The 255,886-nt window shown below is 45.0% G+C and overlaps 7 protein-coding genes, 3 long non-coding RNA genes and 7 other non-coding genes across 29 annotated transcripts; 10 read left to right on the forward strand and 7 right to left on the reverse strand.

The window, feature by feature from the left end:
* Window positions 1-1,007: 1,007 nt before the first annotated feature.
* On the forward strand, window positions 1,008-18,382 carry Sesn2 (sestrin 2). The gene is made up of 10 exons (XM_034503205.2): window positions 1,008-1,418; window positions 9,287-9,352; window positions 10,996-11,193; window positions 11,578-11,760; window positions 11,869-12,081; window positions 12,817-12,967; window positions 13,408-13,526; window positions 13,822-14,012; window positions 16,804-16,948; window positions 17,638-18,382. Exons 1-10 carry the CDS (start codon window positions 1,329-1,331, stop codon window positions 17,722-17,724), a joined length of 1,443 nt encoding a protein of 480 aa, XP_034359096.1. The 5' UTR covers window positions 1,008-1,328; the 3' UTR covers window positions 17,725-18,382.
* A 33,437-nt stretch (window positions 18,383-51,819) lies between these two features.
* On the forward strand, window positions 51,820-56,895 carry Med18 (mediator complex subunit 18). The gene is made up of 3 exons (XM_034502804.2): window positions 51,820-52,008; window positions 52,828-52,959; window positions 55,749-56,895. Exons 2-3 carry the CDS (start codon window positions 52,887-52,889, stop codon window positions 56,300-56,302), a joined length of 627 nt encoding a protein of 208 aa, XP_034358695.1. The 5' UTR covers window positions 51,820-52,008; window positions 52,828-52,886; the 3' UTR covers window positions 56,303-56,895.
* A 32,488-nt stretch (window positions 56,896-89,383) lies between these two features.
* Window positions 89,384-164,671, forward strand: Phactr4 (phosphatase and actin regulator 4). 4 transcript variants are annotated; one of them, XM_034503263.2, is made up of 14 exons: window positions 89,384-89,543; window positions 100,710-100,763; window positions 127,541-127,714; window positions 130,540-130,620; window positions 134,683-134,841; window positions 135,703-136,080; window positions 142,937-143,531; window positions 144,198-144,379; window positions 145,896-146,049; window positions 153,181-153,236; window positions 156,630-156,691; window positions 158,737-158,874; window positions 159,480-159,556; window positions 162,314-164,671. In XM_034503263.2, exons 2-14 carry the CDS (start codon window positions 100,748-100,750, stop codon window positions 162,327-162,329), a joined length of 2,088 nt encoding a protein of 695 aa, XP_034359154.1. In that variant the 5' UTR covers window positions 89,384-89,543; window positions 100,710-100,747; the 3' UTR covers window positions 162,330-164,671. The 4 variants fall into 4 exon arrangements, with proteins under 4 accessions (XP_034359154.1, XP_034359157.1, XP_034359153.1 ...); XM_034503266.2 differs by lacking the exon at window positions 130,540-130,620 and having other exon boundaries at window positions 89,386-89,543; XM_034503262.2 differs by lacking the exons at window positions 89,384-89,543; window positions 100,710-100,763 and adding an exon at window positions 115,474-115,710.
* On the reverse strand, window positions 140,145-168,615 carry LOC143442331 (uncharacterized). The gene is made up of 3 exons (XR_013110405.1): window positions 168,507-168,615; window positions 141,184-141,501; window positions 140,145-140,971 (listed from the first exon to the last, which is right to left on the reverse strand). It is a non-coding gene; the product is annotated as an uncharacterized LOC143442331 (long non-coding RNA).
* A 25-nt stretch (window positions 168,616-168,640) lies between these two features.
* Window positions 168,641-170,391, forward strand: LOC117708926 (uncharacterized). The gene is made up of 3 exons (XR_004606860.2): window positions 168,641-168,752; window positions 169,597-169,633; window positions 170,032-170,391. It is a non-coding gene; the product is annotated as an uncharacterized LOC117708926 (long non-coding RNA).
* Window positions 169,318-169,521, forward strand: LOC117709664 (small nucleolar RNA SNORA73 family). Its single transcript, XR_004606912.1, has one exon. It is a non-coding gene; the product is annotated as a small nucleolar RNA SNORA73 family (small nucleolar RNA).
* On the forward strand, window positions 169,761-169,964 carry LOC117709665 (small nucleolar RNA SNORA73 family). Its single transcript, XR_004606913.1, has one exon. It is a non-coding gene; the product is annotated as a small nucleolar RNA SNORA73 family (small nucleolar RNA).
* Window positions 170,392-170,664: 273 nt separating the features above from the next.
* Window positions 170,665-190,611, forward strand: Rcc1 (regulator of chromosome condensation 1). 4 transcript variants are annotated; one of them, XM_076934064.1, is made up of 12 exons: window positions 170,667-170,710; window positions 173,952-174,074; window positions 183,300-183,381; window positions 184,056-184,094; window positions 185,062-185,249; window positions 185,389-185,568; window positions 187,212-187,308; window positions 187,394-187,516; window positions 188,038-188,193; window positions 188,391-188,510; window positions 188,745-188,897; window positions 189,501-190,611. In XM_076934064.1, exons 3-12 carry the CDS (start codon window positions 183,309-183,311, stop codon window positions 189,674-189,676), a joined length of 1,305 nt encoding a protein of 434 aa, XP_076790179.1. In that variant the 5' UTR covers window positions 170,667-170,710; window positions 173,952-174,074; window positions 183,300-183,308; the 3' UTR covers window positions 189,677-190,611. The 4 variants fall into 4 exon arrangements, with proteins under 4 accessions (XP_076790180.1, XP_076790179.1, XP_034358816.1 ...); XM_076934065.1 differs by lacking the exon at window positions 184,056-184,094 and having other exon boundaries at window positions 170,665-170,710; XM_034502925.2 differs by lacking the exons at window positions 170,667-170,710; window positions 173,952-174,074 and adding an exon at window positions 177,694-177,822.
* Window positions 190,612-193,253: 2,642 nt separating this feature from the next.
* Trnau1ap (tRNA selenocysteine 1 associated protein 1) lies at window positions 193,254-209,651 on the forward strand. 4 transcript variants are annotated; one of them, XM_034502786.2, is made up of 9 exons: window positions 193,255-193,439; window positions 194,220-194,317; window positions 196,669-196,768; window positions 197,441-197,493; window positions 200,627-200,758; window positions 203,212-203,331; window positions 207,330-207,492; window positions 207,673-207,706; window positions 209,417-209,651. In XM_034502786.2, exons 1-9 carry the CDS (start codon window positions 193,413-193,415, stop codon window positions 209,551-209,553), a joined length of 864 nt encoding a protein of 287 aa, XP_034358677.1. In that variant the 5' UTR covers window positions 193,255-193,412; the 3' UTR covers window positions 209,554-209,651. The 4 variants fall into 4 exon arrangements, with proteins under 4 accessions (XP_034358678.1, XP_034358680.1, XP_034358677.1 ...); XM_034502787.2 differs by lacking the exon at window positions 203,212-203,331 and having other exon boundaries at window positions 193,254-193,439; XM_034502788.2 differs by lacking the exon at window positions 200,627-200,758.
* Window positions 209,652-209,999: 348 nt separating this feature from the next.
* LOC117708856 (uncharacterized) lies at window positions 210,000-212,524 on the reverse strand. Of its 2 annotated transcripts, XR_004606856.2 has the most exons (5): window positions 212,254-212,524; window positions 211,079-211,146; window positions 210,785-210,831; window positions 210,455-210,534; window positions 210,000-210,140 (listed from the first exon to the last, which is right to left on the reverse strand). It is a non-coding gene; the product is annotated as an uncharacterized LOC117708856 (long non-coding RNA). The 2 variants fall into 2 exon arrangements; XR_013110406.1 differs by having other exon boundaries at window positions 210,455-210,831.
* Window positions 210,209-210,282, reverse strand: LOC117709746 (small nucleolar RNA SNORD99). The gene has a single exon (XR_004606971.1). It is a non-coding gene; the product is annotated as a small nucleolar RNA SNORD99 (small nucleolar RNA).
* On the reverse strand, window positions 210,628-210,759 carry LOC117709688 (small nucleolar RNA SNORA61). The gene has a single exon (XR_004606933.1). It is a non-coding gene; the product is annotated as a small nucleolar RNA SNORA61 (small nucleolar RNA).
* LOC117709687 (small nucleolar RNA SNORA44) lies at window positions 210,910-211,038 on the reverse strand. The gene has a single exon (XR_004606932.1). It is a non-coding gene; the product is annotated as a small nucleolar RNA SNORA44 (small nucleolar RNA).
* On the reverse strand, window positions 211,419-211,553 carry LOC117709678 (small nucleolar RNA SNORA16B/SNORA16A family). The gene has a single exon (XR_004606924.1). It is a non-coding gene; the product is annotated as a small nucleolar RNA SNORA16B/SNORA16A family (small nucleolar RNA).
* A 4,770-nt stretch (window positions 212,525-217,294) lies between the features above and the next one.
* Rab42 (RAB42, member RAS oncogene family) lies at window positions 217,295-222,109 on the forward strand. Its single transcript, XM_034502790.2, has 2 exons — window positions 217,295-217,611; window positions 218,330-222,109. Exons 1-2 carry the CDS (start codon window positions 217,385-217,387, stop codon window positions 218,748-218,750), a joined length of 648 nt encoding a protein of 215 aa, XP_034358681.1. The 5' UTR covers window positions 217,295-217,384; the 3' UTR covers window positions 218,751-222,109.
* A 5,044-nt stretch (window positions 222,110-227,153) lies between these two features.
* Taf12 (TATA-box binding protein associated factor 12) lies at window positions 227,154-245,102 on the reverse strand. Of its 3 annotated transcripts, XM_076934067.1 has the most exons (7): window positions 244,987-245,093; window positions 237,170-237,254; window positions 236,204-236,455; window positions 234,204-234,281; window positions 231,818-231,932; window positions 229,614-229,702; window positions 227,154-228,908 (listed from the first exon to the last, which is right to left on the reverse strand). In XM_076934067.1, the coding sequence occupies exons 2-7, from the start codon at window positions 237,239-237,241 to the stop codon at window positions 228,873-228,875; spliced, it is 642 nt and encodes a 213-aa protein (XP_076790182.1). In that variant the 5' UTR covers window positions 237,242-237,254; window positions 244,987-245,093; the 3' UTR covers window positions 227,154-228,872. The 3 variants fall into 3 exon arrangements, with proteins under 3 accessions (XP_076790182.1, XP_034359681.1, XP_034359682.1); XM_034503790.2 differs by lacking the exon at window positions 237,170-237,254 and having other exon boundaries at window positions 244,987-245,102; XM_034503791.2 differs by lacking the exon at window positions 237,170-237,254 and having other exon boundaries at window positions 244,917-245,082.
* Window positions 245,103-249,270: 4,168 nt separating this feature from the next.
* LOC117709692 (U11 spliceosomal RNA) lies at window positions 249,271-249,404 on the forward strand. The gene has a single exon (XR_004606937.1). It is a non-coding gene; the product is annotated as a U11 spliceosomal RNA (small nuclear RNA).
* Window positions 249,405-255,886: the final 6,482 nt, after the last annotated feature.

Below are 255,886 nucleotides of genomic sequence, written 5' to 3' on the forward strand. Positions count from 1 at the left end.
TACTCAAGACTATTTCAGGCAGGAACTGAGAAGATTAGTCAGCTCCAGCTCTGTCCGGGACTATTCTCGACCAGAATAAAGAGAAACTTGGAACAAAAAGGACAGGCCTGAAGAAAAACAGTGAAGGAGATGACTAGAAGTGAATGGGTGAATCGAGCTCAAGTGCTGGGGGACTGGATGGAAGGGTGTGTCTAGAAAAAAAAAAAAGAGGGATAAAAGCAGAAACTAGGAGAGCACCCACATTTAGGGAGTGGATGGAAAAAGAGGAGTCAGAGAGGAGTAGCCAGAGGAAGAAGTGAGAAATAGACCAAGCGAAACACCTAAGTTACAAAGTTTCCAGGAGCGCCTGGAGGGTGGAAGACTGGAGTGAAGGCACCCAGGGCAGAACAGAAGAGGGAAAATTGTAGCAATGAATGAGAATTGAGATTAATTTTGAGATTACCAAGGGTATTTCAATGAGGGCCTTTCCAGAGACTCCACAAATAAGGTGATTTCCTTGGTTTAGTGTTTCTGAAGGTGCAGATCTCTCAAGGCCTGAGGGGACAGGGTGGTGGCTTTCAGCCTTCAAATTTGCGGGTTTTGATCTATAATTAGAACAACTGGATGTGGTTAGAACTCTCTGCAGCCCTAACCAGTCCCTCCAGGAACTGGAAAGCTGAAGAACTTACTCAGAAGGGATTTCACACCTGGCTATCTGACCCAGCCCTGTGAAGTCCCGGTTCATCACGCAGCCCTAATGACTCCCTGGGCTGTCACTCTCATCTGGTATTGCCAGAGATCTGACTAACCCTTTCTTGCAAAAGTTTGTAGCATCTGCGCAAGGGCAACTACAGCTCCCAGAGTTCCTAGGTGCCTGTCGATGCTGATTGGAGGGACGGTTGGCTCCGGAGGGAGGTGTCGGCTCCGCCTCCCCGGGAAACAGGCATCTGATTGGCTGTGCCGTGGGACTTTTGTGTCCCCGCCCTCCCCCAGGGACCGCAGCGGGCTGACAGAGCCGGGCGAGCGCTGGCAGTTCCGTGGTGGGGATGGTGAAGAGCGCCAGCTTCGCGAGCAGCGCTGGCCACTGCGGACTTCCGAGGCACTCCGGGCCGTGAAAACCTCTGCGCCGCGGCCAATCTCAGGCCTCCGAGGCCGGCCGCAGTTCTCCAAGCTGGGCTGCAAGGAGTGTCTAGCGCGGTAGCGCCGATTCTCCTCATCCCGAGAGACATTCCGGGGATCTCGAGCTTCCCCGGCGACCCCTAGTCCCGGCCTCCTGTGCGCACCCGACTCAGAGACCCCCTCGGGTGTCCGGGGCGCGGACGAGCCGCGGCCGGGTCCTGGCGTACACCATGATCGTAGCGGACTCGGAGTGTCATGCCGAGATCAAGGGCTACCTGCCGTTCACTAGGGGCGGTGTGGCCGGCCCCGAAACCCAAGAGGTAAGCAACAGCCGAGCAAAGCCGCTCTCCTCCAACCACGGCCGATCTTTGGGTTGACCTGGGCTAAGTCTGGTGCGCCCCCCCCCGGGCTCAGGGTCTGAGAGCACGTAAGCTAGGTCTAGGGTTGCATCAACTGCAGCCTCCGCTCTCCTTCCCTTCCCCTCCCTCTGCCCTCGCTTCCCCCCCCCCCCCCGGGAGGGAGGGGGCTGCGGAGCCCTCCCTGGCTCCTTCGGACTCCCGGCCAATGAGAGGGGACGCATTCTCGTGGCTCTTTGGGTTTGTGCTCTGGTAGAGCGAGCCTCTTCAAGTCCAGGCAAATCCCGGCCGGAGAGACCGGACCACTCCTCCTCCCCGCCCCCTTCCGCAGATTCCCTTCCTCTCGGTGGGGGCAGGCGGGCAGGGAGCTCTTTCTAGGATCCGTTTCTGGTCCTATCGCGCAGCGAAGGGAGTAAACCACCTGGGACTGACCAGCGAAGGTCGATCCCCTTTTCCAGTTCCCACCTGCACCCCCTATCTGGAAACTGGTTCGAGTGCTTTATGGGTCTGGCTGGCCGCTTGATCCTCGGCGGCAGCAGCCAGAGAGAGCTGGGGGAGAAAGCGGATAAGCCTTGGTCCCGATAGGCTGCTTCCTATTAAATTGTTCTGGGGTCCTCAAAGTTTGTTTGGCTGTTTCCTCAGAGCGTAGAGGGACTTCGCAGGGAGGCAAGGAATAATGCCTGTATAAAGATATAATGCCAGTATAAAGGAATAATGCCCGTATAAAACCCCCGTCTTCCTCCCAGCGGCCTCGACAGTGGTCATAGTCTATCATTTATGGAGCACCTACTAGATGCCAGGATATAGGTTTTGTCTGACCAAAACAGCAAATACAAACTGTACCTTAACCCCATTTTATAGAATGAGAAAATTGAGGCCCGAAAGGGGCTGAGAGAGAGGCTTCTCTCACCTCATCCTCTGGCCTGCGTGTGACTAGGATTTTGGAGAATGCTTGGCCCTGCAGAAGATATTGTTCTTTTTGATTTTCTAAGCTTAGAGCGGTGTGGAAGGTCTATTGCCGGGGCTAGAAATGGGTAGCGTGTTAGTCCTAAGGTGTATGATCTTAAGAAAATCTGCCCATGTCTGAGGAAAGGTCATTTCTGAGGGGTTCTCTAGCAGCCATTGGTCTGTTGCAGCTTCATATGGTTTAGGAATCTGTATGCAGAAAAGACTCCGCGCTTCTGCCTCTTTGCTGATAACTTTAGTCTGCCTTGTGAACAGTGTTGTTTTTGTTAGCATTGAGGTAGGTGAGGGTGGATTCCAGTCCCACCCTCTTACTTTCTCGTTATCTCAGCCAAGCCGTCGCTTTTGAGTGCAATCTCTTAACGGGTATTTTGATATTATCTCTAAGAGATTGTTCATCAAATTAACTTAAAATACAAGCAAATGCTTGAAGCAGAATGCCTGAGACATATTTACTGCAGGGAACTGTCCTTGTATTTAAAATGCGAGCGTCTGGAAGACAGACTTAGCCGGCCTCTCTCCCCACCCCCAGTGCCTCTCAAGGGACTTCCTGAGTCTATTCTCTACTGTGGGAGGAGGAGGGTCGTCACCGCTCTCTCCCCACTGTGCCTGTGGGGAAGAAAATCTCAGGTGGTTTGAGTAAATCTTGGGTAGCCGTCTTAGAGGAAGCCCCGCCCCCCTTGAGACAGGGTCTCACTGGGGGTTCAGTCAGGCCTTGACCTTATGACTATCTTCCTGCTTCAGCCTCCTGCTTGTTGGGATTCCAGGTGTCCTCAATACACTGGTCTTAAGTCACTTTGCAGTACTGGGGAAAGCTGATAATGTTTGCAACATTTTTTTTACATCTTCTCCTTAAGAAAAGATGACCTTGAAGGTGTCTGCTTTAAGTGGGATCCTGAGAAGATGGGGTGCCCATCTTCCAGACTCTAGTGCTCAAGAGTCGAAGGCCAGATGGGGAGTTCCGGCAAGTGTTTCAGACCTTATTTCAGAGGGTCAAGGCCTTTAGATATGCCTGTCTCCAGAAAGTTCCAAGGGACTGACTCTTGTCTTGGGTGGTATGTTTTCAAAGCTATGTTGGATTCTAGAATAACTTCCCCAAACATCACTTCCTCAGAAAAGCTTCTTTCTCCACCAGATGAGCCCCTCTGAATACTTCTTCTAAGTCCCTTCTTCACTGTAAGCTAGTTCCATGAGCCTAGGCCTTTCTTTCTGCCTGCCTCAGTTCCTGGGACTAGTTAGTAACATCCTGCATGGCTCACTGTTATTTGCAACTAAGTGGTTAGCTGCCCCTTGTCAGCTGTTTAGGCTCTGAAACCCCATATGACCTGTGCCAGGCCAGAAGGGGACCATTCTAAGCTTTGGTCACTTGTCTTTAAAGAGGGGACAAGTTGCCAGGAGGTGGTGGCGCACGCCTTTACTCCCAGCACTTGGGAGGCAGAGGCAGGTGGATTTCTGAGTTTGAGGCCAGCCTGGTCTACAGAGTGAGTTCCAGGACAGCCAGGACTACACAGAGAAACCCTGTCTCGAAAAACAAAACAAAAACCAAACAACAAACAAAAAATGGAAAGGGCTCGGTTTGGGTTCAAATTACACATTAGACACTGTTAGTTGATGCTTAATTTTTCGACATTTAATTGGTTCCCTATAACCTTCAAACAGATGTGGATTGGATGTAAATAGGATGGGAGCCCCAGGGTTTAACAGAAAAGTTAGTCTAGAAAGCAATTGAGTGAGGAGCCAAGCATCAGGCTTCGAGTCCCTTTCTGATGCACTAAAGACCTAGAGAACCTTCCCAGAGGGCTGTCCAACTTTACTGTTGCTGCTGCTAGTGAGCCTTCAGTTGGATATGGAGGACCAGCCATTGCTGCTCCTTTCTTTCCTCCATATGAGCAGGTGACTTGCCCCGTCTGGGTTTCCCTGTCTTTGTCCCCTGTGTTGGAATCATGCCTTCATCAGGTGTGTGTGACCTGTGCGCTTCAACATGGTGGCCAGCCCCTAGCCACACCTGGCGGAATTTAGAGCTGGTAACACCAGGCATCGATAACACACATGTGTAACTAGCTTGAAGGAGGATAAATTAGGAGACGTGGCATAAGTTCAAGTTTTCGGCAACCAGTTCCAGGGCTGCCCTTGCTACAAATTGAGACCTTGTCTCAAAACAACAAAAGAAAATTTAGAACTAGCCTGGTGTCGAGGCAGAGGGAGATTGAAACTTTCAATCCAGACTGGGCTACGTAGTGACACTTCATCTTAGAAAACTAACTAGTTAAGCAAAATTCAAGTTAAGCAAAAAGTCAAGGTACCTTGCTGTGGACACGTTTCAAACGGCTTAGGCATGAAGAATGGCTCTAGACCTCCATGTTTATTAGACAGAACATTCCTTCTCCATATATAGAAAGTTCTATTTATGCTCTTTTATTTTTAAAAGAGTTTTAATTATGTGTGTGTGTGGATGTGTGCACATGTGTGCAGGTGCTCACAGAGGCCAGGAGAAGTTGGATCCATCCACTGGAGCTGGAGTGAGCCACATGGGTGCTGGGAACTAAACTTGGGTCCTATATAAGAGTAGCAAATGGTCTTGGCCACTAAACCATCATTCCAACCCCTAAATTTCTATTGGTCTAGTGTCTTAGACACAGGAGTAAGGACTGGAAACTAGGCCCAGTGTATGCCCTCAAGGCTAGAGTCCCCGAGGAAGGTGTTGTGAAGGGCTTTCTGAATTCCTAAGGCCGAGAGCTGAGATGAGGCTTCTTGTTCTTGGTGAACCCTGGGTGCAGGTTCATAAGCCTTGGTTGTTGAGAATGGGGAATGGCTTCCATATTTGTAGGAACCTGGTCTGTATTCACCTGTCTTACTTCCTTTCTGGCTGAGTGACCAGAAGTGACATGGACCCCTCAGAACCTTATTTCTTGGCTGTAAAGCTTTAGTCGTAGCTTTTACCATCTGGTGGTATACATCGTAGTCCATGTGAGATCAGTGCATAAGCCAGTGGAACAAGGGAATACCTACTCATAATTCAACATTATCATTGACTGTCTATCCCAGGGAATGGGAGGAGGGCTGGTTTATTGATGTCACCTCTTGCCAGTGAGACCCGGCTCCTCCAGCTTCACATGGACTTGCCCAGATGTCGAGGTTAGGGGAACATTTGAGATATTGGAGCCTAGACTTGTATCCAGGACACTCCAGTGTCCCCTGTGGCTGAACACTGGTCCCTTCCATCTTCACAGGCTCTTCTGCTGCCTTCTCAACCAACTCAAAGGTCATTCACCTCCCCAGTAGTTTTTCCTGTCCTCTTAAACTAAAATACCATACACTCTCTCACCCCATCATTACCCAGTTCTGTTTCATCTCTCTCCTCTGATTGAAAACCTGTTCATCATTTGTCTGCTTTCTCCCTGGTACCTAAAATTATATGAAGGCTGGCTGGGACTTTGTCTTTGCGCTGTTGTATTCACACTGCCTGTAATAATACAGTCATCAAAAAAAAAAAACTCAAATGAACAGATTAATTCTGATTTTACCTGGGAAGCACTCTGCCCTGGGCTCTGTACCTGAGAGCGGATCAGTAAATAAACGGTGCCAACAGCATCTGCCCCACCCCCCACTTCCTCTCTGTGTGGATTGCTGGGGGTGGGACTTTGGTTTCAGTAATTGAAAAAAAAAGGAAAGAAAGAAAGAAAAGAAAAAGCTTCACGAAAGGACGCTAATGGCCCGCCAGGGACAGAGAAGCTCTTGTTTAAAATAACAATGAAGTTAATGACTGGGGGCTTTTATTAAGTGTTCTCCCTAGTGTTAAGTGCTGAGGTAAACTGTGGCACTGTCCGGTTAAATCCTCGTGACTACCCGGTGAAAATCCCATTGTTCCAGGAAGAAACTGAGGCGCACGTGGGGCTATCAAAAAGATTTTGTGTGTATGTGTCTATCAAAAACATTGTGTGTGTGTGTGTGTGTGTGTCTGTCTGTCTGTCTCTCGCTAAGCCTTGTACAGGCTATGCGTGACTACTTGAGCTAAGAATTCACTATCCTCTATGGCACAGAAGAGCTACAGCCTCAGCCCTCCAAGCTCCTATCTTTAATTGTACTCTACATTATTATTTTATTTATTTTCCTGGGAAATACCTATGGGTCCAGAGCCTAAGTATCCTTTTCTTTCTTTGCTGGCTCTTGGCTCAGAGACTCCCAGGGCTGTTCCTATCCCCTCCCCCCACACATCTAGAGCCCTTGGCTCTCTGCTTGTGCTGCCGTGGTCTTTTTTTAATTTTAATTTTTTTGTCTTAGAATTTTAATATATGCATATCCAACCCCTCCCTCCCGCCCGATGGTTTTGTTTATTTGTTTTGAGGCAACATCTCACCGCGTAACCCAGGCTGGCCTCAAACTCCTGATTTCCAATCCTCTTGCCTCAGCCTCCCCAGAGCTGGTATTACAGGTGTCTGGCCTGGTTCCATTGTGCTTCTATCTGCCCTTGGGACCTCTGGAGAGAGGGAGGCCCAGTCTGTGGAGTCAGCAGTTCTTATCTCCCAGACGGAGTTGTTGGGCATTTTCTCAAGCGAGGGAGGAAGGGGAGCTGTAAAGGGAGTGAGTGCTTGGGAGGCTGGTGGAGCCACCCTTTAATCCTAGTACTCAGGAGACACAGACTGGGAGTGTCTCTGAGTTCAAGGCCAGCCTGCTCTATAGAGTGAGTTCCAGGACTGTCAAAGAAAGAAAGGAGAGAGAGAGACAGAGACAGAGAGAGAGGAAAAAAAAAAAAGTAGTGGTTGAAAGGGGCCAGTCTAGTCCCTTCTGCCCTCTGGAATCAGACCCAGAAAGCCTATAACTTTCCTGGGCTTCACAGCAACTTAGCATCAAAGCTCATATGTATACCTCGGTTTCTAGGCTCCTAATTTTTTTCTCTTGTTATCTTGTAGGTTCCCAGAGGTCACCTGTTTTTTCGGGGGACTTTTCTATTGTTGTATTTATTTATTTATTTTTGAGACAAGGTTTCTCTGTGTAACCCTGGCTGTCTTAGAACTCACTGTGTAGACCAGGCTAGCCTTGAACTGAGAGATCTGTCTCGCTACCTCCTAAGTGCTGGAATTCAATGTGTGTACCACTACCGCCACAGGGCCCTTTAGGTGACAGTGACGGTTTTGGCCACTTTAACAACAACAAAAAAGTGTAGCCAGGTGGTGATGGTGCACTCAGGAGGCAGAGGCAGGCTGATCTATGAGGCCAGCCTGGTCTACAGAGGGACAGGCAAGGCTGCACAGAGAAACCCTGACTTGAAAAGCATGGGGGGTGGGGCTCAAGTATAGAAGTATAGTTTTGAGTCCTTGAACATCTGAGGTCCTAAGTCTGGATCTTACCAGGAGAAAGGGCTAGGGAATGGTCTTTTGTAGTGAAGGCAGAACTGTTATTTGGATCAATTATGTTCAGGCTGGTGGTATGGAGAGCCCCACGCCAACAGTCAGATTCTAGGTGAATAAACAGAATGTTCTCTCAGACCTCATAGCAAGGAACAAAAGAAGTAGCTTCATTGAATACGTAGCTGCAGCTCGAAGATGCTGAAATCAGAATAGCTGCCACCACTAGCCTGCCTCCGGACTCCCCGGAGTCCCCCCCACAACCCCAGCCACTCTGCTTTCTGTTTTTATTCACAGAATGACCCAGCCCTGCTCTCCACAAAATGTGGTGTGGGAACAAAGCAACTTAAAAGAGGCCCTTAGCGGACAGTGTTTGTAGAAGCAAAAACACCAGGAATTATGGGGTCATGCACAAAGGTCTGACAGACCTTGGAGAACTATCAAGTCCCAGAGGGGGTGGGGCTTGACCACTCATTTATCTGGAAGGCTTCGGTAAGGGAAGTTGGGTTTTAAGGATCAGATTCATACTTGAGAAAGTTTGGTTACAGGGTGGATACTGGGTAGCGGTTGGTTAGGAGAGGGCAGGGTAGTGCAGACAGGAACAGTTGGTGAGGCTGAGAGCAGAGATAGCCTAGGAGCTGTGGAGAGAAGGATAAACTGTTTGCAGGGCCTCGAGGGGTGCGGCTCAGTGTAGAATGTGCCCTGTACCAGGCAAGCTGCCTGCATTCGTCCTTAGCAATGAAGAAAAGGCAACAAAGAAAGGAAACCACTCACTTGAGAGGATTGAAGCTTCTTAGGCATAGACGGTGGGAACTGGCTTTGGAATATAAAGGGTTCTTATATGAAGAGCGTCTTCCCCTCAGCCCCAGATAATGTCTCACTGCATAGCCGTGCCTGTCCTAGAATTCACTCTGTAGACCAGGCTGGCCTTGAACTCACAGAGATCCACCTGCCTCTGCCTACTGAGTGCTGGGACTAAAGGTGTGCGCCACCACTTCTGGCCTGATCTCTTGTTTTTAAAAATACGTGTGTTCATAAATCACAGCTTGTGTGTTGGAGGTCAAAGGACAACTTGTAGGGTCAGGACTCCTACCATGTGGGTGCCCAGGGATTGAATTTAGGTCTTCACACGTACCCACTGAACCATGTCTTATGCCCTCTGTAAAGAATTCTTTCTACTATACAAGTCCTCTGGGACCACAAAGACACTGGCCTTCTGGGGACAGGCAACAGAAAGCTGTTATTTCCTTCCTCAGGCCCCTCCCATCCAGCCAGGCTGGGTCTCTGGATCCTGGCTGAGTTCCTGAGCAGTCAGCCTTGGTGACCTTTGTTTCTCTTGCCCATTTGCAATGCAGGGGTCTAAATGTTCCCCCTGGCTCCCCCATTTGGACTGTACCAAGAAGATAGTTTAGAAACTCAGTGTCATTTAGGGTTGGAGAAGGGGGCTAGAGAGCTCACAGTAAGTCCTCTCTGTCCTCTCTCGTCCTCCCTTCTGCAAAATAACCACCATGTGTTTCCCCACAGGAGCATCGGGAGGGCCAGGCTCGGCGAGGTCCTCGAGGGCCCAGTGCCTTCATCCCAGTGGAGGAGGTGAGTTGGAAGTCTTCGGTCCCTAGGAGGAAAAGGACATGGAAACGGGAAACTCAGGATCTTTCTTTCCCGCTCCTGATTCATTTAATTTCTTTAAAAAGCCCTTGGAGCTGGGCTGTTCTCAGCCTTGTTTTCCGCCAAGGAATGGGTTCAGACAGATGAAATGATAGGGTGGCATGGCCAAACTCCAGGCTCCCAAACCAGAGCTTATCTCCTCGGCAATGGAAGAGGAACAAACCCACTGGGGTTTCAGCCTGTAGCCCAGCAATTTTAACCTCACGTAGTGTTCTTCTGTTTTATTTTTCTGCTTATAAATAATTTGTCTTTTATTGGAAAAAAAAAAAAAAAAAAGAAAGGCAAGAAACAAGAGGCCTCGGAGTTCATCTAGATTAAAATCCTGTTTCTGGCATTTATCAGATCTGTGGTTTCAAGCAGACCTGGTTTCTCCATCTATTAATGGAGGAAAATAATAGTATTCACCTCACAGGACAAGTTCAGACACTCAAGGAGATTCATAATTGGGTAGCTATCTGTTAGATGAATGAATTGGGGCTGGGATGTGGCTCAGTGACAGAACCGGCTTCCCGTGCACACGGCCCTGGGTTTGGTACCCAGATCCACCACAAATAAACAAGTAGGATAAATAAGTAAATAAGAGAAGGGGGAATAAAAGGGGGAAGAGGGCTAGGGTATAGCCCACTGCAGATGTCAGAGTGCTTGCCTGCCATCTACAAAGCCCTGGGCTAGACCTTTAACTCCATATGCTGGTCATGGTCGTATCACCCAGCCTGAAGTATGTGGGACTCTGTATCCAAAAAAAAAGTCTGATATGTTAAAAAGCTCTGATGAAAAGACACAGGGCATTCAAACGCCCCCTACACTTACTTCTCTGAGCTATCTGCATTTGCCATCTTAGAATAGAAATTCTATGAAGACGAGAAACTATGCATTCAGTTCTTACGCCAAGGACTGAGCCCAGGGCCACACTCCAGTCCCAGCAACCGCTCTTCGTCTCTTTGCCTAAGTCTTCATAAATAAAAGGGAGGAGGAAGCCAGCGGTGGTGGTGGTGGTGGTGGTGGTGGTGGTGGTGGTGGTGGTGGCGGCGGTGGCGGCGGCGCATGCATGCCTTTAGTCCCAGCACTCAGGAGGCAGAGGCAGATGGATCTCTGTGAGTTCGAGGCCAGCCTGGTCTACAGAATGAGAGTTCCAGGACAGTCAGGGCTACACAGAGAAGCCCTGTCTCAAAGAAAGGAAGAGGGGAAGGGGGAAAAAAAAAAAAAAGAAAGAAAGGGAAAAGGTCAGAAGAGGAAGCTCGGTGGTAGGATATGTGTCTAGTGAGGCCCTAGGTTTGATCCTCAGCATTGAAAGAAATGTTTTCATAACAAAATAAAAATAGGGAAAACTGAACTGTAATTTCCTAGCTGGTTTGAGAGGTGAGTTAATATGAAGTATAGTATGTAGTACTTGATAGCGCAGTGGACGTTATATAAGCTGCCTTCGCTTAATCAGTTTCTTTCAGACACGGTTGGTAGTATTCAGTCTCCTATTATATCTATATAGTATAACCATATATATAAAACAAAGAAGAGGTTGGTCGGTATAGGGGCAGGAGGGGACCCATGCGCTCCTTTTTGCCTGGCAGATCCTGCGGGAAGGAGCTGAGAGCCTGGAGCAGCACCTGGGACTCGAGGCTCTGATGTCCTCAGGGCGGGTGGACAACCTGGCGGTGGTGATGGGTCTGCACCCCGACTACCTTAGCAGCTTCTGGCGCCTGCACTACCTGCTGCTGCATACGGATGGGCCCCTGGCCAGCTCCTGGCGCCACTACATTGCCATCATGGTAAGTCCGTCTGGGCTCGGTGCTCGAAGGGGTGACCAAATGGTGGTTCTAGCTTCAGATTCATTTGGGGACTCCCCCGAGTTTTTTTTTTGTGTTTGTTTGGTTTTTTTTTTTTTGTTTTGTTTTGTTTCTTTGTTTTTTTTTGAGATGAGGAAGTGTCTAGCTTTATTATCTCATGGAATTTTAGGTTTTGAAGAGAGGCGTCTTTAAGTGTATACTTTGCAAATGGGAAAACTGAGGTGCAAAGGGGTCAGCTGACCAGCAAGCTGGTAGCAGAGGGAAAGTGAGAACATAGATTCTCCTGCCTCTTAGATCCCACGGGGGTCTTCCCAGAATGGGGCACAGAAGGAAGGTAACTCAGGCTCATTGACCCCACCCCCACAGGCTGCTGCCCGCCACCAGTGTTCTTACCTGGTGGGTTGCCACATGACTGAGTTCCTGCAGACTGGTGGTGACCCCGAGTGGCTGCTGGGCCTCCACCGCGCCCCTGAGAAGCTCCGAAAGCTGAGCGAGATCAACAAGTTATTGGCGCATCGGCCGTGGCTCATCACCAAGGAGCATATCCAGGTGTGATAGGCAGAGAGAGCGGGGATCCCCGAGGAAGCCCATGGGCTGGGCTGAGGCAGCCCAGGGGCAACCACTGAGTGGGTTTGTTTATCTCTCCCTCCCTTCCAGGCCTTGCTGAAGACTGGCGAGCACAGCTGGTCCCTGGCTGAACTCATCCAAGCACTGGTCCTGCTTACCCACTGCCACTCTCTGGCCTCCTTTGTGTTTGGCTGTGGAATACGTCCTGAGGGAGATGCAGAGGGCAGCCCTGCCTCACAGGCACCTTCGCCTCCCAGTGAGCAAGGCAGCCCCCCAAACGGGGACCCATTGAATAACTCAGGGGTAAGCTGTGGTCCTGGGTCTTGGTGTGGGAGAAAACTGGTGTGCCCTCTGCTCTGGGAGCAGACACCACTGTCTGCTTCCCTGTCTGACCATAGGGAGAGAGTCCAGCAAACTTCCTTGGCTTTCAGACTCAGTTTCTTTTTTTTGTTAGTCTATTGAGATAAGCCTAGGATGGCCTGGAATTTACTGTGGACTCAAATGGTTCTGAGATGACAAGCGTGCACCATCACGACATCTGACTTTTGTTGTTGTTTGTGGATGTTTTGGGGTTTGCTTTGTTATTTTGAGAGAGGCTATTACTCTGTGGCCCGGGCTAGCCTCAAATTCATGGTGACTGCCCTCACTCTCCCACCCCTGTGAGCCACCGTATCTGACATTTTTTTGTCTAGTTGACTATACAAAATTTCGGCTTTGGTATAGCTCAGTGGTAGGTAGATTGTTCACCCAGCCTGTTGGTGGCCTTAAGGTCAGTCAGCAACAGCACTGAAAAACCAAACAGAAACTGCCATAATCCCAGAAACTCAGGAGGCAGAGGCAGCAGGGCTCTGACTTCAAGGTCTACATTGTAAGTGTAGATTCACAGGCTACCTGAGCTGCCCAGTGTGGTAGCTGGCTTAGAAACTACCCTAGTGCTTTCTGGTCACTCAGGAAAAATCTGGAATGTGGAAGAGCTGAGTGGAGTCTTCCAGTGGGCCTTGAAGGAGTAGATCGGTAATTACTGGGTCCTTTCTACAGGGCTTTGAAGCCGCTCGTGATGTAGAAGCTCTGATGGAACGCATGAGGCAGCTTCAGGAGAGCCTGCTGAGGGATGAGGGGGCGTCCCAGGAGGAAATGGAGAACCGTTTTGAGCTCGAGAAGTCAGAAAGCCTGCTGGTGACCCCCTCAGGTACAGGATCACAGGTGTCAGTGCTAGGGGCTGCCTCTCTTTACACTTCTGAGGGGAGCAGATAGCTCCACACACCTTGGCTTCTCCTTCCAAGAGCTTCTGAGAATGGGCCTTGTGTTCAGACTTGCCTTTGAATCCTGGTCTGTTAGCCCTTCAGGGCTCCTGTGAGGTAGATGGAGCCAAGCTCGAAGCCTTTCCAGGCTAAGCCATTCCATAAATCTGACATTATTACTGTTGGGGGGGGGGGTGCGGGGGGGGAACTTAGGTAGGAGTCACCTCATTCTTAGGAGTGGCTCTAGCTAACACCCTCCCTCTTAGTGTAGGGAGTGGCTCTCTGTGGTCCCTACTCCTCCCCCCAACCCCCATCACCTCCCTGATGATAGGGAGCCTGCTGTTCTCTGCTCAGCCTCACTGTCCCCTCTCTCTGATGTGGCCCTCAGGGGATATCCTGGAGCCTTCTCCACACCCAGACATCCTATGCTTTGTGGAGGACCCCACGTTTGGATATGAAGATTTCACTCGTCGAGGGACCCAGGCCCCACCAACCTTCCGTGCCCAGGTGTTGATCATTGTTTCAGATTTACATAGAAGCAGGGGCAAGAGCTTCAAGTGGTTCCAAGTTGGATACCTCCTCCCCTCAAAAACCCCTGAGGGCAGTGAAGACCTGGAAGTGAAGACCTATTGCGGGTTGGGAGGTCATTACGCAGGGACATCCTGGTTGGTGTCTTGGACTCAGCACAAGCAGCGTATGAGATTGGTGGTTCGGGCAGGGTATGCTATGCAAAGCTAAGGTGTGAATCCTGGAGAGCAGATCCAGAAAGTCTTGCTCACTGACCTCTTCCTCCATTCCTCAGGATTATACCTGGGAAGACCATGGCTACTCGCTGATCCAGCGGCTCTACCCTGAGGGGAGTCAGCTGCTGGACGAGAAGTTCCAGGTAGCCTACGGCCTCACCTATAACACCATCGCCATGCACAGCGGTGTGGACACCTCCGTGCTCCGCAGGGCCATCTGGAACTACATCCACTGCGTCTTCGGCATCAGGTGAGCATGTGTCCCCCAAGCTTAGGTCACGTGTATGCCACAAACCCTGAGCTCACTGTCTTTTAGTTCTTACACTCTTCTTAAATTTTCAAGCCACATTTATGTCTTTGCATGTTTAAAGCTAGTAAGAGTGCTCGCTGTTCTAAGTTTATAAGCAAGACTCTTTACACTCACCCAGAGATAACTAGGCTTTGCTTTGTTTTCTTATGCAATACTAAGGATTGTTCCCAGGGCCTTGTGCATTCTAGACAAGCACTCTTTGTTGTGTTTTATTTTGTGTTGTTTGATGTCATTTTACTTATTTTTGATGTTTTGGCATAGGGATAGGTCTCACTCTGTAACCTCAACTAGCCTAGAACTTGTATGGTTCAGGCTAACCTTGAACTTGTGACAATCCTCCTGCCTTAACTTGTTAGCTCCTGAACTTACAGACCTACTCTACCAAACAAAGTACTCTACTTTATGATTTCATGTGTTTTTGTGTATGTATTCATACACATCTATGCAAATACATACATAAACATGTGCATACATATGTGCACACTACAGAGTCACGTAAATTTCCAATAGTTTATCTTTTTTCACAGTAAAGACAACACAGATATGCACAGTAGCATACTTTAAATAGTGATATTTTCATTCATAACCTATTATGCAGCTCATGAAAATTATACACGAGAGCCAGGCATGTGGACAGTGGTCATGTATACAGAATAGTATTGTGAGTTAAATTCTATCTTGTTAAATCTTTTTCTGATTTCAAAAAAAAAAATTATGTGTTCTTTTTTTTTTTTTTTCTTTTCTTTTTTCTTTTTTTTTTTTTTTTTTTTTTTGGTTTTTCGAGACACGGTTTCTCTGTGTAGCCCTGGCTGTCCTGGAGCTCACTCTGTAGACCAGGCTGGCCTCGAACTCAGAAATCTGCCTCCCAAGTGCTGGGATTAAAGGCGTGCGCCACCACCGCCCAGCACAACCTATACTCTTATTTTATTTCTTTATATGGCTTTAAATTACTATTTCACTTCTCTTTTGGTCTCTTTCCCCCCCCCCCCCCATGTAGCCCTGGCTATCCTGGAACTTACTCTGTAGAGCAGGCTAGTTTCAAACTTAGAGATCTGCCAGTCTCTGCTTCCTGAGTGCAGTGCTGGGATTAAAGGTGTGCACCACCACCCCCGACTCCCAACTGTTGTTTTTTTGAGACAGCATCTTCGGTTATAGCCCAAGCCCGCTTCTACCTCAGATCTTCCAGCACCTATCCTGGATTCCAGGCCTTCACCACCCTACCCAAATCCTTATCATCGCCACCACCTCCCGGCTAATGTGTACTTTATTTCTTTGTGTGTATGTTTGTGCACACATATACACATGTGTGGCACAGCCTACATGTGGAGGTCAGAAGAAAACTTGCTGGAGTTGGTTGTCTCCTTCCACCATTTGGAGCCCAGGTATCGAACTTGGGTCATCAGTCTTGACGGCAAGCTCCTTTAACCATTGAGCCATCTTGCCTGTCCACTGACTGGTGTTTGAGGAAGACCTTTTTTAGGAGTGATGGGCTATTTACTGTTTGAGTATTTAAGTTTATTCCAGGGTTGGTTTGGTTTTCCTTTTGTTCATTTTTTTCCCCCTTTCTCTAGTTCTCCCCTCTTCCCATCCCCAAGGAGTATCAGAGGTTCTGCTGGCTCAGTCTTGGGACCCCCTCTGCCTCCTTGGCCACCCAGGTGTTAAAATTACAGGCCACCAGCACTGTCGGCAGTTTTTACTCTTAGAAACACTGTGTGCACCGACCTCTCTCCCACACATTTCTTATAGGTAAATGCCCCAAATAACGTGATTTATCTAAGTGATAGAGAGAGAACTTTATTTGTTTGTTTCTTTTCAAGATGTGGTCTCCTGATTGCCCAGGCGGACCTTGACCTCACAGCAGACTGTTTTTGTCTCTCTAAGGCTGGGATTGCAGGTAGAAGCTGATCCCCTGCCTCCCTACTTTTTCTTTCTGTTGGTTTTTTTTCCCCCTTTACTTTTCTTTCTTTTAATTGATTTATTTTTGTGTATACCGGCACTGGAAAGGCCAAGATAGGATGAGTTCACTGCCGTCTGTGGTCATTTAACAAGTTCAGAGCTGGGCTACAGGACTCTCCAAACAACAGCAATAACAACCCACCCACACTCTTCGGGAGATCACCTAATTTTATTACTATCGGATGTTTCCTTCCTGTCTCTTTTCTACACATACATATAAACTAGACTAGGGAGGGAGAGAGAGTGGTTTCCAAACCCACTACCATCTGGCTGCCTTTGGATTTTGAGCGAGTTCATTGCCTTCTCTAGGTCTCATTTGCTCTCTCTGTGGCTTTAGCACTGTCTGCTTTTGCCTTGACCCAACCTCCATGATTACTCCTCACCAGTAAGGCAGTAACAATGGGAGAGCTTCATTTTAAAGTCTCGCCCTGCTGTTGAGGGCAAGTGCCTTCTTTGAGTCTCAGGAAAATGAAATTGATGAACACTGAATATCATATGTGACTGGAGTGTATACTTTTGCGGGTTTGTGACTAGCAGACAGAGCTCAGGAGTGCACGCTCGCTCGTCGTCAGTGTTACTTGGAGTGCTCCTCTGCGAGTCTGGTTACCTATGATACATGATGTCAGCTGTTTTTCTAAGAGGAACCAGGCCTCTCATGGCTTCCTACCTTTCGCTTTTCTGGCCACTCTGTTCCTCCTTCTGTAGGGTGGGGATAGGAGAGTGGAGCTGCTTCTGGGAGCAGATCCTGAGTAATGCTGTCTGGTCTGTCCATCAGATATGATGACTATGATTACGGGGAGGTAAACCAGCTCCTGGAAAGGAACCTCAAAATCTATATCAAGACCGTGGCCTGCTACCCAGAGAAGACAACCCGCAGAATGTACAACCTCTTTTGGAGGCACTTCCGCCACTCAGAGAAGGTAATGGCAACATGGATGTGGGAGTGGCTGTAGAATCAGAGGGTAGGACCCAGTGAGGGTCACACTGTGGGTTTGTCCTGTCTGGTGCGATACCTGGGCCTGTTGTTCTTGGTTAAATTCTATTCTGCTGTGTAATTTCAGACTTCATTTAAATTGAGTACTCAGGTACCTGCTTTTCACACGTTTAGGTGGGCATAGATGCAGAGTTTTTGCTTGTTTTTTTTTTTTAAGACAGTTTTTCTGTGTAGCCTTGGCTGGCCTGGAACTCACTCTGTAGACCAGGCTGGCCTTGAACTCAAAGAGATCTGCCTGCCTCTGCCTCCCAAGTGCTTGTATCAAGGCATGAGCCACCACCACCATCTTAATCCTCAGGTAGGAGCAGTGTGACTTTGGGCAAGTTACCTCTGAGCATCTCCCCTTTATAATGACAAGGGAGACTGGCTGCATTTCAAAGTTGGGAAGGCACAGTGAGGCTATGTATGGAAACATTTGATCCTGCCCTAGAGCCAGTTAACTGGCAGCTCTTCTCTCAGACATGTGAGGTAAAGCATTAGTCACTGACCAGATTTGCTGTTGAGTCTAAGCAGGGGTCAGGACATCTCGGTGGGAGGCGTGGGTGAAGTGAGTGGCAGGGAACCAGTCGCCTGGGAGATCAGTTGTCAGCCAGCCTCATTCTCTCCGTTCCTCAGGTTCATGTGAACTTGCTGCTCCTTGAGGCCCGCATGCAAGCGGCCCTGCTCTATGCCCTGCGTGCCATCACCCGATACATGACCTGACTACCCCGCTCGCAGGACCAGCACCCGGAGCAGCTGACCTGACTACCCCACACGCAGGACCAGCACCCGGAACAGCTGACACTGGGCCACTGTCCTCTGTGCAAGGACTCCTGTGTCTGGAGACAGATCCAGGACCCTTTCTGCCTCATGTCTGTCTGCCCAATTCGGGAGATGGGCATGCGCTGTGTGGCCATGCGCTGCCCCAAGGCAAGCCACACCTTCCTTTTTCTCACTGGACTGAACAGGATTGTTGCACTGACTTTGGGGGTCTCAGCTCTGTCCCTGGAGCTGGAGGAAGACTAGGAAAGCTCAAGGGCCACATCCCCTTTTCTTTCCCTGCTCCTAAGAGCAGATGAAGGCTACAGAGCTAAGGTCCGGTTTATGCACCAGCAGGCTGGGCCCCAGGCACCACACGTGCTGCCTTCCTGGACTGGGAAGCCCCTGGCTGCCCGAGTGGGACAGGAACAAGGACCTCCAGGGACTAGCACTCCAGGAAGCTTGCCTTCCCTCGTTCCTCATTGGCCAGTGTCATTACCTGCCACCTGCCTCCCACCCATCAATGTGAAAGTTGGACTCACAGCTGGTCTGTGGGCCCCGTTTCCCCAAGCCTGTTCTGTTGGACAGCCTGTTCTTTGGTTATCTGAATATTGGTTCAGTCCTTTTGTCTCCTTTGCCCTCCCCTCGCACCCTTTTCTCCCATGCCTGGTGGTGTGGAGCCTGGGAGAGGGGCCAAACATATCCAAAGAACACACTGTCTCTGGAGAGTTGGAGCTCATGGTGGTCTCTGTGCTGTCTGAAGAGTAAGGAGTGGTTGCTGGTGAACTCTATTTGGGTCCTGAGGCCGAGGTCTGGTCTCTTGAGGACCTCACCGTGGAACCAGAGCCAAAGCCTAAGAGGGAGTTGATACTGTTCTAGATTGTATTGCCATGCAGAGGCTGCCATTCCATTCTTCTCCTTATCCCTTGGGTTCTGCCAAGAATGCTTGCCAAAAAAAAAAAAAAAAAAAAAAAAAAAAAGAGCCTTTCTTAGGTGGCACCAGGGGCCCACCTGGTAAGATGCGTATACCAAGGTTCTCTTTCTCTCAGCCACAGGGCTCCATTTCTTGGACCTCACAGTTGGAGACTGAGGGATTGGCATAAGTCTCTCAAGCTTTGCTGCTTTCCTCTGGGCTCTCTGGCCAAACCATCAACAGCAGACTGATTTTCTAGAAAGACCTTAAAGGCCTCTGGGGACCCTTATTCTACAGTCAGCTTTTTCTGGTTGCCTTCCAAGGGACCCCCCCCCCCATCCCAGTGTCCCATCTGTCCCCTCTCCTGGATTTAAATGGCTTACTTGGCAGAAGCAGCCACCACTGACAAGCACTTTGCATAGCAAACAACTGTGAATTCTGACTTCTCTTCCCCTTCCACCACCACCATCAGCAGCAGTAGGTGCTTGAGAAAACCAAGGACACCCTGCTGCCATTTCATCTCCATTGGGCCAGGCACAGCAGGAGCCTGGCCAGTGTGCCACATTTCACACCCGTGCAGGCACGGGAAGCAACTAGTGCCCCCTCCAGGCTTGAAAGCTCTCCCTGCAGTGAAGGTGGGCAAGAGAGGAGGGGGCCCCAGCATGGGGGGAAGTTCTAAAGGGGACACAATGACACCAACAGTGTCCCCTGGGTGGGCGGGAAAGGGCATCCAGTGTTAAAGTGCAGAAATCTTGGACCTTGTAAGCAGTAATAGAAGTAAAACTTTGCTGACGTTTGTTTTGTAGTCCTTGCTAATGGGGTGTTTGTCCGTTTCCTGAAGGCCAGAGTTCATATCCCAGTATAAGCCAGAGGCTGTGATTGCGTCACGGACTTGACCTCATGGCCTCTGCCCTGCCTTTGCCTGTGCCCAGTGATTGCAAGACTGGGCATCGCTGGCATTGGAAGTCAACTGGAATGAGACAGGCTCAGCGGTCCGTGTTTACCTCATGTGTGTAAGGTCCGGGGCTGGATCCCTGGCACCACAATTGCTCGGGTGGCCAGCCCTACCACCCATCTGGCATGTCTGGCACTGTGAGGGTCAACCCTCACCACATCATTATGCTTTCTGTCTAGAGCTGAGGAGTCAGGACTACCAAAAAGAGAATTTAAAATAGGAGGAAGAACACAGAACTGGAGAGATGGCTCAGGGCTAAGAGCATTTGCTGCCCTTGCAGAGTACCCAAAATTCCCAGCACCTATACAACTGCCCATCAGTCAGTTCTAGCAGATGTAACACCTCCTCTGTCCTACATGGCACTTGGACACACATGCCTCTACACACAGACACATAAATAAAAATAGAATAATCTTAAGAAACTTACATGTGACCAGACATGGTAGCATACATCTTTGATCCCTGAGATTGAGGCAGGCAAATAGGAGTTCAAGGCCAGCTTGGTTTTCAGTGGGAATTCCAGGACAACCAGGGCTACACAGAAACCCTGTCTCAGAAAAACCCACCCAAACAAAACCCTATCTCAAAATAAGGCCAGAGTGAGCACTACAATGGGATACCTGCTCCCCTCCACACACCCCCAACACAAGCGCATATGCAACACACACAGTTTAAAAAAGAAGAAAAGAATTAGATGCATCCCCAAAGTTGTTCCTGTTCATTTAAAGGTGTTGACCTTGATCAAGCTGTTTGATACCAGGAACTAGAAAGCGCAGCAGGAAAACCACAGGGTGACTAAGCTAAGACCTCTCTGCCGGCTTCCCATTTACTGTGAACACTGCCATCATACACCGAAATGTGCGTGACCTCCTAGAAGCCTTCTCATGGGAGACCTGTGCAGGCTGCCACTTGGATGCTGGCTCATAAGTGCGTGGCCACCAGGCAATGCTTTGTATCCTTGTATTGGGCTTCGGTTTTTTGTTTTTTTTTTTTTTTTTTTTTTGGTTTTTCGAGAGACAAGGTTTCTCTGCATAGCCCGGGCTGTCCTGGAACTCACTCTGTAGACCAGGCTGGCCTCGAACTCAGAAATCCACCTGCCTCTGCCTCCCAAGTTCCCAAGTGCAGGGATTAAAGGCGTGCGCCACCACAGCCCGGTGGGGGTTTTTTGTTTTTGTTTTTTTTTAATTTTTTTGTGTATGGAGGTCAGAGGGACAATTTGAAGCAGTTGGTGCTCTCTCTCCACCATTCAGGACCTGAGGCATAAACTTGGGACAGATTTGGCGACAGGTACCTTTGCACACAGACACTTCACTAGCTCTCAATCTGATTTTTTTTTTCTTTATTTTTAAGCCCAAGGATCTCATGATGTAGGCCCTGGCTATCCTAGAATTCTCCACTGTAGACCAGGCTGGCCTCAAACTCACAAAGATCCACCTGTCTTTGCCTCCCTAGCACTGGTATTAAAGGTGTGTGCCACCAATGCCCGACCTTCAACTTGAATTTTTTAAAAGCATGTTTTGTTCAATTAGCACACAGATGAGAATACTTTCAAAGTCTCAGCTCCAGTTGGTGTGTAATGAATTTGTTTTAAACCACTGAAGCCAGCATTTCAGGATCTGGGCACAACCAACCTGCTCGGAGTTAGTGAAAGACAGCTATGACTGGATTTCTTTTTCCATCTTTATTTTTATTTTACTTTGTTTTATTTGAGAAGAGGGTGGTGTTCTCATTAGTCCATGGAGCCCTTGAACTTTTGTTGTAGCTAAACATGGCCCTAAACTGCTGGCCCTAAACTCTTGGCCTTTCTCTTCCCCAGTACTGCAGTCAATGGCGCTAGATCCACGCGCAACATGGATACGTACTAGTCCGTATCTATTTGTTTGACTTTACAACTTTTGTAATTGTTTTGTTGTGATAATTGCACGCTGCAACGTTTTATCCTTTGGCTTATCCTGAGTAGGAGAAGGAGCAGAGGGACTCTCCTACTGCTTTCAGAGAGTCCCCAGAGCCCTAAGGCAGGCAGAAGACTGATACATGTTGGACACATTCACACCTTAAAACCCCCTGGAGGACTAGTGGTTGGAGGCAGAGCTGGAGAAGTTACATTTTTAACACCTGTTCTGCTGTTCGCTCGCTCACCTGAGGCTGATGAGCCAATCTGTACAAAGCCCTGGAGGTACAGGAGTAAATCCTGGGACAAAGTTGCCACTCCCTTGGGATTTGCCAGTAAGTGGAGGAGGCTGAGGTAGGATTGTTACTCAACTAATGATTTACATTGCAATTATGATTGGCACCACAGAAAAGAAATGTGAGGTCCCCCAAAGCAGTTTCCAACGCCAGAGCAGAGACTTCTCTTCCAGGGATATAAGACTATTAACAGCAGCTATAGCACAGTCGAGAGCACTTTCCCATGCACTGAGGTACCTTCCTGGAAGCCGAGGTCTCCACAGAACAGTTGGAGAACTTCTCTACATTCCTCTAGCTTTCCACACAGACTGCGCTGCCCGTTCCTTTCCTCCCTGCCCACTCCATTAAGAGCGTCAGTTCCTGGATGTTTTAGCTAAGTCCTTTTTCTGTCACCCTTACTGGGGTGACAGAAATACCTTGACTGATGGTTTGTCCCCTCTAGGTGATAGGTCAGTTTCCAACGAGCACTGGATAGCAGAGGAGTGTTTTGAGGTCTGCAGGGGATGGTGATACACAAGCATCTATAACCCCAGGTTGCAGGAAGCTGAGGCAAGAGGATCTTGAGTCTGAGGCTAGCCTTAGCTACAGAGCATGTTAAAAGCTAGCCTAGGCTACAGAGAAAGACCATGTTTCTTTGTTCCTGTTTTGAAACAGGATCTTGTAGCCTCGGACTGGTCTCCAGCCCCTTATATAAGAGAGATTACATCTGCCCCTTGAGTGCTGTGTTGGGATAATATCATTGTGCACTGTGTAAAGATTGTCTTTGCATATTGGGTGCCAGCAGAGTTGAGTGTGGACCAGACTTTTTGTTTGTTTGTTTGTTTGTTTGTTTTTAAAGAATTATTTATTTTATGTATATGAGTACACTGTAGCTGTCCTCAAACACACCACAAGGGCATTGGATCCCATTACAGATGGTTGTGAGCCACCATATAGTTGCTGGGAATTGAACTCAGGACCTCTGGAAGAGCAGTCAGTGCTCTTTTTTGGGGGGGAGGGGTTTGCCTTTTATTTTTTTATTGGACATTTTATTTACATTTCAGATGTTATCCCTTTACCCCATCCCCCCCTCAGGAATCTTCTATCCCATCCTCCCTCCTTGTGCTTCCATGAAGATATGCCCCCCACACCCCCACTCCCACCTCCCCACCTCAAATTCTCCCCCACTCGGTGTCCAGCCATCATGGGACCAAGGATCTCCTCTCCCACCTATGCCTGACAAGGCCATCCTACCTTACATATACAGCTGGAGCCATGGGTCCCTCCCTATGTGCTGCCAGGCTGGTGGTTTAGACCCTGGGGAACTCTGGTTGGCTGCTATTGTTGCTCTCCTTATGGGGCCGCAAACCCTTTCAGCTCCTTCAGTCTTCTCTCTAACTCCTCCATTGGGAACCCCTTGATCAGTTCAATGGTTAGCTGTGAGCATCTGCCTCTGTATATGTCAGACTCTGGTCCACCTCTAAGGAGACAGCTATATCAGGCTCCTGTCAGCATGCACTTCCTGACATTTACATCAGTGTCTACCTTTGATGACAGCACATGGGATGGATACTCAGGTGGAATGGTCTCCAGACAGCCCCTCCTTCAGTTTCTGTCCCACACTTTGTCTCCATATTTGCTCCCTTGAGTATTTTGTTACTCCTTCTAAGAAGGACGAAAGCACCCATACTTGGTCTTCCGTCTTCATGAGCTTCATGTGGTCTGTGAGTTGAATCTTGGGTATTGTGAGCTTCTGGGCTAATATCCCCTTTCAATGAGTGAATACCATGTGTGTTCTTTTGTGATTGAGTTACCTCACTTAGTATGATATTTTCTAGTTCCATCAATTTACCTAAGAGTTTCTCAAATTCATTGTTTTTAATAGCTGAGAAATACTTCATTGTGTAAATGTATCACATTTTTTTTTGTATCCATTCCTCTCTTAACTACTAGCCATCTCTCCAGCCCAGACTTTGGTATTGTTATTTTTATTGGATCATCTCCTGCCTGGGTATTTTATAAACACTCCTTCTATTGCCTTCTGATTGGTTTAATAAAGAGCTGATGGCCTGTAGCAAAGGAGGAAAGACACAGCACTTTCAGCAGAGGTAGGAGCCGGTGAGCCAAGAAAGCACCATTTATAGCGCTGGGGTTACAGGACTATGCTAGCATCCCAAGTTCCTGTGGTACTAAGGACTGAGCCCCAGGCTTTGTGAATACTCCGAAATGCTATCTGTTGGGAGCAGACTTTAGTAGAAAGCGGCTAGATCAACTTTGCAGCCATCTGGAACCATATACCCTGATGAAAGACTTGGTTGTCAAAAGTCTATAACAGCTGAAGCACACTCTGATAAATATATTGTTTATCCCACATAGCTTGTTTTGCTGTTTAGTGACCTCAGCTGTATGGTGCACGTGGTAAAATGTTTTCACCTGTGTTCTCCTGCTTGTGTATATAAATACCTCAGCATTCCCTTCAATAGAAGAGACATGAGAAAATAGAAGAGACTGAATCACACCCTGTCTTGTCTCCATTCTTTGCGTCTCTTGCCCCAAGAGCCACACTCTCTCTTGACCAGAGCACTTAGCCCCAAAAGTGTTGAGGCAAAGTGTTGAGGCAGAATGTGGGCCTCAACACTATCAATTGAGCTACAGCCCCAACCCCAAGATCTTGTCCCTGAAAAAGTCTTTGGGAAGTCTGTCCCTTTTGTCTCTCTTTCAAATAACCTGGAAGGATGGCCCCAGCTCCCGAAGTAACTTTAGACCTGTTAGAGCTACATTGCCGCCCAACTTCTCCCCAGCCCTGCTTCTCCCTGTTGTTCTAAGATACTATTCTCAAACAAAGCTGTATGCAAATTTACACCTCTGAGTATGCTCACCAGGGATACCCAACATACTCTATTACTCTAGATGGGGACAAGGCCCTTACAACTGTGTAAGGACCTGCTTGAGGTCTCATGGATGGAGTGCTAGAGTCCTATACTTTCCTGCCTTGATTTTTCTTTTGTTTTAAAAATTAATTTTTTTTAATTTATAAATTTTTTAAAAATTGTTTTAAGTCGTTTTGCAGGGCAATGGTGGAGCATGCCCTTAATCCCAGTACTCAGGAGACAGAGGCAGGCGGATCTCTGTGAGTTTGAGCCCAGTCTGGTCTACAAAGCTAATTCTAGGACAGCCAGGGCTATACAAAGAAACCCTGTCAAAAAAAAAAAAAAAGTTTTAAGGGGCTGGAGAAAAGGCCCAGTGGAGAAGAGAACTTGTTTCTCTTGTAAAGACTTGGATTCGTTCCCAGCACCTACCTGGAGGCTCACAACTGTCTGTAACTCCAGCTCCAGGTGTCTTCTTCTGGCCTCCTTGGGTACCAGGCATGCACATGGAACACAAATACACACACATTCAGACACTCACGCGCACACTAAAAACAAAACAAAACAAAGTCAACTCGTTTTTGTTTGTTTTAATTCTTTACATGCACAATCACACAGGCAACATGAGGTCAGAGGATAACCTGAGAGAGTTGAATCTCTTCTTCTGCTATGTGGAACCCCAGAATGACACTCAAGTCCTCAGGCTTATCAGCAAGTGCCTTTTCCTTCAGAGACATCTATCCGGTCCTCCCAGTGACACCCTCACCCCTGCCCTTCTTTTTTCCCAAGTCAGGGTTTTATGTAGCCTATGCTGGTCTTAAATTTACTATATAGCTGAAGCTGGCCTTGAACTCCTGATCCTCTTGCCTCTATCTCCCAAGTATTAGGATTACAATCCCCCTGCCTTAATTTTTCTCATCTTGAGGTTAGTGGCAGAAGGTGTGTTAGCCAGATGAGGTTTCTGTTCCCATGGCCAGAGACCTTGGGTAAGTCCCTTCCTCTCTCTGGAGGAAAGCTAATGTGCAGTGTCAGAGAGTTCTAGCTTCTCTCAAGTCTGCCTCTGGTCCTGAAAATTAAAACAAAACAAAACAAAAACAAAACGTGTCTCAGGCCAGGCAGTGGTGGCGCACGCCTTTAATCCCAGCACTTGGAAGGCAGAAGCAGGTGGATTTCTGAGTTTGAAGCCAGCCTGGTCTACAGCGTGAGTGCCAGGACAGCCAGGGCTACACAGAGAAACCTTGTCTTGAAAAACCAACCAACCAACCAAACAAACAAACAAACAAAACACAACAACAAAAAAAAAACCCAAAACAACAACAACAACAAAAACATGTCTCATTGGTCTTAGCTGCACAAATTCTTTCCTTCCTAAGTCCAAATCATTTCTGTTCCTGTTGCTTCAGGAATAGCAGGGATAGCTTGAGCTTCCGTTGCATTTCTGAGTCAAAATTCATTTTAGTGGGCATGGTGGCACAAGCCTTATCTTAGCACTTGAGAAGCTTAGGCAGACCATGTGTTTGAGTCTGGCCTAGGCTACTCGGGCCAACCTCCTCTCCCTTCCTTGCCAAAAAATAGGGGGATGCTGGGGATGTAGCTCACTTGGTACAGTGCTTCCTAAGTGTGCCAGAAGCCCTGGGTTCTATCCTCAGCACTGCCTGAAACAAGCCAGGTGGAAGCAGGATGATCAGAAATTCTAAGTCATCTTTGCCTACATGGTGAGTTCTAGGACAGCCTCAAATCCATGAGATGTCTTTAAAACTAAGCAGCAACAACACTTTCTCTTTGTTTCTGCCTACGTGGGTGCTTACTGTTTGCCTGACAGCTAGATGCTCTTAGAACAGCCATGAGTGGAACAAACACAGCATCCTCCTCATGGGGCCAAGAAGTCCATAAGAGAAAGACGAATTTCATATAAATAATCATGGTGAGTCCTGGGAAGAATCAGAAGTCCAAGGAGAGTTCAGTAAGCACAGTCTTGGACTCATAGGATAAGGATGGCCTTAGGGTGGACAGGGAAAAAGAGTGGGCAAAGGAGCTGGCATAGAGAATTGTTGGTGTCTTTCGAGACAGTGTCTCATGAGAGCTGCCTGTCTCTGTTTCCCAAGTGCTGACACCCAGCCTAAGAGATCTAGAAAAGAAAGCCAGCTTTGAAAGGACAGGCAAGGGGAAAATGAGGAAAGCCAAGGCTGGAAAAAGTTCTGGGCAAAGTCTTTTGGACTTTGGCTTAGGGAGATAGCTTAGGGGCAGTGTGCCTTAGCCAGCATGAACTGGGGCCTGTGTTTTATACCCAACCCTGTTAAAAAAAAAATTTTTTTTTTTTAGCCTTTGTCCTATGAGTGTTGGGAAGTCTTGAGAAGGGGTTTATAGTTTATTGAAGTAGATAATATTTATTAGAAGAGGGAAGGGACTAGAAAGACTTGGAGTTCAGAGCTCTCTACTTCACAGGCTTGGGCCGCTTCATGTCTTAAGTCCTATCTCTCTCTATGGAGCCTGTTAAGACCAGTTCTTTATTCATTTAGGACCTTATTATGTAATGATTATTTATTTATTTATTTATTTATTTATTTCGAATCTTATTATGTAGCTTAGGCTGGCCTGGAACTTATGAGCCTCTTGTCTCAACCTTGCAAATTCTGGAATTCCAGGTGGGAGTGGCCACAGCTGGTTTTATTTGCTGTTGGGAGCCGACTTTAGTAGAAAGTGGCTAGATCAACTTTGCAGCCATCTGGAACCATATACCCTGATGAAAGACTTGGTTGTCAAAAGCCTATAACAGCTGAAGCACACTCTGATAAATATACTGTTTATCCCACATATCTTGTTTTGCTGTTTAGTGACCTCAGCTGTATGGTGCACGTGGTAAAGTGTTTTCACCTGTGTTCTCCTGCTTGTGTATATAAATACCTCAGAATTCCCTTCAAAAGAAGAGACTCAATAAAGGAGACTAGAGACTTGGTAAGAGACTTGATCACACCCTGTTTGGTCTCCATTCTTCACGTCTCCTGCCCCAGCAGCCCCACTCTCTCTCTTGACCAGAGCACTTAGCCCCAAAGCGTTGAGGCAAAGCATTGAGGCAGAGCATGGGCCGCAACAATTTGCTTCGTTATATAGATTATTTAAGGAGCTGCAGTCTCAAAGCCTCCATCTTCAAGGGGGTCATGGGGTTCACGCTTTTAATCCCAGAACTCGGAAGGCAGAAGCAGGTGGAGCTCTGTCCACCTAGGACAGACCTAGCCTGGTCTACTACATGGTGAGTTCCAGTACAACCAGGGCTACACAGAGAAATCCTGTCTTGAAAACAAACAAACAAACAAACAAACAAAAAACCGTCTTCTCTAAAATGGTTTTCTGTCCACCAGGGTATAGTTGCCCAGGCCCATAATTCCAGCACTTGGGAGCCTAAATCCGGATGATTGACAACGTAGACTATAGAAATAGACCCTGACTCCAAGAAAAGCATACATAGAATTAGACGTGGTAAAACTAGCCTCTCATGCCAGCACTCGGAAGGCACACATGGAAGGATGAGGAACTAAGATCAGCATGGACTACAAGAGACCCTGTCTCAAGACAATAACAACACAACAAAATCCAGGCTAGACTTTGGTGGTGTATGCCCTAAGTCCCAGAATTTGGGAGCCAGTGGCAGGAAATCATATAGTTGGGGATAAATTGGATGCATAGGGTGAGTCCAAGACCAACCGATTGATTGATTGATTGATTGATGTGAAGAAACCTCAGGCTGGATATCAGCTTAGTTGCTGGAGTAGTTGCCTAGCAAGCACAAAGCCCTGGATTTGCTCCTCACAAAAACTGGGAAAGAAGATGAATGTTGGTAATCCTAGCATTTGACACACTAACAGGAATCCAGTTATCCTTGCCTACATTCTGACTTTGAGACTAGCCTGTGCTACAGGAAACCCTGTCTCAAAAACAAAAAAAGATTTTTCTCTGGTTCCCATTCCTTCCTAGAATACATTCAATCCTTGTAAAAAAAAATCCTTTCATTTCCAAACCTTTATTTATTTTTTTTAATCTAAGTTTATTTGTGTGACTATCTCTTTTTTCTGTTTACTAAAAACCCCTAGGGAGGCAGGGATTCTTGTTTGGTATGTTCTGTTTTATTCTTCTAGCAGGGGCTGAGAAAATGGATGTGGAGAACATGTCTGTTATTACTAGAATGTCTGGTCTAGTGCTGGGCCTCAGTTTTCAACAAATCCCAGTCTTGGGCTATCGAGACGGCTCACTGAGTAAAGGCTCTTGTTACCAAACCTGACAAATCCCTGGGACCCATATGATGGAAGTTGTCCTCTCTCTCTCTCTCTCTCTCTCTCTCTCTCTCTCTCTCTCTCTCTCTCTCTCACACACACACACACACACACACACACACACACACATTCACAAAATGAATAAATAAAATGTAATTTTTAAAAAGATTTAAAATAAAAATCATAGGATCTGAGACAGTGGCCTGGGCTCCTTTCCAGGCCCCTCTCCCTGCCTGGCTGCCTGTTCCTTCTGTGGCCAGATCTCAGACAATCAAGCTCAGTCTAGTGGTGGGGAAAGAGCTTGGACTTTGGAACCAGACAGAGGATCCTCAAATCTGAGTGTGAGCCCATCTGGAGTGGGGCAGGGTATAAACAAACAGAATCCAGTGCTCAGATGACCATTAATAACTGTTTCATTTTTTTTCGCTTATGAAATGTGATCATCAAAAAGTTTGATAGCTGTGGTGGTGCACACCTTTAATCTCAGCATGTAGATAGCAGAGGCAGGGGGATCTGTGAATTTGAGGCTAGCATGGTCTACAAAGAAAATTTCAACACAGCCAGGGCTATAGTGTCTTTATCTATCCATCCATCCATCTATCATCTATTTATCTATCTATCCATCCATCCATCTACCATCTATGTATCCATCCATCTATCTACCCATCTATCTATCCATCATCCATCTATCATCTATCCATCCATCCATCTACCATCTATCTATCTATCCATCCATCTACCATCTATCTATCTATCCATCCATCTATCTATCTAACTATTGTCTATCTATAAAGTTGTTATTAGGTCAGCATGAAAAGGCACTTGCCACCAAGCCTGACAACCTGAGACTGATGTGCAGTGCCCACATGGTAAAAGGCTAGAACTGCCTCCTCCAGGTTGTCTTCTGATCACTATAGAGGTGTTCTAGTCTGCACACATTCTCTCTGTCACTCTCTCTCACACATGCATACACATAAATAATAAAAAAAATTCTAAATGAAGAAAAAAAAAATCTGTCATTTTCATTTAGGGATAATTTACCTGCCAGAACATTGGACAAGATCTGGGGACATTTTTGTTTGTTCCAGCTGGCAGTCCTCCTGATTTTCTTTTTGTTTGTTTGTTTGTTTGTTTTTTGTTTTTGTTTTTTTGAGACAGGGTTTCTCTGTGTAGCCCTGGCTGTCCTGGAACTCACTCTGTAGACCAGGCTGGCCTCGAACTCAGAAATTCACCTGCCTCTGCCTCCCAATTGCTGGGATTAAAGGCATGTGCCACCACCGCCCGGCCTTTGTTTGTTTGTTTTTCGAGACAGGGTTTCTCTGTGTAGCCTTGGCTGTCCTGGAACTCACTCGGTAGATCAGGCTGGCCTTGAACTCAGAAATCCGCCTGCCTCTGCCTCCCAAGTGCTGGGATTAAAGGCATGTGCCACCACTGCCCAGCCCTCCTGACTTTCATTGTGTCAAAACCAGGGGTACTTCTAAGCATGCCACATCACACAGGATGTACCCCATAACAAAGCGTTATTCAATCCAAGGAATCAATGGTCCCAAAGTTGACAAATTCTGAATGAAATAACATTGACACACAATGTTTTCAATATAATACTGGGTAAGTCTCAAGCACTTGGTAACTAGAAAGCAAGTACTGTATTTTAGTGTGTGTGTATGGTATATATATATACATATACATATACATATACATATACATATTCCTGTGTGTGTGTCCATGCACATGAGTGTGGGCATCCTCAGAAGAGGCATTGGACTTTCTGAAACTGAAGTTTGGAGTTGAAGTGTAGAAGAGCCCCTCTCCCTGCACCATGAGTGTTGGGAATTGAACTCAGGTCCTCTGGAAGAATGGTAATTACTCTTGACCTCTGAGCCATCTTTTCAGGCCTGATCATATTTTGGGGAGACAGGGTCTCTCACTGAATCTGGGGCTCACAAATTAAGCCAGGCCAGGAGGCAAGGGAGTCTCGAGATATCTACTGACTTTGTTCTCTTAATGACACGATTGCATAGGTGCATAGGCTTTGACATGGGTGCTAGCAGTTTATCTCTGGCCCATCTTCCCAACTCCCTTTCAGAGGAAACTGTCCAGAGGAGCAGGAACATAGATGGGTTCAGTGAGTCCACACCTCCATGGCTCTTTCCCCAGGCATCTTGCAGACAGTGTGATGGAGTGAAGAGGTTCACAGCAAAGAAGTGGTTTTAGTACCAAAAAAGCCTTGGAAAGCAAAGAGTGAGGAGTATGTTCAGGACAGAAGTGCAGTCTTGGACTTTGGACTCCTGGGACCATGGGGGAGGGGAAGGGAGGGGAAGGCTACCACTTTCCCTACCAGGCAGCGGCAGCTCTTTTGGCATGGGTTCCAACTGTTGTCTGGGTCAGCACAAAGACCTCTGGGCAGTCAGATCTAGGACCTCCAGCCTTTCCCTCCCTAACCCAACCTCTACCTCTAACCCCCACTTTGGAGGAATGCTCAGAAGATGAGGTCTAGCTCAGCAAGAAGTTAAGTGAGACCCTCCAAGAGAGCTTTGTGTTCCGTGGTCTGAGGAAGCCTCCTGGATGAACTGGAGAGGGCCTAAGCAATCCAGGGCAAAGGGCAACCAACTCGGAAATGGATTCAGTTCTACTGAGAAAAATATTTAGCAACACTCACTGCTTCCCCTGCTGTGGGCCAGGCACTGTTTCTTACAGAGAGTGACGTTTGGAACAGTCCTTACTAATCTTTACCTAGAGAACATTTGAACGCCAGCTTTGTCAACACGAACGTTTGTCCAATGCAAGGTACACCTAGCATATACACACCTAAAAATTAGGTCAGGCATGATGGCACCTGTCATTAATCCCACTACTTGGGAGAAAGAGGCAGGAGGATCTCTGTGAGTTTGAGGCCAGCATGATGGTCTGCATTAGTGAGTTCCAGGCCAAGTAGAGCTACATAGTGAGATGTTGTATCAAAAATAGATAAATGAATCTAAATTACTTATGTATCTTAGTTTGCACACTTGAGCAGTCACACACAGACACACAGACACAGATACACACACACACAAACCAAATGAGGACAGAGATATCATCAATCTTATTTCATAAAAAACTAAACTGGATGAAATATAGCTTGGTGGTAGAATATTTGCATAGATACCACAGCACACAGGGGAGCCTGCATCAAATTAAATTCCCAATACTCACTGTGTTGGTGGTTTAAATATGCTTGGCCCAGGGAAGTGAATGGCATTGCTAGGAGGTGTGGCCTTGTAGGGGGAAGTGTGTTACTGTGGTGGTGGGCTTTGAGACCCTCATCCTAGCTGCCAGTCTTCCCCTGTTTACCTTCAGAACAAGATATAGAACTCTCAGCTCCACCAGCCTGCCTGGATGCTGCTATGCTTCCTGCCTTGTTAATGGACTGAACCTCTGACCCTGTAAGTCACCTCCAATTAAATGCTGTTGTCTATAAGAGTTGTTTTGGTCATGGTATCTGTTCACAGCAGTAAAACCTTAACTAAGACAGACAGACAGACAGACAGACAGACACACACACACACACACACACACATTCACATAAGCCAAACCTCAGTGATATGAATGCCTTTCTCCAGTATCACACAACTAATTAAATGACCCAGGATCATTGTGATAGACTTTCATGGAGATGGAAGAATGAATAGAGTATAGTCCTTGCCTTCAAAAGCATTAGGATCTCACAGAGGAGAAAAGAAACAGTAAAAATCTAATCCAACTAACTAACAGGGAGGCAGTGACAGAGCCTTGGGGCAGGTAAGGCAATCTAGGGTTAGTTGTAAATGGGGGGCAGTTAGGAAGTCTTCAAGGGGGGAAATGTGGGTGAACTGGTCTTGGAAGATGAGTAGGTAGGTTTTGTCTTTACAGGCAGAGGTCCCGAGAGGCGAAACCACTGGGTTAGGCCACAGGATGTGTGTGTAACTATAGAAACAGATCTGTCTGGAAAAGTTGATATATTGGGCCCAAATTGTTTGCTTGGGCTTAAAGTATTACTGAGCTGGAGAAGGACTCAAGGGGGCATGGAAAAAATTATTTAACAACTGACAAGGTGTGGGCAAATCCTGAGCAGAATGGATATCGAGCTAGGAGCAGCTCTCATGGTGGAAACAGGCCGAGTCAGCACATCTCAAATATCCTAGAAACGGGGTATCAGTTTGCCCACCCAGCTTCTTCCTCATCTTCTGGAAACAGCTTGGGGCTACTTTGTCTGGAGATGTGCTTATCTGACCCTAGTTCTGGAAGGCCTGACCCTACCTCCTTATTTCCCGACATGGATACACAATGAAGTCTACTCTAGCAGATTAGAATACACAGAGATTGGTATAACGAAGGGCAGGTTCAGCAAGCAGAATCACTGAGAACCGTGCCCGGTATGTTTGTTGAGACATGTAAGAAATAAAACAAGAATTGCACTAGGAAAGCAAGAGAGAGAGAGAAAAAAGGCAAGTTTAGATTGTGTCTTAGTTAGGGTCTTACTACTGTGAACAGACACCATGACCAAGGCAACTCTTATAAGTACAGCATTTATTTGAGGCTGGCTCACAGGTTCAGAGGTTCAGTCCATGATCATCAAGGCGGGAGCATGGCAGCACCCAGGCAGGCAGGGTTCAGGAGGAACTGAGAGTTCTACATCTTCATCTGAAGGCTGCTAGCGTAATACTGGCTTCTAGGCAGCTAGGGTGAGGGTCTTAAAGCCCACACCCACAGTGACACACCCACTCCAAGGCCACACCAGCTCTAACAGGGCCACACTTTCTAATAGTACCACTCCCTGGGCCAAGCATATACAAACCATCACAGGTTGGTTCTAAGGGGGAGTAAATATTTGTTTGCATCTGCAGGGGAAACAGTCAGGCATGATAACCACGCTTGTCTCAGCCCTCTGGATGCAGAGGGCAGGAGAATTGTTGCAACTTCAAGGCCAACTGGTCTACACAGTGAGTTTCAGGTCAGTCTGGGCTCAGAGTGAGACTCATCTTTTTAAAAAAAACATCAAATAAAAACAAGGGTAAAAAGAGGCTGTGTGTATCTTAGTTGGTAGAGTGCTTGCCTAACAGGCATGAGGTCTAGGTGTGGTCCCTAGCACAACATATAGGCGGGAATGGTGTTACATGCTTGGAACGCCAGCATTGAAGAAAGGGAGAAAGGAAAATCACAAGTTTAAAGGTCATACTCAGCTACATAGTGAGTTCTAGGCCAGCCTGGGCTACATAAGACAGACTCAGCCCATAGATAGAGGTCCAGCTTGGTGGCATTTGCATGTAATTCTATTGGTTACAATACTGAAGCTGAAAAAAAAAAAAAAACAAAAAAACAATACTGAAGCTGGCTAAAGCAGGATTGCTGAGAGTTCAAGGCCAGCCTGGGCTATTGAGTGAGGCAGCCTCTAGATAAAAGAAATAAAGAAAAGAAAATGACTTTAGTGTGGAGGCACAGATTCCTATCGTTTGAGAAGTAGAGGCAAGAGGATCAAGAGTTCAATATCATCCAGCCCACCTAAGCTATAGGAGACTTTTTGTCTCCAAAAGGAAAAAGAAGAAAGAAAAGAGAGACAGACAGAGAGACAGAGAGAGAGAGAGAGAGAGAGAGAGAGAGAGAGAGAGAGAGAGAAAAGAAGAAGAAGAAGAAGAAGAAGAAGAAGAAGAAGAAGAAGAAGAAGAAGAAGAAGAAGAAGAAGAAGAAGAAGAAGAAGAAGAGGGGGAGGGGGAGGGGGAGAGGGAGGGACAAGGAGAAGGAGAAGAAGGAGAAGAAGAAAAGGTGAATGGACTGGAGATTTAGATTTAATGTAGTCAGTGTCAGAGTCCTTGAGTTAGGCAGGCTGTGGAATCTCTGAGTTCAAGGATAGCCTGATCTACAGGTCAAGTTCCAGGACAACCAGGACTATACTAAAAAGCCCTGACTCAACAACAACAACAACAGAAAGAAAGAAAGAAAGAAAGAAAGAAAGAAAGAAAGAAAGAAAGAAAGAAAGAAAAGAGTACTTGAGCTAGATACGGTTGATACATGCTTATAATCCTAGAACTCAGAAGGCAGAGACAGGCAGATAGATCTCTGTGAATTCCAGGCCAGCCTGGTCTACATATTGAGTTCTGATCGTCCTGTCTCTACCTCCTGGGTGTTGGTGTATTACAACACCCAGTTTATAGAATGTTGGGATCCAACTACAGCTTTGTGCATGTGTGACTGTGTGCATGTACGTGCTGTGTGTGTGTGTGTGTGTGTGTGTTATAAGCAACTACTCTGCCAACTGAGTGAAAGACCTGGTCATTTACTTATTGTTGTTGTTATTAGTATTAGTGTTTGTAACTTTAATTTTTTAAAGGCTGTTTTTAATGCTTTAACCTCCTTTCTAGTCCCCCAAGTGGAAAAGAAAAGATATGGGGGAAGTGGACCTGTTTAGAAATGGTTTTTAGGAGTAAATATCATCTGCGTTGTCAGGAAATCAGCAGTTCAGTTCACAGGTCAGCAGCAGCAGCTCGACCCATTTACAAACACTTCACAGATACACCAGCAGTCCAGTTCAGTAGAGTTGGGGTAGCATATACGAATCAACAGTGGTGGTATGACCTAGCAGGGACAGCCAGGCCTCTGCCTCAGCACAAGTCAGCAGGAGAGACCAGGGTCAACAGGAACGGCAAGAAAAGGTCTAGAACATATCTCTCTTAGTGAAACAAAAATCAGCACAGACAGGAGACCAGTAGGCGTTGTCCTGCTAGCCCTATAGGCGAGTCAAGTTCACCTCTTTCATTGTCTGTTGAGTTTTTAACATTCCCGCTAAACATCAGGTATCCTCCATGGGTCTTGTCTCAACTCTGGAGTCTTAGTCAAACTCTATGTATAAAGTCTGTCTCAGCTGACATCACCCTGCCAATTGACCTTTGTCCAAGGAAGCAGCAAGAAACTATAATACACCACCAGAAGTATTTTGGTGTCCTTTTCTCTATGGAGTGCCGAAAAAATGAGCTCAATTACATAATGTAAGGCAGACCAATACTTGTGTGTTGTTAGCAAAGAATCCTTCATTGCATGTCCTTTCATGCACTTGCTTTAACAGAACATCCTTTCACCTGTGTCTGCTTCAGCAAAACGTTCCTTTACAAGTCTGCCTTAGCTTTTCACCTATATTTGCTTCAGCGAAACATTCCTTCATGTATTTGCCCCAGAAAACACCATCCAACATAACTGACTTTCCAAAGAACCCTAAAATTTCTACTTCAAGTATTAATATTAGTATAAGTATTAGTATCACTAGGGTATTATCTGGTAACCTTGAACTTGCATAGGGTTCCAGGATGACTTTGAACTCCTCGTCCTCCTGTCTCCACTTCCCAAGTACTGAAATTATCTGTCTCTGTCATCACTCTTGGCAACCCCCCAAATTTCTGTCCATTTAGATTTGCAGTCTCGACACAGACTTATCTACTTTAACTGTTCAATAGAACCTGAACAGTAAGTCGCTGTCACTGTCAAAGGACATTCCTCTGATTCTAGCAGTTGGAAGGCTAAGCCAGGATAATTGCAAGGTGAAAGCCAACTTGGGTTACAAGGTTAACTGATGCCATACACACACACACAAAATTTAGGATCAAGCTGGCAGCTGGTGATGGTGGCACATGCCTTTAATCCCAGCACTCAAGAGGCAGAGGCAGGTGGATCTCTGAGGTCAAGGCCAACCTGGTCTACAGAGCAAGGTTCAGGACAGCCAGAGCTACACAGAGAAATCCTGTCTCAAAACACTCACTTCAAAAAAGGGGGGAGGTTGGGGGGGCCAAACTCGTGACCTTGTCCACGCTAGATAACTGTTTTTGGATTTGTTAACTTTCTTTTCTGCAACGCTACACATACATCATTTTCTTTCCTTAGTCTATTTTGGATTTGTCTTATTTATGTGCATGAATTTTGTGTCTCTATGTAAACATGTGCCTAAAAAGGTCAGAAGAAGGTGTCAGATCCTCCAGGAAATGAAGTGAAGGATGTCTGTGTGCTACTGTGTAGGTGCTGGGGACCAAACCAGGTCCTCTGCAAAAACAAGTGTTCTTAAACACTAAGCAATCTCTCCAGCTCCTTTAAACATTTTTTTTTTTTAAATTACATTAATTCATTTCAGCCATAGTGTGAATGTGGAGGCCAGAGAGCATATTGTGAGGTTTGGTTTTTTCCCTCCACCATCTTCCACCTTGTGGGTCCTGGGATTTGAACTCAGGCCATAAGGCTTGGTGGCAAGTACCTTTACCTGTTGAATTTCTAGCCCCTTGAATTTCATTTTTATTTTATCTCTCTTAGATATGGTCTCCTGTAGCCCAGGCAGGCCTTGGCTATATCTGGGATCAAGCCCACTGGTGATGGTATAGGCCTTTAATCCCAGCATTCAGAATGCAGAGGCAGGTGGATCTCTGGGTTAGAGGCTAGCCTGATCTACAAAGCATGTTTCTGGACAGACAGAGCTACACAGAGAAACTTGGTCTCAAATTCCCCACTTCAAAAAAAAAAAAAAAAATGGGACCAAACTATATGTTCTCCTCTATACAGATAAGAGGGGCCTTGAACTCGGGATCTCCTTGGCTCTGTCTCTCAAGCGCTGGGATTCCAGGCATGCATAAACACATTTGCCAGCGGGAACACAAGCAATGGAAATAGGAAACCATAGGAATAAATGCGAGCTGGATGTGCTGTGTACTTGGCAGAGCACTTGCTTGCCCTCCAGTACTTGTCTGAGTGCTAAGAAAAACAGGTGTGGCGTTGTCTATGATCCCAGCACTAGGGACGTGAGTGTGAGAAGACTAGAAATGAAAGGCTATCGTTGGCTATGAAGACAGTTTGTCTAAATAAAATAAAATAATTATAATAGGTGGCCTTTTGCTACTGGCTTCTTTCACTTTCCAAATTCAGTGGTAGTGGACAGCAGGTGACTCAGGAGGTGAAGGCACTCGTGGCCAAGGACCACACGGTGGAAGGAGAGAAACAACTTCTTCAAACTGCTCTTTGACACAGGACACATGTGGTGCTTGTGCCCTCCCCCACACCTATTCACATGCACACACGTTAAAGAAATGAATAAATCCTGTCATAGTCTAACCTTTTTTGGGGTTGTTGTCATCCTGTTTTGTTTTCTGAGAAAGGCCTCACTCTGTAGCCGAGGTTTGCCTAAACTTACTATGTAGCCCAGGCTGGCCCGGAACATATGTGGATTATCACATCTCAGTGCTTCAAATGGTGAGATTACAGGCTTGAATCATCACAGCAGCTCAGACTGAGTAATGGCTAATGAGTAAGAATTGATGTCTTTACATTCTGAAGGGTGAGGATTTCAAGATGGGCTGGTAAGAGCATTAGAACATGGCAGAAGGAGCAAGAAAGAGACAGAGCTTTGGTGGAAGGTGAAAGAAAAGGGGGGACTATCTTTTTTTTTTTTTTTTTCAAGAAAGCCAGTCCTGTTATAAGAAGGGCATTCCTGGGTCTGCTCATGAGAGCAGAGGACCATGACTCAATCATCGTCACTTCAAGAAGTTTCACAGTTCACTGGTGTTGCCCTGGGGATTGTTTCCAACATACAAACTTCTCAGAACACGTTTAAACTACAACATATCTGCTTGCCTTCTTAGTCAGATCTCTCTCTCTCTCTCTCTCTCTCTCTCTCTCTCTCTCTGTGTGTGTGTGTGTGTGTGTGTGTGTGTGTATGTAGCCCTAGCTGTTCTGGAACTTGCTCTGTAGATAGCACTGTCCTTGGTCTCAGAGAGATAGGCCTGCTTCTGCCTCTTGAGTGTTGGGATTGAGGGAGTAGCCACCACTACCCCAGGGTATTTCTCTTTTATAATGGCAGGTGTAATCCCAAATAGGGCCCGCCTAGATCTTCCAGGATAATGTCCCTCCCTTGTCACCCTTTCTTCAACTCATTGGTAAAGTGATGAGAGATGTTGACTCTCATATCTTTGCAGTCCATTTTTCAGCTGCCACAGCTCCTTAGTAATGCTCTTTCTTTCTCAACCAGACATAAAGACAAGAGTCTGTCCTCCCAGGATTTAGGAATTAGGAGCCTGAGGCCAGAGGATGATGAATTTGAGTCCAGTCAGGGCTACATGGTAAGACACTAACTCCTAAAGGTTTTGGATTTTTTTTTTTTGTTTGTTTGTTTCTTTTGAAACAGAGTCTGATGTAGCCCAGGTTAGTCTCTAACTCATTCTATAGCTGAGGCTGACCTTAAGCCCAACACCTTCCTGCCCCCATCTCCCAAGTGTTGCAATATTTCAACACTAGGGAATAAATCGGATGACCAAAATGCTTGGAGTGACATGACTGGCCTGGGGCTGGCGTCTGTGCTCACTTTGCGTTACTTTTCTCTGGTTTCTGGATGAGCAGAAATATTCTACCATACTATGAACCTTGGCTTGCAGGCAGTGCAAGTTCCCAGTAGCATGGGGGAAGGTGGGTTTCAGCATACGATTCTAATATCAACTCAAAGAGAATGCTCCATATTTCAGAAAATTTGCATTCTTTATCATTAAATGACAATTTTTCAAGATGTGCATTTTCTGTAGTAAGAAGTTCACATTTAAAGGGGGGTAAAGACAGGTTCTCAGGGCCTTTCTCTTTGAGAGAAGCTCCCCAGCTTCCAGCACATTCCTTTATCCTGACATTAGCTCTGGGCCATCATTAGACAAGAATAGCCAGTGGGAGCCACATACAGCTTTGGTACCCCAGTTCAGTCATTCATGACGCCCCAATGACCAGAGTTCACAGTCTGTGCTTGGCACCCAGACAGGGTTATGACAGGCAGTGTGTTTGTTAGACACAATGTCCTTTCAGCATGCAACCAAACAGCCTTAGCTTGCTGGCTGTGACCAGCAGAGCAGGTCCAGGCTGAGTCATTGCTAGGCAGTTTCACAACCTGTTTGTCCACTAGGCCATAGAAGCTAGGCAGGATTCTGGATGCTTGGTCTTTTACATCTCCAGGACAAAATGGTGCATCCTCGTGCAAGAGGAGATTGGCTCAGTCAAACCCATCCAATCTTCATGCAGAAGTTTCTTCAAACATCTTAAATTCTCAATTTGCCTTGAAGTACAATCTTAAGAAAGGAGAAGTTGTAGCAAGCCTTCATTCTTCAAGTGTAAAATGGGAACTAGATATGCATTTTAATGATTGTGTAGTATACATACCATATAATACAACCTTTATGGCAGCCTAGTAAGATTGTTGTCGTTATTTAATTTGACAAATGAAAATACTGGGATTAGAGTTGTTATGTCACTAACCAAAATCACACAGGCAGTGCAGGGTGAGGGATCCACCCAAGTCTACATGACTAAAGAAATTATACTAACCTGGGCTTCATAATGACTTCTAAGCCAGCCTGGGCTACATAGCAAGATCTTGTCTTGTTTCCATTAGCCTGACAACCTGAGTTTAATCCCTGGGAACCACATGTAGGAAGGGGAGAACTACTCCCACAAGTTTTCCTCAGACCAAGAGTGCTGTGGTACACCCTCCCTAATACAGATATAATAAAATGTACTATAAAGTATTTACACACATATATACATGCACACACACACACACATAATATAATACAAATAGGTGGGCGGTAATGAGGCATGCATGCCTTTAATCCCAGCACTCAAGAGGTGGAATCAGGCAGACCTCCAGGTTTGAGGCTAGCCTGGTCTATATAGTAAGTTCTTTTTTTTTTTTTTTTTTTTTTTTTTTTTTTTTGGTTTTTCGAAACAGGGTTTCTCTGTGTAGTCCTGGCTGTCCTGGAACTCATTCTGTAGACCAGGCTGGCCTTGAACTCAGAAATCTGCCTGCCTCTGCCTCCCAAGTGCTGGGATTAAAGGCATGCGCCACCACTGCCTGGCTATATAGTAAGTTCTAAGACAACCAGAGCTACACAAAGAAACCCTATCTTGAAAAAAATTTTTTAAAATATGCACATATATGCATATATTACTATATTATATTTAATTTTTACATATATATTTTTACACACATATATATAATATATAATATATAATATATTATATATATATTACAAATAGGAGTCAAGGGTGGTGGTAATCCTTGTATTTGGGAGGTCAACCTGGGCTACAAAGTGAGCCTCTTTTGCAAAACTCTCCAAAATTGAAAATGAAGAGATTGTGCTGAGAAGAAAACAGCAAGAAGAAGCCTGCATGAGGGCTTGCTGCTTTACAGAGTCCATCACTGGGCAAGCCCCTTCTGCTCCGCAGGGCTTGGTTTCCTGGTCCTTGTGTAGAGTCTGAAGCCTCTGAAGACATCATTCTCACTCCAGTCTATAGTCTGTAATTTTAGGTTAGAAGGATTTCCCCCTAAGTCACACCTAGAACACAATCCCGATCTTGCAGTTTGTTCCTGACCTCCCTGCAGGAGAAGCACAGATAACAGAGGTGACAAATCCACACTGCTTGCAGTTCTTGCTTATAGCATTTTGGTGTTTTGGCGTTGTTGTTTGTTTTTCGGTTTTTTGTTTGTTTTTTTACAGTTCCTACTGAGCCACATTGCACCTGCACCCTTGGGATGGCCAGAATGCTGGCACTGCAGTCTTGGTACATGCCACTGTGCTAGGTGTGTCACACGGGGTTTCCTGTTCATCGTTGCTAGGCCATAGAAGTTGCCTGGCTATAGGAGGTGGAGCTGGTGTCTCAGCCTCTGAGTATTTGCATCTTATCTTTACAGCTCTCCGGAGCCTCCTCTGGTATGAGGTAATGGATGGAAAGCCTGTGGGGGAGCTGAGGCATGTGCGTTATCACATCTGAGACCAGAATCTCGAACCATTTTTGCATCTACAGTTGCTACTGTGGGCCTTTGTGTGGCCTCTTAGTATAGCTAATGGCTGATAGACTCCATTAACCAAGGACGAACGGTGGAGGTGTCATCAGCCCCCACCCAGTGAGGTCTCCTCATCACTAACAACTTTGGCCTCTAGTGTGACATTTTCTAGATGTTTGTAGCGGTGTGGCCTCTCTGAGCACTCCCTCCTTTCTCTCCCCTCTGTTTCCTGGTAGGGCTTTCTCTCATATTCTGCTTTTGCCTTTTTATCCAATGCTGGGGATTGAACCTAGGACCTCACTCGTGCTCACTAGGACCATATTGTTAAGGCGGTTCTCTCTCTCTCTCTCTCTCTCTCTCTCTCTCTCTCTCTCTCTCTCTCTCTCCTTCCCTCCCTCCCTCCTTCCCTTCCATTCTATTTCTTTTTTTTCTTACTTTTTTAAAAAATTAGGTTAAGGGTCTGAAGAAATGGCTTAGAGGCCAGGCAGTGGTGGTGCACGCCTTTAATCCCAGCACTTGGGAGGCAGAGGCAGGCAGATTTCTGAGTTCAAGGCCAGCCTGGTCTACAGAGTGAGTTCCAGGACAGCCAGGGCTACACAGAGAAACCCTGTCTCGAAAAACAAACAAACAAACAAACAAACAAAAAAAAAAAAAAAAGAAAGAAATGGCTTAGAGGTTAAGAATACTTTATGTTCTTCCAGAAAATCCAAGTTCTGTTTCTAGCACACATCAGAGGCTCACAACCTCCTGGAACTCTAGCACCATGTGCTCTTAAGCCCACTTCTAGACACCATAGGCACCTGCACTCACACATGCAGATGTCCCCAGACACTTAGTTGCAAAATAAAAACAAAGCTTTAAAAAAGCAATTGTATGTGGTGTGTGTGTGTATGTGGTGTGGGTGGGGTGTGTGGATGTGGGGTGTGACAATATGTGTGTGGTGTGAGTATGTGTGTGTGGTATGTGTGTTTTGTGTGTGTGTGGTTTAAGTATATGTGTGTGTGGTATGTGTGTGTGTGTGGGTTTGTGGGGGTTGTGGGGAGTGGATATGTGGGGGGGGGGCGGGTATATGTATATGATGTGTTTGTGTCTGGTGTCTGTGTGTGGTGTGTGCATGTAGTATGGGTATGTGTGTGTGGTATATCTGGTATGAGTGTGTGTGTAGTGTTTGTGGTGTGGGTATGTATGTGATGTCTATGTATGGTATGTGTGTGTGGTGTATATGTGTAGTATGGGTATGTGTATGTTGTATGTGATGTATGTGTGTGTGTGTTATGGGTATGTGGGGGGGGGGTGCGCACGCGCGCGCACTTGTTCATGTATGCACGCACCTAGGGGCTAACAGAAACCAGAGGAGCATGGCAGGGACCTTGCTCTACCACTTTTTGCTTTACTGTCCTCAGACAAGATCTGTCAGTGAAACTGGAGCTAGGCTAGAGACCTGTCTCTCCCCGAAAGTGCTGGGGTTACAAGCTCCTGTAAACCATGCCAAGTTGGGGATTTGAACTCAAATCCTCAGGCTTGTGCTGCAACTGCTTTTGTCCTCTAATGCATCTCTCCGGCCCTAGAATTTTCATCTTTTCCCCTTTTCAGAAAAGACCTAATTAAGTGCTCTAGGCTGGCCTTGAACTCACACTGTCACTACTCAGGTAGGCCTTTACCTCTTTTTTACTTTATTTCATGTGTATGAGTGTTTGCCTGAATGGGTATGTGCACCACTTGAGTGCCGATGCCTGTGTTCAAAAGAGAACAGTGGATCCCCCAGAACTGGAGTTACCAATGGCTGTGAGCCATCACGTGGGTGCTGGGAACTGAACCTGGTTCTCTGTAGGAACAACAGTGCTCTCTTTTTTTTTTTTTTTTTTTTTTTTTTTTTTTTTGAATTCTTTATTTATTTTATGTACATGAGTACACTGTCACTGTCTTCACACACACCAGAAGAGGGCATCAGATCCCATTACAGATGGCTGTGAGCCACCATGTGGTTGCTGGGAATTGAACTCAGGACCTCTGCAAGAGCAGTAGTCAGTGCTCTTACCTGCAGAGCCATCACCCAACCCTGCAGCAAATGCTCTTGACCCTGAGCTATTGCTCCCGGCCCTTATTTAATTTTTAAGACAGAGTCTCCTGTAACCCAGGCTAGCTTTAAGCTAGCCAACTCCTTTTTATTTGTTCTTTGAGACTGGGTTTTTCAGTGTAGCTCAGGGTGTCCTAGAACTTGATTTATAACTCTTTATAAATCAGGCTGCCTCTGCCTCACTCCTTTTTAAAATATTTAATTATTTATTTATTTTTGGCTCTTCCAGCATCTGCCTCCTGATTGTGGCATTGTAGCTGTTTGGCACCATGCCTGCCTGACTTTATTTACATGCTCTTGTATTCCATCAACTGAGCTATATACATCTCCAGCCTAAGCCTTACATTTTTCATAAAAAAAGATTACTTTTAAATGTGTGTGTGTGTGTGTGTGTGTGTACTTGTGCATGAGATCACAGTGTCTGAGAAGGCTGGAATCGTCACTCCCCCTGAAGCTACATTTATAAGCAATTGTGACCCGTCTGACTTGGGTGTTTGGAACTGAACTTAGTTCCTTTGTAAAAGCAGTACATACTATTGACTATACAGCCCTCTCTTTTTATTCATTGTTTTTTTTTAAGATTTATTTATTTTGCTGGACAGTGGTGGTGCACGCCTTTAATCCCAGCACTTGGGAGGCAGAGGCAGGTGGATTTCTGAGTTTGAGGCCAGCCTGGTCTACAGAGTGAGTTCCCAGACAGCCAGGGCTATACAGAGAAACCCTGTCTCAAAAAAAAATTTTTTTTATTTACTTTATTGAATGTGAGTATACTGTAGCTGTCTTCAGACACCCCATAAGAGGGCATCAGATCCCATTACAGATGGTTATGAGCCACCATGTGGTTGCTGGGAATTGAACTCAGGACCTTCTGGAAGAGCAGTCAGTGCTCTTAACTGCTGAGCCATCTCTCCAGTCTCTTCAGCCCCCTCTTAAATGCTTATTCTCCTTCTTCAGTCTCCCTGTAGCTAGGTTTATAAACCTATACTACCACAGTAGGCAATAATAAACAGTTGTTGTACAGGTTAGAGCCCAGGGCCTCACACATGTGAACCAGCCACCCATGCTTCTTGCTTCTTCACAAAGTTTTCTTTGAAGCCTGTATCTCAACCAGCCACCCATGCTTCTTGCTTCTTCACAAAGTTTTCTTTGAAGCCTGTATCTCTTCTGCACTGTACGGATGCAGATATACAGAGCGGCATATGAACCTTTGACTCAAGGAAGGGGTTAATGATAAAGAGATGTTAAAGGACCAGAAACCCAGAGCAGAGCTCATGGCAAACTCTCTTCTGGCAACCAGCAAACCGTGAGACCTCCATCTGCCTCAGAGAGCTGGTAAATGGAGTAACCGAGGGAGAGAGATTTGCAGAAAGTGTTTACCTGGGCGCCGGGCCCCAACAAGTGCTCACTAAAGGAAGCTGTCTCTAAGAGCCTCTGTCCAGGAAATCTGAGCCCCAGTGGGTTAATTATCTTCAGACAGAAAACAAGGCTGACTTCCCCAGACAGCGGGGGGGGGGGGGGGGGGGGGGGGGGGGGGGGGGGGAGGGGGGGAACGACAGACGACCCAAACAGACAGTTACAGTTCAGCTAAAGTAAGAGCTGATCGTTAATCTTTTATGGATGTGTGTAATACATTAACTATGATAGCTATCCTCTGGAGGCAGCTTAACCCCTGGTCAACCTGCAGCTGGGATGAGTTGGCTGGATAGAAGGGAACAGGTAAATGTGGCAATTATCTTCAGGCAGCAACTTTCTAAGTAACCCCCACCCCAGAATAAATGGTTCCTGCTGTTTGTCACCCAGGGGTGGTGCTGGAAGATAAACTCTAGAGTCAGCACCCAGGGAGGAGCATTAGACACCGAACAACCTGGCGAGTTTTCCTCTGTCCTCCCAAACCAAACTCCTTAAGATTAAGGACTGTATCATTTATTTGTCGCCGGATGTTTCCTGTTGGTGCATTACTATTAAAAACAAGCCGGAGTTATCATAATAGGAGACAAACAAACAAACAAAGCCAATCCAAAGTGCAGAGCCACTAATGCTGTGCAGCTTTGTGGAGGACGACTCTGTAAGGTTCAACTCCTTTTCTCAATGCTAACGTGTTTGAACCCATGTGTGCTAGGTTTCACTTATAATGAATGTACAGACACCTGCACTTAGAGGGGTTTCTCTTGTTCTTTTTTTCTTTAGTGGGGCAGAGGAGGGTGGACAAGGACTTCTGTAGTTCAGGATGGTTTGGAACACAATATGTAGCCAAGGATGACCTTGAACTCCTGATCCTCTTGCTGGGATCAAAGGCATGTGCCACCTCACACTGTTAGCTGGTGGTATTTTATCTGCTAGGCACCTCCTTCTATCACCAAACTACAACTCAGCCCATTACTGATTTAAGACAGGATCTCTTTAGGTGGCCAGGCTGGCCCTGAACTGGCAATTCTATTGGGATTATAGGTGTTCAACATCACGCTCACAAACTGTGGTCTTGTTTTTAATTTATTTTAAGTTGTTATTGGTGTGCATATGGTGTGTGTGTGTGTACACCATAGGCCAACTTTTGGGAGCTAATTGTCTCTCCCCACCAAGTGATCTGGGATCAAACTCAGGCCATCAGGTTATCTCTTTTACCTGCTGAGTCATCTGGGCAGCCTCTTACTAGTTGGTTTTGAAGTGGAGTATTGTTATGTTACTAGCTGCTGGGGTTCAGTGATCCTCCTGCCTCAGCTTCCTAAGTAGCTGACACTACAGGTATACTCCACTACGTCTGGCTTGGATGACTAATGAAAACAGGTGGCCAGAGAAGGCACAGCTAATAAAAATGAGGAGGGTTTGAGAGAGACTTCAGAGATAGTAAAGCCCACTTTGCTGGCATGAAGATCTGATATCTTCATGATCTCAGAAACCAAAGAAATAAAAGGAACATTGTAGCATGCTTGTCTTCACCCCTGTGCAGGGGAAGCTGAGACTGTGGACCTCTGGGTATTGCTGGTCAGTCAGCCAGCCAGTCTAACCTACTTGGTAAGCTCTGGCATGAATGAGAGTTTGTCTAAAAAAAAAAAAAAAAAAAAAAAAAAAAGAAGGAGAAGGTGAAGAGCAACAATAGTAATTATAGTTGACCTCTGGCCTCCACATGTACTCTGGCACACATACATATGAACCCCCTCACACACACCCATTTACACACACACACACACACACACACACGCTTTAAAAAAAGATTTGTAGGGAGGTAGAAAGCAAGAGAATAAACCCCACAGGTTTCTGGAAGGCTGAACAACGGCAGAAGACTGAAGCGGTGAAGAACCTTAGATCTGTGAGCATGGCAGAGCTGGAGTGAGCAGCACAGGTTGGGAGGGTTGGCTGTACCTGGTCAGAGAGCCAAAGGACGTGGGCAGAGCATCTCAGCACTTAATCGCCTTGATTTTACTCTCACAGAGATAGGAACAGACTTGGCACCACAGAGAGCTGAATTTAAATATGAGCTCAGACATTTAGTAGCAGTGTGGCCTCTCTCTCTCTCTCTCTCTCTCTCTCTCTCTCTCTCTCTCTCTTTCTCTCAAGTGTTAGGATTACGCCAGGCGGTGGTGGCGCACCCCTTTAATCCCAGCACTTGGGAAGCAGAGGCAGGCAGATTTCTGAGTTCAAGGCCAGCCTGGTCTACAGAGTGAGTTCCAGGACAGCCAAGGCTATACAGAGAAACCCTGTCTCGAAAAACCAAAAAAAAAAAAAAAAAAAAAAAAGTGTTAGGATTACAAGTGTGCATCACTTGTAATGCCCAGTTCCTGTTCCTCTTTCAAATTTTCACCTTATCTAAGCTTTAATAGAAGCCTGGTTGTCTCAGTGACCCACATAAATCACTGGACATTCTGTTCTGAAATTAGCATATATATAGGAGAAGCAGGCTTCCTCCAGTCATGACCTCACAGAACACTTATCATTTGCCCAATCTTGTAGGAGAAAAAACAAAAAAAACAAAAAAACTACTACTATAACCTCAGCCACCCAAGGCAAAAATCTGGATGATTCTGACTCTGCCTTCTCTCTCTTCCCTCCGTTGGCTGGTCATTAAACTTATTCTGTCTTCTCATCCTCCTTCTTCTTTAGGACAGAGTCTCAGGGGAGGGGCAATAGTTTAGTGATAAAATACTTGCCTCAAATGCATGATGTCCTACATTCAGTCTCTATTATATCAAATAATATCCCCAAAGAGACTGGGTTTTATGTATGCTGAGCCAGTTTCAAACTTCTCTGAAGTCCTAATCTTAATGCCTCCAGCTCCCAGGTCCTGGGATTATGGGTGAGCACCTCCATCACTCTGGATTCATCCTTCAACTGAGGACTTCACATATGCAAGGCAAGGACTGTACCTGTTGACCTACACTACCGTTTTACTATGGCCTTTAATTCAGGGTGGAGGACAGCATGTAGCCCATGCTAAGTCTGCCTTTGTCTCCTGAGTGCTGGAATTAAAAGCATGTACCACAAGGACCTGCTTACACTGCCTTTTAAATTCCATTTATTGTTTATTCTTGTGTGGGGGCACACATGTGCCATGGTAGAGATGTGGAGGTTGGAAGACAACTTTTCGGACTCCCTCATTCCAACATTTGGGTCTCTGATAGCCAAGGCAAGTTATCAGGCTTGGTGGCAGACATTTTTTTTTTTAACCTACTATGGCATAGCGCCAGCCTCTTATTGTTTTGTTTTTACTAGCATATATTAATTACACATAATCATGGGTTTCATATGACGTTTTCACACGTGTACAGAATATATATTGGTCATAGCCATACATAGCCCACTAATCTCTCTAGCCCCTTCCCAATCCCACTGATCCCCCCACTCCTTCCTGACCAGTCCCCCTTTCTACTTCCATTTTGGTTTCCCCAATGAATTTCATTGGGTTTGTTTACAGGAGCATGTGTGTTTTGTCGGTAGCTCGCAGCACTGAAGAAAATGTCTCTCCTTCGCCTATTAAACTTTAATTGCTGGAAGTCTTTAGGGAGGGGTGGGGCTTCCCAAACCTCTCCCTTCCCTCTGACAGGATGAGCCCAATCTTAAGCAGATCTAGTATAGGTAATCGCAACTCGGTGAGTTCAAAATGGCTACGACCACACCATGCCCGGAAGTCAGCATTTGACAACAGCAGCAGCAGCACCACCCTTTCCTCAGGCCTCCTCTTCTGTGATGCTCTCTGACCTGTGGAGTTTTACTGAGGTCTCTCTCACTCATGGCTGAGCATCCAGCAGTCAGCAGTCTCTAGTCTTATCCCTCTGATCAACTGGTGAGAAGTGACCCCTGCCCATTGCAAAAAGAAGCTTCTCTGAAGAAAGCTGACAGCACTGTTAACCTATACCTATAAATGTAGCTATTTGAAGGCAATTTGGCTGGTACCTCATGTCCTCCAGCAAAACAACAGCAGTGTCTTCTACTAGTACCAGTGACCTCACAAGCCACAGGCTTTTGACTAGGTTTACAGTATCATATTGGAATTCCTCCTGTGGTGTCGGCCTCAAACCCAACCAAAAAGTCTTAGTAGCTAGTTACTCCATATCAGAAGTGTCATGGGGTTGGTGAGATGTAAATAAGGGCCGGGAGCAACAGCTCAGGGTCAAGAGCGTTTCCTGCAGGGTGGGGTGATGGCTCTGCAGGTAAGAGCACTGACTGCTCTTCCGGAGGTCCTGAGTTCAATTCCCAGCAACCACAGGGGTGGCTCACAACCATCTGTAATGAGATCTGATGCTCTCTTATGGGGTGTCTGAAGACAGCCACAGTGTACTTACATATAATCAATCAATCAAATCAATCAATCATTCATTCATTCAATCAGTCAATCAATCAATCTTTGGGCCCGAACAAGCAGGGCTGGAGTGATCAGAGCAAGCAGGGCCAGAGAGAGAAGGAGAAGAAAGGGGGAAAAATAGAAGTGTCAGTATGCAACAACAGTTTTGCTTGTCTAGTCTCTAGTATTGCATGTAGGTTCATAGTGTATGCTATTTCTCCCCTCTCTATGTGGTGTGTGTGTGAATTTTGAGACAGAGTCTCATTGTGTAACCCTGGCTGGTCTGGAACTCACTAACATAGCCCACACTACCCTGGACTTCACAGAAATCTATCTGCCTCTGCCTCCCATGCACCACCAGGATCAGCCCTCCATGTTATTCAATGTCATCAGCTAAATGAATAGGGTGGTGGCTTACACTCACACTTGCCTGAGCCCTGAGTTCCTGGAAAGCTTGGGCTACATCTTTTTTTCATTACCCTTTTAGAAGATTGCATTACAGATGTTATTAGTATCCTTTACAGCGCTGCGGATCAAACCTTAGGCCTGAAGCCCTCAACCACTGAGCTATATAGCCCTGCATTTTTCTTAATCTTAAATACTCAATTTCTTGATGTTGTCTGAATGTCATAAGTGATGGTGTAGATAAATACAGAACTAGATCATTCCAGGAGTAGAAAGAAAGATGTATCGGAGATCAAACTGTCAAGGTCACAGGATGGGGCAGCAGAGAAAAGAGCAAACTGGCAGAAAAGCAAGCCAATTTTATGTGACAGCAGGGTGGAGCCCTGAGCTGATACAAGCTGCCCAGACTGACTGGGAACCAGGTGCCCTTGCCTGGGGTAGATGATCTTTGGGGAAATGCTAAAGGGGGGGGGGCGGTTCTGGAGGATTAAGGGTGCCTCACCCTACTCTGTCCCTTATGTATTTGGAACATGTACAGAGTTCAATAAGTACTTGTTGAATTTTAAATCTCCATTTATTTATTTATTTAACGTATATGTGTGCTGAAATGTATGTGCGCCATATCTGTCATATATGTCCTGTATAGGTGTCAATGGATGCCAGATGAGAGTGTCAGATCCCTTGAAACTAGAGTTACAGGTGGATGTGAGTCACCTGATATGGGTGTTAGGGACTGAACCCAGGTCCTCTGAATAACAGCAAGTGCTCTTAACTGCTTAAGCCATCTTCCCAGGTCCTAGTTATTTATTTATATTTTGTATGATGAGTGTTTTGCAAGCCTGTATATATGTGTACCACACGGATGCAGTGACTGATGTGGTCAGAAGAGGAAATGGATGCCCTGGAAGGGGAATTATAAATGGTTGTTAGCCACCACGTGGGCGTTGGGGACCTCTGCGAAAGCAGCAGGGGCTCTTAACTGCTCAGCCACCTCTTTAGCCCTTATTAATTAATTAAAGTTTGAAAAATCTCACAATATTGTTTAAGCGTTGAATAACCCTGGTGGAGAGATTCTTTTTTGTTTGTTTGTTTTGTTTTGTTTTTCGAGACAGGGTTTCTCTGTATAGCCCTGGCTGTCCTGGAACTCACTGTGTAGACCAGGCTGGCCTTGAACTCAGAAATCTGCCTGCCTCTGCCTCCCAAGTGCTGGGATTAAAGGCGTGCGCCACCACTGTCCGGTTGGTGGAGAGATTCTTACCGCAGCCTCCTGAGGTTCTCAGATTTGGGCCGTGCTTGGTCCTATGTATTTAAAGTTGTGGTATGTGCAGTAAATTGAACAAGTTTGCTGTTGTTTTATTAAACTTATGGCCTTGCACACGCCAGACAAGATTCTAGCACTGAGGTCTGTAAGTACACAATGCTGTGCTTAGCTTTTCCAATTTACAACATACCCACCTTCTTTTTCTTTAAATTTAATTTAATTTTTAACTTATTCACTTTACATTCTGCTCACTGCCAGCCTCGACCCTTGCCTCCCTTCTTTTTCAACGCGACTCTCCCTCCTCGCTCCCCCCAGTGGCTGAGTTCAAAATTTAAATATATATTATCCAATCATTTTCAAGAGATCTGATCAAAAACATCCAGGTCGTCGAAGTTGAAAAAAAAAAAAAATCAAAAAACCGTATCCTAGAGCTGTCCTATAACGTAAAGGACTACAGTCACCTCCCAGGGTACTAAGACCCCAAAGCAACAACAGCCCCACACCTTGCGCGTGCGCTCTTGCACACCGGTGCCAGAAGCGAGCGCGTTCTTTGCCCTCTCGGCACCCTTACTTTTCAGGGCGGTAGCGGAGAAGTTTCCTGTCCCTCAGCTTCCTACCGGAAGTGCTGAAGGGAATGTTTGGCGGTTTCTCTGGATCTGTGCTTGCGGGATTTGGGGGTGCGGACTGCGGGTGTGCACGCGTGGATTTAAGTCCAACTTTGCAGGGATCTGTAGCGCGAACGGAGACCTGTTGCTAGTGTAAGTGCACACGTGTCCCGGATCCCCGCGTGGGAGGACCGGTGCAGTCACTTTAACTTCACGTTTCCCGCTTGTCTGGTTTGCAAAGTCGTTTTCAGAAAGGCAGAACCAGTTCTAGTGAGATCCCCGCGTGTGCCCTGGGTCGTCTCTCTGAGTCTCCATGGCCTCTGCGTAGAATGAAGGGTATACAAGGTCCTTAGGTCCCTTTCGGATCTTTTGGTTTTTTGTGTGTGTGTGTGTTTTTTTTGGGGGGGTGGGTGGGGGGTGGGGACAGTCTCACTGCGATGCCCTAGTTGGCCGGGATTTGCTATATAGACCAGTCTAGCCCGAAGCTGCAGCCGTCTTCATAACTCGGTCCCCGAGTGCTGAGATTACAGATTATTCCCCCAACACCGCGGGCTTTTATTTCTTATCGTTTGGAAACGAGGCCTTTCATCGTAACCCGAGGTGACGTCACCTTTCTTGAATATGTATGTCGGTTTTATTTGAGCCAGGTAGTCGGTGGGAGAGACGAGGTGTGGTTTTATCTTTTAAATCTTTTAAAATAAAACCAAGGTGTGCCCTTGGTTTTATTTTAAAAGAGACAGTAGGTTTCGGAACAAGGGGTTGCATAGTTGCCTCAAGATTACATAGAAAAACGTTTATAAGGTTCAGAACTTGAGGCTAGATGGTTATTCCGTATGACCTGGGCTAGAACTCTCTTGTTTCTTGAGTCACCCGTTCCTGGAACCGGCTGTATAAGCAGATGCTCAAAGCTATGAATGAATGAGCTTTGGTTTCAAGACCAGTGCCACAGCAAACTGTGTGTGATTCTTCCAGGTGTATCCCGTGCTTACCCTGTTGGAAGAGCTGTCGTCTTGAACCTAATTAGAGGCATCATGGAGGCACCTCCAGTCACCATGATGCCAGTCACTGGGGGCACCATTAACACGATGGAGTACCTCCTGCAGGGTAAGTCAGCCAGGGAGCTTGCTTTAGCAGGCTTTCATTTGTTCTGGTTAGAGCAAGCCTTAAACAAAGGCAACTGCACGGTTCCTGTTACCCAGTATGTAACTGTGTTTAAAAGAGAGTAGATGGGAAGATGGCCCAGTGGCCAGAAACTCACTGTAGACCAGGCTGGCCTCAAGTGCCTGGGATTACAGGTGTGTTCGACACTGGTCTGTCTGTCTGTCTTTCTTTTCTTTCTTTCTTTCTTTCTTTCTTTCTTTCTTTCTTTCTTTCTTCTCATACTCCTCCTCCTTCTTCTTTTTGATCTTTTTCTATTTTTGTTCCTCGAGACAGGGTTTTCTCTGTGTAGCCCTCACTGTAGTAGAACTTGTTACGTAGACCAGGCTGGCCTCAAACTCAGAACTCAGAGATCCACCTGCTCCGTCTCCCAAGTGCTTCGTTCGATTAAAGGCACAAGCCACCACCACCTGGCTTTCGTTTATTTTCTTGAAAATAAATTTATTTTCTTGAAAAATTAACACTCGGGCCGAGGAGGAGATGGCCCAGCTGTTAAAAGCACCGGCTGCTCTTACAGAGATCCTTGTTCCAACTCCCGGCGCCCGCATGGCAGCTCACAATTGTGTGTAACTCTAGTTGCAGAGGATGTGATCCCCTATTCTGGTCTGCATGGATTCAGGCACACAGGTAGTTCACAGATAAACTTGCAGGCAAAACACTCCTACTCATGACATTTTAAAAAAATAATAACATTAAAAAAAAAAAAAAAAAAAACTCATATTGAGTCTCCCTCTCTCTTTTCCACTTTGCTTCCTACCGTGGTGGCTTAGATGTCCCACGTTTGTGAGGCCCCTGATTTTGTAACTGCCTTATTTCTCTTAGCATCATGTCCTTGATACAGCCGTGTCCTAGAACAGAATTTAATACTGTATTTGTTGTTTGCAAACAGAGTATCACATAGCCCAGGCTGACTTACTTTTTTTCAAGTATGATTAAAATGTTTCTTTTCGATTTTTCAATCTTATTTTATCTGTATGAGTGTGTTGCCTGCCTGTGTGTGAGTCAGAGGTCAGACAAGTGTGTCCAGTTCCCTGGAAAGGAGTTGTGGGTGGTTGCGAGCCACTGTGTGGGTGCTGGTGGATCCTGAGCCCAGGTCCAGTGCTCTGAGCTCCTGAGCCACCTCTCCAACCCTCAGGCTAACCTCTAACTGGCCGGGTGGCCAGGGACAGTTTTGACCTTCTGACCTTCACCTAACTACATGCATGTAGTGTGCATGCTGACTGGGCTGTATCTGTTGTTGAGGCTTAACATTGTTATGGCATCGTTCGTTTGTTTTGGTATGTATCTCAGTAAGTTCCTGCTTTTTGTTGCTCAGTGACCTCTTAATTTAAATGCATATATGAGCACCTCATAGTGCCCTTACCTCTCTTAGTGCAGTTGGGCTGGGCATCTGGTCTACTTCTAGTTTTTGGCTACAATGAAAACAGCTGCTATAGGTCAAGGGACATGCTCTTTCCCTTCATTGTGTGGGTGCTGAGGATTGAACTCAGGTCATTAGGCTTGGCAGCAAGCACCTGTACCCACTGAGCCATCTCATTGGCCCCTCTTGAATGTTCTTGAGGGAACATTTAAATCTTGGCCTTGAGCAATTGGCTCCCTATCTTTTTATTTATTTTTGGAGCCTCAGTCCTTTTTTTTTTTTTTTTTTTTTTTTTTTTTTTAATTTATTTTAAGATTTTAAAATACCATTTTTAAATCTGTGTGCATGTGTTTCCGGGTACCCATGCATGTGAGGCTGGAGGTATTGGGATCCTTGGAGTTGGAGTTACAGGCAGTTGGGAGCCACTTGTTGTGGCTGGGATTGAACTCTAGTCTCTGGAAGGGGAGTACTAACTCTTTACCTCTGAGCTGTTTTCCAAGCTTGAGTCTTGCAGCAACTTTACTGCCTCAGTCTCCTGAGTGCCGTCATCCTGGCTCAGCAGAGTAATGCAGTCTTGTTGTTGTTTAGTCTTATTTTTATAGTGCTAGGCCTGGAACCCCGAGCTCTGTGCATAAATTCTTGGCCACTAGCTTCATCCCTTAGCCTTGGTCCTCCAGGAGCCTTGATCAAACCCGTGGCCTTGCATCCAGAACACGTGGTCTCCCACAGGTCTGCACCCAGCTACAATGATTTATTTCCAGCCAATGAAATTCTTCCATTTATGGAACAAATTGAAATTTTTCTTTTCATATAATTATACTTAAGAACAAGAAGCCGGGTGTGGTGATACACCCCTTTAATCCTGTTAAGGCAGGCAGGTGCTGGAGCAACAGCTGAGAGCTACAGCCTGACCCACTGACAGAAAAAGGTGGGGGCCAGCTTTGGAATGCTCCCATTGACACACCTCCAACTGGGACATTCCTCCTAATCCTTCCCTAAATAATACCAAGTAGAGACTAGATATTCAAATACAGGAGCCCGTGGGGGCCTCTCTCATGCAAACCACCACCAGGCATTTGCTGCTACGCCTGACAAGCTAAGGTCAATCTGTGGGACCCACAGGTGGAGAGAGGATCAGTTCTAGCAGGTTATCTTCCAAACAACATTTACAAGCCATTGTATTCTCATGCTTGCCGAGACATGAATCACTAAATATAAAAAAAGGTTTGAATGAATAAATAAATACAATCCCGTGGACTGTCCCTCTGAAACATTGCATAGAACTATTCATTTGGTGTGTGTGTTTATCTTTTGCTAGTTTCATGACCCTAAATGACGTGAGAGCCTGGACTCAATTGTGCTTTTGCCTCTTCAGGAAGTGTTTTAGACCACAGTTTGGAAAGTCTCATCCATCGCCTCCGTGGTTTGTGTGACAACATGGAGCCCGAGACATTCCTCGATCACGAGATGGTCTTCCTGCTTAAGGGCCAGCAGGCCAGCCCATTTGTCCTAAGGGCCCGGCGTTCCATGGACAGGGCAGGGGCACCCTGGCATCTGCGTTACCTGGGACAGCCTGAAATGGGTGACAAGAACCGCCATGCCCTGGTGCGCAACTGTGTGGACATCGCCACGTCTGAGAACCTCACGGACTTCCTGATGGAAATGGGCTTCCGCATGGACCATGAGTTCGTCGCCAAAGGACATGTGTTCCGGAAGGGCATCATGAAGATTGTGGTGTACAAGATTTTCCGAATCCTGGTCCCAGGGAACACAGACAGCACTGAGGCCCTGTCCCTCTCCTATCTTGTGGAATTAAGTGTTGTCGCACCAGCGGGGCAGGACATGGTCTCTGATGACATGAGGAACTTTGCAGAGCAGCTCAAACCTCTGGTTCACCTGGAAAAAATAGACCCCAAAAGGCTGATGTGATAAAGTCTGTCCGCCTTTGATGCCTGTCCTCACCTGGGAGGTGAGAGGCCTCACAAGTGCCCCACATACAGCTGCCAGCCGGGGCCTACTGCCTTCTGGAAGATGGATAGTAAGAATATGGTTCCTTTGAACTGTTTCCTTCCATTGGTAATTTTTTTTTCTTTTCATTTGCTTTTTTTTTGCAACAGGGTTTTACCATGTAGCCCCGGCTTCCTTGGAATTCACCACATAAACTAACTACCCTGTACTTCCTGCCTAAGTGCCCTAAGTGTTAAGGGTCCTTATTAAACTTGACTGTTCATCTTGTTGACAGGCTTTTCCAGTGAAAGACCTGGGATAATATAGAGATTTGTTCAAGTCCTCCCTCCACTCAGAAAGAGGGAGTTGGAGTAAGTTAGCTTTTCAGAGAAAAAGGTCAAAAACCAACTCTCATAATTGTTTTGCTTTTTTTTTCTTTTTTTAGAAAAGCATTTTCTTATTCCTTTATTTATTTGTTGTTCATATGTTTTTAGTTGTGTTTTGCCATTAATATACAAGGTTTATAATGGTGGTGTGAGCTGGCATTGTGTGGTAATAAAGACTGAAAAGACTCAGTTGTGATTCTGATTCTTACTTGACTCCTTACTATTCTGCTTAAGTATTTGCTATCTTAAGTATTTAATATTACTGTCTTACTATTATTGTTATTGTGTATGATGTGTGTGGGCCACACCCGTGAAGGACCAGAGGCCTCTCCAGGACTCACATGGGAGAAAGAAAGAACTGACTCCTGCATGTTGCCGTCCTCTTTCTCTCCAGGATAGGTTGAGTACTGCACCCACACACAAATGTAATCAAAAACATTCAAGCAGCTAGTGATGGAGAGATGGCTTAGCTGTTAAAGAGCACTGGCTGCTCTTGCAGAGAGGACCCAGGCTTAATTCCAACTCCTGCTTGGTTGCTAACTGCAGCTCTAGGTGATCTGACGCTCTGTGAACTACACAGGCACTAGGTACACAGTACACAGACATGTTCAGGCGAGAAAAGGGCCAGGTGGAGGTGATGCATGCCATTAACATTAGTCCCAGCACTCAAGAGGCAGAGGCAGGCAGATCTGTGGTCTACAGAACAAGCTCCAGGACAGCCAGGGCTACACAGAGAAACCCTCTCTCAGGGGAAAACCAAAAAGCTCATAGTGTTACATTTGAAAAGTCAGATATTTTTCTCTTTCATTTTTTTCTTTCAGTCATTTTCTTTTTGATTCTACACTTTTTTAGGAGTCTTACCCAGAATCCTACAAACAGCCCTAGTGAAATTCACTGTTGGCTCCCGGCAGTGCCTCAGTGGGCATGAGAGGTCAGAGGGCAGCTTCCAGCAGCTCTGTATTTCCACTACACGGGGCCTGAGTGTGGAATGCCGGCTGTCAGGCTTGGCAGCAAGCACCTTTATTCACTTTTCCTTTCCAGATGCGTTCTCTCACAGCCTGCAATTCAGTTTCTTCTAGAAGGATGGGCCAGGGGCCCCTAGGCTCTCTTCCCCCTACCTTCCCTGCAGCAGCAGGGTTACCAGAAGCGAGCCACCACCTCCAGCTGGTACACCGGACCTGAACTCAGGTTTCTGTACTAGCTCTCAGCAATGCTTTACCTGCTGGGCTATAGCCCTAGTCCCTTGCAACTATTCTTTGTAGAGATGTTTTAACCTTTCATGAAAGTAGTATGTTTGAGCCATCCTGTTGTCAAAGGCATCAGGAAGGCTGAGACAGGAGGATCACAAATTCAAGGTCAGGGTGAGCTACATAGCAAGATCCTGTCTCAAACCACCTCAAACCACACCCATGCTCACACACAAGAAAAGTACATTTTTTTTATCGATTGAGCATTTTAAAACCAATAAAATACCAGAAATGGTTCTTTTGTTGCTATGCCGGTTGCGTGTGTAGCGGTGGAGATTTGCAAACCACTGCCTGTATATGGTGGTTGCAAGGTTTTGGAACTTAAAACAATTTTTTTTTTCCTCAGCCAGGCATGGTGATTGAGCCTTCAGCCAGGCATGGTGGCCCAGCATGCAGGAGGCAGAGAAAGACAGATCACTAAGTTTGAGGCCAGCCTTGCCTACAGAGCAAGTTCCAGGACAGCCAGTGCTACACAGAGAAACCCTGTCATGAAAAACCACAGTTGTTTTTTCCAGAGTAATTATGTATAGTCTACTAAACCTCCGAGCTCCTTTGTTGAGTTTCTATCTTAATGTGTTAGTGATGTCCTAAGGGCTTTATGTATATTAAAATATATGTGCGTATGTGTGTATATGATGTAAATGTGCATATACATTAACAGTGCAAAGGTAGAAGGAAAGTGAGAAGGAGCTTCTAAGAGCGACAGAGATCAAATAAGGCATGCATACTCGGCTTCTGTGGCCTACCCTGGCCTAGAATTGAAAAAGTCCCCGAATTCCTGATGCTCTTGCCTTCCCTTCTCAAGTACTGGGAGGGCAGATGATCACCACCGCATACAGCTGTTGGCACCCTTGCAAATGGATCTTTTCTTTTTTTGAAGTGCTGAGGATAAAGTCCAGAGCCTCCTGCACTCGGGGGAGTTCTGTATCCTGGAGCACATACACAGGCACATACGTTCTTAAAAGACAACACATGTTTACTAGCAGGTGTACAGCCTGGTCTACAGAGTGAGTTCCAGGATAGCCAGGGCTACACAGAGAAACCCTGTCTCAAAAAACCAAAAAAAAAAAAAAAAAAAAAGAATCCCTCCGCCAGGCTGTTTTTAGCCATAGTGTTTACCACAGCAACAACGCAAACTAGGACATGCAGTCAGAATGTGTTAGTGCAATCATCCAGACGCTGCTCCTTAGTGTGCAGCCTTCCCTCTGTTTCTAATGTCTGCTGTTTATTCTGTGCTAGACAAAGGCTTCCTTTTTAGCCCAGCCTTGAACTTGAGGTAGTCCTTCTGTTTTGACCTCCAGAGGGCTGGGATTAGCGGCATGAACTACTATACCCAGTTTTGAGTTATACTTCTCTCCCACATATAACCACATGGTTGAATTTATTTTTGTTTGTTTCTGTTTTTATTCTGAGGTATCCTCTCATGAAACGCAGCCTGGCTTCATCCTTTTGAGGTAGTGAGGCTGACCTTGAACTCAGCAGAAATCCACTTGCTACTGTAGAGTGAAAACATTATAAAGGCCATTTTATGAAATACGTGTAAATTTTTCGCCTTAGACCTTGGGCAGAAAAGCACCTGCCAGCAGGTTTGGGACCATCTAATTAGTTACAGAGGAGGGGGAGTTACAGGACAAAGGCCTGTTAAGAACATCCCAGAAACTGACTGGCCAAGGGAGGAACTACACCCTGCCCCATGGTACTGCCTACTAGTGTTCAAAAAAAGGTAAAACAACCAATCCTGTGCACCTGCGCTTTTTCCCCACCCCGCCCATATATAAGCGTTAGACCCCTGAGCCACGGGGTCAGTCCCTCTATCCCCTATGTGAGATATGGGGATATGGGCTGGCCCAGAGCTCTGATATAAACCACCTCATGTGCTTTACAGCAAGACGGTCTCTCGTGTGTCCTTTGGGTGCGTGCTATCCTGTGACTTAAGTGGACCTCCTTTCTGGGGAGTCCCAGACCTTTCACTACCACCTCTGGAGTGCTGAGATTAAAGCCCACCATGCCCAGCCTCATCTTCTTAAATTACATTGTGTGACTGTGTGTGTTGGCTTGAGGGTGGAGATAAAAGACAGCCTGTGGGAGTGTGTTCTTCCCTACCACTGAGCCAACCTCATGGCCATCTTGCATTTTCTTATGTTAACTTTATAATTTTAACTTTCACATTTTAGCCTTTAAATCACTTGAAGTCTGTCTTCTACATAGTTTCAAGTAGACAGACCCACCTTCTTTCTGCCAGTGGTGAATTAGTTTCTGTCACCACCTGGGACAAATCCCTCCAGGGCTCTGTGGCGAGCCACCTTTATCACATATTAACTTCCCACATCCAGACCATCTTAAGCTCCCCGCTCTACTCCTTTGGCCTTTTCTTTGTTACCTGCCAGCAGCTGGCAGAGCCATGTTTTTATTGGCTTTGTGGTAGATCCAGTTCTACCAGTAGGGCAGGTACCCCTACTTTGCTTTTCCTCTCAAAATAGACTTAATTTACAAAGGCCACAGCCCCACCCGTCTATAATCCCAGCACTTGGGAGAGGCAAGCTGGATATAGATGAGAATGTAAGGCCAAGACTTTATATTAAAAAAAAAAAAATCCTTTTCCCTCTTTCCCCCTCCCCCCCCCCCAATAATAGTAATTGTTCATGTACTCACTTATGGGAATTCCCATCTTCCTCTAAGAAAATGTGAAATTTATAAGGGAGGAGTTTCATTTTCTGCTCTAACCCATGCACATACCAGACTGGTCTAAGGTAGCTCTCTGGACAGTTATTAAGCAAATGAACGAAATATTTTTTTGTATGTGTGTGGTTTTTCAAGACAGGGTTTCTCTGTGTATCTCTGGCTGTCCTGGTGGTACAGATCTTTAATCTCAGCACTTGGAAGGCAGATAGGTGGGTCTCTGTGAGTTCAAGGTCACATATACTGTCTGGCTCTTTATAGGAAAAGAACACTCATTCTTCGGTACACTACGATTTAGTTGCAGTCATAGGTAATACACACACACACACACACACACACACACACACACACACACACACACAGAGTTTTCTTTTATTGTTTGTTGAAGCAAGGTATCACTCTAGGCCTAGAACTCTTTAGCCTCAGCTGGTCTTGAACTCATAGCAGGATGACTGTCTCAGCCTCCACGGTGTAAGAGCACCTCCCAAGTGGTAGATTATTTGCTGAGCATGTTAAAGTCCTAGGGTTTGATTCTCAGGACCACATGAGAAAAGAAAGAGTTTTGCTGTTTGTTCATGACAGGGCCTCATACAGTCCACCTTGCTCTTGAACTTGCTATGTAGCCAAGGCTGGCCTTAAACTCCTAAGTCTCATGCTGGAGATATGGCTCCCTAGTTGCTCTTTCAGAGGACCTCTGTTCAATTCCTAACTCTCACTTGGGAGGATCATAACTGACTGTAATTCCCGTCCCAGGCAATCCAACGCCCCCTTCTGGCCTCTGTGGGTACTGCACACACATGGTGCATAGCCATAGATGCTGGCAGAACACCTAGACACATAAAATAAAGGTTTTTTTAAAAAAAAACAACTAACCACATGTGGGTGGCCCACCCCTTTGATCCTAGCAGAGGCAGGTGGAGTTCTGTGAATTTGAGGCCAGCCTGGTCTACATAGTAAGTTCCAGGACAGCCAGGGCTACATAGTAAGATCCTGTCTAGAAAAACAAAAACAAAGCAAACATCAACAATAAAAAACAAACAAAAACCCCACATCTTTCAGTATGCTGCAATAAAAATACCACGAGTTATCATTTTCACAAAGTTGAAAACATACACACCCAATAAAATTTTTTTTTGTTTTTGTTTTCTTTAAATTAAAACTGGGTATGCTGGTACACGACTTCAATCCCAGCACTTGGAAAGCAGACGAAGGTGGATCTCTAGGAGTTCGAGGCCAGCTAAGACTCCATTGGGAGTTTCAGGCCAGTCAAGGCTACATAATGAAAGTGTGTTTAAAAAAAAATAACAACATCAAATACATTTAAAAGGGAAACAAATTCACTAAATCTGTCTCTGCCTCCCAAGTGCTGGGATTACAGCCATGTGCCACTAGTCTTGGCTAAAAAAAGGAAAACATGGCATGCTGTCAGGCACCTGTGCTTTTGTTTGGCTTTTCTGTGCAAGCCATCAAATCACTGGCAAGCAATGGCTATTCCCTCTTACCTGTGTACCCTCATCTTCTTATTTAATTTATTCATTTAATGAATGTTTGACTGCATGTATGTCTGTGTGTGGGAAGCCATGGCAAGGCCTTACTCTTGGCAAACACTCATCCTTGGCTCTCCTATCTACTATTCTTCTTTCTGCTTACCTTCCATGATTCACTTGTCTCAGAACTTCAAACAAGGCCTCATAGCAACCCACCTTAGTAACCCTTCCTCCTGATCTCTAGATTTAGCCAACATCCTGCTAGATAGATGTTTTTAGAACCCCTGGTAATGGAAAGGCTTTGTGAGAATAACTTAGTTAGACCCCACAGCTGCAGCTAGCTTCCTCACCTGCAAAGCCCTCTTTCCTTTCCTGCCCCTCCCCATATCCTGTTTTTAGAGTATATAACCGGTGTGAACAATAAAAATTTTGGCAGCTTGATCAGATTTCTTAACATGCTGTGCCTTTTTATCTTCTCTCCCATCTCAGTCCTCTCTACAGGGTCTAAGGGTCCCACTTGATTGTCCAGCTGGCCTGGACATCTGTGCACCATATGGGTTCCTGGCACAAAGAGAAGCCATAAGAGGGTGTCTGATCCCCTAGAATTGCAGTTCTAAATGGTTGTAAGCTACCATGTGGATGCTGGGAATAGAACCTGGGTCCTCTGCAAGAGTAGTAAAGGCTCTTAACCATTGAACTAGCTCTCTAGCACCCCCACACGAAGCTTCCAACATAAGTCTTGAAAAGTTGGGAATTTCTGTCTTTCTTGGGTCTCTTCTAGGCCACAAGAAGGTCACTTCCTGTCCTTGACTTTCAACTTGATATGTTAGCCAAGGCTGGCCTTAACTCCTAACTCTCATGCTGGAGATATGGTTCTCTATGGCAAAGTCTGATGCTTTGACCTCTAACTTTTTAAAAAGTGTATGTATGTATGTATGTATGTATGTATGAATGAATGTATTTATTTATTTTACTATAGGATATCCTCCAGCACAAGCTGGCCTTGAACTCATGATGTAGCCAAGAATGACTTCGGTCTTCTGACTTTCCATGCCTGGTCAGTGTGATACTAAGGTCTAAGCAAGCCCTCTACCAACTGATCTACATATTCAGCCCTGATCTCTGACCTTTGACCTTTGACAGTAACTAAGTGGCACCATGCATTTCAGGTTTCACCATGTTTCTTGTACTATCATCTGCATGTGTGTACTTTGGCATATAACACTTCCTAGCTGTTTGCATGTCAGGCAAGTGATTTAAGCTTTCACAGAGTCTATTTCCCTGTGCATGTAATTATAGACCCACTTTTCAGAAGTAGGTCGAACAAGCTAACTACCAGTGTACATAAATGCATAAAATCTAGTACATTGTTGCCATGTAGTTGCAGCTTTATTTTTGTACTTTTTTGTTTGTATAGGTATGTCTGTATGTGTATATGTGTTCATGAGGATTCAGGAGTCATCCACCTTTCTTAGGGACAGGATTGCTTGCTAAACCTAGTGTCAGTCAGACTAGGTTGGTGGTGAGCAAGCCCCAAGGAGCTTATCTCATTTTCTCAGCACTGGGACTACAAACCTGGCCCTCGTACCCTTCTTTCTTTCTTTCTCTTCTTTCTTTCTTTCTTTCTTTTCTCTTCTTTTCTTTTTTTCAAGACAGGGTTTCTCTGTGTAGCCCTGGCTGTCCTGGAACTCACTCTGTAGACCAGGCTGGCCTCGAACTCAGAAATCCGCCTACCTCTGCCTCCCAAGTGCTGGGATTAAAGGTGTGCACCACCACTGCCCAGCTCGCACCCCTATTTCTGTGTGGGTTGTGAGGCTTGAACAGGTCCTCATGCTTGTACAACCCACCCTTTACCAACTGAGCCATTCCCTGGCCCCTACTTCTGTAGTATTGACAAACCTATGTGCTTCCTATGGGGAAGTATGGATTCGCAGTAGAACCTATCGGGTAATGAGCATGGTCTTGGAAGTTTGAGTTCAAACTTTACTTCAGGGTCTGTGGTGAGGTTCAGTGTTGAGCATGGCTTTGCTTGCTTAGGGTTCAGAGTCTAGTATGTAGCACCAAAGACAACAGAAATATCCAGGAGCAAATTGCCACTATAAGAGTGTTGTTCAAACAGACTGAGGCACTTTACCTTAGTCTCCGCCCCACCCTACCCCACCCCCATTTGTGATGGGACCCAGGGTGCACTTGCTAGGCCTTGTGCTCTATGAACCTCTTCTTATGGACTATACCAGAGGTTAGCCAAGATAAGTATAAACATTTAACACTTGGATATATATGTATGTGTACATATGTATATGTGTATGTACACATATGCATGCACATGTGTATATGTATATATGTGCATATGTGTATTTATGTATATGTGTATGGTGTATGTATGTGTGTATATGTGTATATGTATATATGTGGAAGGCAGAGGCAAGTAGATCTCTGTGAGGCCAGCAATATATATATATATGTGTGTGTGTGTGTATATACATATATAGATATATACACACACATATATACATATATATAAAAACATATATACACACACACACACACACACACACACATATATATGTGTGTGCGTACACACCTACCACACCCAGAAATTACTCAGCTGGATTGGGGATACTGCTGAGTTAGCAGAGCATTTTTGTAGCATGCAGGACGCCCTCACTTTTGTAGCATGCAGGAGGCCCTGGGTTTGATCCCCACCTTATGCCTATAATTCCAGCACTTGAGAGGTGATGGATATAGAAAGAGCAGAAGCTACACAGGGAGTTGAGAGTCAGCCTAAACTGCCTGGAGGCCTGTCTCAGAAAAAAAAAAAAAAAAAAAAAAAAAAAGAGGGCAGGAGAGATGGCTCAGAGGTTAAGAACACGGACTGTTCTCCCAGAGGTTCTGAGTTCAATTCCCAGCAACCACATGGTGACTCACAACCATCTGTACTGGGATCTGATGCCCTCTTCTGGTGTGTCTGAAGACAGCTACAGTGTACACATATACATAAATGAGTAAATAAATAAATAAATAAATCTTTAAAAAAAAGACAAAAAATTACTCAGCATTTAGTGCTCCAATTTATTTTTAAAATATTTCCTTCTTAAATTATTTATTTATTTACTTATTTGGTGTGTGTGTGTGTGTGTGTGTGTGTGTGAGGTGCCCTCAGAGACCAGAAGAGGATGCTGGACCCTGTGGTGCCAGAGTTACAGGTGGTTGTGAGTCATCCAATATGGGATCTGGGAACTGAACTCAGGTCCTCTGGAAGAGCTATAATCAGTCTTAACCACTGAGCCATCTCTCCAGCCCCCTTTTCTAGTGTTTTGTCTTTCTCTGAGACCATCTCACACATGATATAGCTTTGGCTGGCCTAGACCTGATATGTAGATCAAGCTGGCTGCAAACTCGTAGAGATTTTCCAGTCTCTCCCTTCCAAGTGCTGGAACTAAAGGCATGTGTCACTTTGTCTAGCAAATTTTTTTCTTATAATAATACTATTATACTTGTAATTACTTATAAGTTCTAATTTTAAGTTGTATACTGTAGACTGGGTACTAGTGCAAATATTTTCATACATAATAATTCATACCCTATGTGGGCCATGGTGCACAGTTTTAATCCCGGCACTTCAGAGGCAGAGACAGGTGGACCTCTATGAGTTTGAGGCCATCTTTGTCTGCAAAGTGAGTTCCAGGACAGAGAAACCCTGTCTTAAACCACTACCACTACCACCACCACCACCACCAACAACAACAACAACAAAACAACCCAAAAAATCAGACCCTGTAAGGAAGACAGTTTCCCACTTACTGACCAGGAACCAGAGGTGAAGATAAGCCATCTGCACGTATCTCTATGTCCTGTGTCCTGTTTTTTTTTTGTTTTTTTTTTTTTGTTTTTTTTTTTTTTGTTTTTTTTTTTTTTTTTTTTTTATCAAACTGAGGTCCTGATGCTTGCAGCAGGACAATCACTTTTGTGGCTGAGTTTTCTCCCCAGCTTCTACCATTTTTAGATTTCATTCTGTGGTGGTGGGTGCTGAATGCAGGGCCTTACACATACTAAGCCAATCCTCTCCGCCTGAGCTGCAGCCTGCTTCTGATTTATTTTTATATGTGTGTGGGTGTTTTATCACGTACCACCTGACAGAGGCCAGAAGGTGTCAGAGCTGGTGGAACTAAAATCACAGACAACTGAATTGAAGCCTGGTCCTCTAGTAGAGCAGCCAGTGTTCTTAACCACTAAACCATCTTCATAACCCAGTATATCCTTCCTTCCTTCTTTCCTTCCTCCTCCTCTTCCTCTTCCTCCTCCTCTTTCCTCTTCTTCTTCTGTTTTGGTCTTGTGTTTGTTTGAGACAGGGTTTCTCTGTGTAGCCCTTGCTGTCCCAGAACTCACTTTTGCAGACCAGGCTGACCTCGAACTCAGGAATCTGCCTGCCTCTGTCATCTGCCAAGTGCTGAGATTAAAGGCTTGAACCACAAGCTCCTGGCTTCTAGTTCTTTTTTTGTTTTGTTTTTGTTTGTTTTGGTTTTTGTTTTTTCTGTTTGTTTGTAGTATGTTTGTCCTGTCCATCTCTCCATCCTGTTCCTGCCTATCCTGTGCCCCCCCAAGACAGGTCTTCTCTAAGTAGCCCTGGCTGTCCTGGTCTCACTTTATAGACCAGGCTGGCCTCGAACCCATAGAGATCCACTTGCTCTGCCTCTGGAGTGCTGGGATTAAAGGCCTGTGCCACCATGCTCAGCTCTGAGTTTTTACATTTTTAATTAAGACAGCACTTGCTATGTATCGGAGACTGGCCTCAAGCTCATTCTCCTCCTGCTGTAGTCACCTATGTGCTAGAATTACTGACACATTCCTCCATGCCCAGCTCTCTTGTTTATGTTTTCACAATGGATGTCTAATTTTTATATAATTTAAAAGAGCCGGGTGGTGGTGGCACACACCTTTGATCCCAGCAAGCACTTGGAAGACAGAGGCAGGTGGACCTCTGAGTTCGAGGCCAGCCTGGTCTACAGAGGGAGTTTCAGGACAGCCAGGGCCACAAAGAGAAACCCTGTCTCAAAAAACAAACAAACAAACAAAGATGAAAAAAAACAACAAAAAAACAAAAAGTAAAGCAAGGATCTATGGAATTTTCCACTTTCCTCCTGGCTGTGGAGTCTGTGTGGCCAGTGCTTGAATGCCAAGGAGAAGGGAAACCTGGCCTTGTCTTGGGAGGTGATTGGCTTTCTTCTCACATGAGAGACAATTTAGCCTAGGATGCTCTCTGCAGTGACAGGTTCTTAACAGTGATGACGCCCACGGATGGAGAACCTGGGATGAACTTTATGGACAGGATGTGAGTCACTGCGCTGGCCTTTCGTCAATCTGACTAATTGTTTCTGTGTTTTTCCTTGGTAGTATGAGTAGGGATAATGGGAGTACCCTAAGGAACAAACAAACAAGTGCGGCAGACAATAAGCACCCAGAGAAGTAGCTCCCTTGGGCACTGGATTGCACTATTGAAAGAGAAGGGGAAAAATCGAACCCATTTATTTTGATATCAGTTTATGTTTATAAAGCTCTTCATTTATTAAAATCACGATATGGTGGAGAATGATTGAGAAGGGCATACCAAGTGGACCTCTGGCCTTTGAGTACATGTACGCACATGTGCATACACCCACATACATGAACTAAAATAATTGGTAGCACCACCTAAACTGAGTGTGGGGGTGCAGACCTATAGCCCTAACACTTGAGAGGAAGAAGCAGGAGATCTGAAGTTCAAGATTACCCTCTAGTTTTGCTGCTGTGAATAGACACCATGACCAAGGCAAGTCTTACAATGGACAACAGTTAATTGGGGCTGGCTTACAGGTTCAGAGGTTCAGTCCATGATCATCAAGGTGGAAGCATGGCAGCATCCAGGCAGGCATGATGCAGGAGGAGCTGAGAGTTCTCCATCTTCATCTGAAGGCTGCTAGCAGAACACTGGCTTCCCAGCAGCTAGGATGAGGGTCTTAAAGCCCACACTGACAGTGACACACCTACTCCAACAAGGCCACACTTTCTAATAGTGCCACTCCCTGGGCCAAGTATATACAAATCACATCCTCCTAGGCTACACAGCAAATTGGAGACCTGTCTGGGATACATGAGACCCTTTCCTAAAAACTGTGTGTGGGACGATTACATAAATAAATTCAGTCAGATGTGGTCATACAGGCTTATAATCCCTGAACTCTGGAGGCTGATGCAGGAGAGTTGCAAGGTCAAAGACACCCTGGGCAGAGATCTTGTCTCAGAAGTAAAACAACAGGGGCTGGGGTAGCTGGCCTTTCTACGTTGTGGGATTTTCTCTTTCCCCCCTTATCCCCTTGGTTTTTGCCTCTAACACTAGTTAAGAGACAAAGATGAATAGAGGAGAAGGGGGGAAGGGAGGGAGGAGAAAGGGAGGGAGGAGGAAAGGAGGGAGAGACTGAGAGAAATCTGACTCTCATTTCTTTCTTCCTGTTTCTTCTTTGAGCACAACTACTAACAAACTACAGCCAACCCTACCTATTGGGGCCCTCGAATTTATATACCCTCTGAAATATTTCCAGAATTCCAAATGTAACACAACCACAGAGACTATCTGCAGCTGGCAAAAATTACATCTCTGCTTGAGCACAAGGTAAATTGTAGTCAGCTGCTCCAAAGCAGACTCTTATCCCCACACCTGGGATTAAAGGAAAACACATTCTTATAATATTTCTGTGTTTTTTTTTTTTTTTTTTTAAGAAACCAAAAATTCCAGAATTCTCACTACATTTTCCCCTTTCTACTTAAAGCCATTAATTATGGCAGGTGTATCGGGAAATTATAAACAGAAACCCTCTCAAGGAACGAAGCACCTTCCAGTCACTGGCGAAGGTTTTCAGGAGACCTCTCCTGCTCCTTCTACAGGAGCAGCTCTGGCTCTGATGCAGGGAAACAGCAGCAGATGAGCAACAGGATCACCTGTGTTCAATTGCATCTCTCTCTTAGGCCTTAAGTTTAATTTCTCCCTTGAAATCTTCATTTATAATTCCTGGCTGCACAATGAACCCTTGGGTAGTCAATCCACTTTTTCCTAATACCATCCCTACTGTCCCTTGAGTAAAAGGACCAAAAACTCCAGTAGCTATTTTATAACATTGAATTTGGAGGGATGGAGTAAGATGTTTATCTGTGGCTAAGTCTAGAGTAGTGTGCATTAAATCTCCAATGGGAATGAAGGTTTTTTGATCTGCTTGTCACTCCTTGGCTGAAACCGGCTCATAATTTTTGCTTTGGGTCCTTGAGCTAGGCCTCCAAGGCCATTTCCCTATGGTAAGAAATTACCTTGATTATCTCTTTTGGACCTACATTCATTGGTCCAATATCAACTCTTGCCATATCACCTGAATATGCCTGGAAACCTAGGCCTCACTTCAAGCCACATGTGTCCTGGATTTACTGACACACACACACAACCATGCCCAGGAGAAACCATGTATATATAGAAATGGTTTCTAGTTTTAGAAAAACCATTGACCTTAGATATTTCTTGTTCACAATTTTGTTACAAATGATCGTATTTACCACAATTAAAGCCCTGGGAATTTTGAGAGCCGAGACTGTTAGCAGTTTGGTCACAGCCTCTCTGCAAATGAGTGTATTTCTGGCAATCAAAGCACTGCCAATTTTGATATTGGAGACCTCTAACTATAGCTTAATCTATATTAATTATATTAGCGTGGTACACTTTAGAACCTATATCTGTTATATCCCGTATCCACTCATCTATAGGCACTGCTCTTGATTTTAATGGTCCTTTACCTTCTTACATTCCATATTTGCATTTCCATATGCCAAGGTCTCTATCAACATCCGTCTAGGGTCAAGATTTGATATGGCTTTGTTCACAGCTGAGACTAATCTTTGAAAAAATCAGTGAAGGCTTCTGCAGAGCCTTGTATAATCTTTGTAAATGAGGTAGATCCCCCACCCTCACTCAACTCTGTCCCAAGCTCCTAAAGCTACTATTAACTCACAATGTTCTATAGTAGCGCCATCAAGTTGAACCTGTTCTTGTATATCAGAGTACTGCCCTTTACTCAGAAACTGATGTTACTATGTTTGTTCTATTTCACTGTTCAATATTCATGGCTTCTTCTCTCCACCATGTTAACCATTGCAATTGTGGACTGGCTTCTAGTAAAGCCATCACCAATTGCTTCCAGTCTTGGGAAAAATTCCATTTTGAGTAGCCCAGTTATTTAGAATTTGTTTCACATAAGGCAAATGCATTCCATATGAAATCACAATCTCTTTAAAATGCCTTGGATCTATCGTGTCTATAGGACATCAGCCTGTCTCATCATAACCTTGTTTTACACCATTAGCAGCCATATGCTGGGAAAGCTGATGGTGAGGTCACAACCCCAGGCTGCCCCTCCTCTCACACCAGCGGCATGCTTGGTTCAAGATTAACCCTTTCTTCAAAACCATCAGACTGTCCTCCTTCTTCAGCTTTTCTCTGACCTGATGGCCCTCCTGTGCAGCTCCTCTTTCCTCCTGTGGGAAACTCCCACTCTCTTGCTCAGTCACTGGGACTGAGCCTTTTTGTTCCCTTTCTGGCATTCCTCACTTCCCAAGAGCTTCCACCTTCACCATCAGCCTCTCCAGTCACCAACTCTGCAGCCCTTTCAGAAAAGAGAGAACAGAGCGACCCCTTTCATTTTCCCATTTTAGTCATTTTTTGTTTCTCAGGCTCCTCCATTCCCAGCCACAGATTTTCCAACTGCTCAGCTAGTCTTTCAAACTTTTTTGAAATAGAATATGCAAAGAAGGAGGAGGAGGAGGAGGAGGAGGAGGAGGAGGAGGAGGAAGAAAAGGAAGAGGAGGAAGAAGAAGAGGAAGAGGAGGAATAAGAGGAAGAGGAGGAGGAAGAGGAGGAGGAAGAGGAGGAGGAAGAGGAGGAGGAAGAGGAGGAGGAAGAGGAGGAGGAAGAGGAGGAGGAAGAGGAGGAAGAGGAGGAATAAGAGGAAGAGGAGGAGGAAGAGGAGGAGGAGGAGAACGAGGGGGAAGAGGAGGAAGAGAAGAAAGCAAATAAAAAATCCTCTCTGGAAGCAAAGTGAGGGATATCCCAGTGGTAACAGTTACAATAAACTTTTTGCTGGCATCTTGAAAAACAAAATCTATTACTTTATCCATTTTGTGGGTTCTTCTTTTTCCCACCCTTTATCCCCTCCCCCAGTTTCACCCCTATCACTAGATAGGAGAGAAAGAATAGATGGGGAGAGAGATAGAAATCTTTGAATCTAATATTTTTCTTCTTCTTTAACACAACTACTAATGAGCCACAATCAGCCTCCCTAATAGACCAACAACCACCATCCCCACCTATTGTGGCTCTAGAATTTATACACTCTCTGAATAGTTCCCAGAATTCCAAATGTCATACAATCACAGAAAGCATCCACAGCTAGCAAAAACATGCCTCTGCTAGAGCATGAGACAAATCAGAGTCAGCTGCTGCAAAGCAGCTCATATCCCACAGCTGGGGTAAAAGGAAAACATATACTACTTCTGGGTGTTTGTTTTGTTTTTGTTTTTTGGTAAACAAAAATTCCAGAATTCTTACTACAGACTGGAGAGATGGCCTAACAGGGATACTGGCTGCTCTTTCAGGACCCAGGTCAAATTCCCAGCAGAGACATGGATGCTCACAACTGTCTGGACCTCCATTTCCAGGAAATTTGACACTGCCTACACTGTCTTCTGATCTCTGCAAGCTCCAGGCATGTACATCTCTACCAAACATATATGCAGGAACAACAATCACATACATAAAATAAAAAACTTAGAAATAAAATAGAAAAAAAAAACGACAAACAAAAACCCAAGGAAATAAACAACAACAACAATGAGCTTGCGAAGTTGCTAGGTGAGTAAAGTTGCTTTTCACTAAATGTAACAACCTGAGTTTGATCCCGAGGACACACCTGTTGGAAGAGAGAAGCCAACTCCCCTCAAATTGTCCTCTGACCCCCATACCCATGTTATATAGCACATACATGTGCACCCACCCACACAAAATAAATAAATACTTTAAAAAAAAAAAAAGAAAAGAAAAAAGGCCAAAACACAGTAGGCAAGATGGCTCAGCTCGTAAAGACTCTTGTTGCCAAACCTGACATCTGAATTTCAATCCCTGGCACCCACATGTTGGAAGAAGAAAACTGGGTGCTGCATCTTGACCTCTGACCTCCACACTTGCACTGTGGCTCACGTGTCTCCCTTTATGAATAAATGGAATGTTTTGTTTTTAATGCACTTTAATTAGAAGAATTAAAGGTTTAGATTTTAGAGAAGTTTGGGTTTTTGGACTAAGGATGGTCAGTTTAGAGTGATAAAGGTTCTTTTGTTCCCTATGTATTAAACAGGGTCTTAAACTCCTGGGCTCATATGGTCCTCCTCTATCATCCTCCTAAGTTGGTAGAACCCCAGGCAATCTCCACCATGTACACTGTCCTTAATGATGGCTGCTTTCAAGATGTCTGTCTCTTGATTCTATCAGTCCCTCCAGGCAGGTAATCTCCATTACCTCCATGTCTGGTACATGTGTTCCTCTAGAATAGTCCTCTCCTCTGGGAGGTAACCTCTGTGTCTAGTCCATGTGCTTCCTGTAGAATAGCCCTTTTCTGTATTCCTGGAAATTTCCTTTATGTCTCTAATGTTGACTTTCCTAAGTCCTTAAATGTTGGGAATAACCTTGCTTATACATTAATGGCCTAAGTCAGCCATAGGCCTATGTTGAGGCCCACACTCGGCCTCAATGCTTTGCCTCAACACTTTGCTTCAACACTTTTGGGGCTAAGTGCTCTGATCAAGAGAGAGTGTGGCTCTTGGGGCAGGAGACGCGAAGAATGGAGACAAGACAGGGTGTGATTCAGTCTCTTCTATTTTCTCAAGTCTCCCTTTGAAGGGAATTCTGAGGTATTTATATACACAAGCAGGAGAACACAGGTGAAAACACTTTACCACGTGCACCATACAGCTGAGGTCACTAAACAGCAAAACAAGCTATGTGGGATAAACAATATATTTATCAGAGTGTGCTTCAGCTGTTAAAGGCTTTTGACAACCAAGTCTTTCATCAGGGTATATGGTTCCAGATGGCTGCAAAGTTGATCTAGCCACTTTCTACTAAAGTCGGCTCCCAACAGGCCTAGATCAGCCATACGTGCCTACTGACACAAAGTCTTGGTCTCTGTGAGAAAATACTAACCCTAGAATAGATAGCTATAGATCTTGTAGACAGGTAGCCCTGGTGGGAAAGTACTAGCCTAGATCAGAACCAATGAACGATAGATCTTATGGACAGGTAGCTTTGGTGGGAAAGTACTAACTTAGATCAGAACAAATGACCAATAGATCTTATGGACAGGCACATAGTGACCTGTTCTGCCCCGCTTCTTCTGTGAACTTTTCACCCAGCCAATATCCTGTTCTGGAGAACATCTGTACTCCCCCCCCACCCTATCACCTGTGGTCCCCAGAAACAAAGAAGACCTTAGGTCATCCCCCTCCCCATATCCTGCTTCTATGTGTATATAACCCCCAAGTGGAACAATTAAAATTTGACAGCTTGATCAGAGTCCAGACAGGCTGTCCGTTTCTTGCATACCTTTGCTCCCCGGTTCTCTCTTCCAGGTCTTCTGATCCCAGTTCAACGCCCCGTGGGACTGGGGCACCAAAATTCCATGTGTGTGTATGTGTGTGTGTATGTGTGTGTGTATGTGCACACACAGTATGTATGTATGAGTGCATATATACCTGTGCAGGCCTCAGAAGTCAAAGGAGGACTTACAGGGTCCTGTCCTATTGTTCTTTACCTTATTCCCTTGAAACAGAGTCTCCCTTGGGACTAAGCTCACCATTCTTCCCCGCCCCGGCCTCCCCATATCCTTATATGCTCCCCCCTCCACCTCCCACAGCGCTGTGGGACAGGCATGTGGCTGTGTTTCTCTTTGTTATCTGGATGTTGGAGACTCTAACTCAGGACCTCATGATTGTGTAGCAAGCACTCTTACCCACTAAATCATCTCTAATCCCTCATAATGTTTAAAATAGATTTGTTAACACTTTAGTTTCAGTAGATCATGTCTTCCCCAGATTCCCTCATTGCCCTCAGTGATGAGGGCCTTGTGCATGAGAAGCAGGTGAGGTAGAGTTACATCTTATCTTTATTAGCATTTCTATCGCCGTGACCAAAAAGCAAGTTGGGGCGCGGATGGGGGTGTGGTTATTTGGCTTACACTTCCACATCACTGTTCATTGTCAAAGAAAGTCAGGGCAAGAACTCAAACAGAGCAGGAACTTGCGCCAGAGCTGATGCAGAGGTCATGAAGGATGCTGCTTACTGGCTTGCTTCCCCTGGCTTGCTCAGCCTGCTTTCTTAAAGAACTCAGGACCACCAGCCCAGGAATGACCCCGCCCACAGTGGACTGTGCCCTGCCACACTGATCTCTAATTGAGAAAAGGCCTTACAGCTGGATCTCACAGAGGTATTTTCTCAATTAAGGTTTCTTCCTTTCTGATGTTCTAGTTGGTGTCAAAGTTGACACCAAACTAGCCAAAACACATCCGCAGCCTTTTGGGGAGAGAAAGGGAAGAGAGAAAGGAAGAAGGGAGGGGCAGGGAGTGGGGGAGACATGCAAGTCAGTGGTAGTGCGCACCTTTAATCCCAGCACTTGGGAAGCAGAGGCAGACAAATCTCTAAATCTGAGGCTAGCCTGGTCTACAGAGTGAGTTCCAGGATGGCTAGGGTTCCACAGAAAAAAGTCCTGTGTCCAAAAAAAAAACCCAAAAACCCCACAAGAAAATAAAAGGCACTGCTGTGCTATACTCTTGATAGTCTTTAAAGTTTTATTTTTGGTGGTAGAGAGGGGCTCAGACCTCAGACATTAAGAGCACAAACTGCTCTTACAGAGGACCCAAACGTCATTTTCAGCATCCATTCCTGTATCTCTAGCTCCAGGGGCATCCAACCCCTCTGTTGTCTGCACAAACCTCCAAACATACATACATACATACATACATACACACACACACACACACACACACACACACACACACACACACACAAAGTAATCTAGCCCGGTAGTAGTGGCGCATGCCTTTAATCCCAGCATTTGGGAGGCAGATTTTTGAGTTCGAGGCCAGCCTGGCTTACATAGTGAGTTTCAGGATAGCCAGGCTTACACAGAGAAACCGTGTCTCGAAAAACAAAACAAAACAAAACAAAACAAAACAAAACAAAACAAAACAAAGTAATCTAAAGTTTTCTCCTCTTTTTGCATTGCCTTGATTCCTTCCACATTCGCTCGGTTGTTTGCTCTCTGACTCTTCTGATAGAGGAAAACCATGTATCTTACCATCTTTGGCTCTCTGCTCATCGATGAAAGGTGGAATTAAAGCTGATTGAATGCTCCATGCATTGTGATGAGAATCACTGACCGTGAAGTCACTTGTCCGGAGATCCAGAGACCAGAAAGGTCACTGACCACAAGAAGCAGTTGTTGGGCAACCTCTATGCATTATCACAAGCTGCTTCAGATCGGTCTTCATTTTCTCCAGAGCGACAAACACATTTGTCCCCTTTTCAGTGTGGCGCCTCCAGTTGCATTGGTTGATTCTTCCTCCCGGGTCCTGGTATTGTTTACTCTCTCAAGAGAATAAACCTCCACATATTTGCTGACAGTGAGGTGCAGAAAGGGAATTTGCCTTCAGCTGGTCCTTATTTCAGCTGCCCTTCCCCCACCACCTCCAGGGATGGCAGGAGTAGATCAGTTCCCAGACACAGCGGTTGCTTCCTAGCTCTCTCCCATTTCTGCCGCAGGATCAGCTCTCTAGGTTGGCAGGTCTGTTCCAGTGTCTCCTGCTCTCTTATCTGTGCTGTTCCTCAGCGGCACCGGCTTTTTTTTAATACTTGAAAACAACCCTTTCCTGGCCTTTGGAGGCTATTGGATAGGAAAACTAAATACCTGAGAATATAGCTATGTTCCTATGTTCTTTTTTTTGCCTACAGATAGATCCCTTCCCCATTCTCTTTTTGGGGGCAGGGTCTATGCAAACTTGACCAGCCTGGAACTCACCATGTAGACCAAGATGGCTTCAATCAAGTGCTTTTAATTCCTGAGCCATCTCTCCAGCCCCTATTCTAGTTTTGAGGCAGGGTCTCTCTACTTTGTCTAACTTGTCTTAAGCTCTCCCTGTAGTCCAAGCAGGCCTTGAACTTGCAATGCTCTTTCCTCGGTAGGATCAGAGTCCTGTACCACCAGGCCTGGGTTCATTTAATGTGTTTTGAATAGCATCTGAAACTAAAGTGGATTTGGTGTTGCAGATCTGTAACAAGAAGTCAGACCCAAACAGGTACCATTTGCTAACCATGTGACACTAGTCGCTGCTTAACCTCATGAGTCTCTCTCTCTCTCTCTAATGATTAATTGCCATTAAGTTAATTGTCATTATATCACAGGGTCGCCATGATTATTGAATAAAATACACGTGGAATTCCATTTACAATGCTTGGGACATAGTATGCATTCAACTAGTGGACACTATTACTGTGCCTTACTAAGTGGATTTTGTACCAGTAAGTGAAATGTTGCTAAGCTAGGAATCCTACTTTTCTGAACGCCAGTATGTACAGCATCAAATGAACTGTAAAGACAGGGCAACACTGCGACAATCACTAAATCTTAGTGTCCTTCTTTGCATTTTTTGTGTTGAGACCCAGGACCAATAAGGAGGTGGAAAAGCAAACATCTATATGTTTGAACACTACACTGCAAACATTCATGTTTGAACACTACATGGATCTTTCTGATCCATCTGTCACAGAGCCAATTCTGGGCACTTCCTTAGTTGCAGAGATTTCACCTGTGCCCTGTCCGGACAGAAGAGGTGGCATATGTGCTTCCTCCAAGCCAGGAGTAATCATGGAGGCAGGAAGATAGTCACATAGACAGGGCTAATGGCTGTCTACTCTGTTTTGGTTTTGTAGTGGTTTGGTTTGTTTGTTTTTAATCCCAGTCTACAAAACATAGCAAAACTAACATCATATATATGTGCACACACAGCTACCCACAGCTACTCACATCTACACACACACACACACACACACACACACACACTCACTCACATACACATTTCTGAAACCAGATCTCATTATATAGCCAGATAGCCTTAAAGTTGTCATGTGGCTCAGGCTGGCTTGCCTCTCCCAGCTTCCCTGTGGAAGCCTCACAGGGCTGGGGTAGCAACTGTGTACACACTATGTTGCCTTGACACTAGCTTTTGCAAAAAAAACAGTTTTCTTCTCATGTAAGGATAGCATTAGAGTTAAAAGCAGTGTATTAGGCTGGAGATGGCTCAGTGGGCAAGACTGCAAAATGTTGGGAATGAGAATGTGTATTTGGATTTCAGCACCCATGTAAAAAGCTGGATGTAACTTGAGAACCTCTGTAATCCCAGTGGGCTACAGGGGCAGAGACAGAGATGAAGACAGAGCCAAAAAATGGCAAGCTCTGGGTTCAGTGAGAAACCTGTTTAAGGGAACAAGGTGAAGATTGGTAGAGGTGGACACCTGATGTCCTTTTTTGGCCTCTTTGGGTGCAGACAACCACACTCAAGTGCACACAATGCATAGGACACACACACAAGAAACATGTGTAATGCATTTTGATACCAAAGATTTTAAGTTTTAGTTACTGATTAAATGACAAATTTTGCATCTGTACTAGTAGAAAATAACTTTTAGATGGATTCTTTGCTTTAGAAATTAACCACATCAAATCACAAGGCTTGTTGTTGTTGTTGTTGTTGTTATTATTATTATTATTATTATTATTTTGTTTCTCAAGACAGGGTTTCTCTGTACATCCCTGGCTGTCCTGGAACTTGTCTGTAGACCAGGCTAGCCTCAAACTCCTATCTGCCTACTTCTGCCTCCCAAGTGTTGGGATTAAAGGTGTAGGTGTATAATGCTGTCACCTGGCAAGGCATACTGCTTTAATTTTTTTGGTTTATTCTTTACTTCCTGGGGAAGGTTGTTGATCCTTATTTATTTAATTTTGAAGTGGGAGGGTGTCTTCCATTGCCCAGGCTGCCACCAGTCCCTTAAGACCCAGGGTTCATCCTGCCTCAGCTAATTTAATTAAGTCTACATCTTGTCACCTTCACAATTTTAGGGCTTTGGTTTTGTTTTGTTTTCCTGTTTTTGTTTTGCTTTAAGACAAATTCTTACTATGAATTCCAAGATGTCATGGAATTCAGGATCCTCCTGCCTCAGCTTTTTGGCAGGCTGAGATTTCAGATGTTTATCAACAGGCCTGGCCTTCAACTAGAAGGTTTTATTTTCCGTATTTATTTTTTACTGTATACTTAGTGCATGTGTATGTGGAGCTCAGAGGACAAGCTATGAGAGCTGACTCTCTCCTTTCACTAGGTGGGTCCCAGGGATTGGATTCAGGTCCCAGGGCTTGGCAGCAGATACCTTTACCCTGTAAGCCAACTCCATGACTGACTGAAAGGTTTTAAAAACACAAATTCCCTCTTATCTGGGTGGATGGATAGCTCAGAGAACATTCTTGTGGAGGTAGTGTGCTGAGTGGCCTAGAGCCCAAGGTTTGAACCTAGGGAAGCTTGGATTTGAATCCCAGTTCTTCTATTAGTTCTGGGATTTCAAGCTGGGAGCTCCAAAGGCCAGTCTTCACATTTGCAAAGTGGGAAATATTCATGTTATTACTGCTATGATGGAAGTACTGTGGAATGATTTTGAGTGTTGGAGGAGACCACACATAAAAACTGCTTAATACAGATCTCACGATGGCTTCAGCTTTCTCTCTTTTAAAAATCCATTTCAGGGGCTGGAGAGATGGCTCAGCAGTTAAGAGCACTGAGTGCTCTTCCAGAGGTCCTGAGTTCGAGTCCCACCAACCACATGGTGGCTCACAACCATCTGTAATGGGATCTGATGCCCTCTTCTGGTGTGTCTGAAGACAGTCACAGTATATGCACATACATAAAATAAATAAATACATCTTTTTAAAAATTTTTGATTTCAGCTGGTTGGTGGTGCTACATACTTTTAATCTTAGCACTTGGGAGGCAGAGACAAGAGGATTTCTGCCAGCCTCTTTTTTCGAGGCCAGCCTGCCCTATAGAAAGCGGTTCAGCTTGTCTTGAAACTGCTGCCTCCAAAAAACAAAAACAAACAAACAAACAAATAAAAAAGAAAGCATTCCTGGTCAGGCTTTCACAGAGAAATCCTATGTCACCCTCCCCCAAAGGTTTTATGTATTATTATTATTATTATTGCATTGTGATTGTGTATGGGCTCACCTGTGCTGTGCTCAAAGGACAACTGTGTGGAATCAGTTTCTTTTTTTACCTTTACATGGGGTCTGGGGAAGGAATTTCCACAGGCTATTAGGCTTTGATGAAGGCCTTTATCTACCAAGCGGTCCCACCAGCTGTCTCTCTCCCTATTGCTACAGATGGGTTCTTACTGTGTGGCTGAAGCTGCTCTTGAATAAGAATTCAAGCACAGCATTTGCCTCAGCAGCTTGCCTCCAAGGATAACAACGAAAGCTATCATACCAGCTTGGATTTTCTCTGAGGTACTTCATGCAGTACTGGGCGCATGGCTAATACTAAAAGGATGAGGGTATTGCAATAACAAGCTCCCCAAAGTTCCCCTCTGTCATATTTATGGCATTTGAAAAAAAAAATGTCAGGCTGAGGATTTGACTCAGCAGTAAAATGTTTGTCTAGCATGTGGTACTGTTCCCTGTACACACACACACACACACACACACACACACACACACAGTCAGTAACTAACTACTCTCTTGAGCCCAATACTTGGGAACTTGTCTTTCCCTGTTTGTAACTCTGGTAGGGCCTAGTATCACGACTTGCACCTCGGAGGTCCCCAGCACATGGCTCTTGAATCACATTAAGTAAACTGTACATCCATTTAAACATTAGCTCAAAGGTGCGCTCTGTCACCAAATAAACATCATTTCAAAAGTGACAGTCAGTCATGAATCAAGCATGCCTGCAGACTTGGCAAGCCAGGATTTCAACTTCCTGCATTGCAGGCGTCTTACTCTCTCATTCCATTCACCTGACCCTTCTGAAGAGAGGGCAAACCAAGGAGCACCTGCCTGAGCAAGGAAGAGGACCTCTGATGTAGGCGGAGGACCTCTGATGTAGGCGGTGTGTGTTTCCACACCCGCCCTCCCGCTAGCTAGGGTCGGTTGATCTCTCCCTCCTCTTTGAGCAGTGAATGGCTGCTCTCACATCCCTTTATCCAGAGAATGTATTGAGAGAATGGTGTCCATCTGCTGTTGTTGTCTGGGGCACTTGCCCTGTTTTCCTCCTAGGGCAATTGAGGGGACAGACACTTGCATGCCACATAACTGCCTCCTGCTTTTTCAGGTAACTTTTTTTTTTTTTTTTTTTTTTTTTTTTTTTTTGGAGACAGCCCTGACTGGCTGAACTCTTAAGGAGACCAGGCGTGGCTTGCATTCCAGAGATCCTCCAACCTCTGCCTCCACACCACTCCCTTGACCATTACTTTTTCCAGAACGTTTCCCCCATTGGCTTGTTTGGGTTTGCTGTTAGAATCTTCCTGTACCAATTTTTAGTAATTTTTTTTTTTGTTACTACACAAGGTGAAACCCAAGACAGTGTTTGCGCTAAGCAAGCGCTCTAACGCAGAGCTACAACGTGCCGGCCCCGCTCCAGCCCACCGCGCTCCAGCCCAGCCTCGCCATTCTCACACAGCTCACTTCCGTTCTGGACTGTGAATTCCTGAAGGATCTGGACAGTGTCTACTTCATCCATCCCTGTATCTCTAGTGTTCGAGTGTTTCTTGGTGCACACTATTTTGGTGGACCGTTTTTTTGGCTAAACGAGTGAAAAGAATTAAATAATAACTGCATAGGGACGAAAAGATCGCTTATTGGGTAAAGGTGAAGCCACACATGTAAATGGAATTATAAGTTCTAGGTAGCCTGTAAAAAAGATACACAACCCAGGTATTTTATGTGCAAGCTGTAAACCTAGCTTGGACAGATTGGAGCTGACTTACATCCCTGCAATATGTCTTTGTTACTTGCTGTTTCTCCTGGCCATGTGCTCATGGTCCATCTCCTGTCCTGGTGGCCTCCTCCTCCCTTGGTTTCCCTTCTTCTTCTTCTCCTCCTTCCTCCTCCTCCTTCCTCCTCCTTCCTCCTCCTCCTTCTCCTCCTCTTCTTTTTCCTTCTTCTATGTATGTATGTATGTATGTATGTATGTATGTATGTATTTATTGGTTTTTCAAGATGGTTTCTCTGTGTAGCCCTGGCTGTCTTGGAACTCACTCTGTAGACCAGGCTGGCCTCAAACTCAGAAATCCACCTGCCTCTGCCTCCCAAGTGCTGGGATTAAAGGCGTGCGCTGCCACCACTGCTCGGCTTTTCTCCTCCTCCTTCTCCTCCTCCTCCTCCTTCTCCTCTTCCTCCTCTTTCTCCTTTTCCTCCTTCTCTTCTTCCTCCTCCTCCTCTTCTTCCTCCTTCTTTTCTCTACCTGCAATCCCTAGCCATATAACTGAAAACCCACCTTACTCTATTGCCCAACCACAAGTTTTAGCCTTTTATCAACCAATTAATTTGGGAAGCAAAGTTTGCACAACAAAAGCTGGTATACATGAGAACTTCCTCATGATAGGAGCAATTAGATTTTGGGGACCAGTATTTAACATTCAAATACATAGCATTACCAGACCAACCCTCTACATATGGAGACCTGACATCTCGAGCTTATCCCGGAATCCATGGTGAGAGGAGAGAACTGACTTCAGAAAGTTGACGGCTCATGTGGTGGCCCATGTCTCTAATCCTAGCATGAGGCCAGAGCTTGGTCTATGTAGTAAGTTGCAAGCCAACCAAAGCTATATGCGCATGCACGCACGCACGCTCGCACGCGCGTGTGCGCACACACACACACACACACACACTCATAATAAATTAAAAGTTTTAATTAAAAAAAATTGAATATCTTTAAATTTTTTTAAATGATGTCTTGCCTGTATGTATGTTTGTGTAAGGATGTCAGTTTCTCTGGAAGTAGCGTTATAGACAGTTATGAACTGCCATGTGGGTCCTGGGAATTGAACCCAGGGACTTCTGGAAGAATATCGAGAGCTCTTAACTGTTGACCCATGTATCCAGCCCCACTGAATGTCTTTTTATATTTATTTATTTTTGCTTTATGTGTATGAGTTTACCTGCCTTATGTGCATGCAGTGCCTGCAGAAGCCAGAAGATTCCCTGGAACTGGAATTATAGATGGTTGTGAGCCGATATCCTGGGTCCTCTGCAGGACCAGCAACTGTTCTTGCCTTCTGAGCCACTTTTCCAGCCGCACAAATAAAAAAAGTTTTTAAAATAAAACTTACGAGTTGAAACTCTGTAGGTCAGGAGACACCTAAGCACCAGTCCTCCCGGTAAAATGAAAGATTCTTAAGCTGTAATCCTCCTCTCCTCACATCTTTGCTCACTGAGTGTTGACCACCTAGCTGCTCTGAAATCTCCAGGAGAAACTAAATGCAGGGCTTCGTGGTGCGCATCTTCAATCTCAGCATCTTGGAGACAGAGGCAGGGAGAGTTCTGTGAAACCAGCCCTGTCTACAGAGTGAGTTCAGGCCAGTCAGGGCAAACCAAACCAAACCAAACCAAACCAAACCAAACCAAACCAAACTTAATCTCTCTTCTCTAGATCTTAGGACACGGTACCACAGCTGCTTGGAGCATTTTCTTCCATCTTCCTTCCTTTTCTTCTTCTTGTTGTTGTTGTTGCTGCTGTTCTTCTCTTCCTCTTCTTCCTCCTCCTCTTCCTCCTCCTCCTCTTCCTTCTCCTCTTCCTCCTCTTCAACTTCTTCTACCACCACCTCCTCTTCCTCCTCCGCCTTGGAAACCCGGTCTCACTATGTAGTCCAGGATGGACTATCCAGGAACATATATGTAGCCCAGGCTGGCTTGCCACCATTACTGATTTGTGCCTCTGGTTTAATATCACTTCTCCAAGGAGTGTCACTTGGCTTTTTTTTTTTACAATAAATCAGCTTTCTCTGTCGTATACGATCACCGTCATCTCCATAGTTGAGTGTCGAATATGATCAAATATTTACATTTTAAAATTGAAAGAAGCTGGAGCAAAATATGTAATTTCTGCTATTTGTTTCTGTTTTGAAACACAGGTTCTCACTATGTGGCTTAGGCTGGTGGATTTTACAGGTCCTCCTGCACTCTGGGCTGGCCAAGGATTGGCCATGTAGCGGAGGAGGACCATCAATCTATCCTCTGTCTCCACTTCTCAAGTGCTGGATTACAGGCTTGTGCTGCTATGCCTGATGATGTGGTGTTGGGAGCTGAAGGCTGGGTTATGCACTCTAGGCTAGCACTCTACCACCCTTTGTGATGTTGGGCTTTGAGCCTAGTGTGTTCTGCCTGCCAAGCAGCAGGATGCCCTTGAAACAAATCCTAGCCCCATGGTGGTAACCTTTCCACCTTCCTTCCTCTCCCTCTGGGCTCCTGGGATTACAGATAATTTACCCCATACAGATTAGCTTCTGGTTTGCTTAATTTTTGAGAAAGGGACATGCTAAGTATGTGGTCCAGACTGGTATCAAACTAACAATCTTTCTGTGTCAACCTCCTGAATAGGTGGGGGATTACAAGCGAACACCTCTAAACACAGATGAATTTTTATTAAAAAAATATTATTTTAGCCGGGCAGTGGTGACACATGCCTTTAATCCCAGCACTTGGGAGGCAGAGGCAGGTGGATTTCTGTGTTCGAGGCCAGCCTGGTCTACAGAGTGAGTTCCAGGACAGTCAGGCTTACACAGAGAAACCCTGTCTTGAAAAACAAACAAACCAAAAAATATATTATTCTTTTATGTGTATGGGTGTTTTGCCTCTCCATATATCTGTGCACCAAGTGTATGCATGAATTCCTATTTTTAAAGCTGGCCAACAATGTGAAGAATGTGTGGAGGCTATGACCTCCCCAGAGCCTGCATGTTTGTACCTGTGCTGCTCACCTGTAGCTGTCCTCGGTAACTATTTCTGTGTTAATCATCATTCTATCGTCACCCCATTTATTATCTCCATGCCAGGCTCCGACTCACTACTTCACAGAGATGACCTCATCAATCTCCTAAACCACCTGTAAGGTCAAGCAAGGTTCAGCAAGGTTGAGACACTTGCCCGAGGTCTCAAGGTATAAGCAGTACAAACAGAGGCTAAAGGTCTGCCTGCTGAGCCGTTGTTCTAAGGCACCACCTGTCTGTTTAGGCGCTGCTCTGCCTGACAACTCTTACTGTTTGTTGCAGGAAGGCTGTGTGTCAGGCCCTGAGCTCCATGGCCCTGATCCCATCCTTGACCACAACTTGATAACAAACAATGTGGAAGCTGCTGTTTGTTATCACACGTATTGTAGGGATGAGGAAACTGAGGTGTTACTCATAGGGGTGGAGAACAAGTTGCAAACCCATTCTGATGTCACAGACCCCACTGTTAGGAACCCCTAATTACAATTCTGTTTTGTGGGCCGACTGTAGGATGATGGGGGAATGAAAAATTGCTAAAAAACAAAACAAAAAACTAAAACAAAACAAAACAACAATAACCAAAAGAACTTTCTCCAATTAATCCAAAGTTCCACAGAAACCTCAAAAAACCATCCCATCTCATAGGGGTTGGGGCAGAATTTGTGAACCTGTTAGTGAGCGCTGTGGCCTGCAGGTGGCAGCAACATTAACAGTCACTTGCATCTGTGATCCCAGCACTTCAGGAGGCTGAGACAGGTGAAGAAGGAGTTCAAGGTAATTCTTGATCAAGTGTTAGGGCCAGCCTGGACTACCTGAGCTCCTGTCTTTTAAAAAAAAAAAAAATATGCACACAAGTAATGGGCAACTTTTCACTTCATAAATTCTATTTTTCAAAAACAACATGGAAAAAATTGTTTTGAGACAGGGTTTCTCAGTGTAGCCCTGACTGTCCTGAAACTTTATCTGTAGATTAGATTGGTCTCAAATTTATAGAGATCCATCTGCCTCTGCTTCCCAAGTGCTGAGATTAAAGGTGTATGCCACCACGGCCTGGCTCTGCTCTTTCTTTATTTCATTCTTTCTTTATTTCATTCTTTCTTTCTTTCCTTCCTTCTTACTTTTGTTTGTTTGTTTTTTAACAAAAATAAATCTATAGAATAAAGTTTAACAAGTGCTGAGATTTTTCTGTTTCTAGGTCACTACAAATTGAGAGAGGAAAAAATAAAAGAAAAGGTTTGTTCTCAGAATCCATACTCTCTAAAGCAGAGATAAGAAAACATCACTTCCGGAGCTGAGGCTGCAGCACAGTTGCCAGACGGCTTTTACTTCACATGTACAAAGCCCTGGGTTCAATTCTCAGCACCACATAAAGCAAGCCTGGTAGCCTAAAATTGTAATCCCAGCTTCGGTGGGGGACAGGGAGTGGAGGCAGAAGGATCAGAAGTTCAAGGTAATCTTCAGCTATGTGGTGACTTTGAGACCAGATTTGGATACATGAAACTCTGTATTCCAAGATAAAATAAAGTCAAGGGCCATTTCTGACAAGTAGTATTCAACTCTCCTCCCTAAATCTACAAGTACGGATCAATCAAAACATTTAAACAAGGTCAAAACAGTCCAACACAACAAGGCCTTATTATACGAGGCTGTTATGCTTCTCCAAGAAGCAAATAGAACAGGAAAGCCTTAAACAAAAGATAAGAGGGGCTGAGCCGAGAAAGTGCTTGCCACTCGCTGTGAAAACTGAAGTCTGGGTCACCAACACCCACAGAAAAGCTGGGCAGCTATGGCAGTTGCCTGCAATCCTAGCACTCTGGAGGGTGAGACAGGGGAATCCCTGGAGTGAGCTGGCTAGCTAGATTAGTTGGAACTGGCTCCATGTTCATTGAGAGACTTTGCCTCAGTATGTAAGATGGAGAGCAAGCAAGGAAGACACCTGCCAGCAACTTCAGGCTCACCGCCCCGCAAGCACACATGCACTCACATATGCATTTACACATATTCAGATATACATGTACACATGCATACTACATAGAGGTATATGTGTGCATGTATAATTAAAATAAATCTTTTAAAAAAGATTTATTTATTTTATGTATATGAATACACCATTGCTCTCTTCAGACACACCAGAAGAGGGCATCAGATCCCATTACAGATGGTTATAAGCCACCATGTGGTTGCTGGGAATTGAACTCAGGACCTCTGGAAGAGCAGTCAGTGCTCTTAACCACTGAGCCATCTCTTCAGCCTGCACACCTCTACTTTCATGAGACATCACTGAGAGACACTCTAACATTCATGACCTGTTGTTTTAGGGACAGCAATATAAGAAGGAAGTACTGAGGAAAAAAGTACATTGACTGATTGATTGATTGGAGTGCACATGTGGGCTACAGGGAAAATATGGAGGTTGGAGGATTCGGTTCTCTTCTTCCACTATGTGGGTTCTGGGGATTCCACTAAGGACAAGATTTGGTGCTAAGGTGCTCTTACCAGGTGAGCCATCTCACTGGCTTAAGAGGGAGGTGCTTTTAAAATAAGATTTACTTATTTTTTATTATACGTGTGTGTGTGTGTGTGTGTGTGTGTCTGTGTCTGTGTGTGTGTACCATATACATGCAGTGCCCATGTCTGCCAGAAGAGGGCATCAGATCTCCTACAACAGGAGTTAAAGAAAGTTGTCAACAACCTTGTGGTGCTGGGACCCAAACCCAGGTCTGCAAGAGTAACAAGAGCTCTTAACCCCAGAGCTGTTTATCTAGCCCCATCTATAGCCTTATTGGTCTCCTAGTAGGTTATATTCTTATTTGGTTTTAATTTGCACTTATTTAACAGCCTTCATGTATTATTTGTAAACTGTTTATCTCTCTTGCTACAAAGTGTACTCAAGCCTTCTGTAAAAAATAGAGTGTCACTTGTGGGAAGCCATGGCAAGGCCTTACTCTTGGCAAACACTCATCCTTGGCTCTCCTATCTACTATTCTTCTTTCTGCTTACCTTCTATGATTCACTTGTCAGTTTTCAGAACTTCAAACAAGGCCTCATAGCAACCCACCTTAGTAACCCTTCCTCCTGATCTCTAGATTTAGCCAACATCCTGCTAGACAGATGTTTTTAGAACCCCTGGTAATGGAAAGGCTTTGTAAGAATAACTTAGACCCCCACAGCTGCAGCTAGCTTCCTCCACCTGCAAAGCCCTCTTTCCTTTCCTACCCCTCCCCATATCCTGTTTTTAGAGAATATAACCTGTGTGATCAATAAAATCTTTGTCAGCTTGATCAGACTTCTTGACTTGCTGTGCCTCCTTATTTTCTCTCGAATCTCAGTCCTCTCCACAGGGTCTAAGGGTCCCACTTGATTGCCCAGCTGGCCTGGACAGTCACTGGGCAGAGTTGGCACATGCCTTTAATCCCTGCGCTTAAGAGACGGGAGCAGATGAATCTGGATCTCTAAGTTTCAGGCCAGCATGGTCTACAGAGTGAGTTCAAGGACATCCAGGGCTACACAGAGAAAACCTGAATTGAAAACACACACATACACATACACAAACTTAAGTGCCATTATCTATCTATCTATCTATCTATCTATCCATCCATCCATCCATCCATCTATCTATCTATATTAGGACTTGAACCTTGAACATCTTGTGTGTAAGGCAAGCATTCTACCACTGAGCTGTCTCCAGTCCCTGGGTCATCTTTTAATTGAGATAGTTTTGTTGTATATTCCATACTGGTCTTTTGTTGATTATATGCTTTGCAACTATGTTAATTCTGGTCTAGGGCTTGTCTTTTTATTATTCATCTTATTTTATCTATTTTAGAAGGGCAAGCAATCAAAGTTCATTGAGAAGTAATGAACTCCTTGTAATGAAGAGCTCCTTGAAGCTTGAAAGGAACTTGCCAATGAGTTGAATTTACCTTTTTATTCTTATATGGCCTTAAAGCCCCAAAGCTTAATTTTTGGTGACATGCAATTATTATAATTATACTTATTATAATTATGTTTTAACGATGTACTTTTATTAATTCTAATTATGTATAGGTGAGTATGTGCCTGTATGCGGTATGTGCACATGAGTACAAGTGTCCACAGAGCCAGAGGTTCAGATCCCCTGGAGCTGCCTGGTGTATGCTGCTGGGAACAGATCTCGGCTCCTTTGGAAGAGCAACAAGTGCTCTTAGCCATTGAGCAATCTCTCTAGCCATTACTATTATTGCTGTTGTCATCGTTGTTACTATTATTATACTACCAGACAGCATCTGGCTGGCCTGCAGTGTTTATTGTCAGGTTTGTTTTGAGACAGGCCTCACTATGTAATTCTGGTTGGCCTGGCCTGGAACTTCGTAGACCAAACTGATCTCGAACTCACAGCAATATTCCAGCCCCTGTCTCCAGAGCATTTAGGAATACTGGTGTGTGTCACCACAACTGGGTTGTAATTTATTGCTATTTTTTAAAAAAACATTATGGATTATGTATTTGAAAGGCACAATTTTTTCTCCTATGTTTTCCTCTGTATGTATCGTATGCATACATTTAGGTCTAATATGGGTGTGACCCATGGGTTTGGCATTTACAAAGATCTTCCAGCAGCTGCCAGGAGGGTGTCTGGAGGGTGATAAAGCCCTGGAGCCTGGCATGAGTGCCACTTAAAAACAGATGGTGGCTTCCACTAGGTAATAGTTAGTGGGGAAAAAAATTCGAACAGTTGGGAGTGTGTATGTTGAATGTCTGTGCTTAATGGGCTGGGTTCCATACTTTCATAAAACATTTCGGGCAACTTGTAAGTTTTTTACACTTCAAACTGGCTCGCAATAGTTTGAGGCAGACTGGACTTCTTTTGTAGAACACTACACACACATCCTTTCTTGGGCATCGCTGGGACAGTCTGTTCCTGAACGTGTCCTCCCAAGCCCCGAGACCTTCGCCTTGCTCAGAACTGGGCAAGCTGCCCAAATTCGTTTATGTGCAGTGCACCGGCCTCAGGCGGCGCATGCCCAGATTGGCAGAGTAAGGGGCCAGGCGCCTCGCAGCGGAGGGCCGGCGGTTCCCGCCATTTTGTCCCGCTCACCACACCGCTGGCCACTGCAGTGGACTACAAGTCCCGTGAGGCTCCGCGGCGGCACTTCCTACCCTCACTGTCCGGCCCGCTCCCTCCGCCCCCCCCCCTCCCCTGGGGCCGAAGGCTCTGGCTGGAGCCAGGCGGCCAGAGACCAGGTAGGATTTCCGGGAGAAAGTGCTGTGGAGCCTGAGGAGGCAGCGGCAACCTGGGTGAGTTCCCCAAACTTGGGAAAGTGAGCGCCTCCCGCGCGCGCGCAGCAGCGGCGGTCTCGGCTCGGCTGGGGGTCGCGGTCCGGGCCGGGGTAGGGGGGTAACGGCGCCGGCGGCGGTCCGTGCAGCTAGGGCGTGGCGGGCCGTAGCCTCCTCCCTCCTCGGCCCTCCCACAACGGTCCCGCGGCGGTGTCCCCGCCTGTGGCCGGCCCGCGCAGACTCGCGCTCTCCGCCCCCAGCCTCCGCGGGGCCCTTTTGTCTGCCCCGCTTTTCCCCCTTTTGTGGCGGTGCACGGAGTCTCGGTCTCCAGGGGAGCCCGCACGTCCTGCTGGGGACTGCTCCCTGGGGATCTGGTTACTGTAACTGGATCGGGTCAAAGTCCATCTTTCAAAAGTGACCTCCCTCAGACCTCTGCATCCTGGCTGAGCGGAGCAGAGCAGAGGCTTAGGAGCCTGGCATAGTTTCAGTGGAAACCTGGAAGTTATTGTCCAACTTCTTTCTAAATGTCAGCCACTGGCAGCTAGGGATCAAAACTTAAGGCGCTTTTCTCCTCCAGTGGATGGAGTCTAAGAAGCGAGACTTGGAGCCTCAATCCCGGAAACCGAGAAAGAGTGGAAATTTGCTGCGATACGTGTGGCAGCTGTGATGGTCGGGGTGGGGGCGGCGGCCGCAAAGAACTCAAGCGAATCATTGCTCGGAAACCTCCTGAAAATCGGAGGAGAGTGATTACCAGGACATCATTCATTGCCTGTAGTCTTCAGCACGCCATTTGTCCACGCAGCGCCTCGACTTTCCAGACTGCGTCCTTTTTCTTTTTTAAACAAAAACTCCTGACAAAAAAGTCAGCTCACTGAAAGCACCTGCTTTGTAGAAAAACCTAGAAATCCAGTAGAGTCTAGAAAGCATTTTAGCCAGGTTAAAAAAATAAAGGCGATTTAGGGAAAGAGTGATAAAATATGTTCTTACTGGACACCGCTGAATTGCGTGGATTTGATCCAGTTTGGTTAGATAGTGGTAACTGTATGTCTCGTCGAAGAACAAATGAGACTTAACGTAGGGGTAAAGCTTTATAAAGGCCAAGGTAGATACCCTTTGAAAAATCAAATTCCTTAAGTGAAGGCAGCTGGGACTCCTCTACATGAATCAGGAAAGGTGTTTTGAGTCGAAATGCCCACCCCAGACATGGAGGCAAATAAAGTTTCCATTATTCTGTTTGACATTTTATAATGGAAATAAATGACTTTGAGACTCTTAGATTGTGTTAATGTGTCGAGGTTGTCGGTTGTCTTCCCTAACTGGTTGTGATGGTTCATCCCTGGAACCCCCAGTACTCCCGCGGCTATGGTAGGAGGAGCATGAATTCAAGACCAGCCAGATCTATGTAGATCTGTTGTAGACCAGGTCTGAAAGAAAAAGTTTCTTAAATGTGTTTAGGAGGGCGGGAAGTGGAGTCAGTACAGCTGTGGCTTCAGAGAACACTGTGGAGATAGATGGCTTTCTCCTACTTTCGTGTGTGTTCCTGGAAGGCTAACTCAGATGGCCAGGCTGGAATGACAATAGCCTTTACCATCTGAGACATTTTGCTAGCCCAGAAGTTTTTTTGTTTTTTTGTTTTTTGTTGTGCTAGGAATGGAATGGAATGCCACTAAGCTTATGCCTCCAGCCTAGCTATTCTTCAATCACTGGGAATAGAAATTTATTTATTTACTCTAGATTGGGTCACTCTGTTGCCCACTCTGGGCTTGAGTTCTCCTAACCTGCCTTTGCTTTTCCAAGTGCTGAGATTATGATGGCGGCACCAATGACCCCTTGAATTGTGAATTTCTAGCAGGACCACCACTTCCTGGCTTATTTACTCAAACAGGATAGTGGTGTCCATGCTATTTTTTGAAGAGTTGTGTATGTTGTATAAGTCTTATTAATATACATTGTATAACTATTACATCCTCCCCATAATTACATGAGGTATTGGTTCTCACTTTACAGTTGATGCAACCTTGCCTCTAAAATGTTAAGTAATTGGTCCAAAGCCATACAGTTAGCCCAGGTAACTTTCCAGGTAGGAAAGCTGGACCAAACAGCAAGCCTTTCTGTTTTCTCAGAGTCAATGCAGCTACCAATCAGTTCCACAAACTGCTTTAATTTGCTGAGATCTGAATATAAAAGAAAAATTATGGAAATATTTTCTATCCCAAACAAATTGATTTATAAGGAACTGAAATTCATTGAACCATGAAGTCTTTTTTATCTGATTACTGCCTTCACTCTGGCTTGCTTGTCCTCTGTCTAGGCAGAATAGCAATTTTATGGGGCCTTGGGGACAAAAGTGTGATGAATTACTAAGTTGTGGTTTTAAGCTTTTATTAAAAGGTAGTTATATTTGAGGCCATCCTGGTCTTCATAACAAGTTTTAGGTCAGCCAGAGCTACACACACAGTAAGATCATGTTTTGGGAAAAAAAAAATAAAGAGGAAAGAATATAGTAAAAGGTTTGTTAAGAATTATGTATGTAAATAAGTAGGTAAGGCAGCTGTGGCTCTTCTGACTCTGCAGACGGAACTCAGATGCATGCACTTCTTTAGAGTGTGCTTAGTTAAAAACGTTTGGTCAGACTTAACCTGCAGCTCAGTCTTGGTTTTCTGTCAGTACATGTCATGAATGTGACATCAGAAACAGCAGCCTACTTCAGCTCTTGTTCTTAAATTGTTAAGTAAAATGCATAACATTCCAGTGGAATTGAGTCAGTGTAATTAGTCTGTGTTCTTTCTCTTAGTTTTTTTTTCTTTTCTTTTTGGGATAGGATTGACATAGTGTCTTGTTACATAGCCCAGGCTACCCTCCAGCTCTCATTGCTGCCTCAGCCTTCTCAGTGCTAGACTGGAAACTAGATTAGCCTTTAAACTAATGGATTCATGCTCTAGATCTGTTTTGTCTTGATACTGCAGTGAGAAGGGATTCATTCCCCATGTCTCTTCTTTAAATGTCGGTCTGCTTTATTTCCAGATCTGCCCCTTTACTCATTCAGCCATGAATGAAAACTAATGCTTTAGGACCCGAGGACAGAGCAGTGAAAATGTTCTCTCCCTTCTGGAGGTTTACAAATCTTACAGACTGATTCCAGGTTGGGATAGGGAAAGAGACAGATGGTAAAGTCACACTAAATAGAAGTCTCCATCATTGTACAGCCAACTTAATCTCTCTCTCTCTCTCTCTCTCTCTCTTTTTCCCAAAGTGTTGACAGTGCCTTGTTTGCTTATTTCTTTCTTTCTGCCTTGTTCGTTTTTAAAGATTCATTTATTTTTATGTGTGTGTGTACACTGTAGCTGTCTTCAGACACACCAGAAGAGGGCATCAGATTCCATTACAGATGGTTGTGAGCCACCATGTGGTTGCTGGGAATTGAACTCAGGACTCTGGAAGAGCAGGCAGTGCTCTTAACCACTGAGGCATCTCTCCAGCCCCAGCTTAATCTCTTATTTTTAAAACTTAATTTGTTTTGATTGAAACAGGGTCTTTCTCTATATAATAGCTCATACTGGCCTGAAATTCACTATGTAGCTGAGGCTAGCCTGGCTCCTGAAATGATTCTTCTGCCGTAGTCTCAAAAGTGCTGAGATACATAGGCCTGTACCACATGCCTGGGTTTATGTCACATTCTTGGGTTTTAGGTTTTCATCTTGAACATGGGATAATAGCTTCTTGCTTTACCTAATGGAATGTTTCCAGGAACAAGTGGCCTAAGCATCTTCCCCCTCCTCCTCTTCCTCCTTTTCCTCTTCCTCTTCTTCTTCCTACTCTTCTCTTTCCTCCTCCTGCTGGTGCTACTGCTGCTGCTGTTTCTAGCAAAGGAAAAATGAGTGGGTGGATCCTGGACCAAGAGTCTGTCCCCATGTAAAACTTGGAGGTGTTTTGGGGTTGATGGGAGAAGCTGTCATGTTGCCATGCTGGGGCCTGTATATAATGGGCAAGTTCTATATTCCTACCCTTCTTTTTGTATCTTAATAGAAGCCATGCTAACCATTTATGGAGATCCTTTTCAAAGTATTCTTTTTTTGTTTTTGTTTTGTTTTGCCTTGGTTTTTTTGTTTGTTTTTTGTTTTTTGAGACAGGGTTTCTCTGTGTAGCCCTGACTGTCCTGGAACTCACTGTGTAGACCAGGCTGGCCTCGAACTCAGAAATCCGCCTGCCTCTGCCTCCCAAGTGCTGGGATTAAAGGCGTGCGCCACCACTGCCCAGCTCAACTCTTGGCCAAAGTATTCTTTATTAAAGAAAGTTTGTTTTTATTTTTTCCATTGTTGTCATAATGGCAGTTCTGATTACCTCTGAGCGCCAGTGCCAGCATAGAATAAGGTCTTGGTCTTCATGCTTATTGCTTAGCACGCAGCTGGTATTCTTTTTTTGTTTTACAAGGTTTATTTAATTTTTAAGTTTTATGTGTGTGCACTTGAGTACATGCATATGTACCATGTGCCTGCAAGTCCTGGTGACTTGCATTGGACATTGTGTCCTCTGGACCTGGAGTTTTAGGCAGTCGTGAGCCCTGATGAGGATGTGGGAATCAAACCCGAGTCCTCTGTAAGAGCAGCCCTTGCTCTTAACCACCAAGCCCCGCTCCAGCCTCAGCTCTGGGCGTTCCCTTGGAACATTATTCACTTAGTGTTCCATGAATGAAGGAATACCAAAAGTGACCAGGTATAGTTTGGGAGCGTATCAGAACCACAGTGGATCTTTTATCTAGCAAATATTTTTGTTTTGCTGTTGTATGGTAGGAGCTGCATGTTTCATGAGCATGATGTCTCCAAAACTCTTAAAGCATTACAGAAATATAGTAGTTTAGTGGTGCTAAGTAGAAATACATTTAAAAATAGATAGGGACCTGGGGCTGAGATGGCTCAGGCAGTAAAGACACCAAGCTAGGTTAAACTGAGTTTAATTCCTGTAACCCACATACATGGTACAAGGAGAGAACCAACTCTTGCATGAAGATTTCTACATGCATGCTGTGGCGTGCGCATGTGTACAGACAATCAGACAGACAGACCGATACACAAACTCACACACACTCACTCACTAACCAGGTTTCCTTCCTACCACCTACATCATGGCTTATAACCATCTATAAGTCCAGGGATCAGATGTCCTCTTTTAGCTTCTAAGGGCCACACTCTCATATGTTGTGTATATACATACATATAGGCAAACATATACACATAATTTTTCAAATGAAAATAAAATTTAGAGCTGGGCAGTAGTGGCACATGCCCTTAATCCCAGCATTCAGGAGGCAGAGCGTTGTTGGTTTCTGAGTTTGAAGCCAGCCTGAACAGAGTGAGTTCCAGGACAGACAGAGCTACACAGAGAAACCCTATCTTGAAAAACCAAAAAAGAAAAAAATTGTTTTAATTAATAAAAAATAAATATATAAGATTTAAATAGGGACTAAACAATTGTATTGTTTTGTTTGAGGCTGGGGTCACACTTTATAGCATGACTCTTGTTGGCCTGGACCTCACTGGCCTTGAAATTGCAATGATTCTCCTGAGTTTTGGGAGTAAAGGCATGTACCAGTATGTCTACTTTAAGATTTTGTTTTGGGCTAGGCAGTGGTGGCTCACATCTGCACTTAGAAGGCAGAGGTTGGTAGATCTCTGAATTGAAGGCCAGCCTGGTCTACAGAGTGAGTTCCAGGATAACGAGGGCTACACAGAGAAAAAAAGATTGTGGGGGGAAAAAGATTGTGTTTTGGCAAAGAGTGCAGGAAGCAGTACAGACAGTGGTTTGTTTTTCCAGTATGGTCTTAGAGTAAGTAGGAACTCAGACACCATCACTCACTCTGTAGACCAGGCTGGCCTCAAATGCACAGAGATTCACCTGCCTCTGCCTCCCAAGTGCTGGGATTAAAGGTGTGTACCACCACTGCCGGGCTATACCACCTTCTTTTAAGTTGTGTGTGTGTTCACACAGATACGTGACTACATGTGGAGGCCAGAGGCCAACCTGGGATATTCTTCCTCAGATGCACATATCTCCTATTGGCCTGGAACTTTCCAAGTAGGTCAGGGTGCCTGGCCTGGCCAGCAAGCAATTTTCTTGTTATAGCCTTTTTTTTTTTTTTTTTTTCCCCCCCATCGTCTTCTGGTGATTAGACTCAGATCATCGTGGTTGCAAGACAGCACTTTCCAGAGAAAACTGTCTCCCACATCCTAAGATTATTCTAGGTAGAGGAAATGGTTTTGAACATAAGAATGGAATGGAGTGTAAACATGTTTAGTTGTTTGTTTAGGGGAAAGAGTGGTTTGGAATGCTGAGAGCTGGTTACACTTGGGTTTTAACACTCTGATTCTGATAACCCCTTCAGACTGCTTGTACAAAGCAACAGTGTCCACCCTGGATGACTGGACACAGCAAGCATGCACTCGGACTGCTAGTCACTGAGCCTCCTGTCCTGGTGTAGTGGCTCCCACCTGTAATCCCAGCACCCATGGGGCTTAGCTGAGGTTTGCAGTGAGTTTGGGCCACACTAGGCACAAACTTCTAGGCCAGTCCGGACTACAGGATAAGGCCAGGGTTTGAAAACAAACAAACAAACATTAATTAGACATGATTTTTTTTATGCTGTTAGAAACCAAATCCTGTGAAATGTGTTTTCCATTGACACTGAGCTGCATACATAGCTAGCCCTTTGATTCTTTAGATTTAGTAGTATTTTTTTTTTTTTTTTGTAGTTTATTTTAAATCTTTCAAGTTTAACAGCTAGGATTCCTTTATCCAGCTTTTATTTCCTTTTCTTCCTCTTTTTTTTTTTTTTTTTTTTTTTTTAAAGACAGTTTTACCATGAACCCAGGGGTTCTACACTTGCTATGTAGGCCAGGCTAGCCTCTTAACTCATAGAGGTCAGACTGCCTCTGCTTCCTGACTGTTAGGATTAAGGAACCACCCCTGGCCCAGTCCAGCTTTTTTGACTGATTTTTCTTGCCTAATTACAAGCCATACTTTGCCATCATTTGTTGACTCTCTCCCTTTAGGCCCTTCCCTCTGGCTTTCCACACATGCACACCACATATGCACAGGCGTATGTGGATTGGCCATTTAAATTCATGTGATCTGGCAGTCCTGGGACAAACTTGCCTTGCTGTGGGTTTCTTTTGGTCTTGCTTTGGTGGCTCTCTTGGACTGAACTTGTAAAGTCTGTGTTCTTTGTTTTGTGTACCAACTGCAGTCTGCACTTGTTTGGCTTAGTGGTTAGGTAATGATTAGACAGAGATTTCCCTAAGTGCTGTGAACCAGTAAGATTTCTAGCTTTTGCTGAGGGCCTCTAGTGAGGACCTTACTACCCATGTTTTGGCAGTGGTAGGGGGCACACATAGAAGGGGAAAAGGTCAGGCTCAGGCTTTTATAACAGCTTGCCCTCTCAAAAACTTAACAGTTCCGTCAAAGTACCTAAATGTGCTCTCTCCATCAGGTCCTAGCTCTTAAAGGTTCAATTTTCCAATACCAGCACCCTGGGGCCAAGTTTTTTAACACACGTAAGCCACAGCAGGCATCAGCTCAGATATCCTGATTCCATACACTAACATCTCATTCTTTCCCAGTCGGGACCCTTCTGTTGGTATACCACAGCACACATAGGATGGTATACCTCAGCACACATAGGATGGTATACCACAGCACACATAGGATGGTATACCACAGCACACATAGGATGGTATACCACAGCACACATAGGATGGTATACCATAGTACATATAGGATGGTATACCACAGCACACATAGGATGGTATACCATAGCACACATAGGATGGTATACCTCAGCACACATAGGATGGTGTACCTCAGCACACATAGGATGGTGTACCACAGCACACATAGGATGGTATACCATAGTACATATAGGATGGTATACCACAGCACACATAGGATGGTATACCACAGCACACATAGGATGGTATACCATAGCACACATAGGATGGTATACCATAGCACACATAGGATGGTATACCTCAGCACACATAGGATGGTGTACCTCAGCACACATAGGATGGTGTACCACAGCACACATAGGATGGTATATCTATCACAGCACACATAGGATGGTATATCTATCACAGCACACATAGGATGGTATACCATAGCACACATAGGATGGTATACCATAGCACACATAGGATGGTATACCATAGCACACATAGGATGGTATACCTCAGCACACATAGGATGGTGTACCTCAGCACACATAGGATGGTGTACCACAGCACACATAGGATGGTATACCATAGTACATATAGGATGGTATACCACAGCACACATAGGATGGTATACCACAGCACACATAGGATGGTATACCATAGCACACATAGGATGGTATACCATAGCACACATAGGATGGTATACCATAGCACACATAGGATGGTGTACCTCAGCACACATAGGATGGTATACCTCAGCACACATAGGATGGTGTACCTCAGCACACATAGGATGGTGTACCACAGCACACATAGGATGGTATACCACAACATACATAGGATGGTATACCATAGCACACATAGGATGGTATACCACAGCACACATAGGATGGTATACCACAGCATACATAGGATGGTGTATATATCACAGCACACATAGGATGGTATACCACAGCACACATAGGATCATATACCACGGCTTTTGTGGTAAACTAGCTATCCCTCTGGAGCTGGGATACTTTGATGATTGGTTCTTAGGCTGGTCCTCAGAGCTTTCTGCTATCTTGCTGCAAGAGAGATAAACTTTAGAGGTTACCAAGAATACTTTGAGGCTACCTGTCAGATGAGCGTTAATCTCTCTTAACCTGTTTGTTTTCTTTTGCTGTCACAGTGGTTGAGCTTGGCAGTAATTTCTCAATTCCACTGTCATTATAGCTGCTGTTTTCTTGTCTTCCAGTCAAGTAGTACATTCCTTCCCACCGTACTACCTGCCACTGCCAAAACTCTTAAGAGTTGGACCAGCAGCACCTTGTGCCAGGGGAGATCTGTGCTTACGTTCGACCCTGTATCTGCCCTGCCCTGTACTCTACTCCAAAACCTCATTTTAACCCCAGTTCTCTCTGCTTATAATTGATTCCAATTGGAGTTTGCATTCACACTGCTGATCAGGGAATGTGCGTAGGACAAGATCATAGAGAGATTGGCTAGGAAACTGGCCTGGGCACAAAGCTAGATGAGGCAGATTTGACCCTCAAGAAGTTGAGTGAATATTTATATTCAGTCAAAATTCTTAGCTTGACATGGTATTGGAGACCTTTAATACCAGTACTCAAGAGGCAGAGACAGCAGCATCTCATAAATTGGCAATCCAGCTATAAAGTGAAACCCTGTATCAAAAAACAACAGCAAAAATTTTTTAAAAAACTTTTTTTCTGGGGGCTGGAGAGATGGCTCAACAGTTAAGAGCACTGACTGTTCTTCCAGAGGTCCTGAGTTCAATTCCCGGCAACCACATGGTGGCTCACAACCATCTGTAATGGGATCTGATGCCCTCTTCTGGTGTATCTGAAGACATTGTACTCATATACAATAAATAAATAAACAAACAAACAAATCTTTAAAAATAAACGAAACAAAACATTTTTCTGTTGTTTTATTTTCATACATAAGCGGCCTAAATTTAGATTCTTGTACCTAAAAAGATAATTTCTTCTGTAAAATTACTTCTCTCCCTAAAGATATCCTTTTTCTCTCTTCACAGATATGCATATAAGTTGTTTTGTTATTTATGTAATTAGCTTTTGAGGCAGTGTCTTTTTATTATGTAGCTCTGGCTATCTGGAACTCAGGATGTAGACCAGGCTGGCCTCAGACTCACAGAGATCCACCTGCCTCTGCCTCTCATGGGGTGGGATTAAAGGGATGTGCCACGTGGCAGGTTTGTTTTTGATTTACACAAAATGTTGCCCTTTTCTTTACATGCCATTGAATGCAAGATGGAGAGTCAGTGTGTTTTAGTAGACTGAGGATAATGTATTTAAAAAAGAAAAGTAGTGAGGTCTTGCCTCAAAAGCAGGAAACACACACACACACACAAGAAAATTAGACTTAGATTTTTCCTGATATTTTAGTTTGTTATGCTTGTATCCCAATAATACCCCTTAAAACTCCCAGAAGGCAATGTTCATTTTTAAATTATTTATCATTCTGTGTGTGAGTATGAGTGATTGTGGGAGTGTGGGCCCGCATGCATGGCACAGGGTCTGTGTGAAAGTCTAATAACTGTCAGTTGTCAGTTCTTCTCTTCATTTTTGTTGGCGGTAGGGTTTTGTTTTGTTTTAGAATTATTTATTTTATGTATGAGTGCACTATTGTTGTCTTTAGACAAACCAGCAGAGGGCATTAGATCCCATTACAGATGGTTGTGAGCCAACATGTGGTTGCCGAAGACCTCTGGAAGAGCAGTCAGTGTTCGTAACCGCTGAGCCATCTCTCCAGTCCCTGTTTTTTGAGACAGGGTTTCTCTGTGTAGCCCTGGGTGTCTTGGAACTCAGAGATTCCTCTGCCTTTGCTTCTTAAGTGTTAGCATTAAAGACACGAGCTACTATCTCCTGGCCTTCCTTCTACCTTGCTTCTGCTGGGCTACATACCCGAGGCTTGCTGGCCTAGGAGCGCCCAGGTGATTGTCTTGTCTCTCTCCCCTGTTTCACCTTAGGAGTGCAGAGGTCACAGATGCATGCCACCACACGTGGCATTTTCCATGAGTTCTAGGGATGGGACCGAGGTCTTCAGGCTTGTGTAGTAGTTGCTTTCATTTGCTGAACCCTCTCACCACACTCCAGTTACAGTGTTCTATTTATTTATTTATTATTATTTTTAAAAGATTTATTTATTTTAATGAATACGAGTACACCATTGCTCTCTTCAGACACACCAGAAGAGGGCATCAGATCCCATTGCAGATGGCTGTGAGCCACCATGTGGTTGCTGGGGATTGAACCCAGGACCTCTGGAAGAGCAGTTGGTGCTATTAACAGTTGAGCCATCTCTCCAGCCCCACAGTGTTCTATTTAATAAGTTATATTTTTCAATAATGTTTAGATACTTATTAAAATGTTAGTGAGTTGGGTTTATTTCAAAGAAACTTACAAAATGGTAAGTTTCATGTTTTCAGTATTGCATTTATCCTTTCTCTTTCCAGACACTCCTCCTCCTCTCCGTACATTGGTTAACAGTGGCATGGAAGATCCGTTTGGTGAGTATGGCCTGATGTTGTATTGATGCTTGTCCTTACCTGATGCAGCTTTGAGAGCATTAGCTCACACTCAGGATGCTGATGTAGAACAGTACCTCTCAGCCTTGGTGCTCTCAGCGTCTGTTCATACACTCATCTGTTAGCTTTTGTTTTTTATTTTATTTTTAGTGTTTGCTCTTGAGATAGGATCTCTCTACCTAGTCCTGCCTGTCCTGGAGTTCATGTAGCTCAGTCTGCCTTGAACTCATTGAGATCCTCCTGCCTCTGCCACCACCCCCCCCCCCCAGCACTAGGTTTTGGAGTTCTTGTTTGTTTGTTTTTTAAAAACTTACTTAACTTTATTTTATATGCATTTGGTGTGAGTGTGTCAGAGACCCTGGAACCTGAGTTACAGACAGTCATGAGCTACTTGGGACCTTTGGAAGAGCAGCCAGTGCTCTTAACCACTGAGCCATCTCTCCAGCCCCATTTGTTTTGCTTTTTTTTTGAGACAGGATCTCATTGTAGCTCCAGCTGGCCTGGAGTTCACTATGTAGACCAGGTTGGTCTTGAACTGTTAGAGATCCCTCTTGTCATTGCCTCCTGAGTGCATGGCAGTGCTGAACTCCATTGATACTTTAACATAGTCAAGGATCCTAATGAGCTTCAGCTGCCGACATTTACTGTATTGCAAATTAGATGTGAGGGACCAGGAAGACGATTCAGTGGTTAGGAGAGACCCATACCTGTGTACATGCAGGCATTGTAAAGTCTTGCCACAAGCTATATCCCCAGCCCCTAGGAAGTGTGTTTGAGATACTAACTTAGTGTATTTTCTTCTGTCTTGCTCTGTTGCCATTGATGTGACTGAGGCTGAACTTTCTGACCTGGTAGCCGGAATCAGGAAGTTCAGGTTACATTTTTTTGGCCTTAAGTGAAACGACATGCATTTATTTCTTTGTTTGTTTATTTGTTTATTTTTCTGGTTTTAATGAGCCTAGGTGGCTGAACATGTTTTTATAGAAGTATAGCTAGCTCCTCAGGAGACCTTTAGTTTGAACACTAGAGGGCAGACAGCACCTTGTTAGTAAACGTAGTTTTGTCATCAAGTTATTCTTGAAATTATTTTGAGGATTAGGGAGATTGAACTTATTTTCATAACACAGTGACTGTTCCTAAAGATAGTGTTGATATAATAAGCTGCAGACAGTGAGATGTGACCCTGCACTGGGACATGCATGCAGGAGGCCATCCTCCAGAGGTTAGAGGACCACACCTACATTATATGAGATCATTTCAGAAAACAGGGAAGACAGGAAGGGAGGAAGGGAGAGGGGGGAGGGAGAACAAAACACAGGGAGACAAGTGAGGAAAAAATGGCAATGGCTGGACAGTACAGGTAACGCTAAAGATTTCCACTGCATTTGGGTTTGGACATCCTTAATCTCAAATCTGTGATGGGGCTGGAGAGATGACTTAGAGGTTAAGAGCACTGGGTGGTCTTCCGGAGCACCTGGGTTTGAGTCCCAGTGACTCAACCCTTTGCAATTCCAGTTCCAGGGGCTCCTGTGCCCTCTTCTGGTATCTGAGGACCCTGTACACACATTGTGCATAGGCATGCAGAAAATGATTCGTACACATAAAATAGAATAAAATCTATAATTGCTTGTAGAAACTCTTCTGAAACTCTTTGAATGCTGATATAATTGGAAAGTTCTGCCTGACTTAGTGAGAATAGGGTGGATCACAGTCTGAAAACAAATAGAAGAATGTTGTATAAAATTACCTTTGGCCTATAAGTTGTATGACATGTAAATGAAATTTCTCGTTTAACTCGTGGAGCTTTTTCATATTAATTTGAATAATTTTTGTGTGTATATGTTGTATGTGTGTATGCAGCAGTGTAGAGGCCAGAGGACAACTTTCAAGAGTCTCTCCTTCTATCACGTGGGGTCTGGGCATTATGATAGTCCGTATCTTTACCAATGGAGCCATTTAGATCCAACTCCCTCTACCCACTTTTGGGACAGGATCTCACTATGTATCCCTGGCCAGCCTGGAACTCACTGTGTAGACCAAGGTGATCAAGAATACCACTCTGCAAGCTGGGCAGTGGTGGCGCATGCTTTTAATCCCAGCACTTGGGAGGCAGAGGCAGGTAGATTTCTGAGTTCGAGGCCAGCCTGGTCTACAGAGTGAGTTCCAGGACAGCTAGGGCTATACAGAGAAACCCTGTCTCGAAAAAAAAAAAAAAAAAAAAAAAAAAAAAAAAAAAAAAAAAAACACTCTGCTTGGTTTGATGGTCCTTTTAAAGTAGTTTTGAGACAGGATCTCATGCAACCTAGTCTGGCTGGCCTTAAACTTACTATAAAGTGAGTTAAAATGAGTTTGAGGACTACAGGTATGTGCCAAAACTGGCTTTATGCAGTGCTGGGGACTGAGCCCAGTCCTTGTGCATGCTAGGCAGGTACTTCCTGAACTGAGCTATATCTCTAGAGCCCTTCCCTGACCCCATCCCCAGACATAGGTTCTTTGTGTAGCCCTCACTGTCTTAGAACTTGCTTTGTAGACCAGACTGGCCTTGAACTCAGAGGTCCAACTGCCTCTGTCTATTAATTATTGGGACTGAACATGTGTGCCACCACTTTCTAGCTGGTAATACTACTTTTAAAAATTAATGTTATTTTAAGTATATAAATGCTTTGCCTACATTGTATATATGCACCATGTGTGTGCCTGGTGCCTACTGAGGTCAGAAGGGGGCATTGAGTCCATGGGACTGGAGTTACAGGTGGTTGTGAGCCACCATGTGTGTGGTAAGAATTGAATCCCAGTCTTCTGCAAGAACATGTACTCTTAACTAACTCTCCAGCCTGTTATACTTATTTTTATTTAATTAAAATTGTATCATTTAAAAAATGTAAGAAACCATGTGTTAGTGTAGTAAGCAATTTATTTGCCAAACAAATAAGGTCAGTTTCTTTTAGCTTACTTTATTTAGTATGGAAGACTAAGGTTATTATAGAAAAAAGTGGGGTGCCCTTGAGGGATGAGAGTGACAGTGGCCCAAGGGTCTATTCTATCTATTATGTCTAATTTTGTGTTTTTGAAACTAGGTCTCTCTAGTCTATCCTGGAACTCACTATGTTCTCCAGGCTGGCCTAAAACTCACAGAGATCCTCTTGCTTTTGCCTTCCAAGTGCTAGGTTAAAGACGTGAACTACTACACCTGGCTCTCACTGTGCCTAAATTTAGAAGTACTTATGATATTGCAGAGCTTTTGGGTTTGTTGTGTTTTCTTGCATCTATCTCAGTAGCTCTCAACCTGTGGGTCGAGACCCCTTCGTATCAGAGATTTACATTATGATTCATAACAGTAGCACGATTACAGTTAGGAAGTAGCCATGAAATAATTTGATTTTTATAATTTTTAAGTTTTATAAAACTATTTAAAATAATTTTATTATTTTATTATTATTATGAGGAACTGTGCTGAAGGGGCTCAGCATTAGGAAGGGTGAGAACCACTCTATCTGATCAAGGGGATTTATTAAGTGGCCATGTTGATGGGAAATTTTTTATGATGTTGTCTTAACACTGGAAGCTAAAAGTATGTCAGCAATATAGCCCTTCCCTTCTATTTGTAAGGAGGAGGAAGCATGAACTTTAGTTAGTTGCAGTCCTTCAGGCGTAGGAGATAAATTCCTCTAAGATTAAGAGAGGCTAAAAGTAATGATAGTTCATCTTTCTCTTGTGGTGTTTGTTTGTGTTTTCCTTAAAGCTCTAAAAATAATATATGCCTGCTTGTTGGTTCACACCTAAAATCCCAGCATTCTGGAGACCGAGGCAAGAGGATTACCACTAGTTTGATGCTAGCTTGAGATAAGTAATTAATTCCAGTACAGCCTGGGCTGCAGATTGATTCTCCATATCCTCATATCAAAAAACAAAACAAAACAAAACAAAACAAAAACAAAAAGCCAAGATAGATAGGTGGGTGGTTGGATGGATGGGGGGTGGGGCGGAGGCAGGCAGGCTCGGGATGGTTCAGTTGGTAAAGCATTTCTAGAGCCCACTTGAAAATGGGTGTTTGTGCAGTGATGAGTGTTTGTACCCCAGTGCTGGGGAGGCGGAAGCAGGTTGATCCTTGGGGCCTCCCTGGCTGGCCAGGCTAGCTTAATTGATGAGATGGACAGTGTTCTGGACAATGAATTCTTTACATGAATCTGCATAAACATGTATTCACATAGGCATATGTGCCTATACATAAACACATATATGAGCACATGAAAAATTACTACTAATAAGTAATGAATTAATTAGAAAATAAAATTTTCTTAGATTTTTTTTTTTTTGGGGTGTTGTTTTGGTTTTGAGGCTAAGGATTTATTTTGTGTATGTGACCGGTTTGTCTGCATATATGTCTGCCCACCACAGACATGCCTGATGCTCTCAAAGGCCAGAAGAGAATACCATCTTCTAGGACTGGAGTTACAGATGGTTGTGAGCTACCATGTGGTTGCTGGGAATCAAATTCCAGTCCTCTAGAAGAGCAGCCAGTGGTCTTAACTGCAGAGCCATCTCTCCAGCCCTGAAGAGACAGTCTTTACAAGATGAGTAGTTGGCTTAGAACAGAACATACAAAGTTGTGTGCCATCTGCTTCTGCTTATAATCTCAGTACACATCTACAATATGTGCTTTAATATTGGTTACAATGAAAGCTAGTTAGTATCCTAACCTCAGTCAAATGGGAATGGTGGGTTGTTGTACATTTAACCGACTGTATTTATTCTTTCAACACATTTTAGTTGGCACACTGCCCCAGCTGCCTTGAAGGGGAAGGAAAAGGGTATTGTTTCAGGAGCCTGGGTACAGGTATTCCCTGTAGAATCATAAAGCCCAAATCCTCAGCCCTAACAGCCAGCACAGTGGCCTGTGGAATTCCAGGGCTAGCCAGTGGAGACATACTCATCTCTTGGCCTTGCTAGCCATCCAGTACAGCTGAGTCAGTAAGTTCCAGCTTTACCATGAGACCTTGCCTTAAAAGATCAGTTGTAGTGTGATTGAGAAAAATACCCAGTACTGACCTGTGGCCTGCACACACATGTCCATATGCACTTGGATCCAGAATACACACAGAGAAAAGATACAATTTAAGGTCTTAAGAGATTTGGACTTTTTTTTTTTGTTTATTTTTTTGAGACAGGGTTTCTCTGTGTATCCCTTACTCCCTAGAACTCACTATGTAGAACAGGCTAGCCTTGAACTCATAGAGATCTGCCTGTCTCTGCCTCCTTAGTGCTAGGATTAAAGAGATTTGGAATTGTTAATGTTAGATAAAGTTAACATTCTTTCTTTCTTTCTTTCTTTTTTTTTTTTTTTTAAAGGATTTATTTACTTATTTTATGCATGTGAGTACACTGTCACACACCAGAAGAGGGTGTTGGATTCCCTTTACAGATGGTTGTGAGCCACCATGTGGTTGCTGGGAATTGAACTCAGGCCCTCTGGAAGAGCAGTCAGTGCTCTTAACTGCTGAGCCATCTCTCCAGTCCTAAAGTTAACTTTCTATATAAATAAAAGTAGTTGTGAGGTTAGGGAATTAGCACAGTTGGTAAAGACTTACTTTAAACTCTCTAAATCTATGCAAAAAAGCCAGGTATGATGGCTTGTTGTAATCCTGGCATTGGGGAGGTAGGAATAGGCAGATCCCTGAGGCTCTCTGGCCGGCCAGCCTAGCCTAATTGGGGAGCTTCATGTCCCAGTGAGAGAACTTGTCTCAGAAAATAAGGTGGCGAGTGATTGAAGAATACATCCAAAATCTACCTTGGTCTTCCATATACCTGCATTATATGCACATGGGTAAGTTAGAAAGCCTCTGTGAAAACTAATTTACAATAACATAACTCATGGAAACTAATGTATAATAACATATGTCTCATGTGGAAGCTAATTTATAATAACACATGAAGCACACACAACAAGATAATCTCAATTATGTTGTCTTTTTTGTTCCTTTTTAAACAACTGATCAGTGGTTATTATGTGTTCATAATTTCTAGGCCTATGCACATTTCATAATTTAAATCCACCATAACTCAAGAGAGCCTGGAGTTGATTCTCTCCTTTTCCCAAGTGGGTCCTGGAGTTGAGAGTCAGTTCATCAGCCTTCTATAGCAAGCCCTTTTACCCAGTAAGCCATCTACTGTCCCCAAGTATTTCTTGAATGCCATAGTATACTGAGTACTATGCTATTTTATGAGGCTGTCGAGACAGTTCCTACCTTATTTATTTATTTATTTATTTATTTATTTATTGTCTTGAAAGATAAGGTGGCACATACCTGCATGCAGCCCAGGCTACTCTTGAAGAAACAGCAGTCTTCCTGCCTCAAGCTGGCATTAGACAGGGCCACCACTCCCAACCACAATGTCTACTGTCAAGGAATACACACTCCAACAAGAAAGCGAAGAGTCAAGAGATGATTACAGCAAAGGTTGCACATGCAGCTGAAGGCCGAGGCACATTCTTCATAACTGTGATCACATAGATAAGTATCTAATGCAGTCGCAGGAATGAGACGGTTCAAGGAGGTTGAAGACCGGCCGTTGGACAGATTCAGAAAGAAAAGGTGGAGAGTGGCGGAGTGAGTTAGATCAGGAGCTCCAGGGGCACCTATTGCGGTAAATCTTTTGCCCATAGGGAGTCCATAGAATAAAGACACAAGTCAATAAATATCAAATGAATGCTGCATGCCTAGATTGGGCAGATTTACCATTAAACTACACTATTCCTCGGCTATGAGAGCTCTTAACAACTTGCGGTTTCCTAGGTCAAGGTCTTCTTCGTCTTCTCTCTCTCCACCAACTGCTCTCTGCCTCGACCAACTGTCAACTCCGCTGCTTCTCTCTCCTCTCCTGGCTCTCCTCGCCTTCTCCCTTTTCCTGCCTCTGGCTCCTCCCACTTCTCTTCTACTGTCCAATCACTGGCTGTAGCCTTTATTTAACAAATTTGATTGGACAGAAGATTTACAAGATTCACTCCTCCTTCGCAGCCCCTCCCAGGAGTGGAGTTACCATGACAACAAGAGGCTAGGGCTATCCACCACAGGCACCAGCACTAAAGATAAGGGCAGATGTGGGAGAGTTGTGAAAATTAGGCACAAGGGCAGGTTCTCTGAATGCTTGCTTCTCATGCCTCAGGCATCCTCGTGCCTGGATTATAGACTACTATATACTGTATAGTATATCATGGGCTACCAGGGCTGTATACTTATATTCTAGAGGTCACTGTTGGCGGAAGTGGCACATGTATATAAATCCTGTGACTGAAAGGCTGAAGCTAGAGAACTGAGAGTATCTTGGGGGAAATTACCCAATGGATTAGAAAGGGGGCGGAGCTTGAGCTGATAGCATGGTGGTAGAGCACTTGCCTAGCATATACAAGGGCATGGACTTGATCTCCAGCACAGAAAAAGAATTGGTTATAGCCAGTGTGAGCATGGTGTTACATGTCTGTAATCTCAACACTGGGAGGATTGAAAGTTCAGGGCCTTCCTGGGCTACATAGAAAGGGACAGAACCAAAACCAGGCTTGAGATTATTGTCCTAAATACACAGAGAGACATTGAATTCTAAAGTGCTGCACACATTCTGTTGAACCCAGTATTTATAGAAAGGTTTTCATAAAAGAAAAAGAAAATTTGAACCAAATCAGTAATCTTGAAGAATTATCAGCCGGGGTTGCATCTCAGCTGGTGGATGGTCTGCCTGGTGTGCTGGAGCCTGTGGACCTGCTCTCAAACCATGCATACTGAGCTGTGAATGGTCAGCTTGGCTTCTTAGGGACTCTGAGGACAGCCTGGAAGACGTGAGACCTTGTCTTTAAAAAGAAAAAAAGGAGTACCTTAGCCCATTGCCTTTATTCTTCCACATCACTGCAAATCAACACAACAAATTTGGTTTTACTGGTAATTGCTCTTCTTGTGACCAGAGGAGCACCTTAGGGGAGGTGGGATTGGCTTCTGTCGACAGTTTCAATGGGGTCTGCCCTGGTGGACAAGAGGGCCTAGAGAGGGATTGTGAAGTGGTTGCCTGGCATCTCAGTTGGGAAGCAGGGAAAGATGAGTGCTGCCGCTCTGGTTTTTGAGAAGGTTCCCTTCCCCCCCGCCGCCCCCCCCCAGTTGTCCAGGAATTCCCTGTGTAGACCAGGCTGAGTGCAGATTCCCAGGTATCTACCTGCCTCTGCCTTCTGAGTGTGGCATTTGAAGATGTACTGCATCATGCCTGGGGCTTTCACTTTAAAACAAATGTGCGGAGCTGGGGAAGTGGCTTAGCGGTTAAGAGCACTAGCTGTTCTTCAAGAGGACTTGGGTTCAATTCCCAGCATCCACATAGCAGCTCACAGCTGCCTGTAACTCCAGTTCCAGGGAATCTGATACACTTATACCAATGTATGTAAAGTAAAGTTAAATAAGAGGGTTTTTTTTTTGTTGTTGTTGTTGTTGGTTTTTTGTTTTGTTTTGTATTTTGAGATAGTATTTTTCTGTGTAGCCCTGCCTGTCCTGGAACTCAGTTTGTAAACCAGGCTGCCCTCAAACTCAGAGATCCACCTGCCTCTGCCTCCTGAGTCCTGAGATTAAAGGTGTATGCCATCTACTGCCCAGCTTTATTTCTTTATTTAGTGTGTGTGTGTGTGTGTGTGTGTGTGTGTGTGTTTGTGTTTCAGGTATGTGTCTATGGAGGTCAGAAGAGAACTTGAAGTCTCTCCTCTCCTTCCACCATGTAGGACCTGGGCATTGAACACAGGTTGTCAGGATTAGCAGCATGTGTCTTTACCTGCTGAACTACCTCACCAGTCCGCTTTCTACTTTTTCTTCAGCTCATGACACTAGCCCATGCATAGTGAGTCTTCTCCTAAGTTAAACCTTCTTTCTAACATTTATTTATTAATTAATTTAGTGTGTTGTGGGAATGTGCATGCACAGCACTCATGTGGCAGTCAGGGGACAACTTTGTGGAGTTGGTTCTTTTTCTACACCTTGATGGAGATCTAGAAGTGAAACTCAGGTCTCCAGGCTTACGTAGTAAACCATTTGCCAGCCTTAGTTAAACCTTTCTGGAAATATCTTCTAAGTGAAGCCTGAGGTGGGTTTCCATGGTGATTCTCTGTCCATTCAAGTTCACAGTGACCATTAAATACCACACGGTTATTCCTTAGATTTTAGGTAGGGAGTACCTTTAGGTTCTTGGTACCTAAGCCGGGGAATAGGGGGTATGAGTATAGTGTTTAATGGTTATTGGATCCTGTTTATTTTCTATTTACTTATTTTGTTTATTTTGATTTTTCAAGACAGGGTTTCTCAGTGTAGCCCTGGATAACTTGGAATTCACTGTATAGATCAGGCTAGCCTTGAACTCACGGAGATCTGCCTGCTTCTGCTTCCTGAGTACTGGGATTAAAGATGTGTGACCACTGGCTATATATTTGATATGTTTTTGAGATAGAGTCTCAGTCTGTGGCTTACACTAGCCTCAGCCTCCGCACTGCCGGGACTGACAGGCAACCCTGTGAGATCATGCTCCATTTGAGGATTCTTTATGACAAGACATAGCTCTTAGGTTGAAATGACAATCACCAAGGTTGCTTCTTAGAAGGTTCTGTTTTTCAGGATTTATATTTATCCACAGCACTCATAAAGCTTTTCAGAAAAGTCAAAATAGAATCATACTGGCTGCTTTAGCACAGACAGCTAAGCATAGGTGCACGTTGTCTGAACTTTCCTCTGCTTTCACTAGACTGTTTTCCTGAGGCACACACACATTTGTTTCTACTTTTAAAATGAAACTTAGAAGCAAAGGTGTGTGTAATGTAAAACATAATTTTCTAAGTTTTATGGAAAATTTTAATTATATAACCTATATTTCCTGTGCTTCTAAAAATTGAAGGTTTTGAAGGGAGGGCTATTTTATACATGGAATCAGCAAAGTGCACTTGAGTTACCAGCTGGAGGGAGTCTGATAGAAACAACATGCACACAGTGTCCTCAGTTATTTGCAGGGATTACTGTTGACTCACCGTGGTGCCAGGTGTTCATTACTCAGACGTTTTATTTAGAGGAGGATAAAGGCTGGATTCTTCTGCATATGAGCCGGAAAGGAATGCCCCTTAACCTGAACCCTTGCTAGAAGTTCCTGAGTAACTTTTTCAGGTGCCATGGCTATTCTCAAACAGTTACTGTGCCCACAGATACGTGACTGAGGGTCAGTTCTGCACAGATTTCCTGTCTCCTTTACTTGGAGACAGTTTGTGAGCCAGCTGATTTGTAAAGTGTTATGAAAGAGAGAGAAGGAAGACTGAGCAGTAGTTATCATCATCCCCTTGAGTCACCAGCAGTGACTGCTCCTGTGAGGAAACAGTCAGCACATTGCACAACCTGCAGTGGGTCCTCCAGTCTGCCTGCCCAGTTTCTATACATCATTGACATCTCTGGGTTCCTTACTAGAGTTCAGTTGGCCCCTCCATGTGATTTTGTAAGGCCTTTTTTTTTTCTTCATTAAAAGACTAAGGCTTCTTAATCTCTTTTATCATAATTATAAAAACCAACTACATTCTGCTCAGGAAAGAAACAACAGAGTAGAAAAAAATCAGTGGCCAGGCAGTGGTGGCGCACGCCTTTAATCCCAGCACTTGGGAGGCAGAGGCAGGCAGATTTCTGAGTTCGAGGCCAGCCTGGTCTACAGAGTGAGTTCCAGGACAGCCAGGGCTACACAGAGAAACCCTGTCTCGAAAAACCACAAAAAAAAAAAAAAAAAAATACAATTCACTTGGTTTTTGTTGTTGTTGTTTTGTTTGTTTGGTTTTTTTTTTTGTTTGGTTTTTTTTTTTTTTTTTTGCCTTATTTGGCAAGCATTGACTTTTGATTCATTATAAAAAGTATACAGTGGCACACCTGACCAACCTTTCCTGGAGCCCTTTTCTTCCCCTAGGAGAATATTGAATTGCTTAAGCTCTTGGTTTAACTGGAAGGGACTTTAACAATAATTTTAGCCACTTGTGTGGTAGTTCACATGATTTTTTTGTCTGTGTATATATAAATCCATGTTTTCCTGTGTGTGTGAGCACCCATGTACAAGTATACATGTGGGTATAGATGCAGACTCACATGGGGGAACATGCATATGGCGGCCAGAGTCCTCACTGTTATCTCTTCCTCTGCTCTACCATGCTTGTCTTGTGTGTGGTGTATGTGGTGTGTGTGATATGTGTGGTGTGTGCATGCAGGTGCCAGAGGGGTTTATTCATCTGTTGCCCTCCATCTTTTGTTGTTGCTGTGAGACAGGGTTTCTCTGTGTAGCTCTAGCTGTCCTAGAACTCCTGTAAGCCAGGTTAGCCTTGAGCTGAGAGACCTGCATGTTTCTGCTTGCCCAGTTCTGGGATTAAAGGCACACACCACAATATTCCAGCTTGTTGCTCTCTGTCTTATTTTCCGAGACATAGTCTCCCATTGAACTTGAGGGTCCCCATACCCACTAAGCTAGTTGGCCAATAAATTGTAGGTATGTCTCTTGATTTAACCCTACAATCTATGAGGAATTATCTCCATTCTCAAGTATGCCCTTATGCTCTTTTTCTGATTTGATCTGAAACAAAGTGACCCCTAATTCTTCACTTCTGTCACATAAAGAACTTAGCATTTCTGTTCTTTCATGTACTCTTTACAATCCTCCTGTTCAGAAAATGGAACATGGATTTTTACCACACACACACACACACAAAATTTCCACACCCCAAACAGGGTCTTTTTTTTTTTTTTTTCCTCACTATGTAGCTCTGGCTCTCTTGGAACTCACTTTGTAGACCAAGCTTGGCCTCAAGTTTGCAAAGATTTGCCTGCTTCTGCCTCCTGGATGCTGAGATTCAAGGACTCTGCCATCACGTCCAGCTAGGAATAAATTTTCAAAATTTACTATGGATATGTTACCACCTTCTCCAGAGTGGGTTTCTTGGCAGCTCTCAGTCCGTCATTTGGAACTGATAGACCACTTTGTGGTTGCCACAGGTTTTTCTTGCCTCCGTTGCTCATGCTCTTTGCCCTGATCTTTTAAACAAGGTCTTGTTTTATAATCCTGGCTGCTTTAACTTGTCCTTCCTCCTGCCTCAGTGCCTGGAATACTGGGGTCACAGGCATGTACATTGTATTTTTCTCCCAAGTTTCATAAGCAAAGCTTCAGATTAATTCTGTTTCTTGGTGGGGCTGTAGTTCAGTGCTCGCCTAGCATGTATGAGGCATGCTTAAGGGGCAGGAGGTTCAGCTTGCTGAAGACTTGCTGCATGTACACCGTGCACTGGACTACTTACATCGAGCTTTGGTAGTTAGTGTAAGGATAATGCATCATGGTCCCTGCCCATAAAGAGTTTCTAGACTATAAAGGAATTGTAAAGATTATTGCAGTTCAGAGTGGTGTGCCCACCAAGACCAGAGCTTAGTCCAGTGGTTCTCAACCTGTGGGTCATGCCCCTTTGGGCATCAAATGACCCTTTTATAGGGGTTGCTTATGATTATAGATGTCAAGGAGCAATGAAAATGATTTCATGGTTGGGGAGTTGGGGTCATTACAACATGAGGAACTGTAGAAAGGTTGAGAATCACTGGCTTGGTCCATTCTTTTTGTTTGATTGTTTGGTTTGAGTTTTTTGAGATATTTTACTATGTAGCTCATGTTAGCCTGGAACGTGAACTTTCTGCCTTTGCCTCCCAAGTGCTGATTCGTGCCACAGTGGTGGAAGATAATGTTCTTTGTCTTTCAGATAATATTTCTTGATACTTGTTCCCTTTTCCTACCCATTATGCCTTCTCAGGCTTCCTCTAGACACTGGCCCACCAAGCACCTATGTGCCGGTTATATTCTGTGATAGCTCCTATTACTATAAGCACCTAGGGAAAAAAAACTTGTTTTTATTGCCAACACAGTACTAGGCACATAATCAGTGTTCGTGAGCCTTTATTGGAATTCTGTTTGCTTGGTTAAGGAAAGCCTTCAACCAAGGAAGCAGACTTTAGGCAGTTCTTAAGGGATGGGTAGATCCTCAACACCTGGGTTTGAGAAAGAAATTGCAGGCTAAGGGAACAATTTACACAAATGAAAAGCATGCCAAAGAGTTGGCACAAATGACTAGGGAGGCCTTCTACCAGAGTGTGAGATGGTCGCTGACAGATGCTACTACTAACAAGTATCCAAAGCCCGGCAGCCAGATTGGGTCATTATATCAGGGATATATCATATTCCTGAGTGTTTCTAAGGCTTTTCCTTGTTTTATGCCTTAGCATTTAGTCAATTTCTTGTTACTATTGAGGCTTTCTGTTGTTTGTTTCTCTATCAAAACTGGTAGTAAGGACTGGGGAGGTGGCTCAGTGCTTGTTGTGTATCCCAGCACAGAGCACAGAAACCACTGGAGCTGTTGAGGAAGACATACCAACATCAGCCAACCTCTGCTTCCACACAAGCCTCTGTGTACATGCACACATTTGCATACTGTACCATACACATACACAAGAAGCTGATAACAGGGGTTAGGAGACCACCGAGATGGCTCAGCAGGTAAAGGCACTGGCCTCCACACCTCAAAACCTGATTTCCATCTTCAGGATCCACGTGGTGAAAAGAATGATGCTTTTCTGACCTCCACAGGTATGTGTTCTCTCACACACATACACAAATAAAGAAATGGAATGAAAATCTTTTAAAATTGGGGCTGGGAATGTAGCACAGTTGCTGGACTAGTGCCTAGTATAAACAGAGCCCCAGGCCATCCCCAGCATCGCATAACTAAGGATAGTAGGACAAGCCTGTAATGCCAGTCTAAATTCCAGCACTTGGGAGGTAGAGACAGGAGGAGCATCAGTTCAAAGCCTCATAATTCAGCTTGAGGCCAGCCTAGACTACATGAGACCATCCCAAAGGAGGAGGGGGTAAATAATCATACATTTTTTACTTCAGAGATTCCAAAGAATTTAGGATATAATTATAATTATATATATAATATATAATTACACACACACACATACACGCACACACACACACATATATATATGATAATATATATTATATATATATATAATATTATATATATTAGATTTATTTTATGTGTTTTGCCTGCATGTATATATGTGTTCCGTATGTCTGGTGCCCACAGAGCTTAGATTGTTGAGTCACCTGGAACTGGAGTTATGCATGGTGTGAGGTGCCATGTGAGCGCTAGGAATGGAACCCATATTCTTTGTAAGAACACCCAATGTTCTCCAGCTCTAACACACACACACACACACACACACACACGAATGAAGAACAAATAAGGGAGGTAATAAACATTCAGTCTATATACAACACAGAAACTGTAGAATAATTGGATGCTTTGCAAGTAAGGCCATATCTAAAATGTGCCTTTGAAATGGGCTATTTGACTGCTACTACCCTGCTGATAGTGTGGCTGTTTTGTTGTGATTACATGTATAGAGTCTTTGCTATACTTTGGGGCAGGCTCCCTGTCTTCTGTGGCTTTGAGCCTGGAGAGTCTTCTAGCCAAGCTCAAAGTCAGGAAAAGGAGGTGTGGGCTTTTGGGCTGTGCCACTGGCAGCCAGAATGTGGTTGGCTGTCTCCTCCCCTTCCGCACTGGTGCTCTACACACTGTGCGCTCTGGAATGACAGGCATTCCTGTGTGAAGAGAGCCGGCGTGAAGAGTGTGAGAGCCACAAGTGCCCAGTGGCCGGCAAAACAGAAACTCTAGATCTCAGGCTGTTTCCTGGCATTTGGCGGTGATACAGGATTGCTGGTCCCTTATGTGGATTTGTCTTTTAAGAGAAGTTTGCTTTTGTCAGAAAGAGATTGTTGTCGTGGGATACATCTAAGACAATTATAATCATGGGGCAAGCTGATGTCTCCAGACCGGTAAATCCAGATGCAGCTGGTGAGTAATGGAAGGCAGGGAAGTAGACATCGTAGCAGAAGCCAGGCGGGCTTACAGCTGAAGCTGCTGTCTCTTAGGAACTGGAATACAGGTCTTTGGCATATTTATTACAGTCTGTGAGAAATGAATGAAAAACTTATAGTTGTTTCCACTCAGTTAAATTCACCTTTCACTGTTTTGTTTTACTTGCTCTCTGGAGATCTGTTTTAAGATTATATTGCTAAGACATTACCTATTGGTTTCTATCTTGCCTTTGAAGAAATTAAAAGTTACATGAGCTGTTCCTTAGAGGTCAGAGGTATTTTACTGATATTCTGCAAGTTCAGACACTTGTTAAGTATGTGATCTAGAGATAAAGCTGCCAACTTCTAAAAACCGAACCGTTTTAAAGGTTGGATTAGATTTTTTAGATTTGTTATACACTTTCCAAGACTTTCTTCATTGTACAAGTGTTGGTTCCTTATAAGACATTTTGCTGTGTGAACTTCTGAAGTGCTATGTCTTGGGGGTGGGCGGGGGTGAGGTGGGTAGCTCAGACTGAACAGGAACTGTGAGTGTGGCTCAGAGTTGGAAGTGTGAGCTGATGAAGTCGCCCAGCATCTCGGTGAGCGCATTCTATCTTTGTAGTGTGGTGTAGCTGCTGCTGCTGATTAATTGTGCAAATGGTTTTAAAAAGAGGATTGGAAAAAGAATAGGCCAAAGTGTTGAAGTTATTTCTGGACAATGTGCTATTTAGGGAAAACTTGTATAAGGTAACTTTGATTTAGGAAGCATCCGGAAGCCTCTTATTTCCTCCTCCACTAAGAAAGAAAAGGTCTAAGCTGGCCATGGTGGCACATACCTTAAATCCTAGAACCAAGGAGGCAGATACAAGTGGATCTCTGCTTTTAGGCTTGTCTGGTCTACAGACATCCCAGTAAGTTAAGGTAGAAAGCTATAGTAACTAAGAAACGCAGACAGGATCAGGCATAGGAAGCAGGGAATGCAGTGCTCAAATGGGTCTGATGAGTTGTTGCAGTTTAGTTTCTGAGTTTCCAGGGAAAGTGTTTTTCAGGTATTTCTGAAACAAAGTGAGTGACAAAGTGTTCAGGTAGTCACAGTCTCAGGACTCCAGTCAATGTGAACTAGTCACTTGCTTTCCTCTGATCACTGTGCTAAGTTTTACTTTCTCAGCTTAGTACTTCACTTTTTAAAGAATGAAATGCCTTATCGAAAATAGTTTACAGAAAAATACAAAAAGCCCTCAGGACCACTTTCCAGCTTGAGAAAATAAGTTAAAACAGAGAGGTAGGGTGGGGTGCACATCAGTAACCCCAGAACTGGGAGACAGAGGCAGGAGAATCAGGGGCTCAAGAGCCAGCCGGGGCCAGATAGTAAGTTTCAGAGCAGCCTAGGTTTTAGGACATACTGTCTCACACACAAAAAAATTTTATTAAATATGTTTTTTAAATCATAAACCAAAGTAGAGCTATCCTCAGCCTCTGCCTTCTCTCCCCGCAGTGATCTATCCTCAGCCTCTGCCTTCTCTCCCTGCAGTGATCTATCCTCAGCCTCTGCCTTCTCTCCCTGCAGTGGTCTATCCTCAGCCTCTGCCTTCTCTCCCTGCAGTGGTCTATCCTCAGCCTCTGCCTTCTCTCCCTGCAGTGATGTGTTGCTTTCTTGCTCCTAGAGCCAACCTTCTCCTGTATTTGATAAATTACCTACTTGTGCAGCGCTAGCTCTTCCTGCGGTTGCTGCTCCATAGTGCTTCTCTAACAAATACTGTGTGATGTCAAGTCAATCCTGGCAGGTATTTCTCCTCACCGTGGAAATGAGAGACTGTGGGAAAGCATGGAGTTGTTGAGCTGATGCAGTTTAGTGACATGGACCTTTATGAAGACCATCTGTCTAATCTCTGTACTGATCACTGTTCTTCTGCTTTTAAGAGAGAACTAAGGGGACCTTGTTGTACCCCAGTTAGAGGGTGCTCCTTCCAGCTGCACACAGCTATGGCTTCAATCCCCAGCACCACCTAAATTTGGGTGTGGTACACACCTGTCATCCAGGCATTCAGGTGGAAGCAGGGGGCTCAGAAGGTCAAGGTTACTCTTGGTGTCAGGCTTACCTGAGTTGCCTGAAACATTGTCTCAGGAACAGGAAGAAGTCACTTTTGCCACTAATAACTGTAACAAAAATTTTGGGAGACTGGAGATGTAGCTTAAAGTACTTTGTAGCAGGAATTAGACCTTGGACTGGATTTGATCCCAATTATGGCAAAAAAAAAAAAAAAAAAAAAACCCAATAATATAAATAAAATACTTTAATTAAAAATTTTTATTAGCCAGACAGTGGTGGCACATGACTTTAATCTGAGCACTTGGTAGGCAGAGGCAGGGAGATCTCTCTGAGACCCAGGCCAGCCTGTTCTACAGAGTGAGTTCCAGGACAGCCAGAGCTACGTAGAGAACTCTCTTTCAAAAACAAAACAAAAAAATTATTATTATTATTATTATTATTATTATTATTATTATTATTATTATTTTGAGACAGGGTTTCTCTGTGTAGTCCTGGCTGTCCTGGAACTCACTCTGTAGACCAGGCTGTCCTGGAACTCAGAAATCCACCTGCCTCTGCCTCCCAAGTGCTGGGATTAAAGGCGTGTGCCACCACTGCCCTCCAAAAAAAATTTTTTTAATTTACTTATATGGAAGTTTTGTCCTGAATATCTGTACATGTGTGCTTGTTGTCCACTGAGGCCAGAGGAGGGCACTGAGTCTCCCGAATCTGAAGTTACAAGTAGGTGGGGTGCGGGAGTCCTCTAGAAGAGCAGCTGGTGTGTTTTACCACTGAGCTATCTTGCCAGCTCTCATATGTTAACTTCTTATGGAGTGTTTTAGTAGGCAGCTGTTTAGAAGCTTGCACTAGGTCCTTTAGAAAGATAAATAAGCTAAAGTACGCAATTCATTGTTCTAGAACTATCATACACTTAGGTCTTGTTTTAGTCTTTTTTTTTTTTTTTTCTTAAAAAAAGCTGCATGTTTTATTGTGGTATGTGTGGTAGTGTGTGTGTGTGTGCTGTAGTGTTTGTGTGTGTGTGTTGTGCTCTGTGTATGCATGTATTCATGAAGGTATGCATGTGGAGGCCTGAGGTGGGTGTTGACTACCTTCTCAGTCACTCCTGACTTTTTCTGTTGGTGGTGTTTTGCTCTTTTACATCTTTATTGTTTGTTAGTTTATATGTATGTGGGGTGGATGCGTGTGTGGGCTTGTGTGTACCGCAGTGCTTTTATGGAGGTCGGAGAACAACCCACCGAGTCTGCTCTACCCTGACCCCGTGGGACCCAGAGCTCAAGCTCAGGTCTTCTGAGTGACTAGAGTCTATCTGTTGAGCTTTTTCAATATGGGCCCACCCCACTTTATTTTATGCTTTTGGGTTTTTTTGTTTTGTTGTTGTTGTTTTGGCTTTTTGGCTTTTTTTTTTTTTTTTTTTTTCTTTTAAAAGAAGAGGTCTCATGAGGGGTGTTGGTGGTGTACCCTTTAAATCCCAGTGCTCTGGAGGCAGAGGCAGGCAGATCTCTGTGAGTTTGAGGCCATAGAGTCTACATGGTGTTGGAGGCCAGCTAGAGGTACACAGAGACAGACACCTCGTCTTAAGACAAGGTCTCACTTTGTAGTGTTGGCTGACCTGGAAATCCCTGAGTAAACTAGCCTGGCCGCAGACTCAGAGTGCCTGCCTCTGCCTCCCGAATGCTGGCACTAAAGAGAGATGCTTCCTACCATGCTGATTCCCTTTGTTTCCTCTCTTTTAATAAAACATGTTTAAAAGTGTGTGTGTGTGTGTGATGTATACATGCTGCAGTGTTTGTGTGGAGATCAGAGCGCAACTTCTTTCAGGGGTCAGTTTTTCCCACTGTGGTGTCTGGTTATCATGGCTGTATGACAAATGCTCCTACCCTGTTAGCAATCTCACTGACCCCACTGTCTTATTTTGTTAAGACAGGATCTCTTATTGAACCTGAGTAGATTGGCTTGCTAATGGGCTCCATGGTCCTGTTAACTTCACCCCTACCCCTCAGTGCTGGGGTTGTGGATACAAGTTACCATGCTAGCTTTTACGTGGGTCCTGGGGATCCAAAATCAAGCCCCCTTGGTGAACACTACACTGATGGATCGATCTGCCGGGCTGTGCAGCCAGGCATCCTTCTCTACAGAGTATGCATGTCGTGTGGCTGAGGTGTAAAGCAGCATCGCCTGATGTGGTGCTGGCTTATTCCAGGCTAAGCAAGCACTCTACCACTCTGCTAGTCCCAGGCTCCATCACTTCTTGCCACAGCTGTGGCAGAAAAGACATTTTTTCCTGAGGTAGAAGTATAGAGACCTTACTCCTCTCCTCTGTCCAGTTCTTTCTAATCCCATGGCCAAGGCTGTAGCAGATCTCCAGAAGTTGTAGGCCTCCTTTGCACATGAAGCCTGCTTTGTTCATTAGTGAAATAGTTTGGCTTTATAATTTTGTTGCAGTTTTCTGAAACTATTCCTTAAATCCAATAATAAGCCTCTAAGAGAACAAAAAATGTTAAATACTGTGGCAAAGTATCATAAACTATGCTGCCTATTTACAAAGTTCTGAAGGCTGAGACAGTAGTATTACATTAAGTTTCAGGCCAGTCAGGGATGGGGTGTGAGACCCTGTTTTAGAACAAAACAAAACACAGAAAAGGGCAGAAAATGTTGCCCAGCTAGTAAAAGTGCTTGTTGCCAAAGTCTGATGACCTGAATTTGATCCCTGAACCAACATGGTAGAAGGAAAGATCAAACATCTTCAAGTTGTCCTCTGACATCCACACATGACCCCTGGCACATGCATGCACACATTCACACATATACAATGAACCAGGGGTGAGGGGATCTTATAGATGAAAAAATAAAAATAAAAAAAAATTTAATTGATAAACCAGGTGACTTAGTCACTTATTACAGTCTAGTGAAGGAATGTTGGAAGATTGGTGTTCTCTGGACTTGTGTCACCTTACTGTACTTAGCCATCCAGCACAGGTGAGTAAGAACTAGTTGAAGGCCAGGTGTGATGCTCCACGAGTGTAAGACCTGCTGCTCTGGAAGCCGAGACGAGTGAGCTCAAGGCCATTCTGGGCAAGTGGAGCCTCTTGAAGTAAAACTGGAAAGAAGGCTTGGGCTATGGTTTACTGTATAATGCTTCCCTTCCAAGCAGGAGGCCTTGGTTTCAATCCCAGCACAACTGAAATAGGAGTATGTAACATTATACAGTCATTGATTTAGAGTTCGTTGTTTAATCATGTTATTCTCTTTATCCACTTATGTATAATAGATGTAATCCACATAGTTAGTGAATACCTGAAGGTGCAAACAAAATGTTAAAAGGTATGGCTTGGGTTTTGTTGTTTTGAGACAAAATCTCTATGATAAGATCCAGACTGGTCTTGCACTCTATGAACCCAGGCTAGACCTTAAAGACACAGATAACCCCCTACTTCTTTGAAGTATTTGAATTACAGGCATGTACCACCACTATCAGTTTTTAGTGTTTTTTTTTCCATTTATTATTATTATTATTTATCTTGGCAACCCTGTTTTTGCTTTAAATATTATACACACATGTACACACACATGCATGTACTAAGCATATATATCATGCACAGATAAGCATGCAGACAAAATACTCATACACATCAAGTAAAATAAAAGTAATAGAGAAAAATAAAGTGGATGGCCCATGGGTAACGTCACCCAGGGCTGACCTCTAGTCTTCATGCATACTTGCCTGTACACAACAGCAAAATCAACCTTCTTCTGATGTGTGAATAAGGAGTTAATAAATTATCACAGGACAACTTAATGACTTATAACTGGATGACAAATTCATGTGTAAAAAGAATTTAATGTGACCCTAACTTTATAATTTAGACCTTTTAAATTAAAAATCTATTTGTTTGTATGTTTATATGTGTGTGTGCATGCACATGCCACAGTGTGCGTGTGGAGGTCAGAGGACAACAACGGGTCTGATTGTAGGTGTCAAGCTTAGGTTGTCAGACTTGTCAGCCCGTGCCTTTCCAGCGGGGCCATCGCTCCAGCCCTTTAAAACACTTGGATGGTACCTGAGATTAACAGGAGGTGTATAGGTTGTTGTGAGGACAAGAATTATTTAATATGCCATTTTTGTAAATTGCATTATTCTGTATTTACTGTTGCTATTTAATATTTGTTTGAGATATGGTTTCTTTTTTTTTTGGTTTTTCAAGACAGGGTTTCCTTGTATAGCCCTGGGTGCCTAGAACTCACTCTGTAGACCAGGCTCCCTTCAAACTCAGAAATCTGCCTGCCTCTGCCTCCCAAGTGCTGGGATTAAAGGCATGTGCCACCACTGCCCAGAGGCCTTGAACTTTTGATATCATATTTGATATTGGTTGATTTGCCTCTCAAATGCTGGGGTTACAGATGTATATTACCTTGCCTATTATAACTTGTATGATATAAGACTCTGTTACTAAATGAATCCAGATGTAAGAAGTTGTAATAATTTCTTAAATATAAAGAAATATAATAATACTTATTATACTACTGTAATAAGATTTTAGATTAAAAATTGAAATAACAAGTGTACCGGACAGTGGGAGTGGACGGGCAGTGGGAGGATGGGGAGGGGGAAACTACAGCTGGGATACACTACGAGAGAGACGACAACAAATAAAACAAAAGCTCGGTGGAAGATGGGCCAGACGTAGAAGTTAGAGAGGTTTCAATTAGATCCACATTTTGTCACACATGAAATTGCTTTTCAAATTTGTTTGTTTGTTTGTTTGTTTTTGTTTTTTTTCGAGACAGGGTTTCTCTGTGTAGCCCTGGCTGAATTTATTTATTTTTCTATGTATGAATGTTTGGCTTGCATATATGTGTGTATCTTAAGTTGTTTGGTACCCAAAGAGGCCAGGAGAGCGTGTCAGATCCCCTGGGACTAGAAATACAGAGTTGTGAGCCACCACGTGGGTGATGGGAATCAAACCTGGGCCCTCTGGAAGAGAGGTAAGTGCTCTTCTTTTTTTTTTAATTTATTTACTTATCTATTTATTTTTATATGAGTACACTGTAGCTATCTTCCAACACACCAGAAAGGGGCATTAGATCCCATTACAGATGGTTGTGAGCCACCATGCGGTTGCTGGTTGTTGAACTCAGGACCTCTGGAAGAGCAGTCAGTGTTATTAACCTGTGAGCCATCCCTCCAGCCCTATCACACATTTTTAAAGTGCTAAAATTAAACAAAGCAGGGGCATAGGTGTAGCTTAGTGCTAAACCACTTGCTTAGCAAGCAAAGGGATCTAGGTTCAGTCCAAGTACCGCAAGAGCAAAGAACAAAAAAAGGTCCTGATACTGGAAAGCTGAAGCAAAAGCTTCAAGGCCAACCTCAGCCACAGAGACTCTGTCTCAAAAAGCCATTGTAAATGAACAAACAAAACTGAAAATATACAACTAAAATATATTCAGAATTAAATGCTCCTTGATGTACACAGAATTGCAGAAATATATGAAGTGTTCATAAATGTTATATAGAAAATATAGAAGAAGTATTGCTTGTTCCTGTGGCTTATTGTTGCATGTATTCAAAGTGTATATGTGACAGTAGCCCAGACGATTAAAGGTCATAAGATTCCTTCATTGTTCAGGAAGCAGTGAAGGTCTAAATCCACATAGATTAATGTCTTAGGGTTTTCCTGCTGTGAACAGATACCATGGCCAAGGCAACTCTTATAAGGACATTTAAGTGGGGCTGGATTACAGGTTCAGAGGTTCAGTACATTATCAACGAGGTAGGAGCATGGCAGCATCCAGGCAGGCATGGTGCAGGAGGAGCTGAGAGCTCTACATCTTCCTCTGGAGGCTGCTAGCAGAAGACTGACTTCCAAGCATCGAGGATGAGGGTCTAAAGCCCACACCCACAGTGAGACACCCACTCCAACAGGAACCTTCTAATAGTGCCACTCCCTGGGCCGAGCACATACAAACTATCACCGTAAATCAAGGATATAGAAAACAAGACAAGTATAAGAGACAGAGCTAAAACCAACCTGACCGTGAAAGAACACTGGCTGCTCTTCCAGAGAACCCAGCACCCTCAAGAGGGCTTATATAACCTTCTCAACTCCAGTCCCAGGGTATCTGACATCAGTTTTCTAGCCCCCTCAGGCACCAGGCATATTCATGGTACACGGACATACATGAAGGCAAAATACCCTTACATATCAATAGCTTAGATTTTTGTTTTTGTTTTCCCGAGACAAGGTTTCTCTGTGTATCCCTGGATGTCCTGGAACTCACTCTGTAGACCAGGCTAGCCTCAAACTCAGAGATAAGCCTGCCTCTGCCTCCCAAGTGCTGGGATTAAAGGCGTAGGCCACCATACCTGGCTCTTAATTTAAAAAAAAAAAGTGGAAAACATAATTAAATTTATAATTATACAACAGAGTTAAGACCTTGTCACACAAAACAGGGACAAATGACTGATAACTAGAGAGAGCTGTTACTGTCCCTTTCCCAGCAGTTGATAGAGCAAGGAGACAATGCACCTGACACGGTGTTAATACTTGTACAGCATGGTGACCTAACTTGACCTGATTAGCACATCTGGACCACTACACTGCACTCAACCATACATAGTATATCTTGTTAGAGTTTTGTCTGTTTTGAGACAAGGCTTGCTATATACATAATCTATGCTGCCCTCAAACTTGTAATCCTCCCCATAGTGATAGTGTTGTGATGATAAGTCTGAGACATTGGGTCCCGCTTATGATACATATTGTTTATTATTTTAATTTTAAAAATGATTCATTTTGTTTTGTGTATGTATATTTTCCCTGTATATGTGTGTGTGTGTGTGTGTGTGTGTGTGTGTGTATGTATGTATGTATGTATGTTTGTTTACTGTGTGCATGCTTAATGCTTGTAGAGGTCAAAAGAGGGCATCTGATCCTCTGGAACCGTAGTTGTACACCATGTAGCTGCTGGGACCTGAACCTGGGTCCTCTGCAAAAGCAATGAAATATTTCTTAATTAATTAACTTATTTTTATATATGTGAGTACACTGTCATGGTATCTTCAGAAATATCAAAGAGGGCATCAGATCCCATTACAGATGGTTGTGAGCCACCCTGTGGTTGCTGGGAGTTGAACTCGGGACGTCTGGAAGAGCAGTCAGTGCCTTAACCTCTGAACCATCTCTCCAGCCCCCTCAATGCAATATTTTTAACTGCTGAACCACCTCTCTAGCCCCTTATTATTTGATTTATTATCAGTGTGAGTATATGATGAGTTTGGGAGTCAGTTTTCTCCTTCAGTTGGGTAGCAAACTTGGCAGACATGAGACTCCGGGATATTTAGGGTTTTTTCTTTTGTGGTGCTTAGCTGCTTGTAGGACCTCGTGCTGTTGCTGCACTCACAGGAGAGCCTCAGCTTCACCCTTGTGTTTTTGAAACAGGGTCTCACTATGTAGTTTATACTGTCCTGGAACTTTTGATCCTCCTGCTTTGGCCTCCTGGGTGCTAAGATTGTAGGCGTATGCCATCACACCCGATTGAGAGTTTTTAAAAGGATTCATGGCCCCACTTCCTGTAGATCCTGTACATTATAAAGGCAGTTGGGCCGATTCTAAATATTTGGACAGACGTGTGAGTCAGTGGAATAACATGCACCTTGTCATTGAGTAGGGATGGGGGAGGAGGAAGAACAGAGGCATGAGTGAAGCCGGATGTGATGGCTTACACCTGTAATCTCAGCATTTGAGAACAAGACCATGGGAGGATGTGGGGTTCAAGGTCAACCTCAACTACAAATGAATTCAGAGTCAGCCTGTGCTGCTGCTTCTTCTTTTTTTCTTTTTCTTTCTTTCTTTCTTTCTTTCTTTCTTTCTTTCTTTCTTTCTTTCTTTTTTTTTTTTTTTGGAGACAGGGTTTTTCTGTTAGCCTTGCCTTGGCTGTCCTGGAATTCACTCTGTAGACCAGGCTGGCTTCGAACTCAGAAATCCGCCTGCCCCTGCCTCCCAAGTGCTGGGAGAGCCTGTGCTTCTTAAGATCCAAGTTTTAAGTTTTGCGTAAAATAAGCAAAAATAAAAATACAAAGATAAATGAATAAGTAAATGTTAATATGAATGAATTGGAAAATATCAGTGTTCCGTTCTTCTAAAACATTTGGCAAAATTAGATAAGCATGAAGAGAGAAGCAAAGAAAACACTGTTTCTGCTAGGTACTTGGAAGGCAGAGACAGTCAGATCCCTGAGTTTGAGGCCAGCTTGGTCTACAGAGTGAGTGCCAGGACACCCAGAGCTACACAGAGAAACCCTGTCTCACATAAAGGAAAAAAAGAAAAGGAAGTAATTAGCTATGATTTGTAAGCAGCAGAAGCAGGCTAAGTGATGGGTGATACTTCGTTTAAAGACATTTCCGGCAGGAATTTCTCTGTGCTGCTAAAATATTGGCTGCTTTTCCTTATGGTCTTTAACATTTTCAGTCCAATTAAAACTTTAGATATAATTTTTCTTTTTTTTAGTCAAATAACATTTTCTTTTTATTTCCTGGAATACTCATGGATGTGTTAACAGGAGATTTACAGGAGTCGTGTATGAAGACACATACCTGTAGTTCCAGTGCTTACAGGTTAAGGCAGGGGGATCACATGTTGAAGAGCAGACTAAGCTACCTAGCAGTCTCAAAAAACCTAAATCAGCCCCAGGATTCCTCTTAGGTAAAGGTGCTAGAAGCCAAGTGTGAGTTCCTGGGACCCATACCGTGGAAGGAGAGGATTGATCTACGTTTCTATCCACACACATGCTCTGGAATGTTGCAGCTCCCCTGCCTTCACACCCACACAGATGCACAGAAGCTAAATTAAAAAACAAAACAAAACCAACTAAGTGTAAGAAAACAGTAGCACAGAGCTACATGTCAAAAGGAGATCATTGCTTTTAGTACATGTCAAACTCTTCCTGCCGCCAATATTGTTGCTTCTAGTGGGAAGTGCAGTTCTGTGAAGTAGCAAGAACCTTAACCCCAGGAGCGAGTCCACAGAGCCTTTCCTTTCCCCTAGAAGGCTCCTGAGATCTCTGGGACAGTAGGTGGAGGGCAGGCTGCATTGTATTGCCTTCCTGAGTTTTTGTTGTTGTTGCCTTCCTGCCCCCACCCCTTGGTTGCTTCTGTCTCTACCTTCAAAGCTAACTAAGCCCTGCATGTGTGTCATTATGAGGGCCTCGAGACCTTTGACCTCAGTCCTGAACTTGTAGCCTGTCAACTATGTTATGGGTCAAATTCTTACTGTCAGGATTTTCCCTAAGTAATACTGTGACGGGCAGTAGAATCTCACCTCCACTCTCTCCAACTTTTCCATGTCAGAGCATTTTCTAGAATTCCCTGTGTCAACCCTTGCTGAATTGCCCTTCCCTGAATTGCTTGAATCCTGGGAATGGCTGAGAGATGGTAATTTTTAACTGTGATTCCCTTAGTGGTGGGATTCCTTGCTTCAGTGTTGCAGAGCTCATACATAAAGAGAAAGTGTCTGCATTTTGTATGCTAAAGATCCTGACCTGGTTCTCATCATTTCACTGAATTTTCCTTTTAAATGATGTCAGATTAGTTTGGCTCCTTCAGTGATTTAAGTTTCAAGTTTGGGCCTTTGTCCATGTAATGTCCGGAGTGTGACTTGTCTGCATGATTGTTTGTCATTGCTCTGATTCTTTCCGACTGCCACAGGAAGAGAGGGGACATTTTTAGAGGTTATTTAAGGATAATAAATTGGCTGTCCCTTCCTGTTCCTCTCCTGAACAGAAGAAGCAGAGCAGCCCTCTGGAGACGCAGGCATGGTCATGGACAGTGTGGAAGCAGGGGACACAACACCTCCCACCAAAAGGAAAAGCAAGTTCTCAGGGTTTGGCAAGATCTTCAAGCCGTGGAAATGGAGGAAAAAAAAAAGTAGTGATAAATTCAAAGAGACATCAGAAGGTAAGGTGCTAAGATTTTACATGTGTTCTGAGGAGTGGGGTTGGTGTGCCTGTCTAGTTTGAGCAAAGTCCTAGGCTCTTCCCTGATCACAAAGAACCTTGTGTTCTTCTGCAGACCCCACAGAGGGGAGGCTCAGAAATTCAAGGATCAGAAGTTCAAGGTCATTCTTAGTTATACACTGAGTTTCAGGCCAACCTGGGCACCAGGAGACCTTGTCTAAACAAACAAACAAGGCTTCTGATTTTAAGAGTTGGCTATGGAAGTGACTGAGCAGGTAAAATACTTGATGTAAACACGAGGACCTCAATTGGAACCCCCAGGACCCACGTAAGCCAGTTGCACACACACTATTGTAATCCAGTGCCTCTGTGGGGAGATGAAAAGAGGACAGAAAATCCCAGAAACCTAAGGGCCAGCTGCATGCACAGTGGGGAAAGAGACCCTGTCTCAGCCAAAGGGATGAGCCAATGGCAACTGACACTGGCGGTTGACCTCTGACCTCCACATGTATCCCATGTCATGCATGAGCCCAAGTGTGCTTGCACACAGATACATACATACACATTGTACACACAAATAAAAAAAGAATAACTCTGGGGCTAGTGAGATGGCTCAGAAGTTAAGAGCACTGACTGTTCTTCCATAGGCCTGAGTTCAAATTCCAGCAACCACACGGTGGCTCACGACCATCTGTAATGAGATCTGATGTCCTCTTATAGGGTGTCTGAAGACAGCTACAGTGTACTTACATATAATAAATAAATAAATGAATAAATAAATAACATGTGGGACGGAGCGAGAGGGAGAGGGAAAGGGGGGAAAAATAATAATTCCCTGAGTTACTGACTGGGCTTGGTGGTGTAGGCTGTAATCCCAGCACTTAGGTGGAGGCTGGAAGAGCCAAGAATTTAAGGTTATCCTTGGCCACACAGGAAACTCAAAGTCAGTCTGGAAACAGTAACAACAAAAGCACTCATAGGGGTTCTAGTGATTGACTGATTATTTGGTTGATTAATTTACCAGACAGTATCATGTATCACAGGACTTCCCTGTACTCTTTATGTAGCAAGAATGATCTTGAACTTGTGATTCTCCTGCCTAGCACTAGGATCAAAGGTATGTGCTGTATCTAGTTCATACAGTGCTAGAGATTGAACCAGGGCTTTGTGCTTTGAAGGGACTCTACCAACTGAGTTTCCTGTTTTAGAAGCACCCCACTTTTCACATCTCCCTAAATGTCTATAACATCCTACTCGAAGAGTTTGGTGTTTTAGAATTTAGACAGATAAATAGTCCTTCTTTGGCATTTTTAACTGATGATTAAGCCTGTCAGGTGTGACGCATGCTAGGCAAGTGCTCTGCCACTGACTTACAACCCCAGCCACCTTCTTTTTCTTTTTTTTTTTTTTTTTTTTGTGTGTGTGTGTGTGTGTGTGTGTGTGTGTGGTTGTTGTTGTTTCTAGGCACAGCCTCAGAGCTTGGCCTTCCGCTCACTCTCCTGCCTGGGATGGCCTCATTCGCAGCTCTCTCTGCGGTAGCCTCTCGGTGCTGGGGTGTGGACCATGGTGTCCAGATGCTGCTGTCTTTGAAACTACAATTTGTTTGCTTGTTTGTTGAGTTAGGTCATAGCACAGGGGGAATTGTAATAAAATTTACAGTCCGTTCATCCTTCCACCATGTGGGTTCCAGGACTCAAACTCCATTTGTCACATGTGGCAACATGTACCTTTACCCACTGAGCCATCTTGCTGGCCCCTGTCTATATTTTATTTTGATGCAGATTCTAACCAGGTTACACAGACTGCCTGAAACCATGACAATCCTCCTGCCTCTCAGCTTTTGGAATAACTGACACGTACAGGCCTATTTCACAAGCCTGGCTGACAGCATTCTATAGCCTCATTCCCAGGCTTGTATTCTGATGATATTAAACTTTTCAGTAAAGACAAACTTAGTGCTGCACATTTGAGAGGCAGGAATATAAGAAGGGCTAGCCTGGGCTACATAATGAGTTCTAGACTAGTCAGAGCTACATTGTAAGACCCTCTCTCAAAAATAAATATGAAAATAAACAGGAGTGGATGGGAATATACAGTCCTTGGTTCTTCTTTCCTGCTTAGCCCACTTGCCGTCAGCCTGGCTCATCTGTAACTCTGTACTGTTAAAGCCCTAGCTAAGCTGCAGTCATGGGAGTATGGCTTCCTTGGGAAATAATACTTTCCCAGCACAGGGAACCCACTCTGTAGATCAGGCTGACCTCAAACTCAGAGGTCTACCTGCCTCTACCTCCCAAGAGCTAGGATTAAGGAATGTGCCACCAGTGCCCGGCCTTGTTTGTTTTTTATATCTAGTTCTCGGTGTGGAACCCAGGGCCTTGGACATGCTAGGCAATCACTACTATTAATCTAACTCCCAGGTCCAGCAATTAATTTTGTTTTGTTTTGGTCAGAGCCTTGCTATGCTAATACTGTATAGCATATGCTAGCCTCGAATGTGGCAGCATTTCCCAGCACCTTATTCTCAAATGGTAATTTTTGTTTTGTTTGAGGCAGTCTTGTGTAGCTTGTGCTAATTAGAATGTACTATGTAGCTAAGGCTGTGCTGGAACTGATCTCCTGCCTCCACCTCACAAGTGCTAGTACTATAGGCATGTGGTACCGCTCTCAGCTAAGTTTTTAAATGTAAAGTTAGTTTCCCTGTTCTTTTTTTTCCTTAAGAGTACAAATACTGTGAACCACTTTATTCTTTTATACTTACAATGATAAGAGATATGTTGACCTTCCAACTGCCACATTTCTGAGTTGTGTTTTCCAATTTAATGTTAGTTTTAGAGCGAAAAATATCTATGCGAAAACCAAGAGAAGAGCTGGTTAAAAGAGGGGTTTTGTTGGAAGACCCCGAGCAGGGTGAGTCCACATGATCAGCATATGCCTGTCTGTACATTGCTCTTTCGCTGGGCCTCACTAGGGTCTGAAGTTGGTCCCCTTTGCTTTACTCTTACGGTGGTTATGGTGGAGGAGTGCTTTAAAAATGGTTCCCTGTCTCTTCCCAAGCACCTGGCTTTGCTCTTAAACTGAAATAGAAGGATTGATGAAGGGTCCTGGGAGCAAAAATTCTGTGTCTCTCTGTCTTCCTGAGATGCGTGTCACCTGTAGTGGGGACAGTTATTTCAAGTTGCTGATTGGCAGTTCTGACTCAATCACTTCTGTCCTCGTCTTCCTCTCGCACCAATACCGAGCTGATGTTTCAACACTCATTGCTGGGTGATCCTGTGTGACATTGTCTTGTGTGGCTGTTATGAAGCAGTGGATTATAGATGTAAATCAGTAGTGTACCTTGATGTTTTTCGTCCCTCTGGAGTTTCACATATGAAGCAGTTCACTGTGTTTGCAGAATTGCCATCTTGCTCCCTTCTTCTCCTAAAAATAAGGCACTGGCCGGGCAGTGGTGGTACATGCCTTCATTTCTCACACTTGGGAGGCAGAGGCAGGCTAATCTCTAAGTTCAAAGGCAGCCTGGGCTACACAGAGAAACCCTGCCTCAAAAGAAGGAGGAGGAAGAGGAAGGGGAGGAGGAGGAGAAGGAGGAAGAGGAAAGGAAGGGGAAGGAATAAGAAGAGGGGAAAGGGGAGGAGAAGAAGAGGAAGGGAAAAGGAGAGGGGAGGGGAGGAGGAAGAAGAGGAGGAAGAGAAGAAGAGGAGCAGGAGGAGGAAGTTGTTGGCAGTGTAAATCTGGCTCAGTGGTTGAGGGCACTTGCTGCTCTTACAGAGGCAGCGCTTAACTCTGAGCAGCCACATCGAGTCTCACAGCCATGTGTAACTCTAGCCCTACCACCCTCTTTTGGCTTCCCCTAGTACCAGGCAAGCATGTAGTGTATATACATACAGACAAAACTAATAATCTTGGGCTGGAGAGATGGCTTAGAGGTTAAGAGCACTGACTGTTCTTCTAGAGGTCCTGAGTTCAATTCCCAGCAATCACATGGTGGCTCACAACCATCTATAATGGGATCAGATGCCTTCTTCTGGTGTGTCTGAAGACAGCTACAGTGTTCTCATATATTTCTAGTAAATAAATAATATCTTTTTAAAAAAACTAATAATCTTAAAAAACAACAGATGTTTTTAAAGATTAATAAAATAAAATGTGCAGTGCCAGAGAGCTGACTCAGCAAGTAAGGTCCCCACAGAGAATGATGCTCACAAATTGTCTGATCTCTCCATGTGAGGCATGACATGAACCATGACAAAAGCATGCTCACGCACGTTCACACATTCAGACATAAATGAAATAGTTTAAAAAATAAATAAAAAGCCAGCAGTGGTGGTTGTCTTAGTCAGGGTTTCTATTCCTGCACAAACATCATGACCAAGAAGCAAGTTGGGGAGTAAAGGGTTTATTCAGCTTACATTTCCACACTGCTGTTCATCACCAAAGGAAGTCAGGACTGGAACCCAAGCAGGTCAGAAAGCAGGAGCTGATGCAGAGGCCATGGAGGGATGTTACTTACTGGCTTGCTTTCCCTGCCTTGCTCAGCTTGCTTTCTTATGGAACCCAAGACTACCAGCCCAGGGAAGGCACCACCCACAATGGGCCTTCCCACCTTGATCACTAATTGAGGAAATGCCTTACAGCTGGATCTCATGGAGGCATTTCCTCAAGGGAGGCTCCTTTCTCTGTGGTAACTCCACCTTGTGTCAAGTTGACACACAGAACCAGCTGGTACAGTGGTGCACACCTTTAGTCCCTGCGCTTGGAAGGCAGAGGCAGGCAGAGCTCTGTGAGTTCCAGGTCAGCCTGGTCTACATGGTGAGTTCTAGGCTAGCTTGGCATACACAGTGATATCTTGTCTCAAAAAGCAAAAGAAGATAAAAAATAAAATCTACAACTAGGCATAGTAACACATATCTGTAATCTTAGGAGGCAGTCAGGAGGATTACTCTTAAGTTAAAAATCAGCTCTGATATATATAGAGAAAGCTCTAGACCAGCCCAGGATACATACTAAGATTCTGTCTGAAAAGCTAGCTTAATAATTAACCAAATAATTAATTTAATAAAATACAGCCAGGTAGGTATATTAGCTCATACCTAATATCCCAACAACACTAGGAAGTTGATCCAGTTCAAGCCTAGTTTAGGCTGTGTGTGAGACTCTGCCTCAAAACACAGAAGGAAAAAAATGCTTTATGGTTTCTTTGCTTCAGAGGTCAATACTTGTAGTCCAAACTGCACTGCTTACTGGGCACGCTTGAAGGACGCTGTCTAATGTCTTAGTGGGAGGTAGTATGTCAGGTGAGAGGGGCTGGTCTGTGAGAACTAACTCTAAAACTACCAAGAGATGAGCATACATGTGTGTGCACACACAAATAAAAATAAATCTTTTTATGATGTTACTCAAAGTATTACTGTGAGAAGCCAGCAAGGACACTGCACCACCCTGTGACAAGGAAGTGAGACATAGTCTCTGACTTCTTTCTTCGTCGTCTTCTGGTTTTTTGTAATGTAGTTATGGATGCTGGGTACTGGATGCAGGTCCTCTGTAATAGCAATGTGTGTGTGCTCTCAACTACTGAGCCAGCTCTTCCGCCCCTCCAGTTGTCTTAGTTTAAATAGACTATCTTTCCTCGATGTGGTAGGTTTCTGTTCCTCTCTCCAAATCTACTCCTTTCTGTGGTTCACCCTCAAACCCTTTCCCACTCAGAAGAATGGATTTTTCTTCATTTTTACGATAGCCTTTTTATCAGAATAGTATCCCTTTTCTCCTCAGTGCTGGGTGTTTGTCCCATGGCCTTACCTGTGCTAGGCAAGTATTCTACCGGAGCTGTACCTTAGATTGCGGGATATGTATGTATAATAGAGTATCTGTGAAGTGAGTTACTTGATAGAGCTGGTAATAAATGTAGTGGGTTATCTTCCCACTACATCTGTATGAATCTCAGTGATTGGGCTCTATGAGAGAGGTAGGTGGAGTGAGGAGTCAGAAGGAGAAGGAAGAGGAGAGGAAGAAGAGGAGTGAGAAGAAGGAGTGGTAGGAGCCATGGAGAACCACACTTGTGTCCAGGATGGTCCTGGGTAGTGATTTATAAGGTTAGATATTGGGTTACAACTCTTAATTGTGTGGGCATCTTGTTTATTGAGCATTACCAAATATAAAATGGATAATATTAAGCATTAGAGTCTCATTTCTGCCAGGTACCGCATGGATGGCGAAATGGTCTGGGCTCAGCCCAGCCTTGTGGAGACAGTGTGGGAGATCTCCCACGATGGTGTCTCGTGGGTGCCAGGGCCGGTGTTTCTGGCTGGCCATTTGTAGCTGTGGCGCACCCGTGGCCTCTGGCCGCTTCCAGCTGTGGAGCACTTGGCTTCAGGCTGTGGAGCATGGCGGCCTGAGCTAAGCAGAGCCACAGCTTAGGTAGTGGCCCAAGAACTAGCCATTTTAAAATATTACAGTAACATAAATCACTTGTGGAAGAAGAGCTACTACTTTGATTAATACTGCTGGATCCAAATAACACAGGTATCAGTGAGGAGCCTCCTTACTAGGAGAAAGGAGCTAAGAGAGTGGGGGCCAACCAGCGCCCCCCACATGGCTGTGTTGGTCCGTCACTTAAGCTTTTCTTTCTTTCTTTCTTTTCTTTTAAAATTTATTTTCTTATTCACTTTTCATCCCAATTGCCACTCACGTTCTGGTGTTCCATCCCCCACCCCCCACCACTTTCCCTTCTCTGAGAGGGTGGAGACCCCACCCTGGGTATCCTCCCACCCCGGCACATCAAGAATAGGCGCATCCTCTTCCACTGAAGCCAAACAAGGCAGCCCAGCTAGAAGAACAGATCCCACAGACAGAAAACAGCTTTTAGGACAGCCCCCCCGCTCCAGTTGTTCAGGTCCTATGTGAAGACAGAGCTGCACATCTGTTCTGTGGGGGGGGGAGGGCATCTCACCTAAGCCTTTCTTTTTCTTTTAGGTGGTGAGGATTCAGGAAAGCTGAGCCATGCTGCATTAAAGAATGGACACACTACCCCCATAGGGAGTGCCAGGTCCTCTAGTCCAGTCCTAGTGGAAGAAGAGCCAGAGAGAAGTCTCAGGAATCTTGCTCCAGAAGAGGATCCAAGGAAGAGACTTGGTAAAAGTGGGATTTTGAGTTTGAAAGCCACAGACAGTTCTTATTTACCTCAGAAGGCTGCAGGAGAAGTCAGAGTGGATTTGTTTCAGATGCCAGCTGCTTTACCTAGCTCTTCTGTAGGATCTTGTCAACCTCAGCATTCTTTGTGTTCTACCCAAGGCATTCTGGATGTGGGCTTTTATGGAGGGTGTCCATCTACATGTGGATACCAGAGGTTGGCATTGGGTGTCTCCTTGCTCGTCACCTTTTTTGGAGGGGGGGGGGGCTTAAATTTATTTATTTTTATTTATTTGTTTATTTTATTTTGGGTTAGGTGCCATAACTGCCCAGCTTTATTTTGGCTTTTCAAGATAGGTTTTCTCTATGTAGCCCTGGCTGTTCTAGAATTCACTCTGTAGATCATGCTGGCCTCAAACTCAGGGATCTGCCTGTCTCTGTCTCCTGAGTGTGGGATTAAAGGCATGCCACTGCCAGGCTTATTCGTTTATTTTGAGACAGCATCTCTTACTGAACTCAGAGCTCAGTGGTCAGCTAGACTGGCTGGACAGTAAGCTTCAGTGATCTTGTCTCTACTCTACCCCCAAGCACAGTACTATCATTAGAACCTAGCCTTTGTGTGAATGTGGGGATCTGAACTCAGGCCTCATGCTTTTGTGGCAGGCATTTATCTCATATGCCCTTGGTAATGTGGCTCTTGTATGAAGAGTTGTTACCCTTGCTGAGCCTCTCTTACTCTCCCTAAGCATGTTAAAAGCCGCTGGAAAGTGATATGTGAACTGTAAGTTTCACTAATGAGTGAAGTTGGTTGTAAGTGTGTTTGCATTTTTAGGCTCTCTTTAAATCACACCTCTTATTGCATAGACTCAGCTGGAAGCCAGCCTAACTCTGAAGCAGAACCTGCTCCTGAGCGTGCAGCTAAGCAGCCTCTGCTGCCCCCCAAGAGACTCCTATCCTCTTCTGATGAAGCAGATGAGGGGCAAGCAAAGGAGGTCCCGGCCGGCAGTCCAGCAGGGTCCGGCTCCTCCATTTCTGGCTCTACCACCGTGACACCTGCTGCCACCACTGCTGCCACAGAAGTGACAAAGACTGTTAAGTCCTCTGTCGGCCCCGCCCCCACCCCCAGGACTCTGCCTGCTGCTCCTCCTAGCACTAACACTGCTGCCACTCATACGACCCCTGCCAAGCAACCCCCAATCCCACCCCCTAAACCAGCTCAGAGAAACAGCAACCCTGTCATTGGTAAGTCCTCAGATTTTGTACTTGGGTTTGGTTTAGTTCTGGATAGTTATTTTATTGAACGATTTGCTCTGTGAAAGAGTTTTCTAACTCATCTCTTTGAATATTTTCAATATAGGGAAAAGTTTTGGAGTGACGTGTGGTGGTACATGCCTTTAATCCCGGTACTTGAGAGGGCAGAGATATGGGATCTCTGTGAGTTTGAGGCCAGCCTGGTCTACAGAGTGAGTTCCAGGATAGCCAGGACTACACAGAGAAAAACCCTGTCTCAAAAAACAAAAAAAAACAAAAAAAGAATATTCCCTAGAACTAGGCGTTGGTGACACTTGGGAAACACTCAGGTGACACAGGCAGGAGAATCAGGATTCAAGGTCATTCTTGGATTTCTGAGTTTGAGGCTAGCCTGGGCTACATGAAACTGTTCTGACTCCCCTCTTTCTAAAACATATAAACAAACAACCCTCCCCCCCCCCAAAAAAAACAAAAACAAAAACAAAAACAACACTAACAGGCTGGAGAGATGGTTAAAGCACTGACTGCTCTTCCAGAGGTCCTGAGTTCAATTCCCAGCAACCACATGGTGGCTCACAACCATCTGTAATGGGATCTGATGTCCTCTTATAGGGTGTCTGAAGACAGCTACAGTGTACTCATATACATAAAATGAATAAATCTTTAAAAAAAAAAAAAAACCAACAAAAACCATCAACTATTTTAACTATTAAACTATTTTATTAAAATAGTTGATGGTCAAGCCGGGCAGTGGTGGCGCATGCCTTTAATCCCAGCACTTGGGAAGCAGAGGCAGGCGGATTTCTGAGTTTGAGGCCAGCCTGGTCTACAGTGAGTTCCAGGACAGCCAGGGCTACACAGAGAAACCCTGTCTCAACAAACTCCCCCCCCCCCCCCCCCCCCGCCCAAAAAAAAATAGTTGATGGTCTAGATATGTGGAGACAACAACAGGATTGGCCATCATGATTGCCTTCAGCCTCAGCGAGGAGATTAGAATAATGGCAGTTTCCATCTAACTTAAGCTACCAATTCTTTGTTTAAACCTAAGTCTGGTAGCTGAAATGGTGGTTTTGTCAATGTCTGTTTAACTTGTGATTCAGTGCCTAATACAGTATCTTCATGGGAACTACAGAGGTATTTTAGTTGTACTGATAACATCACATTTATCTTGAGAGTTAATGCTACTCGGGTGCGGTTATAGAAGAGAAGCATGCTGTAAACTGAGCACTCGGGAATAGGAAGAGGAGGGGTTGCCAGAGCTCAGGCCATTCTGGTCTACATAGCATGTTCCAGCTCAGAGTCTGTAGATCCCGTGTCCAAAATAGGTAGGTAGGTAGGTAGGTAGGTAGGTAGGTAGGTAGGTAGATGATAGATAGATGGATGGATAGATGGATGGATGGATGGATGGATGGATGAAAATAAATGGTGGTAATAGAAGCCAGGCCTGTGATCTCAGCTATTTAGGATTGCACATTTAAGGCCTTCATGGCCAATTTTGAACTTAGTGAGATCCTGTCTCACAATGCTGAAGAACAGTGAGGACCAGGGATATGAAGCTCTGGCCTAGAATGGCCCCTGTGTTCAGTCCTCAGAACCACTGCGAACTGAAAGCTGGTAGTGTATGAGCGTAAGTCTCTAGGCTTCATGAATTACTTTGCATTTTCTAAAGTCTTGCTTAGGTCTATTTTCCTATCACAATTGCATTCCTCACAGAAATTTTCTAGAAAGAGAAGGAAAGGTAAAAACTAATAAGTATTTCAGAGCTAGTGAAAGTGTAATTTTTCAGGACAAATAATATTAGGCTTACCCCAACATATAGTTCTTGTTATCAGTTGCATAGATAAATGAATACAAAGTATACGTATTAAGAATCTAATGTCACTAAGCTGGGTGGAGTGACTAGAACCTTATCAGGCTTCAGTGCGATCTCAGACAGACAGGTTGGAGTAGAAGCAGGATGGAGGTCATTGTGTTCTCACTGGTTAATGGCGTATCTTCCTGGCTTATCTCTGAAGAACCTGAAGTGATTTCACATGCACTTTCAAAACCACTCAGGGCTGTAGTAAATGACTGTCTGTTGTGTGCAAAGACAATTAGAAGTGTAGATGCTATGACTCACCAAGGTTGTCGCTGATGTGGGGCAGAAACTTGCCTCTGATCTCTATAGTGTGCCTCTCAAACTGTCATCTAGACTGCTGTTACTGGCTTCACCTAAAAGGCTGGCTGAGATGAGGGGACCCCGATCCCAGAGATTCTGATGTCGATATCTCAGGTGAGGGCTGGAGATCTGTATTTCCCATAGATTCCCAGAGGGTGCTCATGCTGCTAGTTCAGCGACCATGTTCTGTGTTCCTGCTCAGACCAGCGCTGTCTCTGTCTAGTTATAGCAGCACATACAATAACTAGCTGGTTGTAATGCACACCTGTCATCTCTGTCATCTCAGTACTTGGGAGGCAGGTGCGGGGAGCAGTCTCTGCTACAGAAATTCAAGAATAGCCTGGGCCGCCTAAGAACTTTTATGAAAACAACAACAACAATAAAACCCCAAAAAGCCCTAAAAGTGTCTAAAGTAGCTTCAGCTGATAGCCCAGAGCAGTGGGCCTTGTGACTGAAGAACCATTATTCTAGTACAGGCTCTCACAGAAGGGAAGTGGCTAATCCACAGTTTTTACTAAGATTAAATAGATTTGATTTAAAGGTTAGACCCAGTGCTTTGATTCTAAAGTACCATTTCTTTCACAAAAAGATTATGATCGCAAATGGTCTACTTAATATGAGCTGTTATTTAGAAATCCTTAGAAATGATAGGCTGGGTTGGAGGGGGGTGGTCTTAGAGAAATGATTCCACAATTAAGCACACTTCCTGTTCTTTCAGAACTGGCTTGGCTAATGTCCTATAATTTTAGCTCGAGGGGGCTAGTACCTTTTTCTGGTTTTTATGGACATCCTCACACAAATATACATAAAAATAAAAATTTAAAAATATTAAAACATAATTAATTAATTAATTAATTAAAATATAAAAAGAAAGATCTGTTAGGGCCCAGGAGAGAGCTTAGTCTGTAAATTGGATACCTTGTAAATATAAGGACAAGTTTGACCCCTAGAACTTGCCTAAAAAAATGGCTGTGCACTCCTGCAGCCATGTGTGCTAGGGAGGCCAAGACAGGTGGATGCTGGGATCACGGCCTGCCGCCTCAACTGACTGCAAGCCTCAGGCCTCAGGGACAGCATGTCTTAGTAAACAAGGCAGGGCCAGGCATGACGAGTTCCAGGCCAGCCTGGTCTACATAGTGAGATGAGGCTAACCTACAGGCTGCATAGTGAGAACCTGTCTCCAAACAAACAAAAAAACCACAACAAAAACAAAACAAACAAAAACCAAAAACAAGCAACTTATTTCATCAATTAAAATCTAAAATGCTTAAATATGGTCTTGTTAGGGGCCAGTTTTATTATAGATGGAACACCTAACTGCTGTTTTTATCTTTGTGAATTGTATACTGTGTTTTCTAGATTGTCCTTTTTATTCATTTGTATGTTGTTGGTTTTTTTTTAAGATTTATTTATTTCATGTATGTGGGTACACTGTTGCTGTCTTCAGATACACCAGAAGAGGGCATCAGATCCCTTTACAGATGGGTTGGAATTGAACTCTCCAGCCCCCATTTTTTATTTTTTTATTTTATTTTATTTTTTTTTTTTTTATTTTTTTTTGACACGATCTCATCTGTAGGGTAGTCCCTGGATTCACTTTGTGGCCCAGGATGATGTTGAGCTCCTCATTCTCCCACAGTGCTGAGATTATGGGCTCACACTACTGTGTTAGCATAAAATACCATTTACACAGCTTTCTTTCTTTCTTTCTTTCTTTCTTTCTTTCTTTCTTTCTTTCTTTCTTTCTTTGTTTTGTGTCTCTGTCTCTCTCTCTCTCTCTCTCTCTCTCTCTCTTTCTTTTTATTTAATTTTTTTTTTTTTTATTTTGTGAAACAGGGTTTTTCTATGTAGCCCTGGCTGTCCTGGCACTCACTCTGTAGATCAGGCTAGCCTCGAACTCAGAAATCCGCCTGCCTCTGCCTCCCAAGTGCTGGGATTAAAGGCGTGTGCCACCACTGTCCGGCTTACACAGCTTTCTTATGATAAATGACGTTGTGGTCCAAGGCTAGCCCACTCTTTACTCAGAGTGGATACATGGAATGAGATTAAAGACAAATAACATTTTATTTGGGGAAATTTATAGATTCTTTGAGAACATTGAATGGACTGAGATAAAAGATTCAGATAGATCATTAGAGGTTGTTCATCAAAAGAACTCCTCTTTAATTGGTTCACAAGGTTAGCTTCTATGTGATGTGATGCCTGCTTCTTACATGGATGAAAGCCTGAGTCATTTGGGCTCTGGGAAGATGAGTGGAGTATATGTTGTCATCCATCTTCTCTGTGATACAGAGGAAAAGCGTCTCATGTCATAGACATGTATCGAGGGCACACTGTATATATTTTTGTGAATATGCTGCTGGTGGAGGCAAGAATTTTCCTGCCTTCAAACCCAGAGTGTACTGCAAAGTGACATGGGTGTACAAAAGTCATCAGAACTCTGCACACTGATGGGGGGGGGGGGAATCAGAGGATAGAGTAATAGTCTGGTAACTAGGCTGCAGACTAGCTAAAGGCCTTGGCTATTTGTCGTATGATTTTGGGCAAATTACCTAGTGTCTGGCTTCTAGTTTTCCTTCTGGGAGAAAAAAAAAGATGATGCCATGTTTTTCCTTATCACTTCAGAGGTACTGAAAAATAAGACATAAAGATAGGGCTGTGAGATGGCTCAGTGATAACGGTACTTGCCACCAAGCTTGACAACCTCAGGCTTATCCTCGTGACCTACAAGATGCAAAAAAAGAACCAGTTATCCCAAGTTGTTCTCTGATAGCCACATGCATTGACACACAAATAATTTGAAAGCTTTTTAAAAGACATAAAAGAGGAGACCCACCAACACGGGCCACATTCACACTAAGACTGAAGAAGGCCTGGTCATCATCAAGAACTACACACATATACTACACACATCTGGATAATAAATAACCTCTTACCAAGTGTGTGTGGGAGGAGATCACCATTATGCTCAAAAAGATCTCCGTCTGTGTCACACACCGATGAAGTGGATTCAGAGGTCCTGTGAGAGACATCTCTCTCAGGTTGGAAGAGGAAGAGAGAGGAGAGATGATGTTCCTGAGGCCTCAGCCCTGGATCAGGAGGTCACTGAGGTTGATCCTGACACCAAGGAAATGCTAATGCTTCAAGGCTCTGGCGGCCTCCCTGACATGCAGGTCACTCAGCATATAGTTGGGATGAATTTCAAAATACCATGTGGAGCCATTTGAATCTGTTCTGTCATATTTTCAATAAACCTAAAAACAAAACAAAAACAAAAGACATAAAAGCACTTTATTCAAAGGGCTTTGCATTTGTCATAATACTCAAGGTTTATTAAATAGCTTTATTGAATTTTATTGAGCAGTATATAGTACAAAACTGAATATTCAGGTATCATCATTCATCAGGGTATGTAAGCATGGCCAAGAATTTGGGAGTGTTTTTTATTTTAATTCATTTATTATTATTAGTGTATGTATGTATGTATAAAGTGCAGGAGTGCCAATAAACACCACAGTGCACTATGGAGGTCAGAACACAGCTCTCAGGAACTGGTTTCCATTGCCACTGTGTGAGTTAATGATCAAACTCAGATCATCAGGCTTGGAGGGGTATGCCCTAACCCACTGGACTATCATACCATCCTGGTTAGTCGGATTTTTAAGACCACATTTTGTTGTGTGTTCTTCTCCCCCAACATCCCCAATGACACAGATAAGACAGAGCCTTGCTGAATAGCTGTGGCTGGCCTAGAACTAGTTATGGGAAGATAGCTGGTCTTGAGCTTGTAGTGCTCTTCCTGAGTGCTGGGAATATTGGGCTGAAGAGCTGTCACGGCAGTTAAGAGCTCTTCTGGAGGAACTAAACTCGGTTCCCAGCACCCACAACAGCTCACATCCATCTGTAACTCCAGTTCCAGGGGATTTGTGCCCTCTTTTTGGCCTCCTCAGGCACTAGTCAACACACACATGGTGTATACTTGTAGGCAAAACACTCATACACATAAAATAAAGATTAAAAAACAAGCAAACTTTCTTGTTTGTTTTTCTTAGTTGTTTGTTTGTTTGTTTGTTTTTGTTTTTGTTTTTTTTTGAGACAGGGTTTCTCTGTGTAGCTCTGGCTGTCCTGGCACTCACTCTGTAGACCAGGCTGGCCTCAAACTCAGAAATCCACCTGGCTCTGCCTCCCAAATGCTGGGATTAAAGGCATGCGCCACCACTGCCTGGCTTTTGTTTGTTTTTCAAGACTGGGTTTCTCTGTGTAACAGTTCTGGCTGTCCTGAAACTCACTCTGTAGACAGGGTTGGTCTTAAACTCAGGCAGATCCACCTGCCTCTGCTTCCAGAGTGCTGAGACTAAAGGCATGCTCCACCACTGCCTAGCTTAAACAAACAACTTTTTAATAAGTTTTTTTTTTTTTTCCTAGATCCATTCTGTTTACACCGTCAGGACATAGGGTTGTCACATCTCTCATGGCAGTAATTAAATTTTAATTATGTTTTAATCATCTTTAATTATCCAGGTGTTCCCCCACCCTACTCATTCAGCCTTCTGCCTGAATACATTTTGTTTCAGGACTTGCAAAGCTATGAAGTTACATAATTGAATTGAAAGGTTAGTTAGGTTAGTTCTGACCTGTCTTTGGTGCATTGTAAGCAATGGTAACAAAGTGTTGCTTTCTCCTTTCCAGCTGAACTATCTCAAGTAATGACCAGTGGCACACTGCTGTCGAAACCATCTCCACCCTTACCACCCAAGAGAGGCATTCCATCAACTTCAGTACCCAGCTCGCAGCCCGCTGCTTCATTCACAACCAAGACAGCAAATGATCAAAGAGAAAAAACTGTCTCTTTGTGTTTGGAACCACCACTGACAATCCCGCCTTCATCCCCATCACCTCCACTGCCTACCCACATACCTCCAGAGCCTCCACGGTCCCCTCTAGTCTCTGCTAAGACTTTTCAAATTGTGCCAGAAGTTGAGTTTTCCCCTTCTTCAGATCTATTCCAGGACATTTCCCAGCAGGAAGATCAGAAAATGGAAATCTCCAAGAAGATACAGGACCAGAGCTTTGGGGAGTCCCGTATACCGTCCAGGCTACCCCAACTCCCACTGCATATCCGAATTCAGCAGGCCCTTACCAGCCCCCTTCCTGTGACCCCTCCCTTGGAAGGCACTCACAGAGCCCATTCACTGCTCTTTGAGAACAGTGACAGCTTCTCTGAGGACACTGGTACCCTGGGTCGGACCAGGTCACTTCCCATCACGATTGAAATGTTGAAAGTGTGAGTGTTTCCTGCCAGTCTCTTGTTTCTGGTTTTAGTGTAGGCAGCCCCACACAGGAAAGGTTCTTCAAACAATGTGGGTAAATTCAAGTTGAGGGAATGCTTCTGCCAAGAGTCATTCTAGCAGCAGGGCTTTTTTTCCCCTGCTAATGTAACCTTGTGGTTTTTTTTAAAATGGATTTTTATGGTGATTTCTGTGTTGACAACACAATTACCTGTTCATAGATATGAGCATTAACACTACTAGTTATAGATGATACAAATGTATTATCTAAATGTATTACAAGGTGCTTAAGAACCATTGCTAATAGTGAGGAAGCCCTGGTTTTCACATCTCTGTTGCCAGGCACATTACTCTGTTGCCAGGCACATTACTCAGTCTTGCTGTTTTTAGTATCTCAGCTCTGAATGGGAGTAGTATCTAAAGGCTTTTGTGAATGAAATTAGGCAAATCTGAAACATGTCAGTGTCTACTAAGACACAGCCTGGGATTTGGACCCAGTGCTTTTCAGATTCGTGAATACTGAAGAGCTTCTTAGGAAGAATTGTAAAGCTAAGACTGGAGTTTATACATTCTTCCAGTAATGGACTTTTTATGTGTGCTTCAGTCCTTTCCCTTGAAAAGCCTCACTGTTTCTGAAAAAAAAAAAATGTCCTATCTGTTAGTCCAGATGATGAAGAGGAGGAGCAGACCTGCCCGTTTGTTGAAGACAGGACATCTACCTCAGCCACCCCTAAACTACCACTGTGTCTGCAAGAGGAAGAGAAGGAGAGCGACTCAGATTCAGAGGGTCCCATTCAGTATCGAGATGAAGAAGAAGAGGATGATGATGATGAAAGCCATCAGAGTAAGACCAGGAGGGGAAAGTGCAAAATAAAGTGTTGTGTGTGATGTTGGGAACTGGGTACCACGTGCTGGGAAGAGTCTCTCAGTGGTTAGATCCCCAGCAGGAGAGGAAATAGGTGCCCTGCTCCATGGAGTCCTCTGCCTTTTGGAGGCCAGTGTAAAGAACTCCTCCTCCTCCACTTTGTCATGGAGATAGATGAAGGCTATGAGAGGGAGCCACATTGACAGACTCATTCAGATTTATTCTTCAGACAAAGTCTCACTGTAGCCCAGATTAGCATGTGTAGACCAGGGTGGCCTTGAACTCAGAGACATCCACCTGCCTCTGCCTCTTAGTGCTAGGATTAAAGGTGTGTGCCATCATCATTCAGATTCTTGGTTTGTATTTTAGATTTGTTAACCCAGGGACCAGAGCTATAAATTTAGTTCTAGTGCCTGTGCTAAGCTAAGCACAGGGCCTGGATTCATTACCCAACACCAGAGAAAAACAAAACCCATTCACCTTGAAGATATATAAGAAATTGAGATCTAAGAAGTATAAATATCTAAGAAATATAGTAAAAACTGGTAAGAGGTTATATTGAAAAGTTATATTCAGCAGTTAAGAATAGTTACTCCTCCTGCAGAAGACTGGGTTGGGTTCCCAGCACCCGTGTTAGGTAGCTCACAACCACCTACCTGTAACTCCAGCTCCAGGAGGTCCAATGCCTCTGCCCTCTGAGGGTACCTGCTCTCGTGCACATACCTCCACACAGACATAAACACATAGACATCAGTACAGATACAAGCTTAAAAGACAGACTGAAATAAAAGAGAAAAATGATGACTTTTTTCCAATATAATGAACTTCTTGTTAAACCAAAGGAAAAAAATGTGTTCTCCTGGATGTGGTGGCTCACACCTATAATCAAAGCACTTGTGTGCGAAGCTACGGCAGGAGGATTGCATTAGGTGGAATATAGCTTGAACTGTCAAACGAGCTCAAGAACCAAAAATGGGGCTGGAGAGGTAGATAGAGGCAGGCAGGGAGGGAGGAGTCTGGGGACTGTTAGCTACATGCAACCCTGTCTCAGAACAGCAAAGGAAGCAAGGTCAGGACAAGTTATCACATGATGGTGTTGTCCAGCTGCTAAGAGGCAGAGGTGGGAAGATGAAGTGAACTCAGGCGTTTGGGAGCAGCCCAGCAACATTGCAAGATTTCTCTCAAAAACAATATTGACAGATTATAAGATCTATTAGTATAAAAGCTTTCATGTTTTAAATCAGAACTGTCCCAGAGCAGACTAGATTCAGAAACTCGCTGAATGAGGAAGGTAGAGCGCTGGTACTAGGGAGGAGGTGTGCTTTGCCTACTGCCTCCGTCTTGCCAAAAATACCTTCAAATGCCTTAGCTTGTCCCCTCCTCTGTTGGACGGGATCATTTGAAGCCGACTGGGTGGCTGGGAGCTGTATTCACACTCTGCCTGGTTCACGTGAGCCCATGCATCTGAGCCTCAGCATTTTCTCCCTGTATGAAGGTGCCCTGGCCAACAGAGTGAAGAGGAAGGACACGCTGGCAATGAAGCTGAGCAGCAGACCCAGTGAACCAGAGACGAACCTGAATTCTTGGCCTCGTAAAAGCAAGGAGGAGTGGAATGAAATACGGCACCAGATCGGGAACACGCTGATCCGGTAGGACTTGGCACTCAGGAGTGAAGCACTCCTTTGTCTTAAGAAAACTGTTTCTAACGTTGTAGGTTAGGTACAGTTGGATTTCCTCTAAGCTTGAGGAGGTCAGGGTATGTTCAACCATCAGATAAAACAGGAGACTTCTCAAAGGTTTTTGAAGAAGTCAGGCTGGTTCCTGGCATGTTCAGATTCCTGTGACTTTATCCAGTTGCTGAACTGTCAAATGCCAGCCTAACTTATCACACCTGTGTTGTGTTGTGTTGTGTTTTGCTTTTTTACTGAAGTACCATGTAACCACTTCCTTTGAAAAAGTAGTATAATCAGAAAAGGAGGGAAGCAGAATACAGAGGGGCCTTTAGTTTGTGATGAGCATATTTGTGTGTAATAGGAGTCTGCATGGCACACACTCCTCCCATCTAAAGGATAAAAGGGAGAGAACCCTTGACCTTCTCCCTGCAAGGTGTCCATTAATTAAGGTCTTCTTTCCTACCATACAAATGGAGCTTTACTTTTTTTTTTTTTTTTTTTTTTTTTTTCTTTTGGCTTTCAAGATAGGATTTCTCTGTGAAGCCTTGACTGTACTGGAAATTGCTTTATAAATCAAGCTGGCCTCAAACTCACAGAGATCCAGCTATCTCTGCCTACTGAGTGCTGGGATTAAAGGTGTGCACCACCACTACCTGGCTTACTCATAATATATTTTTAAAGGCTTTCTTTTTTTTTCTAATTTTTTTTTAATTTTTATTTTATGTGCATTGGTGTTTTGTCTGCATGAAGTCTGTGTGAGGGTGTCAGATCTTGGACTTGCAGACAGTTGTAAGCTGCTATATGGATACTGGGATTTGAACCTGGGTCCTAGAAGAGCAGCCAGTGCTCTTACCTGCTAAGCCATCTCTCTAGCTCCTTATAATATATTTTTTAAAAAGATTTATCTATTTATTTTATGTATATGAGTACACTGTCACTGTCTTCAGACACACCAGAAGGGGCATCAAATCCCACTACAGATGGGTATGAGCCACCATGTGGTTGTTGGGAATTGAACTCAGGACCTCTGGAAGAACAGTCAGTGCTCCTAACCACTGAGCCATCTCTCCAGTCCTCCCCCATGTTATTTTTAATAGCAGGGTTTTATGCTTTCAAGTCTAATTTCTAGTCTGAGGTAATATGTAATGTTCAGTTGCCCTGTCTCTTTGATCTGCTTTAATCTGAAGATTGTTCTTAGACATTTTATTCTAAAGGTTTAATAATTATGTCCATGTGTGTGTGAAGAGCGTGTGTAGGTGTTGCACATAGTGTGTAGCATGTGTGTTCATAGTTTGTGTGGAGAGAGAGTGGGAGGGTAAGGGTGTGCCTCACCCATGTGCGTACATACATGGACATACAGAGGCCAAAGATCAGTCACTCATTGTCTCCTGTTGTCAGACTTCACCTGATTATTTGAGGGGGAGTTGCCTATTTGGCTAGTCTGCTGGCCAGAGAGTCCCTGACCATCTTTCTGCATCCCTCTGCGCAGGGAGTGCAGATGCATGCCGCCATACCCAGTTTTGACATGGGTGCTAGCCCTCAGTCCTCATGCTTGCACAACATGCACGTTACACACTGAGCCATCCTCTTGCCTCTGCCTTCCAACTGCTACAATTAAAGGTGTGAGTCAGTAGTACATTATTTTTTGAGTCAGGATCTTATTATGTAGTCCTGGTTAATCTAGAACTTGTCATGTAGATCAGGATAACCCTGAACTCAGAGATCCACTTGACTCTGCTTCCTTAATACTAACATTAAGCTGACAGCACCATGTCTGGCTATCTAATTATGATCTTCTATCAAATTATGACTTACAAAGGTCTTTTTTCTCTCTCTACAGTATAAAAATAAGTACATGTTCATTATATTAATAGTTAGAAAACTACAGGAAAAAAAAAAAACTATGGGCCAGTCAGTGAGTTGGTTCAGTGTGTAATGGTGCTTGCCACCAAGGTAGACAACTTGAATTCGGTTCCTGGGTTTCATGTAAGAGAAAGAGAGAGCTGGGAAGTGATGGCTCACACCTTTAATCCCAGCACTTGGGAGCAGAGCAGAGGCAGGTGGATCTCTGAGTTTGAGGCCAGCCTGGTCTACAGAGTGAGTTCCAGGACAGCCAGGGCTACACAGAAAAACCCTATCTCCAAAAATTAGAGAGAGAGAGAGAGAGAGAGAGAGAGAGAGAGAGAGAGAGAGAGAGAGAGAGAGAGAGAGAGAGAGAGGAGAGAATGAATGAGAGAGAGGAGAATGAATGAGAATATATTCATGAATCCATCCCCATGAGTTTTTCTCTTACCTGTGTGCTCTGATCATAGTTGTGCTTTCTTTCTCTTAACACACATACAAACACAGGAACACACAAATAAATGTGATAAAAATTTAAAACAAAAGTTAGCCTGGGACACACCTTTAAATCTCAGTGCTCTGAGGCAGAGGCAGGTAGATCTCTGTAATCCCAGCCAGAGCTACAGAGAGAGAGAAAGAAAAGGTTAGCTGCTCAGAGTCTTATGTTCTATACAATACGTTTGACAAATTTTTTTTTCTATTATTATTATTTTGTTTTGGTTTTTTGGTTGCCTCTCTGCCTTCCCCTCCCCCTGAGACAGGGTTTCTCTGTGTAGCCCTGGCTGTCCTGGAACTCACTCTGTAGACCAGGCTGGCCTCTAACTCAGAGATCCTCCTCCTCTTCTCCCAGAGTGCTGGGATTAAAGACGTGCGCCACTTGTGCCCAGTTACATTATTTTCTTTTCTTTTTTTTTTTTTTTTTTTTTTTTTCTTTTTCTTTTTTCTTTTATTTCTCAGAGCTGAGGTCCATTCCCAGGTTCGTGCACTGATAGGCAAGTGTTCTGCCATTAGCTAAATCCCAACTATGGCAAACTTCTTTAAAGAGCTGAAAATAAGTATTTCAGTTGGGTGTAGTAGCATGTGTCATCTAAAATCTGGCATGGTGAAGCAGAAGTTCAAGACTACCTGCAGGTACATAATGCATTTGAGGACAAGCTGGAACTACTGAGGCCCCTCCTAAAAAAAGAAAGAAAGGAAGGAAGGAAGGAAGGAAGAAAGAAAGAAAGAAAGAAGGGAAGAAAGAAAAAAAGAGAGAAAACTTTGATTTCAAGCCACATATAGTTTCTTTTCTGAACTTTGGCTTATAGTTTGTTTGCTTTTTAAGATTGGGTCTCTTGGAGCCTGGGATGGTATTACAAGTATGTGCCATAGGCCTGGCTACAAGCTCTTTTCTTTCTGTGGTGCTAGGGATGGAACACAGACCCTCATGCAAGCTAGGCAAACGGCCTGTTATTGAACTACAGTTAGATTTATTTATAGATAGATAGATAGATAGATAGATAGATAGATAGATAGATAGATTGCAATTTTTAAAAATCTGAGAGATGGCTCAGAAGTGTTCTTCCAGAAGACTGGAGTTTGGCACTCAGCACCCATGGTGGGCAGTTTTGCAGCTGCCTATAACTCTCACTCCAGGGATCTAACACCTCTGGTGCTCAGGACACCTGCATTCATCCACACGTAAGCACGTGCACACACACACACATACACAAAATTAAAAACAAAATCTTTTAAAACTGTTGTCAGTGTAAAGCCGAGCTTTACACTTCTCATACATATAAACTGCTTGACAGGCTGAGGCTGCCTCTGTGTATGACAAGTTTAATGCTAGCTTGGACCGTTTAATTAGAACGTCTCTCAAATATATAATGTAATTAGAAATTATTTATTTCTAATGTAAAAGAACTGGGGTAGCTCTGGGGTTTTTGCCCTAACACTGCCAAAATAAAAAAGATAATGCTATATTCATAGCTCCTGGAGCTAGAGAGATGGCTTAGTGGTTTAAAGTAGAGCTCTATCAGGGGATAGGGTGCCCCTTTCTGGCCTCCAAAGGCACCAGGCATACACTTGGTGCACGTAAATCATGCAGGCCAAATGTTCAGACATAAAATAAGACACAACAAGAAGAAAAATCTTTTTTGAATATTAAAATTTCTTTCTTTCTCACTATAGAAAACTATGCTCCAGGTTAGATTTGACCTACAGAGGATAGAGATAACTGCACTCTTTTTGCTTTGCTTCTCTCTCTCTCTCTCTCTCTCTCTCTCTCTCTCTCTCTCTTTTTCTTTTTTTCTTTTTTTGAGATGGGCTTTCTCTGTATGGCCTTGTCTCCTAGAACTTCCTCTATAGATCAGGTTGGCAAAGAACTCACAGTTCTGCCTGTCTCTGCCTCCCAAGTTTTGGAATTAACGGCATGAGCCATCACTGTGCAGCTAACTTTTTAAAAAAATCATAACAGTTTTCCTTTTTACCATATAGTCTGTTTGTTTGTTTGAGATATGGTCTTACTGTGTAGCCCTGGCCATCCTGGTACTTGCTATGTAGACCAAACTGCCCTCAAACTTTCAGGTATCCACTTGCCTCTGCCTCCCCAGTGCTAAGATTAAATACCGCCAGCAACCAAATATTTATTAGTCTTTGTCCTTATTACTAGTGATCACTGTGTCAGTCCACTGATACAATGAATTGAGTTATAACCTTGTTGGATAGTGCTTACCTCTGATGATTGCTACTCTGTTGATTCTAGTCAGTGGTTCTCACATTTAAGCATTCATTTGGCAGACTTAACTTACCTAGCAGGCTTGTTTAACAAGCAAATTGTTGAGTTACACCCTGAGTTTTTGCTCCATGGTAGGGCACAGTTCAAAACTCTTGTTCATAGTACTGAACATGGGGCCAGTTTGAAAGCTAGGCTTCTATTAGTTTCCATGGTGTTCTCAGTTCAAAAATCTTTGAGATTATAATGTAACCTTTGTAGCTGTTTTGTGAAAGTGTCATACTGTGGCCTACGCTGTCCTGGAACTCACTTGTAGCTGAAGCTGGCCTTGAACCTATGGCAGTCTTCCTGCCTCAGCTTCCCATGCTGGGACTTACAGGTGTCAGTGACTGTGTCCACACTGCAGGTCCTTCTCCATCTCTACCTCCACTATGTCAGAAAATGTAGAATAATTAGTCTGTTCGTGGTCACAGATGTAAACTTTTCTCTGAAATAGCTGCCCTTCCTGGAAAAATCCTCTTCACTCCCTGTCTGTCATGGAAAGGCCAGTGTTCCTGTGTCTGTCCATGTTTGTAAAGTCCAGCATTCCTGTGTCTGTCATGGAAAGGCCAGTGTTCTGTTGCCCTATTCCCAGCACTGCAGCCAGGTGTGATGATGCATGCTGGAATTCCAGTACTCAGGAGGTAGAGGCAAGCAGATGACCACTCTTCCCTATAGTGGGAAACCCTGTTTCCCCAAAATAAAATAGCATATGTGTATTATATATGGCCATGAGGTTTATTCTAAAAAACATTCAGCATGGCCAGGTATGAGAGTGTGCATCTTTAATTCCAGCACTTGGAAGGCAGAGGTATGTGGATCTCTATGTGTTTGAGACTAGCCACATAGTGAGTTCTAGGACAACCAGGAGAACACAATGAGATTCTGTCTCAAAACAAAAATATGTTCAACATCTAATAATCAGAGAAACAGAAACCAGAACCACCAGAGTCATCAGTCCATCCATACTTAGAATGACTAAGAGACAAAGCACAAGTGTTAGCAAGGGTGTGAAGCAACTAGACACTTATGATGTTGGTGGAAATCCAGGGTTGTACAGCCTATGTGGAGAACGCTATGGAGGTTCCTCAAAAAGTTAAGCCAGGTGTAATGGTGCATCTCTAAAATCCCAGCGGTTTAAGAAGTATGGTGAATTTGAGAGAAGCCTAGGCTATGTAGTAAAACACTTATTAACAAAACAAAACTTAAAAGTAGCTGACTAAAGCCGGGAAGTGATGGCTCACACCTTTAATCCCAGCACTTGGAAGGAAGAGGCAGGTGGATTTCTGAGTTTGAGGCCAGCCTGATCTACAGAGTGAGTTCCAGGACAGCCAGGGCTACACAGAGAAACCCTGTCTCAAAAAAACAAAACAAAAAACAAAAACAAACAAACAAAAAAAATAAAACAAACAAAAGAAAAGTAGCTGACTGGGATTTAGGAAGATGACCTCATTGAAATGTTTACTCTGAAAACATGAAGATCAGAGTTCAAATCCCCTGAACCCATGTAAAAGCCAGGCATGCAGACGTACATCTGTGACTTCAAGTACTTTATGAGGGCAGAGATAGGGGGTCCCTGGAGCTACTGACCGGCCACTGTGGCTGAACATATGAGCTTCACGTTCGGTGAGAGATCCTGTTTCAGTAAAATGGAAAGTAACTAAGGAAGCACCAAGGACCTCTGGCCTCTGCGTGTACACATGTACACCTGCTCAGTGCTTGCATGCGAGTGTGTGAGACTCTGTGTCTCTCTGTCTCTGTCTCTCTGTCTCTCTCTCTGTCTCTCTCTGTCTCTCTCTGTCTCTCTCTCTCTCTCTCTCTCTCTCTCTCTCTCTCTCTCTCTCTCTCTCTCTCTGAGGTGGTGTCTCTCCCTCAAGCTTCCTGATAGATTGGGAGTAGGCAAGTCTCAGTAATCCTCCTGTCCCTGTTCTTTTCCACCATCCTCAATCTGTTACATGACTGCTAGGATCTGAATTCTGGTCCTCATGATTACCCATCAAGGATGCTTTTGTTCATTTTAAAGATTTTTTTATGTGTATGAGTGTGTTGGTTGTGTGTACACCATGTGTGCAGTACCGGAGAAATTCAGAAGAGGGCGACCGATCCCCTGATGGAAACTGGAGTTCAGAGTTGGTTGTGAGCCACCATGTGTGTACTTGGAACCAAATCCAGGTTCTCCCAGAAAAACAGCCTGTGCTTTTATTGCCAAGCTGCCTCCTCACTCGCACACCTTCTGTTCTGAAACAGGATCTTGTAATGCTGAGCCTCTACCCTTAGGCACTGGCTTCCCAGGTGTGAGCCATCACATTCAACATTGTATTGTGTGTTTCTCAGTTCTTTCAATGTCAAATTGGTTTCATGATAAACAAAGAAGCCACCAAAGGATCTGTTAGAAATTTTGCAGATTTATTTGTTACATGTCAATATAAATCCTGGCCAAAAAAACCCTCCAAATTCTTAGAAACGGTGTTTACCTTGGACAGTAACTACCCTTTGTCTCTCTGTTGTAGGCGACTGAGTCAAAGACCAACAGCAGAAGAACTGGAGCAACGGAATATACTACAGCGTGAGTTGAGCAGAGTGAAGCCCAGATCTGTGCACCATGAACTCAATATGCACTAGGACAGAAGTATTTGCTAAAAGACTAAGGAGAGTTAGTCCCTGCTTGGGAAGCCCAAGCTTCCTAGGAAGATGTCACCATGGTATTGTTTAGTGTGTAGGATATGCCAGAAAATTTTGTTCAAGTGTTCTCATAGCATCCTGGATCTGTGTTAGCATCTGTCACAGTGTGTCAGTGTGTGCAGGCTTGGCCCATGCTTTCTTTGTTGAGGGAACTAAGGTAACAGCTGAACAGATGGACAGGACATTGCTGTTCCCCTTGGCGTCTCAGGCTCAGAACAATCCTTGAGCCATGGCTTCCCTTCTCCTTCTATTCTTTGACTTGTATTTCTGTAGCTACTAAATAGCAGTGTGTGTCTAACTTCCTGTTCCTGTACATAGTTAATTTCCTGCAATAGTGTTCTGGTCTAAGGCTTCACCAGAGTTTTGAGTTAAAGCCCGTGCTCTGTGGCTCCTTCCCTTCTGGAGTCTAGGGTTCCTGAGGACAGATGGTAATCACATTCTCCCAGTTCCATCTCATCTCTGTTCTAGACAAATGCTCATCTGCTTGTCTCCATCCCAGTTAAAATCACCAGGAAGAGCCCCAGCCCAGCCTTTCCACTCTGGGTCTCCCTTCTCCCTTCTGCGAGAAGCCACGTCAGCCCCCTCTCACAGCACAGACTCTTATCCTTGGCTTTCAGCACACCCCTGGACCTCTGGACACTGTCCTCCTCCCTTAAGGCCCTTCTGTGTCCCTGGACCTTGGAAGTATCTACCTCAGTGAGAAACCTGAGCTGAGTCCCTAGGATAAGGACCAGCTATGTCCTTGGACTCCCTGTGTCCTTGTTTCTCAGATGCCATCCCACTGGCTGTGCTGGCTGTGCTGGCTGTGCTGTGGATGTGGATGTGAAGGGATACAGGGGCTGAGGAGGAAAGAAACCAAAAGGGAAAAGGGTACAGAGATAAGGGTAGGGTATCTGTGGTAGAGTGGAAAGGCCCAGTAAGAAGGAAAGTAATAACATTTCAGCAGAGGAATAGAAGAAGGGCCTCCTGGAGTGGCTCTGGGCACACCAGCTGATCATCCCATTACCTGTCTGCTCAGTGCTGGACTGTGTTAGTCAGAGTCTAGACACTCTGGATTTAGAATGAGAAGCTTTGTAGATACCACCCTCACCATGGCACTACATCAATTGACTGTTCTCAAGCATTATTCTGAGAATGTTTTCTTTTTTTAAAAAAGATTTATTATTATGTTTAATTGTGTATGTGTGTACATGCCAATAAGTACATGTACCCATTTAGGCTAGAGGCATCAGATCCCCCTGGAACCAGAGTTATAGGCAGTTGTGAGCCACCCCTTATGAGTGCTGGGAACTAAACTTAGGTCCTCTGCAAGAGCAGTATACATTATTTTTTTAATGTGACTTTATTATATATACAGTGTTCTGCCTGCATGTATGCCTGCACACCAGAAGAAAGCACCAAACCTTGTAGATGGTTGCAAGCCACCATGTGGTTGCTGAGAGTTAAACTCTGTGTCTCTGGAAGTGTAACCAGTGCTTTTAACCTCTGAGCCATCTCTCCAGCCAGCATTAATATTAATTTTATGTGTATGTTTGCCTGCATGCATGTCTGTTTTGTGTCTGGTGGCCCTCAGAGGCCAGAAAGGAGCATAAGGTCCCTGGAACTAGAGTTACAGATGGTTTTGAGCCTATGAATCAAACCTGAATCCTCTGGAAGAGTAGCCAGTGCTCTTAAGTTACTGGGCCATCATCTCTGCAGCCCCAGTGTGAAGTCTTAGCCATTGAGTCACCTCTACAGCCCTTACAACCTTTTCCCCCCAAGAAAATTATTTGTTTTTGTTTTATTTATATGGGCATATGCATGCGTGCGTGCGTGCGTGCGTGCGTGCATATGTGGTGAGTGTATGCTATGTTTGAGGTGGGGTGATGGTGGAGCCTGCAAAGGGAGTGTAGTTCCCCAGCCCAGCTGGACTACAGGCCATTGTGAGCCACTGTTTGGTTGCTTCGAATTGAACTCGGGTTCTCAAGCACCAAGTGCACTGAGCTTGCTGTCGCCTAAAAACTTCCTTTCAAGAGCACTATAATCAATATGAAAGAATTTTAGCTCTGTAAATGTTTAACCACGGTTAAAAAATTAAACCTGAACCTTTAGGTAGCTGGAAAGTGTATTAAAAAATGTAAAAAATATCCTTAGCTCAATGGCAGCAAGCCTGGTGTGCTGTAAGGCCCCCACGAATGGAGGATCTCACCCAAGCCTCGGAAATTCGCGGCCACCCATTAACTGTAAGATACCAAACTTGATGTAATCAGCAAGAGGCATATTTTAATCAGTATACTGAGGTCAAGACCTGTAGCCCACGCAGGGGCAATGGGGTCTGACCCCGGGGCTTTGGAGACAGAATTTAAAGCCCAAAACCACAACTCGGGGAGGGGGAACCACAACCCAGGGGGAGTAAGGGAGGGCTATTGGAGAGCACCTGTGGAAAGTCCCAGCCCATTATTCAGTTTGTGACAGGATACAAGGAACAGGCTATTCTCTAAGAGCCTATACGTAATCAGCCAAGTTCCTGGTATCCAGGATGTACGGGCACGCTGAAAACTCCTAACTCAAACTCTCCTGGTATCCAGGTGCACAACTCAAACTCTCCTGGTATCCAGGGTGCACGGGCCTCCCAACTCAAACTATCCTGGTATCCATAGTACTCGGTCACACTGACCTAAACTCCCAGCTCTGAACTCTTATCTTATTATTTTGTTAAAAGATTTTTAACTCTTTTAGTGCCATCTTATCCTATCTTGTGCTTAGATGTTTGATTATACAGTGGACAGGGAAAAGCTACTTTTGTGTGTGTGGTTTACTTTTAGTTTTTCGAGACAGGGTTTCTCTGTGTAGTCATGGTCTTTCTGGAACTTATTCTAGACCAGGCTGGCCTCAAAGACACAAAGATCTGCCTGTCTCTGCTTCCTCGTGGTGGAATCAAAGGTGCATGCCACCACCCTAGGTAGGAAAAGGTGGTGTTTTTTTGTTTGTTTGGTTGGTTTTTTTTGGTTTTTTGAGACAGGGTTTCTCTGTGTAGCCCTGGCTGTCCTGGAACTCACTCTGTAGACCAGGCTGGCCTCGAACTCAGAAATCCGCCTGCCTCTGCCTACCAAGTACTGGGATTAAAGGCATGCACCACCACTGCCCGGCCTAGGAAAAGGTTTTTAATTAGCCATTTGCAGATAGAGTCATTTGTTCTAACTTTGACTTCTAAGAAATATATGTATTATAATTACTAAAATGTTTGCTGTGCCAATTTTCATGTTGAAGTAATATCCTTTGTTTCTGTCAACTGAAGCTAAAAATGAAGCTGATCGCCAAGCAGAAAAACGGGAAATTAAGCGTCGGCTCACTAGAAAGGTACGGTGAGTGTCCTTGTATTTGAATGATCTATGTGATTGGAATGAATGAGTCTGACTTGTGCCATAAATCAGTGTGACAATAAGCACATGCACATAGACATAGACAGCCCACCACATTAGCAGGAGTGTCTTCTGTTGGTTTGTTTTGAATATTTGAAAAAAAAAAAGCTGTTATATTTTAAATTTAAACCAAAAGTTCTGAACTTAGGAGGTTTCTTGTCTAGAGGGTTTTATTTACTTAGGTGTTTGTTTGTTTTGTGGTGTCGGGGATTAAATAAAGGGCCCCTTGTGTATTCTAGACAGATGCTCTACCAGTGAGCCATTTTAGACTAAAAATCCTATTGATATGCAGGAGCAATAATAGAAGAATTTTGTAGTGTTCCATTTTGCGATGCAAACTGCTTCTTTTCTAATCAAGAAAATAATTGAAATAGTCCTAAGACCTGAAAAATATGAAGAGACATGATTTTCTCCATGGTCTGGATCGTGTGGGATAGAAGTTTTTCTGTATCGTGCTGTGTTGGTACTAGAGTCCTCTCTTTTCTTCTCAATCCCACCCTTCATTTGTGATTGCTTCTCCACATGTTGATTTGCCCTTAGCACTTGATGATACTTCTTAAAAATCATAAGAATTGCCAGGCATAATGCCACAATACCTTTAATCCCAGCACTTGGGAGGCAGCGGCAGGTGGATCTCTTTGAGTCCAAAGCCATCCTGGAAACAAAAATCAAAAATCAAAAAAAATTTTTTTAAAGATGATATTTAATAATAAATATTTAATAAATAATGATAATAATAAATCTTTTTTTTTTTTTAAAGAGTTCTCAGAATAGTGAAATTGTGGATATTCCATGTTTTCCTCTCCAGGAATGGAGGAATTATCCTTGCTGATGTCCTCTAGGCATTCCTGGGTCTCCTGCCTTCCATCATTGAAGGTTATCTAATTATACAGCCTTAAACCATAGATTCCTGGGGCTGGAAAGATGGCTCAGCGGTTAAGAACACTGACTGTTCTTCCAGAGGTCCTGAGTTCAATTCCCAGCAACCACATGGTGGCTCATAACCATCTGTCATGTCATGTCATGTCATGTCTATACATGCAAACAGAGCACTCATACATAAAAATCTTTAGGAAAAAAAACTTAGCCAGGTAGTGATGGCGCACGCCTTTAATCCCAGCACTTGGGAGGCAGAGGCAGGAGGATTTCTGAGTTCAAGGCCAGCCTGGTCTACAGAGTGAGTTCCAGGACAGCCAGGACTACACAGAGAAACCCTGTCTCAAAAAAACAAAAAAAAAAAACAAAAAAAAAAAAAGAAAAAAAGAAAAAGAAAAAAAAACCTCATAATTTCCCACAGAATCTGCTCTTTGGATAGCATTGACCAGGTCTCTCCCAGGAGCCCTCAGAGCGATGATGTGGGACACGGATGTCAAGGATGCTAAGCATGTGTTTTGTGCTGAACTCTATTCTCAGGCAGCATCTACTCTGTAACCTGATGCTCAGGTCTGAGAGCACATGTTAGTTTGTAAAACATGGGGCATGGTAGTGGTTCTGTACAGTGAAGTGAGTTCAAACGAAAACCTAAGTCCTTCCAGTGTTCTCATACACTTTTCCTTACTTTGTGTATGGAGTGTTTGGTAATGTGGTTCACGTATCGAGGTCAGAGGACAGCTGCTAGATGTCAGTTCTCTGTCCACTCAGTGAGTTCCTAGGATTGAGCACAACCTGTCAGACTGGGTAACAAACGCTCTTACCCATGATGCTACCTTGCCATCCCAAAATGAAAACTGTGTTACCCAGAATCCATGGGGAGTTTTGGGGAGGATAGGACTCAGGGTGGTGTAGTCACAGTTTACTGGGTACTCTGGGTGTGGTGACTCTGGCCTGTCCTTCTGGCTCCAGGCAGTTGAATCAGCAGGAAGATCACTGTAAGTTTCAGGCTAGCTTGAGCTAGCCCTATCTCAAAACAGGCTCCTCAGGTAACTCACAGCATTCAGTGAAGAGTAAAGGCATTTTGAATGCATGATTGGCTGTTTCTTTCAGCTCAGTCAAAGGCCAACTGTGGCTGAACTACTTGCCAGGAAGATCCTGAGGTTTAATGAGTATGTGGAGGTAACAGATGCTCAAGACTATGACCGACGAGCAGATAAACCGTGGACCAAACTGACTCCTGCTGACAAGGTAACTCAATGCTCAGACAGTCTCTCAGATTTTCCCTGTTCTTTGAGATGGAAATAGAATACTTTTTAAAAACACTTATTTTATGTGTACGAGTATTTTCCTGGAATGTATATCTGTGCAAAGAGGTCAGAAGAAGGAATCTGGTCGTCTGGAACTGAGTTCCAGGCAATTATGAGCCATCTTGTGGATGCTGGAAACTGAACGCGGGTCCTCTGGAAGAAAAGCCAGTGCTCTTAACTGCCATGCCATTTTCTAGCTGCAATAAAATATATTATTAACAGCCATAATTGGAGGAAATATGGGGCTATATTGGAGTAATTGTACTTACCTCACTTCTATGCCTGTTTAACATACTGTGAAAACTACAAAGACTGTACATTCTATTTTTTTAATATTTGATATAACTTGAGATTTGTGAGTTTGCTTGCATGCTATCAGGGAGGCTAATGCGTGTCTGGCTCTCTAGACTTGGCTTTTTCTCTCTTCTGGGCTGTACCCAAGACCTATGGTTCCTTCTAACAGTAAGCCTACTAGAGATACATGGAGAGTCACACAGCCGCCCTTCAGGAGACAAAAGATATTCAAAGCTTACTTTTGTCCTACAGGCTGCCATAAGGAAAGAATTAAATGAATTTAAAAGCTCGGAGATGGAGGTTCACGTAGACAGCAAACATTTTACACGGTAAGACCCAAATACCCAAATACTTGTGGCTAAGTGAAGTTTCTGCAACAGACAAATAACAAAGTTGTTTGATCTAGAAAAGCCAATCTAGAAAGCTGATCTAGAAAGCCAAGGATGGTAGCATACCTCCATAATCTTAGCACTTGGATGGTGGAGGCAGAAGGATTAGGAGTTGGAGGCTAGCCCATCCCTGTTCTGAGTTCAAGGCCACCCTAGACTCTATGAGACTTTGTATTAAAATCTAAAGACGGGGGTTGGAGATTTAGCTCAGTGGAAGAGCACTTGCATAGCAAGCGGAAGGCCCTGGATTCTGTCCTCAGATCTGGGGGAGAAAAAAACCAAAGACAGTAGGGCCAGGCGTCGGCTGTGGACGAGCTGTTTCCAAAGTGTAAAGATGACTGTGGATGCCCAGATCTTACACAACCAGATGCAGCAGTGAGTGTCTATCACACTGGCACCCCACGGTGACGTGGAAGGCAGAGATGGGGCAGTCCTCAAAAGCCCATGGCCAGCTAGTCTGGTATAATAGCAGTGAATAAGAGATCTTAATTCCAACAGGTGGGAGACAAAAACTGTTGGCTGACTTCCACATGTGTACTGCTGTGTCTGTGGGCTGGCACTCACACATACACAAATTAAAAATAGAATAGTTAATAAATACAGAGGGCGGACAATGTGGTTTAGTTAGTAGAGTGTGCTTACCCAACAGTCCGTAACGTGGATATCGTAGTGTATGTCTGTTATCCCAGCACTTAGGAAGTAGAGGCATAAGGATCAGGAGTTCAAGGTGGCTAGAGAGATGGCTCAGAGGTTAAGAGCACTGATTGCTTTTCCAGAGGTCCTGAGTTCAATTCCTAGCAACTACACGGTGGCTCACAACCATCTGCAATGGGGTCTGATGCTCTCTTCTGTTGTGTCTGAAGAAAGCAATGGTGAATACATAAAATGAAGAAAAATTTTTAAATAAAAAAAAAAAAAAAAGTTTGGCCGGGCGGTGGTGGCGCACGCCTTTAATCCCAGCACTTGGGAGGCAGAGGCAGGTGGTTCTCTGAGTTCAAGGCCAGCCTGGTCTGCAGAGTGAGTTCCAGGACAGTCAGGACTACACAGAGAAACCCTGTCTCAAAAAACCAAAACAACAACAACAAAACAAAAAAAAACAACAAAAAAAAAAATTCAAGGTCATTTTCAGCTACACGGCAAGTTCCAGAACATCCTGTGGTAAATCAGACCTCATCTCAAAGCAACACCACCAACAAAAAGGGATGAGACCCAAGAGGCAGTTGCAAATGCCCATTCTGAGTTTTGCATTTTGTGTAGCTTAAGTGGAGAATGTGTATGTATACCCAGTGCTGGGCTGAAGTCACCGTCACCGGTGTCCAACCTCTACCTTCTGAGTGCTGAGATAACAAACTTAAGTCACTAAGCCCTAGCTACTTTTGTTACTGTTGTTTGCGAGACAAGGTCTCACTGTGCAGATCGCTGGCCTCACATGTACTGGGTGCTTCCTAAGTGCTGGGCTTGCAGGCCTGAGCCGCCATTCCCAGCTGCCTGCAGCTTCCGCTACTCCCGCTGCCTCCTAAGAGCTGAGAACACAGATATGAGCCAGCACACCTGAGTGCTCAGATTTCCACCTTGTGTGGTGATATTTGTGAGGTCTGCGAGACAGGAAGCTGTGTAGACAGCTAAGTTTATTTAGCAAGTATTTCCTGAGCACCTACCACACATTATTTACAATTCTAGATCCGTGGGTTGCAACAGGGAATCAGGACAGAACCCTGTGATGTTACAAGCTCTTGTCACAGCAGAAGGGGGAATGAGAAGTAAACTGCAGTAAACTGTGGCATCTACCGAGCAGGCAGCCCTCTCTCTCAGAACCCACGCTGCAGCCCAGAGTGCAAATATGGTACCATGTCAGCGAGGGATTTTATTCTTGTTATTTTTTTATTTATTAATATTTTTAAAAGATTTATATATTTATTTCTTTTTTTTCTTTTTTCTTTCTTTCTTTTTTTTTTTTTTTTTTTTTTGGTTTTTCGAGACAGGGTTTCTCTGTATAGCCCTGGCTGTCCTGGAACTCACTCTGTAGACCAGGCTGGCCTCAAACTCAGAAATCCGCCTGCCTCTTATATATTTATTTCATGTATATGAGTACACCGTTGCTCTCTTCATACACACCAGAAGTGGGTATCAGATCCCATCACAAATGGTTGTGTGCCACCATACTGTTGCTGGGAATTGAACTCAGGTCCTCTGGGAGAGCAGTTGGTGCTCTCACAGGCTGAGCCATCTCTCCAGCCCCGTGTTCTTGTTTATTGACTTGGCTTCTAATAAACAGTGGTTTTGCTTCTCATCTGCAGAGTGACAGGGTCTGACCTGTTCCTCCTTTTTTTCCTTGTTTTTTTTTCCTTTTCTTTTCTTTTTTCTTTCTTTTCTTTTTTTTTTGGGGGGGGGGGGCTTTTGAGATACTATCTCCAACTGTAGCTCAAGCCTGAAACTCAAAGCAGTTCTGCCTCAAACTCCCAAGTGCTGGCAGTACTTCCCCTTCAGCTACAGCAGCACAGCACTGACCCAACCAACCTAGAGCTGAGCTGTAACTTAGAGGCACAGTGTGTCAGGCCCGGGCCAGTCCTCAGCACTACTTGAAGTGTGCGTGTTTCTGTAATCAGCGGGATTCCTTTGATTTTCCCCAAACAAATTTCAGGAAGAGGAAAGCAGTCTCCATTGTCTGATCACTTCTCCCTTTTTGACCCCTTCCAGCTACCATCGCCCATGAAGCTGAAGCCTGAGAAAGGAACTAAAGGACCATTGGAAAAGGAAAAGCATAACTGTTTTGTCGCTTGTCTCCAGGGAGACCTTCGCACTTCCCACAGGGCCAGAGCCGCTCTGGGATCTGGTTCAGGGCAAACAGCACTTGTATGATGTAGCCTTCCCTGGGTTTGGATCCTTGTGCTCCCCTTAGAGAAGAGGGAAACGCCGGTGCCGGGAGCCTTGTAGCAACCCTGCAGCAGCCTTGAGGGCTTCTCTCACCAGCCACAGCAGCACAGGGCCACTTGCAGGTCCTGAGTTTCCCTGGCTGCAGCACATGACAGCTGTGCTGGGGCTGTTTGTACCGTCAGCCTTACCCGTCTGCCTGTCTGAGAGCCACTCATGGAGGCATGATTCCAGCCATCAAGTCCTCTTACCAGGAAAAAAAAGCCTTCTGGATGCACCAGCCCTTCCAGCCAAGCCCCACTTCCAGAAAAAGTGCTTGGACCTCACTGGTGTCAGTTCAGAGATTGCACTGCACTGACCGCTCTCGAAGCGGAAGGAAGCCCAGGCTCCGACCTGTCCCTCTCTCCTTTCGGCAGTTGTCATCCTAGGTCCTTTCTTTTTTGTTTTGAGACAAGATTTTATACTGTGGCTCCAGCTGGCCTGCAAACTCACTGTGTAGCTCAGGCTGGCCTGCAGACTCACTGTGTTGCTCAGGCTGGCCTCAAACTCCTGTCTCAGCCTCTCAAGTGCTGGGATTATAAGCACGAACCTTCATGCTTTCATCCTGGCCCTTATTTTAAAGTGAGCTTAAAGAAATGGGGAAATGTATTCATTCCATAGTCTGAGCTATAATCAGAATCCAGGTGATCAAATGAGAAAGCCATGTGCATTCTCTATGTACAAACCAAGAAAAAGGCCTTACTATTAATGCCAGTTTGGCAGAGAACTGACTCATGGGGCAGACTTTATTATACGTTCCTTGTACCAAATGATACTGTAAATCACTTCAGCCTATGGGAGCATTGTGTGCTACAGGTGCCCGTGCTTCTAGCCAGAGCCCCTTCCTTGGTGCTGTTGGCCCTCCCTACTGCACAGTCCCTCTCTACTGCATTAGCCCCTCCCTCCTGACAGCCAGCACCTCACTTGCTTTTCCAGTCCATGTTGTAGCCAGTGTGGTTGGTGCCTGCATTTTCTTGTCAGGCCTCCCATTTGTACTTGGGTGCAGATTTGATTATGTGCCTCAAAGAACTTTTTTCCTGACCCCACACAGCCTCACTATTCCTGCCTAAATTCTATTTACATTGTAAGTGGAAGAGAAATGTAGCTGGGTTTGTCTCTTTTCTTTTTGTTTTAGTCTGTACTTCAGTATGTAGCCCAGGCTAGCCTTTGACTTGAAGTCTTCCTTACTCAGCCTTCCCAGTCTGGGATCACAGATGGTGACAGTCATACCCAGCTGTTACTTACCGTAATATCTAGTGAACTGTGGATCTTTTAAAAAGAATTTTTCCGTTTATTCTGTTTCCTGTCTGTATTCTTTCGGCAATTTTCTCCTTGTCAACATCACACTTATTAAAGAGTTAGAATATAGGGCAAACAAAAAAGCTAAAGTGACCTTAAAACTTTCTTCTCTATGGAGAAAAAAGTGCTTTTATTTGTTTTTTCTCTTATTGCCAGGTAGTTTCTGGCTATGGAAAAAAAGACTGCGTCCTCATCTCCTCAGAGCTTGAGTTAAGGAGGGTAAAAAAGGACAGTTCAGTTCAGCCTGTGAGAAGTCTGGATACAAGGTTGCCACAGCTGCTGATCTCTGATTACGTTTTGTTCTGTGTTGCTGATGGAGGCTGTTCTCACAAGCAAGGCCGGTGCTCCGCCCCTGATTTCCCCAGCTCTGCCTCTGCTCTGCCCCTGTTTCTCCTTTCTCAGTCCCAGGTATAGAGTAGTTTGCTTGTGTCTGTGCTGTCTATGGTGTGGTAACATGTAGGTAGGGTCTCATGTAGCCTCACTATGTAGCCAAGGATCCCCCTGCCTCCACCTCCCACGCACAAGTCTCCCAGATGCACCCACCGGGCCTCCCTGGACGTCTCACACTGCTGCTCTCCCTCACGGTGCCAAGCCTGAGCTCCCCGTCTGCTTGTGTGTGCCATCAAGGGCTCCCACTCACTGTTCATCTCATTTGTCTTCTGAAGCATGATATGTTAGGGCGGCATCTAGTCAGTGGTTTTGTTCTTCTGTATATATAAGTTGATGATGTATTTTCTTCTGTAATTTGAAGCTTATGATCATAATGTAAAGGAGTAAGAGCCTAGCGTGTCCGCTAAGATGCTTCCCTGATGCACAGAATCTTGTAAAATACATGATTACATTGTATATCAGTCTTCCCACCAGTCCTAATTATTAAAGTATTTTAGAATATCCAAAAGAAAAAAAAAACTGGATTTGTTACTTTTTTAGTGGTGGACATTGAACTCAGGCCTCATGCGTGTTAGATAGTCACTCTAAGCTATATCCCTGGCCTATGGTTTGGTTTTGTTTTATTCAAGAAGACTAAAACAACCTAAAAGTGATACCCAAAATACTGCTCGTGACTTCAAATAAAAAGAAGGTAAAAGATATGTTAACTACAGCCAGAAGTGAAACTATCATGTTTGTGTATTTCTCTGCACAGACAAAAATCACAAGGCTGGGGGTATAGCTCAGTAGAGTGCTTGCCTGATACAGTCCCAGCATCAAACAAACAGGACAAACTGTCCCCCGACACTTCTGAAGCCAAGGCAGCAGAAGGCGCAGAAGTTCAAGGTCATCTTGAGGAACATAGCAGATTCAAAGCCAGCATACCCTGGGGGGTGTGTGTGTGTGTGTGTGTGTGTGTGTGTGTGGAGAGAGAGAGAGAGAGAGAGAGAGAGAGAGAGAGAGAGAGAGAGAGAGAGAGAGAGAGAGAGAGAGAGAGAGTGAGAGTATTGGGAGCCCTCTATGCCTGGTAACTACACTAGGTGCCTCACCTACCTAGCCACTCCCCACCCTGTCTGAAAAATGAAATTGTATAGGTCAGGTTTTTTTGTTTGTTTTGTTTTTAAGGTCAAAACAAATACCATTTTTGCACATGGACAAGGACTTACAACCCACTCAGTCCCTTACAAGGATTTACTCACTGCTAACTGAACCTCAGGCTGATGTCACCCGAGCAGCTGGTGTTGCCTGTCCTTTCTGGCAGGCAACCCAGTTTCAGCAATGACTCACTTGCTACTTGGCACATTACCCTTTACTAAGCGTAAAAAGAAACCAGGAGGGAGAGATTTTTGTTGGATGTTTCTCTGCTCCCAGGTTCCTGTGGCCTGAGTTATTAGGTCTCCAGCTGTTACTGTAGCCTTGGGGTTAGAATGTCTCCAGAAGGTTGTTGTGAAGGTTCACACTGCCTAGTATTTCCTGAACAGGGGATGAAGTTTGGTTCTTTGTGGAGAGAGACAGGTTTGGAGAACCACATCAGAAAGGAGAGGGCAGAGACAACAAGATGGCTCAGTAGGTAAAAGCACTTGGCATCAAGCCTAAGGGACAGCTAGAGCCCAGAAATCTTCATAGAGGTAGGAGAGAACCACCTCCACAAGGCTTTCCTCAGACCTCCACACCCTGTGGCAGGAGCATGTCCACATACATATCATATACACATTGAATAATAACAATAGAGGCAAGTCTAGTGGATATCAAGTGGACTGCGTGTCATATAAAAGATGAGAATGTACAAAAAAAGCAAAGTCACTATTGCTGGTAAGTAGATTTTAAAATGTGAAAATGAAGTCAAAAGTAGTTCCTAATACTTACACTTTGATGTCTTGTTTTTTTTTTTTTTTTTAAGATTTACTTATTTATTTATATAAGTGCATTGTTGCTGTCTGCAGACACACCAAAAAAGGGCATCAAATTCCATTATAGGAGGTTGTGACCCACCATTTATTCAAGAGTGAATGAATGAGCAGTGGTGGTGCACGCCTTTAATCCCAGCACTTGGGAGGCAGAGGCAGGCAGATTTCTGAGTTCAAGGCCAGCCTGGTCTACAGAGTGAGCTCCAGGACAGCCAGCGCTACATAGAGAAACCCTGTCTCAAAAAAAAAAAAGAGTGAATGAATGGACCATCACCAGATTGAACTGTGCTCAAGGTTCCATTCATTTCCATCCCTGGGAAGCAAGCCTGGGTCAGTGGGCCACCTGGGCCTGGCAACCTTTTGCTTTCAAACTGACATTCATTTCTCCCAAGAACATTGCTTCCCTCTCTCTGCCTCTCTGGACACTCTTCCTCTTTATTTAATCATTATCTCTATTCCTTCTGCTTCCCCACCCCCAAATATCTATCTTTTGCTTTCTTTTCAATATCCTATTTTCATTGTTTTTTAGACAGGGTAAATGCAGCCCAGGCTTGTAAATTCGCTCTATATAGCCAAGGATGGCCTCGAACTCCTGATTCTCCTCCTTCCAGACCCCAGAGTGAGACTCTGTCTCTTAACAAATGAACAACAAAACAACCACCAACACAAGGACCTGCTGATGGAGTTCAGTCTCTAGAACTGGAGAGAACTGACTACAGGGTTGTCCTCCGGCCTCCACAGGAGCTCCACGGCATGTGGACATGTCCTCTACCATCACACACAATAATCTTTAAAGGAGAGAGGTTATTTCAATTCTGTCAGTTGGTTTGAGCATGCGAAGGGAATCCAGTCTTCAGTAGAAACATAGTCAGAAAATCCCTAGGATAGCCAGGGCTACACAGAGAAACCCCATATTGAGAAACAGTCAAACAAACAAAAACCAGAAGACATTATAAAAAGAATTTGCCAGACAGTGGTGGTGCACGCCTGTAATCTCAGTTCTTGGGGAGGCAAAAGCAGGCAGATCTCTCTGACTCCAGGGCCAGTCTGGTCTACAGAGCGATTTCCAGGACATCCAGGACTACACAGAGAAAAATTTTTATCCAAAATAGAAATAAATAATACATACATACATACATACATACATACATACATACCTATGTACATATAAGCCTTTTTTTTTTTTTTTTTAAAGACAGGGTCTCTATGTAGCCTTAGCTGTCCTAGAACTCACTATGTTGAAAAGGCTGGCTTCCAGTTCATAGAGATCTTCCTGACTCTTGTCTTCAAAGTGCTTGTATTAAAAACCTGCACCATTGGCCGGGCAGTGGTGGCCCTCACCTTTAATCCCAGCACTTGGGAGGCAGAGGCAGGCGGATTTCTGAGTTCAAGGCCAGCCTGGTCTACAGAGTGAGTTCCAGGACAGCCAGGGCTATACAGAGAAACCCTGTCTCGAAAAACCAAACCAAAAACCAAAACAAAACAAAAAACCCTGCACCATCGTGCCTAGCCAGCCATTTTTTCAAGTAAATAATATTCTACAACAAAATTCGTCGGGCATACTTTCACATCTTAAAATCTGGGAAATAGCATTAGTGTAATGGTAAATAGTGTATGTAAAGCATTCAACACACAATTTGATATATAAGAGGACCATGGTCAGTGTTTTTACCCAGGCTATCCTTGATTCAATGGCAATGCCAATTTACTCTCCTGACATTTGTGCATGTATGATGGTGGAGGGCATTATACACACTACAGTACTTCGTGGGTTTTGTATGCAGCCCTGGGGCTCAGGAACCTGCACACCCAATGATAAATATCTTGAGCGTCACCATATTTTATCATCAACATCTATATTAGTTTTATATGTTTGTGTGGAAAGTGACAAAACATCAATCAGCTTTTAAACAAGTGTGGATCAGAACCTCATATCCTAGGCAGGTGTTCTCCCGTTGAGAATGCATAAAAGTTTGATGTTGTTGGGTTTTGGTTTTTGTTTGTCTTTGTTTTGTGTGTGTGTGCTTTGATGTGCTTACTTTTGTTTGTGCTCCATGTGTGTCTGCGGATCTACTGAAACTGGAATAACAGACAACTCAGCTGTGAGCTGCCTTATAGGAGAGAGCAACCAGGAACCTTAACCACTAAGCCATCTCTCCAGCCCCCTCCATAGGAAGTTTTTAATTGTAGCCAATTCTTTCAGACGTACCTATGTTCTGTATCAAATGTTCCTTCCACATACAAAGTAGATTCAAACTCTGGAAGCTAGAAAGCATTTCTCTAGACTTTTCTTTTTTTTTTTTTCATTTTGCATATACCAGTTTATCCAGGCAGAAAAAACAAACCTCACAAGCTCCTCGATTCTACGCCAAGACCGACAAGAGCAATGTAGCGCAAAAGTTGTCCCATCCCAATTGAGATGAAGTAGATCCCATCAGCCTTAGCTCCTTTCCAATGGTTCAAAGTGCGCGTGACCGTGCGCAGGCGCAGTCGGCCGCGTCTGACTTCCGGGAGTTACTTAAGGTATAAATATGGCCGCGTTGGCGCATCTCAGTCTTTTTAGGCGTTGCTACCTGGCTGTGCTTCTCTTGGTGAGTACCGTGCGCTGCTCTCTGCTGCTGGGGGTTTACCCTCGCGTTTCGGCACCGGGCTTTGAGAGGAAGGATAGCGACTGGGCAGACCCCGCGTGGATCATGCCCCAGCATGGCGTGTGGACACGTGCCTCCCAGCCCAGTAACCGCCTTTCTTTCGGGGATCCCAAAGCTAGCGGAATTATTGCCTGGGAAGTTGTACGCACTTTCTTAAAGGTTTATTCTGCTCCTGCCGTGTGATTTGGATCGTTAGCTGCCTTCGAGCGCTCGACTTACTTAAAATCATTGTGCCTGGTTCCTAGCTTTTATTTTTCGACATCGTGTTGTAACTGAATTTCTGCAATCTTTGGTCATTAATCTACCATCATTCAGAAAGCCATTTTTCATATAGGTAGTGTCTGGATAGTTTCGTTCCTATGGGGGTGTTCTGTTTGCTTCAAGAAGGTCTGAAGGTGGTGGTGGTTGCTAAGGACTGTGGAAACCCTGGAAACAGGCGTTTTTCAGGCTGGGGGTTGGCAAAGGATCCTAGGACATTTTGTCAAAAGGAAATCTTTACCATGGCTAGCCAACGTGGACACCCCGGGAGGTCACTCTCCCCGGGCTCTGTCCTAGTGGCGTGTGGGAGCATAGGGCGCCGCCCGATGATGTACAATCCCTTTCCACAACGTTGGAGAAGAAGCTGGGCCTCGAGTCTGCACCTGCATATTCCTACAACTTCTCAGAGTCCTGTGGACGATGACTGAGGAGACAAACCATGCAGGAAACAGTCTTAAATCATAGTCTGGGGTGGGTCTTAGGAGTACTTTAAACGTTTGATTTGCTGATGGGGTGTCTTCTTTTACAGAACTGATGAGTAAGTCCAAGTAACTCGTTGACTTGAGGTAGGTTCACTCGGAAACTGGCTTTGTGCTTATCGTGTTTTTCGATCCATGTGTCTGATACTGGTGAGACTCAAGTCGGGTGTGTAGGTGGGTAGTGGTTGAATCGTGTGGGTAATGACCAGACTTTCCAACGTGGATACCCCGGGAGGTCACTCTCCCCGGGCAATGTCCTAGTGGCCTGTGGGAGCATAGGGCACCGCCCAATGATGTACAGTCCCTTTCCACAACGTTGGAGAAGAAGCTGGGCCTCGAGTCTGCACCTGCATATTCCTACAACTTCTCAGAGTCCTGTGGACGATGACTGAGGAGACAAACCATGCAGGAAACAAAAGTTTAAGATGATAAGGTTTTTAGTATGCCACTTACAGGAATCTGACGTTTGGGTTTTTTTTTTCCAGGAGAGGAACTGCACGGACACCTACTCACAGGTTTTGAGGCAATTTACATGCAGCTTGGTAAAATTTTGTCTGTATTAGGGTCTCAGCCATTAGAAGCTGGACAAACTTTTCTGCCTACTTATTCTGTCTGGTAAATGCAATTTTTTTGAAAGGTTGTGTCTAGATTTGGGAAACTTCAGCATGGTTCTCCCTTTTGATAGCCGGCAGGTTTCCCCTGGACCGTGTTATGTAAACCATGTATCTTTTCTCACATTTTCTGTAAGATTATACCCTTAAATTAAATACAGACTGGGTTACAGGGTCTAGTTGTAATCTGAATATTTGTGATATGACAAATCTGAATTAAAGCTTTTGAATGCCTTTTCTTGTGGTTTAATGTGTGTGCATGCAAAAGCCTGCGGATGGGTTCAGGGTAAATCCAGTATGAATGTTGGCTCTGTTCAAGTACTGAGGTGAAGGTGAAGTTCCTTCCTCTGCTCTGGTGATAGTATTACAACAGTGTCTGCGGGAGGCTGTTCAGATGGGTTATGTGGGAAGTTGGTCTTGGGCATACTGGCACCCTTATGATACAAAGTAGATAGGTCCCTAGGTCATAATGGAAATTTTGACTCCTTACTGCTTGCCCTCATGGAAAAGTCTAAGACCCTCAATGATGGGGGCATTGGGAGGGACCTCGAAGGTAGGCCTTAAAAGATGCTGGTTTGTTCCTTCCCTGTTCCTGGGAGTGGGTGCGAGAATTGGTGGGCCTCTAACTAGAGTGGGACAGTGTTTGTGGCCAGCTCTGACGGAGTAGCATTCTCAAGGGACAGTGGCTGGTGTTCATGTTCCAGTGCATGGTACAGTCAGGTAACATTGAGAGCTTCTGGGTATAAGACCTGTGCTTTTACATGCCCTTAAGGCTTCCAGGTAGGGGAGAGATTTCTCCCATTAAAGGGTAAGTATTGGGATTCTGCTCTTGTGATGAGCTGCCTGGGGTTAAATTCTGAGGACTCAAGTAGCACAGCTCTGCTACAACAGTTTGCAAGTGTTATTTCTGCCCCATTCAGGCACCCATGACCCATTGCCAGCTTCCCACAGATTTAGTAGTTGTCATCAATTGCACTTGTCTTGCTAACCTGCACATGTGTCTTGCCCGTGTAGACAGCATGCTTACAATCTACTGTCTAGTAAGTGTACAGGGCTGAGGGTATGGCTCAGTGTTTGCCTAGTATGCTCCATCCCCTAAATTAACAGGAAAGATAAAAACTGGTCCTGTTTAGTTATCTGAAGGCAGAGGCAGACCTGTCAAATTCAAGGCCATCTAGGGCTACACAGAGATTGTCCAAATCTAGGGAATCTTAATCAGTAGTGGCATCCAGCTATGGAGTAGGAGGGTTTGGTAGAGTACTGCCTGCTTGAACCAAGAGGTCTTGGGTTCAATTTCCAACCATGTACATAATGGGATCTGATGACCTCTTCTGGCATGTGCCAGTTTGCACATAGTTAAGAATACAGTGTCAGGGTATAATAGCAAGACAAGTTCTCTAGTCCTGACCTTAAACTCTAGACCAGGCTGGCTTTAAACTCCTTCACCCACTGACTCTTAAGTGCTGGGATTAAAGGTGTGACATTACCACCCAGTCATATAAGGTCTTATAAAACAATAATGGGGTTGGAGGTGGTTCAATGGTTAGAGCAGCTGGTACATCCATGTAACATCCTGAGCTAAATGTACACTCAGACACAAGTATTTAAACTAAAATGCTAGTGGAGTAGGGATTAGCTTAAAGGTAGGATACTTGCCTGTCATGTGAGAGGCCCTGAGTTCAAGTCCCAACATTGAAATTAGGTTGATAGCTCAATCCTAAACAGAAATAAGGTCCCAGCCCTACTGTGATGACTGATAACTTGCTGGAACCTGCCCTTTCTGTCTTTCAACACAGGGCTTTGTACCCTTAGCTATCCTGGAATTCCTTCTGTAAACCAGGCTATCCTAGAACTCAGATTTATCTGACAGATTATCCTGTCTCCTTAAATGTATAATTTGTGCATCAGTATTTTGCCTGCATGTATACCTATGAAAGTGTCAGATGCCCTGAAACTAGTGTTACAGATATGCCATGTGGGTGGTGCTGGAAATTGAACCTGGATCCCCTGGGAGATAGCAGTCAATGCTTTCAATGGCTGAGGTCTGTCTCCAGCCCCTTACTAATGTATGAATGATTCCTGTACGTGTTTTTGTCTACCGTGTGCGTGGAGATCAGAGGAGGGTCCAGGATTCCCTGGAGATGGACTTAGATGGTTAGGAGCCACCGTGTGGTGTGGGTGCTGGCGATCTAAACAAGTTCTCTGGAAGAGCTACAGTGTTTTTTCTATTACTGGATTGGCCTTTTGGGGGCTTGTTTTGTTGTTTGAGACAGGTTTCTCCATATGACCTTCACTGTTCTGGAACTCTGCCTCCTGAGTGCTCAGACTAAAGGCATGGGCCACCCCTTCAGAGAACAGTGCTAACCTTGTGTTCTACCTCAGGGTTTCATGAAAAAACAAATGGAATGCACATGGGTAGATTTTTACATCTAAATGGGATGAGAAATGAGGATTAAGAGTTTCACTGCTCTTCCGGAGCACTGGGGTTTGGTTCTCCAAGCATCCGGATCCAGCAGCTGCCTGTAACTGCTCCAGAGCCTCAGTCAGCATGCACTGAACTCCGTGCACAAACCCACACAGAGACATTTGTGGTTAAAAAGAAATGGCTTTGGGACTGGAGAGATGGTTCAGCCATTAAGGGAACTGGCTGCTTTTCCAGAGTCCTGAGTTCAGTTCTCAAAGTGGTTGTGACTCTCAGGTTGAGAACCACGGATTTAAGCACAGACCTTACTAGAAATCTCAGGGAAAGCATAAGTACACAGGGCTGCTGAAAGCAGGCCCTTTGCTTAACTGTCTTTACACACACAGAGCAAGTCTTCAGAAAGTCACTGAGAAATGGGAACGACCATGGGGTGCACTGGATAAGATTAGGACAGATCACTGACCTAGATGTGAAGTTTATTGTAAACAGAACATAGTCTTTTAGCTGGGCGGTGGTGGCACACTCCTTTAATCCCAGCACTTGGGAGGTAGAGACAGGCGGATTTCTGAGTTCTAGGACAGCCAGGGCTATGCAGAGAAACCCTGTCTTGAAAAAAAAAAAAGAACATAGTCTTTTATGTGATACACAGAGAAAATGCGCATCTGGGAAGACAGCCGGGCCATACCCAAGTTATATTGTGTAGGTGCAGGCTTTATGCATGATTTATTGCTTTTGTTTAAGTATCTTCCCCCCCACCCCAATAAAGGTTTATTTTATGTATTTGAGTACACTGTAGCTGTCTTCAGATGCACCAGAAGAGGGCATCAGATGGTTGTGAGCCACCATGTGGTTGCTGGGAATTGAACTCAACCTCTAGAAGAGCAGTCAGTGCTCTTAACTGCTGAGCCATCTCTCCAGCCCTGTCTTATTTGACCTTATTTCTATGGCAACCTTCACACCAAATGTTAACTGCACTGGAATTCTTTCCTCTTAGCTGACAAGGGACTCCAGCAGGCTCTGGAATGAAGGGCTTCATCTTTATAATGTTCCCTGTCTTTCACCTGACTTAGTATTAGGGGGACATGGTAGCTCTGGACCATCTATAATGGGATCTGATAGCTTCTTTTGGCATGAAGACATACATGCAGATAGACAGTCATACATAAAATAAATAATTGGATTTTAAAAGTGAATGAGTTTAAGGGACAGAGACTTGGCACATACCAATCCTGGGAAGCTGAAGCAATTAGGATTTGGAATTTAAGATATCCTGGGCTTCAAAGACATGAGGCTTCCCTCCCCTTCCTCCCCCCAAAAAGATGTTTTTATAAGCGATGATCAGTGATGGTCATTTTTCTATAATTACATTAAGCCATGTGAGTGAATAAGATCTTGGAGAAAGACATCAGAGTTTCCAGGGTGAAGCTTGGAGAAACTTCACAGTTTACCATCGAGGAGAGGAGGTCATGATGGAGGCAGAAGTGAACCTGAAAAGGTAAGGCAACATCAGGATGGCTTTGGAGCTGGCACTACATAGGGGAAATGCAGCTGGCACACAGTCATCCAGAGGAGATGGCTCTGTTGGTAAAGGTGCCTGCTGCTGAGCCTGAAGACTTTGCTCTCTGGAACCCACATAGTGGGAAGACAGAGCTTACTCCTGGAAGTTGCCCTCTGACCACCAGCATCAACACGCACATTCAAATAGAAGTGTAAACTGTGTGGTCAGGTGAGTGTACGGTGGTAGAAGACACTGTGTATGGTGAGGGGCCCCTCCCCAGCTGTGAACCCCATTCTTGCTGACTCCAGGGCCAAGGTGCCAGCCCTTTTCAGATGCCGACCTTGCTCCTTGTAACTGGGCATGATGGAACACACCTTTATTCCTAGCTCTAGGGAGACTGAGGCAGGAGGATCTCATAATGAGACTCTGTCTCAAAAATAAGGGTAAAGAAAATCAAAATGCTAAAAATGTTGGTTTAGGACGACTTGGAGTCAGAATTAACTGAGAAACACAGAAAATGCCCTTTGTACAGATTACTGCCCTCAGGAAGGCCATACCTTTTTTCTCAGGGACACTTTAAATCTTTTTTTTTTTTTTTTTTTTTTTTTAAGTTTTTATTTATTTATTTTGGTTTTTCAAGACAAGGTTTCTCTGTGTAGCCCTGGCTGTCCTGGAACTCACTTTGTAGACCAGGCTGGCCTCGAACTCAGAAATCCACTTGCCTCTGCTTTCCAAGTGATTTATTTTTTTATGCGAGTCCACTCTTGCTCTCTTCAGACACACCAGAAGAGGGCATCAGATCCTATTACAGATGGTTGTGAGCCACCATGTGGTTGCTGGGAATTGAACTCAAGACCTCTGGAAGAACAGTCAGTGCTCTTAACCACTGAGCCATCTCTCCAGCCCCAGACTTTAAATCTTACAGGACTGCTTGTGTGAGGATGTTAGTGAGAGGACCTTTTCTTCTTTTAAATTTGCTTTTTAGTATAGAAGTGTGCTGTCTGCATGTACACCTTCAAGCCAAAAGAGGGTGTCAGATTCTTTTATAAATTGTCATGAACCACCATGTGGTTGCTGGAAATTTGAACTCAGCCAAGTGTTCTTAACCACTGAGCCATCTCTCCAGCCCTAAGCCGTTTTTCACAGTGTTCTGTTTCCAGTGTGAGCTCCCAACTGCAAGTTCCCAGGTCTGAGTCATCTTGCGTCCAGCCTTATCTCCCTTGCACCTCACACTCAGGCAAAGCCCTCTGCCGCTCTTCTCTCCGAGTTTTTCTTCCTTTCGGAGATAGAATCTCACTATGTATCCTTCCTAATCTCCTGCCTCGGCTTCTGGAACAATGGGATTATAGGCAGTGCCACCAACCCAGGCATTACTGTTTCCTCTTCCTGCTTGTTCTTTGCCTCTCCATTCTTGATTACACTTTATCCAAAGTCCATTCTTAAAAGTTCTGAACATATCATCTTGTGAGCAGAGCCTTCCCATAATCGCACACTGTCCCTGTAGGCACACTAGACCTTCACCGTCTGCTCTCAGACTATATGGCAGTTTCACACATCTTATTCTCTGTCATTGCAAATGTCACCCCTCTGGGACTGGAGAGATGACTCAGTGGTTAAGGGTGCCTGTTGCTCTTGCAGAAGATGGAAATTCCATTCCAGCACCTACATGGCAGGTCACATACATCTGTAACTCCAGTTCTACTGCAACCAATGCTCTTTCTGGTCTTTTCAGGAACTATATTGCTGGGAGCCTCCTGGCCAGGAGAGGGTAGTGGCAGGGTTACAGAGTAGGACTTTGGTGATGGCTTTAAAGTCTGAAGGTCTCAGGGCTTTCTGGCTCTCTGACCTGTACTGGAATGCTGATAATAACTTCTAAAGTCCTAAAAACTTCTGAGGGTAAAAGACTGCAGGCTTAGGTGGTTAACATATGCAGCCTAACAGCAGAGGATTAGGCAAAGCGGCCTTTGTTTTATCTCAGCAGGAACTGCTGGGCTCTGCCTGCTAGTCTGAGATCACAGGAAGAAAAGACTTAGAGAAGTTATTATAGAGTTTATTACTAAGTGTAAAGTTTCCTATGAAAGCTAAGGGGAAAAGTGGAAAGGTCCTGACTGGGGAAAAGAAAAACATTCTTTTGCTGTGGTTGTTGTTGTCATTGTTTTTTGGTTTTTTGAGACAGGGTTTCTCTGTGTATCCCAGGCTGTCCTGGAACTAACTCTGTAGACCAGGCTGGCCTCGAACTCAGAAATCCGCCTGCCTCTGCCTCCCAAGCACTGGTATTAAAGGCATGCGCCACCACTGCCCGGCAAGGAAAAAATTCTAACAAAGGAAAAATTCTAAGGGAAAGAATTCCAGGCAGGGGAAAAGGAAAGGGACAAACGACTAACTCGGACTGTACAACAGCTACTACTACTGCTGCTGCTCTCTTTGTCTTCAGTACTTACACATCTTTCAGAGTACATGGTCACATGTTACAAAGTTCACCACGAGTTTACACCAAAAATCGAATCATAAATTGAAATAGAAGTTTACAACAGAGAATGTTTACATGCATATCCATTAGGAGTAATTATCTGGCAAAACATCCATCACCTGTCTGGCTCCACAGGTTCACTGAAGTTTTAAAACTATAACTAAGAAATTAGTGAAGTTTTGTATAGTTAAGCCCAGGCAATATATTAATTTCTGTCCTAGCACCTATAATAAATTGTGAGTTCCCTTTTAGTGACCTTTGGTTAATTGTTGTACAACCTCTTGGAATGTGTTCTGAGCAGGAGAAAGTCTGGTTACTATCTAAGAGCAATTAACTGATGACAGGAGACTGGCAGAGTTCTCATTGCAGTTTTGACTATCAGAGAGAGCCCTAATAGCAGTCCTATTATAAAAGAGCTTAATAATCATTGATACAATTTTAGGAATTCTTATAGGATCATCATTAAGACTTAAGAAGACATCTGTTTGTCTATACAGCATCATTACAAGACAGTACATCTTCATGGATCTGCAGAGATCTGCTCCAAAGGGGTGTGCTATCACTTAGTGATTGTTACATATATTTAAATAATACTAATAGGAAAAGCAGATTAATAGCAGGAATCTTTCCTAAAATAAGTCCCTCACAGCCTTGCTGAATGAAGGCTTACTTGTTGCAGATTATATAATAACCCAAGGCAAGCATTTCAGGATGATCACCTGCTAATTATTAGCTTGTCCCATTATGGCTCCTGACAGTATATGTACATGGTACACAGACATACCTGCAGGAAAACACCCATACATGCAATAAATAAGAAAATGTTATTCACCCTGAATGCCTTTTTCACTTAGACTTAATCAGCCATTCTTGAGCCCTAACTAGACTGAATCAGATGGCTCTGCATAGATAATAGTTGTTTTTTTTTTTTTTAGCCTTCTGCATACTTTGTGAACAAGAACTATCAGCTTTGTTTTGTTCCGTACAGATCTCACGCACCAGATTTTCTTTTAAAAAAAAAAAAAAGATTCTAGTAGTTTCTCTGGTTGGTTATCTGTCCATTTATCCCTCTTGGGGGGTGCGGGGGTCTCCCAAATACAGAATGCTGCCTACAAACTAGGAGCAGCCGCTCGCATTTCCAGCGGTGGCCACCAGGGGCCGCCCGGCTCTGTGTTTTCCCTTCTGGCCAGGGTCGCGGCCGGAGGCCCGCAGAGCGCATGCTCGGGGCAGTTCGCCGCCGAGCGCCGGAGTTGCTTGTGGCCGCCCTGCACCGAGGTAGGTCGCGCTCTGGTTCTTGGGGAGTCCTGAGGACGGAAAACCGGGAGGCGCGCGGGGTCGTGGTGGGCCGAGGTCGCAGCCCACATGGCGTGCTGCACGTGAAGGCGGCAGCGCTCCAGGCGCGCGAGCTCCGGCCCGCGTGGGCCCCGCCTCGCCCGCGCACGGGCCCCTCAGCCGCCGCGCTCCGGGCGCGCGCTCGGCTCTGCGGCGCGAGATTCAAACGGCTGGTGCGCAGGGGCCGGGCGCTCGCGGCCTCGGGGAGCCGCCGGTGGGGAGGGGCGACAGCTTCCACAGACGGTCGCTTGCCCTTAACCCCCATCAGCCCTGTGTCACCCGGTCGTTGCTGCCTGACGTTTCCGTGCCGCTGGGGAACAATGGTGACAAAGGCGGGCCTCCGTGCCCTTTGCCGGGCGCAGGGTCTGCCTGGCGAGATTTCCATGGGTCCACAGTTAGGGTATCCTGAGATCAGTAAAGTATGTCCGTGGAACTTGAGTGTCGCTGCTGCCAAGTCTTTGGTTCATCAGAAATTAAGTCCTCTGACCACGTGTGCACAAGCTGAGGGTATGAAACAGACCGGGAACTCCAAAGCGGAAGCCGTAACCGGGCTGTGGAGGGTTGGGGATAGCTTTCCAGGTGAGGTTGTATGTAATATGTTAAGGGTCAAGGTAATCCAGACAGGGGGCACAGGAAATGCAACCACTAGAAGTGTTTGGGGTCGTAGACATCATTGGTGCTTGTGGGGAGGATACCCAAGAAGAGAATTCTAACGTAGCTCAGAAAAGATTGCCGGGCAGTGGTGGCCCACGCCTTTAATCCCAGCACTTGGGAGGCAGAGACAGGCGGATTTCTGAGTTCGAGGCCAGCCTGGTCTACAGAGTGAGTTCCAGGACAGCCTTGGCTACACAGAGAAACCCTGTCTTGAAAAACCGGGAAAAAAAAAAAAGTGATTCACCAGGTTCCGGTTGCACAGACAACTGAGAACAGGAGTCTGGCTCGGGCAGGCCCCACTAGATTGCCTTAAACCTTAGTCTCCTTGCCTATAAAAGGAAGGTAACGTGTCCTTCCTGGTATGAAGTGTGCAGCTCAGTAAGTGTGCAGCTCAGTTCCTGGCTGCAGCCTGCACAGGCCTTCCCTTCTCTCCTGGGAGCTTTTCCCACAAAGATATTCTTCATCCCCTAAATCTAGCTGGAAAGTTCTGAGTGTTGGGGGGAAGGGAGGGGCCACCGATAGGGTTGCCAGGTCCTCCAGAAATGGGAGTAACGTGGAAAATGGCTCCTGGTAGGTTGTCTAACCTAGTATACTTACCTATTTGACTTAGCAGGTGAGGAAACAGGCTTCAGGCAGCTCATCTCACCCATGAAATGGTCTGCACATCTGTTCCTGACATGGGGACAGGTCTGCGCTCTTAGAGGGTCATATACTGCTTATTAATGGAAGTTGACTGCTTCCTGGATTTTATTCTGAGTCTTGCTTGTTCTCCCACTTTTTAAATTCCTTAAAGATGGATCCCAGGGAGTGGAAGTGACAAAAGACGAGCCTTTTTAGGGTTGTATATTCAAATGCTTTCTTGTATGTATGGCCTGGTACCACCTGCATTGGCCCAAGGAGGCCAGAAGAGGGCGTTGTATCCCCTGGGACTGGAGTTACAGGTAGTTGTGGGTGCTAGGAACTAATCCTGATTCCTCTGGAAGAGTGGTCCTGGCTGGTGTAGTCCTTGAAGCAGGGGATGTCCCAGTATGTAGACTCTTGTTGGCTGGCCTTGAGTTGTTGCCATCCCAAATCCTGCCTGCACCATGCTGGACCCACCTTTTAGAAGGTTCTGCCCTTCTTCCCACCTTGCTTCTGGGTTTGTGCAGCAACTAGAGTTGGCCAGGTATAGAGAAATGTGTGCCTCAAAGACAATTGGGGTATCTCAGGATCTCTCCCCTGGGGGGTGGGGGTGGGCGGGCTGTTGAATCTGGCAACCGTCCCCCTAGGCAAGTCCCAACTGCCATCTTCCCCATCCCTTGACTTTTGCTTTCTGCTCCTTGAATTTGGCCAAACCCATCAGGAATCCCAAGAGACTTGGCTTGGGCCATCTTAAATTCCAACCTGGGTTGTAGTGTATCTTTTTTTTTTTTTTTTTTTAGATTTATTTATGTATGAGTACACTGTAGCTGTCTTCAGACACACCAGAAGAGGGCATCAGATCCCATTACAGATGGTTGTGAGCCACCGTGTGGTTGCTGGGAATTGAACTCAGGACCTCTGGAAGAACAGTCAGTGCTGTTAACCGATGAGCCATCTTTCCAGCCCCGGTTATAGTGTTTCTTTGGGTGACACTTTTGGGTGGCAGTGGTGAGACAGGGTCTTGCTATGTGGTCTGGGTCAGTTTTGTCTGCTTCCTATGTTCTGGGATTCCATGTGTACCACCATAAATGTCATACTTTGTCCCCTTTTGAAAAGAAAGTGTTTGGGCCCTTTTCCTGCCTGCTCTTTGGTGTAGGACATGAGCAAGTGAATTTACCTTCCTGAGCGTCAGGTTCCTCAACCATGAACTAGGGGTGACCATGTCTTCAGGTTTCTGGACTGGGTTGAATCTGTTTTGTGTGGCATACACGTGTTGTTCATCTGAACACGAATGAGGGGCTGCATGTGCATTTGAAGGTCAGAAGTTTGGGGACAGCTGTCTTCATTGATTTTGCTCTGCCTTCTTGAGACAGGGCTTCTCGCTGACCCTGGAGCTCCGCCATTAGGGCACACTGGCTAGCCAGCTAGCTTCAGAGACCTGTGTACCCCACTTCCCACCCCCGTCGCCCCTACACTAGGATTGCGGATGTGAGCTGTGCTCAGCTTCTGAATGCTGGGGTTCTGAGGTCAGGTCCACATCCTTGCACGGCAAATCCCTTTGCTCTGGTTTTTTAGACAGGGTCTTGTGTAGCCTAGGCTGTCCTTAAATTGGCTGTGTGGCTAAGAATGACTTGAACTTCACAAATGCTAGGAGTGCAGGCATTTGCCACCATGCCCAACTTAAGCTGGTTTTGAAAAGTAAACTTTTTTGTGTGTGCATCAAAGATTCAGGATTCTATTCAGGATTCTAGTTCTGTGGGAAGGAAGGATGGGTTAGGAGGTTGGGAGAAAGGGAACAAGATGTGGCTTTTTTTTTTTTTTTTTTTGAAACAGTTTTTCTGTATAGCCTTGGCTGTCCTGGAAGATGTGGCTTTTGTAATAAGCTTACTTTCTTCCTGAACATACACTCCTGAGTACAGGAAGCAGAGTAGCCTCCTCTTGGCCATGCATCTCAGCCCAACCCCAGGCACTCCAGAATACTTGTGAGATGGGTGTACACATCACTGAGTACCTAGGGGCATGCGGTCCAGGCTTCTATCCACCCTGCGAGGTCGCTGTCATCTCCTTTGTAACAGATTGTTAAAGGATTGTTAAAGATTGAGGAAACTAGAGTCCTGGAAGGTGAATTGGGTTCCCAGTGATAAAAGAGCAATCATTTTCAGTGTGGGAAGAAGGGTCTCAAAGCGGCACAGAGGAGGGGAGGGTCCCACCGCAGGAAGAGTGGAGGCTGGTCAAAATTCACAATGGCCACCTTATGACTGAACTGGGCCAGACACAACCCACACAGGTTCTGCAGGATCCTGGGTCTGTTTAAAATGCATTGGTCTCCTCCCTCTGAGTCAGAAGTCCATACCTTCTGAGTTGACAACTGGGAAGCCTGAGGCTTTTGGACCTCATAGGAGGCAGAGGGTGGTCCTGACCAGATCCCCAGGGGACACTGAGAAGGGCCTTTGCTGGTCTCTTGTTGCTTTGAGCAGAGTTTTCATTCCTGTCTGTCAGGAGAAGGACCAGTAAGCTTGCTTAGATCCCAATAGGTTTGTGTTCCCCGGGTGGTGTTACCTGGGGAAGACCCGAAACACTACACTACCACCAACATTAATTTCTTTTCTTTTCTTTTTTTTTTTTTTTTGTTTTTTGTTTTTTTTTGTTGTTGTTGTTGTTGTTTTGTTTTTTGAGACAGGGTTTCTCTGTGTATTCCTGGCTGTCCTGGAACTCACTCTCTAGACCAGGCTGGCCTTGAACTCAGAAATCCGCCTGCCGCTGCCTCCCAAGTGCTGGGATTAAAGGCGTGCGCCACCAACACCTGGCTGTAGGACCATTTTCATTTATTGAGGTTTTTTGTTTTTGAGTCCTGGCCTCTCTATGTAGCCCTGCCTGCCCCAGAATTCAGTATGCAGAATGGACTGGGTGTCTGCTGGGATTAAAGGTGTGTGTCACCACTCCCAACTTGATTTTATTTATTTATTTTTTTTATACTGGTTATGGTTTTTCGAGACAGGGTTTTTCTATGTACTCCTAGCTGTCTTGGAACTCACTCTGTAGACCAAATCGGCCTGTCTCTGCCTCCTGAGTGCTGAGACTAAAGGTGGACACCCAACCCAGCTTTATTTGAATCAAACATTTTTTTTTTCCTGTTATGAGATGAAACCTAGAACCTCAGATAAACTAGGCGAGTGCTTTGCCCATGAGCCACACCCCAGCATATTGTACCAGCTCATTTAACCCTGTGTGTCAGCTACTTGTGGAAGCACATGCCTTCAAATTCAGCTTAGGAGGTGCAGGCAGGAAGATGAAATGTTCACAGCCATCTAAAGCTGCAGTGAATCCTGTTTCAAAATAATAGTGTTAATAAGCTAGAATGGATTGCAGCAGCGTTTAGAGTGCTTGGTTTTGGTTTGAGCATTTTGGTTTTGTGTTGTACGGTTTGTTGTTTTGCTTTGTTTTGAGACAAGGTCTTCCTGTGTAGCCCAATCTGGCCTGGAGTTTACTATGTAGACCAGAGATCCTCCTGTCTCTGCCTCCTGAGTGAGTGTTGGGATTAAAGGCCTGCACTGTTTGTTTTGGTTGTTTGTGTGTGTTTGAGGCTTGCTGGCCTTGGAAGTCAGGGTACTGCAGTGCTGAGGTCCTGAGTACATGGCACACCTGGCTCCTGGTTACTTTCCTTTGTCACAAGGAACATGTTTCTGTTTGATAGATTCATTTCTAGAAATATCATTTTTGATGGCTTCCTACAGTTCTCTCATGGATATTCCCTTGTGTAGCCAGTCCACTAGTATTGAACTCTCCTCAAGTGCACCTTCCTAGTGCTGAGATCCTGAGCATGTGCCACCAGGTTGTTTGTAAAATGCTGGAAAGAGAATAAGGATTGGACTTGTGGGCTCAGGCAGATTCTCAGGGGGCTGAGCTACATCCCAGCCCTTAGTCCACTACTGTTAAGCTCATTTCTCCACACAGTGTAGCAACAATCGAGAATAGTTGCGAACTTGGTCATTACTCACCAGTCACACAGTTCTGGGATAAATGTCAGGAGCTGCGACTCCTGGGTGAGACCTCTTACTCCTCAGGCTTTGATGAATATGCACAGGACAATGTCTGTTATTCTGACGTATAGTATTTGACTTTTTTTTTTTTTTTTTCCTTTTCAGGACAAGAAGATGCCACCCAAGCGCATAGCTAAGAGAAGGTCACCCCCAGAAGATGCCATCCCCAAAAGCAAGAAGGTGAAAGGTAAGCTGCCTGTGATGCCTTCTTGGCTCTGTTCTCTCAAAACAGTGAGACATCTGGGCCTACGCTCCTTCCTCCCTGGCTTGAAGCTATGAGGGGCTTAGATGCCCAAGGACCCTGCTTAGATGAAGGTTCTCTTGCATCTCACCTAGCTCAGCTCTGTAGCAGTCAGAAAAGAGGCCAAAGCCAAGGCTCATCAGAGAGCCCTCAAAGCAATGCTGATACCCCACACCCCCTACCCCAACCAAGATTCTAGAACTTGGCCCCATGCACATGCATGGTTTTACCTATCTTAAAGTGCTTTGGTCTCCTCCCCCAGTAATCAGAGAAGTCCTTGACTTTAGGTCCCCTTGCTCTGAATTGACAACTTGGAAGCCCAAGGCTCTTGGGCCTTTTAGGCTTTCAGATGTGGGTTAGGTCCTGACTGTCACTGTAACCACAGGCAGGTCACTAAACCTGGCTGGGGCTGAGCCTCCCCGATAGAATGGAGACAAGAGCTCTGTCACCCTGAGTCACTGAGAATTAGAGGAGATAATGTCCCAAGCCCTGTTTGAGGGACCTGTCCTGTCATTTTTCTCTCCTACAACCCCAGAGTGTGGCGAGGACCAGGGAAATCGACCCCTGACATGGGAGGGAGGAGCGTAGACACACGCTCAGACAGTGTCTGTCTTTTGCAGACACTCGTAACCGCGGTCCTGCTACTCGCTCCTGCCAAGGTGCCTGTGGGCCAAGCCCAACTGACCAGAAAACCCAACCAGATGGCTCCCTGCCCAGTGCAGCCTCTGTGCAGCCCTGGCAGCTGGGGCCACACCTTTGGGGAGGGGACTGGATGCCTTTGACTGGAGGGCTGTGGCAGGCTTTGATTGGCTACCAGAAGGCCTTGCACTACCCACTGGTTGGTCCACGCCTCTGCAAATACATCTGAGGTTTCTTACTGTGCCTTCCAGTTTCTCTGAAGCTGTCAGTATACTGTCTGGACTGACCGAAGGGGCAGTTTGTTCTCCTCTCATATTCAGGAGTTGGAAATCACAGCCTGGCATAGAGGGGCATTCAGATGGGAGCTGGTACCAGGTAGTTGCCCAAGCTCCAGTGCAAACTCTGGTAATTAGTTTTATGACCTGGGAAGGCTGTTGACCCTCTGGGAGGCTCTGTTCTATATCCTGTAAAATGGTGTCTTCTATTTTTGATGTCTGTTTGAGATAGGGTGGCTCTAGCTATCCCAGAACTCAAGAGAGACCTACCTGCTTCTTCCTCCCTTGCCAGCAACAGGCTCTTGTAAATAAGGGAGGTCTGCAGAGCCAGGTAGTGTTGGGAGAGTAACCAGTTAGTAAAGGCTGGCAGTATGGATCATGTCTGTGACATAGGCTCGCCTGGAAATTGTCTCCTCTCTGTCCTGGTGCCCTGCCTACCAAGATCCATGTCACTGTGTAGAGTGTCTCCTTGTCTCCCTTCCTTGTGTCAATAACATGCATGGATTTTAATCCTCAAAAAAAAAAAAAAAACCCAGGAGATAGATACCCTTGTAATCCTCTGTTCACAAAGAGGGAAACTCAGGTCCACAAAGATCTTACTTATGGCCTATTGGCAGAGCAAGGGCTTGAACACAATCCCAGAGCCCATGATATGATCTCTGCTGTCTGCCCTCATCCTACACACTCAGGGCCTATCTTCTCCACCTTTTAGTCTCACACAGGTCCCACAACACAGAACCAGGCTTGGTGCTGACACTGGGCCAGGGCGACGTGGGCCAGCTGGGGCTGGGTGAGAGTGTGCTGGAGAGGAAGAAGCCGGCCTTGGTACATCTTCTACAGGATGTTGTGCAGGCTGAGGCCGGGGGCATGCATACTGTGTGTCTGAGCCAGAGTGGCCAGGTAGGTCAGAGGGTTGGGACAGGTTGGATAGGGCCTGGGTGCAAGGGTATGGAACAGAATCTGGCTATAGAAGCAGGGAGTGGCCTAAGCAAGGAGGCCACAGGCCAGACTTTGTATTAATGGGACATCCTGGGCACAGGTCTACTCCTTTGGCTGCAATGATGAGGGTGCCCTAGGAAGGGACACTTCAGTCGAGGGCTCAGAGATGATTCCTGGGAAAGTGGAACTGCAAGAGAAAGTGGTGCAAGTGTCAGCGGGGGACAGTCACACAGCAGCCCTCACCGAAGACGGCCGTGTCTTCATCTGGGGCTCTTTCCGGGTAAGACTGGGGCTGGCAGGTACAATTAGGAGCCCCAAATGATGCCACTCTCCCGTCTCCCTTGGGCTTGCATACTGGTGGGAAGTAAAGGCCACATTCATCGGTAGGGCCCAGATTCTAATCCCTGGCATCTTCATATGGGCCTGTCCACTCCATGACCTATTTGGTTGAGTGTGGTGAAGTGTGTGTCTTTGGGAAGGGGTGGGTCAAGGCTGCCCCTGGACTGAGCTGTCCTGGAGGCTGCTGTGTCTCACTCCTGCCTCGTCCTCTTTTGCATCCCCTTTCTGGAGTCTTAGCGAGAAAGGTCTGTGGGTTTGGGAAATGTCGCTTCTCGGCCTCTCTAAAGTAGGGGAGTGTAATCTTTGTTTTATTTGTTTGTATGTATGTTTTTTTCCCCTAAGATGAGGTCTCATGTGTCTCAGGTTAGCCCCATACTGACTATGGAGCTGAGGATAACTTTGAACTTGTGATCCTCCTTCCTTTATCTCCTGGGTGCGGGAGCAGAGATCAAAAGGAGGCGTTGTGAGCGCTGGGTGAGCAGGAAGTCAGGGGAGCTCCAGCTCCAGCGTGGGGGGTACACTTGGAGTGTTGTGGTTGGAGAGACGCCTCAGAGGTTCAGACCATGGATTGTTCTTGCAAAGGACTCGGGTTTGGTTTCCAACACTCATCGAGCAACTCGCAGCTGTTTATAACTCAAGTTCCAGAAGGGCCAGGGCCTTCTGGCCTTTATGGGTACTAGATACATATGTGGTGAAAGACATACATACTTGTAAAATACCCATACACATTAAAAGTAAATTAAAAAACAAAGCAGAATCTCACGATTATTTCCTTATTAAGGCTATTATAAAAGCAATTATTTATTTACTTATTTTTTGAAGCAGGGTCTCTCTATGTAATTCTATCTGTTCTAGAGCTTGCCTTGTAGACCAGGCAGGCCTCAAACTCACAAAGATCCTCTTGCCTCTAGGATTAAAAGTGTGTGCCACTATGCCAGGCCCTCATTGACTTTTTTGAGTGGGGTTCTCGATATGTATCTCTTAGTGGGTTGGAACTCACTGTGAGGACATGGCTCACACTCAGAGATCTTAACTCACACCCATTAGTGCTGGGTTTTAAAAGTCTGCCAGCAAGCCCGTAGAAGCATTGTAAAAAAATTTTATGGGGATGGTTTTAACACAGAAATGCTCAGAATAGCTGGGTAGTGGTGGCACACACCTTTAATCCCAGCACTCGGGAGATAGAGGCATTTGGATCTCTGAATTCAAGGCCAGCCTGGTGTAGAGTGAGTTTAAGGACAGCCAGGGTAACACAGAGAAATCCTGACTTGGAAGGAAGGAAGGAAGGCAGGCTGGTTGGCTGGCTGGCTGGCTGGCTGGCTCAGAATAATGTACTGCGAGAAGATGGAGCGAGAACCTGCTGCCTCAGCGATTTACTTTAGCTAGGTCTGCTTCCCTCTGTTCGCCCCTCACTTTAACACAGTTCCCAGACTCTGAATGTTTCCATTCATCAGAATTTCTGTGTGTGGCCAGGCCCCTGCTGCTGTCTGTCCATATCTGCTGTCACTCATTGCCAAGCAGCTGTCTTGGATGTTTTCAGAGCAGCAGAACTGGCTGCTTGAGTCTCTCTGCCCCTCTCTTTAGGATAATAATGGTGTGATCGGGTTGTTGGAGCCCATGAAGAAGAGCATGGTACCTGTTCAAGTGCAGCTGGATGCACCGGTAGTAAAGGTAGCCTCAGGTGAGTGTTGGGCACACTGGGTAGGAGCTAGCATAGTTCAGCCTTGGGCCCTAAGACAAGCCCTTCCTGTGCTCGCTCTCCTCAGGGAATGACCATTTGGTGATGCTCACAGCTGATGGAGACCTCTTCACCTTGGGTTGTGGAGAGCAAGGTCAGCTGGGCCGTGTACCTGAGTTATTTGCCAACCGAGGTGGCCGTCAAGGCCTTGGTAAGTGGCTTTGGCACCTCCAGTGGGAGGATTTGGTAAGGCATCTCCTGGTAAAGGTGAAAGGCAGGTGGGATTTGGTGTTGGCTTATATCCAGGACACCTCCAGCGTTGGTTAAAAACCTCAAGCCTTAAGCTGGCCATGGTATTGTACACCTTTAAGCTCAGCACTCAGGAGGCAAAGAGAGAGGCATGTGGATCTCTTGAGTTTGAGGCCAGCCTGGTGTACGTATTGAGTTCTAGACCAGCCAGTAAATAACGTCAAGGGGGTGGGGCGCCACCTTTAGGGTCTGATTCCCTTCTATCTAGCTCCCCCCCCACCCCGCCCCTAACTGGTTACTGTGAAGAGAGAAATGATCAGAAAAATGGCTGGCACAGGGTAAGTTGCCCTTAAGCGTCTCTTTTCAAGACTTAAATTTTTTAGCAGGGTGTTTGAACAGGAGGCCAATCAGGGGTGACCCTGCTTAGCCTTCTTTGGAAAATACTGTGTCTGTCACTGACCCTGGCTTCCTCTATACTTACAGAGCGACTCCTTGTCCCCAGATGTGTGCTGCTGAAATCCAGGGGAACCCGGGGCCGTGTGAGGTTCCAGGATGCCTTCTGTGGCGCCTATTTCACTTTTGCCATCTCCCGTGAGGGCCATGTATATGGTTTTGGCCTCTCCAACTATCACCAGCTGGGTGAGTCCTCAGTCATGACTTGACTCTTGATTCCAGTCACGGTTTTAGCATTCATTCTTAGTTTCTGCTTTGTGGGATAGCCTGACCCCTCGGAGCTATGTAGTGTAAGGTGGCATTTCTGGGAATGGGTGGAGCTGGCCTTGCTGGGGAGGCAGTGAGAAGGGAAGCTTCTGGAACGCCTTCACCCTTGACAACAGGAACTCCAGGCACTGGATCTTACTTCATTCCTCAAAACTTGACATCCTTCAGGAATTCCACCAAGTCCTGGGTGGGCTTCTCTGGTGGCCAGCATCATACAGTCTGCATGGATTCAGAAGGTAGGACTCCCCAGTATTCTACATCTCAGAGACAGTAGTCCCTGAGACACCCACATCACTAGGATCATGGTTTGGGCCAGACAGAGATTTGCTTCCATGAAGGTTGTTGTCCTGGTGCTTCAGATTATGAACACACAGGGAGTTGTGTAGAATATCTTCTACCTTACCTGGTGTGTGTTCATCTTACTTGGAATATGCTCCCTACTGATCTCTTTTCTCTCCTTTGTCCCACAGGAAAAGCATACAGCCTAGGCCGGGCTGAGTACGGGCGGCTGGGTCTTGGGGAGGGTGCTGAGGAGAAAAGCATACCCACCCTCATTTCTCGGCTGCCGGTGGTCTCCTCAGTGGCCTGTGGAGCTTCTGTGGGATATGCTGTGTCCAAGGATGGTAAGTGGGGCTCCTCAAACCTGGTTGGGTTTTGGAAAGTGGGGGTCATGGCACCTAGCAAATTCCCTGGCATGTTGTATCTCCTGTCACATAGAGTCAGATGCAGTGTTAGAGATGACACAGCTTTCTCATTGACTCTCGGAAGCTCTGGCGTGTTTTTGCTCTTGTTTTTTGAGACAGGGTCTTAACATGTAGACCAGGTTAGCCTGGAATTCACACACTTTTAGTCCCAGTACTCAGGAGACAGAGTTGTGAGTTTGAAGCCAGCCTTATCTATACAGTGAGACCTTACCAAAAAAAAAAAAAAAAAAAAAACCTACCAGAGGGTGGCATATCAAACTCCAGAGCATCCTGAGCAAAGTAAAGGTGGCTGGTTCCAAGGACAGGGATTTAAGATGCAGCCCCTCCGTGCGTGCCTGGGGGTAAGAAGAATGCAAAGGAGGGTATGATCTCCCTGGCTCTTCCAATCTATCTCCCTTGAACTCTTGGGCTGGCACCTTGCCAGACTGCTATTGGTCCAGGCCACCATGGCCCAGGCATCTCCTGATTAAAGGCAGGGCTGAGGACCACAAAGACAGCTGCCTGTATTTCTGTCCCTTGCAGGTCGTGTTTTTGCTTGGGGCATGGGCACCAACTACCAGCTGGGCACTGGGCAGGATGAAGATGCCTGGAGCCCTGTGGAAATGACTGGCAAACAGCTAGAGAACCGTGTGGTGTTAACTGTGTCCAGTGGGGGCCAGCACACAGTCTTACTAGTTAAGGACAAAGCACAAAGCTGATGAAGTCTTTGTGGGCCTGGCTTCTGGCCCCAGCCCAGCTTCACAGGACAGGAACGGCCAGCTACAGACTCCAGAAGGCCCCTCCCCACCCTGAGCAGATATCATCTCCTGTCTTTTCCCATCACCACAGCAGAATCCTTTTTCTTCTGTTTCGTCCTCTTTCTAGAATCATCCTGGTACTTGTAGGATGTGGGAGGGTGGGAGGAGGATCTCAGAAGGATCTTTGCTTATCAGAGGCTTACTTTGTTAGACCTTTTCTCCTTTCAGTCCCCTGCCTCCTGTGGTCCTAGCTGGTGCTGGCTCATCACCTACAAAACTCGAAAGCGTAGTAGCTTAAAACTACAGGAAACATCCAGCTTTGGGGTCTTGGTGCCCACATCTGAAAAGTTGGGACTTCATGAGGTCCTGCTTCCCATGAGTCTCTCTCTCTGTTCCTAACCATAGTTTATAAGGACACAGATGGTTTGTATAGTCATCGGGTTCAGTTGTCATGGACCCACATGCCTGGGAAGATCTGGACAAAGGCTTTACAAGGCTCTGGGTGACGTAAGCCAAATATTTGGCTCTGAACAGGTGTCCATGGGCAAAAACACTGACCCACTTGAAAAAGACCAACTGTCCTCCCAAAAGCACAAAGCACCCCAGTGTCCCTTGGGTGTCACCTGTCTGTTCCCCATCAGTCAGCCTTTCTGCTATAGAGGACTGAATAGCCATGCTGGGCTCGGCTGGACAGTCAGGGGAGGGTAGTGGGGGGGGGTGTTTTGTAATGGCGCTCAGGGATGAGTGGAGGGAAGGTGTGGAGGGGCAGAGGCTGGGCCTAAGGAAAGGAACAGTGGCTGAGAAAATAGTTTTGATTTTTTTAATTGTATAATATTTTGAAGGGGAGAGTAAAATCTTGTAACACTTTGAATAAACTTAGAGTTTTATAAAATGGGCTTTGTTTTTATGCGTGTCCCCTGGAACTGTTTTGTTGTCTTTAAAGGAGCACCTGCCTGTCTACATTAGGTTATGGCTGATACAGCCATTCCAAAATCTGGAGAAGACAGAGGTGTCTGGGGTCCATGTGCAGTAGGAAACACTGCAGTTTCTTCATGGTCATGATGCCTAAGAGATGCCGGAGTTTGTTGGTTTGTTTTGTTAAATGGACTCTCAGTGTAGCCCGAGCTGACAACCTGGTCTCCATGCCTAAGCCTCCATAGTGCTGAGATTACAGGCCTGGCTTTGGGAAGGAATTTTTAAATCCTAAATCAGGGGTTTTTGTTGTTTTTGTTAGGATCTTACTAAGTGTCCCTGGCTGGTCTAAAAGAACTCACAAAAATCTAGCTGCATCTGCTTCCTGAGTTTTTGTCTGTTTTGTTTTTTGTTGCTTTGTTTTTGATTAGTCATGTGACTACTGCTCCTGGCCCAAATTCCATTTGTTAAGAATTATTTATTTTATGTATGTGAGTACACTGTAGCTGTCTTCAGATTCACCAGAAAAGGGCATCAGATCCCATTACAGATGGTTGTGAGCCACCATGTGGTTGCTGGGAATTGAACTCAGTACCTTTGGGAGAGCAGTCTTAACCACTGAGCCATTTCTCTGGCCCCTCCCCCCCACCCCCCAATTCCAGTTTTTAGGTATAGCACATTACTAAAGGTTCTTACTGATTTCTCCCCCCCCCCCCCCAGGGTTTCTCTGTGTAGTCCTGGAACTCACTCAGTAGACCAGGCTGGCCTTACATTTTTTTTTAAAGGTTTATTTATTTTATATATGTGACTATACTGTCACTGTCTTCAGACACACCAGAAGAGGGCACTGGATCCCATTACAGATGGTTGTGAGCCATCATGTGGTTGCTGGGAATTGAACTCAGGACCTCTGGAAGAGCAGTCAGTGCTCTTTAACGGCTGGTATATTTAAAACTTTTTGGGTGTTGTGTGACAAGTGTCCTGGGAGATGCTATACACGTCTATTAACCTCAGGTAGGGAGCCCAAAACCCGTGAGATTGTGGATGCCACCAAAATTCAGAATTCCACTTGGTGAACCGTTGAGCTTTATTGGGATTGCTTACTGGGGCAGAAGTGACACGACTCCCATCATCAAAGCCCACACCAGCATAGGTGACAGCTCACTGTACAGCTTAGGAGGTTAAAGTTCCTTTTCCAAGTGACCCAGGTCTGAAATTCAGGCAGCTCAGCTGCTTTCTGCTTCCAGGTCTTTTACAGCTTCTGAGTCTTTGCAGGTCAGCCTCTTGGTCTGAGAGGGACTCTGCTTCTATTGCTTACTCTGAGGGAGGGGCCTGATCGGTCAGTTTCAGAGGTTTAGTCTCCCTGCAGGAGAGATGGCTCTGATTTGATTAAGAGCACTAGTTGCACTTGAAGAGGACCCAGGTTCAATTCCCTGCACCCAAATGGTGCTACACAACCGTCTAACTACAATCCAACGGGCTCCAGCATTCTATAGCCTCTGAAAAACGTTGTGTGTGTGTGTCAGGTTCAGTTCAGTGCACTTTTATGTACCTTACTGAGCCATCTCACCAGCCCCTATTCATACAGTTAACAGAAAGGAACATGAAATTAACAGTTGGCCTCTGGTTTTCAGATTTGAGTTCTTGGCTTGAGGAACTTTCTATAGCTTGGGGTTGGAGGACTTTCTGGCACTTAATGGACTTGGTTGTCAGAACCAGTCTGAAGGCACAAGAGCTCCCCATTTTCTACTAAATTGGCTACCAACTGGATGAAGCCTGGGATATGGGTAGATCTGTGCTGTGCTAAAGCCTTGATGTTCTGGAATAGAATAATACAAGTGGAAAGAGGCAGGATTGGTGTCTTGCACTTGTAAAACTTGCACTTAGGAGGCTAAAGCCGGAGGATTGACAAGGGTTTGCAGCCAGCCTGGATTACATAGCTTGTACCAGGGAGCAACATGAGACCCTGCCTCAAGGCAAAAAAAAAAAAAAGTGTGGGGCTGGAGACAAGGCTCGGCCGGCCATTAAGGAGAAGGAATGCTAGAAGGAATGCCTTGAGAAGACTGGAGTTCATCAAACAGGCAGGCAGAAGCAAACAGATCTCTAACTAGAGACAGACTTAAATAGGCCAACAAGGACTACATAGAGACCTTGCCGACGCGGACGCCGACGCTCCCCGACCCCAACTACACACAATACAACTACACGGATGCTAGGACTTTGATTGTATTATCGAGAACCGTCCTTTAGTCCTCTCCGCCCTCTCCGCCTACAGGATTTAGGAAAGTGAAGAATCCCACTACATCTTCCAGAAAAGCCCTCTCTGGGATGCAGGGCAAGAGGACCGCTGTGCGGCCGCAACTCCTCCATAGTCCCACGGAAGCTTTTCTTCCGCGCTCCCAGAGAGATTCCGTCACTAACTGTCCTTCCGTGCTTATGCTTGGAATTCCCTATAGAGAGCAAACCTTTCCTCTCTAATTATAGAAGCATTTAGGCGGTTTTATTAAAGAGCCAGGCAGTCCGCTCCACAGAGACTTTCTTCAGAGCCAGCGTCAGCTAGGTTTCCTGCGCCGGAGTCGAAGCCACGCCCCTACCCCGTGGAAGCCACGCCCCCCGGGAGCCGGAAGCTGCTGACAGGTCGGAAGAAAGCCCGGATCGGCGCGTCTGGCCGCCTGGGCAGCGTGTGCGCAGGAGGTGTCGCAGGCGCAGACTCCCGGCGGGCTCGGCTTCGCTGACTGGCGCCGTTGCGCGCCACAGGCCCGCACGGCTCCCGCCCGGGTGCGGGATGGCGGCCAGCCTTTGGATGGGAGACGTGAGTCAGGGCCGCCCCTGCTCTGAGGAGGACGAGAGGGTCTCCACCCGTAGGGGAAGGAAGGGCCTGAGGGCGAAGGGCCTTCGGATTCCAGGAGGGAGGCGCTGAACAGGAAGGGCTTGGGTGACCGAGGAAAGCCAGGCGGGGTGTGGTGGCCCATGCCTTAATCCCTGCACTTGGCGAGCCACAGGCAGGAGGACTGCCACAGGTTCGAGACTCCATAGTGAGTTCTAGGCCAGCTTGGGCTTCGTAGCGAGGCCTGCTCTCCCAGGCTTTGAAAGGGCAGTCTGAGCATCAGAATGAAGATTCCTCAGATGCTGGGTCTATAGGTTAGAGGTTCTTAAATCCCCTTTTCCATGGGAAAGAAAAGGAGATTTAGGGGATGGAGTGGGAGGAGCCCCAAGGATTGAGGAGTCCTGTGTTTCTATGGCCAGAAGCACAGGGAGTTCTATAAAGGAAAACTATTTTTTTTTCTTTTGTTGATTTTGAGATGGGGTCCTTCACATAGTTCTGTCTGTCCTGGAACTCATTCTGTTGACCTCAAACTCAGATCTACCCGCCACTGCCTCCCTAGTGCTGGGATTAAGGGTGTGTGGCCACGCCTCCCAGCGAGGGGAGCTATTTGAAGTAATGGAGTCGGTTGGAACCAAGCCCCCTTCTGTGGTAGAAAGCTTGTCTCATAGTGCAGTGGAGAGTGTCCTGGACAGAGTGGGAGGGACTCAACCCCTTATGGGGCTCCTGGGCTTGGACCTGAGCCTCTCTGCTCTGGTTTTCATGCAGCTGGAACCCTACATGGATGAGAACTTCATCTCTAGAGCCTTTGCCACCATGGGGGAGACCGTGATGAGCGTCAAAATTATCCGAAACCGCCTCACTGGGTACTCCTCTCTTTTCATCTTTCTGGTTCTCGCTAAATAGAGCCTGCTGCTGCTGTCATTCAAGGGAGTAAACATGGGGGGAGGAAGGGCTTCTCGCCATCCCTAGTAGTAGTGGTCACACCGTATTATAAAAAGGAAACACAGAGGGTGGCTTACTGAGCAGAAGCGCTGGGTATTTCAGGTGTCAGGATCCCAGTGATTCAGGGCAGGATGCTGGAACCTGTTTTGAAAACTGTTGTGTGATCTTTGGTAAGTTACTGTGTGTTCCATCTGTCCTTATTTTGTTTTACTTTGAAACAAAGTCTTCCTGTAGTACCATAGGCTGGCCTCAAACATATGACAACCCGGCCTCTGCCTCCCAAGTGGCACAAGCACAAGGTGTGCCGGCAATCCTGGCTCTTTTTTTTTTTTTTTTTTTTAAGATTTATTTTTACAGCCGGGCGGTGGTGGCGCACGCCTTTGATCCCAGCACTTGGGAGGCAGAGGCAGGTGGATTTCTGAGTTCGAGGCCAGCCTGGTCTACAGAGTGAGTTCCAGGACAGCCAGTGCTACACAGAGAAACCCAGTCTCGGGAAAAAAAAAAAAAAAAAAAAAAAAGAAAAAAAAGATTTATCTTTACTTTTGATTGCATTTAATTACGTTGGAGAGCAGGTGCCCGTGGAGGCCGGAGGCGTCAAACTCTGTGCAGTGCTCATCCGTGGTTCCTGGATATTAAACTGAGGCCCCTTGGAAGAACAGTACGAAACTCATAACTGCTCAACCATATCTCTGCCTGAACCATACCTCCTTTACAGAGTCTTGAGTGTGTGCAATCTCACACACACACACACACACCCCTGAACCATATCTCCTTTGCAGAGTCTTGAGTGTGTGCAATCTCACACACACACACACCCCTTTTTTTCTAATCAATTAGGAGCATTCAGAAGTACAAGGGCTAGGGGGAGGACAGTGAGATGACCCAGCAGGTACAAGCACTTGCCTCATAAGCCTGTTGACCTGAGTTAGAAAACCTGGACCCATGATACACTGCATAGAATTCTCAAATAATTGCTGGGCTGTAGTGCATGCATGCTTTTAACTTAACCCAGCTTTGGGAGACCACAGCAAGCCAGAGCTAACAATGGTGAGACCCTGTCTCAAAAAAGCAAAGATTTCTCAAATAATTGATACAGATATTAAAGAATTTTAAGAAGATCTGGGTATGGTAGGACATGCCTCTAATCCCAGCACTCTGGAGCAGAAGTTGAGGTAGGTAGATCTCTGTGAGTTCAAGGCTGGCACAGTGTACATATTGAGTTCCAGGACAGCTGGGTCTCCATAGTGAGAACCTGTCTCAAACAAAAAATGTAAAAGACATGGTCTCATTTTATAGCGTAGACTAGCCTTGAATTGGCTACACATCCGGGACTGGCATTGAACTGGAGGCAAGTCCTCTAGCCTCAAATCCTAAACCTTAGAATCTAAAGTGTTCTGATGCCAGGCAGGTGCCATCATCACGAGCTCCTGACTTTTAACATACAAAAGGTCACCCATGACACCCCCTGCCCCTTAAACTGAACAAAGAATTTAAAGCTTTTTGTATACTAAGCAGGTGCCTTAATGTGAACTTTTTGTTTGTTTGTTTGGCTTTTCGAGACAGGGTTTCTTTGTGTGTTCTTTGTGTAGCACTGGCTGGCCTGGAACTTGGTCTGTGACCAGGCTGGCTTGGAATTTACAGAGATCTACCTATCTCTGAATCTTGAGTGCTGGGATCAAAGGTGTGCACCACCACTGCCCAGCTTAATGTAGGCTTTTTGAGTAAGTAAAAATCATTACCTTCTCAATTTATTCTGGTATTTTTCTCTGGGGCTATTTTTAATTTTTTATAAGCTAGACAAAGGATCTAAAGGGTCGAGTGGGTCACATTAAGGATTTTTGGCAGTATTTCATCACAGGTAATATGACATATACATAATTGGTTATCAAATCAGGGACTGGTCAGATTCACTGTCCTTGTACTTAAGTTTGTAAGTTATTTCTGATCTGGAATATAGAGTGGAATAAAAATAGTCTGGTTCTATCAGGAAAAAAAAAAAACAGTTTTTGAAAACCATTTTTCAAGCTGGTTTGTGGGGCGCACGCCTTTCAACCCAGCACTTAGCAGGCAGGGGCAGGTAGATCTCTCGGCGTTTAAAGCCAGCCTGGTCTACAGAGTGAGCTACAGGACAACCAGAGCTGTATAGTAAGATCAGATCCTGTCTTAACAGAAAAGGAGAGAGACAGAAGGGGAAAAAAAGGAAACCATTTTTTCCTTTCTTCAGGCCAAAATGTACCTGGGCATTCTTATCACTTTCTCTGCTTGCTTCCAGAATCCCAGCTGGCTACTGTTTTGTGGAATTCGCAGATTTGGCCACAGCGGAGAAGTGTTTGCATAAAATTAATGGGAAACCCCTTCCTGGAGCCACACCTGTAAGGACGCTTGGATGATGATGGCCTTGCCACTTTTGTTGTTTTTAATTACTACCACATAGTGAACTGCCACTGGATGCAGACAGCATTCCTTTAATCCCGTAGCCACCTGCACAATAGGTACTGTTATCTTTGATCAGGAAACAGAAGCTCAGGGAGGTGCAGTGACTTGCTGAAGGCAATACAAGTGGCAGGGCCAAGATTCAGATGGAAAACTGACCCAGGCCCTTTCCATTCTGTAGCACTGCCTTTATGACAGAAGACTCAAAAACCAGGCTGGGATGTAGCTCAGTGGCAGAGTATTTGCCTAGCATGCCCAAGACCCTGGGTTAGTCCTCAGCCAAAACTCTTTAAGTCTTTTGCCCAATGGAATCTGGAACAGGCTAATAGCAGCAAGGACACATCTCAGGAGGGTTACATTCTGCTCTTCCCACAGTTACTTAGCTTACAGCTGTACCAGCTGACACACCTGGGCTCATAGAACCATGGAGCTGGCAGTGTCCTTAACGGTCAACTGTGCAACCCCTTCATTTTATACAGGAGAAAAGCTGAGGCTTAGAGAGGGGGAGATGTTTTGGCCAAGGTAATTTATTTCAGTTTTCTTCAAACATTGTTTGATTTTTGAAAGATCCTTCTCTGTTTTAGTTTGTCCATGTGTTTTTAAATTTCCAGGCAAAACGTTTTAAACTGAATTATGCCACTTATGGAAAACAGCCAGACAATAGGTAAGTAAGGAGCTGCCCCAAATGTGGGTCAGGCCTCTGTGTGTGTCTAGACAGAGGCACAAGATGCCTTAGGAGGGTGGAGAGTTTAACCTGCTGTAATTTGCCACCTTCTAAAGGACACTGTCCTACTCCCTGGCCTCCATTATGTCAAGGCAATGTCTTTCCTTCTTTGGATGGCACAGGACACAGTCTCATGTATCCCAGACTGGCCTCAGGCTCCCTATGCAGTCAAGGATGATGTTAAATTCTAATCTGCTTCCCTCTACCTCCCAAGTGTTGGGATTAATATGTGTGCTCCCCGCCCCATGGTAAGTGCTAGAGTTACACAGGGCTGCTGATGGGGCCCAGCACTTGGTGCGTGCAAAGTGTCTTAGTCACTGTTCTGTTTCTGTGACAAGACTTTCAGAGGATTAATTATTAATTATCATGGCAGGGAGCATGGCAGCAGGTATTGCTGGAGAGTAGCTGAGTAGAGAGAGACACTGGGCTTGGCATGGGCTTTTGAAAGCTCGGAGCCTACCTCCAGTGACACACTTCTGCTAACAAGGCAATCACACATCCTGGTCCTTCTGATTCTGTCAAAGAGTTCCCTCCCTGAGATTAAGCAAAGATATGTGCCTGTGGGAAAAGGGGCTTTCTTATTTGATCCACTACAGAAGGCAAAGACTATCCCAGCCCTGCTACTTGTTTGTTTATTGTTTTGTTTTTGTTTTTTTGTTGTTTTTTTTTTTTTGGTTTTTTGAGACAGGGTTTCTCTGTATAGCCCTGGCTGTCCTGGAACTCACTCTGTAGACCAGGCTGGCCTCAAACTCAGAAATCCGCCTGCCGCTGCCTCCCAAGTGCTGGGATTAAAGGCGTGCACCACTACTGCCCGGCTGTTTATTGTTTTTTGAGACAGGTTTTCTCTGTGTAGCCCAGGCAGTCCTGAAACTCACACTGTAGCCAAGCTAGCCTGATACTTAGAGATCTGCCTGCCTCTGCTTTCCAAGTTCTTGGATCAAAGGCTGCGCCACTGCCCACTGGAACTATTTTTTGTTTTATTGAGACAGGGTCTCATTGTGTAGCCCACACTGACCTATTCACTAGGTTGCTCAGACTGGCCTCAACTCACAGCAGCCCACCTTATACTGTGAGTATGGCAGGACCACGCCCTCTCTTTGGTCCTTCCTCAACCTTCCATCTTACTAACTTTTCAGATTTTGAGGTTTTATTCAGTGAGGATCTACTTACTGTAACAATGTGAATTTCCAGTGGCTATCTGGAAGTATTTGTCTACAGAGTTAGGGATTTAACAGTCCAGGCTAGAATAAGCAGTCCAGTTTTGCATTTCCACTTTGGAAGCGATCCTGCCTACGTCACAGAGCTTCTCATTTAGCAATGACAAGCTTCAGCCGCATCACCTCTAAAGACAGCACTGTGGTCAGGCATGGTGGTGCCCTGCCCCCCTGCTCTCCTGCACTGGGGAGGTAGAGACAAGAGGAAGAGGCAGGCTGGAGGTCATCATGGTCTACATAGTGAGTTCTAAACTAGCCAGGGCCATATAATGAGACCTTCACCCAAAGAAAAAACTGAGTTACATTCCTTAGGCTAAATAGTTTTCAAAATCTCTAAGACAATGTCCCAGTGTCCCCGGCTTGTTACCCACGGACTCTGCAGGAGAGTGTATGGCTCCTGCAGAGTTCTACGCCGCAGAATGTATTCATGGGTGTGTGCAAAGAGCAGCCTCACAAGTGCTCATTAAGACGTGTGTGCAATGGGAAATGAGAGGAATCCCAGTCAGCCTGATAATAGAAAGTGGGTCAGTTATAATACATTCATTTACTGGACTGCTCTCAAGTCACATCCTAGACCTGACATTATGGTGTTGGCGATATGGCTGTGTTGCCTAGGCTGACCTCAGACTCCTACTGTAGCCCCTGCGGCCTGAGATTTACAGGTGAGATTCTCTACACCCAGTTTGAGCAATATATGAGAACTGAAAATAGCACAAATGAAATATAATGGTTCATACTGAAGTTTTATAAGTTCAAAAGAAATGACAGGGCTGGGGGATGTAGCTCAATAGGCAGAGTGTCTATGCAAGAAGCCCTGGGTTCAGTGCCCAGCACCACATAAAGTGGCATAGAGACACACGCCTGTAATCCTAGCACATAGGAGGTGCCGGCAGGTAAATCAGACCTTCTAGGTCACCCTAAGCAAAATATGGAGTCCGAGGCTAGCCTGACCTATATGAGACTGTTTCAAAAGCAGACAGTGGGCTAGAGGTATGACTCAGCAGTTATGAGAGTCTTGTTCCTGCAGGGTTTCTCTGTATAGCCCTGGCTGTCCTGGAACTCACTCTGTAGACCAGGCTGGCCTTGAACTCAGAAAGGTCTACCCACCGTTTCCTTCTTGGTGCTGGGATCAAAGGTGTGTGCCACCACTGCCCAGCTTCTTTGTGAGTTGTTATATTCTAATTTTATACAAAGAATATGTATCATACTTGAAATGCTAAAATAAGACCTGGCATAGTAGCAGAAAGCAAAAATTGAGTCGCACACGACATCCATTTGTAAACACTTCTAGACAACGTTTGCTGGCCTTGTTCCAACAGAGCTTAGGTCTTTAGGAGATAAGGGTCTTGTTTTATTTATCATTACATTTAACATATATTTAGGTTTTTTTTTTTAATCTTTGCATATGACTCTGATCTGTCCCTTCATCTGCTCATTCTCTCTCCCTCTCCTCCCCCTCACTCACTCCCACTAGCTTTTTTTTTTTTTTTTTTGAGACAGGTTTCATTCCTGTGTGCCCTTGGCTGGCCTAGAGGTTGGCCTGCCTCTAGAACTTGCTCTGTAGACCAGGCTGACCTCAAAGTCACAGAGTTCTTGATGCTTAAAGTCAGACAAGTTTTGTGCAGTGTCTGGAAAATTCAGGGCATGGTACTATTTCCGTAACTCCTTTGCCAATGGCAATGTGTGCCTGTCACTCAATTTCAGCACTCAGGAAGCTTTGGAAGGAGGATTGCTGGGAGTTTGAGGCCAGCCTGGACTCCATAGCAAAACTTTTTGTCTTAAAAAAGAGAAGTGGAGAAAGAAGGTTTCAGACACTGACAGTGGAGTTTGACTTTTCACTGCTTCTTCTCTCCTCTCAGCCCTGAGTACTCCCTGTTTGTGGGGGACCTGACCCCAGACGTGGACGATGGCATGCTGTATGAGTTCTTTGTCAAAGTCTACCCCTCCTGCCGGGGAGGCAAAGTGGTTTTGGACCAGACAGGCGTGTCTAAGTAAGGCCTTACCTGCTATTTCTGTTTCCTCTTTGTTGTGCATTCTTACCCTGGGGGAAGTAGTGTAGAGACACCAGGGAGGGTGGCAGCTCAGAGTGTAAGCTTTCAGCCAGGCAACCTGCTTTGAACCTAGCTTCATTCCTGACAAGGACTGTGTACTAGACAAGTTAGAGATAGTCCCTGACTAGTTTCTAATCTATAAATTGAGTAAATTGAGGCAATCTTTTTTTTTTTTTTTTTTTTTTTTTGGTTTTTGGTTTTTGGTTTTTCAAGACAGGGTTTCTCTGTATAGCCTTGGCTGTCCTGGAACTCACTCAGTAGACCAGGCTGGCCTCCAACTCAAAAATCCGCCTGCCTCTGCCTCCCAAGTGCTGGAAATTGAGGCAATCTAATAGTGTCATTTATATGATTGACATAAGGATTAGGGGAAGTAATATATATATAGCTATTTGTTGCTGTATTTATCCTTGTTACTAAGGTTTTCTGCGTAGTTAAAAATGTTGTAGTTTTTAACTGTGGCATTGCATGCCTGTATTTCCTGCACTTGGGAAGTGGAGGATCGGAAAGTCAAAGCCATCCAGCTTTGAATATTTGGTGAGTTCAAGGCCAGCCTGAGCTACATGAAGCTTTCTTAATACACCACCCCCAGAAAAAAGAAAAAGGAGCTTTCCATTTGAAAATGGAGAGACCTGTCATTGCAGGGTGGAAGCTAAGGATTTTGAACTGAAGCCACCTGAAACTACATAGCAAGACCCTACTTTAAAAATATAAAACAAAGGGCTGGAGAGATGGCTCAGCGGCTAAGAGCACTGCTTGTTCTTCCAGAGGTCCTGAGTTCAATTCCCAGCAACCACATGGTGGCTCACAACCATCTGTAATGAGATCTGGTGCCCTCTTCTGGTGTGTCTGAAGACAGCTACAGTGTACTCATCATATATATAAAATAAATAAATACAATATTTAAAAAAAAAAAAATAAAATAAAACAAAAGCCAGGCAGTGGTGGTGCACGCCTTTAGTTCCAGCGCTTAGGAGGCAGAGGCAGACAGATTTCTGAATTTGAAACCAGTCTGGTCTACAGAGTTCCCGGACAGCCAGGGCTATACAGAGAAACCCTGTCTTGAAAAACAAACAAATAAACAAACAAAAAAAAAAATAAAACAAGAAAAGTCAAGCTGGACTTGCCGGCACAGCTCTATAATATCAGCTGCTCTGCTGAAGCGAAAGATTGCAAATTTGGGGTCTTTGTGTGCTGAACAATGAGCTTAAGTCCAGCCTAAGCAACACAGCAACACACTGTCTCAGAAAAATAAAGATGACAGCCTGGTCTACTACAGAGTGCGTTCCAGGATATCCTAAGTTTGAGGATTAGAGAAACCCTGTCTCTAAAATACTAAATACATAAATAAAGACAATGTAAAGGCTAGGATGTGGTTCAGCATTAGGGAGCTTGTTTAGCATGGACAAGGTCCTGATTTGAGCTCCCAGCTCCAGGAAGGAATGGATGGACGGACGGACAGACGGACGGACGGAGGATCATTTTATTTTCTTTACTGTGCATAGAATTGAACCCAATCATACGCCCCATTCCAAGAAATGCTCGTTCTTTTTGTATTTCAGTACTCAGGGTTGCACCCAGGTACTTAGTGTGCCAAGCCAGAGCCCTGCCCCAGAACCACATCCTCAGGCCTGTCTCCCCCAGTTTTCTTCCATGTGGCCATAGCTGGCCTCAAACTCAATTCTCCGTGCTCAGCTTCCACAGTACCAGGATTACAGGCATGCCCCGCCAGCAGCAGTGAAAGGCTGGTTCCTGGTCAGTGCCGTCCTGACTCTCAAGCTTTGGGAGGGTGACCTAGAGTTAAGGCTTGGTTTTGTTGTGTGTGATTTCGTCAAAGTTTTCAGACCTCTATGAAGTTTAAGGCTGCTCCTTAGTGTGGGGTGGCACTCCATCTGGTGAGATACTGAGAATGTCCTCGGTACCTCGCCAGCACTTGGTGCCTGCTCACTAATGGCTAGGAGTACATAGTAAGTGCTCACTAACTATGGGTGTTATGACCAGTCTCTGAGTAGAGTCTGACCTCTGAGGAGCAAGAACCAGGTCCATCCATAAGCACTTTCCCACGTGCCTAGCACCACACAGCAGAAAGTGGGAAGTGTGCAGGCTGACACTGTGGTAACAGTGATTTGGGAGGGAAGCTCCTGTTTGGGTAGGAGGCCTGGGTGTGAAGGAGAATGGGGGACTAGACTGAAAGAAGGACTTCCCACAATGTCAGGATCATACTGTGCCTGAAGCTGACTCCTCTGTGCTGTGTTTGATGGGGGCTCCCTTTCCCTTCCCAGCCCTTTCTCCTTTGTGCTCTAGCCTACCTCTTTCCCACCCCTCTTGTCCATGATTCTTATAGGCTTCATCACCTTGTGATCTGAGTAGTGTGTTGGTTTTTTTTCTTCCTCCAGGGGCTATGGTTTTGTGAAATTCACAGATGAGTTGGAACAGAAGCGAGCCCTGACGGAGTGCCAGGGAGCGGTGGGGCTGGGGTGCAAGCCTGTGCGACTGAGCGTGGCCATCCCCAAAGCGTGAGTCCTGCAGAGAGCAGAGGCTGAGTGTGGGGGAAAAACTAGTGTAGCCACACACCCCTGGAAGCTGTAGCTAGGGAGTCAGACATTGAGGGGAGTGTTGTTTGGCTCTTTGTCCTGACTTTTTGTCCAGCAGCTGCTGTTGGGAAATTATCTAGAATGGAAATTAGGTAGAATGAAGAAAAGGGGAAATTTTTCTTTCCGTTTTAGCCTTATTTATATTGAGGCTCCCGAAGTTCCTGTTAGGGTCTGTTGCAATGGGAATGACTGGCTAAGAATTCTAAACAGTTGAGGCTGCAGAGATGGCTCAGCAGTTAAGAGCACCAACTGCTCTCCAAGAGGTCCCAGGTTCAATTCCCAGCACCCACATAGCAGCACAACCATCTATAATTCTAGTTCCAGAGGACCCAACACTTCCCCATAGATATACATTCAGGCAGACACCAGTGCATATAAAATAAAGATGAATAAATTATTTTAAGAAAAAGAATTCTAAACAGCTTCTGAAATACTGCGTCTCACTGTTAACTTGTCATGCTAGGTTGGTAGAAAGCTCTTATGAGTCCAAGTGTGTATCTTACACAAACACAAAACAGTTTTTCAATCAGTGACATCTGGAACTCACAGAGACCCACCTGCCTCTGCCTCCAAGTGCTGGCATTAAAGGTGTGTGCCACCAGCCCAGGCCCCTGAATGACATTTCTTCTCCTTCAGCCAATGCAGTGCTTCCTAGCAGGCAGAGATTTCACTCACTAGGAGGCTTTGGTGACATCTGAAAATATTTTACATCTTTATAACAGAGGATGTGCAATAGGGTCCAGGAGGTCATAGTTGCGGGTGGGAAGCTGCTGCGGTGCACAGGGCAGCCCTATAGCTAGGAAGGAGGTGGCACACCCCTACGATTGGCAGAAGGAACAAGGCTGAGATAGCGTTACCAAAATGAGCAAGGGCAGCCAAACTTTAGGATAGGCCTTCTGCATAGTCCTGTTGAAGCAACAGAGACTTGAATGTTGAGATTAAAGTGATCAGAGTAAAGGTATGGGCCAGGAAGCCCAGCAGAGAAAGACAGTTTTTAAAGGAAATTGCAGGTCTGGAGAGATGTTCTTCTAAAGTCCTGATTTCATTATTCTGAATTGGCTGTAGAGCCAGTTAGTGCCACACGCCTATAATTCCAGTATTCAAGGCTGAGATGGGACAATCAGACTCCAGGACAGTGCTGGAAAACCCTGTGGTGCAGACAAGCCATCTGAAAATGTAAAAAGTAGTTATGGTCTCTCCACTCCCATTCTGAGATCATACGCTACATACAAGTCGGTTACATGTGGGAGGATTTGTTTCTTACAACTCTGCGGTTCAAATCCAGAGCCTTGCATTCAGTTTTGAATTTCATAAGTAATAATGTCTTTTTTTTCATAGCTTATTTCATATACAAATTTTCCCATGTCGCACGCCTGTATGACTGTGGTTTATTTGCTGTTTGCTGGCAGTGGGTATTAGACCTCACATTCTAAGCACACTCTGTCCACTGAAGCATACTCCTGTCTTGATTTTATTTTTAACTATTGCAGCATAGTCCTTTATGTATAAGTTCTGCCCAACAAATCTGTTGTCCACCATTTGGCTGTTTCTGGTATATTCTTCTTTATTTCATAATTAGACTCTGGCAATATAGCTATAAACAGAAACAAAGGCCCATCTGCAAACTTCTAATTTGTTCTATCTGTGCCACCCTGAACTCTGTTGTTAGTAATCCATGCCCACCCCTGGGGAGGTGCCCTCAAGCCCTCAGGATAAGGATTGGCAGGCCCTGGAGAGAGCTAGGAGACACAAGGAGCCCAGATGAGGGAGATGAACCTCAGTTACTGTCAACACAGTGGTAAAGATCAATAGATTCATAGAGGAGGGGTCAAACTGGTGACTAGTGGGTATACCTGCCTAACACGTAGCAGGTAGGACTGTCTGCCTACAGCCTGCAGAGAGGTGTCCTGGTCTCAAGTTGGATGCTTCAATAATCAGCAGTTGCATTTGCTTAGCAATAGCTGAGTCCCCTTCCCTAAGAAAGGAGCTTAAAAGTGCTCAGTCAGCTGTCGCTGCCTTTGCCCGGCCTGGTGTTCTCAGCTCATGCTAACACCTTCCTGTGAGGCTTGGTTAGCATAGCAACGGAATAAACCTATCTGGAAGAGAGGTGATTCTCATGAGTCAGGCAGGTGCATGGAAGAGTCAGCCTCTGGCTCTTTCATGGTTTTGGTGTCACGGGACACTCTAAGCTCAAATTCATGAGCTAAGAATTGTCATTGTCATTTGCTTGAGCTTCACTTGTGTTCCTGAGGTTTTCTCAGTTTGGATTACCACTTAGATGATAATGGGCCTGATTCTTAAGTTTCTCCATACATGGCTTTTGTGCCTTTGAAAGCAGTATATCCTTTGTAGATTCTGTCTTCAGGAATGGTGGTGGTCACAGGACCTAAAAAAGAAAGGAACATAAGAGTTAAGTGGCCGGGCGGTGGTGGCGCACGCCTTTAATCCCAGCACTTGGGAGGCAGAGGCAGGCGGATTTCTGAGTTCGAGGCCAGCCTGGTCTACAGAGTGAGCTCCAGGACAGCCAGGGCTACACAGAGAAACCCTGTCTCGAAAAACCAAAAAAAAAAAAAAAAAAAAAAAAAAAAAAAAAAAAAAAAAAAAAGAGTTAAGTGTAGCCCTGGTCCTGTAATTGGCCTCAGGCAAATCACTGGACTTTATTCTTTTTTACTGGGATGGTCATACTGTTTAGCTCTGCCTCTGCCTTCCAAGGGCTGGCATTAAAGCCATCATACTTGGCTCAATTTTTAAATTTTTAAGACATTTTAAATCATTTTACTTATTATATAGTATGTGTGTGTGTCCACAAAGATGTGTATGGCCCACTAAGCACAGCTGTGTGGAGCTGGTTCTTTCATCTGTGTGTGGCCTATCAGGTCAGGCTTACACATCTTTATCTACTGAGCCGTCTGTGGCTTCCAAACGTTCAGACATTTGGCTTTTCCTTTTTCTCTTGTATGATGGGAATGATAAATAACACCTCTGTTGCATGTGTCCCCAGCACTGAAAAAGTCAAGTCCAAATCCCAAGTAACTCATCAAATAAGGCAGCTGGGGAAGGGGGAGCTCAAGATAGAACATTGCTTAGCATATGCCAGATGGTATTCATAACAGCAGTTAACATCCCTGCAGAGACAGTAAGGCTGCTGCAGTGCAGACAAGGTGATGGCGTAGTCTGTGGTTTGAAATCTATCTTGAATCCTCTTAAGCCCCAGATTTTATTATTATTTTATTTTATGTTTTTATCATTTTGAGGGGAAGAAGTTTCTCTATGTAGCCTTGTCTGTCTTGGAACTCATTCTGTAGACCAGGCTGTCCTCAAACTCTGCCTTCCCAGTGCTGGAATTAAAGATAGTATGTTACCACTGCCTGGCTAGCCCACATTTTTTATGCTGTGTTTTCCTGAGTTTTTGGAACTGTCAAAGAAAAGTCTCCCAAGATCTTAAGAAAGAGGCTGAAGAGATGGCTCCGAGGTTAAGAGCACTGACTGCTCTTCCCGAGGTCCTGAGTTCAGTTGTGAGCACCTGCATGGTAGTTAACAGTTCTCAATATTCTCAATACTGAGATCCAATGCATAACATCCCTATATGTAAATAAAATACATAAATAATGTACATAATTTACATAAAATACGTAAATAAACAAACCCTTTAAAAAAAAAAAAAGGCCTGACAACTGAGCCAGGAAAGGCCTTCATCCATCCTAAGAGCCTGGGCTCTGCAGGCAGACTGCCTAGGTTTCTGTTTGTTCCTCAGTCATGTAGCCCTGGACCACTTAAAACACTCTGTTCTGTGTCCCCATCTGTATGGCAGGGACTGCATAGGGAGTGTTCAGGACAGTAGGCATGGACCCTCGCAGAGCACCCGCACAGGCCTTGGTCAGGGGAAATGTCCTCCTACTTGTGGTTTTCCTTCATGTCAGGAGCCGTGTAAAGCCAGTCGAGTACAGCCAGATGTACAGTTACAGCTACAACCAGTATTACCAGCAGTACCAGAACTACTATGCCCAGTGGGGCTATGACCAGAACACAGGCAGCTACAGCTACAGCTACCCCCAGTATGGCTACACCCAGAGCACCATGCAGGTAACTGTGTTTGGCAGCCCTTGGGTCTCATGTCCCCTACAGGGACCATCATTCCACACAGAAAATTGTTCATGGGCTTGGGCTTTAAAAAGTGGGAAGGGCTGGAGAGACCCAGTTCCACTTGTCCAAAGCTAGCCAGGATTTTCTCAGGTTCCTCACCGTCCTGTCCTCTCTTCACAGACATATGAAGAGGTTGGAGATGATGCTTTGGAAGGTAAGAACCCCTGCGTGCCTCTGTTAGCTGTCACAGGTACCAGCCAGGGTCCTCAGCTGGATGCTGAGGGACACCAAGCATGTGTGTGCTTGCTTTTTGTTGTTTTTCTTTTTTTTTTAATTATTATTATTTATTTTTTTATTTATTTTTATTTATTATGTATATAATCTGCTTACACATATGTCTACAGGCCAGAAGAGGGTACCAGATCTCATTGTAGATGGTTATGAGCCACCATGTGGTTGCTGGGAATTGAACTCAGGACCTCTGAAAGAACAGCCAGTGCTCTTATCCTCTGAGCCATCTCTCCAGCCCTTTTGTTGTTTTTCAAGACAGAGATTTCTCCATGTGGCCCTGGTCGTTGTGGAACTCACTCTGTAGACCAGGCTGGCCTGGAACTCAGAAATCTGCCTGCCTCTGCCTCCCAAGTATGCTTCTACTGGGAGTAGATTGCACCCATACAGTGTTATAAGAAATGAAGGAGCCCGTTGTTTCCAAGCTGTTGCACTCAACCCACCTAGTATCTAACAGTAACACTGTTACTTTGTATTTGTTGTTGGTATTTTGTCTGGTTTTTGTATTTTATGTGCTTTGGTGTTTTGCCTGCATGTATGTCTCTGAGGGTCAGGGGTCTTCTGGAATTGGAGTTACTTACAGGCAGCTGTGAGTTGCGTGGGTACTAGGAATTGAACCCAGAATCTCTGGAAGAGCAGCCAGTGCTCTTAACCACTGAGCCATCTCTCCAGCTCCTACTGTTTACCAGTTTGTAAGGTTAACTTTGTCTTTATACTCTTCTATTTTCCAGTTTGCTTTTTCTTTTAGTGCTGGGTGTAAACCTGAGCTCCATCGTGCTAGTGATGTTCTCACCACTGAGCTAAATCCCTCCAGTCTATGCGTTTTTGAAATGACATCTTTTTTGATTAGCATTCTAAGATCCTAGCATTTGGGAGGCTGGCATGAGTCTAGGCCAGCCTGGGCAGTGAGTTCCAGGGGAAAATAGAGTTTTCAAAGAAAATTTGATGGGCTTCAAAATTTAGGGGAAAAAAACAAATACTAAATACACTAGAAATCACTCTAACCCACAGCCTTTGTTTTGGTTTGAATATGCTGGCTCCCCCTGTACCTCTGGATGACCTTGAAGTCCTGCTTCTGCCTCCTAGTACTGGGATTACAGGTCTGGGCCACCACACCCAGTCACACCAGTTTCCTTAAAGCATAGCTAAGCTTTAAAACGCCAGAAGGTTGAGATAAAGTATTCTATCAAAGGAGAAAAGATCAGGTGGGTAGTACAAGCCTTTAAATACACAGACAGGGAGGGGTATCTCTTTGAGTGTGAGACTCAGCCTTGGTTCTAGAGCTGACAGGGCCACACAATTACACTCCTGAGACACCACACTGAGGATTTCTCTTTATAAATGGCTTTCATGCTCACCATGGTAGAGCACCTCAGTCATCTCCAGGCTGAGGGAGGCAGGATTGAGTTATTTCACCTGGACTACAAACCCTGTCTCAAAACCCAAAGGTCTAGTTATTTTTTTGCAGACATTCTCAATATGTTCCCTTTGCCACAGTACCTTGAAAAGCTGGGATTTGAGACAGGACTAAGTCTCCAGTAATTAAGGAGGCATTTTGGATTAACTTTTGTTTTCCAAACCAAAATTTTCAAACACACTTGAACCTCCCTGAAGTAGTCTTTGCCTTTTCTTGCAGACCCAGCTCCACAGCTCGATGTGACTGAGGCAAACAAGGAGTTCATGGAACAGAGTGAGGAACTGTATGATGCACTGATGGACTGTCACTGGCAACCCCTGGACACTGTGTCCTCAGAGATCCCTGCCATGATGTGACCAGGACATGAAGACATAGAACAATCCCTTTTTTATTGTGAAGCTTTTATCTTTTTGAAGATGATTTATAATGTTTTAATAAATTTTTCCTGAAATTGTGGGCTACTTCAACTGTATTGAAAGCTATGGGACCAGTATTGACATTTGAAAATACCTAGCAGCTAAAGTTTGTCAATGTTAAACTAGTGGTTTTAATTAGGAATGACCACTACAGGCCTTGCTGAGGAATCACTAGGGGCTGATTCCAAAATGGCAGTTTTCATGCTTGCCTGCCACATGCTCAGTCCTGATCCTGGTGTGCAGATCAGCAGAAAACTGGAGGCCCATAGAATCTATGGGATCTAAAGATTGGCTGGTAATGGTAGACCCAGCTGTCCTGGAACTTACAATACAGCAGACCAAGCTTCCTAGAGAAAGCTGGCCTGTACTAGAAAAGTTAGAGAACACCAAGTTCAAAAAATCTTTATTAAGTGACAAAGTATTTCACTTCCAAAATGAGGTTTCTTGATGTGTAGACCAAGTTGGCCTTAATCTGCTGCCAAAAACTTCTGCTAACTTCCAGGACAATCAATTCTCTTGAGATTTCTCTGAAAAGGAAGTGCAAACCTATGTTAGTTCCACCCTGACTCAATCCCCACCTCAGGCAGTTCCTAAGAACTGGTCTCAGTCCCATATCCGCACTGCTCATCCATAGATGTCCACTGATAATGGGTTTCATCAGTGACCAGTGTCTGCGCTTCCTTGGTCCTCAGTCTCCCTGCTGGATTATCCGATGGTGCTGCTGTACTCATGTAATGGTCTTCAGTGGGCAAATACTAGCCAAACCACAAGTCCCAGGCAGCTAACTCATCTAGCATACAGGCCAGACATGACTGCGGTATTGGCTAGCCTCTATACAAACCTGAAATTCTGCTCTGCTACTTAGGAACAGTCAGTCCTTAAGCTTGCCCAACTGTAGACCGCTTCACTGGTTACATGGCCCTTTAAAAGAAAAAAAGCATGAAAGCCAGTATTTAGCAATCCTCCTGCCTAAGGGCAATTTGAATTCAAGTTATCCCATTTCACAAAGACCAGGTATGTCTGAATCTGGCCTGCTGCTCCACACCATACATGCTGCATCGCCGAGGCCAGCTTCAGGGTCCTCTTCCTCCTTTACGACCACCAAGACCAGCATGGAGGTCCGATGGGAAAGGGAAACCGGAGGGTTAGGATGTCTCAGACAGAACTTTACCTGACAGGCTGTCTTCTCAGATTCTTCCCATGAAGCTCAAGTGTAATCTGCAGAAGCAAAGTCTGTTGTGAACACCACAGAGAGTAGAGTATTCCAGAGAGACAGCTCTTAGCTCCAGTCCCAAAATATATAGGAAAGCTGAGTGGCAGCTGCAGGCACTGTGAGGACCTGGGCTGTCAAAGTCTCTCCGTTACTCTGGCATGCAGTTGGAGATCCCATGGCTACCAGCAGCCACAGCCCTTGGAAACATGCGTCACCTCTCCCCAGGTAATCCAACGGAACCACTGAGCTTACCCGGCTCTGCTGCGTCGTCCTTCATCCGTCACATCTGGTCTCCTTCCTTACAATCTTCATCTGAACAGCTAAAATGAATGGCAACAGAATTACCCACAATAACCTTGTTCCACAGTCCTGGTCTTTCTACTACAGGGAACCAAGGCATATATATCAACAGATGTTTGAAAGCTCAGCAAACTACTTTCAAAACGGTTTTTACTGGCTTATATCACACATCTGCTAATACCTCTCCTCTACTGACTGAGTATTGGGAATAAAAGCCTCCGGGCTGTCAGAACAGTTCGTTTTTAATAATAAAGATCCCTACATACTCCTGAAGCTTACAACCTTAAGGTGTTGTTGTCTTTCCCCAAAATGTTGCAGATCAGTTACAGGAAACAGAACCGCGACCGTCAAGGAAAATGTTTCTCTGGGCCACCTTTTTGACCACAGCAGCTATGTAGAAGCAGCTGCAGCTTCGATAAGGGCCAGACAGTAATACTGGTTACTACACTTCAAACCCACAAGCCACCTGCCTCACCAGAAGAGGCAATCCTGTAAGCTCCAAAGGCTCCTAGTTTAATAGGTGCAGCTTTAAACACTGGGAGAGGTTCCTATTATTAACTCAAAGCAGTTTCAAATCAATGACCTTACTGCTTCCAAACACAAAATCTTTAACATGCTGTAGATATCAGGGTAAGCAGAATAAAATGGCGGCTTTCTACAATCATAAAGCGGAAAAATCGGAGGTTATACAAAAGCCTCTTACCCAACTCTAGGGGTAAGGCCAGGACAAGCTCCTGACTTTTTTTTTTTTTTTTTTTTTTGGTTTTTCGAGACAGGGTTTCTCTGTATAGCCTTGGCTGTCCTGGAACTCAGAAATCAACTTGCCTCTGCCTCCCAAGTGCTGGGATTAAAGGCGTGGGGCACCACCGCCCGGCATCTCCTGACTTTTCTTAAAGGCTTTAGTACTATGGTTGACATAGGGACCGCCTAGCACGTGGCAGGATCCAAATTCCACCCAACATAGGAGCGAGGTTGGCCGCCAAAGGTCACTCACAGGCAATGGTCACTGGCCTTTCCAGTTGACGTCATCCTAATAAGGTTATTGCACCCAAGCACATAATACCTTCAAGGTACAAATGCTATTACTAGGCCCCATCATACCGAAGACGATAATTTGCAGCACTCACCAGTCAAAAGGCGCGGTCCGCAAGCGGCTAAATTATCACTGCGCATGCGGCTATTATGACCCGTGTTTCCAACGCGGAGATGAGAAAACCGGGTTCCTTCGCGGCGGGCTCCGGATGCCGCAGCCTCGGAGGCAGCATCCAGAGATGAAGGACGAGAGTGGTGTGCTGGGGGCCTGGGAAGATTGGGGGGGGGGCAAAATTTGGTAGAGGTACAAGTCGCCATCACAATCAAAGAAGAGAAACGTGGACGAAGCGAGAAAGGACGGAGAACGGCCTGCAGCTGGCTTATATATGCTCGCGCCCTCACCAGCGTCTGCGTCATCCACCTGCCGCTTGGTGCCTCTGGGAAATGTAGTTCATAGGACCGCCTGGTTCTTGCTCCTGACCTGACCCTGCTCATTGTGGCTTCCACCCGAGCCACAGAGCTCAACTCATATGTCAGACCAGCTGTCATTCCTGCGGATTAAGTCTCCGCGAGACTTTGAATTAACGCCGATCTTAGAAAGGGTTTTCCGCCCGGAGCGTCCCGGGATGCCTGAGAGGGTAGTGGGATACTGGCAGATCTTCTTAAAGGAGGACCCAGATGGATGCATTATTTGTTCAAAACTTATTTCCCCTGCCACTGTGTATTTTTAAGCACCCGCTCTTTATACTGGGCCCTATTATTCCACCTTATGTTCATACACACCTTGTGTACAGGCTTCATGATTATACCATTTTCATAGGGATTGAAGAATGGATCACAGCTAGCAAGCAGGGTTAACTAGACTCAGCACAGCTCAGACACTCGAAGTAACATGTCCTTTGCTCATAGGATGAATGAATATCAATTTAAAAGCATTCATGGAGCCGGGCAGCGGTAGCGCAGGCCTTTAATCCCAGCATTTGGGAGGCAGAGGCAGGCGGATTTCTGAGTTCGAGGCCAGCCTGGTCTACAGAGTGAGTTCCAGGACAGCCAGGGCTACACAGAGAAACCCTGTCTCGAAAAACCAAAAATAAATACATTAATTCATCGATTAATAGAAAGAAAAATTTTTTTAAAAAAGAAAAAGAAAAAAAACTAAATAGTAGCTGCCAAGGATTAATTACTTATTCTGTTGTGTGTCAATTTTGTAAATTTTGCTCTTCCATTAACCTTTTTTTGTAATTTTTTCCTTTGATGGAGGAATATAGTTTATTTAGCTTATAATTCCAGATTACAGTCCTTCATTGCTGGAAAGTCACAGCAGGGGGTGGGGCGGTGGAGACCGCGGCTTGTAACACATCTACAGTATATAGTGGAATGGTGACATTTTCTTTTTTTGTTGTTTCGTTTTTTGTTTTTATTTTATTCAGCATCTCACTAGTTTGTCTAGGCGTGCCTCAGCCTCCCAAGTAGCTGGAATTTCAAGCATCCTGCCAGGCCCAGCTTCTTTCCCTCCCCAATGTTAGCGAGGGTGCCACTGGACTCACCTCAGACAGCTCCTTTAGCTCCTACATACACCTGATAAAAGAGGTTTCAGGCTGGAGAGGTTAAAAGCGTTTGCAGTGCAAGCATGGAGACCACAGTTTGGATACCACCAGCACCATCCCCACCCCCTAACTCCCCACCCCCCACCCCCCACCCCCACCCCCCCACCCCCGAAGCAAGCTGGGCGGGGTAGTTTAGAAAGCGTTGTATTTTTTGAGACAGAGTCTCACTATATAGACCAGGCTAGCCTTGAACTCCCAGAAATACACACCTTCCTCTTCCTCCTGAGTGCTGGGATTAAAGACATGCACCACGCCACCCTTACTCGTTTTTTTAAGACTTGGTCTCTAGCTGGGCAGTGTGGTGGCACGCATGCCTTTAATCCCAGCACTTGGGAGGCAGAGGCAGGCGGATTTCTGAGTTCGAGGCCAGCCTGGTCTATAGAGTGAGTTCCAGGACAGCCAGGGCTACACAGAGAAACCCTGTCTCGAAAAACAAACAAACAAACAAACAAACAAGAAAAAAGAAAACAAAACAAAAAAGACTTGGTCCCTCATTGACCTGAAGCTTGCTTGCCAAGTGGAGTAAGAGCGTACCCAGGGATCAGGGATCATCCTGCTCCTCCTCCCAGTGCTGAGGTTACTAATGGTGCTCCAGTCCTCAGGCCTGTGTGGCAAGCACTTTACCAGCCGAGCTACCTATCACTTTAGCACAAGTATGTGTTTTTCAGTCTTCCTCATTAGAATGGGAGCTCCCCAAGAGCAGGAACATCTCCTCTGCTTGATCCATGCATGCTCTATGTGTACTTGTGTATAAAAGTCGGAACTGGCCAGTGAGAGAGCGCAGGAGGTAACGCACAACTCTGAAACTTGAGTTCAATGCCCAGAATCCACATGAAAGGTAGAACTGACTCCACAGTTGTCCACTGGCCTCCATGTGATGACTGGGGTTGGGGGAGGGGAGATGAATGAAACTTGGCTGCAATTGCATAACCAGTAAGTGGCCCTTGAACCGCAACTCAAAATCTCCCCAGTGGAAATGTGCAGACCTTTGCTGCTGAGGTTTACAGTTCCATCTGAGCCACCCCATGAGGATTGGCCTTTGCAGATGAAGAAGCAGGGCACAGGGAAGGGAAACGGCTAGCCCGTTGGGTCACACACTCCTTATCTATGGCATGGGTCAGCTGAACTGTAGATTCTGGAGTCAGGTGCAGTCAGAAGCAGCCACATGACCCCAGCCCCAGTGGGAGCCTCTGAAACAGAAAATGCAAAGTTAAAAGAATCTGATGCTGACACTGCACAGCCTGTGAGGGCTGACCTGAGCACTGTGCAGCCCATCTTTAGGGAGAGCTCAGTTCCAGCTGTGTCATGCCTCTCCGTACTTGCCCAGCTGCTCTGGCTAAGATTATTTACAGATAATACATAAATGGCGTTTGTTTGTTTGTTTAGAATCAGAGAGAAGAGAGAGGGCCATTGAGCTGCTTCTTGGATACAGATACTTGGTGCCAAGCTTGAAGACCTGAGTTCAGTCCCTGGGACCTACAGGGTAGAAGAAGAGAACCTACTTCTTTAAGTTGTCTTCTGGCCTCCATATACACATAAGTAAATGAAAAAAAAAGGGGGGGGGGCTGGAGAGATGGCTCAGTGGTTAAGAGCACTGACTGCTCTTCCAGAGGTTTTGAGTTCAATTCCCAGCAACCACATGGTGGCTCACAACCATCTGTAATGGGATCTGATGCCCCCCTTCTGGTGTGTCTGAAGACAGCAACAGTGTACTCATGTACATAAAATAAATAAATAATTGGCTGTTCCAGATCCCAGACTGGTCCTGTGAGAAAATTAAATAATAAACAAAACCTTGTCTAGAAAGTGAGTTTCGGGACAGCCAATGTTGTTGTTACACAGAGAAACTCTGCCTCAAATAAACAAACAAACAAACAAACTAAACTCTGGGTTCATATAGATTTGCCAAATGTTGAAGTCTTCGTTGGTGAGTGAGGTTGGGCCATGTAATTTCTCCAGGCTTCTGTTTCTTCAACTATAGAAATGGGTAGAATAATCACCTACTTGTAAGGTTGAAAATTGCCTAGGCCCATGCTGGGTGGTAGTGACAGAGGCAGGTCAACCTGATCTACAGAGCAGATTTAGGTTAGTCAGGGCTACACAGAGAAACCATCTTCAAACAAACAAACATCTGCTTGGGACCAGCCAGACTTCAGCCTTGATTCCTTAGGCTTCAAGAAGCCAGATTTGAATGCACACATGCTGGTCTTACATGAGCTTTTAATCCAAGTGGAACCAGAGACCCAACCATGTCATCCTGATTTTCTGACTGTCCCTTTTGAGGTATCAAGGGAGTCATGAGGGCTGAGTCCCTGCCATAGAGTCATTGTGACCCTAAGAGGCACTGTATGACCTGAGACAAGCCACACCTTTGAGCCTTGGACTCCTAAGCCCTAAATTAGGCCACTACATTGGAATCTAAGTGTTACTCCCTGAAACCGGCTAGCCCCACATTCTGTCTCAGCTGCAGTCTTGTCTCCGCTGCTAGAGTACATTCAACTCTGTCCGAGGACCCTGCTATCCAAGGCAGAGGGGGTGTTGAACATTCACTTTGACCCTTGCACTGGGGAGGGCCCCAGGCAGGGTAACCTGGACTTCCCAGAGTGATTCCATCCCCTTAGTGTGGAGGTGCCGGGAAGCACAGGTACAGGATTAGGATTAGAGAGAAGAGACTCTAACTTGGTGTTTTATGCTATAAAGGCCTGGACTTTAAGCTTCTCCCAGTCCCCACTTCCCACTTTTTCTATTTTAATTCTGTTTATTTGTTCTCCTCCTCCCCCTCCCCTTCCTCTTCCTTCCCTTCCTCTTCCTCCTCCTCCTCTTCCCCTTCCCCTTCTCCTTCTTCTCCTTCTCCTCCTCCTCCTCCTCCTTCTCCTCCTTCTCCTCCTTCTCCTCCTCCTCCTCCTCCTCCTCCTCCTTCTTCTTCTTCTTCTTTTTCTGATACAGGGTTTCTCTGTATAGCACTGGCTGCCATGGAACTTTGTAGACCAGGCTGGCCTCCAACTCAGAGATCCTCTTGCCTCTGCCTCCTGAGTGGTGGGATTAAAGGCTTTTTAATTCCTTTATCCTGTGAAGCAAAGGTGGTCATTGTCCCATTTTACAGAGGTAGTGATTTACATCTTGCCCAACCAGTTACATCTGGGATTGCTTTCCAGGATCAAGTTCCCCAGATTTTTTTTTTTTTAAGATTTATTTATTTATTTTATGTGAAGAAGGCATTGAATCCAGTTACAGATGGTTGTGAGCCACCATGTAGTTGCTGGGAATTGAACTCATGACCTCTGGAAGTGCTCTTAACCACCGAGCCATCTCTCCAGCCCAAGTTCCCCAGATCTTGACCCCTCCTGGAAGTTGTACCAGTAACGGGGGTGGGTGGTAATGGTGGGGGACACATTAAAAGAGGAGGAGGTGAAGGAAGAGGAGGTGACAAAGAGGAGGAGGAGGAGGAGAAGACGAGGAGGAGGAAGAAGAGATGGAGAGGAGGAGACGAAGAGGAGGAGGAGACAAAGAGGAGGAAAAGGAGGAGGAGGAGGAGGAGGAGACGAAGAAGAAGGAGGAGGAGGACGGACCCACACAGAAACTGTCCGAGGTTCCCAGGTCGGCGGGGAGCCCAGATCCCATGGAGGTGCCAGGCTGCAACTACCAGTTTCGGATCGTGCTGCTCGGGGACGCGGCGGTCGGCAAGACGTCACTGCTGCGGTGCTACGTGGCGGGCGCGCAGGGGGCGGCGGAGCCGGATCCCGAACCCACTGTGGGCGTGGAGTTCTACAGCCGCACGCTGCAGCTGCCCGCTGGGCTGCGGGTCAAGCTGCAGCTCTGGGACACCGCAGGCCAAGAGCGCTTCAGGTGCGGCGGGAAGGGGGTAATGTCAGTCACCTAGGGGGACCCTTTCTCACAGGTGCCAACTGCAGGGGCTCAAACCAGGTTCCGTGGTCCCTACGATGCCAACCCCTCCCTACTCAGTCATTCATCCTACAAACTCCGCAGAGTTTGTCAAGCTACCAGCCTGTTTGTGCTGTCTTTTTTTCCTTTTTTAAAAAAGATTTTATTGTATATATATATATATATATGTATATATATATATACAATATACATATATATGTGTGTGTACACTGTAGCTGTCTTCAGACACACCAGATGAGGGCATCAGATCCCTCAGATCTGATGGTTGTGAGATGGTTGTGAGCCACCATGTGGGTGCTGGGAATTGAACTCAGGACCTTTAGAAGAGCAGTCTTAACTGCTTAATTCAGTAACTGCTGAGCCATCTCTCCAGCCCCCAGTTTGTGCTGTCCTTGAGCTGCATCCCCACACCCAAAGCCCTTACCCAGCCCTAGAGGAACGGCATGATAAAGGGAATTTGCACTGAAACTCCAGAGATGCAGAGAGCCCAAGGAGCTCGAAGCAGCCATGTCAAGGGGAGGGGAAGGAAGACTGGTGTGAGAGGCATCGGTGGGAGCTGCTGACAGGAGGCCTTCTGTGGATCTCGGTGTGGAGGTGGGGTGCCCTCTAAGGCTGTCTTAAAGATAGTAAGACTCTCCCAATTATACACACGCCCCTCCAGGTGTATCACCAGATCCTTCTACCGGAACATGGTGGGCGTTCTGTTGGTCTTTGACGTGACGAACAGAGAATCCTTTGAACACATCCAAGACTGGCACCAGGAGGTCGTATCCACTCAGGGCCCTGACAAGGTGGTCTTCTTACTGGTTGGCCACAAATGCGACCTGAGCACCCGATGCGTCTCCACTCAGGAGGCAGAGGAACTTGCTGCCTCGCTGGGCATGGCCTTCATGGAGACCTCAGCCAAAAGTAACTGCAATGTGAACCTGGCCTTTGACACTATCACCAGCGCCATTGAAAAGGCCCTGCAGCAGGGGGACATCAAGCTAGACGAGGACTGGGCAGGTGTCCGGCTCCTCCATAGAGCCCCAAACCCTAGATCCTCCAGCAGGAAGCAGGACTCAGGCTCCTGCCAGTGTTGACTACAGAAGAAAAAGGGTTAAGGTGGTACCAGCCTCAGACTCCCCAGAGAGACAGGAGGGCAACAGACAAAAAGATTATAATACCAAGAGTCTCCTGCCTTCTAATTCTTGGGATTTTTTTTTTTTTTTCTTCACCAGGGATTCAACAAAGGGCTAGCTAGTCACAAACAGCCTCTACCTTTTTTTTGGTGGTGGGAGGTTTTTTCAAGACAGGGTTCTCTGTATAGTCCTGGCTGTCCTGAAACTCACTCTGTAGACCAGGCTGGCCTCAAACTCAGAAATCCACCTGCCTCTGCCATCTCAAGTGCTGGGATTACAGGCGTGCGCCACCACTGCCCGGCAGTCTCAATCCTTTTATATTTTCAAAATGGATCTTGCTAAATTGCCCAGTCTGGCCTTGAACTAGTAACTTTCTTCAGTGATTAGATTACAGAAGCATTCCATTAAACCAGAACCTTTCCCGGGTTTTTAGTTCTCTGCACAACTCCTTTTTAGAGGAAAATCTAAGAATCAGGTATGTGACTTATTGTTACTTGTGGTCTTCCACAAATGCTTGCAACCCCTGAGCTTGAAAGGCAGAGATCAGGAGTTTAAACACATTCTCAGCTTCACAGACAGTTCAAGGTCAGCCTTGGGGTGGCTCAGGGTGAGGACACTGGCTGTTCTTCCGGTGGACAAGGCTACATGCAAAGACCAATAAGGGACAGGCTTGCTCACACAGAGCCTGCCTAATTGACAGGTGAATGGTAATATCATGCTTCTGGGCTTCTTTCTTGGCTTCCACATGGTTATTTCTGGCAGCATTTCTGGGCTGGAAGACAACAGCTTCCCAGCATCTGTCCAAGGCTTTGCTGGCAAGGTAGTCTGGGGAATTCTAGTGGAAACTTTAGAGCTTCTCAGCCCTTAGGGTAGCATGAGTCTGGCCCTAACACGTGGTGCCTCTCATGGCTCTCAGCCCAGGCTCAGCGACTAGAGTTGACTTTCAGGGTTGACCATGAATGAGCAGCAGACTTGTTGGATGCACAGTAGACAACATGGAGGAGCCACCAGGGTGTTTGCTGGAAGGCCCTTTGGATGATGGACCTCGGGTTTCTGTACTGCCTGGAACCTGACCATCCATCCTTAGTGCAACCCACATCTGCCTATGAGGATGGTGTTAAAGAACTTGCCTTCTTCAAGGCGTAGAAGACTGTCAGCACTGAGAAGATAGGTGGATCAACCTGATCTACATAGTAAGTTCCAGGACAGCAGAGCTGTGCTATTCAGTAAGATGATATCAAAACAAACAAAAAAGGAGGCAGGGAAGAGGCCAGAGAGGTGGCTCAGCAGTTCTGAGCCCTTGTTAATAGTGTAGAGTAGTAATTCAATTCTTAGCATCCATACAGTGAGACACAAACATCCATCACTTCTGTTCCAGGGGATTTGACGCTCTTGTCTCGCCTCCAAGGACACCAGGCTTGTATATGGCCCACATACACACATGCCAACAAAACATTCATACAAGAAGTGGCTCAGGGCTGAGAGCACTGGCTGCTCTTCCGGTGAACCAGGCTCGATTCCCAGCACCCACACAGAAGCTTACGATAGTCTAACTCCAGTCCCAGGGGATTCATTGAAGACACTAAGCAGGTAGTGGTGCACAGATACACATGCAGGCAAAACACCCAAACACATATAAATAAAGGAAGTTAAAAATCACAATATTTAAAAAATACATAAAATTAAATAAGTGTAAAGCAAGGCAGCACATACCTTCATACATACATACAGGGCACATACCTTCATACATACATAAAGGCCCGAAGACAAGAACCAAAGTTCAAGGTCACCCTTAACTACATAGTGAGGATGAAAGTTTGAGGCCAGCCTGAAACACTAAAAAACAAACAAATGAATAAGCAACCATGTTCTCCTACCCCAGCTCTGGACAAGTGTGAAGATCAAAGCCAGCACTGTCAGTCTCCATGCGCTTTATGGAAGGCATTACTGTGAGGAGAGGCAGGCTCTCCCTCTGCCCAATCCTGCTTCCTTCCTCTCCAATGCCTGCAGACAAACATCTACATGTTCCTCTCCAGCTGAGACTTTGTTGCATGGACATGTGACCTCCAAGGGGACTTTGTAGATCGGGATGGCCAAGGGGGCAATTGTGGATGGCTACTGGTGTTTATACCGAGTGTTGGGCCAACTTGCAGAGGCCTTTTCAGGGATGTAACTGCCAGCAGACACGAGCAGGCTATGAGCAGTCAGGGCCTACAACCCGCACCCCCACCCCCCAACCCGTTTATGTTCTGGGTTTATTTTGTTGCTTACTTTTAGTTTTGGTTCATTTTAGGCAAGATTTATGGTTGGCCTGAGAAGTGCTATAAATGAGGGTAGTCTCTAACTCTTCATGGTTTTCTTCCCTCTGCTTCTGGAGAATGGGAGTTAGCCTCAAACTCACTGTGTACACCAGGTTGGTCTTAGCTTGTGGCGCCTTGATCAAGATTTCAATATATATATATATATATCACTAAGGTTATCAGCCGATTAACTGCCACCCTGGTCTACAGAGTGAGTTCCAGGACATCTGGGGCTACAAAGAGAAACCCTGTCTCAAAAAAATCAACCAAGCAAACAACCAAACAAGTAGACACCACAAAACACAAAATAAAACAAAAATTATCTGAAACCTAGAGCGATTTCTCTGTCTGGCTGCAGCCAGTCCAAAGCCTTCATGTTTGTCACAAAGGAAACGGATTTACTGATTTCTTCTGTTCTGTGATAATAAGCATCCATAATGCCTTGTGCAGTGTTTGTTGTTTTTGAGATAGGGTTTCATGTAGGATAGACTGGCTTCTGACTCTGTAACCAAGTAGGATGACCTTGAATGCCTGATCCTCCTGCCTCCACCTCCCACAGTGGTGGGGCTCCAGGCATGCTTCACCATGCTCAGGGTAACTTGAACCAGTTGTTTCCCCGTCAGCCACTCCGAGTGATTGAGCAGGTGATGCTCAGAAACTGAGACAGGAGGATCAGGAGTTCCAGGCCTACCTGGGTTGAAGTGAGAAGGATCTCAGGAACAAAACAAATGGAGCATTCTAGTCAGAGTTCAGAGAAAAGTCTGGAAATCCCATCACCCAGGCCAGACCCACTGAGAGAAAAGATGATGCCACTATACCCTGTGCCTCCCTTCAGTGTTCAGAAGGCTACGATCACACAGCTGCAAAATGGGAATACGAACAGTTTTGGTCTCACAGGGCTGTTGTGGGGCTGACATGCTTGCTATATGGACTCTTTGCACAGTGTGGGCTCATGCCTGTGGGCTTTCTGTGGCTGGGGTCTTCTCCATGGCAACACAGTAACCCTCGAGGTCCAAAAGTCCTGACTATTTTAGAGACAAAGACTCGATCATGACTGGTCAAGTGACATGACTGAATTACAGAGGCCAGTTCACAGTTCCACATTCCAGTAGCCAGACCCAAAGTGTATGGTCTTTTTTTTTTTTTTTTTTTTTTTTTTTTTTTTTTTTTGAAACTCTCTATAGACCAGGTTGGCCTTGAACTCAGAGATCCATTGATTCTGCCTGAAGTGCTGGGATTAAGCCACCGCCACCTGGTCCGAAGAGTGCTCTGCCTCATACCTGAAGGCTTTATCCCACCTTGGCAAGCTGCATTGATGTGAGGAAATCTTAAGAGACTCCAAGAGGCTCCAGTGTGTGTCTGTATTATGAAGATGTATCTCTGAAAACTACAGCCTCCCCCCCCCCCCTTCTATCCTGTGGGCTGCACCCTCCTCTAGAGGGTTTCAGGCTTGCAAGGTCTTCCCTGTGACCCAGCATCCACATCCCCCAAAGGAGTCTTTTTCTTCCCAGGGTCCTTATCCATATGATCTACCCCAGACCCAGAGGGGGGGTCTTTCTCCCTCACTCCTTCTGTCTTCTTCCTGTTTCTCTCCCTTCTTGGTCACATTATCTTCCTCCCTCTTCTGCTTCTTCTTGGACAGAATTTTATGTATCAGAGGCTGGTTTCAAACTCAAAAAGTATTGGTAAAGGTGACCTTGACCTCCTGATGGTCCGTCCCCAAGCTCCCAACTGCTGGGATAATAGGTATGCAGTATCCTTCCTACTTTAAGTGGGACAGGGCAGTCAAACCCAAGGTCTGAAGGCAAGCACATTACCAACTGAGCTACATTCCCAGTTCTCTTTATTTTTTGAAATAAGAACTTTATATATATAGCCTTGGAACAGAACTGATGGCAACCCTCCTGCCTCTGTCTCCTGAGTGCTGAGGTTATAGACACGTGCCACCACCTAGCCCTAGCCGGGCGGTGGTGGCGCACACCTTTAATCCCAGCACTTGGGAGGCAGAGGCAGGCGGATTTCTGAGTTTAAGGCCAGTCTGGTCTACAGAGTGAGTTCCAGGACAACCAGGGCTACACAGAGAAACCCTGTCTCGAAAAACAAACAAAAACAAAAACAAACATGCCACCATACCCGGCTATTGAAGCCTTGTCTTTTCTAACTCCATTAAGACCTTATTTCAGTTTTTCACTCCTTTTCCTGGCCCACCCCATACAGGCACAAGCTTCTTTGTGATGGCTTCCTGGTCCTAGGTGGGCCAGAAGCACTTATCCTTTAGCGTTTATCCTATTATTAGGAGCCCTCCCAACACGCTGCATTTTAGTGAATTCTTCCTTCAAAGGCTCCCTCGAGGGTTTCTTTATCTTTGGTCCAAATAACTACAGCAACACCCCAGCTAGCCCTTCCTGTCCGGTTCCATCTCCAGTCTCCACCTCGGGCCCAGCAATGCTTTCTTCACTATAAGCTTACCTGCTTTACCCAAATCTTCCTGGCCTCTGACTATCTGGGCAGTGATTCACAGACCTCTGCTCAACATGTCAATCTTTTTATTTGGTTGGTTGGTTTTTGAGACAGGGTCTCTCTACATAACCCTAGATATCCTGGAACTCACTATGTAGACCAGACTGGCCTTGAACTCCCAGAGATCCACTAGCTTCAAGTTCTGGGATTAAAGGCATGTGCCACTAAAACTTGCCAACATGCCAGTCTTTTAAAAAATATATTTCTTCTCCTTTGAGATAGGGTTTCTCTATGTAATATCCCTGACTGACCTGGAACTCATTTTGTAAACCAGGTTGGCCTTAAACTTGCCTGCCTCTACCTCCCCAGTGCTGAGATTAAAGGCATGTACTACCACAGTCTGCTTTTCCTTTTATTCTATCTATCTATCTATCTATCTATCTATCTATCTATCTATCTATCTACCTATTTTTGAGTCAGGGTCTCATTGTGTAGCCATGGCTGGCCTTGAGCTTGCTATATAAACCAAGCTAGTCTTGAACTCAGAGATTTACCTGCCTCTTCCTCCTAAGTGCTGGCATTAAATACATGTGCACCGTGCCTTTATTTATGTGTGTGTGGGAATGTCTGCATGTATGTCTGTGTATCATGAGAATACAGTGCCAAGAAGGCCTAGAGAGGGCATCAGATCCCCTGGGACTAGAACTATATTGTGAGCTGCCATGTAAGAGTTAACCATCAGGGCTGGGCGCTGGTGCTCACGCCTTTAATCCCAGCACTTGGGAGGCAGAGGCAGGTGGATTTCTGAGTTCGAGGCCAGCCTGGTCTACAGAGTGAGTTCCAGGATAGCCAGGACTACACAGAGAAACCCTGTCTCAAAAAAAAAAAAAGAGTTAACCATCAGGGTCTTCAGGCCATCTTTCCAGTCCCTATATGCCAATCTTGAATATCAGAATTCTTCCTTGGATTCATTTTTTGGGGTTCAGAAGAGGGAGTCCAAGTTTTATTCAACCACTCAAACAAGCTGGCATAGTGATATATATCTGTAATTTCAGCCACTCAGTAGGCTAAGGGAGGGAGATCACGAATTTAAGGCCAGCTACAAGAGGGTCTCTCTCATTGCTCAGTCAGCTTCTCTCCCCCTCCCCCTCTCTGAGACAGGGTTACTCAGGTTTCTCTATGTAAAGCAAGCTGACCTCAAACTCAGAGATTCACCTGCCTCTGCCTCCCAAATGCCAGAATCAGAGGTGTGTGCCGCCACCGCTACCACCACCACCAACTTGGAGACTTTCTCAAAAGTCCAGTATTTGGGAATATAGTGTCACAAGACTCCTCAACTGTGAGCAACGACTCTGAGTTTGATCCCTAGCCCTGCAAATAAACAAATACATAATAAATGAACAATAAAACAAAGCAGCAAACATCTAACAAGAAATCTCAAGCAAAACAACCTAGATCATATTCATTTTAGTTTATAGGCAAATAAACTGCATTAGCAGCTACAAGCAACCAGCCAGTCCCACATCTGAGTCTTTAATAAGAGGTGATTCTTCATCCAATGTTTTTGGCGAAGTATTCCAAATACGTTTTAAAATTTATTTATTTAGGCTGGCACATTCGTTTAATCCCAGTATCCGGGAGGCAGAGGTAGGTGAGATTCCTGCAAATCCAAGGGTAGCCTGGTCTACAGAGTGAGTTCCAGGACAGTCAGAGCTGCACAGTGACACCCTGTCTCAACAAACAAAGACAATTATTTACTCGGGCCTGGAGAGACGACCTGCTCCTCCAGAGGACTCAGATTCAACCCCTAGCTCCCATAAAACAGCTCAGTCATCTCTAACTCTGGTCCCAGGGATCTGACGACCTCTTCTGTCCTCCACGGACACTGCATGACATACATCCAGGCAAAAGACCCATTTGTGTACAGTTTGAAAGCCATTTATATTATTGTCTGCCTGCCTCTCTCCCTCCACCTTTACATGACTTCTAGAGACTGAATTTAGGCTGACAGGTTTGCATGGCAAACCCTCTCCCCGCTGAGCCATCCGGCCAGGCCTCAAACACCTTGGCGAACAGCTTGCTCCTTCCTTTGGGTGCTTACAGCCCTTTCACTGTGACCTTCCCCCGCCCCCTACTAACTTTAGTTCTTTTGGGGAAATGCTTGACACTGACATTTCACGATGCCATCTTCTGCAGAGCCAAAGGTGGCTACAGAATCTGCTCCCCTCCCTAGTCCCTTCAAGTGCATTATTTTTTTCCTGATGTCTAGTCAGGACACCAAGGACAGAACAATTCCACCCAACTCTATCTTGGTGAACCAATGAGTTTATTTGGCTTACAGGACATGGGTGACCATCAAACAGCTGTACCACTGAAAAGCCCCACCCGGCATGGTGGCAACCTCCCCCAAATAGCAGAGATGGAGTTCTCGCTTTGGCTGGCCTTCTAGCACGCCCCAGGACCGCATGTGGCTGGAGCAGAGTAGCAGGCAGCTTGTGAGGAGGCAGGTTAGAATCCTTGATGAGGGTCCAGTGACCCTTCTCACCCCCTTCCTTCTATAAGAGAACGCTGGCAGACCTGATCTTAGGGATGCCTGTGGGTAGTCACAGCTTGTCCGAGTGGGATGGTGACAGCCTGTAAGGTTGGTAGTACACTACTGTCATCCCAGCACTTGGGCATGGTGGCAGCTAGATCTTAGCTAGACACATAACAAATTCAACATCAACCTAGGCTATAGATCTTGTCTCAAAAAAAAAAAAAAAAAAAAAAAAGAAAAGAAAAGAAACGAAACAAGGCTGGTGGTATGCTAGTTAGTATTTAGCGTGCTTTTCCTTGCTGTGTATTCAATAAATCTGTTTTCTGCAAGACAACAACAACTAAACAATCAAGATGGTAACCAGGGCTGGGGGTGTGGGGGGGATAGCTAGGTGCTTGTCCTAAAAGCATGAGGACCTGAGTTTGGTGCCCAAAACCTACATAGAGATGCTGGGCATGGAGGTACACACTTGTAATCTCAGTGGTGTGGAGGTACAGACAGGAGAATCCTTGGGGCTCATTGGATAGCCAGTCTAGCCTAATTGGTAGGTTCGAATCCAAGGAAAGACCCAAAGTAGGGAGATGACATTCCTGAGGATGACACCTGAAGATTTTCTTTGGCCTCCACATATACATGTGAACATGTATCTGTGAGTACACGTGTGCACGCACGCACGCACACACATACACACCTGTGAGAACACACATCTGTGAGAACACACACATGCACGCACATATATGTTCTGCAGAGAGGCAGAACTGGGCCATATCATTCTGTCTAATGCAATCGTTCCCACATCTCAACTGTTAAGACACTGCTGGGCAGTGGTGGCGCACACCTTTAGTTCCAGCACTTGAGAGGCAGAGCAGGCAGATTTCTGAGTTCTAGGCCAACCTGGTTTACAGAATAAGTTCTAGGATAGCCAGGGCTACACAGAGAAACCCTGCCTTGAAAAACCAAAGACACTGTTCAAGTGAATTGGGTGGGAAGCCGAAACCAGCCTAATGCCAACACAGGTCACTGAACCAAGGACTCCAATGCCTGAGATGCCAGAATGAAGCCACACACTGAATCTGAGGGCTGTCCACCCCTTTCTTCCTTTTATTATGACTCCTGCCTACTGGAGGAATGGGCACAGCTTACAGAAACATGAACAGCCCTTCAGTGTGCTGACAAGACAGTAAGACTGAGACAGAGGAAGCCACCTACCTGTCACACAGCTGATGGAGAATGATAAACTGACGTCTTATGAGTCCCTCACTTCTGTCCATTGTACTTCCCCCAACCCCTTGTCCCTTTCTGTCCTCTGAAGAGGGCTCAAGAGTCAGTCCAGATTCCTTCTTGTTTGCTGGCGTCAGTTACTTGTTCTTATCCAGACTCAGTGGGACCCTTCTGCTGTCTGATGTCATCAACAGAGCATCCTCTGAGAACATCTTCCAGTGGCTGTAGGTTCTGGAGAAAGTTAAGACCTTCTAACATCCTCATCCTGAAGCTAGGCCACAGATCCAGAAGCTCAGTGTCAGGTGTGACCAGTGAAGAAGCTGGCTGTCCCCTTGTACTCTCCAGGCTGAAACCTCAGCATGGCCTTTGAACTCCTCAGATCTATGAACTGTGTCCTATCTTGGACCAAGCCTCAGGAGGAAGATGACCAAAGCAGGGAACAAAGGTAGGTATGGCTATGCTGTGGCTCCTGGGTGGAATAGCCACCCTCCTCTAAGCCCACGGTCCCTCACAATCCACAAGGCTTGTGCTGGGCGTGGGTGGGTCAGAATGATGCCTGGGAAGGACATCCTGCTGTTGAGACAGGGCTTGCTTTCCTCCGATGACAGAATCCCAGCAACAGGACTTTCCCCAAAGTGATTCACATCCTTCCTTGGGGACAAGGATGAATACAATCTTCTATGGAGATCCAGAGAGGTCCAAAGGGGCTCTAAGGAGCTAGATGTGATGACACACATCTGTGGTCTCAGCTCACTGAGAGGTGGAGGCAGGAAGGTCAGTTCAAAGACAGCCTCAGCAATAGATCGAGTTTGAAGCCAGCCTGGCCTACCCAAGAAGTTGCCTCAAAACACACACACATACACACATACATGCACACACGCACACAAAAAGGTCCTAGGGACACTAACATTATCAAAACTAGAATGCTTGTTTATTTTGGGGCTTAGCAGAGTTCTCCATGTCTGGTGGCAGAGAAAGTGCTCCAACTCCTACTGCTGGCTTGTTCCTTTGGAGTAAAGCAGTGGGAAGGAAATCCCTGCCGGTTTTTCTAACACAATCCCTGCCTGTGCTGCCACCTGCTGTCTGTAGCATGCCCAACCTTGCTGGGAAGGCTCTCAGCTATGCATCCTGTGTCTTCAATTAATAACTCCTTTATTCTGGAAAAGCAAATCAAGTTCATATTCATATAAACACTGACATTACAAAGTACAGGGACAGGGAAAGGAGGAGATAAACCCTCTACAAACCTGCTAACACTGTCTCACCAACACAACCAAAACACTCTTCCTACAGCCAATCACTCATATCATAAACCACAGGCAGAATCTTCTCCGGTAGATACACTGCTTCTCTTTGAGACGGCAGGGAAAAGGGACCAGAAGGTGGGGTAGGAGGCTTTATTCTTTTGGCAGATCTTCTCAGTCATTATAGATATTGCTGCACTGTTAATAAAAAATATATGCTTCTCTGTAAAGCATTTAAAAAAAAATCCAAGGATGAGATGGCTGAGGTCTCAGCTCAAGTATTTCCAAATACATGTCGTCCATTCCCTGACTGCTCCCTGTGTTATTTCTTGGTTGTTTTCCGGATCAGTGCCATTCTCTGAAAGAAGACAGAGATGAGCAGTTAACAGGGTCAGAGTCAGGAGCTTTCTGGCACATCCAGATGCCACTAGCAAATAGCATGGTCTAGATTACAGGGAGCAGCACACAGGGCCGAGAGATGGTTGCAGAGGCCTGGGCCCGGTTCCCGACCAAGAGACCAGCCTGCTCAGCTATGCCTGCCACACTCACATGCAGCTCACTGCCCATCAGGGCAGCTGTTGAGATCACAACAGAAAGGATACCAGGCTTGTCACTGGAAGGCCAGTGCCCTTATTGGACTAAGGACAGGGACAACTGGCTCTTGATCAGAAATGATATCCTCACACTGTCAAGAAGTGCAGAGGACAGCAGCTAACATGGAACATAACCTAGGATGTCAGTCAGAAAAGCCCCGGTAGCTCTCAGCACAAGCCTGACATACTTCTTCCTCTGACCTGGGTGGTGTATGGTATTCAAGGCAGTTTCACTGTGAGCTGGTGGGCATGCTCACAGGAGATCTGGAATCCAGAGCTCTAAATGAAGACTGAAAGTGCACTTGCAGCAGCACAGCATCAAGGAAGCTTTGACGGAGCTTCCTCTGACCTCTGACCTCTGATGCAGTGAAGCTGGCTGCGCAGGGGACTGACACTCCAGGAGACAGCTGTTTGTACTCCCTCCGAGATGCAGTTCTAGGGACCAGTCCTGGCTGTTTCAGGCTCCTCACCTGTTTGTGAGCTTCTGTGGTACAAGCTTTTTTGTAGGGTCTGATTTCCTCAGAGCCAAATCCTGGGATCCACATGTTCCACTGGCGCTCTGCAAAGAAGACACCAGCACAGAGCTGAGGCTTCAGCCAGACGGGCAATGCAGCTGGGAGAAGCAGCAAAGACAGACCTGGACTCCGAATCTACACGCATGGCCTCGCCAGGTTTCTTCATTGTTTTAGCACTGGGTTCACTACACACTGGGCAAACACTACCACTGAGCTATATCCCCCAAGTTCTTTAACCTTTTTAATTTTAATTTTTTAAAATATTACTTAGTAACATTAATTTTATATGCATGGAGTTATGTGTTTTACCTGCATGTATGTATGTGTGCAGTGTGCAAGTGTGTCCCCAAGGAGGCCAGAAGAGGGTGCTAGATTCCCAGGATCTGGAGTTAAAGATAGTTGTGAGCCACCATGTGGGTGCTGGGAATGAAACCTAAGCCCTCAGGAAGAGCATCCAGTGCTCTTAACCACTGAGCCATCTCTCTAGCTTGTGTTTTATGCAGTGTTTTACTTACGTGTATGTTTGGGTGAGTGTGTGCAGGTACCCACAGAGGCCAGACAAGGGCACAGCAGTCCCTGGAGCTTGAGTTCCAGGAAGCCTCCGATGTGGATCAGGAAGCTGACCCTGGGACTTAGGACAGAACAACAAGGCTCTTAACCACTGAGGGCTCTTGCTCGTCCCCATTTTTGTATTTCTGAGGCAAAGACTGATCTGCCTCCTGGACTAGAACTGAACTCCCAGTGATCTAACTGCCTGTGCTGGCCTCTGAGGTGTTGGAATGATGACACTCTGCTGGCTACTGCCTAGCTTACTTCTTATGTTTTTAAAATCTATATTATGTTTTCATGCATTTTATTTTTGGCCAGACATGGTGACACAAGATTTTAGTCCCTGCTGTAGGGATGCAGAGGCAGGTGAGTCTCTGTGAGTTCCAGGCCTAGGTGACCTTTCTTTCTTTTTTGGTTTTTAAGACAAGGTTTCTCTTTGTAACAAGCCCTAGCTGTCCTGGGAGAAGACCCTTTCTTTTTTTTTTTAAATGTGTACCTATACACTTAGAGAATAAGTTACATTCAGAAGGGTTTACCCAGACGCTGTTATTCCTTTCCATTTTGTACTCTATCTTCATATTTAAGTACATCATGAGATTCCTTTAAAGACACTGAGTACAGTATTACAGGCCTAAACTCCGGCTCCTAACTTGTCCCTAGTTGTATACAAGTGGGTCCCTTTATTACTCCATCAGTGGTCCCAGAGCACAAAAGCAGGGCTTGTCTTTTAAAATTTATTTTACTCTAGACAGACCAACTACTTAAATCAAACTGAAGTGATGTGTATATACTATACATGCATGTATGTATATATGTGTGGTGTGTATGTATGTATGTGTGTGCACACGTGCACATGCTTCTGTGTGCCTTATATATATGCATGTATGTATATATGTGTGGTGTGTATGTATGTATGTGTGTGCACACGTGCACATGCTTCTGTGGGTCAGAGGACATCTGGTGTCTTCCTCTCTGACTCTGCACCTTCTTCTGAGACAGGATCTACCACTGAACCTGCAACACACTGTTTTCCAGCCAAGCTGGTTGCCAGCAAGCCCCAGCAGCCTTCCTGCACATCCCGACTCCTTAGGGCTTTGGTTACAGGAGCACAGCCCTGACATTTTATGTGGGTGCTGGGGACTGCATGGAGGCCATCACACATTCACGATAAGAGCTCTTACCCACTGAGCCATCTCCTTGGCCCTCAAACAGAGATTTAGTGATTTTATCATTATATGTCACATCTTATGCACATAAATACTGAGAGTGACTTGTGTTCAGCTGTAGAACATGTCCTTTCTTTTTCCAGTTCATAAATATAATCTTCAAGGAAGACATTTTATGATCCTCATTTTATGAACAGGGAGGCAGACTCTCAGAAGTCAAGTATAAGGCTGTTGTGCAGATGTAAAGTGAAATAATGTTTTAAATCTGATGTCCTGGGGCATACCCCTTCCATAAAGACCTTTCTCTCTTCTATTAGGTACTGCTTCTGAATGGTTCATTCCAGATCTAAAGGTCTGATCCTGGCATGAAGGTTTCTCTGACATTTGTCAGAGGTGCTATGGACTAGTCATGGAGCTATTTCAGGGAGAAATGAAACCACATACCTAGATGCAGCTGGACATCTTTCACCTCGAGGGTGCTGGACTTGCGGTGCCGAGCAAGCTGGCAGGCAGCTGTCACCACACTCTCAATAAAATCATCAGCGATCTGTAGCAGCATCTGGAGAGGGCAAATGGGAGAGTAAGCATGGCACCGGCCAGGTCAGGTTCCTGCTGCTGGGACAATTGTGTGCTTCCTGAGTCCCATATTTGGCTAGGCTTTCTATTAGCAGGCTGGAATCAGCATCTGGACCAGTGTGGATGAGGAGTGAGGCTGACAAACATGTCACTCAGAACAAGAGCAGCTCCTGCCTTACTGAGGTCTGTGCGTTACTGAGGATGCCTTCTGATCTTTCTGCACTCCCCGACCCGCTGCCTTCTCCTGATTTAATCATGAAACAAAGGTGATCCCTGATTACTCACTGCTGACACACGACAGATCTGCTATTTCTGTTCTTTTACATACTTTTTTTTTTTTTTTTTTTTTTTTTTTTTTTTTTTTTTGAGACAGGGTTTCCTCTATCTAGCTCTGGCTGTCCTGGAACTCACTCTGTAGAACAGGCTGGCATTGAAATTACAGAGATTCCCCTTGCCTCTGCCTCCTAGTGCTGGGATTAAGGCATGCATCACCATATACAGCCCACCAGACAGGATCTTTTTTATTTTATGGTTTATTTGGTTTTTTTTTTTAATTTTTATTTATGTATGTATGAGTATTCTCTGTGTATATATAGTACATGCCAGAAGAGGGCATCAGATCCCATTATAGATGCTTGTGAGCCATCATGTAGTTGCTGGGAGTTGAACTCAGGACCTCTAGAAGAACACAGTGCTCTTAACCACTGAGCCATCTCTCCAGCCCTCAGACAAGGTCTTCTGTAGTCTAGGATGGCTTTTAACTCCTAATTCTCCTGCCTCTACCTCCTAGGGATTACAGGTGTGTGACTTCACACCCAGTGTATCCTTAATCATTTTAAAATTTTGGTTTTAAGGTTTGTTTGTTTAATATGTTTTTGAGACAAAGTCTCACTGTATGGCCCTGATTGGCCTTGAACTCACAGAGATCTGCTTGCTTCTATTTTCCAAGGGTTAGGACTAAAGGCATGAACCACCATGCCTGGCTATTTGCATTTTTGAGTCAGTGTCTCACTATACAATCACAGCTGGCCTGGAGCTTGCTATACAGACCAGGCTGGTTTTGAACTCACTCCAGGACTGCCTGTCTCCCAGTTGCTGGTATAAAGACGTGTGCCACCATACATTTATCTATGTGCAGGTGCTCTAGGAGATCAGAAGACCTAAGAGGGTGTCAGATCCTCTGGAGTTGGGAGTTACAGGTGCTTGTGAGCTGCCTGACATGGGTGCTGGGAATCAAACTTGGATCCTGTGTAAGAGCAGCAAGTGCTCTCAGCGACTAACCCATTTCTCTAGGGCCTTTGGAGGGCTTAATAAGCACACTAAGTATCCTCCATCAACCTCAGTCTATTTCTATGAGGCAATGTCTCTTTCTGCTCTTGGCCCAGCCACCATCCCCCTTGACTTTTATATCCCTAGTCGTTAAAGAAAGATGGCGAGACTAAGACCAACTTGCTCAGGACAGTGTAACCAGTGAGCAGTGGAGATGGAACTCAGCCTTAAGGGTTAAGTTCAAACCCCGAGGTCTCTTTTTAATTTTTGTTTACTTTCAAAACTGCTCCCCCCTCCGTCTCCCTCTCATATGTACGTATATATTGCCTACATGTACTTCTGTGCCTGGTGCCTATGGAGGCTAGGTGTCAGATTTCCTCAATCTAGAGTTTCAGACAGTTGTAAGCTGCCGTGTGAGTGCTGGGAACTGAACCACAGTCCTATGGAAGAGCAGCACTGCATAAAATTTATTTCTATTTAAAAATCTTTTTTTTAGATTTTTAAATTTTATTTTATGTTTACAAATACTTTGCCTGCATGTTTATATATAAAGCATGTGTATACCTGTACCTGCATAAGTCAAAAGTGGGCATCCCCTGGAACTGGAATCATGAATAGTTGTAAGCTACCATGTGGGTGCTGGGAACTAAGTGTCCTCTGCAGGAGCAAGAGCTCTTAAACGCCAAGCCACCTCCAGCCCTGCCAAATATTTTTATTTTCTCTGTATCCATGCAGGTATACACATATGCTCATGTGTGAGGATGCCCCAAGAAGGCAGAAGAGGGCACCAGATTATTTGCAGCAGGAGTTAAGGCAGTAGTAAGCTGCCTGATTCAAGTGTTGGAAGCCAAACTGGAATCCTCTTAAAGATCAGGAAATGCTCTTAACTGCTGAGGTATTTCCTCAGCCCACCGTCTTTGCTCCTACTCACCATGCTGCCTCAACTGCAGGCCCACACTGTCTTTGATCCCCAAGTCCACCTTACCTCTTCCACATCTTCATCTAGCTGCTCATTAGGGTCCACTTCTCTTACTAGGTCTTGTAATTTCTTCTTGGTCAATACCTAAAGTGAATTGGGGAGGAGTTTTCATAAGTACTAAGGAAGCAAGTCTCATTGTGGCTACAGAAGACAGGCTGTCAAATGGCTGGGTTTAGTCTCATTCAGTTAGCCCTACCTTGTGGTACAAATGTACAATCCAGACAGAAGCTGTCATGGGAAAGAGAGCAAGAACAGTTTGGGGGAGAGGCGGGGAGAGTGGTTTAAAGCAGAGGCCAGCATCTAACTGCCAGGCAGCTTACACAGTTTCACACTCTTTTCTGCATCTGGCTGACAGTTCAAGCTGGGTGTGGTAGCACACACCTAGTGGCACCAGCCAGGTGGAGGCTGGCAGCCCACTAAGTTCAAGGCCATCCTGGCCTACAAAGTGAGTTCCAGGACAGCTAGGGCTACACAGAGAAACTCTGTCTCAAAACAATTCTCTCCCCAAAAAAAGAAGAAGAAGGAGGTAGAGGAGGAAGAGGAAGAAGAGGAGAAGGAGAAGAAAAGAGAAAAAAAAGAAAAAAGAAAACCCTAACAGTTCTATGGGGGCAACCAGCATGTGGTCATCCCTGTATACCTAAGTAGTGTGTAAGCAGCTAGAGTTATCACCCCTCTTTTCTAAGGAAAGTCAATGCCACATCTAGAGCATATTAAAATATGGTGAGGGAGCTGAAGATTCAGCTTTGTTGTAGACTGCTTGCCTGGCTTGATCCTACAGGAGATCCCCAGCATCACAAATAGAAACCAACAATAAAATACAACAAATAGTTTCCCCCTGCCCCGACTCTGGTTGTCCTGGGGCTCACTCTATAGACCAGGCTGGCCTCAAACTCAGAAATCTGCCTGCCTCTGCCTCCCAAGTGCTGGGATTAAAGGCGTGCGCCACCACCGCCCAGCCAAGGCTTCTCTTTACAGTAGTTAGGGGTGGGCATGTGTTTACATGTGCCACCACAATGCATATGCGGAAGTAAGAGGATAACTTGAGGAACTAGGATCTCTTCTTCCACCATAGATTTGGGGACTGAACTCGGATTATCAAGCTTGGCAGCATGTGCCTTTACTGGCTGAGCCATCTTGGTGGCCTTCTGTTTTTTTGAGACAGGGTCCTGAACTTGTTTTATAGTAGAGGCTGAGGCGCCTGACTTTCTCCTACCATCTCACAAGTGCTGGGATCACAGGTGTGACTTTCTTGCTCTTTTCTAGCGGCTTCCAGAGTCAACACAGGCTGGTCTCTGCTCAGCCAAGCCTTCCCCAAGCAGCTTGGCTCGTCCTTCTACCCATTCTCCTAAACTGCCCCTCAGCCGTCCTATGAGGCCTACAAGACCCAAGGAAAGGTTATGCTTCTTTTCTGGTTGCTCTAGAATCAGGGTCACAGGTACAAAGAGGGGATCCCTGCTGACACTGATGGCAGCAGTGAGATAAACTACAGGACGGAACAACGGGAGAGAAGACTCTCATTTTACGAATAAGGAGCTATACTATATAGTTGAGTATCTACAGTATAGATACTCTACTGTATAGACAGCTATGTTGTGTAGATAACTCATAAAGTATCTGCTACTGCTGAGTGCGGTGGTTCACTCTATAATCCCAAGGCTTGGCAGGAGGATTGCCTATGACCTGAGGCTGGCTTGGGCTACACAGTGACTGGGCTTCTAGTCACTCTGGGCTACAGACTAAAACACTAGTTCAACAAAGTAAAACCAAAACTCCAGCCACCTGCCATAGGAAAGTTTGTTTTTACATGCCTTTATATGGATATACATATATACGTATACGCAGCCATATATAACAGAGTAAAAACCGACAATGTAGACAATAATTCAATAAAAATGCTAGAGGGGAAGGCCTTCTTCAACAAAGAATGAGCGCCTGACAACACCCATCTCTGTATGGACAGGGCCAAATTAGAGACGGGGCTAAGAGGAAGAAAGGCTGAGAGTTACCTGGTTGTTCTCAGGGCTAAGACGACCGCCTGTCCCAGGAGTGCCTGGTATCTTTCCCACTGTGGTGCTATTGGCCATGGAGCCTTGCGGCGGGGTGCTGGCTGGCTCTGGTTTAATGGATGAGAAACTGGAGAGGTTGATTAGCGCTGAGGGGCCAAACTGGTTCATAATCTGCCGAGCTTTAGACCTCAGCTCATGGAGCTTCTCAAGGTCCTGCTTCTTCTTAGAGCTGTGAGGACCAAGGCCGATCAACTGGAGAAAGAAACAGTCAGAGTTACTCTAGAGACACCTGCAGTGCTGGCTGACTTTTGAAAGTAACATGAACTCTGTAGACTCTTGAGTCTTATCTGAGAGGGTGACCTCTTGATGTTGACATTAAAATGGAGGGAATAAAGAACTTCATAGCTCTCACCTGATTTTTAGAAACCATCTTGTCTCCAAAACCGAAATGAAAAAGTTCACAAAATTGAAATAAGGAAAAAAGTAAGTGAAATCAGCAATCTTATTTTTAAAAATGAAGTAGAATAAGTAAGACATTTTTGAGGCATTCACACAAGCAGAATACTGGGTTAAGAACTTACATGCATTATTTTAAGTATCAAATAATATTAAATTCAAATAAACAGAAGCACAATCAAATACTTGAAACTCAGTTACAAAGCTTAAGAAAACAATTAGTTCACTTTCAAAACGTGTTGAAGCACTTCAAAACATGCTTAAGTCCAAGGCAGGGCTCTGCCCAAGAAACACAACTTTTAGCAACTATTAAGAGCTCTGCTTTACCAGTAAACTTTTCCCATTTGTGTTTTAGCATTTCTTCAAGACATGCCAGGCCCTTGCCTAAAGCAGTCACAACTCCTAAATCTTAGAGCCATTAGACTGACTCTGCGGACATCGGCTGCGGTGTCAAGACCAGAAGCACATTCACCAAGTTCTGCCCATGGCAGCCTCAAGGATTTTACTTACTGCTATCTGAGTGTCTAGATCTTTAATTACATCAGCAACAGCTGTAAGCCCGCTGTAATGTGAGGCAGCCATTTTCAAAAGCTACCTGTAAACAAATAACTAGTATCAAGTACCACCCTGGCCACTGAACTATTCCAGCTGTGTGGCATGGTGCAACTTCACCAGCAGGGATCCAGCTAAGGATGCAGCTCAGTGCTAGAGCACTTGCCTAGCATGTGTGAGGCCCTGGCTTCATAACTGCATCAAGACTGTATTGTAAAGTCAGGTGTGATAGCTGAGGCAGGAGGATCTTGGGTATGAGGCCAGAGTCAGCTATTCAGGTAGCTGTTCTCACCCTAAACAGCAAAACTATAGGTTACATGGTTGAGAATTCAATTAAATAACAAAGTCTAACCCCTCTTATCCCATCTGCACAGTTAAGCTGGGGTTGGTTGACAGGAGAATGGCATGTTCTAATGGCTTCTCCTTTTAAAAGTTTTCCTTTTTTGTTGTGATCACTTTTTAAAGTGATGGTGGATGTTGTTAATTCCATCACTCAGGAGGAAGAGGCAGGCAGATCTCTGAGTTCTAGACTAACCAAGGATACACAATAAGACCCTGTCTCAAAAAAAAAAGAAGAAGAAGAAGAAGAAGAAGAAGAAGAAGAAGAAGAAGAAGAAGAAGAAGAAGAAGAAGAAGAAGAAGAAGAAGAAGGATGGAAGAAAAAAGGAAGGAAAGGAATGAAGGAAAAAAGGAGGAAAGGAAGGAAGGGAAGCTGGGAGACAGGAATAAAGACAGATTCTATTTAAGCAATTTTACTTCTGCAATGGTCAGGAATTTTACTATTGAAACACAGTATCGGAGTCAAGAGGACTATTTGCTGGTGGCAGAAAAGCCTGTTACTACGGTGCCCAGCCTGACTTAATAATTGGGTTTTACCTTGCTGTTTCTTCTCCAGCTTCTAGCTGTCTACACAAATTAGTGTTTCATAGTTCACATGAAGTGAAAACAACCAGTGATCTGAAACTAGGGAGCAACAGAAAAGTTTTGTTTTGGTTTGGTTTTTTCCTTAAAATTTTAAAATTTATTTATTTATTTTATATATATGAATACACTGTAGCTCTTCAGACACACCAGAAGAGGACATCAGATCTCATTGCAGATGGTTGTGAGCCACCATGTGGTTGCTGGGAATTGAACTCAGGACCTCTGGAAGATTGGTCAGTGCTCTTAAACGCTGTATCATCTATCCAGTCACATTTTGGACAGTTGAACTTATGTAGATTGTTTTCAATTAATAGGTCAGGTGGTTGAGCATGTGTATCTGGGTTCAAGTACCACTGCCCTATATGGCTTTGAACATATGCAATCCTGTGTGTGTACATGTTCACGTGGAGATTAACTTCAGGTATACTTATGCCTTGTGGACTCTTTTTTTCTTCTTCAAGACAGTGTTTCTCTGTGTGGCCCTGGCTGTCCTGGAACTCACTCTGTAGACCAGGCTGACTTTGAACTCACAGAGCTCTACCTTCCTCTACCTCCTGAGTGCTGGGATAATAGGTGTGTGCTACCACCATCTGGCTCCCCCAATTCCTTTAACTAAAAAAACAAAACAAAACAAAACAAACAAACAAACAAACAAACAGTTACAAAGTGTGTCATTAGACCTGACACTGAGTTTCTGAAATGAAAGCACCCGGAAGAGTGTGTATAAATACGAATGTTTTCTAATATTATAAATGTGCACATGCTTCACTCTCTTCTAAATCATAGTCGGTTTTGTGGGGGGCTTGTTTTGCTTTGTTGAGGCAGGAACTCTATGTAGGTCTGACTAGCCTGGACCTCAGGTCTGCCTGTCTGACTCCAGTGCTGGGATTCAAGATTAAAGGTATCAGCATTCTTGTCTGGTTCCCAAGACAAGAACTGTCTGGTTCTTGCTGTCTTTTTTGTTTGTTTGTTTGTTTGCTTGGTTTTTTTTTGTTGTTGTTGTTTTGTTTTGTTTTTCGAGACAAGGTTTCTCTGTATAGCCTTGGTTGTCCTGGAACTCACTCTGTAGACCAGGCTGGCCTCGAACTCAGAAGTCCTCCTGCCTCTGCCTCTTTTGCTGTTTTTGAGACAGGGTCTTAAGCTCTTATTGTCCTGGAACACACTGCACAGACAAGATTAACTTCAGACTCATAGAGAGCCACCTGCCTCTGCTTCCCAAGTGCTGGGACTAACGGTGTGCTACATCATGCCCAGTGGCAAGATCAGTATATTACAAAGTTTTGCTCATTTTGGTCACTCATTATAGTACCCCTGCATTATAACCAACTTGATTTTTGTGGGGGGGTGTTATTTCTTATTGTATGTTTTTAGGGTCTTGCTATGTACCCCAGATTGACCTGGAATTCACTTGGATACAACTGAACTCAGAACAACCTTCCTGCCTTAGCCTCCCCAATGCTGGCATTACAGGCCCGAACCACCAGACTCAGGTCTTTTCTGAGACAGAATGTTGTTCCAGACCCTTAGTTAGATTAGCACTTGCAGCCGGGCAGTGGTGGCGCACGCCTTTAATCCCAGCACTTGGGAGGCAGAGGCAGGCGGATTTCTGAGTTCGAGGCCAGCCTGGTCTACAGAGTGAGTTCCAGGACAGCCAGGGCTACACAGAGAAACAATGTCTCGGAAAAACCAAAACCAAAAAAAAAAAAAAAAAAAAAAAAAAAAAAAAAAAATTAGCACTTGCTAGTAGCCTAAATTGACTTTGAATCAGGAGTGCTTCTCCTGACTCACCCCTCCTCACCCCTCCTGCTCCACATGCAAGATCACAGCATATGCCACCATGCCTGATTTCTATAATCACTTTAACAGCTGAAGAATTTTTTCTACTTACTACTTGTTTTATGTCGGGCAAGGGACAGACATGGGTCATAGTGAGTATGGGAGTCAGAAGATAACTTTGGGGAGTTGGTTCTCTCATTTTGACACGTTGATCAAGCTTAGATAAGGTTAGGACTGACAGCGAACACTCTGGTTCTCTGAGGTATCTTATTGGCCCTAACGACGAGAGTTATTTTTGAGGGTTTTTGTTTGTTTTTTAGGGAAGAGTCTCGTTATTTACATTAGGGTAGGATATTTTGCCTTTTATGTATGAGGCTATGGGTTTGATCTCCTGCAGAGGGAGGGATGAAGGAAGGATTGAAGCCTGCAACCCCAGCTACTTGGAAAATCAGGCAGGGGGATCACATAAGCCCAGGCATTCAAGGGCAGCCTGGGCTACATTGTAAGACTCCATCTCAAAGAATAAAAATAAATAGCTGGGTACGGTGGTGAGTGCCTGTAAGCCCAGTACTTCTGAGCTGATGGCAGGAAGCACTTCAAGGCAGTCCTGAGCTACATAGTCAGTTCAAGGCTACCGTGGGGTACATGAGACAGCACAAAAAAAATAAAATAAAATAAAAAAATAAAATCAAAAACATAAAAAATAAAATAATAAAGGGAACAGTGAATTGAAAAATCATATCAGTGCAGGGTGGTGATGCATACCTTTAATCCCAGCCCTGGGGAGGCAGGCAGAGTTAGGTGAGAGGTTGAAGTCAGTCTGGTCTACAATTGAGTTACAGAACAGCCAGGGCTAAATAGAGAAACCCTGTTTCAAATAGAATAAGAAGAACAAGAAGGAGAAGAGGAGGAGGAAGAGAAAGAAGAGAGAAGAAAGCAGAGAGAAGAAGAAGGAGGAAGAGGATGAGGAGGAGGAAGAAGAGGAGGAAGAGAGGGAACAGACAGACAGACAGAGTGTGTGCAGGAGGCTTACGAGAGGTACTGTGGAAAACCCAAGTGAAGAGAGCTAGGTGCCATCTGTGACCCTAGTTCTACATCTGTTTTAGCAGCTGAACCATGCAGATTCTAAAGTCCCTTTAAGGTTCAATAAGCAGTGTACGTTGAAAATTAAGTCCATATGTGAATATTTCAAGATGACTCTAGCACACTTGTTTCATAGTGCAGAACACAAACTGGATGTTGGGTTGTGATATAGCTCAGTTGGTAGTGTGCTTGCCTCTCATATGTGATACTGTGGGTTGGATACCCAGCACCACGTAAATTTGGTGTAGTGCCCCATGCCTGTGATTCCAGCACTCATCATCAGAATTTAGTCATCCTTGGCTATATAGAGTTTGAGGCCAGCCTGGGCTAGTGACTCTGAATCAGAAAAGAAAGCTGTAGGGAGCTGGAGAGGTGGCTCAGTGATTAAGAGTACATCTGCACTTTCAGAGGAACCATGTTAAGTTCTCAGCACTCATACCAAGGGGCTCACAACACCCCAAACTCCCATCTCCAGGAGATCTGACTTCTCTGATCTCTAGCTGCACCTGCACTCACATATACAGACAAAGAAACATAATTTAAAAAGAAAAAAATTGCAGTATTTTGTAAATACAGGTAAAAATGCTAACTCAGCAATCCATTATCACTATCAAGCTGGGCATTGTGGTGCATACCTGTAATCCCAGCATTCAGGAAACCAAGGCAACAGAATCTTAGATACACAGTGAGACCCTATCTAAAAACAACCTCCTTCTAAATTAAAATCAACAAGATGGTGATATGGGTATGCTTTTGCTGGCTCATAATTTGGTATAAATAAATTCTGATCACTTTTATACAGGCTTCTGAAAACAGTTATCAGGAGCAGGAGATGGGTCAGTGGTTAAGAGAACTTGTTGCTCTTGCAGAGGACCCAGCTTCTGTCCCTAGCATCCACACAATGGCTCACAACACAGTTCTAGGGGGACGCAATGCCGTTTTCAGGACTCTGAGAGAATCAAGCACAGATGTACATAAACATATATTGAGGTAAAATATTCAGACACATAAAAAAATAAGGAAGCAGAAGCAGGAGGGTCTCTGTGAATTCGAAGCCAGCCTGATGTGCAGAGTTCCAAGGTAGTCAGGACTACACGGAGAGACCGTCTCAATGCCCTTTGCAACAAGAAATGAATGAACAAACACATCTTTAAAAATGGTACCAGAGGCTTTGGCTTCACAAATCCTCCCTTTGCTTTGTGGATGTCTTTCTGTATGCTAGCTGAACATGTCTCATCATTCTTAGTAAAACCTTAAGAAAATAATAGTAGCAGCTGAGCTACTACTGGGAAAATAATGCTTCAAGTATATTAAAAAAAAAAAAAAAAAACTTTCCTTTCTTTCGTCAGTGTGTTTGTGCTGATGTGATCAGAGGATAATTTTGGGAACTGGTTCTCTTCTCCCACCATGCAGGACTCAGGAACTGAACTCAAATCATCACTCTTTGTGGCAACCACCTTACCAGAAGAACCATCTCACCTGATCTGCTCTTCTTTTTTTTTCCCCTTGAGATAACGTCTCATGTTGACATTGAACTCCTGATCTTCCAGCCTCTACCTCCAATATAATGGGATTACAGTCAAGCACCATGGTGCCTGGCTCTGTTAGACCAAGCATCCACAACATGGAGTACATGCTAGCAATTAACTGGAAAGTTAATCTGATGAAGCCCTAATTTTCAAACAAATTAAATATAACCTACTCTATTGTAGAAAAAATTCTATAAGTATTTCTTTTTCTACCTGGAATATCTATGCTTCTGTGAAAACACAGGAATTCATATCTCAAATACTATAAAAGTATCCTAAAAGTTACAGTCCTTCACTTTAAAAGGAGTTAAGAAGGAAGCTGGGTGTGGTAGTGTAGCCTTGAATCAGAGACAGCAGAGGCAGGTGAATCTCTGAGTTTGAGGCCAGCCTGGACTACATAGCAATTTCCAGGCTAGGGGGAGCTAAATAGTTGGGGGAGAAGGAGGTGTACTTTCATTCAATGGTAGGCTTTATAAATATTACTTATATTTTGTTCACATGCAAACTACACATGGAGGGGAATCCACTTAGGAAAGTTCAAGAAAGTTTTAGAGGCACATTTGGGGATAAGCTATTCAGTACCATGCCATTTAAGACAAACTCCTTGGGCTGGAGAGATGGCTCAGTGGTTAAGAGCACTGACTGCTCTCCCAGAGGTCCTGAGTTCAATTCCCAGCAACCTCATGGTGGCTCACAACCATCTGTAATGGGATCTGATGCCCTCTTCTGGTGTGTCTGAAGACAGCTACAGTGTTCTTACATACATAAAATAAAAAGACAAGCTCCTTAACCTCTCTGGACATTCTTATATGTACAACAGGACTAACCAGACTTAACTGTGGAGCTGTGATAAGGAAGTGATAGAATACTTGAAAGTGCTTAAGTTGTTCATGGTGGCACAGGCCTTTAATCCTAACACTCTGGAGGCAGGCGGATGTCTTGAGTTTGAAGCCAGCCTGGTCTGAAGAGTGAGTTCCAGGACAGCCAGGGCTACACAGAAAAACCCTGTCTTGAGAAACATACAAAGAAACAAACAAAAAAAAATACAAAAACAAACAAAAGAAAACAGAACAAAAACCCAAAGTACTAAAGCTGTGCCCCATTCATCTGAGTAGGTTTCAGTCGTGGATCTTTATGAAGGGAAATGACAGGGTTCAAGTCACTCTTCTAAAAGCAATCCCTAGAAAATGTTCTAGGCCACATTTACTTGTCAATTTCGCAACACATTATTGAAAAAATAAATAAAATGGGTTTCACTTAAAAGTTTGTTTCCTCGTTTGTAACATTTATGGTATCTATGCCAATGCCATAATAGGTTCTAAAATATTAAAATCCGTTAGAAAAAAAAAAATCCCTTCTGAGTTTGAGGGCAGAGATTCTGAAAGCATTTATTCGAGTAATTTCCAAGCATCTCTTATTTGATGTACACGGCAGAGTAACCTAAGAATTGGCTCACAGTGATCCTAATCTTTCTTTGGACCCTATTTTCCTTAAACGTAAAAGAATTTAAAATGATCTTTTGCTGCCCTTCCATCTATGACAGTTTGCTTGTGATGCAAAGATCTGTGCTCAACGGGGGCTGAAAAGAATAGGGCTTAAGGCACTTATCCAGTATATAACTGAGTTCAAACTGCTTTCAACTTCACATCTGATTCACAATAATGAAGAAAAACGAAAACGTTTCATGTGGGTTTTCTAGATTAAGTATCTGACACAAGAAAAACCCTAAATGCAAAAGCCAAATAGGCAGCGCCAAGAAGTCTTCTCCCGGACATATATCTTAATCCTCCGGGTACAGAGAACAGATCGCTAAATCTTTTCAACCTCTTTCCCTTGAAGACTGGGAGATCAGCCTTCAAGGACCCCTTAGATCCTCCACTTTTAGGAGCTCGGGTCCGCACATCCCTGTCCCTTCAGAAACTCGAGTCTGAAAGCCCGGATCTTGTCCCCAAAGAAGACCCAGTCCTCACTGCCCGTTTCTATACCCTTTCAAACTCAAGTCTTCCCTGCCTACTTCTCTATCTCCAGTCCCTAAGTCTTTGCTGCCCTGTTTCAGAATCCTTAGAAGCTGGAACTTTACTGTCCCGCTTCTGTCTCTTAGGAGCCCGAGTCTCGGGCTCCACTTTTACCTCTCTGGAGCCTGTCTTCACGCCCCGTTTCGTTCCTACCCTCGCCTCCTATAAAGTACGGGGTCTTCACCATCCTGTCCCTCTCAGAAGGCTTTTCCTCAGATGCTGCAGAATTCACATCCGTCCCCGTTTCCTAAGTCTCATTCAGAGCCCAAGTCCCCAACAGCCGCTGCTTCTGCGAGCCCGAACCCCTCAAGTCCCGTCCCAAGAGCCTGGCTCCTCACAGCCCCGTCTCTTCCACAACCTAGTTCTTCCAGCACTGACCCGCTGTGCGTCTGGGTCCTGACACCCTCCTCCCGCTCTTCGTCCTCAACTGCCAGGGCCCAAGACTCACAGGCAGCAGCGTCTATCTCCCCATGATATGCGGAGACTGCCCCAGTGAAGCTTTCGTCTCAGCAGCCGGTCCGACTGCGCGGCCCTCCCCAAGCACTTCCGGCACCGCTCCCCGCCTCCAACCCGGAAACGCGCAGCTCTTCCGGCCGCCGGGCGCGCGCCTGACTCGCGCAGGCGCAGACCTTACTATAACACGTGGTTGAGCTGTGAGCCTTGAGCGGAGCTTGGCTGGTTGTGTTTTCTGCTGTGTGTCGCTGACTGGTGGGCCAGCTCTGCGTCTCCTACCTCGGCGTGAATCCCTGCTCTAGATGTTTCTTTCCGTCTCATATCTTTCACTAGCGTGACCGGTAACCGACGGCCTCGGGAGGTTTCCAAGTCGCCATATTTGGTTGGTACCTTTGTTGTGCTATGAGGATGGGACCTGAGTTCCACATAGATACCAACTTAAACAGGGTAGTTGGCAGCACAAGAACTTGGGGACTAGAGAGGCAGATTGCGCCTATTAGTTCATTTGTAGCTCAGTAACATTTGGACGATTGCAATCTGTAAGGAACTGGTTAAGGCCCTCACTTGCAATGTCATGTAATAGTGGAAGAAACTTGTGTGAAAGTCTACCTAAGAGATGTAGGTTCTCAATTTGAGCTGAAAATTCTCAGTCCAAAGCCCGGGGTGGTCGAGTAACCGTTAAACCATTAAGCCTTGAGCTTTGAGTACTTTTTTCATTATTTTCCCTGTTTCAAATGCTGGGCATGCAAGCAACACGCGGTTTCAGCCCCTGGCAAGGATTCTCATTAAAATGGAGAACTCGCAAACCAATGTATATAAGTCTAACATCTTAAGAACTACCAACGGTTTTCGCCCAAATAGATTCCATTCTATCTTTCCATCCTCATCCTATTAGGCTCATCCATCCTCGTGGTCCAAAGTCTGGATGCAAAGGCTTAGTTACCATTAAGTGGCAAAGTGACTATAGCCCTATTTTTCTATTTGGATTTATTTTATGTGTAAAAGTATTTTGTCTGCATTTATATATGTATGCCATGTGCATGTCTGATGTACAAAGAAGTCAGAAGAAGCCTTGGCATTGAAGTTTTACAGATAGTTGTGAGCCATCCTGTGGCTGCTTGTACTGATCCTAGGTCCTCTGGAAGAGTAACAGGTTCGTTAACTGCTGAGCCATCTCTCCAGCCCCAGCGTTATTTTTCTGTCATGGTTTTCAGAGTTAGCCAAATCAGTTTGTTGTTGCACTCTTGCATCTACTAAACCTTTTTTTGCTATGTGCTAGGAATGTCCTGTTGGGGAAGTCAGACATCACTGTGCACAAGAGGGAAGAATATCAATAAATTAAGACTGAGTGATGGCCGGGCAGTGGTGGCGCACACCTTTAATCCCAGCACTTGGGAGGCAGAGGCAGGTGGATCTCTGAGTTCAAGGCCAGCCTGGTCTACAGAGTGAGTTCCAGGACAGCCAGGGCTACACAGAGAAACCCTGTCTCAAAAAACCAAAACCAAACCAAAACAAAACAACAACAAAAAAAAAAGACTGAGTGATGGAGGGTCCTGAGCCAGTGCTCCTTAAGATGAAGGTAGCCGGCATGGCTGAAGCTTGGCTTGGGTGACAGGAAGGGACAGCTAGAAGAGGTAGGAAGATTTTATTCAGTATACAGTGAAAAGACATGGAAACTGAGGAGTGAGATGGTAATTTGTATTTAAGGAAACATAGGTGGTATGGTATCTTGGCTCAAGCCATTGGTCCATACTCTCGAAAGGCAGAGGCAGGTGAATATCTGAGTTTGAGGTTAGCCTGGTCTTCAAGCTAGCCAGTGCTCCCCAGTAAGAGCATGTGTCAAATAAAGGATGAACACTTGGATTGTAGAAGGATCCCTTGATGGACAGTTGGTAGCACCTGCCCGGCTTCCTTACAGTTTCAACCACACTTCTTCCTGTTTATGTATCTCCTTTGTAGCTTCCACTTTATAAAAAGCAGGGAACTCCATACGTTATTAAAGGGTAATTACCAACAGTCTGGTTTTTTTGTTGTTTCAAAAAATATTCATAAGCTTCTACACACACTTTTTAATGTAAAAACAGTGAGGGTGGGGGAAGGGCTCACTAAATGGTAAAGTACTTGGTGTGCAAACATAAGGATCTGCCTTCCAGCCCCAGCATCCTCAGAAAAAGCCGGGTCGCACTGACGATTGTAGGTTCTGGGAGCTGAACACAGAAGGATCCATCTCTGTAACTTGTTGCCCGGCCAGTCTAGGTGAGTTGAGGACATGTGAGAGACCTGGTTTCAAAAAAATGGAAGTGCCGGGCAGTAGTGGCACACGCCTTTAATCCTAGCACCAGCCAGCCTGGTCTACAGAGTGAGTTCCAGGACAGCCAGGGCTATACAGAGAAACCCTGTCTCAAAAAACCAAAAACAAACAAACAAAAAAGGAAGTAATTGAGGAAAGACATCAGATGTTGACTTCTGACGTATAAATGAAGGCTGGATTCAGAGTACAGGGCCCCATAGACCTGCAGCATAGTGAAAGCTAACACACACACACTTTTTTTTTTTTTTTTTTTTTTTTTTTTAAAAAGCACTCTGGGGGCTGGAGAGACTGCACAGCAGTTAAAGAGTACTGACTGCTCTTCCAGAGGTCCTGAGTTTAACTCCCAGCAACCACATGGTGGCTCACAACCATCTGTAATGGGATCTGATGCCCTCTTCTGGTGTGTCTGAAGACAGGGACAGTGTACTCATACATAAAATAAATAAATCTTAAAAACAAACAAAGCACTCTGGAAGTTGAGTTGAACTGGAGTGCAGCAAGCGCTCAAGTTCAGTCCTGGGCTACCTGATGAGACACTTGCTAAACTACCTTCCCTGGAGGAGACATAAAAGTCTCAGCTGAAACCTGAGGCATGATTCTACCAAAGTTCACTCTGGGCAGCCAGTTAGTTTACTTGGCTTGTCTACATAGCAAGTAAGAGGTCACAGCAAGGATATGGTTAATTTGTTCCCCCAAAGCCACACATTAAAAAGTGTTATTTAGCATGGATAATGACTTTCCGAGTGCACGGGTAGAGCCCCCTTCCCTAATGTTACTTGGTTTACATGCTAGAACCTTTCTTAGACACCACATACAATTAATAATCCCATGTGATAGGTTGTTATTGTACAGCAGCTGGATACTCCGGTGCGTTAAAACCTCCACCCCACCCACCGATTTGAGGGGATGTAAACAGTCCATGAGCTGGGATGATCCTTTGCAAATAGGCTCAGCTGAACACCCCAAGGTGGTGACTGCCTGACTCGGGCAGGGCCTAAGTCCTACACAACATCCTGTCTCAGAAATAAGTAAATGAAAATCTATTATTCTTTTCTGGGGTGCGTTTTTTGTTGTTGTTGTAGTTTTTTTGTTTTGTTTTTGATACAAGTTCCTCAAGAAACCCAGGCTGATGGGGAAGCTGCAGTCATTTGTGGCAGCCTTCCATGTAGGATTACATGTGCCATTATACTCGGTCCAGTGGTTTGGATTTTGTTGAAATGGGGTGTCATGTAGCCCAGGCTGGCCTGGAACTCAACATGTACAATAGCCTAGCCTATAACTCTGTAATGCTGTGTCAGCCTCCTGAACGCAGGAATTACAAGCATGAGCCATCACACCCGGCTTACTTTTAAAAACTTTATCTGATTTCATTGAAGTACAGAATAAATCGTCCCACCATATGAGCACAGGGCACGTGTCAGCTTTTTTTTAATCCTTCACCATCACCTAGAATATAGGTATCTGATACGTTTACTCCATTTTTGCTTAAACAGTCTCCTGTGCATCCCTGTCGGAAGACCTGAGTTCAATTCCTAGCACCCATATGACAGAATACAACGTCCAAGTTGGAGGTTATCAGTGACATTAGATTACACATTTTCAGTTTTGACACGTTGGGGCACCGTGAATCCCCAGTAAGTTACCTAAATGCTCCTAGAACCCAGCATTCCACCTCCAGCCAGGAGCAGCTGTTTTGCACCAGCACCGCCCACCTTTCCCTCCGCGCCGCCAGAGCCTTCCCGGCAAGCACTGCTCTGATTTGCATATTGACTCACGGACTTTCGTTACTTCTATACAAAAAATAGAGACAACAGTTCTTGTGAAGGCTTTCCCTCAGCCTAAGAAGAATCGACAGTTCCCTTCCTAGCTTTGACAATATACAATGGAAAGTTGGTCAGGCTTTCTTTTCACCTTTACCCTAAGATGGGTTGGCCGACCATGCCACTGTGTCTCTGGGAGCACTCAAGCAAAAAGGGCTTCTGTCGTGAGTGGCACACGCAGGGCAACTCGATTGCTCTGCGTGCGGAATCGACATCAAGAGATTTCGGAAGCATAATTTTTTAGTGTTTGGGCAGCTGGTGATCGTTGGTCCCGGCGCCTGCTTTATGGTGGGAAAAAAAGAGGACTATGTGTGAAAGTATCTCCTCTCTTACGGTTTTTACTTATGTAGTCTCTAGGGTTTGTGGCGAGTAATAAACCACATAAAAATTTAGCAGGCTGTGCTTGTAGGTTTTGTGGTGTTTCTCTCTTATTACCCCTATCTGCTTTCAAACATAGGAATTACATGCTGCAACACCTGTCACAAATATTGACTTGAGTTAATGTCAAAATAAGTGCATGGCTGGCCTTTATGTAGCCAGTGTTTGTTTTTTTGTTTTTTTGTTTTCCTTTTCTTTTCCGGTTTTTCGAGACCGGGTTTCTCTGTGTAGCCTTTGCTGTCCTGGAACTCACTCTGTAGACCAGGCTGTCCTCGAACTCAGAAATCTGCCTGCCTCTGCCTCCCAAGTGCTGGGGTTAAAGGCGTGCCCCACCAACGCCTGGCGTAGCCAGTGTTCTTAACCAATGAGCCATTTCTCTAGTCGTGCAACTGATTCTTGAGAGGAATCTGTTTCACAGGTTAGATAGTTGAGGATTACATTGTATTATGCAGGCAAAAGGAATATCCCACTTTGAAATGCCTTCCTGGAAGAGTAAGTGAATCTATAAAACTGGACTTCGATATATATTTCATATGGAGTGTGTGTATTTAAAACAACTTGATGTCTGGAGTTACATATTTTAGTGTGCATACCTCATATATGTCCATATTCCTTTTAAATTGTTTTGTTTTATTTTTGAAACAGGATCTCACTATATAGTCATTATGGCTGGTTCTTTTTCTCTTTGTAGACCAAACTTGGCTTTAAACTCAGAGATCTGCTTCATGAATGCTTAGGGGTTTGTGTGTGTGTGTGAGAGAGAGAGAGAGAGAGAGAGAGAGAGAGAGAGAGAGAGAGAGAGAGAGAGAGAGAGAGAGAGAAAGACTGTGTGAGTTCATGAGGAGTTGAATTCTCAGAACCCACACTGTGGGAGAGGATGAATCTTCTGACCTTCATATGCCAGCCATGGTGCACCCCCTCCAATAAATCAATATAATTAAAAATCTCTGAAATAACTACTCATATCTATGGATACATATACAGTACACACATACACACACACACACACACACATACACACACATACACACACACACACACACACACACATTATATATCCCAGTATCCAGCACTCCTCCCTCCTCTGGTTTCCTTGGCACTAGGTACAAGTGAAGTATGTAGGCATGAGTGTAGACAAACACACATAAATTAAAGATAAATAAATCATTGTTTAAATAAATGTATATACAGTCCAGGTGTGGTGGCACTTTTTTTGTTTTGCTTTGTTTTGTTTTTCTAGATAAGAGTTTCTTTGTGTATCTGTGTAGCTTTTGCTATCCTGGAACTCACTCTGTAGACCAGGCTAGCCTTGAACTCAGAGACCTGTCTACCTCTGCCTCCCAAGTGCAGGGATTAAAGGCATGTGCCACCCCTTGCCCTGTAGTGGTAGGTATCTTTATCCTAGCACTCAGGAGACAGAGGTAGCCAAGATCTCTGTGAATACCAACCAGAGTTGTTTAGTGAGACTCTGTCTCAGAGAAAGAATGAGTGAAGGAACAAATAAAACAGAAGAAAAGAAAATTGAGAGGAAGAAGAAGATGGAGTTCCCCTGGGCTTTGATAGTCCTGCATTGGGCTGGGAGTGGTCACAGGCTCAAGTTTATACTCCAAAGTCTCACCCTGTAAATCAGACTGGCCTAGAATGCAGAGATCTGCTGGGATTCAAGATTTATGCTGACACACTCAGCTCCAACTGGTACCCCACCACCACGACTTTTCTTTTTGTCTTTTGAGTCAGGGTTTTTCTATGTAACAACTCTGGCTATCCTGGAACTAATTCTATAGACCAGGCTTGCCTTGAACTCACAGAGATCCTCCAGCATCTGCCTCCTGAGTGCTGGAATTTAAGGTGTGGGCCAGTACTCATGACCTCCATCTCCTTTTTCTACATAGGGATGATGAGTTGAGATAGAGACTCATAAGCACAGTGCCAGCAGGGCTCTTCCCCTTCCTCCTAAGCCAGCTTTTCCCTTTGGTGCGGACACAGATGGAGCTGAGATGGCTGAGGCAGTGACTAACCTGTCTTCATCTACATTAGTCTCAGGTTTTTTTGTTTTTTTTTCCTCATCAATTGGCAGAGTTTCCCCTCGTTCTGATTCTGCCTTCTTTTCTGATTCACATCCCATCTGTTACTAGCTTCTGGTTTCTCGGAGTGTGGATGATCCAGAAGGGAGGGACAAGCTTAAGGGGTTGGGAGGGAGGAACAGAGAGTACAGTAGTTCTTAAGCAACAAATTATTTTGAGAGTTCTGTGTACCAGGGAGTCCTCTGAGACTAAGATAACCTGTGTGAGCCTTCAAAGATCAAATATGTATTGTGGAAGGAACGAGAGGGAGCAAGTCCAGGCAAGAGGAAGCCTTGTTGAGTATGGGTGTATTAGTCAGGGTTCTCTAGAGTCACAGAACTTACGGGTAGCCTCTATATAGTAAGGGAATTTGTTGATGACTTACAGTTTGTAGTCCAATGCTCCAACAGTAGTCAGCTATGAATGGAAGTCCAAGGATCCAATACTTGCTCAGTCCTGCAAGGCAGGCAGGAGAAGACTCAGTCTTCCTTCTTCCAACGTCCTTATGTAGGTCTCCAGCGGAAGGTGTGGCCCAGGTTAAAGGTTCTTACCACCATGCCTGGATCTGGGACTTGCTTTGTCCCAGATGACCTTGAACTCAGAGATCTCCTTGCCTTAGTCTCCTGGCATTCATAGCTACTATGCCTCCGGATCTCCATGCCAAGATCCAGGTCAGAAACGTGTATCTCCCAGTCTCAAGATCTGGATCACAGGTGAGCCTTCCAGTTCTGGATTGTAGTTCATTCCAGATATAGTCAAGTTGACAACCAGGAATAGCCATTACAGTGGGTAAGAACATTAAGAGATGTGGAAGGGAGTGTCCACGAGGACAGTGAGGACAGGAAAGGCCTCTCAGACTTGGGAAAGAGGCAGCTGAAGATCTGGAGCAGTGTCTCAAGTGGGGAAGCTGCACATCTCCAAAGGCCACGGAATCCCTGTGTTGGGATGAGAGGGTCAGTGTGGGGGGTGTAGGTCCATGGTAAATGGGGGGCAAGGGGGCCGCTGTGAGGCAGCAGAGGGATAGAAAGAAAGCAAGTCAAGAAGAGGTCAGGTAGACTGAAAAGGAGTTCAGATTTGGTTCTAAGGACCTGTGGGGCATTTGAAGACTGAATACTTAAAACAATAGGACAGAGAGTGGGGGAGACTACCAGGAGCCTCTGGCTGTTACAGAGCCATCAAAGGAGATCAGGACCAAGTACAGAGAAGAGGGATGGGTTTTTTTGTTTTGTTTAGTTTTTTTGCTCCTTGAGACAATATGTCATGAGCCGGATAAGAACTCACTATGTAGGGCTAGGGAAATGACTCAGTGGTTAGGAGCACTGGTTGCTCTTCCAGAGGTCCCACGTTCCATTCCTAACACCCATATGACAGCTCACAACTGTCCGTAATCTAAGTTCCAAAAGGTTTAACACCTTCACCTAGACTAATACGTAGACAAAACACCAATGCACTAAAACGGAAAAACAACAATAAAAAACAAAAACAACCTCACTGTGTAGACCAGGCTAGTCTCAAACTCAGGTCTTGCCTCACCCTACCCAGGTATTGGGATTATAGAGGCATTTCAAATGCATTTACAGGGGCTGGAGAAGATTGTACATCAAAACCAAAATCAAATAGATCCACTGAAAGCATTCAGGTCTCAATCTTCCCTCCAAAGCTACTACCTGAGGTCATCTGGAGAGCCCACCCTGGTAGGTGCACACACCGTTATGTGGATACAGCCTCTCCCCAGGAGACGCTCCTTCAGAACGGTCGTCTTCTCCATCGGTCAACCTCCTTCACTCAAACAAACAGAATCCTCTCCTAATCGAAATTGGCTAACCCCAGAATGAAGAAGGCTGGGACAAAACCAGCATCTACCCAGCATCCAGCATCTACTCTTGTGTTTTGTGTTTGGTTTGGGTTCCTAGAGAAAGAAGCTAGCAACTCATTGTGTAACTCAGGCTGACCTTGAACTTGTGATCTGTATGCCTCTCCCTAGTAGCAGAGGTTGCATAGCTGGGCTACCAGGCTGGGTCCAAGCAACTTTCTTTTACTTTTTTTCCCCCTTTGCCTTTTTTTTTTTTTTTTTTTTTTTTTTTTTTTTTTTTTTGATTTTTGATTTTTGAAGCTACAGGGTTATCCGTGTAGCCTTGGCTATACTGGAACTTGCTATGGAGACTAGGCTGGCCTTGAACTCAGGGAGATCTGCCTGCCTCTGCCTCTCCGGGGCTTAAAACACCACCAGTGAAGTACATTCTTAGTATGCACCAGACACTGGATTTGATCCCAGTACCACAAAACCAAATCAAAGCCCAAATATACTAACACCTCTTCAATTCCTAAGAAACAGCATTTAGTGAACTAAAAAAGAAAAAAGGTGTAATTCAGGATGTGTATGTGTAATAAATCATGAAGGTAAAGGAGGAAAAGTAATAAAAAAAATACTGGCTGGAAATAGGTCAGTTATAAATAGAAATACATTCTGTGTTTTCTACCCTTAGTGAGCATTTGGTTATAGGAGGAGTGATTAAGTAGGGGTGGGAATCTTGTACATTACTTTCCTCTGAAAGCCAACAATCATCTTATTCCCTTGTTTTGTTGTTCCCTTCATTCCAGCAATATAATAAAGAAATACAATCACAGTTGTTCCTCAGTGCTTTCCATTTCCACAAGCTCCATTTACTGCCAGCCAGCTCCATTTAGTCCGGCCTCAGAAAGGACTCTGCCTCAGCAGAAGCAGTTCTCAGGTGCTGAACCCAGGGGCTGCCCCCTTTCCCTTCCAGAACTTTTTGCAGCCCTGATGTTGCTGGCACCATCTCCTCTTAGGACCATCCAGTGTGTTCTGTGGAATTCCTTTCTCCCTCTGTACAATAACCCAACTTTCCAGCTGCTCAGGCTGGCTGCTCAGGGTTCCTTCAGGCTTGATGTTCTCTAAGCTTGGGCACCTGGCTTCTGTATGCTCATTCTTTCTGGGTGACCTCATCTGCTTTTGGCTTTGATGGTCCTGTCTCCCTATATATGACAGATCAAATATCCCAGACACAAAGTCAATCTTAAAAATAAAAAAGGGGCTGAAGAGATGGCTCAGCTGGTAAGAGCACTGACTGCTCATCCAGAGGTCCTGAGTTCAATTCCCAGCAACCACATGGTGGCTCACAACCATCTGTAATGGGATCTGATGCCCTCTTCTGGTGTGTGTTTGAAGACAGCTACGGTGTACTCATATACATAAAGTAAATAAATCTTTAAAAAAAAAAAAACAAATGAAAGTCTAGGGGCTGGCAATACAGCTCAACTGGTAAAATGCTTGGCTAGCATTTGTAAAGCCCTGGGTTCCATCCCCAACTCCACAGAACAGGGCATGGTGCTGGTGGGCCATAATCTAGCCCTTGGGAGGCAGAGGCAGGAGGAACAGGAATTCAAGACCATCATCCACTGTAGCGCTGGTCTCACAAACACCAAGATTTAACATAGTGCAATCTTATCAGGTCCTGGTGACAGTCTTGAGTGGGACAACCAACAGTGCTATAGATGAAGACAGCAGGGTTAAGGGAGTTGTGACTTGGTCATGGTCCCAAGGCTGGCAACACCAACCACCAACTCTGGAATTCCAGCTGTCACACACACACACACACACACACACACACACACACAAATATACTAACTGTATGTGTGTTTGTTCATGTGAATGCAGTATCACCAGAGGACGGAAAAGGAGTTAGATCCCCTAGAGATAAGAGTTGCAGGTAGGCCGGGCGGTGGTGGCACACGCCTTTAATCCCAGCACTTGGGAGGCAGAGGCAGGCAGATTTCTGAGTTCGAGGACAGCCTGGTCTACAGAGTGAGTTCCAGGACAGCCAGGGCTACACAGAGAAACCCTGTCTCGAAAAACCGGAGAAAAAAAAAAAAAAAAAAAAAGAGTTGCAGGTAGAGCTGGAGAGATGGCTCAGCAGTTAAGAGCACTGACTGCTCTTCCAGAGGTCCTGAGTTCAGTTACCAGCAACCACATGGTGGCTCACAACCATCTGTAATGGGAACCTGATGCCCTCTTCTGGTGTGTCTGAAGACAGCGACAGTGTACTCGAATACATAAAATAAATAAATAAATCTAAAAAAACAAAAAAACAAAAAACAAAAGAGATACACGTACTGTACTAATGAGCCAGCCCACATGAGTGCTGGAACCCAACGCATGCCCTCAGCAAGAACAGTACACACCTTAATTGCTGAGCCATCTCTCCAGGCCCCAGTGATTCTTTTCCTGCTTGCTCTCAAATATATCTTATATATCTTTTTAAAAAATACATAAGATAAAAATATATCTTATGTATCTTTTTA

Source organism: Arvicanthis niloticus, chromosome 5, assembly GCF_011762505.2.
Source record: "Arvicanthis niloticus isolate mArvNil1 chromosome 5, mArvNil1.pat.X, whole genome shotgun sequence".
In the NCBI taxonomy this organism is placed as follows: Eukaryota; Metazoa; Chordata; class Mammalia; order Rodentia; family Muridae; genus Arvicanthis; species Arvicanthis niloticus.

Excerpts from the sequence above, each read along its gene's own strand:
- Sesn2 (XM_034503205.2), top strand. The coding sequence starts at position 1,329 with ATGATCGTAGCGGACTCGGAGTGTCATGCCGAGATCAAGGGCTACCTG. Across the intron at positions 12,082-12,816 it reads ACCCATTGAATAACTCAGGG|GGCTTTGAAGCCGCTCGTGA; the intron begins GTAAGCTGTGGT and ends TCCTTTCTACAG. Across the intron at positions 13,527-13,821 it reads CACCAACCTTCCGTGCCCAG|GATTATACCTGGGAAGACCA; the intron begins GTGTTGATCATT and ends TCCATTCCTCAG.
- Med18 (XM_034502804.2), top strand. The coding sequence starts at position 52,887 with ATGGAGGCACCTCCAGTCACCATGATGCCAGTCACTGGGGGCACCATT. Across the intron at positions 52,960-55,748 it reads GATGGAGTACCTCCTGCAGG|GAAGTGTTTTAGACCACAGT; the intron begins GTAAGTCAGCCA and ends TTGCCTCTTCAG.
- Phactr4 (XM_034503262.2), top strand. The coding sequence starts at position 115,665 with ATGGGGCAAGCTGATGTCTCCAGACCGGTAAATCCAGATGCAGCTG. Across the intron at positions 115,711-127,540 it reads GGTAAATCCAGATGCAGCTG|AAGAAGCAGAGCAGCCCTCT; the intron begins GTGAGTAATGGA and ends TCTCCTGAACAG. Across the intron at positions 134,842-135,702 it reads GGATCCAAGGAAGAGACTTG|ACTCAGCTGGAAGCCAGCCT; the intron begins GTAAAAGTGGGA and ends CTTATTGCATAG.
- Rcc1 (XM_076934064.1), top strand. The coding sequence starts at position 183,309 with ATGCCACCCAAGCGCATAGCTAAGAGAAGGTCACCCCCAGAAGATGCC. Across the intron at positions 185,250-185,388 it reads GTCTGAGCCAGAGTGGCCAG|GTCTACTCCTTTGGCTGCAA; the intron begins GTAGGTCAGAGG and ends TCCTGGGCACAG. Across the intron at positions 188,511-188,744 it reads AGTCTGCATGGATTCAGAAG|GAAAAGCATACAGCCTAGGC; the intron begins GTAGGACTCCCC and ends TTTGTCCCACAG.
- Trnau1ap (XM_034502786.2), top strand. The coding sequence starts at position 193,413 with ATGGCGGCCAGCCTTTGGATGGGAGAC. Across the intron at positions 200,759-203,211 it reads GACCAGACAGGCGTGTCTAA|GGGCTATGGTTTTGTGAAAT; the intron begins GTAAGGCCTTAC and ends TTCTTCCTCCAG. Across the intron at positions 203,332-207,329 it reads AGCGTGGCCATCCCCAAAGC|GAGCCGTGTAAAGCCAGTCG; the intron begins GTGAGTCCTGCA and ends CCTTCATGTCAG.
- Rab42 (XM_034502790.2), top strand. The coding sequence starts at position 217,385 with ATGGAGGTGCCAGGCTGCAACTACCAGTTTCGGATCGTGCTGCTCGGG. Across the intron at positions 217,612-218,329 it reads GCAGGCCAAGAGCGCTTCAG|GTGTATCACCAGATCCTTCT; the intron begins GTGCGGCGGGAA and ends ACGCCCCTCCAG.
- Taf12 (XM_076934067.1), bottom strand. The coding sequence starts at position 237,241 with ATGGCTGCCTCACATTACAGCGGGCTTACAGCTGTTGCTGATGTAATT. Across the intron at positions 234,282-236,203 it reads TTAGCCCTGAGAACAACCAG|GTATTGACCAAGAAGAAATT; the intron begins GTAACTCTCAGC and ends AATTCACTTTAG. Across the intron at positions 228,909-229,613 it reads CCACAGAAGCTCACAAACAG|AGAATGGCACTGATCCGGAA; the intron begins GTGAGGAGCCTG and ends GTCTTCTTTCAG.